This window comes from Anthonomus grandis, chromosome 13 (assembly GCF_022605725.1).
Source record: "Anthonomus grandis grandis chromosome 13, icAntGran1.3, whole genome shotgun sequence".
NCBI lineage: Eukaryota > Metazoa > Arthropoda > Insecta > Coleoptera > Curculionidae > Anthonomus > Anthonomus grandis.
Window position 1 is genome coordinate 14,771,680 of NC_065558.1, and position 251,502 is coordinate 15,023,181.

Genomic DNA, 251,502 nt, shown 5'->3' on the forward strand with positions numbered 1-251,502 from the left:
CAAGGCATCCATTTGCATCTGGAGCAAGCTTGCCCTCAGATCCTCAGGCTCTCTTTTAGGAACCAACGGTTTTAACAGCTCAAATTCCACAACAATAAAGCATAGCTTGCCATCCTCATTGTATACTTGAACACTGGGCTCTGGTAAAGGCGGTTCTTCTGGCTTTAATGGTAATTGAGACGCCATATTCTTGTCCTCTTTTGTAGCTTCCTTTTTTGAGACTTTCTCTTTTTTTTCTGCTCCTTTCTTTTTGCCTCTGGCAGTATCCAATTTGCTTTTTGAAGTTCTAGCAGTGTTTAAGTCTACTTTGGGCTTTGGCATAAAATAAGAGTCTTCCAAGCCAGCTGCAGCAGCTTCCTCATACGTAAAAGTCTTTACTGGGGTAGCTACATGGAGCTTAGTAACACCCGGATAGAGTAAAGTAACGATATCAAATACGGCCATCAAATGAAGGTATGGTGGAGTACTCTTGGAGACCTTGGTTTTGGGGTGGGGGTCATCAGCAGTATCATCGGATAAGGCTTCATATGGTCTTTGGCTTTTTTTTGATTTGGGAGTCAGGTATATTTCCAGGACGAGTTTCTTGTAGTACATGATCTTAGCTGAAAAGTCTGGCATAGCTTGTTTAAATAAGATGTTCCTCTTCAAATAATTAAACTCAATTCTAACTGCATCTTCTTTAAAGCCTTCTTCCACATTTAAATTAGCTTTATTGGTTATTTCGCTTAAATTATCATCTATAAGATATTTGGTAGTGTTGGCATTGTAACCAATACTTTGGATACCAGGCCATCGTTTAGGAACCTGCTTTTTTGGAGCTGACAAAGCTATTTTGGGATTGCTGAATATTACTGGATAGCAATGATTTTGTTGATTAGGAAGCATAATGCATATCTTACAGTCGATATCACCTGTCATAAGTTGCGGTACATTACAAATTGATTCCACAGTGAAATTCAAAATATTGTTAAAATCCATAATTTTTATCTTTTCTTTTATATATACTGTTACTGATACTGTAGGAAAATTTTTGAATGTGCTAAGAATTTCACATGATTGCTTAACTGGTTGGATCGATAGAGTTTCGAAGAAGCTTATTTCCCCATAAAATAATGGAATTAAATCGATTACGGACATGCCATAAGTTTCTGTTTTGATAACAGTCTGGTGATCAGATTTACTTTTACTGTCCGCTTTTGACGATTCTTTGGAGCCTTTAGATTTTTTCGATGTTTTTGAGTCTTTGCTCATGGCTGATTTTGAACGAACCTGGGATTTTTCGGATTTTGAAGATCTTTTACCTAAAGAGAAGATATTGAGATGATCAAGGTAAATAAAAAAGTTTTGTTTAAGAGTTATTATGATAGAACAATATTATTTACCTTTTTTCTTTTTACTTCCTATTTCAGGTATCTGCACAGAAGGTCTCTCTCCAGTAAAAGCTTCATAAATACTAAATAAACTCTCAATCTCTTCCTGAGTCTTTGGTTTATCATCTTGCACTTCCTGGTTCTTTTGTAATCGCTCATAGAGTTCAGAATCTAATGAACCTGAAGACTGCATGGTAGTTATAAATACTGGATATGATGCTAACTGATCCAGTTGTTTGTTGTTTTGCACATCTATGGTAAACTCAAAGGATTCGTTTATTAAAAGTTCGTTATCGTCTGTTACTGGAATCAGTTGGGTGTCTCCTAGTTCTCTTTCTAAGTATGTGATACTTGCTTTTACGTCCGATACGGGGTATAGTGGTAAAATATTCTTAAAGCCATTAATTTTTACTACGATAGTTCTTAAATCGTCAGGTTTTTCTAAAACTACTTCCGGTGTTGATTCCTGATGGTGCTCTTCTTCCTCTGGCACTGCTTGACCTTTATCTTTAGCGGACTTTTTAGTTTTTTCACTCTTTTTTGTTGACATTGTTTTTATTTCGTTTTGACACGCTGACGAATGTCAAGTACTAATTTGAATTACAAATTATCTCAAAGCATGTTCTGCTACTAAAAAAGTTTTACGGATGAACCTTTTTTATCTATGTCGCGAATATATGGATACGAGAGATTATCAAATTAGCTTGTAAATTGATCCTGATGACTGTTCTAATATTTGGACAAGGCAAAACGGTCCTTTAGTTTCTGCAAAGATAATTATACTAACGAATAGTTTACTATTATTTTCTTTGGTTTCTGTTATCGAATTCTACAGTACAAAAGTCCAGTTCAGTACACAGAATACTAAAATGGAGGTGGCTGAATAAATTTTGGTAAGTCACAAGACAATATACATATATTGTATAAATATATTGTATAAATATATTGTCTTATCCTTAAAGATAACTGAATAGAACAGGTTTCGTTTAATGGTATTTCTGTCAACTAAGGAGGATTAGTTTCAACACACTCAATACGAGATGGTTCAGTAAAACAGAAAGTTAAAGTCACATCCAATATATTTTAATTTTTGAATTTTATATGCGAAATTCGGTTAAATACCAATCTTTCTTTTGGAAAAAGATCTTTTTTTATTATCAAAAGTCACCCTCCTGACATTTTTGATGAGGTCTGCTTTTACCAAAATAAATCAGATATATTTTATGAAAATAGAAATATGTACCATAGTAACTATAAAACAGTAGAGATGATACATTCAAGTATGTGGATAACATACATATATGTATGTATGTCCCAAATACTTCACCCCTCATTGTGCTTACGCGCAGAAGAATTTCATTACCATCTACCCTGATGACAATCAGCTTATCCTTGGGGAAAAGAGAGTAGCAACGAGAACGACCCGAGGCTATCCCCAAGGTGGTGTTTGATCGCTTTTAGGCTGATTAGTTCTCGTAGACGATCTCCTACTAAGAATAAGAAATTGAAGAACATATTTCTGGTCTTCGCGGATGACTTGATCATAATAGTCAGCAGAAAATGCATGCACTATGTTTCAGAAAGACCACAGAATGCACTGAATATATTATATGTTAAGTGGCCCAAGTATACTTGTCGGTAAACTCTTTTAAAACCAAATTAAATCTTGCCACATCGAAAAGAGCTCTGGAAGAATTATACTAATCAAAACACAAATGCCGTTCTTAAATGAAGTTAAACCTAGGAGTCATTTGTGACAAAGGCAAAAACTGCAAAAGCAGATGCAAAAGACTCTGTGGCAGAAATTGGGACCTCAGCATAAAAATGAACTTATAGCTGTACAAAATGTTGAAAATTGTTTTATTCGCCTGAGGAGTGTTATATCAACCACAGCAATGAGGCAACTGAGAAATAAGAATAATCCCTACATCGACGATGAAGGTGCTGCTGGATCTATTAACACACATCTTAATAGAAATAAATAAAGGTTCCAATACAAGTTCAAACAAGGCCAAAGCCCTATCGAAAAGCTGTGAGCTAAAAAATAGAGGAAGATCATGGTTAAGTATGACATAGCATACTGAAAAAAAATATCTAGTATAAGATTATAGTTATATATTCAGAGAGTCAAGCAACACTTCAGACAATCAGCTCCTATAAAGTTAAATCCCGACTAGTAAATAGTTAGCAAAAATTTTATAAACTGTGTACCATTAAGAACAGCTTCCTGGTTGATCCTGCCAGTAGTCATATGTTTCTCTCAAAGATTACGCCATGCATATCTCAGTACAAGCCAAAATAAGGTAAAACCACGTAAAGGTCATTAAAATAGCTATTGTTTCTTAGATACATGCAAAAAAGGATTTGACTGGAGACCAAAGGAGTGCATTTATTAATTCAAAGCATTTTCATTTAATAAAAGTTGAGTTTTGAGTGCCCTGGTCTAAAAGCTATTTCAGTGCTATGTCTAATAAACTATCTCTAGCATAGGTACCAAACCACCATGAAAATAAAGAAACCGACAAACTATGAAAGGCTCAAGCCTTTATGACTAAGGTCAAGAACCAGGTCCTCAGTTAATTTCGCAGCCAGTGGTATCAAACACCAAAAAAGATCTCAAAATTCCTGCTTTTTACCTCTCACAACTATGTTGCCACCAGCTTTTTACATTTTTTGTCAGGTTCAAGCAGATTGCTTGACAGATGATTAAAATAAATAATGTGTAGCGGCGACTATAAAAATCTTCACGCCCAGATTTACCACAGATCTTTTAAACCATAACCGGAAGGTAGTAAGAATAATGGTTAGTCTGGTTACAGGCTAAACAGACATCTGACTTAAAAATTAGAGACTTGGAGTATTTTGTAAAAAGGAAATTTCTGAGAAAACACATGGATGACTACTTTCAATTTCAGCATTAAATTATGTCAAAGGTAAATACAGTTTTCTAAATAATTGTAAAAGAAATGACGGTATCGTTCTGAAGAATGATGAATTAGCTTAAAATCTTAAAAGCCAGCAAAACGTTCCTAGTGTCCAAACATGTTTTATGGTGAGGATTCTGTTGAGCCAGTATTAATTAATATCACCGAAATATTAATTTTTTTCAGGGAAATTCAAATATTCGAATTTAATAGAGATGCTGGACGAGCTGGCTCTATCGTATCTTTGATTTAACTACTTAATATCTCATGTTTCCTACCAATTCATTGTAAAAGATTATTCGATTTCTTGTTGAGATATTTTTAAATGAACTACTTGCTACAAGTCCGTCCAAGACTAAAAAAGTCGACTTAAAAAAGTAAGGCACTAATTCTGTAGCATGCATTTATTTTATCATAGACCGACACTAAGTAATAACATAATAATTTGTCATGCGCACGGGCCTGTACGGAACAGAACTACATAATGACAAAGAATACATGCATCTAAATTCTTCCAGATTTTCCAGAAAAATAGAAATTATCTTCAATTAAAATGCACAATTATTATTACTTGGTTTTTAGCAAAGATCCAAAGTTTTATTGTATTGTGTGTACCTCTTCATATTGATTAATCTATAATTTTTCTGATTTTATATTTAACTATTGTATTACTGTCTCTAACTTTAACATTAAAACTACGTATATAATTATTTCTTCATCTATATTAATTGTGAATCATCGAATCATTTTAGGATGCCTTAAAATATTATTTTTCTTTACGTAATAATTTTGTTCAATACAGTATAATTTAATGATGTTTTTTTCCAATTCTTTTTACGTCTAAGACCAACATAATTAACATAACTGTGTAAATTTAGAATTTTTTGCTATTTTTTGAGTGTTTACTGCATTGCGTTTTCCAATTAGTGTCTATTAGTGTATATACTTTAAAATGTTATTTTTCTTACGTAATTATGCTCCTGCAACTAAGGAACATCAATTTATTATTTCTTGATCTGACATTAATGATTATTAAGAATGCATTAATTTTTTGAACTATCATTGCAACTATCTTTTTTCTACGTATGCTATATATAGTATATAAATGAGAAGTATCATTTTATTGCAAATCCCTATGTTTATGGATAATTATAAAAATATTGGTTTTAAGGAAGATTTTTTTAATAAGTCAGGAAAGTTTCTTAGGGTCTTAAATAAGGCCTACTTACTTTTGCTAAGAAATTACTCTATTATTTGACTAGAATCAATAACATTTTGGGAAAAATACAGGGTGCTACCTAATGGTATATCATAGTTTGAAGGGGGCCAATTCCTGAAAAGTTCATATAAGCGTGGGTCCTAAAATGCTTAGTTTTTAGGATGTGTGTTAGTTTTATTTTATATTCAGTTCTTATTAAGTTTTTCAAAGACGGTTGGAGATATTGAACTGAATTTTGCTACAGGATATTATGGTATAAAAGCACGCATATACTTATCTTTCACTTTTTTTAAGCAACCAGTAGCATAGCTATAAGCAATTTTAATGCAATTTTACAAAACAAAAAATACTACGCCATTCACAAACAAAGTGAACAAAAAGCAATAATAATTAAATACTATTACATAATTTACTAAAAATGTGGGAACTGACCACCTCCCACCTCTATGCATGTTTCTGCTCTTTTTCTTATCGAATAACGGTCGATAAAATTACGGTCGAGTCAATCTGCTTTTTGCTCTTTGCAATCTATTCCAGTTTAATCATAATTTTACTTAATTTAACCATTTAATAATAAGAATTTTAAGGGTTTAACTGGCAATGATATTGTCAATCTTTTTGCAAATTATTTTTCGCAGAGATTATACATCAACAACATTACGCCATGATTCTATGGCTCTAGTTAATATAAATAACTCTACCATTTCAATATCTGAAATATATTTTAGGCTGAGTACATTGCATACTCACAAGTTACAAATTAGAGGCGTGTAAGTGTTCTCAGCTAAACTACCAAACTTTTTAAAAAATTGCTACATCATTATCTGGTGTCTAAGTTTATCTATAAGTCTATTTTATCTGAACTTGGTGATTTTGCGTTCTTCAATTTGTTGGTCGTTGTTTTGATTTCTGTTTTATTTATAATGTAGTTGTCGATGTTATTAGGCATGGTCCATAGATCCGCTTGTTCTTCGGTATTGTACAGACTCTTGAGGTGGCTTGTCTATTCCTCAGCGGTAATATTGGCTGCTGAATTAAATCGTTAACTGATTTCTTCTGCGATCTAATGAGGTTCCATATTCTTCGGTTTCCTCCGTATAAGTCATGTTAGTAAGAAACTGTTTGGATTTATCTCAGGCAGGTCCACACTGAGTTCTCACTTTTTTCACTATTTACTTTTGTTGATTTTGTCATTCAGTCAGGTGCATGATGTATACGCTGAATTTTCAAAAGCGTTCGACCGTGTAAATCATGAAACTTTAAAAAAACATAAATCGTTACAGCGTCTGTCATTCATTGTATAATTAATTGGCTGAGAAGCTACTTACCAGTTCTTTTAAAAATTCCATGCATGTTTCGAATAGTTTAATATCCATCGATAACTCTACTTCTTAGTTCTTCTAATGCCACAATTGGTAAATGATAAACCAATGTTTTTAACACAAATAAAAATCTAGGCTGTTTAGGTCAGGTGATTTAGGTGGCCAAAATCGTGGTCTTCCAGGGCCTATCTAATGATTTTGGTAAGCTCTATTTAAATATACTCACGGACTAATATGCTGAAGTGAAAAGAGCATTATACCGTCCTAGTAAAAAGTATTAAATGATCAGATACGATACCGATCTAAACGTTGAGTAAAAATTGTTCTTGAAAATGTATCTCCGTAATCGCATGAAGGTTTTCTTGGATCCAGTAATGATTTTTACTAAAATTGGTTATTGTATTTTTGAAAAAAAATTGCTTTGATCTTCTGTTACTTTTTGAAGATACCATTTATAAAATTGCGTACGCGCTTCATAATCTCTAGGAAGCAATGCCTGAATGTTCTGTTTGTGGAAAAGATATCACTAAGAGTCTCTTAAAATTGCCCATACCATCTTTTGTAGCAAATGTTTAATAACATACAAATTTTTTCGCATACTTATAGTGCAATCTTCTTTCTGGATCCCTGGAAGTATTTGCTTTAAAACTGCCAGATTCAGCTAGACGACGATGAATGTTTAGAAATATTCTTCTATCTAGAAGAGAGTGATTAGAATACCATAAAGCAAGACCTAATTAGAATATAATATATTATATTTTATTGAATTTTGTGACTCTCATAATTTCATTCCAAGCTGTCAGTCCGGTTTTCGTAAACAGTTCAGTACAACTACTTGTCTTGTAAAGCTTATTAATTATATAAGACATAATAAAGATAAGAAACTAACAACTTGCCTGTGTCTTCTAGACTTTAGTAAAGCATTTGATACACTTAAGTATAAGATGTTACAAGCAAAATTGCACTATTTTGGTTTTTCAGATAATTCACTAAATTTATTAAAGTCTTATGTTTCTGATAGATTCCATTGTGTTGTAATTAAAAATCAAGACTCAATTTCAAAATCGAACTATGTACTGGTTTAAAAACTGGAGTACCACAAGGCTCTATTCTAGGGCCTTTATTATTTTCCTTGTGTATAGCTGATATGGAAACAAACTTGACTTATACGAAACTTCAGCAGTCAGCTGATGATGTATACGCCTTTTTGTCCCAATTCGTTACCTCTTTCTCGAACACAATTTAATAATGATCTGGATAACATTTTTGAATATGCTAAAAATCACAATTTAAAACTGAATTCTAATAAATCATGTGCTCTTTTTATAGGATCCAATAAAATTCAACTTGAAGTAGCAAGGAATAACTATAATCTAAAAATCCAAAATACAAATATACCAGTAGTGGATGAAGCCGAAAATTTATGATTAATTCTTGATACCAGCTTAAGCTTCTTAGCCCATATTATTTAATAGCATTACTTATATGCGTCTAAGGGGTCTGCAAAATCTAAAACGTCACATTCCAGACAAAAAAACGAAATACTTCTTATGTAATACATTAATATTATGTTTGTTTAACTATTGCGATGTAGTTTATAATAATTGCATTACTCCCACAATACTAATTTTTTTCTTAGATCAATGGTGTAGTATTTTTTTGTAAAATTGTATTGAAGATTTGTTATAGCTACACCACTAGTGGCTCTAAAAAAATGAATAACCATCTAATAAATGTGTTCTTAAAACATAATATCATCCTGTGTCGAAATTCTTATACTTATTAAAAACTGAAAATAAAATACAACTGCACGCTAAAATAACACGCTGTATCTTAAAAACTAAACATTTTAAGGCCCATGTTTATATGAACTTTTTGACTTAAAATCAGTCCAAAATGCTCCATCAAATTATGACATACCACTAAGTAACGATTTGTATGTAGGAAGGTTTGATAGTTCGGTTTTATATTATAAAGTTATTTTAAGTTGGGCACCAAAAAGTGTTCTCCCAAATATAGATGATCTGATCTAGACGAAATCATAATTAAATATCTCGTTTCTCAGTAAAGACCTGGACCTGAAAGGCAAGCATCTACAGAAATATTACATTAAATGCATAAAAACCTTTTTTTAAATGCCCACATTTCCATTCTGAATTTTTACTACTAAAACAAAGTATACCAATACAAAATATCTTTATTGTGATGCTCCCTGTATATGTTAAAATCTTTTCTTTAAATATGTTTTTAAGTTATTAATTTTTGTTCTACCTTATTAACAAGTTGAAAATTGGTTGATTTTTCTTTTCTTTCATTCACTCGAATTGCATTGCTTTAATGCACATCCACATTTTAATGGTTTCTTCATTACATCTTTATAATAACGTAAAAGTTTTTTTTTTCAGTTCCACCTCTAGCTTCAACTATAAAGCTCATAGAGAAATTAACTACCATAAACAGGATGCTGATTAAAATCCTTTTAGCACCATCGCCACCTCATCATCTATAAGACCAAATTAAGATAAAAATCTTATTAATCTATAAAGCATGAGAAAGCACCTCATCTTTAACAACTCCTGTTTAATAGCCCTTATAGTAAAAAAAAAATTCATTAGCCGATGCAAATATATTTTTTAAACAACGAAGCCCATAAATACGTAACTTCCTCTACAGGGGGGTAGAAGAGGGGCGCAAGATAATAGAAAATTAGCACCTCGAAGTAACAATTCATAAGCGATCTCTAGACCATCATTGGTTGCCTCGGTGTACTAACCACGCCCTAGTTGTCTTTGAATACAACTGGAGCTACGCCCCATCATCAAATAGCCCCGCATTAAAACTGGTTTGAAACGGCAGTTGTACGAGCGGTTTCGACGCGGAAACAGCGTCTCTATCCTTTTGGGTTTTAGTCAACTATCGGTTCAAAAAAGATCATAGTACATTTTTTCTCACGAGTGCTGTAAGCAACAACAACAGTTACGCAACTATCTAGTTTAAAAATAGCTCCCCGTGTTTCCGTACCTTAGCCTTGGCGAAGTTGTTTTATTTTTTTTTTTGTTTAGTGTCGAGAGTGATGCTGGATTTTATTGGGGTTTTGTGATAGTGTTGACGCTGTTTTTTAAGTAAGTAGGACATATATACACACATAACTGAATGATTTGCGGTTTTTATTTGAAGACAAGATGTGGGAAGTACCAAGAAGAATCAAACATTCCCTGACGGTTTTCAATTTATCTTCTTCTTAGATCATGATCTTACTTTTTACTCTTTTCTTGCTGAATTTGAATTTCTGTCATGGAATATTTTTTTTGCTATTGGTTGCTATTATGTTTCTTAACCAACATGATTATATTAAATCAAAATCCCTAAATCCCTAAGAATATATATCTATAAGGATCTGAAAGGTCCAAATTCACTGAATTAGGTATATCTTAATGAAATACTGAAAAGTACATTAACCATCTAAAGAATCAAAAAAATCAGCGAATGTCTCTTTTCGCATTAATGTTTTCTTTTTTCAATTTCTTCATCATTTTATCCAATTAATTTCTTCTTATCAATAGTTAAATCTATCAAAGCAGCTGTAGATAGGAGTTGGAAAAGAAATAAATGTATATTGAGAGAATTATTTGTTTTGTCGCATGTGCTACTCTTGAGCATCATAGGTATATGTTTTTAAACTAATTTTCTCCTACTAAAAGTCACATTTCCTAGCCCCTGCAGCTGTAGTTTAATAAACTAGTGCATAATTTATCGATTGATTTCTCTATTAAAATTTTTGCGCATTTTTCATTTGGACAACCTATTATGTATCAAATTCATTACTGCTGCAACTATAGTTTGATAAACGAATAAAAAAATATTTAACAATGTTTTGAAGAGTACAAAATTAACTCCTGGAATCATAATTTGTTTTTGCCTACTGTTGGACCTAGGACAGGTATCATGTAATAATTTTCTGCAGTTGCTTATGATATTTGCTGATTATGACTGTTGCTACTGTTTATTATTTAGCTCAATGAGATAATGTAAATTATATTGAATATCTAAAAAAGATGTAAAGAGAGTCTAAAATTTCTTGAAAAAAAAAACAGTTTTGTAATTTATGCTTTTTATCTTTTGATAATTGTAAGTTGAACTGAATTGCTTGAAACTCAATTATATTGTGTAAATTATAGTTTTTTAATACCCCAGTTAAGATTATTAATTTATCTAATATAATTTGCCCCAAATCAAGTAGGTATATTAAAAGTAGATTCCTTGTGGGAAAAAAAATGCAAAAGTCGCAAAAAGGCATAATTCTGCGTGTAACTACGCGACAAAACCGTGAGATTTTTCAACATTTTACTTCTTTTTGCGAAAATTTTGAAGACAATAAGTTGTCCATAAAAAAAGCATTCTTATGTTTTTGAAGCATTTTTCAAAAAACATTTTTCCAGAGATTACCTACTTATTTATTATTAGTATTTTAGCTTTGAACTGAAAAATGCTTCAAAAAACATTTTTTTCAGAGATTTCACTAATTTGTTATTAGTAATAAACTTTAATAGTTTTAGTCATTATTTAAGTAAAATGTCATCTACATTACATATTCCGGCAAAAAATCATTAAAACCAGCAACAAATGTACCTAACTGTTCTTCTCATTTTAGCAAATGTAAAACGCCTTGTAAATTCTAAGCCGCATAAATCCAAAAGTTTCAGAAGCACTTTTTCGAAATGTCCTATTTAAGTTCTAACAAATTTGGAATGAGATATTGGAGTAAAGGAATATTGCCAGAGTTTTTACATCAGTTAGGTATACGAAAAAAATGCAAAGGTCTCAATAAGGCATAGATTTGCTACGCGACAAACCTTGAGATTTTCTTACATTTTACTTTTTTTTACGAAAATTTCGAAGACTTTCGAAGACAAAACAGTCAAATTCAAAAATTGATCATTTTGTATTATTAGGCACTTTAGCTTATGTAGTTTTAGTCGTTTAAGCAAAATGTCGTCTTTATTACATATTCCAGCAAGAAATCATCAAAACCAGCAACATATGTAGGTACTTTACTGTTCTCTCATCTTACCATCTTACCAAAACTTCTGCATTTATGCAGTAGTACATTTTTCGAAATATTCTAAGTTTTAACAAATTTGGAATAGGATCTATATTGGATCAACGGAATATTGCTAGAATCTTAATAAGACCCTTGCCTAGAATCACTTATTTATTACGCTCTCCAATCAATTTCTTATTAAAAAATTCAGATATCGGCCAATTAAATCGAGTTAAATTGGATCTAATTAAAAAATATAAAAAAAATCCTGATAGAGGAAATCCTGGCAATGTGTACAAGAGTGCTATATTGTCGCAAAACAATAAGCAACTCCTTCCTTGTCAAGCTGACTATAAAACTTCGGGACCTGATAAAGTCTAACTAATATTCACATCACCATTAGAATAAACATGCGAAATAACAGTAGTGTTTATTGAGTAAGAGTTTATTGAGCTTTAGTAATTTATTTATTTATTTATTTATTTATTTATTTATTACACTCTCACAAACACATTGGAAATGTAATTACATGTTAAGAGTGCTTACTAAGCTAGTAAAGGCGAGAAAAAGAAAGACTACAAATAAAATATACTAACTAAACAAATTAACAATATAAAAAAAATATAAAAAACATACAAATACATATAGCAGGTTCTAAAACAAATATGTGTACTACTTATACTTTGAACTACCTAAAATCACAGATCTAATTTGTCCTACAGAACTATTAAAGAAATCTATATCACATTTTTGTAAATATTCATTACTTTGGTACATTATTCGATTTATAGGTAAACTACTTGGAGATAAACATTGGAACAGCTTTTTATTTCTTATTCTTAAGTTTACTTTAGGAACCACAAAAGTTATGTTGTTAATTAAGGAACATTTCTTATACTTTAAATTGTTGACAATATTATATATAAATAGTACATCATTTAAACTTCGTCCAATACTTAATCTAACCATACTAAAATCAGTCAGCATACTTTCATAAGAAATCATATAGAGACAGGTATATTATGAGTTTTTAAGTATAGATACCTTAAAAACCTCTTTTGCACTTTTTCAATCATATCAATATGCATCAATGACTGTGGTGACCAAATAACAGAGGCATATTCTAAATGGGGTCTAACCAATGTATTGTATAACATTATGATTGATTTTATTTGTTTAAAGTTTTTAGTGTTTCTTATTACAAATCCAAGAACTTTATATGCTTTATTGACAATAGCTTCATAGTGCTGGTTAAATTTAAAGTTTGACTGCATGTACACACCAAGGTCCCTACATTCCACTTTTCGTGTAAAAGTTAGGACATGACATTTACCAACATTTAATGACATTCTATTGACCTTAAACCACTCAGACACTGAGTCTAAATCACTCTGCAACTCATCACAATCTTTAATAGATGATATATATTTAAATAGCATAAAGTCATCTGCAAACATGACACACTCAGAACATTCTACAGAATCTGGCAAGTCATGAATAAAAGTCACAAACAGTAATGGACCAAGGTTACTGCCCTGTGGCACTCCAGACACTGCTATGTACTGCACAGATAATTCTCTACCCATCTTAACCCGTTGAATTCTTTTCTTTAGATAGGAAGCTATAAATTTACATGCGGACAGAGAAAAACCGAATTTACCCAGTTTAGTAATCAGCAGACCGTGATCAACCTTATCAAAAGCTTTTTCACAGCCCGTCATGATCACATCTAACTGCTCCTTATTGTCAATAGCCTTAGCTGTTGCCTCTGTCAGAAGGTCAAGATTGGTGACAGTCGAGACTCCCGGCAAGAAACCGTGCTGCTGTAGAGCAAATTTATTTATAAAGCTGTTCAAGATATCTTGGTATAGAATGTTTTCAAAAATTTTTGCAAGAGAATTGAGAACACTAATTGGTCGATAATTGTTAACCAAACATGCATCTCCCGATTTAAATATTGGAGTTACTGTTGCATACTTTAGCATTTCAGGAAATGTATTCGTCATTAGACTCAGAAATTAAATAAAAAATTAAAAATTGTTTTTAGTGGAGCACACAAAATATCAGAACATCCCTTATAAATATAGGAAGGTACGTGATCGTTACCAGTGGCCTGGTGTTAGTGTTAAAGCGAAATAAAAATTATAATAGACCACTATTTTGGCAGAAGCTAGTTTACTTTTTGTTTTACATTCATTTAGTCATTTCATAATTTACCCCATAGCCATGAAGGACTCTTTTTTTAAAGCTTAGACAACAGATATAATTTAGTGCTTAAATCTGATATGAATTTGCCATAAAAATTCACCAACCCAAGAATGATTTTAGAGTGATAATGTCGCTTGGAGCAGGTGCATTTACATTTGCCTTTCTTTTATCTGAAAAGTCCTCACCCTTTTTTTATTTATAGTGTAACCTAGAAAATTTATTTATTTTTGAAATAATTAACATTTTAACAATTTAGTGAACAAACCACTTTGCTGAAATTTATCGAACACCAAAAACATATTTTTTAAGTGAGCTTCATTATTCACTGCAGTGATTAAAATATCATTATCAAAGATGGCTACACTCTCCAAATTTGCTAAAATATTTTGAATAATTCACTGAAAAATTCCAGGACTATAGATGCAATTCCACATGGCAATTTGTTCATTCTAAATTGACCTTTGTGGATTATTTAAAACTGTTAGGGCCTTAAATTCATCTGATAATTTAATTTGTGCATAAGCTTGTGATAAGTTCATTTTGCTAAAATGAACCTCCAAACTTAGCACAAAGATGATCTATTGGAACTGGGGATATTTATCAATCCGCAAATGCTGTTTTAAGGAAACTTTAAAATTCCTGTTCAACTTTCTTCCTTAATGCTAAATTTCAAGATTTTCAGAAAACAGGGAAAGTATTATCCTTTAAGTGTAAGGTAGCATTGCCTCTGGTATATTTATCTAATTCTTTTTTTGAAAACATCAACTAAATATTTATTTAATAAAATTTAGGGAAGACTTAAAATGTGTAATTTGATTTAAATTTAATATTTTATCTAGTGAAATTTGCAGACTTGGTATCCATCCAATCACGACCCATGATTGATGTTTCCTTATTTTTAATCACAAATAAAGTTAACCCTGCACCTTTTTCAAAGTGAGTGACAGTTTTGCGACTATAACTTAAGCTATTTAATAAGTATCCTAAATATGATTTTAATTTAAGTTTAGAGGGATTTATGGGTTAATATTCAAAAGATTCTTTATAAAATATTTCAGGAATGGCAGAAATTGGAGACCCAGTGTCAACTTCCATAGAGACTGTCTTGACCATGCGCGATGTTAAAAAATTTGTTATCTGCTTCAGAAATGTGTTCCTTAAATGCTCGATCTTTCTTAGTGTTTACCTCTATCCTTTTTCTGACTACTGCAAAGTGGAGATATGTGCTCTCTTTTCTTGCAGACATTGCAGTTGGTGTCCTTAAAATAGCAGTCGATGTTGTGGTTGGATTTACCCCAATGGCGGCATCTGTTCCCTCCTGCTGAGACTTGGGGTGACATGGCGTGTGCTCCCTTATATCTAACAATGTTTGTGGCTTTTTGTAAGCTTTGACAACAAGTTGAACTGAAGAGAAGACTGCAATGAGACCTGCGTTGGTTTCCGCAATTTCCAAATTGAATTTCTCAAGCTGTTGGTTGAAGGTGTTCTTTGACCAGCTTGATTAGATCCTCAAAATTATTATCCTTCGGTGCCTCTGGTTTCTAGCGCAAAGGCACCAAAGAATAATAATATACCATGAGTTTAAATGCTTCGTCTCCAACTGCCTTATTAAGATGGCAGTCTTTAACTCCCTTTTACTTTGGTTTACTTTGAAGTACTGATTCATTCTGGTGATGTACGAACTCCAATCTCCTTTACCAATTTTAAAAGTTTTTTTTTCCCAGGTAATGTAATTTAGTTCAGCTAATTACTTTACGGATTGCGCCAACACAAAATACCTGGTGAACGAATGGAGTATACCCAGCACGTTCTGAATGTTTTACACGTGCTTGCATAGTAGCCTTGGACTTAATATCCAAATAACCTGTTAAAAATTATACAAAATTTCAATATATGGACATTAAGGGTTCAAGGGTCTTTAAATAACAGTGTTTGTATTTTTTTGTTTTGGGTGTATTACCTACTTATGCTTAGATATTCATGTAACTCTTACATCCTAGCAAACTTCTTCAATTTAAAATTCAAAACAATGAACGTTCTACCATGAAATGTATTTTCAGCAAAAAGCATGAATTTATCTGTTAGTTTTATAAATGATACCTAATTAATAAATGACAAAACATAAATTGGTGAATCTCTATGGTAATATTATTTTGTGCTGGGAGCATTTCATCAGCACTTACAACCAGTTTAGTGATGACCTTACAGAAGATATTTTTACAAAATATTCATTATAAAATATTCTAGTAGACACAATCGAACGCCTTGATGAAGTTCAAAATACTAAAATACAATATGATTAATTGAGTCAAGTAAAACTCGTTCAAGTAAAAAAGTTGTCGTAATATTACTATAGATTTCAAGAAATACTTTTTCTAAAATCTATTTTCCTAATTATAATTATTGAATTACCAATTATTGACCTACCATAATTAGATGGTGCTCAACTGATCATCCAATTAAATAAAATTATAAAACTGAACTTTCATTCTTAATAGGTTGATGTGCAAGATTGCAAAAACATCACAGGGTGGATTCTATACATCCTATCATAAAAAATCTGATGAAAATTGAGGTTCAGATTGCTGTATTGCTAAGACGATACAGTTCACTTGACAAATAGTTGTTGATGGTAATACCTCAATCTTAACTTCTCATCAAATAGTTACATCTTAGAGGTCTCAACATACATAATTTCCGATTCAATAACTCCTTTCCGTATTTGTATAGATCTAAAAGTCTGAATATAATAATGTCAAAAGTATAAAACAAAAATAAAAAAAACATGAACCTTAAGAACATACAGTATTACAATTTAAAGCATAGGACGAGGTCAAAGAGTCTCATTAGAATATGCCTTGAGTAATAGGCGTTTTTTTAACTTTCTTTTAAATTGCTTCACATTGGCAATATTTCTAATGCATACAGGATCATGGTTGTAGATTTTCCTATCAAAGTATATCAGAGAGTTTTTGGTGAGCGAGAAATTAGGCATAGTTAGACAAAAATTTTTCATTTGACGAGTAGCATGTGCAAGGTTAAGGGAGAGGTTTATACTACCATTAAGTCAGTACAAAGGTTTCCAATACAAAAAGGGAAAAGTATTTTTAAAGAACCTATAGCTCTTCTGATCTTCTTCTCTGTTCATCACATATTAAAACTTTTATATCACACCTAAAGGAAATGCCTTCCCAGAATTAAAAACAAGACCGTTAGATGCACGTCACTCTCTATACATATCTTCGACAATTTGAGCCCATACATAGGAACTAGATCACGCCAATATATGTGGTATCGTCCGCAAACAGGACCACCTTTACCTCCAGTTTTAAGGCGCTCAGGTCTTGTTTTCAAGGATGATATGGAAATCGCAACTGTCTGAGTACGTATTGATAAATAAAAGTTGAGCCACTGCCAGATAACAAGTAAAACTTAGGCAGCAGCATCCCGTATTTTAATGTCAAAGTCAAAAATAGCTTTATTGTTACGTAACATAATCTGTTGTTAACAAAGCATTATATAAAACCTTAAAAATAGTTGACAACATAATCTTTTACAAAAATATAAAAATTTTAACAATTCTTACATACATAGAATATAGAACAAACCCAAAGAAAAGGTAGTAAGAAGTCACATACGCTACGCAAAACTCCTCACTGTCAAAAAGTTGTATTAAAAACTCGTTTAGAGAATAAAATGCTTTAGCAAGTAAAAGTTTCTTTATATTTTTCCTAAAACGTTTTTCACAATTTATTAGCCTTATATAAAGAGGTAGGTGATAAAAAGCCTTCTGCTCCTGTACACAATAGAGGACTTAATCTGCTCACTTTTTGAGATAGGCAGAGGTAAAGAAAAGGTTGTTCGGAGATTGTAACCCGAGGATGATGGCGATATTTTTTGTAGATAAGACAAAGTCTCTAAAATAAAAAGGCATGGCAATGTCAGGACAGAGTGTTTTAAAAATAATGGCCTACAGGGGCTACGAAAGGGAGCTACACACATATAGCGTATGGCTCTTTTTTGCAAAATAAATAGAGAGCTGAACAAATACTGAGAACACACACCCCAAAACACAATACCATATCTCAGATGAGACTCAATAAGAGTATGGTAGGCAATTTTAGCCACATCAAGTCCCAGAGAATGTGTTATTACTCTAATAGCATAACAGTTGGATGATAACTTCCCTATTAAAGAGGAGATATGATTTTCAAATTTTAAATGCTTATCAATAGTCAGACAGTCAAATTTTCATATTTCAGAAGGACTTATTGTTTCATTTTGCAAAGTGACAGTTCCAAAGTTACATTTAAAAGTTAAAATATTAGCTTTAGAAATATTAAAAGTTAATCTACTAAATTCACACCATGACTTTACAAGAATTAAATCTTCATAAACAATATTCTTTAACCTCTTGATGTCAGTGTCATGCCAAAGTAATGTTGTATCATCCGCAAAGATATTAAATTTGCCCCTAATTGGAATTTGAGAGATATCATTGACATATAGCAGGAACAATATTGGTCCAAGAACAGAACCCTGGGATACACCCGCATCCATATGTAGACGGGATGACATATTATTGTCAAAGAATACCCTTTGTGTTCTTCCAGATAGGTGAGAACGAAACCAGTCGAGAGCAACTTGCCTTAGATAAGTCACAGAACACCGCCGCCGCACTCTCCTCAGCGTTCATCCCCATGTACAGACTCTCCAAAAAATTGAAAATAGCATCAGATGTACCCAGTTTCGTTCGGAATCCAAATTGCTGATGGTTAAGAACATTATGCCGTTTCAGAAATGCCATCATCCTAGTTTTTACCAATCTCTCTACAAGCTTGCCAAGCGTGGGAAGCATGGCTATGGGTCTGAAATTTGATGGGTCATCATAGTTTCCACCCTTAAATAATGGTATAATCAAGGCATCTTTAAGTAAATGTGGAAAGGACCCACTTGAAGGTGAAACATTTATCACCTCAGCCAAAGAATCAAGTAATAAATCGGTAGCGCTATTAGGACCTTTAGTGACAGCCCATCCCATCCAGAAGAGTTCTTATTTTTCATTGGGGATAGAGCTTCTATTATTTCACTAGAATCTGTTGGTCTAAAGAAAAATGTTTCAGGCACCTTAATTTTGTGTAAGTATGAGCGCGGATCTCTAACAGACTGAGGCAATAATATTGATAGACCCAAAGCAACACTCTGGAAAAAATGATTAAGTGTTTCGGCCGACACCGTGCTATTAGAAACAGGAGGGTTCCCACGTTCACCTCGTAAGTCATTGACAATTTTCCAAGACTCTCTAGACTTATTTCTTGATTGGTTTATTTTACTTGAGTAGTATAAGTTTTTTACCAGTTTCACTGTATCGCGGTAAATTTTGCGATATTTATTAAAGTAGGATATGAATCTGGAGTTGTCTAGGGCAAAAAATGCTTTATCACATGTAAACCGAATACTTTAAATATATAATAGAAGACCACTGCCACAGCCTCACCAGCATGTCAACAAATATACACCATCTCTAAAATACCCTTCTGCTCGTTGACATTTTTTAGAAATATTTGTTATGGTAGATAAAATAGAAATCGAGCGAAAGTTGCAAGGGACCAATTTTATGTTGAGGAAACACCATTTCCTCATTTAAACTGGCTACTGGCAGCAAGGCTAGAAAACTACTATTAAGCCAAGAGTGGTGTTCAGAAGATTTAAGGCCCTTTAAACCCTTAAGTGTCTCATTAACCTGAGTTACATGCACAGAGCGAAAAAAAGAAAGATTGCTGAACCGAGATAAACCCTCCAATGAACTATCGGCTGTCTCACGCAAATACCCGTTCAATACAATAACTTTCAAGTCAGGTTCGATAGACCTTTTACGAAAAGCATGTCGAAATCATTCAAAATCGAGCAACTTTACCTTTGCCTATTAGCAGATGAGACCAAACGATCTGTATAATAGCTTTCTTTGGAATTATTCATTACGACCATACGATATGAATTAAATTTTGGCTCTTAAATGATAATCTTTGCATATAAACGTAAACATATTAAATCAAACGATATTTTTTGTAGCCTTCATTTGATCTGGTTCAAGGGGTAAAGCAGCTGACCTATTTGTGATTTCATTCACTTTTTGATCCCTTTTTAATTGAAACCACACAGTTTAACCATATGATTAAAATATAAAGATTGTTGTTTTAGTAAGATAATCTGACCAAAATCGTGAAATTAGGAAATTCCCTGATAATTTTTTATCCCAGATTATCGAGAAATCTATGTAGTATTGAAGTGGTTTAATATCAATTAAGGTTAAAGAGTAATTCTATATCTTACAGTGACAGATTGTTTAAAAAGAGATTAATTACCGATCATGTTGGTGTTTTTGTCGGTCCGGATTAGTTGATGAATGTTATTTTGGATACTTTAATCGGCATATAATCGAACATTATTGACATCTTTTAAAAAACCGTTTAGTTAGTTGATATATTGCAATAGAAATACATCTATTTTTTTAAGTGGCTTTATACATTATGGTAAGTGACCTAACTTCACAAGAATGATCAATAAACATTCACATCGCTGGCCAGGCATACTATTTATCCTATTTTTATTCTTTTTTTTTGCTTACCAAGCAATTATTAGAGGCCTTGTTTTGTAAATGCGGATAAGGATCTAATTTCCATTAGCATAAATGTTTATTCATATACAAACGTGAGATTTTTGACTGCATATTTATGGTGCTCGTGGACGTTGACTTTCTGCTTGAAAAATCACCGAAATCGTCACTGTAGAAAACTAGTTTATACTTTAGGTTCTTTTGGTCCGTTTAACACAATGAAAGAGAAATAATCTTGTATAGTTTATATATGTTTTGCACTTTTTCTCATGCACATTTCTCATCACCATATTTAAAATATGTAGCAAGTAAAAATAATAAAAGGAAACAAAACGGTCATTGTGACAAGCAAGAATGAAACTTGGAAGATTGTGGCAGTATAAAATGGATAAATAGAATGTGAAAAAACTCCAGGAAATTCTTCTATAAATATGTATTTTGATGAAGAACATATATTCAAGAAACAAAAAAGAACTCAAAAACAGCAAGAAGTACCTAGATGTTTGGCAAGAAATACAAAAAGACGCAAGTGAGTAGATATGAAACTGGAAGGGCTACAAAAAAAGAATATCTATACTAATCCTTATGTTTTCGTATGATGTTTAAAGATTTGAAGCACTTTGACGAGCAAGTGGTGAGAGTATTGAACAAAAAGCAACAATATTAGCTGCATGTCGGAATATACTGGCTTTAGGATTACCATTAGCTACAAATAATGCTACTTGTTCAGCAGATAAAAGTATATCATTAGATTTGTTGATAAATAACGAAAATAGTTTTAATATCGTAGAGAAGTTCAAAGCAGTTCTTAGACATCTTATTCATTAAATTTATTAAAAAAAGGGAGTGTCAGTGTTTAGAATAACGGTTAGTTGATAAACAATGAAGACACCTTAGAAGAACTTATAGCAAATCTCAGACTTTTTACTGACTTTCCAGAGGGTCAGAATTCAAGCTTGTTATTTGGTAAACTATGTTAGATTCTATTCATCCAATGCTGCAAATTACGAAATTCGAAAAATACTTAAGATCTGGATAGTTTTTATCGAAAAAAAAACAGGAAGAGAAGTTTAAAAAATGGAATAACGAAACTAAAAAAGAAAATAGAAGTTTAACAAGAAGTAAGTAAATAGGTACGAAACTGGAAAACCTAAAAAAAATTAAATCTATAGAAGCTTTTTTCTGATATATACTAGCTTTAGAATTAACATTAATAGTGCCACTTGTCAAACATAAAAAAATATATCACTAAACTCTACTCATTGCATTATATTGACGATTTGCTAATGAATAACGAAGATAATATTATCAGTCTATAGGAGTGAATTCCAAGCAAACACAAGAGCTATTAATCCTTTCATTCATAGTTCATACCCGATCTCACTTCTTACCGAAAGAGCTGACTTTTTTTAAAGGCAGTAATTACAAGCTTGCGGCTCATTTCTTTGTAAATTATAATAGATTCCATTTATCGAATGCTACAAATTATGAAATTCGAGAAATACTAGTATAGTCTCTATCGATAAAACAAAGAGCCGTTAAGAGAAAGAGGTGGTCTGCAACTGTTAAAGATGTAGACATAGTGGCCATATTCGTTCAATATCCAGAAACCAACACTAAGAATATGTGATAACACAAAAAAGGTAACTTTTGGCAGACTAAGATGAGTCAAAACTAAAAGAAGGGAAGCAATTATGCTTAAAATAAATAAATACTGACAATGATGGCTACTAATTGGTCCGCTCGCTGGAAGCCTGCCTGCACCAAGATTTTCAATACTTAAAGAAAACCCTTAGAAATGTAATATTTAAGGATCATTTTAGGGCTATATTACATAGCTTTGGATTATAAACTAAAAAAACTAATATTGACAAGTTTGTATGCAGGAAAATCATAATGAGTTTACATTCGCTTGATTTAAAGTTTGGATTCTGCAATGCTTCTAACTAATTTGAGCAGTTAATCAAAGGAAAGTGTTTTAAGGGGGCTTAGATTAAAAACAGCCATGTATACTTTGATAATGTCTTGGTAATGGGCTTTTAACGATTATTTGGCAAATAGAACCAAATTTTATTAAATCCAAGAATATCATATATCTTCGACTAAAAATGTCATGTCTAATATAAAAACAAAAATCTAAACCTAATAATTTTTCCTATCAAAGGATCACCTGATTTAAATTAACTAATCAACATCTACATTGGCTACTAGAAGATCGATTTCAGTAGTTATCGTGTGATCCCACTTAAAACCATATAGAGATGCCCATACTTATTAGGTAACAGAGTATTGATAGCTCTTGACTCGCTAATGAGTTAAAATTACCTGGAAGTCCTAATTATTTAGCCAAAGTATTACTTGACACGCCACGCTAATTTCGCGCCTATGAACGTATGTTTCCACACGAAATTTCTACAATAATTGTGCTAATCGAACGTCAATGACGCGTTAATCTGTCTGGTTTTGTTTCAATTTCAATTGTGCTCGTATGTTAATTTAGTCGTCTAATTTGAAGAATAATGTTTCATTATGACAGATATTTTAAATATATTTGTTTCTGTCTCATGCTACTTATGGATATCCCAATATTATATACACTTAATGTAATTGGATACTCAGGTGTACGCATGTTTTGGTTTGGCAAATCCAGCGTTGTTAGAAACTCCGAAACTTTTTGTGCTACACAATTACGTTTGTTTGTATAATTTATTTCTGTAGAGTTTTATTTTTCTATTAGGTTTATTTCTATAAAGTAAATATATATGTTAGATTTTAAGTATAATATATATCATATGTCCTTGGAATGATGTCTGTTCCCGGACCAATGACCAAAAGCTCTTCAGACAGCAAACCGTGGTTCGATAAAACTTGTACGATCGATACATGCAGAGAAACAAATATTGTGAATAGATGGTGAAGAACAACCTACATTGCCCAAATGGATTAAGTTCATTGTAGTCTGTAATAAAAGCAGTTGGTCGAGGTTTCTGTAGATCAAAAATTCTACCATAGACTAGGGAAGATGGTTCTATTGCAATGACCACAATGGAAAAGGCAGACTTGCTGGATCAGATGTTCGCATCAAACTCTAGACTAAACACCACCGAATTTGCTAAGAAGACTTCTTTGATGCCATTGTCTTCTTAAAAAATTCTTAAAAAAGTTTTAAAAACTTGAACACTAACAAGGCCACCATACACTGTTGGAATACCGCCAATAATATTAAAAAAGTGTGCGGTCAGGCTGACACCACCGTTGTGCGGTTTTCTCTTTCATACAGAAGAGGTCGCTTCCCTGGAGACTGGAAACTTGCGCGGATTTAACCGATACCCAAAAAGGAAAAAAGACGGTGCCCATCAATTACCATCCAATTGCTTTATTTCCTGCAATGACCAAGCTAATGAAGAAACTGCATGTCAACCGGCAAATTTTTAAATGCCCGGAGTCCACCAATATCATTAGTGACCGTCAGTATGGTTTTCGAAAACACAGGTCAAGGACACATTTGTACCTAGGCTATCGAGATATATGGTTCCGTGCAATAGCTCTAGAGACATTGAAACCTCTTAAACAAACTATATTATGATGGTTTGACACCAACTCTCGTTGCTTGGCTTTGAGGCTTCCTCGAAAATCGATCCATGTCATTGATGGATACACCTCTTCTTGTTAAGCAGTGTGTATCAGCCAAATGAAAAAAACTCGATAATAAATAAATAGAGATATTTTCGAAAAAAAAGCTCAACAAACGTCGATTGGTATTTTTACTTGCCCATTTTTTTTCAAGAAAAAAAAATTATATAGGGTGTGTCATGTAGCAGTGGTCAATATCAACTTTTTTATTTTAAATGCGACTCCCTGTATATTACTCAGTTTTTGGATTCTTTAGAGTATTCTAGACATATTTTATGTACAATGTTCTATACCGATGTTCAACTGTTTCGGAGATATTTAATGTGTTATTTCTTATTGAAACAACAACAAAAATATGAATGTCAATGTAGATGCTCAATTTCGCTTTCGCCACGAACGTTTTAGCAATATCCTAATCTTAAATAGAAATGTCTTCTAACGTTACTCAACATCTCAGACGTGACCAAATAAATCGCAACCGTTCCTCGCCTTTTCAAGTCAACTAAGTCGAGGGGTTTAGTTTTGTAAATAATATTTTTGACGTATCCCGATGAAAAAAGGCCAGATGATGTCAGATTAGGGGATCGTGCTGGCCATTCCATCGGTCCTCGTCTCCCTATCCACCGACTTGGAAATATTTGGTTGAGGTACTGCCTGGACATTGATTTGGTAAAAAACCATATGATATTAGCTGAAACTTGTGGGTTCGCTGCATCAGGACATAAGTTTGTCAAAGTTGGCACGACATTATTTTGGAGCAGTGTCATTATTCTGGATGCAGAATAAATATGACCATCAGAAAACAAAACATGACCTGATTGGATCTCATTCTATCTAGCTTTGCCATCATTTGTTCACAAAAATCCGTTCTCTTATCAAAATCGTTGTCCATGAGTTCCTCGAGTTGGTATTAATTTATAGGGACATTTTTTTCATGTTCGAATAGTCGATGAATAGCTAACATCAAACATTGGCGCTACTTGTGAAGAAGTATGTGGATTTTCCTCAAACTCAAGCATAATACCACTTATAGGTACTATCACACTATCACACACACGTATACAGGTATTGTGTGTGATATATAACTTGCCTTTGTATCTGTGTGTTCCGCCAGAAGCAATCATCTATAGAATTATTATTTTGTGCGTTTCTCTTAAATGAACCATTCTTCTGATAAGCAGTTAACGAAATTCAAACCACTATGACACTGATAACTATTGCTGACAGACAATAATTTCTAAGGTCAAGCATCTTAAACCAAAGTGAAAAACACAATTTTTATTATTTTTTTTTAAAGCTTATATCAGTAAAAAGGTATGTTGAAATGGTTTATATTTACTTTCCCATTATCAAAACTAAAATGGAAAATGAGTATTGAGTGCGTTATAACGAATTTTTGCAATAAATCGGAAAACACTTAATATCTCCAAAACAGTTGAATATTAACATAGGACATTGTACATGAAATATGTTGAGAATACTCTTACGATTTTTTTAAGAATAACCCCATTTATTTATTATGAAATTTATTCCATTTGACTGATACACACTGTATATCAGCGACCTTCTCGACAAGACTTCTAATTTAAAGCTGTCATCAGCAAAATGACAGTACATTGGTGTATTGCTTCAAATCACCCAACCAGATGATTTCAGCCGACACCCAGTGTCAGGCGTCGGTAGGTAACAACTATTAATGCCGACTTTAACATCATTTTGGAGTGGGGCGAGTAAACTCAATCAATCTGATTGAGTTTAACGCAGCTCAGCAAGACTCAGGCTGCTGTATTTACATTCATCGATTTCTTGAATATTGCTCTCACATACACAGCTCTGCACCCAAACAACGCTGAAGCTGCTTTATTCCATCCAGAAGAGTCTCATACGTCTTATAGGAGATCCAGGAATAACTAAGAGAAGTCAGTTTGGCGCATAGAAGGAAGCTGGTGGACCTGACTGTTTGATCGATACCATCACGTCTCTTCCGAAATGGTTCATATTATTCCTCCTTAGCTATACACACAAGATCTACTTGACAGGCAGATGAGACTCATGAATCGAGTGCATCTGCAGACGCCTAGAACGTCAATATATCACGACTCCTTTTACGGAGAACTGCAAGTCTGTCGAACTAACTCCCAAAGCATGTCTAGCCCGAACATTAGAACTTTAAGAAAAATATCTGCAGGTACCCTCGTAACACTGGCGCAACTTGTGATATCCAACTACCATAGAGTTTGCCTTTTTATGCCAGTGCATTTCGTACAAAAAATTGAATGAATATCTCCTTTGTTGAAGTAAAATTCTTAAAATTAAAACAAATTACCCAAAAAAAAACAAAGCAAATATTATTTGTAAATTGGATATTTACTTATATTGAAAATGAAAAAAAAACCAAACAATTATTCACCTTCTATCTCTTTTTTTGCAGACGAAAATGACCCGGGAACAGAATTAAAGTAGCGCGCGATCCCGTCGCTCCCCCAACCGCCAGAACATGTTGTCGGCCGGCATGGGATACGGGGCGGCTCCAGGGGCGGTTTCTGGGGCGACGCCCCCCTATTCGCCACCCCCCACTGCTCGTCACAGTCCCCTGCCTAGTTTCGGGTTCACGCAGGAGCAAGTGGCTTGCGTGTGCGAGGTAAGTTTCTCCATGTGGAATTTTTTATGGATAATAATGTGTGTCTCGTGCGTGGCATGCATGCCGATGTGTTTTTGATAATGGAATTCGTGATTATATCGTATTTGTCATTTGATATTATGGATTTGAGGATGAGTGTACATCAGTATCCGATATAAGGAAATTGTGGCGAGTTTTTTATACGATACTGAAGAGCTTCATTTCAAGGATAAATAATTCATTAGGACAATGTTGAAAAAACTGATATTTTAACTAGTTTTTTTTTAACTTAAAGTCTTATTGGCAATTGCTACTACCTGAACGAAAGTCGATGACATACATGTTTCTGCTTTTTAAGCTTTTTTCTGTTATCTGAATCTTCCATTATTCATTATTCACTTATTTTCCATTATCCCTTGATAAAATTGCTCAATTCAATGGATTTATCAGACGAATTCCTTCAATCCATCAAACGATGTTTTTATGGAATACAGCACTTTGACCACCTGAATATTTAATGTGCATATTTATCCCGAAACCTCGTAACTTTCTGATGCCCTCTATAGAAGATTTCCATTATCCATATCCCGCGCTAAGTGATGGTGTTGAGTACTCTTGCAAGTTACTTCTTAAAAAGGGTATCTTAGTCAAACTTAAAAGAGGTGGTATAATGGGTACTATAATGTCTCTGTAGGAAATCCTGATTAAGTATCTAAAAATAACAATAAGCACTTCGGTCACAAGTGCGAACTTGTGAACATACGAGTCTTATCAATGAATATATATGAATATCATTTGTTAAAGAAAATTCTTAATTCAAATTGACGTAGCAGTATCAATACATGCAACTAATAAATATTTTCCAAAACTAATAACAAATGTCTTTGTTTACGATACAAGTTACCTTTTACAAGAACTTTTACTATACGGAAACATTGATCTGTTTAAGGCAGATGACATAAATTTCATACTGCATTTTGCAAATAACGATTATAATTGTCCTATTCATCTGCAAATGCTAAGAGCTATCATACATATGACCAACAAATTATTATTCAGAAGGATGTAAATTGTGTTTCAATAAGAACGCAAGATTTGAATTGTACGCCATGTTTATCAGTCATAATTTCACATGATTATCACGTGACAGATTGATGAAGCTGATAGATGGGAGTTAGTGAAGATGGAGCTATATCACATATGATGGAGCTGGATCACGATAGAACAACACGTTCTGATTGTCAAAATTATTATCAAAATAATGAAAGTTTATTTGCCACTATTCGTCAAGTGCGTCCAATGTTCGATCATCAAAATGATGTTCCTAATTCATCTACCATGAAAATAATAATCAAAAAATTCGAGAGTACTGGTTCGGTTAGTGATGTGAAACACGCGATACGAGCTTGTAGAGGTCGTTCAGAAGGCACTGTTAAAGGAATTTTCACTAAAGATTTACACCTGCATGCCTTCAAAATCCAACTGACTCAACAACTTCTGCCAGCAGACCACGAACAGCTAAGAGAATTCACCAATTAGATCCTTGAACAACCTGCTGATTTTGCAAACAAAATAATTTTCAGTGATGAGGCCCATTTTCACCTCGATGGCTTCGTTAATAGGTAAAACTGTCTCATTTGGGGCTTAGAAAATTCACGAATGCTTCATCAGAAAGTAATGCATCCACAACGTGTTACTGGATGGTGTGCATATGATCTGGAGGAATAATTGGACCGTTTTTTCTTCGAAAACGAAGAAGGTGAATGGCGAACGTTATCGTGCCATGATGACACAGTTTCTTGTGCCTCATTGAGAAGCTATTGATATTGACGATATGTGGTTTTAGCAGGACAGTAGCACACGTCACATCGTCTCTGAAACATTGACGATCTTGCACGAGTTTGCTCCTGGTTATGTCATTTCTCGATTTGGTGATCAGAATTGGCTCCACGCTCTTTCGATTTAATGCCTTTAGACTTCTGGCCGTGGGGTTATCTAAAGTCACAGGTTTATGCCAATAAGCCTGAAACCATTGAAGCATTGAAAGCCGAAAGTAGACGCTGATTGTATATACCACAACGTTATTGAAAATTTCGTCAAAAGAGTAACGCATATACCAGCAACGCCGCGCCTGGTGGCCATTTACAAGATATTTTGTTTCATACATAATTCCCAAATGTATATTTTCTAAATCAATAAATATTTCAATACTTTAGTACAGAAAACCATGTTTTATTAAACACTGAAATCTTGCGCTCTTATTTAAACACCTTTTATAATGCAGAATAACGCAGGGTTATCTTAGTTCTATTAATCATTTATATTAATGACCTGTAATGTGAGATAGACGATCAACATTTTAACATAACCCAAATTACATTACGACTTAAGGTAGCATATTAGAACCAATTTAATTTATTATTTATTTCAATGATATAGATATATTTTGAGCGAGAAAAAATATTTTACAAAGAAGAATAGTATATGTTTCAGAATATTGACATTGATTATGTAAATTTCACACTGCATTTTACAGATGCTACAGTCACAAATTTTTGTGTTTAACATTACTTTAAGAGTTGCCTAGAACGATCGATAATAATCAGAACATCAATGTGTGTTGCAGATGACACTGGGTGAAGTGATTTATGCTGATAATATCATTAAATTACTAACTGTTTGGTTTGATAATTGTACGTATAAGGCGAACATTTATTTTTCAAGGCGAAATTAAATGGATTAAAAAAACTGTATATTCTGTAATCAATTTCAGTTAAAAAGATATCCTTCTTTATTTCTGTAGGAGGTCACAGTTTTTGACTGATGTTAAAAACTGTCTTTGACTGATGTTAAAAATTATATCTAGTTGTTAGGGTAACAATAATGTGTTATGTATTTGTGTTCATTTGTTAATGTTTTATTAATCATACGAATGATATCTAGAATTAATGACGATTTCGTGTATACATTTCTTTTTAACTACTCTTTTAGTATGACGGATTAGCTTGGCAATGTTGTCCAACTATTACTGGTGTAACATAAAAGGAGCATATAGAGGATATTTTAATAATTTTATATGGAAGGTGTTTAATGTGCTATTAGAAGTTTTGTGAACTTTTAAGTAATTATTTATTCGTGAAATTGGTGATAACGTGAATCATAGGTGATTCTTTTTTAGTATTTGCTGATAATGTCAGATATTTTTAAGATCCTACAGATTATCAGAAGAATTTAAGTCAATTCTTGGCGAGGCGTTGATTAATGTTGAATTATGTTAAATCTAAAAATACTGAAGTGCTTTAAAATGACTGAAAATTGATTTGACCGAGGAAAGAAATATAAAAAAATCCTTATACTTTTATTTTAGTGGACATAGTTTCATGTCCATTCTTATCCACCAACAATTTAGATTTGCGTCAGAGAAGATTAACTAGATTAAATTTCCAAGCATTTAAGTTTTATAGCACTCTACCATAAAATATGAACCTAATAGTTAAAAAACTATTTACTAAAAAGTGCCAAGATGAGATGCCTTTTCTTATAGTTAAGCAAATGGATTATATTAATGAGACGTGAATGTTTTAAAGTATATTTCTTGATGGGAAAAAATTGAATCTTAAACTACACACATTTACCGGGATGTTATCAAATATGATTGGAATATTGAAGTTGAAGAGTTGCTGATTTTGAAATAAATTAATAAAAACCGCATTTTAGCTCTAATGCTTATAATAAACTCCTGTATAATTTACAAAAAGATCCTAAAGAAAAAAATAATAATATAATTATTTTAAAAAAAGTTGTAGCTTGTCCATAATCGAAATCATCCAACGAATCGTTATTAATGGGTATATAATGGAATGTTATCATGTTCATACGTGAGTCTGAATATAGCATCGTTAACAAATCAGTATTTCAGTAATAAAATTGGAAAATATCAAATGAAATTCCTCTCGTATCGCGGAATCCTGTTATTGTTACATTAAAAATGAGTAACGCGATATATTCCATTGGCAAAATTAATTTTATTATCGGAGTTTTCGAAAAATATGCCTTTGTCTCCCCCATAACTGATTCATGCGGAAACCATTAGCCTCATAAATTTATCATTTTTATTATATTTTCTTTAATGGGCTTTGCATACTGATAACGAGGATTTTTGATTAAAGATATTTTATTTTTTACCATACAAAGGATTGCAGTCAATCTATAACGGTAATAATAACAGAGATGACGTAATAATGTCTATATAGGTAAAACGTGCCCCGACTCGAAAAAAAAATTGCCATCGAAGCCGAATCAGCAAAATTGTCACCCACGCCAGGTTGGGGTTCAGGTCCATTTGTCACAGTTTTTGCTGCGCCGAGTAAAATTCTCGTGTTACCAGCCGACCCTGGAAAGAAGCATATAATATACACACAACTTCTTCGTGGGTGTTTCTATGACCATTAAGCATTTCTGCAGTACTCGCTTTTCTTTTTGTAATGTTTTTTTAACGAGTGGTTTAACTGCCACTCGCAATTCTTGTATATGTGTGGGGTGTAGGTAATTTTTCAGGCAGTCGGAAATATGTGTGTTTTTTTATGTTGAGAAACTAACAAGCCGTTCTTGTATTTTTAGTCTTACACAGTTTTTAGTACGTATGTAGAATAGATATATTTTTTATTTGCATACATATGATAATAATAATAATAATAACAATAATAATAGTCAGTTAAAAAAATTGATAATTGCTATTTCCATAATGTAGAGAGGGGGGTATAAGTTCTAAGCTTTCTGATATTGGTTCGGCAATCATTCTTTGTCCATATGAAGCCTTCCTTTTAGTTGAGACTTGGTTAAATTGTGATATTAAAGACTGTTGGCACAGAGGATTTCAGTATTTATAGGCAGGATAGATGCGCCCAAACTAGTCAAAAACTGAGAGGTGGCGGTGTCATGATGGGGATTAAAAAGGGGTTTAAGTTCCATTTGGTGATGGTTGATTGTGAAATTATTGAACAATTATTTGTTAGTGCTGAGATAAACGATATAATTTTTTTTTTGGCATCTGTTATATTCCTCCTAAATCTGAGTGCTATTTACAATATTTATTGTAAAGTTGTGGAACAATTAATTGAAAGTTTTCCCAGTCACAGATTTATTTTGGCCGATGATTTTAATATGTCAAAAGCAGTTTGGTTACATTAAGGATTGATTGTCCTTCAGCACACTTGATTTATGGTAATTTATTTTATTTAAATTTTGGGCAAATGAATAGAATTCCTAATAGACAAAATTGATTTTTAGACTTAGTGTTCTCCAATGTACCTGAACTTAGTGTAAGTGAAGCTATTGATAGCCTTATTGAAAATAGTCATGATCATATTTCGTATAACATTAATGTAAAAGTTAATGTAGATTGTCCTTTAAAATGTGATATTCAGTATTATGACTTTAGAAATACTATTCTTGACGTAGATAACGTAAACATCGGTTGTGAACGGTTTTATAATTTAGTAATTTAGTGGGCTTGATACTTGTTCCAATTAAGTCATATAAACAATTTTTCTACCTGGTATAATCATGAACTTAGAAAACTTGTGGTTCACAAAAAAAGGTACATATAAGGGACAGAAGGTTATTTGAACTATGTTACTTTTTTGGATCTCCGAGCTAGGTGTAAGGAACTCCATAAAGTTTGCTAACAAAACTGTGTTGCAAGAATAGTTTGCAAGCAACATAATATATAGTTGCAGGAGATCGATCTTCAAGCTCAGCTTCGAGTTTTCTAGAAGCACTTGAAAAATAATAAAAGAAAAAAATTACTTACCCATGGTAATGAACTAGTGGAAACATGAGCTCCAATGACCAAGCAAAGGCTAATCTATTTGCTTCTTTGTTTAAAATGGTTTACACTGATAATGATTTACCAATACCAGCCTATTATGTGCCAAAAATTTTGGATATGAACGCTACCTCGCTAACCCTAGGCGATATATTTACAGAGTTGACTCACACAGAGTTGTCCTCTGGCTTAAATGGTATTCCAGCCTTCATGCTCAACTTCTTGCACTCCCTCCTGTCCTTCATTTAAACTTTTCAAAATGTCTCTTCTTAAAGGACATTTTCCAACTTTTTGGAAAAAACCTATATTCAGCTAATTCATAAGTCTGGAGCAAACGATAATATCGAGCATTATAGGAGCGTAAGTATTCAATCAACTAAGGCTAAGGTTTTTGATAAGCTTGTCACTGCACAGTTAGCTAGGACCTGTCTTAAATCCCTTAGTGACAATCAACGTGGTTTTTGTGTAGGGAAATCAACTGTCACCAATCTCACAGAATACATACAGTTTTTAATCACTTCAATGGAGAAAGGTTGGCAGATACAGTATATATAGCGATTATAGTAAGGCCTTTAACCAGGTCAACCACAATTTTTTAGTTGGTAAATTGGAGTTAATGGTTAATTATTAGAGGGTCTCTCCTTGCATGGATTTACCCATTTTTGTCTGGGAGGTTGTAATGTGTGAGAGTCGGTGAATCTTTATCGTCTGAGATTGTGGTCACTTCTGGCGTATCGCAAGGCTCCCGGTGGTCCCTTGTTATTTTTACTCTTTATTCATGACATCAGCAATATAATTCTAATCATATAATCATTCTAATCATGTACCTATATGCAGATGATATTAAACCTTTTTAAACCAATTTTTTTTAAGACTCTATGTATATATGTAACAAGTATGTAAAATGTGTAAAATACCAAATGAATTTAATTTAAAAACAATTTAAAAAAAAAAAATTTTCCAGTACTGGACTTGACAAAGAACTCATAAATTGTACGGTCGTGCCGAAACAAACTGGGACAGCAAAATCTCCTAAATCTCTTGGTCTATTAGAATAATATATTTTCATGTTATCAAAGTTAATTTAAATTTGTGATAGCGGCGTCAACAAAATCGTTCTTTCAAAATGCCCGCATTATCTCCTCAACAAACAACGATAATATACACTCGTCTGATGGATGGAGTTCCTATAAGAAGAATCGCAGAAGAATTGGGCATTAGTAAAAATACCGTTTCCTTAGCTAAAAATTGCAGAATATGAAGCTCTTCTAGGTTCCGGTCGACCAAAAATTTCAAACAACATTTAATATAGAGAGTTAGTTGCTAGAGAGTTAGACGCTTGGTTCTGCTAATAAAGCAAGTAGTAGGATAATAAATTCGGAAATTAAAAGTTGGTGTGCAACAAATAAAATATTTTTGACTGAAGCAAATAAACAAAACACAAACTGAAACAAATAGAGAAGATTAGAATTTGCCCATCAATATGCACACCAAAACAATATATGGGAAACGGTAATATTTTCGGATAAAAAAAAATCTTTCAATCGTGCAATAATGGCAAAATCCGCATTTACAGGCCTTCTATCTGATATTAGGATGATGAAAAATATACACATCAAAGAGACTAATCAAAGTAGACGTTTTAGTATAAATGTTTTGAGCCTGGATTGGTTTTAGAGGACCAGGTGTTTGTCAAATAGTGCAGGGAAAGCAATATGCTAAACAATGTTATGATGCCATCGGTTGGTGTAGTCGATAAGCAAGATTTTATCTTCCAACATGATAATGATCCTATACATACAGCCGGTATAGTTCAAAACTATCTAGACGAAACACGAATTCAAGTTTTACCGTGGTCCTCGAAAAGCCCTGATCTCCCCCCAATTGAAAACGTTTGGGGTAAAATGGCAAAATATATGTATAAAGATAACTTTAGGCCTAGAAATCAGAATGAATTACGCCTAAAGATAGATGACGCATGGGACCAAATAACGGAAGAATATAGAAATTCTATTCTATTTCTACCGGAAATTCTATTCCCACCAATTATTCTATTCCTTATAATATTATATTCTATTTCCATTATTCTATTTCTACCAGAAACTTAATTTTAAGTATGCCACGATGTTTGCAAGCTGTAATTGATAACGACGGTGCGCTTATTAAGTATTAATAATTTTTATTCCATATTATCAAAAAAGATATTAGTTTTGGTTTATTTACAAAATGTGTTCCAAATAAAAATAAATATCGAAAAATAAAAATGTTTTGTATCAATATTATTATTTAAATATATAATTATTAAGACGCCAAAAATTTATAATTGGTAAATATGCATACCATACCCAAGAAATGCGATTTACTATAATAGACCAGGAGACATTTCCCTACCTAAATATTAATGTCCCAGTTTTTTTTCGGCCCGATGGTACATTATCGATATTGTGTATCTTAATCATCTTTAAAAAAAACAGTTTTTTTAAGTAAAAGAGTTGCAAATGAATTTAAGTCCTATATTTACATACATAAATATCCCTAGAATCGTGTGACACTGCTCAACATAGTTTAAGGTAAGAAAAAAATACGTATCAAAAAAGTTTTAAGTATCCCTAGTTTTTGCAGATCCCTTAAGAAAAGCAATCAATGCATTTTTGGTGTATATTTGAAAATTAAAATAAATTTAATAAAGAACATAAACGTAAAATATACAGCAATCGCATTCAGCAGTTATTTCTGAATGAGTTGGAATTTCATGGATTATGTGTGATTATTTCTGTAGCTCAAATACTCCTGCATTTGTCTATCAACTCTTAACTATTTTTGGCGTAATTTATCTTCTTTTTATTCGTTCTTTTTTTTTCACTGATTTTAATTTTTTTCGACTAACATCTCAATTTTGTGTCACTATTGGATTCAATATGCCAATACGATTTTTACGCCATAAGGTGGTAAAAAGTTACTTAGCTTATGATGCATGCTGTAAAATCCATATTATAAACGAACGCGTATATGAAAAGCTCATACAGAGGTATCGGGTTACTCCAAAAACATTAGACAGGAAACGCAATACGTATAAACAAAAATAAAATATCCGAAAGAGAGCGATAAACGCTCCCCGTTTGTTTAATGTTTTCTTTTTCGATGCTTGTAAATTTTCGGTTAATGGGTTCCAAGTTTTCTGGATTTTTGGTGAATCATCTTAAAAATAAATTAGGTATTTTGTCTAATTTAGATGCAGGAGGAATAAATAAAAAAATAATTGATCTACTTCTGCTTATATAAGAAATCTTAGATAAAATTAATATGAATGTTCCACTTTCATACACGTTTATATCTGTAATAATTTACATCTGGTTATTATGCATTTTAGTGAAATATGGAACTCATATAAGATCTGTCTTAATTTATTACCTCATAAAATTTATGTAAGAAATATAAAGGAGAGTTAGCATTATGCAAAATAAGTAAAAGGGAACCTATTAATATAACATGAAAAAAGTGATGAGTGATGAAGATACTGACAAAGAAATGGAGTAATTGCTTTTATTAATCATTCGGCAAAAAGGAAAATGGTCAGAGCATAAATGTAATAAAATGTTATGATTCTCAAAGTTCTTTAAGGAACGCCATATGACACAATTTCTGGTCTAACGCTTTTTCTACTTTATTTCGTTTCGATTTCCAAAATTCTTCCTGTTGGTGATTTTTAATATTATTTTTTGATCATAATACTGTATTTTACGATAGGTTTGCCGACCCTGTCTTGATTAAATTAAACAGTTCCGCTAAGGTTTTTATTATACAGGGTGGGGCAAAAGTCGCGAGGGAATTAAAAAAATTAATAATAAATTTTGAAAAAATATATAATTTTTTTTCTTTACACAGTAGTTAAATATAATGTTTGAAAATTTTATTAACACTAAACATGAAAGATTACATCCCGCAGGTGACCGCCATTTTCCATCTTGCAAAGTTGAGCTCTTACCAGAGCATTTTCCATAACGCGAGTCAGAATATTTGGTTCCAACCCCCGTATTTTTGCTCGAATATTTTCCTTTAGTTGCTGCAGGGTTCTGGGTTTATTGTTTATACGCTCTCTTTGACATATCCTCAAATAAAATAATCAGGGGCCGATAAATCCGGCGAACGTGCAATTAAATTCTGAATTTCTGGAAATTATTCGTTCGTCAAAAATCTCTCTTAGAATTTGCATAGTGTCCCGTGCAGTATGCGCAGTGGTCCCATCTTGTTGGAACCACATTTCTGGTCGTAGAAAATTTTGAAGCATATTCCGATATCGCTCGCCATTTACGTATAATGCATTGTCATCGCCGTCTTCAAAAAAAAAAAATGGTCCAATTATTCTTTGAGACGTGACTACGCACCATCCTGTGCACTTAAGTGGATGCAGTTGTCGCTGATGAACCACACTTGGATTTTCGATGCCCCATATTCTGCAGTTTTGCTTGTTTACAAAACCATTCAGGTAAAAATGGGCTTCGTCGCTTATTACCATTGAACGAATAAATCCGTTATGCTCTCTAGCCAGTTCTTGTAAGCCTTAACTCTTGCACTAACTTTATCTTATATGGGAACAGATGTAAATGACTTGTTAAGATTCTTCGTAAAGTCCTCCGCGATAACTGCAGCTCAGCAGACCGCCTTCGAGTTGATGTTTCTGGATTCTTATCAACACTGTCCTGAACGCGTGTATTCTCTGCAGACCGAGATCTCTCGCTTCGTGGAAGATCCCTAACTGAACCTTGTGCCTGGAAATGACCCACTAACCGTCGCTTTTGAAAAAACCCATGGCTTTGGAGGGTGGATTTCGTATACATTGAAATAACGACGATACGCTCATTGAACTTGAATTATGGATCGATGATTTTCAAAATAAAATTCTACGATTTTGGTCCGTTGATTAACACAATACTTTTTCATGATTAATCTTCCAGGTTTACTTTATGAAGTTCTGAAAAAGAAATTAATGGTAAAAAAATATTAATTTTCAAATCCCTTCGTGACTTTTGCCCCACCCTGTATTTGCTCTATAGTTTCCAGTTTGTCGAGTTGATGATTACTCTAAGTCGAAATCTCTCGGTGGTACCACAAGCTGTTTTTTTTATTTTGCTTATAAATGACTCTCGATTTGAGGAGCAAACATTTTTAAGTCGAGAATTTAAAAAGTCTATTAAATCTCGACCTAAGAATAAAAATCTTTTTGAACTGATATGAAATGTTATGGAATTTTATTCAATTTAAAATATATTAAACAAAATCTTGTCTTAAAATATTAAAGTTATATAACTACTCATCATCACACATCTAGACATCATCATCTTCGTTACAGTCACACTCCTTAAGATTATCATCGGCTATCGCTCAATTGCTTTTAATTTTCCAAAAATTCTTAAAGACAAAAAAAAATATTTTATTCCTTAATTTTGTTCAGTTAATATAAAATGATTTTAGCTTTTTCTTTTTTTTTTTCAATTGATTCATCTATAATTGAGTTCGATTTTTCACTTTTCAATAATAAAGTTATACGTTTCAAAACCTTGAATAAAGCAATTCTAGTAAAGGATCTTAGATGTCCCTAATTCATTAAAAATTTGCAATTAAGTACTTTTGGTCATCTCTAAGAGTCCTCTTTTTCTAGTCTTCCAAACACTCTATCTGCTGGCAGAAATGAGTGGCCTCTAACTGGAAATGTTTCATTTCAGATAATAAACCTAATTTATTGCAATAAAGCAGCGTCTATATTTAAAAACCAAACCGCCAATGCATACATTATATAAGAGTTTCCATGCTACCCAGCGCAACCATATGGCAAAATCCAGAAAAGTTAGTCAAAGCAGAAGCGACTTCATTGGCCAATCTTCCAGTCTGAGTTTAATTTAACGTTTAAATAATGAATTTTGGGTATCAAAACCAGAAATATAAATATAAAATAACAGCAATCTTATAATAGAAATCTATTGGCTACTTGGGAAGATTCGAACCATGTCAAAGCAAAAAACCTGAAAGTTCGGCTCCTCCTATTTTATTAAGAGATTAAGGGCCAGTATTATAAAACTATTTTGACAGATAACTTAAAGTCACATGTTCAAAATCTAGAAGTTAACTTTATCGGGTGGATTGGGGATCAGTTAAAGTTAACTTTATAAAAAAATTTGATTTTTGACATATATTCTGTCAATAATTTTGAATATAACACTGAAAAAGCTTCTATTCCTCGACATATAGATAGCGGTAAAAAAACGAAATTATCTCCTCGAGACTACCGGACTGTCAAGCATCTGATATGTCATATAAATTGCCGCCATTTTTCATAATTTTTTAGCTGGTAGAGGCTTTCTTTCTAGACGTAGATCATATACTTATAAATCTCTAAAGAGTTTATAACCCCTAAAGAGTAAGTATATGAACAATATCTACGGCCAAGCCAAGCCAAAATAAAAACACGAAAAATTCATCTTTTGACAGTAGCACATGAGCCTAATTACGCCTCAAAGATGAAGAAGAAGAAATGGGACGTTTATAAAACTTACATTTTATTGCTACGGGTAACTTAATGGTTAAAGTTAAAGTTAACCTTTGGAAAACATGCATAATACCGGCCCTAAACTGTTTGGCGTTCATTTATGAATCCGCAGTTTTGTCATAATCTTTATTTTGTCAGCACCCTGATTCTAAGGGTGCAAGCTCTTTTTTCCGAAAACAAAAACTGCAAACATCGCAGGCAGGGCTTGATAGATTCCACAAGCAATATTGAATTTATTAAAAAATATTGTAAATTTTTTTTTTTAAATTTCCAATGGCTTTATTTTGCCTTTCCAATTAAATTAACTACTTTTTTTTTTTGGACAAGTTTTTTGAGAACGGTGATTTTCCCCTTTATTATATTGAATATCTGTTAAAGATATAAGGTACCTCTGGTACCGAACGATTTTCTATAGAAAATTTTAAAACTTAAAAAATGTGGGTGATTCATATTTTATACTAAAAAATAAAATAAAGACATATGGAAAAACTACAATATGTCAATTTTTAAAAGGATTATTGGCAGTGTTGCCATATTTAATTTCCAAAATTCCATAAGATTTAGGTAAAAATTGGTTTAATTTGGTAAAAGCTCTAGTTGGAATGAAATTTCTTAATGTTCTTATTACTAATATAATATTGAATTAATTACTCTATTTTAACACGCATTCTATAGATATTCATTACAATTATATGAAAATGACAATTTTTGGATAATATTCCATTTGAATGTTTGATCCTCATTTTCTAGTGAATTTGGCCGAAATCTATGTACTATAAAATAAATAGCATTAAGAATTGTTTATTCCTTCAGAATCTGATTAAGCTCCAAACACCCAAGTACTTGATGGTGTGCTGGAAACACATTGTACTGTAACCTACTAATATTTCATTAACGCTACTACTATTGTGCAGACTTGATCATGACAAATTTGTGATCTTGATATACCACGTATTAGCAATCAGCTATTAGGGTCTAATCACTAATTAGGGTCAGCTTGATAGCTGTAAAGTTTTGGTTTATAATTAAGATATTATTAGGTTTATAATAAGAGGTTTATTTATACATGGTGTTTCAGAACTATATGGGATCAAACTTCTGGGGGTTGTTCAGTGCAACAGAAGAATCCATTTGACTATAGGAGCCCATGTCCGGAAATGCGTCACTACGCCACTATGGCCCTAAGACGCGTTAAAATTTATAAAAAACATTAATTACCTAAATAGGATCTGCTGCATTTATTTTTACCTTTTGTACATGATACCATAACATCAATTGTTTAAAATTAACGCTTATCAATGTGAATTCTCAATGTCATGTTTAAAAATTTTATAGCTTACAATGGGGAGCAAAATGTGCTTAGGATAAGATCTTTGATCTTTTCTTGTACCTATCGTATTAAACTTTAAAACTAAAAACAATTATAGGAGCACAATTTGAGCCCCAAATGTACTGGTGGCATTCATAGGTTGCATCTGAACCTTATCAAAGTTCCTAAATTATTTTTAAGTCTCTATTATTAAAAATAAAAAATAACCATTTTACCTAAAATAATTTTCAATAATTAAACATATAATTCACCAAAAAAAATATATTTTTAATTTTCGTTACTGCCTTAGCGCATTTCAATAAATAAACATTTCTAACTATACCATTACACCCAACATTTATAATTTACGATTAATTTTATTTATTCACTGCATTATGTGTTTGTTATAAAGTAGATAATTTTATTTGACGGGTCTGGTTACTGCCAGATGCTTGAAAGCTGAGAGGTTTGACTAATATATAGTTTTTTTATGTGTAATTAATACCCCTATTATCTTTTTATATATTCTAACTTAGTATTTTTATGTTATACTCTAATATCATTTTTAAATAGCAGCCTAGTAGTAAATATTAGTTTTAAATATTTGCTATCAAAGTAGGTGCAATTCAGGGTTCCATTTTGGCGCCTCGTCTGTTTATTCTCTTAATTAAATAATTTGTTACTGCTAGAACTTAAAAATTAATTTAATTCTGTGAAGTTATGGCTAGATAATGCATATCTATAAATTGATTTTATAAAATTTCTGTTGTTAATCATTGACGAAAGAGTTGGGTGTGAGACTCAATTTGAAGGCATCTGCTTAGCAAAGCCTACTTTATACTGCTGACAATGAGCTATATGATTCCATTAGGTTTTGCGTTGTTTTAGAGTGAATGGAGATCTGTCAAAGAGCTCAGATACTTATGATGTAGTTTCCATCATTGGTATTTGTTAAATTGATCCTCGTATCTAACTATAAAGATCGTTGATTTGAGAAATCGTTGTGAAATTTTATATCGAACAAAAAATTAACTTAAGATGTATTAAAACACAAATACGTAGTTAATTATATTTTCTTTAGTTCCAATCTCTTCAATCCACTATTTTGTCTTTCGGTTATTATCATCAGTTTGAATATTTTATCTATGTGATTACTTAGTCCTATCAAGTACCTTTTTAAAAATGTATCAAAATCTCACTTGCATCTCTCTATTAAGTATTTTGGGTACTTCCCATAAGAACGCCATAAAGGAAATACGAAAATATTATCAATAGCACATTATTGTTATGCGGAGTACTTAAAATGCATGTGTGATACATGAATAAAAATATCTAGATAATGTGCATTAAATACAAATGCTTATAACTAAATAGCCATTTAAACCATATGAAGATAAATTAATCATAGAAGGTCCAAGACATGCAATGATAATAGCCGTATTAATTACACGTAAAAAATTATATATTAGTCAAACGTTTCAGCTTTCAAGTATCTGGCAGTAACTAAACGCGTCAAATAAAATTATCTAATTTATAACAAACGCATAACGCAGTGAATAAACAAAATTAATCGTAAATTTTAACAGAAGATAAAAAGGCGTTTGTTGGGTGTAATGGTACAGTTATGAATGTTTATTTATTCATACGCTCTTAGGCAATAATAACGAACGTTCGAAATTTAAAAAAAAATCATTTTGGTGCACCAGTTAATAACTAAGGAATAATTTTAGAACATAAAAATAAAATACAAAAAAAAATAAAATCCACCTGAATCTATGGTTGAAATGCATTTGGGGCTAAAATTGTGCACCTCTAATCTTGCTGCTTTTTATTAACAATATGCTAAATTTTTTGACATTATATGAATCTCTTATATTTGCTGACCATCATAAAGTTTAGTGACTGCAATTTTAAATCAACAAGCTATTTCAATGTTATTACCGAGACTATTAATTGCAAGAAATTCTTGCTTAGTAGAGCTTAGTAAAGGATTTGAATTACAAGCAACTCTTATTGAAAACGTATGATTTTCGTGAAAAGTGACAAAATCAGTCGATTGATCAAATTTAAATCTAATTGAAAAAAAATCCGGACTTTCTTTAGAGTACATGAAAGTAGATATCTACAAGGTAGGTAGATATCTTCAATCAGTGTGCTGTCTCACATGTACAAGTTATTCACTCGAATCACCGCAAATAAATTAAAAGCGAAGTTGGCTTTTATCAGCCCAGGGAATAGGTTGGGTTTCACCCAGGTTATGGCACGAACGATCATCTCCAAGTCCAAAAGAATCTTATAGAAAAGTCCATTGAATAGACCAATAAACCACTTTTCCTGATATTCGTGGACTACGAAAAACCTTTGAGACTATAAACTAGTATCAGATATTGAAGTTTCTCTCCAACTGTAGATAGACGACTGAAATACTTTAGTAAAAGAATATTTATACAAATGCTTCAGCTAATATAAAACTGCAGCCAATGCAGGAGACAATGAATGAATTCAAAATAAGTAGAGGAGTTTGGCAGAGGGACACTATTTTGTCGAAACTGATTACGAACCTGACATGAGAAGAAACTATCTCGTACAAATATCTTCGCTATGAGATCCATATAAACAGAGATAATCAAACTTGCGAAGTGCTTAAAGGAATGGGATAACTTGGGTTGCATTTGGGAACTTAAGGTACATAATTAAGTCAGATTTACCAGTTTTTTTAAATAGAAAGGTGTTCGACCAATGTGTTCTGCCTATCCTAACTTATGCTGCTGAGATTTTGACATTAACAAAAAAGGCTGTACAGGGTGTCCCAAATTCAAGGGTGACCATTGGGATCTCGGAAACCGTAAGAGTTACGGGGTCGATTAAATGGAGGCAAAGTTGCGCAATTTGGAGCTTAAAAAAAATTACGTTTAAAAAATTTTAAAACTTCGGATACTTACCGGAGATATCCAAAAAAAACGAAATTTGTTAAAATCGTTTTTATCTTCTACCGACTTTATTTAAAGAGATATCGGAAAACTAAAAACAGTTTTTCATTGCCCCTTTTTTTGCTCTACAACATGTCGCAAAAAAAATCCGACATTTCGTTTTTTTTTGATCATCAACTTTATTTTTTCTTATGGGCGCCATATTGGATTTTCTCATTTTTAAAAAGTATTTTTAATTGCCTTTAAAATGAAATATCGCACTCGCAAGTCCAATTACTCCTTATGGTACTTCCCATAAGAACTCAATGGGATTATATCAATGGGATTTGTTAACAAGTTTATCTGGGAAGTTATCATCAACTCTGTTTTTTATGAACCAAAATTATGAAATACCCTGTATTCAATTGATACATTTTCATTGAATTGGTTTAAAAAAAAACTATATCACATACAGAGTATTTTGTAGCTTCAGTTGATATAAAATCAATTTATTTGGAAATCCCATTTATATATCTTTCTCTCTTGCACTCATGGAGTTCTTCTAGGGAGTACTAGAAGGAGTAATTGGACATGCAAGTGCGATACCTCAAGAAAAGGCAATTAAAATTACTTTTTAAAAATGAGATAATCCAATATGGCGTCTATAAGAAAAAATAAAGTTGATGATGATCGAAAAAAAAAACGAAACGTTGGATTAATTTTTTTTGCATCATGTTGTAGGACATAAAAAGTGGTAATGAAAAACTGTTTTTAGTTTTCCGATGTCTCTTTAAATAAAGTCGGTAGAAGGTAAACATGATTTTGGCAATTTTCGATTTTTTTCGGATAACTCCGGAAGTATCCGGAATTTTAAAATTTTTTAAACGTCATTTTCTTAGGCTCCAAATTGCGCAACTTTGCCTCCATTTAACCGACCCCTCTTACGGTTTCCGAGATTTCAATGGCCACCCTCGAATTTGGGACACCCTGTACAGAAAATCAAAGAGGATCATAGAAGGAAGGCCTAGACAGGATGCATACAGAAGCAGGGGACGACTACCAACTAGATGGTCCCATGATATCAAAAGGATTGGATACAGGAGCACAAAATAGGAGAATGTGGAAGCAATCAAGGAAGGCTTATGTCCAGCAGTAGATGAATGTGGCTAATTGATGATGTCTCTAGCACCTAACCATTACTACTATAAGGAAATGTGCCACCTGGAACCATAATTTTATGAAAACAAGTCAACTTAATAAATTTAAATAACTTTTATAAATAAATAAAGATTTTATTTTATAAGACCAATACAAAAATGGCATGTAAAACGTCAGTGGCTCATAAACCTGGCTTTTCAATTTAAGATTTTTAGAGTAGATAGTACAATGTGAGTATAAAAAAACTAAATTTTTTAAAATAAAAAAACAACAAATAAGGCCAGATCCATTATTAAGAATTCCTCTAAGTTATATGATGCCGAAACTACCAGAAACTCTAAAATATTATTTTTAAACATTTATTTTTTTTATTTGAGAAGAGAATTTATGGAACAGCCTTATATAACAGGAACCGCATATAGCAGGAACAGAAGCCGCATATAACAGGAACTCTTTTCAAACAAGACTATATTGTGTTCAGGTAGTTGCAAATTAGTATTAAATCTTGTGTTATATATGTGAATGTCTACCAAAACTGTTGAAATATTTTTTAATGGAAAATAATATTTCCAGTATGTAGAGAGCGAGAAGAGTGAGAATATCAGCAAAAGTTTTTGCAAGAACCTACACTAGCAATATTTCTTGAAGTCTTTTTTATGCATTCAAGGCTCTGGTGATATTAGAATTAGATGCTCTTTAAAAAATAGACCCGACAGAAGTCAGCAAAATAAGCAGTATTTTGGTTAGAAAGGTCTTTAAAACAAAATAGCAAGACAATCTAATATAGTAAGTTTAGTAGAAGTTATCTTTGTTACAGCTTCAGTTTAAAGCAGAGTCAATGTGAAATCCCAATAGTTTGATTTTTGTTATTTAAACAATAGGGCTTCTTATGGATTCTGCCTAAGAAACTTTCATTTATTTGTGATGTTCTTCAACCTCCAAATGCACAAAGAATAAAATTTAATGTATAACATCACTGACAGTCATTTACAAAAATTAAGTATAGTAAAAAGCTTTTCATGGAGCTCTGAAGTACATCAATTTCTAAAGAAAGGATAGTTGGTCTTTAACCCAGTCTCAACGATCTGCGATTTATTACTAAAGTAAGCCTTTAACCAAACACCAACCATGCCTCTAAGACTATAATTATTGCATTTCCAAAGTAGAAGTTAATGATTAATTGAATCAACAGCCTTAATCAAGTCCATAAAAATGCCAATGCACTTTCTGTTAGAATGTAGGTGTTTCAAAAATGATTCACTACAGGGATAGTACCTTTACGTTTAGTAAAACCGTGCTGTAAAATCTGTAAGTAATATGCACCTTCAAGTGCACCGAGCATAGTACTCAATTTTAATATTACCTCACTGACAGAATATAACTATTATAATCGGCAAACATAACCAAATCAATTGGATTATCCACAATTGTAGATAAGTAATTTATAAAAATTAGGTATTGTAAAGGGCCCACCGCAGAGCCCTGCTTCACACCAATATCTACGCAGAAAGGCGAGTTAATATCTGGCCCTCAATCCCAACGATCTGAGATCTATCCCTAAGGTAAAATTCGAACCAAACACCAACCAATCCTCTAAAACTCAAATGATTGCATTTTAAAAGTAAGAGTAAATTCATAAAGGTCAAGTTCATAAAAATACCAATGCAATTTTTATTAGAATCTACGTATTTATAAAGTTGGTCGAAAAATTCCATTACCACAGAGCCACTGCCCTTTATCCTTAGTAAAAATGTGCCTTCACAGAGCCGTATGGTCATATTTCCTTAGATTAAATATGACAAACATTTTGGATATATTGAAAACGATTTATTGGCAACAAATCAAGATGGGGATAGTATACAATACTACAATAAATAAAAAACAGATAAAATCAATAACACTTTCTTTTCATTTTAAAATTAAGAATATTATAGTTTTTTTGCAATATGCTTTTAACATGCTCTAAACCTAAGATGAACATCCAAATATAAGCAGTTCTTGCATATTTTGTTAAAGTTAATTACTTGTCGGCTAATTTTAAATTTAAACTTTCCTCAAATTGTACTTTCCTTTTTTTCTGGACAAAATAGCAAAACTTCGGTCTTTTCAACGTTTAATTTCAAACTATGATATGATCATTTATTGCAAAATTTAATTTATCTAATTATTTAGCTCAGCAGTAGCAAACTGCTTACTATAGTACCTAATTACCATAAGAACTCTTAGGATAAACGTAATGGAGAAGCTGAGTTGGCTGTATTAATAACTAAATTTTTTTGACATCTTCTTTTGTTCAATCGTTACTAATTACTTTTCAACGTTCTCGGCTAATTCAAAAATGTGATATATATTAAATGAGTTTTAAATTTATAACTCACATTGTAATTTAGAGTTCTTTTTCAATTTCAGATTTTCATTATACGATATTGCCAGATTCTTAATAAATCAATACTAATCATAGTTTTCAATTTTTAGCCTCAATATATATTTTTGCATTGACAATATTTAGAGATTATGAATAAAATTGCCTTTAAATTTTTCATTCAACCATTTTTCTCTATCTTATTAAATTTGTCAGTCTAACACTCATTTTGTTTCAGGTTCTTCAACAAGCAGGAAACGTAGAAAGACTCGGTAGGTTCCTCTGGTCCCTACCAGCATGTGATAAACTCCACAACAACGAATCAGTACTTAAAGCAAAAGCCATCGTGGCATTCCATAGGGGCAATTTTAAAGATTTATATAAAATATTAGAAGGGCACCAGTTTAGCCCTCATAACCACACTAAGCTGCAAGCATTATGGCTAAAGGCGCATTATATTGAGGCTGAAAGGCTTAGAGGTAAACATTTTGGCGAAATTTATAAAAAAAGATATTATAAGGATGTTTTCTTGCATCTAGGTCGGCCCTTAGGGGCGGTAGGGAAATACCGTGTCAGGAGAAAATTTCCTTTGCCAAGAACAATATGGGACGGCGAAGAAACTAGTTATTGTTTTAAAGAAAAGTCCAGAAGTGTCCTAAGGGATTGGTACTCACACAATCCTTATCCTAGTCCTAGAGAGAAGAGGGAATTGGCTGAAGCAACAGGCCTAACCACCACCCAAGTTTCAAATTGGTTTAAGAATAGGAGGCAAAGAGACAGGGCGGCCGAACATAAAGATAGGTACGAATAAAAAATAAGAAATATTTTATAAAAGCCTCCTAACGCGGGTAAAATACACCCTTTTCTGGTAATCGAATATGTTAAGAAAGGCCCGTGGTGGGCCCACACGTCACAAAATATTATCGGTAGTACCCAATAACACACAACCTTTGGGACCACCATCATCGCTCCGATGATGGGTTTCTTTCGGCCCGCTCGATTTCATTATTATTAAACAAAAAAGACGGGCTTATGGGCCGGTTCAATGCTGTCAAGCGAGAGGGAACTAGTTTGTGTATAGAAGAAGCAAAATTTAATGTAAATGCTGCAGGAGAAAGAGGGAACGAAATGTCGGGGTGTCGGGTTTCAGGTGCGGGCCGCAGGAAATTTGATATCCGTAAAGCGGTTGCTAGAAACCGTAACGGCAGGAACGGGAATTAAAAGCGTTGTTGAGTTTTTTTTTCGGGGATATACAATGGATATTTTTGATATTTTTTTGAAATATTATTAGAAGTTATTAGTTTTTTATAGAAAGTACACAATAAGCAGTACAGATTACCTGTTTCTGATAATTTATTAAAGAACTTGGGTAATCAATATAAGTGGCAATAGTTGATGGAAATATTAACTGACACCGTAATTTTATTAGGAAGTGTATCAATCCAATAAAACCAATGTAAAATGAACCATTACCAAACATTCATAACTATATTCTAAAAATAGCCCTAATGTACAGTGCATCCGTAAAGTAGCTGATAAATTCAATAAAAATAAATTGGACCGTTTCTGAAAAAAATGCCCGAACCCGTCGATTTTAATATTGGGTTAAAGGTTGTTCTACGTAGAAATCAAATATACAGGGTGACTCAAAAAAAGATATGACGTCATCAATATGGTTTTTAAATGGGAACCTACATTTTTTAATAAAGCATCAAAAATAAGGCATTTTTTTACAAAGGTTATGGTACAAATTAATAGTGGCTACATAAGCAATTTTGAACGAAAAATTATGATAAAATGTAAAATTAAAGAAATACCTATCTAAATTAAACGTTAGTATTATGGTTTTTTAGTTGTATTTGTATATGGACTTTCTTCAAAATGATCTTATCCCGCTCTAATAACTTTGTATCCAGATTTTGAAGAACCCAACATGCACCAACGTGATATTTTTTTCAGCAAAATGAAGCCCCGCCACATTATGCTTTACCCGTTCGCAATTATCTAGATGAAGTTTTTCCAAATCGTTGGGTAGGTAGACGAGGGTTCATTGAATGGCCACCCAGATCGCCAGATTTAACTTCCCTTGATTACTTTTGATTACTTTTTATGGGGATACTTAAAAAGTAGAGTGCATGTTACTAAACTAGCGAGTTTAGAAGATTTAAAAGAACAAATACGCCAGGAAAGTAGAAATATTACTCCAGATAGTCATTGACAACGTTCATAAAGAATTTTTAAATCGCCTTGGTTATTGTCAGGTTGTCGGTTGAACGGTGTTCAATTGGAACATTTAATTTAGATAGGTATTTCTTTAATTTTACATTTTATCATAATTTTTCCTTCAAATTGCTTATCTAACCACTATTCATTTGTACCATATCCTTTGTAAAAAAAATGCGTCTTTTCTGATTCTGCATTAAAAAATGGTGGGTTCTATTTAAAAAACATATTGATGACGTCATATCGTTTTTTTGAGTTACCCTGTATATTTAATTTATACGTCGAAAAACCCTAAACCAAATATTAAAATCGACGGGTTCAAACATTTTTTTCAGAAACGGTCCATTTCATTTTTATTGAATTTATCCGCTACTTTACGGATGCACTGTATTTTAATGACTATTTTTCACATATTTGTTTGGACCTTACAAAAGACATATCATTACTAAATAGCAATCGGTTAAAGATAAGCTCTTTATTCTATACACGTAATAAATGACTTGTCATTTTCTAAAGTCAAATTTAACAGAGCTCATAAAATTATTGACGACTCCAGAAATAACCATAGCCATGCTAAATGAATAAATTATTTCATCAAAGAAAACTCTTTTGCAAGAACTATTTTATATCTAATATATCTTTATATCTATAATATTTAAAAAAAGGTAAAAAAATACTTACCTGAAAATTACCCCATTTCTTCATTACCAATAACCTCACAAATTGTTGAAACACGCACATCAAAATGATCTAGGGAACAAGGAAAAACAACCGTGTTTATTAGATGACAAAATTTTATTATTTGTTGGACATTTCTTTGAACATACCTTATCATATTAAGTTATTCTTGTTGAGTTTTAAGGCGTGTTTGGTAAACTAAAAAAAATTATTCAGTATAATTTTTGCTGCCAATGTAATGAGAATTACATAAACATATAGTCAGTATGCAAAGGCAAAATCTTTATTGAGAAACACAGTTACAAGCTGTTGCATATCAACAGCTCAGGATGGTATGAACATCCGCCACAACGCAGAAGATGTAGATTCTACCAAGAGAGCAGTATAGGAAGCTTATGGCAAAGATTTGGGGGTTAGGATGGGCCGAAGAACATAAAAATTGACTATGTGTGAAAGAGTATGAATGGGCATGCATTCTTTTTACCGAGGTATCAAAGTTTGATTTATGTCCTGATTTAAGAAAGCTGATGATGTGGCGAACACCTAGCAACGCGTCTCGCTTGCAAACTATTTAGGAAGTTAACAGTGCGAAACTGATGGTTTGAAGGGTCTTTAAGGGCCTATTGAAGGGTTTTTAACAACAAACGATTATCGGGATCAAACAAAAGGACGCACTATAGAATTTGGTGAAAATGTTGGAACAAACTTATGGACGATAATGCACACTCGCATTTTGCAAGAGCTTCTAAAAATGTTTTGGAGCAGCACAATATTCTAGTATTGCCATGGTCTGTGCAATCCCCTGACTTAAAGCCTATCAAATACGTTTGGGATATGTTGAGGAGACGTTATTGAAATGAAGAAATAGTGTTCCAGACAAGGAAAGAGTCGCTGAACTATAAGAGAGAGAGCAATGGCTACACGTTGAGCAAAACGACATTGTTAATTTAATTTGGAGCATGTCAAGCAGATTGCGAGTTTGTATTAATGGTGATTATACACTACATTAACAAGGACTTTTTATTTTATTAAAATATTGTTATTTTCAATTTTCAATATTTTACTTCTTTAAATTATCATCCATTATTAATCCCCCTGATACTACGATGATATTCTGTGTTTTTAATTAAATTAATGTTCAGCAGTGTTCCCAAAATGAATTCTGATGTATTTAATTGCAATATTTTTCATATTTTCATTTAATTATATTTTAATACCTTTGTTCCCTAGACCATTTTGATGAGTATATATAACTATATATCTGTTAACAAATAAAAGCTTTGTTATTCTATTTAATAGAGCTTTTATTCAGATAAAAGATTATATCGTAAAATAAAAATAAGCAAGAACTATAAAACACGATAATTTGTTTGAAAAATCATTCTGCCCCAAGCCGCGACTAAATAAAAATAAACTTTTTTGCTAAGATATTTCCAAAATAAATAAGTATAAGAATAACCTATATACAAATCTGGCGACAAAACTAAAGTTGTGAACTATCAACCTATAAATTTAACTACTACTATGATTTTAAACTCGAAATGATAAACCCTTTAAAAATGCTATAAAATATATTTTCTTGATTCGTATCTTATTGGACGAAATCAAATTGTTTAAATTGTAAATTCTGTCACTAAAAAAATGACGGTTATTTTCGAAATATCTCAGGGGTTACATGTCAGTGTTATAATTTCTTACTGCGATTACATGATTATTTTTATTAAGACATGGGAAGAAGTTGAAAATATGGCGATCATGAACTTTCCAAAAATTATTTCCTGGATAGATCAGAAATTACGGACAAAAAATCTAGAGGAAACGGTTTATCTTCCTTTTGCAGTTGCATAAAAAAAGGTTACAAAGTATGAATTTAATTTTTAAAAAGGATCATCCCTATTTCGGCAAATTCAAATATCTTGGGATTAAAAATTGACTCTCTTCTAAAATGGTCTGTACTGTACAGACAGCCTCACCAAAAACATGAGATCCTTAATGTATGATTTTAAAAAAGCTCAGACCTTCTTTTAACCTAACTTTTAAAAAATGTGTATTGTCCTTTGACAAAGTCTGCATCAATATTGCATAGTAGGTTAGAAGGTGTGCTTATAATAGCGAACAAATTATTTCTCATTAATAAATAAATATTTTATAAATTGGCGATATGTCAGACAAGCAAATTATCACTGTTGGTCACTAGACAGCAAGATAGGTAATTTTTAATAAATTATCCACTGATCTCCAGAAACTTATTAAACAAGAATTTTAAGATAGAAAAAAGCTAGGAGACGGTTTACTAACAAATAATAAGTATAATAAGTAATAATAATCTACTAATGAAAATCCTTACCGGATTAAGACGAAATTTATTTGCAAGTGTTCAGCTCTACACTGTTTTCCAAAAAAAAAACCATAACTCTTAAACAATTTAAACGCAAAGAAAAAAGAGATTTAATGTTCTTTTTTTCGTTTCTTTAGGCATAAATTATTATATATTCTATATTCATTTGTAACAAAATCCCAAATACAAATCTTAATATGGAAATAAAGAAATACATTAAAAAATCGACGTCAAAGATTTTCAATCTGAAGCTGTATAGCTAAACACCGGCAAATAAGCCTCAGAAGTATCAATACTACGGAAAGAATTTTTACAAGTGGATTATTGAATTATTATCAGTTTAATCGGATTTTTTTAAAGAAATGGTTATGTTTGTTCTTCAAGTTTGATTTTATAGATACGTTGGTGTAAAATACGCTTTAAAATGTGGTTTATTACCTGTCAGAGTTGTTCTTAGCCAATGGATCTCTACAATGCAAATTCACTCAACAGTCATCCTTCTTATATTGTTGGACATAAACTCGAACATCACATAAAAATAATAAAAAAAACAATATTTATATACTGTTCTGTCAACTTTTGGCAATAATAAAATATACTCACCAGGGAACTTCCGTTCCCTTGCATCATCTCAGTCAACATCAATTTACACAATGTCACATTTCAATATATACATATGTCAAACATGTTATCTTCCTTTATTTGACTACTAGCTAGTGTCACCTAGAATAGTAACGGCTTCCCCAGACGCTCCACTGCCGTTAAACAGTAAGCATCTCAACGAATTAGACAAAGGATATATTTCTACTATAACCTTCTGATTATTCGTGTCAATCGAACCCCAGGTAAGGCCCCCAGTCTTACCAGACAGCACTCGAGGAATTGCGCATTCGTTCCTAATTGAACAGAGGCTTTCACACCTACTTGTGCGGGCATCTTCAAGATGCGCAAACTTTACGATTTAACCAGTAAACACAACTCTTTTTCCACACCAACTTACACACATTTCTCTCAAACGTTGCTTTCTGACTGCCTGGCCAATTAATATTTTTGGGTGTCCTCTTGACTCAATGAATATTAGAGATCTTTAGCCATATACATTATTTTAAATATATCAAATTATTAATTGATTATGGAATTAATTAAATTGAGATAGAATTATTATAGATAATTAAAAGAGTTTTGTTTTAAATGAGAATACATATATTGAAATATAAAATAAAAAAAATATAATATAATAAAATGATAAAAATAAAATATGTTTTACATTGGGTAGCTTTCCATAAAGAATTATTAATTTTTCTAAATATTGGTGCATGTTAAATAAACGAAAGATAAAAATTCTGAAACTCTCGGACTATCAAAGAAAATAGCTTGTCGTTGACGGCAACTATACCATACTTACTGTCTCAGTAAACATAAATTTCAAAGTTATTTTTCATCAGTCTATTGTTATAAAGAATGTAATAAGTAATGTAAAGTTGGTTAATAAGCGAGGTATCATATGTCACAAATGAATAATCCAGGCATTTTAGGAAAAATCAATTAATAAAAGTCACAAAAAAAATCCTGGAAATAATCTTCAAAAGTCTAAGTGGGCCACTAAAGAGGCTAATCACTTCTACAGCTTTTTTGTTTTCTTAATAATAAATAAAACTATATAAAACTTGTTAAACATACAACAAACAGAAACTATATCAATAAATACCTGTAATTGATTTTTATGACACAATTTGTTGTCTAAAGGATCAGTTATCTGCTCACCCTGATGGTATAAGAGTATACACCTATATGCCTTAAAGAATAATGAACCAGCTGAATCTTACTTCATATCATACTTACTCTTTTGTCAATTAACTGCATGAAATATTCCAAGTGTATTTTATATGCTAAATTGGGAAGAACTTCGAAGATTGAATTGTTGCAGGTTGATGAGTATGAAATTGAATCTGCACAAATAGTTACAAATTAAATTTTAAAAAAATATTAAATGGAAAAATGGATTTTTTATTTTTTTTCTATAGAACTAAATGTTCCACAAAGAGCTGGAAGAGTTTAATTTATTTCAGTATTTAAAATATGACTGGCGGCCACCATTGACTTAGTTGTCATTTTCTCTTCCATTTTTTCTTAATAAATCCTGAATTGTTTTCAAGCAGAATTTTTACAAATTCATCTGAAGCTATGGAAAAAACTATCTTTTTTTACCAGTAAATAATATGGAGAACAGATATATTCTATCACAGTTATAATTTGGTTAGGATTATTTCGAAAGCCTCATTGTTTCATACTATATATTGTTCTAGTATATTCAACCCAATAAGTTTTTTTCTTATATGAACCTATTCCGCAGCCACAAAGTAGCCCTTTGTCCTTTATTTACTCTGCTAGAATAGGAGGGAAAGAGATGGCAATATTATATTGGTTTAGTCGGTGGCCAAAGAGAGGAGGATGTTTGAACAGACTTCGTTGTTTTGCCGAAATCCGACACCGCACACCCCCTCGTTCCTCGTTTGCTGCCGATGCAAACAATATTGGGTTTCACTCCTATACTATAGACCTCGGGTGCCGTTTTCTCTTTATAGCATCTATTCGGTTAAAAAACTATCTATTAAATGTAAAAAAAATTACTGAAAATCTGTCATGCTTTTATGTCAACATTTCTACTGTTTTAGGACACTATAGATATTTTTTTATTAAGGCATAGTGGTATTTTATAAAATAAGTAAAAAGTAAAACGAATAAAATTGAAGAAAGGCATAAATTAAAAAAAGGTTTTATATTAATAAGCAAATGTTAATAATGATAATCACAACAAGTGACTTTTTTAGCGAAGAATATTTAAATTCAGGGAAATACCAAAAATGTTATTTCTTTTTTTTTTTTTAATTTTTTTTAAACTGTAACCTGCAAAAAATCTTAAAATATTATTTAATTTAATATTGAACCTACATAAAAAATACACTTTTTATTATTTCCAGGTAATACATTATTTTTTTGTAAAAATACTTTTTACCATATTGCCACAATACCAAATTTTACAATTTTCAAAGAATCAGTATTATTCTATCATTAATATATAACAAAAACAGTAATGAGCCTAATTTCTTATGATACACTATATCTAAGACTTACATAATTGAACACACTACACTCTATTACACAAATATAATCTGAACCAGGTCAAAGCCGTATGTCTAATCCCCAACCGTTCTAATTTTTTAATAACTATATCTATATTTATGGTTTCAAAGACAATTTTAAATTCTAGGGTGATTTTCACGAAACCCTAGTAACTGTTCCTTGACTTCTGACCTCAACAATCTTTTTAAATTGGGACAACATTAATTGGTCTAAACTTATTGTGACACGTGTTTTGTATGCCACCGTAAAAACGAGAATTAATCCTGTTGGTAGATCCAATAATATTATAAGTACGGTTGGCTCTATGAGGTATCTTTTTAATTATATTGTTAAACCTCTGCACAGTATATACATTGAAATTAGGTACTATATCTGGCCCCTAGCATTTTTGACAAGGATTTCGTGAATCTTATTCAAAAATATAATATTTGGCATTAATTGTCATAGTGGTCGCCAGTCATAATTTATTTTGGACACTATGTCAGGTGACCATAATAAATTATGTCCTTATTAACCTTAGAACATTGAAAGACTAGAATCAGCAAACAACAACACAAACATATTTACCGATATTGTGTTATCAAGCTTTGACATATTTTCAAAAGAGAGAATTTTCAGCTATATATTAACACATAATATAAATTATTTGTATTGGATTTTAGATTAAAAATAAAACGTAGAAATAAATAAAAATTCATGGCAAAAACCGATCTTTTCATAAGTAAATAGCAATATTTTCATACCATCACATCATGGAAGAACCATTTTTTATAAACGTAGAATAGAGAATCTTATATTATAGTACGAGTATAAGTGAAATAAGGATATATTTTAAAATCTAAATATTTTTTTGAAAATACTTAACTATTAATAGGCTATAAAAAAAGAAAACTGGAGTTTTATCGATGGTTTTACTAATAGGATTTGTATCAAGTTTTGTTATTTTCTCGAGAGAAAAATGGCATAATCCTATGTACACCTACCAATAGTTATTATGTATTTTCAATAAAGACATTAGGTAGATTATTTGCCGATATAGCAATGCTGTCCCTTTAAAAAAGTCAGTCCCTTTGTATATATACAAGTATATAATATACAAATATATAATATACAAGTATATAACAAGTGATATGTGTTTAATATAATAAAATTATGCAACATTAATTATTAAGAAATCGTTAGATATTTAATTTACATGCCTTTACTCTAATGAAGTGCGTTAAACAAACATACACTGTGTGTCAGCCAAATGGAATAAATTAGCTAATAAATAGACGAGAGTGTGTTGGAAAAAACGCTCGAACACGTCGATTGGTTTTTATAGTTGCGCATTTTTTTTTCATAAAAACTTTTTATACAGGGAGTATCAGATAACAGTGGCCAATACCAACTTGCTTAGTTTAAACATAACACCCTGTATGTTAATTAATTTTTAGATTCCTCAGATAATTTTAGCCATATTTTGTATACAATGTCCTTTGTATCCAATCTTTGACTGTTTCGGAAATATTAAGTAAAATTCAAAAAATAACATTTAGAAAAGAAAATTATTTATTTGCCGAAAATTGTTACAACATATTCAAAAACTTATACATAATACAAATCTGAACAATAATATCAATGTAGGAGATGTTCAAAATGCTCGCCACGAACGTCTTGGCAACACCCTACCCGTAAATAGAAATGTCTTCTAACGTTACTCAACATCTCAGGTGTGATCGATCTAATTGCCAGGTTATTCATTTTCGTAAGTCAGCGGGTTTAGTTTTATATACAATAGTTTTCACATATCCCCATAAGAAAAAGTCTAATGGCGTCAGATCGGGAGACCGTGCTGGCCATTCCATCGATCCTCGCCTCCCTATCCACCGATCTGGATATATTTGGTTGAGGTACTGCTGGACATTTATTTGGTAGTGGGTTGGTGGTCCATCTTGTTGAACTTATATCATATTCGCTGGAACTTGTGGGTTTTCTGGATCAGGATACAAGTTGGCCAACGTTGGCACTACATCATTTTGAAGCAATTCTAAATAATTATCGCCATTCAAATTGCCCTCAATAAGAAAGGGACCTATGATCTGATCTTCAATAATTTTTGCCCACACGTTAACCTTTTCAGGGTATTGAGTATTGTCTTCTCTCGTCCAGCGAGGATCTTCCCTGGACCAATAGCGGCAATTTTAACGATTGGCATGACCGTGAAGAGTAAAGGTGCACTCATCAGAAAACATAACATGTTCTAATTGGATCACATTGCTGTCTAACATTGCCATCATTTGTTCACAAAAATACATTCTCCTGTCAAAATCGTCTTCCGTGAGCTCCTGTGTGGGTATAATTTTATAGGGATGCATTTTGTTTTCTTTTAATATTCTAATAACTGATGAATAGCTAATATCGAGTACTGGGGCTGCTTTCCGAGTAGATGTATGTAGGTGTTCCTCAAATTCAAGCATAACAGCCAATTTGGTATCCTCACTTATTGCATTAGCAGCTGCTTTTTTTACCTGCCTAACATGGCCCAGCTCGCGGAATTGCTTTTCTATTTTACTAATTGTCCTTTGGGTTAAAGGTGACAAATTTGGAAATTTTTCGTGAAATAAGCGATTTTCTGGCTTGTAGTTAATGAAATTCAAACGACTATAGCACTGACGACTACTTCTGTCATGCAACATGAGTCAACATTAAGTCTGGCATTTTAAACCAAAGTAAACAATAATTTTTAGTTGTTTTTTATTTCATATCAATAAAAAGGAATGCTGAAATAGTTTTTGCTTGCTTTATCATTACCAAGACCTAAATGGGCAAGAAGTAGTAAGTGAGTTGTAGAGAATCTTGAAAAATAAATAATTTTCTTTTCTAAATGTTATTTTTTGAATTTTACTTAATATTTCCGAAACAGTCATTGTATACAAAATATGTCTAAAATGATCTGAGGAATCTAAAAATTAATTAACATACAGGATGTTATGTTTAAACTAAGCAAGTTGGTATTGACCACCGTTATCTGATACACCCTGTATAAAAAGTTTTTATGAAAAAAATGCGCAACTATAAAAACCAATCGACGTGTTCGAGCATTTTTTCCAACACGCTCCCATCTATTTATTAGCTAATTTATTCCATTTGGCTGACACACACTGTATAAACAATTCATAAACGGTAATCTTACTTATATTTAAAAAATATTTAATAGAGTATGCTATTCAATATTTTTTGACGACGCCACTGGTAGTGATTTCTTATGTCGGTGGAATCAACACTGGGATTGAGCGGCGTTGCCAATCATTACCTTTTTCTTTAAAATATAATAATTTTAATTTCATTTAACATTAAATATCAACTTGATTAAAGAGTATCTTAAGAAAATTTTTGATATTTTATTCAGGAGCAACAGTAGTATTCTTTTGTGTCTGTTTTGACTGAGTGACAGAGTTTTTAGTGATAAACTTTTATGATAATATAAAGTTTTTTCTTGCAATTTATACACAAGCACTTGGCATTATTGCATCAGAGATATTGCAAGCAAACAAACTGCCCATAGTTCCACGGCATGCTACTTCTAGCCAAATATTTTAATGTTCTAAGGCTATAACGTTGACCATTAAAATACATAATAAGGACAATATTCTAACTAGATTCCAATTGGTATTTGATGTACTTACTCACTCTCAGTACCTTAATTCTTTAACAAGATTCTCAATTGTATGTATCACATGATATATTGATACTTTTGACTCGAAATCCCACAATTTGCACACTTAACACTCTAACATTTTTATTCTTATTACACTTCGCGCGTTGTTCTGCTTACAATCTTTGACAATATGTCAATAACAGCAACCCATATAGCATCTTCTCGTGTAATTTTCCAAGAACATGCATAAAGTACCTGATTGAATTTTACCTGAAAGGTTTTAAACAGTAAAAGGAAAAAAAATATATAATAATAATAATAGCTAGCACACCAGCAGTAGTTTTGGAAGTTACGCCTTGTGACACATACAGTGTGATGACTTTAACTGGAATAAATTCAGTTAAAACTAATCAAATTTTATCTCGCAAAATTCCTGAGACCCGTCGAATTTTGTGGCGCTTTTTTCAATGAAAGTTTAAAAAAAGTGGCTTTCCATTTGAAAAAAAAAAGTTTGGGTTAATTTGGACCCTCCCTGTAGGTGAAAAAATACAAAAACTATCTTGAAATGTGAAAAAAAATAAACAAAAATCGACGGGTCTCAAGAATTTTGCGAGATAAATTTTGATTAGTTTTAACTGAATTTATTCCAGTTAAAGTCATCACACTGTATATCAAGGACGTCGTTCTACTCACAATGATCGTGAGCGTGCCCGCTTTACTGAATTAAGTATTGGGATAGGCCTGAAGAGAGCTTGCCTTCGTCAAGAAGCAACACGTACGCTTTCTCTACTGGAGGCTCGAGTTGACCGTTCCTCGCCAATATTTTTATTCAATAATTTTATTCAGATTGTCTAGGTAACAATTTACCCTAGACAATCAACATCAAGAGCAATGTTACCAATCGGATAGGCGCTATTACTAATATCGATTCGGATGATTCCAAAACTAAAAGAGGTTCAGTCTGCGGCATATAATCCAAAGACCTCCAATTAAAACACCATGCTAGCTAGCATTAGGTACTATGCCGAGTGTCATTCGATACGAAATATATGGCATAACCCTGGCGGTAAAACAACTAATCAGTAGCAACGTAACTGATAAAATGGTGATTATCAACACAGACAGACAGTTCTTGTGCTGTTAAGACTATGCCTTACGTCAAAACTAGTGCAACAATGCCACCGCACCCTCGTGGAAGCTTCTTCCAATAAGGGACGCAACCACAGCAAGGTGACTTCCTTGTCAAGAGGGCCGCCGTCCTTTAACCAGCAGAACCGGAGCTTCTCGTGGGTCTAACGATGTCGAATATCAAAGAACTAATAAAATCATATCTCACACGCTTTTCAAAAAGTGGTGGAATGATCTCAATGCTGCAATTTGTCTAATGAGCTTCTCAGCTACTCGGCCAAGTGGAAGCAATCCGCAAATCAAACTAAAGGGAAACTGCGCCTTATAAAAGGCATCCTTACTGGTCACTGTGAATTAAATGGGCACCTTTTCAAACAAAACGAAAACAAAGCAGAAGGCCTTTATGTAGGGCATACAACCATAAAGACGACGCAATGGACCACATACTTCGCGATTGCCCCGCTTTATCGATAATACGCAGCAGAATTCTAGGCGTATCCCACCCATCCCTTGCAATTATATCAAGGGGTGAATTCTGAGGCTAGTGGCAGATTAATAGGATCTAATTAGAGCACGGTTATTTAAAGGTTCTAGATGGGAAAAAATTTTTAGTGTTCGGAAAAATAATTTTTTATATGAATTTTAAACTAACTCAACCCAAAACTTATTTAACCGGAGGTTCGGGGGTTTTTTGAAAGTACTGCATCCCTGAAACGATGTAAATAAAAAAAAATAATTTATTGGTAGCAATTAATAACTGTTGATAAATGAAATTCAACGATATATGACTACTTACGTTAAACAGTTATTACACTTTGATTTATTCAATTAACATGCAGTATGCTCAATGCAATATTTATATATTGTTGTTATACTTCATATATCAAATGAATTTTTTTTTAAATAAGAAGTGATAGGGTTTAGTTATCTTTTACGAAACCATGTGTGGAAAAAATTAAACATTTTTAAAAGTTCAAAAGTAACTCGGTATATTTCCTTTTTTTCTGTCATTTCAATGTACATTATACATGTATAGCTAGAACTCAACGGAGATATAGCTTTCACCTTTAATCATCAAATAGCTTCCACTTGTTACTATGTCTATAACCTTATGATACTAAATGATCATTATATTAAATGAATTTTGTATACAATTGATATATTTCGAACTTGCATCCAAAGCAATTTCAAAATGGAGACTGAAATTTTCTATATCAATAGGCTCAACTAACATGAAGGTTTAAATTTATTTACTCTTCTTAAAAAATTACTGTACTGTAAATATTTATCTCCTTTGCCCTGTAATAGTATTGGATATTTTATCATTTAATTCGGAAATATGTCTTAATTCTAAGGAAATGTAATGAATATGTTAAAATCTCTTTAAAAGATTGTCTTTTGTTATGCCGAATTTTTTTGGAAGGCCGATTTTTAACACCCTCTATTTCATAAACACATAAATAAAACTATGGCATATAAAAAAAGTAAAATAGCTATTTGTACGTAAAAAAAAAAATTATTGTTGCCAGACTTCGTGAATCGACTTTCACTGTCAAAGAATCAAAAATGTCAAAAAAGTGATTTTAACTGTCTGAACAGGCTTAAATTAAAATACAAAAATTGAATTTTGATTTGCTAAAGAAAATGTTCTATATTATCTCTTCCAGCCAGTGAAATTTAATTTTAAAACTAAAACAACTAAATTGCATCAAATATGTGATTTTAATTGCTAGGTTGGGCTATTTTCTGCTAAAAATCGATGTTTTGGCTTTGATTGGCCATTTTCTATCTATTTTTTCAAATATGGTTCTGTGCTTTTTATTTTATCTTGCTTTCACGGTCCTATTAAAAAATTAAATAACAAGCACAGTCAAATTTGAAAAATAAAGTTGCTGGTAGCATAACATTGAATAGTAAATAAGTGTCATTTTAAGATTTTTTTTTTACAAATGAAATACGAAATGCTCTTTTCTCACAATCCTTTCTTTATTGGCTACTAGTTTCGGGGTCTACCAGTTACACCCCATTATAAGGCCGCCTAAGGCTACAATAAGACGTGTACTTCATAATAACATCTGATAATGATTTTAATAAAATATTGGTTACTTAAAATTCTAAAAACTCTGCTAATAGAATGTAACAATTCAAAAAATAGATGTGCTTGTAATTAAAACGATTCACTTATAGATACGAAAAAATTAAAATACAAGCACAATAACCTAGACTATATTACATGTTTTTTGATGTAGCATACATTTTTGATTTTTTTTTCATTTGGTGATAATCGTTATTAATTTTATAACAAAAATTAAAGATAAAAGCGTGAGAAGCAATCAAGAATAACCAGACAACGCAGAATTCTATTTGTTTATTAGGTATATTGTGTTGTAAATATTTATATGGCGTATTAAAAAAAATGTGTTTTGATTTTTTATTTATTTATATATATAAGAGCTGTAAAAATAGGCGAATAATCTAAATTTACCTCTGAATTTAAGGTATGCATATTATTTTCTTTAAACGATATATGAATTTCCATAAGTAAGTTATTTAGGTAGTGTCCTTTTTTGGCAAAATATAAAATTTTAAAGTAACTGTTAGGGTCGTAATTATGAGTGCAATATAACAAATCTTAAGTAAATTGTGATGAATAACTGTTAGGTAAGTTAGGTTTATTAAGATCTCTTAAAAGTTCTTTTATTCTAATTTTAAAATTCCTATTATAAGTTCTACCAATATGTAGCAGTTAATTGATACACCCTACTTCTTTCCATTTTATCTATGGGATCTTTATTATTGGCAATTAGGTTATTTAAGGAATTTGAATTTTTAAATGAAACATTTATGAAGGGTTTTAAAATAATTTGTTTGACATGCATAAGTTAAAGATCTGTAAGGCTTAGTGTCGCAAATGTTATTTAAAAACAAATAACATTAAGTTCTTTTTGAAAATGCTGTTGGAAAAAGGGTAGTGAAACTAGTTTATTGATGTAACTATGAAAGGCAGCCAGCCAATGTTGAATTGGATGTAGTGATATCCCAGGAATGACAGTTCCAGTATCGGTAGACCTATAAATTTGAAAATCCAAGTCTAAAATTATATTTTTGTTGTACATTTTGTGATGCTAAAGTAAATTCTGTTGAGCTGTACAGACTATTGACATGATTTAAAAGGTGAGATAATAAATTATACCCTCCTTTACAAATAATAAAAATAGCATCCACGTATCTTACATAGAATTAATGATAGCCATTCAGAGTTGCAACTAAAATAAAATTATATTATTTTAAAAAAATATGATTGAGTGATTTTTCGATTATTTAGACGACAGTGCACCTCGTAAACATTACGGTCAAAGAGATACTTATACTTGAATAAATGATTATACTACACCATGAATTTGCAATAATATGAAACAAAAGTGATATTTTCTAATTTCTTCACCAATTTTCATTAATTAAAGGTGTTACTTTGTACTTTTTTTTAGAAACCTAACAATATTCTACAAATCTTATAAAAATTACGCTTTTCATCTGTACGAAATTTGCTTTTATTTCAACAATCCAAAATGCTTTTTATATGTCGTCCCTGTATAATGTCCACACCAAACCACCACCCAAAAAGACATTATACCTTAAAGAGGCATTTTTGGGCAAATTAATGGTAAAACAAACACTCTCACGAGGACCTTTTCTTTGCCTCTTCGAGACTCCGTGGGACATTCCGACACCCCGGGGAGTCACTCGGGTGACAAGTGGCGCGCACATGTGTTTACCGAATTCCGCTAAATACATTTCGGCCTTTTTTTTTGTGTTTCTTTGGTCTCTTTTTGGGTGTGTGACAGGTTCCTTGAACCTTTGTTTTCAATGGGAAACGAGAATATTATTTAGAACAAATGTGCTTATTATAAGAACCACGTGCAGCGAGATGAGAAATATGGGAGTACGTCTTAACTTATTGAACTAATGCATATTTTTAGTATGCATATGGTTGTAAAATCGCCATATATAATTATTTATTTATCAAGATGACAAGCAATATATAAGTTATAAGCAATTAAAACCATTAAGTTCATTTTAGACAAAAGAAGTAGAGACTAAGGAAGGTATCACAGAAGACTTTTCCATCTCACTCAAGGTCTCACTCAACGGTGAATAAAACTCAAATTTTGAATTGGTGATTTTTTTTTATATAGGGATGGTTGTTGCTCTGAATTTCTAAGATAGAGGGTCAGAGTGCCTTTCATAAATTACAATTTTAAGAATTTTCGCAGAGTCAGTCATTTGAGCTATCCAGAGGCTTTTTTTTCATTTGTAATATTTCTCTGATTAGGATGCTATTTTTTTTTCCAATTATGGTGCTAAAACTTAAAAATATGAGGAAGCCTCTGTTTAAAAGCGATTTTGAAATTGTGCATCATCTAGAGACTGGATTAACACATTAATATTTAAGATCTACTGATATAATGTGCATGATGACGCCCTCACAACCAAAACTTTCCGGAGGTAAACTCGCCTCCCATTCGGATCTCCGGGCGGAGGCATCAGATGGATCTAAAAGCCTAAAAATCAATTTCTGCAACATCAGAGGCCTAAACACCAATATTAATGCAGTACACCAACACCTGCAATCAAGTAAGCCTTACATTCTGGCATTGGCAGAAACAAAGGTGAAACCTTCAACAACAAATGTTCACCTCATTTATCCTGGATACGATCTACACACCCGATTTCGACTAAACTTTGGATTGGCAGTATTTGTCAAGAACGATTTGAGTTGCCAGCGGGAGGAAATGCTTGAACCTGCGGACTTCGACGTCATGTGGTTCAAAATAATAGCCAGTGGTGCCACGAAATTTATCTGCTGTATCTACAGACCACCAAGCAACACCCAATATAGACGGCTCTTTTTGAACCTGGTTAATTGCATTAACCATCTGCAAATTGACTACCCAAGCGCAGTTATCATCGCCATGGGTGATTTTAACGTTCACAATATCAACTGGCTGCGCTTCTGCAACAAGAACGACGATGAAGGACGAGAAGTTGAGCTATTTGCCACCATATGCGGGCTTACGCAGCTTGTGGAGGAACCTACCAGAATCCCCGATCGAGACGGCGAGTTCGCCAGTCTCCTAGATCTGGTCTTGGCTTCAGACTCTGACTCGTACACTATATCAGTGCATGCCCCCCTAGGAACATCGGACCACAAATTGATAACAGTCTCTTGCCAGTTGAAGGTTAAAACGCAGGATCCTCCGATGCCGCGGAAGGTATGGCACTATAAATCAGCAGAGTGGAACCATCTTCGGGAATTTTATCGTTCATTCCCTTGGAAAGAGGTCTGCTTTAGAACCAATAACATCTCAGAATGTGCAAACCAAATTACAGAGACGATCTTCGCAGGAACGAAAGCTTATATCCCTTTTTCTACTAAATGCGGATCACATCAGTAGGATTTTGTGTGTTGATTAAAATGGTGAAAACAGAAAAAAAATTGAACATCGCGTTTTCGAGAAAATGTGAAAAATGTACTTTTGTAACGGAATCCCCTGTATATGTTTACATAAATCAAAAGATAATAATTTTCTTAATAAAAAAGTTTATTTACACTAATAGCCTAAACCTAAAAATAACAAAGTTATAGCGATATTAATAATTTTGTCAAATTTAGGCAAGTTGGCTTTGAAATAAATAACATCAAGTAAAACTACTAATTTACAATAAATGAGCAAAAACATCGCCATCTTGTTCAATACATTTCTGAGCACACTTAAGCACACGTCTTGTAGCTTTTAAGATTGATCTTCTATCTATTGATCCAAATATTTGCCTAATATGTGTTTGAAGTTCATCAACGGTTCTGGTTTTTTTTATACACTTCATTTTATATTATGTAACCCCAAAAATAAAAATCTAGAGGGGTTAGGTCTGGTGACCTAGGTGGCCAACGAATCGGGCCACGTGTCGCAATCCATTTATCGTCAAACAGTCTATTAAGTAATATTCTTACATCATTTAGTTGATGAGGAGGTGCTCCATCCTGTTGAAAATAGATTTGTTGCCGTCTCTCCAAGTTAACATTATCCAAATAATCTTCCAGCGCTCCAGATAATATGAGATCAACATATCTCCTTCCAGTCAAAGTGCCATCATAAAACACAGGTCCTATTACTTGGCTTCCTATTAAGCCGCACCAAACGTTTATACTAAATTGATTTTGAGGATTTCTGGGATCAGTAAGGAAAAGATTTTCTTGGGACCAATAGTGTACATTTTTACAGTTAAACATACCTTTGTTTGAAAAATTAGCTTCGTCGCTCCAAATTATACGGTTTAAAATATTATCATTAGCTTCATATGCGTTACGTAACCAGTTGCAAAAAGCAAGTCTGGACTATTATCTTTTGATTTATGTAAAAATATACAGGGGATTCCATTTAACAAAAGTACATTTTTCACATTTTCTCGAAAACGCGATGTTCAATTTTTTTTTCTGTTTTCACCATTTTAATCAACAGAAAAAATCCTACTAGTTTGCTAATTTAACCGACCCTGTATTTAAATATTAACAAAGATACCAATAGTGCCGACTTAATCGGAGGCATCCTGTATATTACCACATAATATAAATCATTTGTATTGGGTTTTGGCTTAAAAATAAAATGTAGGTATAGATATAACTTGCTCTAAAAGTACATATAAAAAACTAAAAATAAATATTATCTTTCATAAGTAAATATCCATATACTTTCATAAAAACACATCATGAGGAACCGTCTTCATAAACGTAGAATAGGGGATCTTAGAAATCATTCTAAGTAAAAACTTGAATGTGAATATATGTGTGAAATACCAATATAAGTGAAATAATACTATTAATAGACTATTAAAAAAAAAGAAAACTGGAGGTTTGTCCATTATTGTCCTAACAGGACTTATTTTATGTTTTGTTGGCAGGAAAATTATTAATGTCTTTATTGAAAATTAATTAATTATTAATTATTAGCTAGATTAGTTTCCGATATAGCAATACTGTCGCGTTGAAGAAGGCAGCACCCATTATATATTATCTCATGTGATATAAAATAAGTGATGTAAAAATGGTATTTGCTTAATACAATAAAATTATGCAAAATGTTCAAAATTAGTATCAAGAAATCTATTAAATATTTAATTTACCTAAAAATGCTTCTTATTAGGTCGGTACCTTTACTCTAATGAAGTGCGTTGATAAAAGTACAGTTCATAAACGGTAATATTACTTATATTCAACGCATACTCTATTATTAATAAATATTTATAATGTAAATATTTCTTGACGACGTCACTGGTAGTGATTCCTTGTGTCGGTGGCATCAACAATGGGATCGAGTGGCGTTGCCATGTCATTACCTTTTTCTTCAAAATACATTTGCTACATTTATTTAACGTTAAATATCGACGTCATTAAAGTTTTTTTATCAAATTTTATTTAAAAAAATGTTTGATATTTTATTCAGGACGAACAGTAGTATTATTTTGTGTTTGTCAAATTAAGTGACAAATCTTTATCAGATTTTGAAGTGTTTTCTTGCGATTTTGACATAAGCATTTGGCGTCATTATATCAGAGATGTTGCAAGCAAAGAAACTGCCCACGGTATGCTACTTCTAGCCTTTCAGTATTCTAAACTAAGAACCTTCAGCTGGAATTACTTTTTTAGCCATTTTAAAGCATACTCACATTTATCTTTTGTAACTCAGTAAGTCTACCGAGTAAAAGCCTTGGTCATGATTTTGCAGATCATTTATGTATGATAGAAAAAATACAGTTGCCAACACTGTCTCTTGAGGAAATTAGAAAATATGATACGCTTATTATGTTTCAAGTATATTCAGTTTTGTATATTTTTTCCTTGAATATTTTTAAAACATATGTTCTATTTCGTCATAAGAATGTGATATAGGTATACATTTTTGATAGTAAAATAGATAATATGAAATTGAGTAATGTCGCATTACCTCAATTCAATTCAACTAGGACTGGCTATGGACGGGCATTTTTTATTTCTGAATATTATATACATATTCCTGAGCTCGTTTCTGGAAAAAACTAATTAGGGAAATACTAAGGTGTTAATGCTGAATGTACAAAAGTGGTCGATTCTTTCAGTCATACACAATAATAATGAAAAACCCTGTATATAATCTGTAATATTACGCACTTTTATTCAAGATTAAGTACCAACGATCAGCCTTAACGAGTACGTCCGACTTAATTAAAAACCGCAAACAGCACTAGTAGAAATCAACACTGGCAGAATAGTATCGATTACGCATTACAAGAAGTGACATTGAATGGAAGTAACTCGATATTGACCTGGGGTAACTTTCTGGTTTCGCTTAGTGGCTAAAAGGCTTTTTTCTGACAGAAAGTCATAAAAGAATTAGAGTCTATAGGTACCACAACGCCTATAGGACTAAAGTAAATATTTTTAAAATAAATAATGTTTTAATGGAGTTTTCCATTGAACACATCATATAAAATGGATCTTAGACGGGGATCCTATACATGTGTATTCAAGAAAAGTTGTTAATTTATCAAAAAAATATAAGTTTTTCATTACCACTTTTAAATCTCTACATTCTCTTACTACCCTGTTATTACATATTTAAGTATAATATGATCTTTTATTCTCATTTTAACCTTGTCTACCTTTATAACTATTTTAACGAATTCACTTGGAATTTTTCTACAATATTAAAAAATCGTTCTGGATATGATTATTTCACATACAATTAAAATAATAATAATAGAAATGCCACACAATGAAAAATCTAAAAATACAGACACAGACACCTGCAGAAAATGTCAACAATACAGGCAATAAGAGAGACAATAGACTACTATAAGCGGATGTAAATTATTTGCAGGAATATACAGTGTGACATAATACGCAGCTAAAATCGTCCACCAACAGCTCGATGATTAATCACTGAAATACCCACAAACAAAAACAATCCTATCCAGAGACAATACTAGAGGATAACATTTACTAAAGAAGAACGGAGCTTCTTATCTGATCGACTTTACAGTACCTACTAATGCAAACATACGACGGAACGAAGAAGAAGAAATTTAGACACCATGGAAATAAAACAATGTATAAAGTAATACCTAGTTATGGCACCCACTGGAGTCACCCCTAAGTCCGTCACAGAAAACATAAATAAAATGAATCTTGACCCAGCTATCCTTACACAGTTCCAAAAAGCAACAACACTGTAGAACTGTAACCTGGTCAGAAAATTTCTTAACCACTCCATATAACCACAATAGACCTTGAGGCTCCGTGGTAATACTCGTAGCATAGAGATGAAAACCAGGCAACATCAACAACCAGCCTGAGATTAAAACAGTTAAGAATAATAGTAATCCATATCGTACAGAATATGGATTTAACATTAAAGCTAATAGAAATTTCAGTTATCTAAGTCTTCCATTTATATGCAGGAAGCAAGAAACAGATTAATGAGCTTCTTAAAATTAGAGGCACTTTTTCTACCGATATAAATATGGACTTTTGTTTTGAGAATTGTAAAATTCTAAACATCGAAGGAGGAAAAATAATTAATGGTGATACAGAGCTTCCCAATGGAGACATGATTCGAGCAATAGAGATAGGTGAAACTTACAAGTTTTTGGGCTTCTAATAGGCTAGACTTGACGCCCAGAAACAGGGGAAGTCAAGAGATACTGAACAATATAAACGAGTTAAGTTGCTCATGCAATCTGAACTGCCATCAACACATATGCTTTCCCTGCTCCGACATATTCCTGCGGCATTTTCAAATGAAGCAATATATAACTAGAGGAAATACAAAGGACAATACGCATCAAGCTTACATAGTCGGAAAATTATTATCTAAGGTCTTTAACTCTTAGAAAGACATTGCCAAGGAGAAAAGGTGGATGCGGATTGATTACCTGGAGCGGGATGCAAACCAGGTGAATAAACTGAGAGAATTATTTGTCAGAAAGGCAAAATCGTCTGAACTCCGTTATCCTAATGTCACCTGGTAAGTAATGCCTTGGATTTATCAATTCTGTCCGATGCGTAGAATCAAGAACAATAGTGCCAAAGAGAACTTCATGGAATATAATATAACGAACTCAATCAACTATAACCAGATAAAGAGGCATCTCATAGATGGTTGATAAACGGATAACCTATTCTTGAAACTAAGGGTTTTATGACAACTTCTCAGGACCAAGTCATTAGTGCAAATAATTACAAAAAAAATATAATGGAAGATACCAATGCCAAAAACTAATAAATGTAGGAAATGCCATTAGAAAACCGAGACTATTAAGCATATAACATCAGATAAATTGTATATATTGTACATTAGGAACTTGCAAGCAAATACGGTCTGCTCAATGCGTAAGAACAGCCAGTTTTAGAAATTTATTGTTTTATGATGTTGTAGGATCGGCCTATTCTCACTGCTTGAGTGGTACTAAATAAAATGGATAATCAAGTATTTCTGTTTGGCGTTGCTTGTCCAAATAATAACAACATAATGGATAAACACTAACAGGCTTATTATGCAAATCTTGCCATAGAAATCAAATAAATGTGACATGTAAATAGCATAATCAATTTGAGCGAGGTTCAATTAAAATAAAATACTTGTAGGAGAGTAGCTAAGATGGAAAAAATACAACATTTTATTTAGGGTCTGTAATCATGGCCATAATTACATACTTAAGTACCTTTAGAAATATTTAAAAATTTAATTAAATTTCGGATTTAAGGTATCTTAAGGTGAACTCTAATATATCACTTTGGTGAAGGTACCTTGCCCTTTAGAATGGTGAAAATTGATACAGCAAACTACATTTTGTTACTCGAATAAGAAAAAAATATGTACTAAAAGAATACAAAACACGATCTGTTAACACCTAAATCTAATGATATCATTAAATAAAAAAGGCCCAAGAGAATATTTCAACAAATAATAAAGTGACTATAAAGGCAGCTAACATCCATCCACCCCCTGTCGTTGCCTCCCTCGGGTGTCTCAAACTTGTGGGGCTTCGCTCGGCAGGTAATTTGATCCCCCCTTATATTCGTATCGCCTATACAATACTCCTGTTTACCTTTCACTACTGATTAGTTCAATTAAGGTGGATCAACTTCATGGGAAACAGTTTTTGAAATTTCATTTCTAAAAGCCGGTTTGTTTAACTTTTCACCGGGGTCCCGATAGATTTCTATTTCTAGTCTGGATATTCGGGTCGGAGCGGTATCGGATGACGGTATTAGCTGGACCTGGAATCTGAGAATAGATCGGCCAGCTGAAGTTTCTATTTTAAAACCGATACGCACTTAATATGATACCGTGTGCCAGATATGTAAACCACTGCTACGTTGTTTTAAACGTTATTTTTAACAAGTATTTGTTTTTTGCAGTAATCAGTCAATCACGGATGGAAAACCCCATCACATGGACACCAGCGGGTCTGAGAGCGAGTCCGAGAGTCACAAAATGGCTAGTTACAGCCACTCAGGGGGGATGATTGCTCCTCAACTTAATCCTTACCCCAGCCTGACGACAGGAATGGCGCAGCCCTTATATCAAACCCCTACTGGTATCCTGCATGACTACCAGACATTGTGACAGTGGCTTACTGTACCGCCTGAGCCTACCTCCGTTATTCCAAATAACGGTACTAATAGTAACATGTAAAAAAAAGTTAGTTTAATTGAAGCTCTTGGTCTAATGCACACCACGCAAAGCATAAAATACAAGTGCGGCTGTAAAATAGTTATTTCGGCGTAAAACGTCAGCAAATTTTGTATTTTTGTGTATATTTTTTTAAATACGAAATTCACACAATCACCGAGCTTATGTTATTATACTTATCATTACCAGCACTCTCCCGAATTATAATTTTTATTATAATAAAGGAACAAACGGTTTAAAAGACACTCATGGCTTATGCCAGGCAATAGTTTATTCCATATCCAATATCCAAACACATGTGTATAAATAGATTATAAGATTGAATATTTTAGCTCAACAATGACTTTCCAATTCGAATTTGGTTCAATATTGTAGAAAATTGTTTTTAAGGTTAACGGTTATTTTCTTCGATATAAATAGATTTACCTAATTTTATTTTTATCTGTTTATTGTTTTTTGTTATTGAATAAAATTGTTTTATAAAAAAAATGCTGTAAATAAATAAAATGTGATTTTTAACCTAAGCCAGGAAAATTGTTCTTTTTTAACACCCTTAGAAAACCCTTTACATACAAATTATCATTTTTTTCTTTTTTTTTAGTATTTCAAATGCGTTTCACTGCATGCAGTCAAAAAATTCAAAAAATAATTGATTTAAAGCAACCCCAGCCTGTTATAGTCTCTTCAATTTAACCAAGCTGCACGAAATCCGAACCCATACTATACCATTCTTAAAGGAAAACTACCAAGTTTAGTCAAAAGTCTAGAATATTTATTTAAATTGAAAATAGGTTTCACGAGTTTCGCCCTTAAACGCATCATCAGACCCGACTAACAGCTTCTGAAAATCACATCTTTTAAAACAGCAACCTTATAACGTACACACATTACATACACGATGCAAATTTCCATGGTGAATCAATAGTTAAACCTAAACTTTTATGTTTTTAACAACATTGAGGATTTTTAAGGATATTTATAGGAAATATTGTTTATTCTTTAAAAAAATAACTACACGTTTAAGGGTAAAGGATCACAGGATGATCTAACAAATCATCGCCCGATTTCTCTCCTTCCCATACTTTCTAAAATTTTTGAGTCAATTTTAAAAGATCTAACTTTTAAAAGATCTAACTATCTATTTTGAAAAAAAAAAACTATTTATTTAGAAACACCTAATTTGATTTTAGAAGCAAGACATCTACAATATTGGCAATAGAAAGACAAAATATGACGGAAGGATAGGAATTGGGTATGAATTCATATACTTCTTTTTATATCCTCACTAAAGCATTCGATTGTGTCTCTGATGGGATCCTTATCCAGAAATTAAAATTATACCATCTGAATGTTAATAATGTAGAACTAATCGAGTCAGACTTTCAGGATCGCTGCTAGGCTGAAAACGTCCATACAAATAAAAAAAATTGCGGGTGGCTTCCTTTATAAGTATATTTTATTTTATTTATAATAATCTATTTGACTCAGCTCGTATCTCAAAAATTATGACATGAAGAAGTGGGGAAAGCAGTTTAAAAAAATGTTTTTTTGATTTATCATTCATTAAGGATCGATGAAGAATAAAGAATTTAATAGTGAAGAAATAGTCCGTACTTGCAGTGGAGTTGTAGGTTAAGGTAAAATGAAAATCCGCAATCTCTCTCCACTTATTAATTAAACAATTAGTAATTAAAAATTCCCTACATGTTTCGGACACAGTGGTGTCCATCATCAAGGGATAAAAGGTTTAAAATTGGTATTGGATATACGCCCCAGGGTTAGATTCCATGTCAAAAAACCCTCTATTTATTCCACGGATCAACCAGTATGATCCGTGGGTCGGACTTCCTTTACCGTCCTTTTCGGACTCGGAACTTTTAAGTTGGACGTGTACCCACCTTAAGCACACAGCTTAAAAATGTTTATGCCATACTTATGGCTTTTTCCAGGTATATATTGCAAAAAGGATAGTCTTCCTCGAAAAGGAACCATGGATTCATCTATACAAACGGAGTTTCCTGGCACCAAAGCTCCCTGGAAATTTTTGATGGATATTCCTAAAGAGTTTCCAGTTTGAATAATCTGTTTCCCTCTGGACATAACTCATTATCTGAAAAATGTAAACAAGACAGCAAAGCTTCAAATCGACATCGTGATATCTGTATAACTTTATATATATATCAGGTTTATAAATAGAACTAGTGCTCCAAAAATCTTTTAGACGAGGTTTTGGGCTAAGTCCCATCCATATAAGGATTCCAATAAATTTTAACATTTCTTTGTGATTTGTGTCACTCCAGTTGGCGAGAATTGAGTCTTTTGAGATAGACTCATTGACAATACCAGCAATAATCTATGTAGCAATAAGATTTGTTTCGGTTACGAGGTTCAAGGTCAAGCAATTCATCAGAAACTAATAGCCTATAAAAAGAAAGCGGGCTGTCGTCATGACGCGTTTCGACAATCGGACCTAATGTACTATCCTCTTGTGGATTTCGAAATTTATTTAGATTCTCTTCATCAACATCATTCCAAATTACGTTTGGTTCTACTCTTGCCGCTTGAACTTGTGGACCAACTAAATTTATATCTTGATCTTCGTCATCACTACTGGTACCCTAAAAATACACATAATTTTTATTATTGAGGGTATAATATAAAAATACAAATATAACCTGTTGTGGCTGGTCTTGGTTTGTCGGTACTTGAGGTTGCTGTTGATATTTAAATTTTTTATATTTTTGATTATTCTTTTCGGCAGATTCCTCGCTATCATATTCCGAACTCTCAGCGTACCATGGATCTGCATCTGAATCATCAAATGGCTCGTCAATATCGCTAACATCACTTAAAATTTCAGCTAAATTGGCTGAAAGTTCTAACTCCGAAAGAGCACGTTTTTTTCTACCCGGCATATTTGCGCGCGAAAATCGTCACTAGCAAGACGTACAAACACTCGATCACCGAACTGTAAACAAACACTGATCCTAAAAATAATATTTGCCGGTATTTAGGTTAAACGAGATTTTTGCCATATTGCCGGACTTACATAACAATTTTTAACAACCTAGGAAAAAAACTAGTTACCAGAACCTAAAGGTATTAAAAAGCCCATACAAATACGTGTTAACTGTGTTCGGATGAAATACACAGCACGTTGAATACGCCAAATATCCATGTATCAAAAAATATACACACAGGCTAATTTACAAATCTTTTTGCGTATTACTTTTGATACACATAGGGGTTAACGTGTTAAATGTCAGATCAGTATTTTTGCCGATACTCTGTCAACAATACGAACAAATTTTTCCAAGCAATCTTGATAGATTTTTTTTTAAATACATACTTTTTTTTTTTTTTATGGTAAACATGATAATATAATGATACTTATGCGCTTTTATTGGCATCGTTTTTTAAAAGATGTAAAATATCTCAAAAAAAGCGAGTTAGGTTTCTTACTTTGTAAGAAATGTAGACAATAAATAGGAAAACTTCATGAAAGAGAAAAATACAGGGTGTTCCATTTAAAAAAATCGAGTTATTGCATATTTTATTTGAGTAAATTGGTAAATTTATATTAGACACTCTGTATAAAAAAGACTTTAGACTTTTACTGACAGAAAAAGCTGATACCGTAAACTAACTACATTAAAAATTTCGTGTATCTAGATTGAACAGAGCGGTTGTTATAAGAAATTTACTAAACCCCTTAAAACACTAAAAATATCCTAAAAATACGAATTACATGACAACGCCGTAATGAAATTTAAAAAAATTAGGTATCAGTGTAAAGCTCTTGTCCTCAAAAGCACAACGCCATTAAATACAGGGTGTTCAATTTGAAAAAACGACATATTTTTTCGTAACTTATTTTTGACGAACCTTGTATATGTAAAATTATTTTTATTTTGTAGATTTTTGTCAACCTTTTAACCATGTCATATAAGTTTTTTCTACTCTGCATAGTTTAGGCGTTATTTTATTTTAGCCGTACGCCTTGCTGGCGCATCCTGTATATATTTCTAGCCTTCAGACTTACATTTTTACTTGTGTAAACGTTAAACGTGTAATGCAATAATAATAATTTGATATTTTTGTAGTAGTAATAATGTTCTCGCGCTTGTATATCCAAAACTTGTTCTAGAACTTTGGACATTGGTAGCACACTAATTGATCAAAAATGATTATAGTAAATAGGGTTTTCTTTTTTTAAGAACAGGTAATAAAATAACTTCCTTCCAACATTTAGGAAAATAATTGTTTTTAGTCATTCATTACTACTGTGGGTAATATATTCACAAATACGAAAACAACAAAGAAATGTAATGTTGAGACTATCAGATTCAAAATCTTTTATTTTTTTATCATATTATACACCTCATTGTTCTTGTCGGGGGCTCTAAGTCCTTTCCCAACATAATAGATAGAGAATTTAAAAATTTATATGTTATAAATATAAATATATATTATATTATTAATTTATTATTATTATATTATATAAATTTATATTTTATTTCCAAAGGGACTGATTCTGTTTTTATTTTAATTTATCCGGTGATTTAAAGGATGGGGAAGAAATCACAACACACAATTTGTTCTGATAAATTCGACCCGTTTAATGAAATAATAATATCCGAAAAAAAACACAGCTCTTACTTCGGCGGACACTCGGGCAAATACTTCTTAAACTAAAATAAATTCTTAAAGTTTACATCCATAAACCTTTTAGGTCACTATTTATTTAATTTAGTGAAATAGGGCTTTAGAGATCGATAGGGAGTTATTTTACTTAAAAAGAGATTCTTTCACAAAAAGTGGAGATTTAGAGGCATATTTGTGCCAATTTAGCGGGTGAACGATGAGAGCGCGCGTGACTTGCCCTATTAAAATCTTGACGGCCACTCCCTGCCCGAATTGACCAGACATACCCAATCTTATTTTCGGTGTTTTTTTCCAAGATTTGTTAAAAATTAAATTCTAAGTATTATAATTTAGAGGAAACGAGTAGTAATTTGTACAGGGTGAGAGAATTTGAACACTTCTTTACTAGCCTAAAATTGAAAGAACAATTAATATTATTTTCTTTATTGTTGCAATAATAATCTATATTGTCATGCAATTTTGTTTGCAATAGAAAAAAAAACAAGAAACATCTGTCTTACACGTTCATTTATTGACATATTATCTGTAATATACAGACCCTACACTGATCATTTACTTTACAGTAAAAATTAACTATCAGTAAAATGGATTTGACGAATTACAGCATGTAACCCAACCTACTGAAAATAATTTAAAAAGAATGTCTTTAAATAAAATTAGATAAACAATTGTATTTCTTTATTTTACAAAACCTGCGCGCAAAATCACATTCAACATTTAAATTCACACCTAATAATCAAATAATTTATACTTAATATTATATTAAATTGGGTACCTAAGAAGTGGGGGTCAGGACTTTTAAAAAAATTATGTTTACAATACTAGTCGAATGAGATAAAATGAAATTTAACTTTTTAAAAATCCGTCCTATCGAACATGATACATGCGATAATTAAATAAAATAATACACTGGAATTTATTTAGGCTTCCACTAAAATATTATCACTTTGATGAATCTGAAATCTAAGTGACATTGCACCGGACATACAAAAAAAAAACAGTGATGATCGATGGTCCGAAGTTTTCATAAAACTTCTTCAAACAAACAACATTAAAAGTCTTATTTGATTTTATCGAATCGATAGTCGGGCCCGGCCATATCGATTGCCCAACGGAATTTGTCCCTTTGTGTTTTGTTGTAGATTTTCTCGATGGGCACGTCGTATTTTTTACACCACGCCACCGATATCCTCGGATCTAAATAGTTTAGTTTTGATGTGCCTAAAGCTATCGTCTTGTTTTCGTCTCGATCCGTTTCCTACGGATAAAATTGTAGAATTAAATAAAGGGTAAATTTACATATGTCATAAAAAGAATACATATTTATATTGCTACGGCATCTGCAAGACGTAAAATTTTGAGAATATTAAAAAATATAAAATACGTAAGACGTTTAGGGGAGAGTTTAACGAATCTTACAAAATCTTCCGCAGGGGTAGGGAGGAAGTTATCAAGTGTTACCTAAGAAAAAAATCACAATGTTTTAACATAAAAAAAAATTAGTTTAATTACGTACACAAATTTTTTTAGCGAAAATTACCTCAAAAAAATCTTAAATAAATCTCCAAAGGACGCATAATGTAATACTAAAATTTTTTAGGATGATTTTTTCAGTAGACAATATTTAGAAACTGTATGTGTATCCATATCATTCGCCTCTTATTCCAATACAATTTAGTCATTAAAAATATTTTTAAAGAGAAACAATTCACTTTATTTTCAAATCCAATGGATACAAATACCTTACAATGCGTGGGTAGAATGCAATACTCAAAATTATCGCCAAATTTGTAACACTGAAATAAATAAGTTTAAAAAAAGGAATAGTTAATATAAAAGTAATTCAAAAGATTCGATTTATTGAATGTGTTATTACCAAAACTAAAAAATTAAAACAGGGAGCTATGACGAAAAAAACTGAAAGAATCAATTTTAAAATCTATATAGAAGTCAGAAGTATATAGTTATGGGTACATTATAATTAATGTAATGTTTTTCTTCAAAAACACTCAATTTTCAGGAATTTGGTACTATTCACACCAACCCAACTTGGAAATTGAAAAATCACGTGAGCAAAATTTTGACTAAAATATCGCCTACTTGGGCAAAAACCATCGATGTCCAAGAAAGTTTTATCAAAATAGGCAATGTCTCTCAAAATACCTGCCTAAAAATTTAGCGCTTAAGGATACGGTAATACACTTTTCTGTGAACAATATATAAATATGTAATTATATTACTGAGAAAGATAATTCATCTATAATCTTATATACAGTATATTTTAAAAAAAGTTCAACATTATTAGCTTTCTTCTGAACCATTTCCCAGAATTCCATTCTTCGCTATTAACAATCGAGATATACAGGGTGTTGCGGGAGGAAAGGGAAATATTTTGGGAGCATATTCAGAAGGTCAAAATAAGATAAATTAACCCATATGATAATTATACTACTTAATACGATTCTTAATCGTTTCTGAATTACGTAATGCCTCACACATTTACCCATAGGGAGTATGCTGACATGATATTCGTGTATGGTTTCTGTAATGGTAGCGCATTAGGTTGATGAATACCGACGTCATTTTCCAAATCGAAGAATTCCTAATCAAAAAGTTTTTCAGACAGTTTTTGCAAATGCTCAGGAAACAGGAAGGTTTCCAAGCGAAGAATTAATTTTGAACAAGAGGCGGGACTAAATGTGGAAAATGAAGAAAATGTTCTGGATATGGCTGAAGAGAACCCGGGTATTAGTACGAGGTGGATTACAAAAGAACTTCGATTAGCATCACATGTGGACGTTTTAAAGACACTTACGAAGAACGGTTTTAAGCCTCTCCGGTTCAACATCTTCAAGAGGGTGATTATGGCTTAAGGGTTCAATTTTGCGAATGGATCCAACAAAATTGAGGCCTACATAAATACATTTTATTTAGCGATGAAGCTCATTTTACCCGCAATGGAATTATTAACCGACACAATGAACATCGGTAGTCAGATGAAAATCCTCATGCCACGTTTAAACGAAACTTTCAACATCGAATCAGTGTTAACGTGTGGTGTGGAATGCTGAACGACCAGTTGTTTGGTCCTTTTGTATTAGATAAACGTCTTACTGGAGAAGGATATTTATGCTTTTTGGAAGACCATTTAATACACATGTTGGATGATGTTCCGCTAATAGTTCGACACTGAATGTATTTTCAACACGATGGAGCCCCGCCTCATTTTAGTCGCCGAGTGCGTAATTTCTTAGACAATGGTTTTTCTGATCGTTGGATTGGCAGAGGAGGACCTCAAGTTTAGCCTTTGAGGTCACCAGACTTAAATCCACTGGATTATTGTCTCTGAGGGTGGATGAAAGCTCTAGTGTACGAAACACCAGTAGAAACCGTAGAAGGACTCCACAATCAAATTTTGAATGCTTTAAATATTATTAAAAACAATCCCCAAGCAATTAAACCTGCTGCAGCTTGCCTTGAAGTTGATGGGGGTATTTTCGAAAACATTTTAAATTAGAGTGGAATTTTGTTTTTTCACTAGTATTTGTTTGTGTTGCTTTTAAAATAAAATATATTACAAAAAAAAACGATTATTTTAGAAACTGTTGAGAATCGGATTAAAACATATGGGTTAATTTATCTTATTTTGACCTTCTGAACATGTTCACAAAATATTTCCCTTTCCTCCCGAAACACCCTGTATATCCTGAGTTTAGAAGTTTTTGTTTAAAAAATTTGTAAGTGTTTTTTCTTACAAACAATCTTATAATTAACCCATAAGTTTTGGTCACAGTTGAATTTTAAATACCCAATTCCTCTACAACACGTCTTGTACTGGATCGTGTCGAATTCCACGGCACTCAAACAAGCCGTTCGTTCGTCTTTCTGATATCTTTCGACAAGCCATTCTTGTTTAATGTTTCATTTAGTGTAACAAAAACATTTTTCAAGATAGACAACAACATTTAAAATGGTTTTTTGTACAAGGAATGGGTCTTATAAGTCCACTGAAAATAAATTCCTACATTCTCTACACTCTGTAGCCGTTTAATTATTTGTACTCATTTATTTATTTCAACTCTTTCAGGAGGAGTATAAACAGCCATGGTGAAATAAAATAATAACAGTCACACAGCAAATAATAACTTTTTCGGGAGATAGGGAGGTTTTGGCATGCGTTTATAAGCAATCCGAAGCCGAGCAATCTGATGATACAGATACCATATTTTTTTGGAAAATTGTGCATTTTTAATTTGTAAGTGTACTATCTAATGTTATAAAATTACCCAATATTTTCCCTTAGCCACTTATAAATACATACAAAAACTAGAATATCTCACAATCACAATACAGAAGGTTTAATCTGGTTACGCCAGACTGGAAAGGTGCCAATATGGTGTTAAAGTTCTATGAAAAAAAATTTTTTTTAATCATGAATTGTATAAAATTTGGTACACGACTTTGGAGTAACAAAAAAGAAATGGGTACTGTAATTTGCTTCAACAGAAAAGCCAAACCTCCTGTTATAGTTCGCTCAATGATTTCTACCGTTTTCGCACCAAAAGTCGCTTCTGTCTTGTCTATTCTTAATGCAAAATTTAATTACAAAATCATGGATCTTATAGTTCTTTTTTTGAAAAGTTGAGTTTTTCTCGAATTCATTTTTGAAAATAACACAGTGAAACTTTACTACTGGCTGATATTGTGTAAACGATCCAATTCCAGTCCATTGCCAGTCAAAAATTAGCATACCAATTACTGGCATCGCGTAAATAGGCCTATAACTACAGAAAGCAACATTTTATATACTTTTTTACAGAAAATCACATAAAATTATCCTAAAAATAACAATTTCATAAAAATAGTACTCACCTGAATTTCTAGTTTAGCCAACTGATCTCTCATCCTCTCCAACTGTTTCTTCTTCTTATCATAAGCGACCTTCTCCTTCACGCTGCCGTGTTTCGCTTCCCTCTGCGCGTCCTTCACCTGCCGCTCGGCATCTTTGATCTGTTCCCGTTTCTGCTCTATTTTCTCCTTCAGTTTTTCCATCGATTTCTGATGGCCCTTCGGCACCGCCCTTTGATGGTTACATAAAATAGCTACGGCTCTGTTCGCCCTATTATAAGAGAGAATTTTCTCGGCGACCGTGTCGTCCTCGTTGGTCAGTTGGTCCAATTGTTGTTGTAGGGTCCACGAGGCGTTGTACGTACGGAATACTTTGGCAGTTAAACCGTCCATAAGGTCGTTCAGATGCTTGTTCATTATTGCAGTGTTCAGTCTGGGGAAAGAGAAATTCTATTAGCATTAACACGTAGATGCGGTATACACAGACTTTTCCAAAGCGTTTAATAAGGTTGATCACCAGTTCCTTCTGGACAAACTGATTGTTGTATGTTTTAATGCCAAATTTGTTGAATGCCTCATCTAGACCTAGTCAAAAGGTCAAAAATAGGTTGTCATTTAGACAGTATCACCTGAAGGCCCTCAGGGCGGCTCCACTTTTTTTTCCGGCATTTTCGTGATATGATATCACGAAAATATATCACCCGCTTCTTAAATACCAAATGTTTAATGTTAGCAGACGCCTTAAAATTTTGAAGACCTTTAGATGCATTATTGCAGGATGATCTAGTTAGATTAGAAAAATGGTGTGTACAAAATTAACTTTACTTAAAAGCACGTAAATTTTGTTTTTGAAGTTTTTGTCGCAAAGCCAGCAGAGTTGAAACAGGCTATACTTTTGGTTACCAACTTTTGAAGTTGGCAATAGTTGGAAAGGCTTTATATTTTATTGGAATTGCTTAACCTTGGATTCATGATTGTATTGGCAGGTGACCTAAACATTAATTTTGCAAACAAAGACCATAGTTACGCCACTGAATTAATTAATTTATTAAGTTCCTTTAATCTAAAAATGCATGTGAAGGACTCAACAAGAATCTCACAAACCTCATCAACCATTATTGATTATGGTAAAATGAAAATCCTTCAGCCTCCCTCGACTTATTTATTAAACATTTAGTTAGCTTAAAATTCCCTATATGTTTCGGACACAGTGGTGTCCGTTATCAGGGGGTAAAAGGTTTAAAATTCGTAACGGGCACACGCCTCAGGGTTTGATTACATATCAAAAACCCTCTATTTATTACTATTGTTTTCAATTTTATTGTATTTTTTTTTTTCAAAAAAAAAAAAAAAAACAAAAACAAAAAAAGACAAAAAAATTAAAATTGAAAACAATAGTAATAAATAGAGGGTTTTTGATATGTAATCAAACCCTGAGGAGTGTGCCTGTTACCATTTTAAACCTTTTACCCCCTGATGATGGACACCAGTGTCCGAAACATGTAGGGAATTTTCAGCTAACTAAATATTTAATAAATAAGTGGAGAGAGACTGAAGGGTTTTCATTTTACCTTAACCTACGACTCCACTGCAAGTATGGACTATTTCTTCACTATTAATTATTGATTATGTTTGTACTCAAGATGAGGACAATAGCTCTGAGTGTGCGTTAATGAATCCAGGTCTCTCCGATCATGAGCCTGAATTTTTGGGTATTGCTTCGGATAGGTAAAGAGGGCGAACTGCGCGTGCTAGGAAGCAGGGAAGAATCTTTTTAAAACATAACTTTACACGCTTTATGCAGAAATGTCAAGGCACCGATTGGATGGGTCCATCTAACAACTACACTTTGTCTCACTTAGCTCCCTAACAACAATCTTTAAAAAAAGTTTTCTTTTAAGGAATTTAAAGTCTGAAAATAGAAAGCCTTGGGTTACCAAAGGTATATTCGTAAATTTTTCAGTAATGCCTTCTTTATCTCTTATTTTAACAACTACAGGAAAATTTACAGAAAAGTAATAGAATATTCAAAAAAGAAATATTTTCAAGCCCAATGAACAGTTTCTTCTAATAGACAAAGGGAGTGCTGGAACATAGTCAACCAACTGCGCGGCAAAGCCAAGAAAGAGAATTCTAAGCAATCAGTTGAGCCTGAAGTTCTTAATAAATATTTTTGCAATGTATCACACAGACTCTCGAGTAATGTTAAAAAACTAAACCCTTGGATTTCTTAAAGGACAAATGTCTTGACTCATTCTTTCTCACACCAACGTAGAAGTATGAAATAAAGCAGGTACTGAGGGAACTAAAAAACGAGACTAGTAGTAGTTGGGATGGAATCTCACTAAAAATATTTTGACATCTGCCCGATTGTGCCCGGGTTGCACTTTCTTAGGCAATCAACCACTCCTTTCTGTGTTCTGACTGGAACCTTTCCAGAGTGTCTGAAGATTTCCATGGTGGTCCCACTTCCAAAATGTACACGAAAAATACGAATAGCCCTGAACACTTTTGGCGCATTGCACTCTGTCCAACACTCTCAAAGATAGTGAAAAAGTTAGTGAAGAATAGAGTAACATCATTTTTGGAAAGCAAGGAGGTTCTTAGCTTCAATCAGTTAGGCTGCCAATCGAAAAAAAATACATCTGATGTTATTTTATATACTTCTTTACTGAACTTTATGTACATCTTAATGAGGGAGAGTTTGCTGCAGCAGTATTCTGTAATCTCTTGAAAAGCTTTTGACTGTAAATCACAGAGTTTTGCTGCTAAAGCTAGAATTCTATGGCTTTAGAGGAAATTCTTTTCTCTGGTTTGAATAATATTTATCATATAGCAAACTATAAGTGTTGGAAATTTTGATTCAATATTGGAACACAATTTATCTGGTGTTCCGCAAGGATCAATTTTTAGGACCCATCCTCGTTTTATTATAATTAATGACATCGTAAATACCAAAATCAAAGGACTTGTAACTTTATTTGCAGATGGCACAACCGTTTTATGGACACATCCTAACAGATATATGTTAATGCGTACCATAAACTGTGATATTCAATATATTAAATACTGGTGTGATTGTAGCCTATTATCCTTTAATGTTTCTAAAACAAACATTATGCATTTTAGTCCTATGGTTGGAACCTTTGATGTGATGCTCAAATTACGAGACAGTTTTACCACTAACCAAAACTCTTTATTTTTAATCTCGACACGTGTTTCGCTAACGATGGCCAAACAAAATCAAACAAATTTTGTTTGGCCATACTTCATTGCCTTTTCTACTCTATTAGTTACATCATTAGTATATAAGGAGATCTGTAAGTAATTTTTTGTTTAGTTTCATCTTCTGTTAGCATCTTGTACCGAAGATGCTAACATCGTTAGCGAAACACGTGTCAAGATTAAAAATAAAGAGTTTTGGATAGTGGTAAAACTGTCTCGTAATTTGATTATGCATTTTAATTGCGTTTCTGAACCAGTTATTTTACATGATTATGAAACCACTTGTAGTGAAGTTTCTAAATTTCTTGATATCCTAATAGATAAAAACTTAACTTTCAAAAGCCACATAACAAATTATCATCAGGCTGTTCGGCATTCCAAAGGAAGGGAATCCTGCAAACCCCTATTTCTAAAACACAAGTTGCTGACTTAACCTTCTCTTTTTATTCCCGAAACATCCTGTTTATTATACAAAAAGTCCAGACATCTAGCACCCACTGTAAACAATACAAAGCAGAGAGGATGTTTACTAACACCCATTCCTCACTCAGTGCTTATCAAAAGTTCCATTTTATACAATGCCAGGAAGATCTATAATTATCTACCAAAAACGTTGAAGGAATCCAACTGTTTTACAATTTTTAAGAGTAAACTTAAAAATATTCTCTTAAGAAAATCCTACTATAGCGTGAGCGAATTTTTGCAAGACAGAATTTGACCCCTCGGCACCTTGGTTTTTCTTCCCTGCTTCCCTAAATATATTAACTAGTAGATTGAAGAGATTATTTTTTTTTTAACTTTTGTACCTTCAATTTATAAGTTGTCCCTTTAATGTCCGATTATTTATTTTTTGTTTGGTAACCTCTTTTTTTAAATTTTTTGTTAGTGTTTCATCTGGATTTTAGCTTATATTTCAATACATTGTTACTTTAAATATTTTTTATTTATTTATTTTACCTTGTATTTAGTATAGCTTTGTCAACAGAATTGTAACGTTCTATGACAATAAAGCATTTTTTGAACTTGAACTTGCTTCTTCTATTTAAGATTTGGGTGTCATTTTAGATGAGAAGCTCACTTTTGTTGACCATATAAACACCGTTTCAATTAAGGTAGCTAATCCTCTTGGTTTTATTTCTAAGATTTGTAAATATTTGTCAATAGATTCCACAAGATTGGTTTATTGTTGGTTGGTTAGAACTGTTTTGGAATACTGTCCAATTGTATGGTCGCCTTATTTCCAGAATCAATTTGATACTTTGGAGAGAATCAGGATTGTGCATACTATACTCGCACTACCATTGAAAATCATGATTACTGAACAACAGTTATTCTTACCGACATTTAAGTCCCGTCGTGATGTGTCACGAGCTGCCTTTATTTACCGAGTCATAAATGGATTCATTGTTTTCGGTATTCACAACCTATTATAAACATCTATAGATTAATAATATCTATTTTACCTTAGTTTTCCTCGTACCTCGTTTTACAATATCTGTTGCTTTGTTATTAATTTTATTACTATTTAATTTAACCTTGTCACTTTGAAAGCCTTTGAAAGCCCCTTAGCCTTGTCTCTTTGAAAAAAATATGAAGGTCTTCAAGGTTGTTATATATTTTGTTAAATTTGATTGTTAATTTTATCTTGGTTAAATGTTTTGCTAACTCGTTTTAGTTATATTTTTCATGTTTTGTGTAGTTTAAGTAATCTTGATAATTTTAAAGTTCTGAAGCCTAGCTTTTTGTAATGAATGTAAATCAAATTGTTAATGGAGGGCTGATCAACTGTTTCTATCAAATAAATAAATGAACTTTACAGTTTCCCAAAATGCTGGAAGAATTTTAGCACTCCTGACATGACTAGGCAAATGATTAAAGGGAGTATACAATTTAATTGCATTCCTGGTACTATAATAATTTACGTCTCCGGATTTCATAAGGTTAGTAGAACCTTTTAAGAGTTCACAGGCACATTGCAAAATATATTGATGATTGTTAGAATGTTTTCCTTTTTAAAAGCTTTACGGCATGAAGCACTAAATGGAAGCCTAAACGTGGATCGACAGCATAAAACGCAATTGAAAAAAAATGCAATAAAAGGTTTTTTCGGATAAAAAAAATTTACAGAATCTCTCAAGACAACCCTCTTGCTTATCGATTGCGTGATTATCCTATGACAAATAGGATTTAGAATTAATAACAGTAGTTTCAAACAAGTTCAAAGACCTCACACTAAAATATACACTGGTGGCCAAAAGTAGATTGACAACTACTTATTTTTCAAATTTGTTTATATCACGGTTTAGAAAATGATAAATTAGGTGGGACAGTACCTGATTAAAAAACAACGGAGCCTATTTGTAATGCTTAATTATATTTAAACTATTTATTCGTAATACCCAATTTTATTAAAAAAATATTAAAAAACTAAATAATTTTCAAGAGGCCAAAATTAAATTGACAAATTCAAAGCTTACTAAAATAAAAATAAGTATATAAAATTTAAAGGGTTTTATTTAATAATGAGTTGCATAGCCTCTATTTCTTCTCACTTTCACCAATCTTTTGGGCATGGACCTAATTAAATTGTCAATATAGGATGTGTCAATGGATATCCAGCATGTCTTCAAAGCTTCAAAAAGTTCTTGTTTATTTTTGAAATTTTTACATGGGATGTGACGATCAATGTAATCCCAAATGTTCTCGATCGGATTTAGGTGACTGTGACGGCCATTTGATAACATTAATTTTTTCTTGGGTCAACCATTGCTTAACGACCTTGGATGCGTGTTTCGGATCGTTATCATGTTGAAAGTAGTGGTTGAGTGGCATAACTTCATCATCGTAAGGTACCATAACATCCTGCAGTATGTCTTTATACATGAAAAGATCCATCGTGCCTTCTATCAAGTGTAGTGGACCCATCCCATACCCCGAAAAACACCCCCACACCATCACGGAACCACCTCCATGCTCGACTATGGACACCGTATATTTGGGATCAAACCAAAGTATATAGATTTCAACAAGTAGAATCACTTCTTTGATCGCCTCAAAATGCCGCCTTTTTTTATAAGCGGTCGTAAATCACTTGTAAACTACTGTATGACAGGATACAAGTCGGTCCACAAAGTTCACATTAGAAATGCGTTTACGGGGGCAATAAGGAAAGTATTAAGTTTAATAATATTATTGGGTAAAATCAAGGTTTTTTTTATTTTAAAATATTTTGATGAGTTTTGACGCTTATTCATTGTGACACATTAAATAAACAACAACTAGGTAATAGGTAATATATTTATGTCGCCATTTTTTCTTTGTTTTTATTTCTTTTTATAATCCTAATAAAACCCTTAAATTTGAGTCAAAACCTTAGGAATGTTGTTAAGAAAACTAGAATCCCCTAAAAACCATTTAATCTTAATAAAGGTGTACCTAATATAAAGGGTGTAAACCTAAATATATACCTTAATTGCCGACTAGTTAAGCTGAATTTAAACAGACAAATAGAATAAAATAAGGCCTTATTTGACATTTATGCATTTAAACAGCAAAATAAAATAAAATAAGAAATAAGGAATTACCAATCACATGCCAGGTATATTTCAAGAAATTGACCAATTATATACCAGGTAAATTTTATCTCTTTGTCTTTCAATGGGTTTTCTGACCAAAACGCCGTGCGTACTTTCGTTTTCAAATAAAAATAAAATATTAGTTGCATTTTGGTCAACTTCTTATTTTATTTTGCTGTATAAATGCCTTATGGGGGTTTGTGTAAATTGAACTCTTATTTTAGTTATACTCTTATATTATGTTTTTCGTTATTTTTGACTATTACTAATATTTTAATTACCTACTGTTCCATATCATTTTAAAGAGAAAAAATAAAAATATTTAATGAGATAAAAAAATACAGGGTGTTCCATTTAAAAAACACCAAAGTTTGGGTCATATCTACGAGAAAAAAACTGAAATATTTTTTTTCACTACGCCACTGAACTCTACGTGAAAATATCTAATAATAGCAGTTTTTACTTTTTTTCTAACTTATACAGGGCCTGAGATATAATAAGGCCCCTAAAAGTGAAATATTTCAAGTTCAGTCTGTATCTCCAAAAAGAAGATAGGTCATTTTTGTTTTCGGAATTATAAGTTTGACAAAAAAGTGACAGAGATTCGTGAAAACCGGAAGGTTCTATCTTTAATATTAATCGAGGTACCATGCAATTACAACCAATTTGGGACACAGTGTACAATTAAAATTATTATTATGATAAAATGTATTTCTAATATTATTGCTTACCTTATGTCATCATTGGGAATACAAAAAAAAGAAACACTTGGGTCGTTTGAATGTTTTTTGCAAGATTCAACACAGCAGTCCGTGAGAAGCCATTACCAAACAACTACTATTAATATAAATTATATTAAAGTAAAAGTCCGTAAAACTAGCACTAAATAACAGAATATTAAATTCACAAAAACAAAAAATATTGGCACACTCGGTAAACGTCGAAAATAAACTGAACCGAGTCAACCCTATAACCACATTTCGTCAACGATATGTCGAAAAGGGTCGAGTGACTTGACTGTGTTAGACTGTGATCAAACCTTTGGTTCAAAGGATGCCTAATTATATCTTTTGCCATCCGAATTAATCAAATTGAACTTTGATTCATCACTAAAAATAACCTTTTTCATTCGGAGACTGTCCAGTGACTATGTTCTCGAGCAAAGCTCAATCGCGCCCGTACGTTTTTTAAACTTAGCAGTGGTTTCTTTGCAAGGGCGTCTTGTTTTTAAATCACTATATTGAAGATATTATTAATTAAATCACTATATCTCCTTCTAATGGTACGACAACTAACTCAACCCACACCTTCTTCTTCCAAATGCAGTTTTGCCTTTTTCAAAATTAATTTGTCAACACGACTAGTAGTCTTCTTTAGTCGGCCAGTTTTTTTTAGAGGAACAACACTTCCACGGAGATTAATTTTTTTTATTATTTGACTTACTGTTGCCCTCAAAATAGAAAATTTTCGAGCAATATCCGCCTGTTTAACCCCTTTCTGGTAAACGTCGATTATTCGCATCTTAATATCGATCGATAAAGTTCTACCACATGGCATTGTGAATATTTTTCAAAACTAATAGTAAGGAAAGTCAAATCAACAGAAACCAACGCATAAAACTCAGAGACTGAAAAAATACGTTGTTTGTCAATCCAATTTTGGCCACCTAGCAGTCAAACAAAATTATTGGAATTTGATAAAAAAAATATTGAGAAAAAGTGCAAGCAATAAAAATCTATGGAATTTGTTTCTTCAAACTATATTGTTTACATTCCTGAACACTAATAAGCTCAACCGGTTTTTCCTTTGCATCAGATAAAATATATCCATAAAAATGGAATTTGTCAAACTACTTTTGGCCACCAGTGTATGTATTACACAAGGAAATTTTACATACCTATCAAAGAGATCATCTCCTTTCCTCTTATTCTCCATAAACAATTGTAAGTTTTTAAAGACTCGCTTCTCCACAGGGACTTCATTGTAATACCTAATTGAATCTTTACCGAGGAAATCGAACACTACTACATAATCTTTTCCGTCTTTTTCTTCGTGCAGTTCGATGTGTTCCACTCTAAGTGAACAGCAACCTTAAACATAATAATTTGTTATATTTTCAAAGGGCAATTATTGTATTAAATAATTTATTATGTAATTGCATGCCTATTAAACCTCAATCATAAACTCAAGATAAATGATATTTAAGGAATATGTAAAATTAGGCATAGATAATTTGTCTAACAACTTAAAAGTACTTAAAGTGTATCCAATACAGGCAAAGCCATATTATGTCAAAAAAAAGAAGATTAAAATAAGATTACAAGAAAAAAAGATATATTACAAAAGGATTTTGCTGGATTTATTTATTCTGAACTATTTTAGCGATAAATGATTTCCCATGGCCTCTTTCTTTTTCTCTTCCACAGGGCAGTTTTGCGTTATCAGGTTATAAATATAATTTTTTTATATGTTGTTTTATATGAGGTCACAAACATTAAGCATTTTATAAAGAGAACATGAGAGCTCACTTTAAATTATCCTTGATATTTGAGAGCCAAATTATACATATCTGGTTAAAAACAATGCATTTATATCAGGAGATTTAAATCCAATTATGACATCAAAAAAGGCCTATACGATCAGTGTGGACCAAAAAATTGAACTTATATAGAGAATAGTGATTTCTTGCAATAAATACGTTAAATTACTGTTTTGTTTTGGCCAGCATACCAAAAACCTGCGTGCCAGACTTGCTTCTCCAGGTATGACATAATTTTGATTATTCGCAAGGCTCAAAATAGAAATCAGTAATGTAAAGTTATATTCTTTATGAACGAGTAATTTTAACACCATTACAAAAACTATACTGCTGTGTAGAAAATTGTCACTTATAGTGCTTTCTATGTGCAAAATAACCTAATTTTCAGGAATCCTTTTTAGTAGGAGAGCCAGCGACACTCGACCCTACGTCATCGGGAATTGTGGTATGAATAATAACAATGCATAGCTTGGACACGGTCGACCGGGCAAATCCTGTGCCAATTAGTGTAATTAATTAATGAAAAATACGAAAATCTTGATTCGTAACGTATTTAGGAATGAAATAAATAAGTACATGACATTGAAGGAGACAGGTGGCACTTTAAGGAAATATATGTGTGCCGAACCCCTATTGACCGAGCGCAAAGGGCTTGTAACTATTGTGCTTACATCATCAAGAATTTTGACAATTTTTTTTTAATTGAAGCTTAGAATGTGCACATCAAGAATAATTATGTGTGCCATGGAAATTCGTGTGCCAAATGCGATGCTGACCGGTTTTTATCGGTCGACTTCAGCCCTATACCAAGATCATTGTAATTCAATCAACTCATTGAATTCACACTTTCGCAATTAATTACAAAGTATTTCTGCCATTTAAATTGTATTTACGTGGAAGCATGGAATGTTTCCACTTTTAAATGATTGATTTTTGACAATTTGTTATATATTTATCTTTTTTGAAATCTCCGTTACGATCGCTTCTCATCTTCGCATTAAAAAACAATTATCCTCGATCCCCCATTATTATAAACTTTTCGGAAATATAAACTTGTACTTAAAAATGAAATTTGCATAATTTGCAATAGAAATTCCGAAAATTGATAATTTTTAGCTAATTTCTATATACAGCAATATTTTAGAAATGCAAGTAACTGGCGTATTATTTGAATATGTTGCAGAGGGAGTGTTTTCAATTGAAACTTAGGATTTGTCAAAAAGTTATTTTATCAACACACATACAAATAAGGACAAATTGACGAAAAAAAAACTTACTCTACGAGTACAAGCGTGACACATTTATTACTGAAAAAATTTATAGAATATAAAGATGTAGCGTTTTGTAATTAATACAATTTGCGAATTACAAAACAAACAAGCTAATGGCTACCGGGACATGTACTTATGAATACTCATCATCGGAATCGTCACTTTCTTCACAATTCCACGAATGAAATCAATTTATTTATTTAAAAGTACTTTCATTCATTAAAAACACTTTTTCAATAAAGTAGATTTATTGAAGAACACTGTAATTGAATAAATAAGATGTACTGAATTTACTTAACTTTTTGGTAAGATAATGTTCAGGAATTACATTTTTCAATTTTCTCAATAAATTTTATCAAATAATAATTTTCTTTGCTGAAACTCATAAAATTTTGCGAATGAAATTGTAATTTATTGACAAGTACTTTCACTCATTACAATAAATTTTCCCATTAACTTGATGTCTTGTAGAAAGTTTATTAAACTTCATTCAATTCACCGTCCTTTAAAAATCCTACGAAGATTTTTCAGGATTTCACGCTTCGATATGCATCGCGAGTGACATTTGATTAATGCACATGCGCAATTGAATCCGTTCGCGATTTACAACTCTAACTTCAGTGAATGATAAGAATATGCGACTTCAATAATTTTCGATAAATTGATCACTCACGTCATTAGAAAAAATACTACAAAATTTCAGAAAAGAATTCAAGATTCACTTTTTACTTCCAATGAAATTTCGAATTCTTCTTTCCATCTACTTTTGATGACACAAGCCTTTTGGTAGCACTCTCTGTGATATCCATAATTTTCCCTTGATTTCTCGGAAAATTGTAGACCTCCGTATTTAATTTTTTTTTCTCACGAAATGCTATTGCGTTACGACACCTTTCAAATGAAATATCCGTGAACGGTATGACATTCGTGGATTTTCCGCCAATAAAACACTTTATGGCTCGAAGGAAATGTTTTATTTCCGACTGCCAACGATAAACAATTTCTTCTCCTGTACCTTGCGCCTGCTTGAGCCAAACTGCGTCTCCGCTCTAACAGCTGCTGGCTTAGGCACCCAATTCGACACGCTCATTATACACGGATAGGGTGGACACAAATTCTATAGAATCCTGTTCTGGGAATGTACAGTGTCCTGAAGAAAAACCGGACAAAGTTTCCGTTTTCTGCTATGTACAGTACCCAAAATAAGTCGTAAAGATCTTGGTATTGGGCTGAAGTCGACCGATAAAAACCGGTCAACATCGCATTTGGCATACGAATTTCCACGGCACACAATTATTCTTGATGTGCACATTCTAAGCTTCAATTAAAAAAAAACATGTCAAAATTCTTGATGATGTAAGCACAATAGTTACAAGCAACCCCTTTGCGCTCGGTCAACAGGGGTTCGACACAAGGGAGGGGGCGGCACACATATATTTCCTTAAAGTGCCACCTGTCCCCTTCAATGTCATGTACTTATTTATTTCATTCCTAAATACGTTACGAATCAAGATTTTCGTATTTTTCATTAATTAATTACACTAATTGGCACAGGATTTGCCCGGTCGACAAGGGTGTTCCATACTCCCCCGTGTCCAAGCTATGCACTGTTATTATTCATAACACAATTCCCGATGACGTAGGGTCGAGTATCGCTGGCTCTTAGACTATTTATGTAGTTTAATTAAAGAAATTAACTTCTTGTAGTATGCATATAATATATGCAAGAAAATTATTAATTACAAAGAAAATACAAAGATTAACAGAAAAATACTATAACTATGAATAAAGAAAAAAACATACTAGGATGTATCAACAACATATTATGTCTAAATTGAGACCAATAAGCAAGATCAATATGAAATAGTTTTTTCAATTACATGTGCCAATTTATCTTTTGAAAGTAACAATGGAAAGTTTTTTATTAACAATATAACAATAAAATGCATAAAAAACACACTTTAAAATGATCTTTTTTTTTTGTGAGACAAATGTATGTTTAGTTCTATCGAGTCCACACAACAGCGGGATGTTTTCTTTATTTAACTGAATTAAGGTTTAATGTTTTTTACTTAAATAAATAACATTAGAAGTTCTAATTCATTAACCTTTTATGAGGGTAGATATGATTCAAAGTGAACAGTAAATTTTTATCTATAAATTTCAAAAGATTTTAAAAAAAAGTCTTTAAGGGTATGGATTTATTCAATTTATTTAGCTTTTAAAATAGTCAACGTTGAGAAATGTGCCCAAAAACTGATGCAAGGATAAAATGCATCCAGGCCTGAAAACCTCTATGGTATGGGATGATAATGCAAAATCATAAAATTTCATGTGATGGACTTTAAATTAAATGATTGCTTAGTCAATTCTATTAAAAAAATATACTAATGTTATATTAAATATGGTATTCATGAATTCACCTATTAGTTATTAGCAAAAAGAGTTGTGTCAATGCAAAATTTGAATGTAGAGGAACATTCCTTTAGCATAATGTTTACAATGAATACAATTAAAAACATTGAAGGGTTAAAAAAGCAATCATTATGTAATAATTTGTTTTTTAATTGCACAATTGGTACTGAGAGGGTTGAAAGCGCTTTACCTGTTTAATAGAATTACTTAAAACACTAAGGCTGCCTAATAGCGATTTTTAATTAAATAGGCATGGGAAAATAAAATTAGTCGCCCTACGTATTTTATGTTTTCTCCAGACAGGTGAACCATTTAAATTGAACAGAAAATCATAGGCAAAGACTTGCTTTATGCATTTTTAGTAAAAATTAGTTGTTTTATTATAGCCATAGACTACTAAATATAAAACATTCAGAGTGGGAAAATTACTTTAAAAAATAGCCGGGTACACTCAATTAATAATCTTGCATTTAAATATATCTTAACATTTGACTGGCAAAGATTGATTTGACTACCAAATAACTTACCGACAGTATCCGCCTGATCTTCATCTTTCTCGTTACCGGCCCTAAGCGCTAACTTATCAATAAAATATAATGCCACAGCCCGCTGTCTAATTTTCATTTCTTTCGACTTCCAATCGGCCTGATAGTTCTCCCTAATTTTATCAACTTTCTGATGAAGTTTCCGCGCCGTCTCGTACTTTTGCCAATCTTTCTCCCCTTTCAATTTTGAACTAGGATTCAACATGATGTATTTAACTTGATTTTGTACGTTTTCGGTCCAGGAGGCCAACCAAGTTACTTTGTTATCGTGCCTAACCTCTTTCCAACGGTGGCCCGGCGGCGCTTTCGGTATTTCCGAGTCTTTACTGCAATTTATGATAATGTCTTCCGCCTCCACCCGTCGTTTTAATTTGCCCATTTTCGGATGTTCACCTCGACCCCTAAATAGACCTGGAGGTTCAATTCTGAAATTGCCTATTTTCTCTTTATGCCCGTCAATGGTACAAAAACCGTATTCTTTTAATAGCGCCTCGTTTTCCTCCTTTTTAGCTAGTTTTTCTTCTTTGGTCTTATTACGGTTCTTTTCCGCCTGGTCCATAAAGAACGCATGCATCTGTTTAAAATTGCACTTTTTCAGATCAGTTATGATGCTTTTTTCCTCTTTGGTCATAACAGACCTCCAATCGGTAAAGAAATTCGTGTTGAAGGCCTCTTTAGTGGTGTAATCGTGGTCCAACATTTTTGCATAAAACCCGGCAATTTCTTCGGCATCTTCACTTAATTTCATCTCTTTTCCGTCGTAATAGAATTTTACGTTTTTAGGCAGAGGCTCGTAGGGTGGAGCGAATACTGGGCCTTTGTGCTCTAAGAAGTTCCATTTTACACCATCTTCTTTTTTTTCTTCTTCCCACCTAAAAACAAAGCATTGGGTCAAATTCTACTGTCAAGAGAATCTCATAAAGTCGGATGCAAGGTTAGTAAATTAGTCAGAAATCTTTCTTTTAAATGAACAATTTTACCACATATATCACAAGTATTTAAAGTACCTAGACCCTAGAAACATATACTAGAAATAATTTTTTATTTATATCCTGCTTGTTTATCTTTATTTTTTATTGCCAATATTGCTAATAATCTAAATACCCAAACACAAACATCAAAAACATGATATGTCTGTATATACTGAATGACCTGCATAGCAAGAATGAAAAATACAGTTCAAGAATTATTAAGTGAGTACTGAAAAAAAGTATTTTCTACATCTTTTACTAAATATTTTTAAGCTACTTGGTGTTCTTATAGTATTTGGCAACAAGTTGAAGATTTTCGGGGATAGATAGTTTGTAGTAGATAAATCTGTAGTGTGTAGTGTTGTTAATTAACACAGATATTAATTTTAAAAAGTTTTGAAAATTAATATATCCTACTAGTTTCTGTAGAAATAAGTCCATTTATTCTTATTATACGAGTATATGGTGAACTTTTGAACATTGATTTTCTTGAAATTATTAGCAGAATAAAATATTTTATTCACCTACTAGAAAGTTTAAGAGGTTTGCCTCTTAAACACTTGTTTAAGAGGTTAAAATTGAATGTTGAATGTGGTTTTAAGCAAATATGTGCCAACCAAGCGCAAGATTTAAAAACCTGTAATTAATAATTGAAAATTTCTTGAGAGATACGACTGATAGCATTACGTCTTTTTTTGCCTGTGGAGGCTGGAATCTAAATAAACCTTACCATAAATAAACTATAAATATATGGTTAATCTCTAAATATCTCTCTTTATCTCTAAATCCCTATTAACTATATGATCTATGGGTATATAAAAATTAAACAAAAAAACACATGTATGGCCTCTAAATGTGTTGCAAAATCATACAGTATTGGCAAAATGTAAAGCAACTTTAAAAGAAACTCAATTTTGGCTTTAAAAAAAAAAGTTTTTTAGCTTTTGCAAAAATAAATTAATTAATTTATATTGTGTAATTTTTAAACTTAAGAACAGCTTTTTATTAATATAAATATTGCTTTTTAAATATAATAATAATCTCCTTATTTCAAATCACATAACACTTACACTGTACATGAAATGAAATAATGTCAACAAAAACATGTATTAGGATTAGGTCCAATAGTCTTTTAAAGAGTAAGGTTCCAGCTTTACTAACAAATTCTTAATTGCAGCCTTAAACCTTCCAACTGATACAATTCTTCTTATGTGTTCTGGTAGGGCGTTAAATAGTTCTATACATGCATAATGTGGAGATTTTTCTGTTAGTGAAAGTTTATGGATTGGATACTTAACGTTTAATGTCCTTATGTTATAATTATGCTCCGTTTTTGATTGGAAAAGATGTTTGTTTTTAAAGAAAAACATTAAACATATTAAAAAGTTAAGGCATATCCGGTCATAATACCCAAATCTCTAGACTGACCCACAACTTTGAAGAAAACCAATTTTTTTTATAAATCTTATCAGCCTTTTTTGAACAATAAAAATATTTTGTAACATGCTATCTTTTCTCCAAAAGATAAATTCAAAGTTAGCAAAGTACAGAATTCTTAAGGATTTTTCATTCATGTATTTTTCAATTACTCTAATACTATAATTGTATTATGGCCTATTAAGGTGTTCGTTGATGTATAAACCTAACATATTGGCATTTTCGCTTACATTTAAATCATTATTGTTGGATTGGATATTATTTTTAAAAACGTAAGTGTTGGAAAAAAGTAAAGCAATTTTTTATTCAATACATGTTCTTGAAATAACTTTAATATGAAAGAACTAATATTTAGTAAAGCTTCCATTATTTTTAATTACTTCCAGACAATGGTTCCACATTGAAGATACCAGCCTGTGAATACTTTGAGGATTCAAATTTTTCCATACTAACCCTAAAATTTCATGAAGTTTTAGCACATTTAAATAGGCTTTTAGTCATTTTCTTATCCGATATTTCCCATAAATTTTCTACTGGATTTAAATCCGAGTATGGCAATGGCCACTTCAAAACCTCTATTTTTTTCTTGCCTAAACCAAGCCTTCAAGTATGGAGGAATGTTTGGGTTTATTATCTTGTTGGAAATAATGCTTTTAGGCATTATTTCTTCAGAATATGGTAACATGTGTTCCTCTAAAATGTCTGTAAACAAAGCAATCCAGGGTAATGTCAACTATCCAATGTAATAAACCTATACCAAATCTTGAAAAACAACCCCACCAAACCATAACAGGGCCATCCACGTGCTTTACAGTGTACTTAGCATTAAGCCTTTGATTCTTCTAACAAACAAAATTTCATTGCTATTAAATAAATTAAATTTTGATTCATCACTCCAAATGACTCTTTTCCAATCATAGTCTGTCTATTCAATTAGCATGAAGTCTTGCGAATTCAAGAAGGACACATCTGTTTTTTGCTGAGAGCACTTTTCGACAGCCCTTGATGATACATTAACCTTTCACGCAGTCGCGCGCGGACTCTCGTTCCATTTTAAAATGTTTTTGGCTATTGACTAAAAGTTACTGCGCAACTCGGGTTGCGGTTCTCAGTACCTTAATGAAATAGCATTATTAGTGTACCGCTAAACTCGGGAGCGTTCAGTTGTTGATGAAGAAGAACTCGTCGTCAAAACAGAGGTTTATGATCCTGATAGTGAACAGGATATTTCGGATACTGAAATTGAAGTAAATGAATACAATGAAGGTCCCTTTTTTATAAGCAAAGACAAGACCACAAAGTGGCGAAAGCATTGTCCTTCAAAAGCTGTCCGAACACGGGCCGAAAATTTGGTTACGCATTTGCCTGGTCCCAAAGGAGATTTAAAAAATCAAAAATCTCCAATAAAAATATGGCAGCACTTTTTTTCTGAAGAGATAGTAAATACCATTGTCCAGTATACAAACCAGCATATTGAATCCGTCCGTGGCAATTATTCACGCGAAAGAGATGCTAAACCCACAGATTCTGTTGAATTGCTTGCTTTGATAGGTCTCCTTTATTTAGGTGGATTGTTAAAAAGCAGTCATTTAAATGCTGAAGATTTGTGGAAAACCGATGGCACTGCTGTTGAAATTTTTAGGCTTACAATGTCCTTACAAAGATTTCGCTTTTTATTAAGACATTTACGTTTTGACGATATGGAGACACGTGAAACTCGTAGAGCCATAGACAAGTTGGCGCCAATAAGGGCTGTTTTTGATAACTTCGTGCAAAAATATAAATCTGGATTTACTCCATTTCACTGTTACTGTGGATGAAAAACTAGAAGCCTTTCGCGGTCGGTGCAGTTTTCTCCAATACATACCAAGCAAACCGAATAAATATGGACTAAAAGTGTTCGCTATGTGTGACTCAAAGGTGTTTTATACATGTAGTATGGAAGTTTATGTGGGTAAACAACCTGAAGGCCCTTTTCAAGCTAGCAACTCTCCAGATGCTGTTGTACAAAGATTGTGTGAAACAATTAGAGGCACTGGTAGGAATGTAACAACTGATAACTAGATTACCAGTTACACCCTTATAGAGAATTTAAAGCAAAATTTTAGACTAGCTTTAATAGGAACAGTAAGAAAAAATAAAAGAGAACTTCCGATCGAATTTAAAAACCCATAAATCGTCGAGAAAAATCATCATTGTTTGGATTTAATGAAACCTGTACACTTGTATCCTATATACCCAAGAGGAGTAAAAATGTTTTGCTAATGTCCAGTTTACACAAGGATGATGCTTTGGATTCTGAAAATGGAAAACCGAAGATCATTATCAAACTAAAGGAGGGGTCGATACGGTGGATAAGTTATGTTCAGTGTATAATTGTGCCCGCGCTACTCGAAGATGGCCAATGGTCATATTTTATAGTATGTTAAATGTTGCCGGAATAAATTCATTAGTTGTGTACAAAGCTCAAAAATTATCCAGATGCAAAAATAAAGCGTAAAGAATTTTTACGTCAACTTTCATTCAAGCTTATTGAAGCTCAACTTAAAGCTCGTGTAGAAATTCCAAATATATCAAAAGTTACCAAACTTAGAATCCATGAGATCCTTGGAATAGAGACTTCAGAAAATCCAGTTGAAAATATACCAAATCGACGCGGACGTTCTATTTTATGCGACAGAAAAAAAAAATCGTCCTACCCGATATTTTTGCAAAAAATGCAATGCAGCTGTATGCTTAGAGCATGCAATCACCACATGTCCAGATTGCTTTGAAACAGCTGAGTGGGAAAATTGACCTTTTAGTTTTAGGTGTTTTTAATCTCGTTTATTTTTTTTTCTTGTATGATTATTACTCGCCAATTATGTTAAAATAAAAAACAAACAGTTAAAATAAATGTTACTAATGTTAAAATGTATTTTTTATTCAAACCAAAAATATTTTTAGTTTTTATTTTAAAAGAAATGATCTTTTTAGCTACAAGTGGTTGCTGCAGACTCTCTATTTTTTTGAAAATGGGCGCGACCGCTGAAAGGTTATTGTGCAGATCTTCAGCAATTTTGGTCTTAATTTTAGAAGATAAAAAATTAGGTTCTTTCTGAATAGTTTTAAATTTGCTTGTGTTCGCACCAGACAGTTTTTTTATGGTCTGTCTGTTTTTATTCTTCTGAGATTTCTATTCGTCTAAGACACATGGCCTTCCTTGTGAAATTGCTGTACAATTCGAGGTACAATTGATTTATGAATCTAAACATTCTCTTGCTAGTTCCACTTTAACAAAACACATTCTGGAAAAAGACAGCTACACAGCTTTTGATTTCTTTTAATAGGTACTGCTTTTCCTGTGGGAGTTGTGAAGTAGTTATGCGTTTTATTAGTATATGCATTTCTTATGTTAAAGTTTAATATAAAATAGAAATAAAATAAGAGAGCAAATGTTTTTTTTTTGAAAATTGCTTTTTGACTTTTTGCCAATACTGTATATTTCATTGAAAAATAGACATAATCTATGTCTATTTCTTATAAAAATCTATAAACTAGAGAAATATCCAACTGGAATGTGATTGTTTCTTTTTATAAAAGGAATGGTAATCAAAGATTTTTTCACAGGGGTGACTCCAAAATTTTCAAAACATCACCCCATTACTATAAATTATAAAACATTTGCCAAAGGGTGTATACCAATTGAATTTTTTACTTTACTGTAATTTTATATAATAAGTTCTGTTTGTCTGGATTCCAGTGGTATATTTAGCTTCTTCTAAATTAATTTAAAATTGTTCTGTTTAAGAGGGTCCTAAATCATTTGTTACTGTATTCAATGCTGGCACTAGAGTAGGATTTTTTAATTAAATTTGCTTATTGTATTTAGTATTTTAATTAAGAGTTTTAAATTTATTTTCATGAGATACAAATTCTTTTTTTGTTGCCTCAATGATTTTTTTTTATTTATTATTCTTGTGGATATACTTGAAACTTGTGTGAACTTGAAATGTATATTTAATGGAGAAAATCAAAGGACTTCCCCGGTATAGCCTGGACTAAATTTTTATTTAATTTCCTTAAGAAATTATTAAGATTCCAGCAATAAGTTACCATGTTTGCACATTTTTTCTCCGCTTTCTCCTACGTTTTGGGGTTATGTCACCTGGATCCAAATCAACACTTTTTCTTAATTCCTTCAAATTATAAATCACATTTTGCACATTTTCAGTTAAATTATTGACATTTAACCGCCGAAACTCATCGACTTCCCTCACAGTATTTTCATAATTCAGTTTCGTTCTCTTGTACGCGATTTTGAAGTAAATGCTCCGTTTCACCGCACATATATCACACAAAGCGCAAGTACGCGCACTAATTTTTGCTAATTTACGAAAATTGTTTAATAAGGGAAACATTTCTTCGAAAAAATATGTTAGCCAGTGGTTATTTTACATAAAAAAAGTGAAAAATAAATATAAATAAACCGAAACGTGTAAGGAGGTCATTCGCCATGAAGAACGTCAAAGTCAAACAAACAGCTGATAGATAAGGCGTGAAATTCGCTGATGTAGCAAAGGCCAGAAAGTGAATCGACGGGAGATTCAAAATTAAAGCTTTACTGATTAAGTGTCATAGATAGTTTTTTTAAGTGTTATTGTTATAAGTAAAATTAATATATTTATTACAATTACTTGTAATCAAACCTGACCAAATATATATTTTGAAAAACTTTGAAAATAACACTTCAGAAATTCAGAAACTAAGCAAAGCTTGAAATGCAAAATGAAGCATTTTATAATTAAGCAAAATTGTTAAAAATAATGAAAGAAAAATTAAGAAATGAAAATATTGAATAGTGACGAAAAAATTTAAAAATTAAAAAAAAGTCAAGATCAAAAAATATTAATTTGAAAGATTGAAACAACAAAAGATATCACTCACCATTTCCAAACTTCCGGCTCTTCCTCCTCCTTCTTCTTCCTTCCTCCCTTTTTAGGACTGACTTCCTCCTTTACCTCCTGCTTAACCTTGATCTTCTTTTCTTTTTCTTTTTTCACCTAAACCAAAAATAGGCATGCAGAATATTCATAGCAATTATACCCTTTTTACTAACCTTTTTCTTTTTCTTTGGTACAAAATCTTCCTCTTCATCATCCTCATAGTCTGATTCCAGTTTCTTTTTCTTTTTTTTCTTTTCCTCCTTTTTGACCTTCTTACGGGCCATTAACGGGACGTCATCATCGTCATCCTCCTCTTCATCTTCATCGATTTTTCGTTTGTTTTGTGCTCTTGCAGCCTAAACAATTATTTATTTATTAACGGGCAACGCCCAATTTATACAAAACATCCAATTTATAATAATAAAGGAAGACAGTATTGAGGCTTATAGACTAGACAATATTAATCTTACAATCTTAATAACAAATTTAATAAAAATATGTATGCAGAACACTGTCAAATATCAATGGCCTAAAGCAGCGTTACCCAAAGTGTGCTCCGCGGAGCCTAGCAGATAATTGCAGGAACCAGAACAAGATTTTTTAATTTTGCCAATCCTTGACTAGATCTGGAAATCTGCTTGCCATATTTATGTTCTTATGTTCTACAGGGTGTTCGGAAAAATGGCCTCCTTTTTCCGCCGCCTACATATAGGTCGGACCAAAATAATGCGACTTTTAATTGGGCGCTCGGTATTCAATATACAGGGCGTCAAAATGAGAAATATAAAATCGTTTTTTTTTTTAATAAGTCGAGTGTTTCATAAGATATTAAATTAAAATTTGGTGTGAGGGTTTTTTTTGAAACGAGAAATTGAAATTGGTTCACGGATTTGCTATACCTCGCAGAGGGCGCCACCTGCGGTATATTGCATGTGTTAAAAATGCCAAAACTTTTTTGTACCCCTGTATAATAAAGTTCTAGTAAAAAATTCTAACTATACAATCTTTTATAAAAAAAAGTATTCTTTGTAAATGTCGGCCTGAGAATCCGTTTATTAGATATCTTAATTTTAAAGTCTAGATACATATTAACAAGTTAACAAAATAAACGTAAATTATTTCTTCTAAATTAATACTAAATTACTTATTATAATAAAAATCATAGAATAAATACCCTAAATTATTTGTCTACGTGACCTCCATTTGTTTGTGTACACATACGAGCCCTCTTTATTAATGAAAATCTAAGGCTTTGAAAAATATTTGGTTTTAACCTGAAATACTCTCCAGCTGCAATGATTCTTTCCCTTAAATTATCATGAAGTCTTTCATACATCCCCAGACTGAAAAATCCAAAGATATAAGGTCGGGCGAACGGGGTGGCCACGGAACAGGAGCATCTCGACCCCTACTAATCCAGCGATTAGAAAATACTTGATGTAAATAGTTCCTAACGTTTATAGCAAAATGAGCCGGAGCACCATCAAATTGAAACCAAAGATTTTGTCTTAAATTTAGAGGCAAATCATCAAGCAAATCGAGCAGTATTTCTTGTAGAAACAACAGAAACCAGTCAAATAACCTGGTAAAATGACAGGTCCTTAAAGAAAGTTATCCAGAACACCTGCCCACTTGATGATGTGTCTCAACTATGGTCCTAGGATTCTCTTCAGCCAATATGTGTGCGTTATAGATATTTGTCATGCCGTTTCTCGTGAACGTGGCCTAGTCAGCAAATAGAATCGCCCTTATAAAATCCACATTTCTATTATTCATTTCACATAACCATGTACAAAAAGCAAGTCTTGCCTCGGGATCGTCGGGTATTAGGGTGAAGATGAAATGGGTAAAGTTGCTGAATTCCGAAAAATATTATGTGTCTTGGTTTTCTCAATTCTCACCCGTTCAGCCAAAACCCTAGTACTATTGTTTGGTGATTCTTCGACAATTCTTAAAATTTCCTCCTCTTGCCCTAATTGCACCGCACGAGGTCCGCCGCAATTACCCTTCTGTCTTTCGATGAAACTTCCAGTCTCCCTTAGGCATTTAATCAAATTTAAAAAATATTTTCTTTTGGGATGAAATCGATTTGGGAATGTCTGGGTATAGCGTCTAGCGGCTAAACTAGCATTGGAGTCACATTTTCCTAGTTAAGAATTGACAGGTATTTACCGTTTACAATAATATTTAAAACTTGCCAAACATCAAAAACATATCCGCCATTTCGGAAAAGGGTACATTTCTTGGTCTATGAGTCATTATGGTTTTATAAGTTGTAAGAAACCACACCAAATACAAATATGTAATTAAAAAACGTAGACTTATTTTAGGAGTAATTGAGAAGCTTGTAAAGAGCGTCAAAGGCGTTTAAATTTGTTACTTTGACAGTACGTAAAAAGTTACTGGATCCCGAGGTCAGCCAATTTGTTTAGAAATAAGTATCTAGATTTTAAAATGATATCTAATTAACGGATTCTCAGGCCGACATTTACTAAGAATACTTTTTTTACAAGAAAAGATTGAATAATTAGAATTTTTTACTAGAACTTTATTATACAGGGAAACAAAAAAGTTTTGGTATTTTTAACACATGCAATATACCGCAGGTGGCGCCCTCTGCAAGGTATAGCAAATCCGTGAACGGATTTCAATTTCTCGTTCCAAAAAACCCCCTCATACCAAATTTTAATTTAATATCTTATGAAACACTCGACTTATTAAAAAAAAAAAAAGATTCGATATTTCTTATTTTGACGCCCTGTATATTGAATACCGAGCGCCCAATTAAAAAATTGCATAACGAAAGTCGCATTATTTTGGTCCACCCCATATTATGTGGCCGGCGGATTGGCCTCTTTCCGGACACCCTGTATATCAATATATGTTCTTTAAGTGATTGGTGGATTCCGTCTCTTTCTGTGGATAAGTAAATATACAGTGCATCCCAAAAGTTATGTCTAAGTTCATTTAAAATTCAGGGGTGTGTTAAAAAAAAATTTTTGATTTTTGAAGAAGTGTGAAGTGTACGAGCAAAGTTGCGGTTTTCACAATGGTAAAGTTAACGGAACGAGAAAAAATTGAAATTCTGTGCATGGTTGGGTTTGGTGATAAAAAACGTACTCAAAGAGAAGCTGTTCAATTATTCAATGAAATCCATCCTGATCGTCCTCCGATATGTCAAAAGGTGGTGAGTAGGATAGAGGCTAAATTTAGAGAATTCGGTCATGTTAGAGATCTGCCGAAATCTGGTCGTCCTGCTCGAGATGAAAATGAACAACTTGACGTTTTGTTTTCTTTGGAAGAAAATCTATGCACTCCTCTGTTGCAGATTGGGGCAAATTTACACGCGAAATCTGGCGAAATCTATAGTTCACCGAATAGTTAAAAAGTATACATAACACCCCTACAAAGTTATTCCTGTGAGAGAAGTGTTAAGAGTTATTTAATGACGATTTCGATAGGCGAAATCGTCAAGTTCAGTTAGTTTAGAGTTTAGTGTTCCGTTAAAAATTAAGGGTTCCGTCACGAAAAAAGTTTGAGTAACACTGCACAGTGTTGCGTGGTATAGGGGTAATTGGACAAAATTAAAATAAGCTGTTAAAATAAAAAAGTAAACTTTGTATTTTATTTTTTTTTAACTCTTTTGAAGTTTTTTACTAAAATAATGTTAAAAATATAACAAGAAGAGTTTGCTCACAACTTTCCTCGCCCAAATTAGAAAAGCAATTAATAATAAAATAACTGAATTAATTTATATTTGTCTCATAACAAACAATAAAATAAAAGTATTTGCTCAAAAAACAAGCTTTCAATAATTATATGCTAAATATTACACACTACAAATTAAACAAAAGTATTTGCTTAAAAATATTGAAAAAAAAAACAAGTCTTCAGTGTACTAAATATTACATTACCTCTATTTTTCATAAATGACAAAAAGTTCAGAAAAATAAGTCAAAAATCTAGTCAGACTGATCATCATCACTACTTGAGGAACTAGATAGCTCTAAGCCAAAAACAGATTCTACCAGTGTGTTCTGAGAATTCTCAATAATTATATACTCTTTTATTTTATTATCATACAAAATATTTTTATTTTTTTTAGTAGATTGTCTATAAGAAGATAATTCTGGGTCAGAGGTCAGTAAAAGAGTTGAAATTATATCGGTGTTGGCATTTACCCGTGAAGTTTTTCGGCTGTTACATAATCTGATTTTTCTGAATTCTTTGTGCCTTGCTTCTAAAGCATCTTCCGCAAGTTGCCCAATAGGCAATTCAAAAAAATCAATTATGTCACAGCCATGCACAAGAACTTTGTGCACCGAACTTGGCATATAGTACCAGCTATATAAATGTAAGTATAACCTACGAGTGTCATTTAGCAAAATGCGAAAATTGGTTATATCGATGTTACAACCAGACGCCAAAATTCTTAAAATTAAATGAAATTTTTCAATTAGTTCTTTATCGATTCCGGTTATTTGAGAGCTTAAAACAGGATTTTGAAAAAAACGCCTGGCAGTATTGCCATCATTTGTGGAGCCATATCCTGGCTTTGGCTTATCAACTATAAGACCCATTTTGCTCTTAAAATTCTCCTGGATGGTCCTTTTTGTGTTTTCTGTAATTGCTTTATTTTCTGCGCCTTTCACTTGCCAAGTTTTAATTGGCAACCGGTATGCAATATGCAACAAACACTCAAAGAACCTGATCCAGCAATGGAGAGTTGATATGCCAAAACGATAGTTTTGGGTTACTGGAGATTTATCTAAAACCGTATCAGAGTTCATTTCTTTGGGAGTGGCTCCACAAATGATGCATTTTGAACATGAGTTTGTTTCGGACAAAATATTTGCTATACTTCCATCAAACAAAGTCAAAATCATCTTGTAGGAAATACTTAAATCTTTATTTTCAATTGAAGTAGTATAAACTTTCAACTCGTTTACAGACATAACCATGGCATTTTCTTCTTGACGAACAACTTCAGGATTTTCTTTTATAAAAGCGAACTTGATGGGTCTGCAGTAAAACGTAGAATTTGTTTTTGGGTTAGACCAGATTACATTATTGCAGCTATCAACTAATTTTATTGGAACCAATGCTGTTAAAAACATATATTCATCTGTATTAGATGCGGATTCAAATTTTTGCTTATATAGACTGTGTCCCGAGCTGCCATCGAAACCCCACTTACAAATAAGTTTTAGATTGAACACTTGACAAATATTTAAATTTGAAATATTAAGGATACTGTCTGTTGTTTTTTGTAACAATTCTTGAAGACCAACTTCTGCAGATATTTCTGTTACGGTAATATTATTAGGTAAATATTTTTTTTTTGTTTGCAGTAAGGCACGGTAACTCGGGAAGCAATCAGGATGTAGCGCATTTACAACAGAACGTAAAGTGTTGTATTTCCTAACTGACAGATCAATATCATAAAAAAGAGCCAGTGCTTCCTTAGTACTCAAACATTTTTTTTCAGAAGAAAATTTTTCATTAGAAGAATCCATACAGTGTTCTGTAGCGAAACGCAATTCTTCAACGGTATAGTTTTTTAGCAAAGGCTCTACTCTCCGTTTCTTTGTTTTGAAAGAAGAGTCTTCGAATGATTTTCGAGGCCTTCCGACTAAGTTTCTTTCTTCTACATGACTAAGTGAAGGCCCTTGGTTAACTTCAGTTATATCAACAGTGATAGATCCACTTAGCCATTGGCTGTGATTTTTTTCTAACTGGCTGCGGGTTCGATGACTTTTCTGCCATAAATCCTTCATTTTTATACAAAACAAATGACTTTGGTCAATTAAATGGCTTTCTGTTTCACTGCAGATATCTTCATCAAGATTTAATATTGATTTGATTTTCAAAAAAATATTTTTTTCCTTATCATTTTGATTGCTTACCAACCATTCTTCAAATAAAACTCTTTTTGGTATAGTGTAAGCCATATCTAAAAAAATTAAGAACTAAAAAAGGGGCAGTTTGGGGCAGGAAAACAACATAGTGTAATAAAGTACACTAGTTGAGGTACTAATATACAAAAAATTGTCGAGGACATATGCGGACATTTTTTTAAAAGTTTTCTCAAAGATAGCTTAATATTAAAATATTGCTATTTTTTCATTTATTTAGTATTTAATATATTAAATAAGTGAGTATAAATCAGTACATACCTATATGTAACTAAGCACCTTTGGTCACTATAACACAATATAATATTTTCTACTTATACGCACAGAACCGGAGAAATACTTATTTTAAAGTGTGGGTATTTTATATGGCGACAAAATAAACAAATTAAATGATAAAGTTTCGGAGCTCCGTTGCGTTGTTTACACGCATTTTATAAAAAAAAAAATATTTGTGATAAGTGTCTGCAGCTATTTTGTAAATAGTACGGTACTTAATTTTATTATCGACCGACTTTTATTTTTGGACTTTTGTCCATTAGGCGCAACACTGTGCACTGGCCTAAAGCATATGGGTATTAGGTTGTGAAACCCAATGCTCTCAAGAAGAACAGGACAATCTCATATTATTTAATAAATTGAAAAGAAACTTATAATATGTCTTTTATCATCCTTTTCTCTTTCTTTGCACATTTCAACGTACATGCGCTACAATTTTCTCTTAGGATCCAATGGAAAAAACTAAATTAATCAATGCTCTTATAACTGATAGGTGAATAACTGAAACTGATAACTAAAAACGAAATAGCCAATTTATTTGAATAACATTATTGTTAATAATTAACATTAGGATAATAAATTAAAAATTATTAAATTAAGGCTATTGAAGAGTCTAGCTGTTCAAAAGCATAGAGCTACAATTCTCAAAAATGTATTCTCCAGAAGATTACATCCATGTTTTGAAAGCTTGCAGAAAAAGCATCCCAATGATGGAGAATCCATGAAAAATGGTAACTTTTTTAGTTTCCATTTTTAACTTGAAAAAGAAATAAGTGATAAAGTGTTTTGATAAAAAGAAGATTAACTGGTTAAAAATTAATAAAATAAATGTTTTTCTTTAAAAACCCTCGGTAGTTTCATTAGAAGCAACTAAGACTACAATATCTATAAAAAAAATTAAAGTATTAAAAAGGAAAATGACATTAAACTTCATTTTCTGGAAAGTAAGAAGCTCTTTGGACCTGATGGATAGCCTGTAATGGAAGCAACTTCAGGTTAACATAAAAACTTAAGACAGAAAATCTAAAATGAAATGAGATAAAAAATTAGATGAAATTAATTAATATGTTTTTCTTGGAACCCAACAGAAAGAGACTGAATCCACCAACCACTTAAAGAACATACATTGATATAGAACATAAGAACATAAATATGGCAAGCAAATTTCCAGACCTAGTCAAGGATTGACAATATTCAAAAAAAAAACATAATTGTTCTGGTCCCGCAATTATCAATTAAGTGTAAAATTTAAATAAAAAAAATTAAAAACATATTTTGATCTATACATGTTTGGCGGGGTTGCCTTGGATCTTGTATTTAGTAGCTCAGATTTAATTAGTGTCGAACGTGCAATAGACAAGATTTTTGAGAATAGCTTGCACCATACAGCAATTAGTTTTGACCTTTGTTGTGCAGAAAATTCTGATGATATAATATGATTTTGGTAAAGGAGATTACAGAGCAATTAATGATTGTCTTGCTGGGATAGACTGGAATCAATTGATTTTGGGAGAGACATCCACTGATGTCATAGTTTCAATTTTCTATAATGTGATCTACTCCTCAATGAAAAGGTTTATTCCTCTAAAGAGGTACAAAATTTCTTCTTTTCCATGTTGATTTTCTTCAGAGCTTCGCAGTTTGATCATAAGAAAGAAACAAATTCACAAAAAGTTTAAAATTAGTGGTCAACAGCAGGAATATGATGAATTTGTATTTTTGAGACATCAATGTGAGTACTTAACGAGAGTTGTGCTATCAACAATATATTAATAAGGTGGAAATGAATTTCGCTAGCAATCCGAGGTACTTCTGGTCATATATTCGAAATAAAAGAACTGGTTTTAGCCTTCCCTCCAGAATGACATACAATAACAGGATTAGTATAAATATCTCGGATACTGCAGATATGTTTGCAGAATACTTTTCATCCGTCTATTTGGATGAGCAAGTCAATGACATACCATCTTTTGATTTTGATAAATCAATTTGTCTGAGCAATTTAACTCTGTCAACGCAGGATGTTTATGAGGTTAATACTTCCTCCAAGAATAAGCTCTGCGCTGGACCAGATGGGATTCCGGCATTCTTCCTAAAGAAATGTGTTTGTGTTCTTACGAAACCAATACTGTTCATTTTTAACAAATCTCTAGGTACTGGTTCTTATCCTACTCTCTGGAAGAGAAGTTTTCTAAAACCCATTTTTAAATCTGGTAGTAGAAATGAAATTTCCAATTATCGGGCTGTGTGTAATGTGTAACCAATCTGAGGTGCCAAAGCTGCTTGACTGCCTGGTCAGTCATAGGATTGCCTGGAGTTTTAAATCTTTATTTAATCCTGAGCAATTTGGATTCATAAAAGGCAGATCTACTGATGCTAATTTGGTGCTGTATGTCAACTACCTCTACCGCTGCTTGGAGAAGGGACTTTAGGTTGACTCAATATATACAGATTTTTCCAAGGCTTTTGATAGGGTTAACCATGGCGCACTCTTGCAGAAGCTTAGGGCTTAAGGAATTGGGGGGCCTCTTCTTCAGTGGATCTCGGGATTAATCAGAGGTAGAACCCAGATTGTTAATCTTGGAGGTACATGTTCCTCTGAAATTTTGGTGCCATCTGGGGTGCCACAGGGCTCTCACTCAGGCCCTGTTTTGTTTTGCCTCTTTTTGATTGATTTAGTTTGGAAACTGGAAAATTGTAGTGTGCTAATGTTTGCTAATGATGTGAAGCTATTTAGGCCTATCACATCCCTCTCCGATGCTGTGCTCCTGCAAAAAGACCTTAATTTGTTCTTTGATTGGTGCCACTTGAATAGAATATCCCTTAATATCAATAAGTGCCATAAGATTACTTTTTCTAAGCAAAGAAACCCTATTGCTTTTCTTCATAAAATAAATAATGTAGCAATTGGTGTCAAAACAGAGGTTTCTGACTTAGGAATATTTGTTGACTCCAGGTTGTTTTTTAAAAGTCACATCAATCAGGTGACTGGTAGGGCAATGAAAATGCTGGGTTTTATCCAACAGTCTACAACTGATTTGTCTTTGTTTACTTTTAGATTACTTTATTGCTCTCTTGTTAGGCCCATCTTGGAGTATGGCTCAATTGTGTGGTCCCCGTCATATAACTGCTACATTGAGCAGATTGAGAAAACTCAAAATAAATTTTTAAGGGTGGCTGCTTTTAGATGTGGTTACAGGAGACAGGAGTATTACTATCAGTGGGTCAGGGATAACCTGAACTTACCCACATTAGAGTCATGAAGAACATTACTCGACTTATGTTTTATGCATAAGGTTTTAAATGCTACTATAGATTGTCCCGAGTTATTGTCTCTTTTTAAACTTAGGATGCCTTCCAGATTGAATACACAATCAGAAATATTGTCAGTCCCATTCCACCATACCAATTATGGTATTAATGAGCCAATTACACGAATGGCTCGAAGTGCTAATGGTCTGTCAGGAGAGATAAACTTTTTTGACTCTAGGATTACATCTTTTAAGGGGCAGTTAAAGAATATTATTTCATAGGGGCTTTAATTAATTAACTCATCTACACCTCTCATTGATTTATAGATAGTTTTGTATCTTTGAATATATATGTTTGTATGGGTATGCTATGTAACACTTTGTAAATAAATAAATAAATAAAATGTTCGAAGTTAGGTCAGCTATCATCCCAACCGGATTTCACCAACCTTTCAGACATTCCATATAGCAAGGGTTCACCAAATACAATTTTGATTGAATCAGACAGAAAATTATTCTAGAATACAATCTGGAACCAGCTACTTTAACCAATTCCTTATCAAGGTGATCCACTCAACCCAACCCTTTAGAGTTATAATAAGAATATCTCGATTAACCTTGTCAAAGTCTGTGTAAATAGAGCAAACTTGACACGAAAATTACCATTAAAACTATGAAAAGCATATTATCTAGTTTTGTAACAGAAAAAAAGAGTATTTTTAAGTTTGTTGAGCTACAATCACTGATAAGTAAAAATACCTTGAAAATGCTTCAATATATTCTTTCTTATGGAGTAACTGGAGCTTTGCAACAAAAATAGCTTTAAGGTTAGTGGAAATGCTTCAAAAATAGTACTCATTGGTTTAAATATGGTCCCAAAAAACAAATAATATTCTATTTAAAAGTTAGTTAAAAAACACTATTTTACAAAATCTTTTCGTTTATCAGAGATAGGAGCTTTCATTTAGTTTTACTTTTCCAGGTTTTTAAGATTAAGAAAGCGTTATTACTCTATTTATTTTTTCATGTGTTCATTTCATAAACCAAAAAGTTGTAAGGTAGTCCAGGTATACATACACAAACCACAAGAGACTTATATATTATACTAAATACATTATTTACAGAAAAAAATTTAGATTTTTGTGCATTAAATAAATATTAAAACACATTACAAAGCTAGTTAAATCTTACCCTATCCCTTCCTTGCTGCATGATAATTTTACGGTTTTATTAAAAATTCCACCTATATTAATTTTGACTTACCAAAGGCATATCCTCCTCATCGTCACTCTCCTCAGGTTCCTCTTTCACAGGCTTATATTCTTCTTCCTCTGCTTGAGAATGAGCATTGGTTTGGGGCTGATCCTCCTCACCTTCAGACATTTCAAATTGTGATTCATTTTTGTCAAATTGAGACATGTTATAGTCACAACTTGAAGCCTGTTTCCAAAACAATTAATTAGACAATAGAGAAGTAGTTTATTCTTTCAGTTGTAAATTTATGTACTGAAATGTTATAAGTCTCACTCTGTATAATCAAAATTATCTGGTTTTAACCCAATATGTCTTGAACATAGATGATTATCATCATCTTATAATTTTGATTATAATTGGAAGGAGACTTACTACTTTATGTATCTCAATAAATTATAACTTTATGATGATTTAAAATAAATATATAACACCATACCTGTGATACATTATTACACAAATTATCACTTTCATCTTGGCTGTTCTCTTCATCTTTGATAACCAACTTGTCATCGTCATCATCTGTACTCATAGATAATTCCTCTTTAACTTGAGGTTCGTCCTCTTCTTCTTTCACCTCTTCTTTTATTTTTAGTTTCGCTTCATCTGGTAGATAAAAAGTGAGGTGCAATCAATAATAAATTAGAAACTTACCAATCCAGTTTAAAAACCAACAATGCACTCCACAATGGGGGCAATACCCAAAATATCTACATTCTGGAGAATCTTTATCAAATTTTCTTGAATATCTAAAAGCCATTTTCAGGCTGTATGATTTTACAAATGATTTGGAATTGAATTGTGGAGAGACAACAAATTTTGAAATGTAATGATTGAAAACAATGAAGAGACATGTGACAATATGACAATGACATATGAATGGGTAAATTCCTAATTTAATTCTAAAAACTTACCCTTTTTCTTCTCCTTTTCCTTCTCCTTATCCCTGTTCTTTCTGTCTTTTTCCTTTGAACTGCTTGAATGCCTGTCCTTATCCCTATGCCTATCTTTATCCTTTGAGCTACTACTTGAACTGTGCTTCCTATCTTTATCCTTATCTTTATCTCTTGATTTCTCCTTGTCTTTATCCCTATCCTTTCTGTCCTTGTCCCTATCTTTATCTTTTGAAGAAGAACTAGACTTATAATCCTTATCTCGGCTGGAACTTTTGTGCGATGATGAAGATGATTTTCTGTCCTTGTCCTTATCTTTATCCCTGTGCTTATCCTTGTCTCTATCTTTATCCCTCTCTCTTTCCTTGTCCTTGTCCCTGCTAGAAGATTTGTGTGAGCTACTACTGTGCCTATCCTTATCCTTCCTGTCTCTATCTTTATCTCTACTTGAAGATTTGTGATCTTTACTACTCTTATGTCTATCTTTGTCCTTATCGCGATGCTTATCTCTATCCTTGTCGCGGTGCTTGTCTTTAGACTCAGATTTATGTTTGTCAGATGAGTAACCGTTTAGGCCATTTACGGCCGACTCTTCTGTAGTGCCATTGGTCTGAAGAGGAAAAAAAAGATTTTTTTTTAATTTGTTTTACTAAAAACAAATTTTTAGCAATTTAGCAAACAAATCACAGTAAAGGACCTTTGTCCATCTGAGAAAATAATACTAAGAGATTATTTCCTAAAGTGGGTCAAAGGCCTGTATTACCCTAGAAATGAATGGCACACCTGAGTTGAGATATAAGTTTTAAATTTGAACCAAGAGCATTCCATTAATTGTTGTAGAATGAGAATGATTCAAAACTGATTTCTTTTTATAACTATATATAATTAGAATGGCAGGAGATTAGTATGTTTGTTAAATTAATAAAATTATTTATTTGTATAATACCAGTCCCTAGAAAGGCATTTTTAAATAATAGTGATTTGTTCAAATTAAACACATAATATTTGTGGTTTATTTGAAATATATTGTAATTTACCAAAGAAATTGTTTAATATGTTTCTGTGTAAATTTAAATATTCCACTTTGTGTATGGGGTTTTAAAATCGTTAAAACATTTAAAAAATAGTAAATTATTAAGTAAAAATATTCCAATCAAGGTTCCAAAATTTATGACCAATATGTTACTTTTTTTTAAATATTATTTATTTATTAAATCCATGGCAATAGTGAGGTATTATGAAGTACAGATCAGATAAAAATGCCAAAAAAATCATACATAGTGCTTAGCATTTGTTTTCTGGTAACTATAGAACTTGGCTTTTGCAAGTTTTATGTGGTTTGGTTTTTTCATTATTTTAATAGGAGTAAAATATGTTCCCAAAAAGTTCGCATTCGACCCTCCTCAAGTTTTGGGACACAATTGGAATGTCCCTCAGATATTAGTCTTAGGTTCACTTTTATTTCAATTAAGCAATTTTTTTCAATTATGTTACTTGAATATTACAGGAAAATTACTTTTTTTTTCTTAAATTATCTAACTAATTATCTAACTAACCCATATAATGTCCATTAAGTTTAGAGACAAAATTTTTGAGAATTATTATCAATAGATTAAAGCCTTACTACATTTGAATTCAAATAATTAAAATGTAAACTATGTCTAAACTAAGTCACACACGTATAGTCAAAACATAAGACAAAGTGTGCAAAGCCAGGACTTTCAGCCTTAAAATGATGAACATCTAAATTAAAACAATGCAATGAAAGATTCAAATATGACCTGAACTACAACATAAAAAGTTGATATCTACATTGCAATATATACTATAATAAGTCTTAATTTCACACAGAAGATATATGAGTGAAAGGCTCCAAACTATACCACATACAAAAAAGTAGCAGTTCTCACATCATTTATCCTAGTACACATATGACGCATCATCTTCATTAAATAGACATACTTAGAATATGGCTTAAATATTAAAATAAGATAATACTACTTTAGGCTTTATTATATTAAACCTTTTATAGAAAAGGTGGAAAATTAAATGGTGTTAATAAAAAGGTGAATATTACTGTGACAGTTTTTACTTTTGATCTTGCGTCAATCATTGCAACATATTTTGATAAAGTGTTATACTGGGTAACAGAAAAAAGGGAACACTTAATAACTTTTTTACTTTTCAAGATAAATGAAATTTGGTATATTGATAGAATAGTCATAAGAGCATCTTTTGACATTCTGTTTTTTTTTGTTACCAGTTTAACAGGAAGTGACACAATTTTTTTTATTTTAAATGGGACAATTGGTATATTATTAGGTATTTTGATAGAATATAATATTCTGAGAATACCACATTTGCTACTTTTTGTTTTATATTCATAGATTTTTTTTTTAATTTTAAAATAAGGTGGCATAAATGCATGTTTGTTCTATTAATGTTTCATTTAATTTTTAATCAAGTAATCACAGAAAAATAATGTTCATTGTGTTTTATTACTTAAATCAGGTTTACAGAAATACAGTCAGTAAACACAAGAATTCTTTCAAAAACCTGGGGCAACTTTATTTGAATGACAAATAATAATTGCACTTGACAAGTATTATGTTGATTGAAAAATAATTCAAGAAAGCATCATAACACAACCTCCTAGTCCAGAAAAGCCTTCTATGCTATTTCTATTAATTAAATGCATTTATTTATATGAGTTAATTTTTTTTTCTTATGTAGTAGTTAGTAGTAGTAGTAGTAGTAGTTTATTGATGCTAGTAACCTTGGTCTTACACAAGTCACAAAATTAAAACCAAGAAAAACAGTGTATGTAGAAGTTAAAAATACAGTTCAATGACAAAGGAGAGGTTACAAAAATTACATACCTACAAGTCATTACATAAATTTAAAATCAAATAGAAACAAAAACATCTAGGCATAGGCATCAAGTTATGACATCTTAACAAGAACATAAATACTGTTGCTGAACAAAGTTATAATAGTAATAAAATTTAACAGAAAATCTGTCAAAATCTGAGAACATTTGTCATTCATTCAGAGGTGTGTTTATAAACTCATCAACGGAATAAAAGTAGTGTTCTAGAAGAGTATCTCTGATGGTACTTTGAATTTTTTAGGAGATAGCTGGTAAGTAGAATGTTGTAATTTGTTGTGAAGACTAAGGGGCAGTGTATTATTCTTTGATTTTTGTAGTTTTAAATAAGGGGGATGTATTTGTTGTGCACCAACTTGTTGTCCAAAGAACATTATTGGCTGTCAGTTATTGAGACTCTGGATTTTGAAAGTAAATTTTATTACTTCTTTGACACGTTTTCCAGTTTATTTTATATGAGCTTTCCTTATGTAAACAAATCGAATATCACAGAAAGTCTCATCAGTGGATAACGCCATTGATAATTAATGAAGACAAGCAATTGAGGCAACTTCATACTCAACTAAAGACCGTTCATGACCATGAGTTACTGACATCTTATAGAAGGAGATTGAAGGTACATAGAGAAAATATTGTAAATGCTAAAAAAGCCTATAATTCAACAAAGTTGCTTCCTTCTAACAATATAACTCGAGCCTCATGGGAAATTATTAACTCAATCACGAACTTGTCAAATCGCGGAACAAAGTGTGTTCCTAATTTGGTTACTGATAATGGAAAGAAAGTTACTGGCAACCTCAATATTGCTAATACATTTAATAATTTTTTTGTAGAGTCAGTACGAAAGATCACAGTTAATTTTCAGGCTCCCATGGGAATGAATGTGCCTTTCAACAGTTTATCCCAATCTCTTTTTCTATTCCCTCTCACTGAAGGAGAAACACTTGAGATTATAAAATCTTCCTCCAGGAAAAAGTCATCCGGTGTAGACAAGGTACCTTGATACTTATTGCTAGCATATGCTGAGCATATTATCTCTCCACTTACCTATCTTCTAAATTTATCATTTCAGTTTGTCTATTTTCCTAAAGAGCTAAAATCAGCTGTTGTCATACCTCTTCATAAAAAGGGGGAGACAGCAGAAGTGAGTAACTATAGGCCAATTGCTCTCCTCTCTGTATTCTCAAAGATCTTTGAAAAATCTTTTAAAAGAAGACTTATTGCATTTTTAGATTCTTTTGCTATACTGTCATGTCATCAGTTTGGATTCAGGTCTGGACTCTACATCAGATGCTATAATATCTCTTTATATAAATATATTAAATAATTTTGAATTGAAATTAAAATTTGTTGGTATCTTTTTTGATCTTACTAAAGCATTTGATACAATTAATCATGCTTTGCTATTAAATAAGATCTTTCATTATGGTATAAGAGGTCCAACTTATAAATGGCTTGAATCATATTTGACAGGTAGAACCCATGCTGTTAGATTGAGAGTTAGTGGTCAGGTGACCATATCTGATTGGGCAACTGTCGTCACTGGGTTTCCACAGGGTAGTGTTCTTGGGCCCAATGTATTTTTACTTTTTATTAATGACTTGCCTCTCCTGGTTAATGACAGCTACATAACACTTTTTGCCGATGATACATCAGCAGTTGTCTCGGGTACTGACTATCAGTCTATCCACTCAAAAGCCACCAAGTGTATAGCTGATATTGCGGGGTGGTGCCAGAACAATGGTCTTTGTTTGAATAGTTTGAAGACCAATTTCATTGTTTTCACTCCGATTCAAGCTATTCAGAACAGGAGCTTACTCCTTAGAGAGCAGTCATCAAGTAGCCTCATCCAACAACACTCCACCAAGTTCTTGGGAATTGTAATTGATAGACATCTATTGTGGGATCCTCAGGTGGAATCTGTGTGCAATAGATTATCCCGCAGCAATTATGCCATCTTGCAACTTCAAGACTATGTGGATGCATATACACTTAAAAGCTTTTATTATGCCTCAGTGCATTCCACTCTATCCTATGCCTTATTAGCTTGGGGTAATTCCTCCAGTATTGGGAGAGTGCTAATAAATCAAAAGCGCATTGTACGTAGATGTTTAGACTTTCCTTCAGAGAAACTTGCCGTGGTACTTTTAAAAAAGAAAAAATCCTAACTATAATTAACATCTATATCTTGGAGTGCGCATGTCAAGTACATAAAAATCTTTCAAACAAAGCAGATAAATTATATATCCCTTTTACCCGGTTGTCGCAGGTGCAGGAAGGTCCGGAAATTACAGCTCTCAAAATTTTTAATCATCTCCCATGTAGAATAAAAAGAGCTAAGACTTTTTCAACTAAGAGGGCTCTCAGGACCATGTTAGCTGACTGTCCTTTTTGTTTGTTGACAGAGTTCTTTAACTGTAGATTTATTGACTAAATTAAGTTAAATTTGTTTCCTTTCATATCTTTGTTATTTTATACTATTTTTATTAGCATTGTAGTTTTTTATTGACAATTCCTATACATTGTTATGATGTCGATGGAAATAAATGAAGAGTGAAAATCTAAATTTTTTTTACAACTATCTTTGTTTTTATAAATTTCAACAAGACAGTTAAGAATGTATATACAAGGAAGGGTTAAAATGTTTAATTCTATGAAAAATGGTCTACAGTGCTCCCTACAGTGAAGATTTAAAATCATCCTCAAAGCTCTCTTCTGGAGTTGAAACACTCTTATTGAGTGAGAGGAGTTACCCCCTAAAATTACACCATATGAAATGTGTGAATAAAAAAATGCATAGTATGCACAGGCTGTATGTATGGGCTTATTTATCCACCGATTTAAAAAATAATCATGCCAAATTATTAGAAAAAAAAATCTTATTTCAAAAGTGGTTGTTGCCAATAATGTGCTATTTAAAAAAATAATGTAAATGCCAAAATGACTGGTTTGGATATTTTAAATAGGTGTGTAAAAGCTATGAGTCAAAAATGCAATCAAAAATATTTTTCCTAGATTACTTCATTAAAAATTAAAACATTTAACACATTCATTACACCCTATTTTAAAATTTAAAAAATTGATTTTTTCTATAAGTATAAAAGTAAAATGTAGCAAATGCAGTATCATCGTTTTCAGAATAAAATTTTCTATCAAAATAAATAATAATATACCAAGTGTCTCATTTAAAATAAGTTAGTGTCACTTCTGGTTAAACAGGAAATGACAGAAAAAAACTGAATATGTCAAAAGATGCTCTTATAGCAATTCCATCAATCTACCAAATTTTATTTGTTTATCTTGAAGAGTAAAAAAGTTATTAAGTGTTCCCTTTTTCCTGTATCACCTGGTATATTTATTTAATCCATTATTAATTTGAAATTGTTTTGAACAATGATTCCATGCTTATATCCGATATCATTTCTAGAAATGATTCATAGATCTGATTTGATATATTTTCAGGCTTCTGCAATTTAGATGAAAAAGGGTTTTGAATCCATGAGTTTATTTTCATTTGTTTTGTATTCTGTTCTTCAGGAAAGTAAGATTCAAAAGTCCTTTGCAGATCATTGAGATATTGCACCAGTTCAACAAATATTTCATTTTGAAATATTGAAATATAAGGCAGATATAATTTATGTAAGTTTCAACCAGTAGGTACATATTGTAGTGACTTTCAGTAAGTATTTTTGTCATCATGGCATTATGTGAAGAGAAGAGAAATTACAGAGGATCTTTTTCCACATTGATTATGCATATTTTCTCATATCATAAAGATATCAGTCCCATGACCTTGATATTTGCGACTTCTTGATGAATAGTTTTAGTTGTTTTAGTTTTACCGTCTTGGCATTTCAAGATATTGGTAGGACTGCGAATACATTTATTCATATCAATTCTGCTTACCTACAAAATTGCCCTATATTTTAGCGCTTACATTTTCAGTTACCATGAACCAGTAATTTAAAATGTTTGTTGAAACAAAATCAACATGTGCTTTTCAGCCAAGTCTTTTGTACACAATTATTTTAAAAAAGAGAAGTGTAGAATCAAATAGAAGTAGAAATGTAAAAAGGTTGTGTTGTATTATTCTTTCTATCTGCATCATATGTTTCTTTTTAATGCTTTGTGGAGGACACATGTCTTTTGATAATAAGACTTATTTTGAACTCAAAAAGTGAACCCTCTAAAGATAGCACTGAATATCAAAAGAATCAAGTATAGCACACCTCATGGATTTTTACACAATTTTCATAGAGCTATCCTGGATTGAATATTTGACAAATAATACATTTAAAAAATATGTCTTGATCATGGCTAGATGAATTTTACACTATGAATGTGAGTACTCTACTATTTAACGTTATGATTCATTGTATAGTATATGCAATATCTAATATGAATCAGGCCTTAATAAATAAAAAAAGAATACTGATTTAGTGAAAGGAGCTGTACACGTTTAAATGGGCTTATTCAAAGGGAAAGCATTTAGTATGAACCCACATAAAATTGTTCATAAAAAAGTTATAAAAATTATATTTTATTTTTATGTGACCTTATTGCGAATGCACTATATAAAATACTGAGAAATTCACGTAACAACCTAATACAAAGGAAATTAATCGGGACACAATTCGTTAATTTTCAGGCTTAAAAAAAGATGGTAAAATCAGCAAAAAATACAGAAATTTCTGTTTCTAATCAAAGAAACAACCTTTATTTAACTATAAAAATAGTTTTAAACAGAAATTTTAAAGAATAATCGAGAAAATCGTAAAAAACTAACGGCGTGTTCGCTGGCGTTACGAGACGTATGCCTGTTGTGTGGACTTAGCCGCTGAGTCGCCATTTTGGGACTTAGAAAATTTTTCGGAACCACGATCGCTACGAGTAAAGCGGCCTTATTACGGCTTTTTAAGAAAAACTAACAAGGCAGAAATTTAAGGAATAAAATTAGAAATAAACGGGGTCACTTACCAGAACCGGATTTGCTTCGGAGGCCGAATTATCGCCGTCCATATTCGACAAAATCCACCTGAAACCCAACACAACACTGAAGGAAATGAGACTTTGTCGTTTTTACGAGAGGACTCTTCAGTTCTCTCGCCGATTTCAAAGTATCGAAACTAACCTTATTCGCATGCGTCAAGAGTGCGTCATCCCGTTGATGGTCGTTTGACATAAAGGCTAGGTCGGCTCTTGTCTAACGTTAGGATTATATGTGGTTGTCCTTGTTTAAAGATTGTGGCATTAACCTCGTTCCCGCGAAAATTCAAACTCACTATTGTCTTGACTAATATTTTATTCAAGGTTTTCACTGATGATGGTGACTGGTTTTCTTACACATGATGATGGTAAGTGGTAAGGTGCAATGAACCGTTACTACTATTTAGTATTTACTCTAGTGTCGATTTGCCACTAAGAGAATATTTAGGTGTGGGAGTATAAAATGGTTCGATTTTTTATACCTTATAATAACCAATTTTTTTGAGTCTATCATTACGAGCTGGTGGATAATTTATTTTGTATTTTTATTAAATAATATATTGTACCTATGTTTATAATTATTTTAGAATTGCTGTATTTCTTTCGAGCATAGAAAAGTAGGGTATGTATGTACGTAATATGGGGCCATTCAGAATTTGGCATTATTTTTACAAAAAAAAAGAACTCGGTTATAACCATAAATTGCACATGACCCAGTAATATATGGAAATAATATACAGTGAGGACGCGCAAGTTCAAACAAATTCTTTTAAAATTCAGGGGTGTGTTCGAAAAAAAAACGCTCGAACACGTTAATTTTTATTTTTTGTCGGGATTTTTTTATGATGAATTCATGTATACAGGGTGAACCAAAAATGAGCTGCGACTATCAACTTAATTTTTTTAAATAGAAACACGCATTTTTTAATTCTGTACTTATAAAATTTAAGTATATTTTGTATACCATGTCAATACTTATTAAGATTTTTTGCGATTAAATTTTTTTATAAATAACCATCAATTTTTGGAACATTTTAACACAACAAAAAAATTAAAATAAATCTTTAAATTGTTAACTATTAACTTCCTGTCAGTAACCAACTCGATATTAAAATTCTTGTAATATTTTACTTAATGTTTGAGGCCGGATTTGTTATATTTGGGCTCTAATTATATTTTTTAATTCTTCTAAACTTTCAGGTGTATCAAAATAAACTTTAGATAACCCCATAGATAAAATGTATAAAATCTAATGGGATTAAATCTGGCGACCTTGCTGGCCATTCAATAAAGAGGTAAGGTAATCTCGTACTGTTCGCGAATAGTGTGGAGAGGCGCCATCTTGTTGGAATCATATCGAATCTGCCGGTATACATGGTATTTCACCATTTGGATAACGTGCAATTAAACTAGGTACTATCTGATTTTGAGAAGAAGAGGGAAGTGGCTGTGTTGCTCGAAGGACAATACAAATCAATCACATTCGATCCCACTATGGTAAACTTCTGGGCTTAACCGACAATTAGCACTGATGATGGCTCATACGCCGAAAGCGCTCTGCTAAGCTTTTAAAATAAAAATTGCTCTGAATACATTTGGTTTGATTGATTTGTATCTGATTTTGAAGCAACTCTAAATATTTTTCAGAGGTAAGTGTGCCCTTAATAAAATTAGTGACCCACTATTGACGTGCCCACAATTCCTGCCCATACGTTTAACTTCTTGGGAAATTATGTGTGACTTTCCATACTCCAGTACGGATTTTCTAATGTTAGTATTAGGTATAAGACATGGTATACGAAATATACTTAAACTTCTATGCAGAATTAAAAAATGGAATAAAAAAATAGGTGTTTGTATTTAAAAAATTGAAGTTGATGGTCCTTGCTTATTTTTGGTTCACCCTGTATACATGAATTCATCATCAAAAAAAGGCACCTTCCTGCGCGTCCTCACTGTATACACTTACAGACTTTATACTGGGTATCCAGAAACTCTACCGAAAAACTTCACGGGGTGATTAGTTCTACAACAAGAAATAAGGAAAAAAAATTATATGAATGTGCGTCCTAAACGTCTTCATCATCGATCAAACATCTACAGGGTGTTAAAAATTAAAAAAAGGGTTTTTTTTATAATAATTTACTACCTTAGAACATTGAAAGACAAGAAATAGTAAATCAACACTTTGTTTGATAGTGAAGATAAATAGCCTTTAAAAAAAAATTAAAAAAAAATTGAAAAATAAAAAAAATAAAAAAAAAATAAAATATAAAATCTTGCAGTGGAATCGTAGATTAATAGGTAAACTGAAAATCCTGCGCGGTCTCCCTTCACTTATTTATTAAACATGATTCAGTTTTTTTTAATGTCCGACATGTTTCGGACTCCATCATCAGGGGATAAAAAGTTTAAAATTGGTATCAGCTATACGCCTCAAAGTTTAATTCTATGTGAAAAAAACCCTCTATTTATTTATTTATTTTTTTTATTTTATTTTATTATTTTTAATTTTATTTGTTTACATTCTGTTATTGATCAATACTATATTACCGAATATTACTATTAATACAGGGTTTTTTTGACATGGAGTCAAACCCTGGGGCGTATAACTGATACAAATTTTAAACTTTTTATCCCCTGATGATGGACACTGCTTTGTCCGAAACATATCGGGAATTTTAAAAAACTGAATCATGTTTAATAAATAAGTGGAGGCAGGATCTTTGTTTTACCTTAACTTTATTTGAGTTCAACATGTGTTCAGGGTCAAGAGGGGTGTTTTGTTTACAAACATATTCACTGATTCTCTGTTGTCAATTTACACACATTTTCAAAATAGGAAATTTTCACATATAATCCCAGTAAACACTTATTGTCCTGGGGACGTACTATAATGGCCGCTTGTGTCCTGCACGAGATGATCCAAATAAAAATACTGTGGGACGTTTCTTGAAAGTTCTGGGTGGAATTGTCAGGTTTAGGATATTTATGGGATGTCTGTGGGATATGTATATCCCCATATAGGGTGTCCCGGGAAATATGGGGAGTCTCTCGGTTTCAGGTAGAAAATAAAAAAATAATATGGAACTTTCTTGTAAAAAAAAAGAAAATACGGCCCCTTAAAGACACCGTTGCAAATCGGTTTTCTTAAATAACTTTAGAAGTGCTTGGTATAATTTATTAAAAATTTTACGTGATCAACACTGCTTGCAACAGAGTCCTAAAACACATTTACCCTGTTTATTTTATCAATATTTTTAGCGGACTAGGTTGTATGTATATTAAAATGCCTAAATTTTTAACACCCTGTATGATAAAGACTCGATTGAGTTTTAAACTAAAGAAAAGGCACTCTTGTTCATTATCGATAAAATAAACCGTTTTGGAGAAAAAAAAATTATTAAGGAATCAGTGTTTTATTTTAATTTAAAAAAAGTAAATTTTTTTAAAAATGCAGTGTGGTTCTTAGAAAGGCACCTTAACGAAATTGTCTAGAAAAATGTAAACCTATGTTTTTCTTGAAACGAAAAAACAACCTGAAAAAAGAATTTAATAAATAAAGAAGCTAATAATTTAAATAAAATAATTGATATCCTCTGTCTGATGATACACTCGCGGAATCGACGGACTGCTGTACTCGCCACAACAACCCTGGATTGTTCTTTACCGCATCAGAATCAATCCTGATTCTCTGTGAAAATTTCTCCCGTATCGACAGAATTTGAATACACCAAGGTTTTGAGATCACCCCATAGGTAAAAATCCAATAGAGTTAGATCGGGAGATCGAGGAGGCTAGGCAATGTATCCTCCTCTACGATTTGTATTTCTATCCAACGGTTTGGAAAAACGTTATTCAGGTGGCTCCTTACAGCAACGCTGAAATGAGGTGGGGCTCCATCATGCCTAAATACATGTTTCGGCGGATCGTAAGTGGTAAATGGTTCTGAAGGAACTCCAAATAAAGTTCTCCATTCAATGGTAGCGGAAATTATCTTCTATCAGCAATAGTTATTAGTGTCATATAGTCGTTTGAATTTCGTTAACTGCTTATCAGAAGAATGGTTCATTTAATAGAAACTTAACGTAAAATATTAACGCGGTAATATAATTGCTACCTGTGTTTTATTGGAATACTATATAAACTATTGGAAATTATATTTGTCTAAATATTCCCTTACGTCTCTACTAAAACGTGCATAAAGTGTAAAAAACATAAAGATAAAATAAAAATAAACATCTACATAAATGTGCACCACCATAAAGCTGGCAATACATTCCTCGTCAATTTACATCTATCGTGCCCTATGGCAGAAAACCCAGCAAAAGATTTCATAAAAAGTCGAAATAAACAGCACTATATATAAGTGTTGATTAAATTATTAAGCCCACACTAAACATTGAGTGTTAATTTTTGTTGGAAATGGCCTGGCCTAGCCTAATGGAATGTGGATTTTCGACATGGGAACTTCGTGTCACACCTCGCATAAATTTAGCCTCATCAATGAACGAAGTTCGAGAAAACCCTTTCATTTTCCTTTTGTACACTTGTATACATTGCGAATCAAATCTAGATACCTGGTCTCCCTTTTGTATAATCTTTGTACCTGTGGGTTATTCTACGGGTATAAATTTTCTTTGTGAAGCACACGCCATACACGTGTTGGTGGTAAGGTTAATTGAGCACCTATTCTTCTAACACTTGTCTTAGGATGGGAAGAAATCCAAAGGTTCTTCGTTTGGAGTTCTCTCAACGTGAGTATCAGTAGAGAACCGATCGTTTTTTCTTGAATAATTAAAAACTTTTGCAAAATTTTGGTGACTTGGTATTATTCGGCCTGGAAAACTCTTCCATTTACCGTCACAATCTCAGTAAACCGAAATAATATTTAGTGCATATTCATCAGTTCAAAATAGAGGCATTTTTTTATTGACAATAAGACACAACACGCGTCTTATTTTTGAAAAGTTGCCAAAAATATTTTGTTATAAGGCAATAACAATGAATATGACTTAAAACACAATTCAATAAAATAATTTAAACGTAATGAAATAGTTAAAATAAGAGCACAGGATGATGAAACCAATTTAAATCCTTTTAATTTAATTTTTTTACCAACTTCTTCGGGCGTGCCAATTTTTTTTTTTTGTGTATAATTTAATATAGTTTTATACACAGTTTAAACAAATACCAAAATCAAATCTACAGGATGGTTTTTTTACAAGGGCAATGTATGTAGATACACTTTAAGTTTTAGTTGTCTTTTTTGTATGATGACAGCACAATTGAAAATAACTACTGACGAAGCTACAGAGGATTTTATTTTTACAAATATAACAAAACCATCTTGTATATCCGCAATATAGTTCCTATCACCACCTTAAGTATGTACAGTGGGTCCTGGAACACCGTGTAGGTATATCTGGCTTATTTCGTACCTATTAATGATTAAGAATTTAATTATTTCGGTATTTTATTCGAAATAAATTCTATGAATATTCACGTACCGATGTTCTAAAATAAGAATCCAATCTTGCAAGAATCTCTACCGAACATTCTAATTATTTTGTGAAAATATTCTCAAAAATTAAAGTTTGGTAAGAAAACTTGAAATACTATAATATATACAGTGTGTCCCAGGATCAGCGAATTTATACGTAAAAATAACAAAAAAATTTTGTAAAATTTGACATCCAGCCCTGCATGGTTAAAAAATAAAATTTAGCATATTTTAATTTTTTTAAATCAAGCATGTCTTGATACGAGAATACGTAGAGCCTAATTTGATTTTTACGTTTTGTGTAGCTATTAATTTTTTTATTCATATTTAATTATTAGAGAAAAACTAACTAATTTATTTATCTAATAGTTAAATCACTGATCTAAGAGTAACAAACCATCCTCAAAAATATGTTTGTAATAAAATGTACATAGTACGTCTAATTTAACAGAAAATTTATTTTATTTAAATTTATTCAATGTAGCTACCTTCATTATCGAAACATTTTTTAATATCTTTTCCAAACATTTTAAAAGAATTTCTAATTTCGGTAATAAAAATTGCATATTTTGAATTAGAAGCATCTCTAATTCTTTCTTTTGGTAATTCCCTGACATTTGGTAATGCCTCGGAATAAACAATTTGCTTGAGCCGGCCCCATAAATAGGAATCAAAAGTGGTTAAATCAGGTGACCTTGGCGGCCATTCAATTGGACCGCGTCTTCCAATCCATTGATTCGGAAAGGTTCTATTCGAATTGAATTGTTTCTTGATTAAAAAATCCCTCAATAAAGTATGGTCCAATAATACCTAAATGGTAAGATATGGTGCACCATAGTCTCTCAGAAGATATTGTTACTTCGACTTGCGGATGTTTTTCACGAAAAAAATTCAAAAGGTACAAACGACATACTATTTCCACTATCATACGATTACACAAATTTTCTGCTCCAAATTTAAAATTTTTCTGTAAATTCTGATAATATTATTAATAACTTTACAATGATAATGACATAAGTACGTTTTTTGTGTACCTTTGACAGTGACAATGTTTTATAGTAGCTGCCACATTTAATTGAGACTGTTTATATTTAAAAATACATACATTTAAAAAGAATAAAAATATGCAATTTTTTTTTTAATTATCCAACTATAATATAAACATAAGTTAAAGGGTTGATTTGGATCCTAGATCAAATTTTGTTTATTTATAATTTGTTTCTTCTTAAACGTCCTCAAGAAATTATGCTAGCAATGATTCTGAAATAGCTGACATGTGCCATTCAACTGTAAAAGATTATATAATTACATATTTCATGTTTTATTTAATCTGAAAAAAATGAAATACATAAAATATATTGGAAATTAATAAATCCGTCAAATACCTGATTTCTGTCTAACCCACAGAAAACAGACCAAGGATTTTCCTCTTTGTGTTCTGTGGTCTAACCATACCTACCTAGATTTAGAAGTATCTATTAAAATAGAGCATTTTCGAGTTTTGCAAAAATACTCAATATAAGAAAGCATAACAAGATTTCGCAAAATAATTTTGCAATAAAAATGTAAGAATATTTAGTTTTGTTTGTTTAATTCGGCTTAATAACATTTATTGAACTTAAATGGGAACAATTCAGGATAAAAGAAAAATTGAAATAGCAGTCATTTTTTATAAAATATTTCATACATTTCTGCATAAAAAAAAACAATTACTCTTAGTCCATACAATCATAAACTTCTCTTTACAAAATATCTAATATGATTATATTGCCATTATATGTCATAGTTTGGAGTTCCATCGGCGTTCCACGACGTATTTTTTACTTTCACAAAGGCAAAAGTCAAATATAAAGCTAAAAAAAGAAAATAATTTTATTGGATCCGAGCCTTTACTTATTAGCAGAATAAACTTACATGCAGCTTCCCATTCACTCTTAGACAAAGTGCCTATTTTAACATTCCCTTGTTTCTTAATAAACTCTTCTGCATGGCGATAGTCGTCTAAATCACCCGCCAAAGTGGCCGTTTCGTGTGGAGGGTAACTCTCCATGGCCCTCATGGTGTTTAGTAGTTGTTTACCCTCCTCTTTCATCTTTTCAAAGAATTCATAAAATTTTTCTTTCATTACCAGCTTTAAGCCAAACTTTTTGGCTAGTTTTACAAAAGTGGGAAAATGTACAAGAAATTCGGGACAATTGACAACTCCATCCAGATGGAAATCATACTTCGCCCCAAACAAAGGAGGATCGTTAATGTTAAAATCCAGAGTTACTTGTAGGATGTCATTGCTGAAGCCACTGGATCCAGACTTTCTAGCTCTTGCTATTATTTCATTGGAATCTGGGATGGTACCTGACAAGAAAGTGGGTTGGTTTTAACAAAACACATGTTAAATTCAAAGTATTTTGATAATCTGTTTCCCTGTTAGCTGCTAAGTGTGGCTGTGAGACATACTTTTTTTTTAATTATTAAGTTTCACCCTAAAAGCCTGTGTCAATCTTTATTATTCACCTTAAGATATAAGATTTTTCAGAAAAATAATCATCTTAAAAATAGCTAATTTATATTTTTTTTAAATCTATCATCAAATTCATAAATTCATTCTTTTTTTGTGTTTAGGAGTGTTAAAATTCTTATTTTCGTGAAACTAGCAGTAATATAACTTTTTTTTGAATAGTTAGTATCAATATAGTCCTATAATTTTGCAAGATGTTCTGTTGATCAGCCTGTTCATTAACATTTTTGTACTTGTTTATATAACACGATTTTAGAATTAATTTTTTATAAAGGGTACTCTCTCCATGAGGGATCATAACAATGTTAAAGTTGAAGGCCAGAATGCTTATTGTTTAGATTTTTTAAATGATATTTGTGCTGGTTGAGCCTTTTGTGAAGTAACTGAGCTGTTTGACCAATATAAGAGGTAAGTATCTGACAAGAAAGATAATCAAGCCACATTATTCATAAGAGAAATGGGATCTTTGATTTTAGAAAAAATTACCTTAGTTTGGTTAGAAGACCAAGCTGCTGTAATATTACAGAGGTTTAAGTGGTTTGAAAATTTTACTCATTTCATTTCCTAAGAATGAAGAAAAAGGAAATTTTAAGCAGATCACTTCTCCATTTCTATTTTTTATTTTTTTATATTTATTTTTATTTTTTTTTAATTCCTAAATCTCTTTTTGATTGTAAAATCCAAGTTTTTCAGGAAAGCTGTTTTTTACAGCTTTAATTAATTCAAGATTATCTCTAATAAATCATCAGAAAGTAGACTGTTCTATCCACAAGATTACCCAACCAGTAAGAGAGAAGAAAACCAATTAGTTTGTATTTTTCCTCAAGTAGAATAAATGGTGGTGTCTAAGAAATTAATACAATCTGCTTGTGGTAATTCTAACATAAATTTTATTCTAGTCAAAAAATTATTGAATTTATCACAGATATCCCGAATCTTATTTTTAGGGACAAAAAGTATAGTATTATCCACATATTATTAGTAATAAATAGGTATTGGGAAATCAATGGTTGATAAAATCTTTTGTTCCACATGGAGCAATGCAATGTCAGCAATTATAGGGCTTAAGGGAGAACCCATAAGGCAACCATAAATTTGTTTAAAAATCTTGCTGTCAAAAGTGAACACAGAAAATTGAAAAATAAATTGACTTATAGAAACAAAATCGTCCAGAGGAATCATGAATTCAACCCTATGAAAATTTTCTTTAATGTAATTTAAGAGAGTAAAGAGAAAACACATCTAGAGAAATTAACTGAAAGTCTGAATAGCTTTGAAAGTTGATTTCTTTAAGTTACAATTTCAAAGGTATTTCTTACTGTAAATGGTGAGTTAAGAGTAAGGGGTTTAAGTAACTTGCTGCTAAATATGCTGCTAATTATTCGATTTTTTTTAGTAAACCTGTATTTTCGAAACAAGTAAACTTAAAGAGAGATCTACTTAAAAAGTTGTAGTAGATTCAGTCATATTTAAGCAAGCAAAAGCAAACTAAAACTGTCATAAAAGCAGGTTATATAGCAGATCAGACATCCTAGAAATGCAATGTATAGCAAAGGAAAGCATTTTGATTCCAATTCTCTTCATAATATTTATAAAGGAAATATTATCATTTGAAAACCCCAAATACAAGAATTTTTAATTATACAGACAGTGCAGAATTATTAATGAGTGGTAAAAAAATGTATGAGGTTTTTATTGAAGCAGAAGAAACTTTTGCATATGAAATATAGTAAATTATTAGAAATAAATATAACCTAAATCACGAAAATACAGGAAATTGGAAACAGGATTGTTGTATCAGAAAATACAATTTTCTGATACAACAAACTAAATTTTTCAATTCACAAAATTGTACATTTTACAAATTTTGAAGCAGTTTCTAAGTACAGCATTTAAGATATATTTGTAATTCAAAAAAGTGCAGTTAGGGTTATTAGGAGGATGTAATATGTACAGGAATGTATGAACATGACACCTAACTCTAAGGTGTCATGACTGTAATGTATTTTTGAAAACCTATTTAATCTTTTATTTAAAAGATAAGGACTTGTTTTGTGATAATTTAGCTCATAAATGAAATACTTTAATGTTAGACATCCAATACATAGACTAATTTTAACAGAAAAATGTCCACACTAATGTTTCAGGTAATTCTTCAAATCTCATAATGTAATAAAATGTTATCTTAAAAAATGCCTAATAGTGGTTTTTTAATATCATGCTTATAAAGGTGTTTGTTCTTGGCCACAATTAGATTTCAAAATTTTTTATTCAACTACCTACTAATAAAAAAGATAAAATCAAAAGTTTTTACAGGGATTGTTACAAGGGTACAAGGGTGTTGTTTTAATATGAACACACTGTATACAAATGGGTTCATTTATGATACATTAAAGTTTAGTAGGAATAATATTATAGTTTCAGTGCAAATAAAGTTACTGTGCCTTATAGACAAGTTAGGTAATTACAATTGGAGTTAAAAACCTAGATGAATTAATATGCTGTATGCATGTAATAACCATGTATGCATAAAGATTTCACTTTAAGAAAAACATATTAAATAATCAATAAACATAAATTCTTATTACCAATAAAATACCCCCCAGGTTGTAAGCATTCTGAGGCATTTTTCAGCATACACTCAGCCTGAGATAAGCTTTCAAAACTGTAATGGTAAGCAAACTGGCAACTGACCAAATCTAATTTAATTGAAGGATCATTGTACTTTTCCCGTATCCTCACTTTGCCACAATCTCCAGGGATAATTTCCATTGTAAAAATATTACCAGCATTCCACCCTAAAACAGTTTAGTCAATCATGATGGCTAATCGCCTCAGACTTAATTAAAAACTACCTCTTTCATTTTGAGCTCTTTGTTTCATATCGGCATACCTCTGCTTACAATGTTCTAAAGACACTTCAGCAATGTCAGTGCATATCAAATGACTTATATTTCCTTTCTTCCATTTGAGCAGATCTCCACCTTTACCACAGCACATATCCAGAACTCTTATTGGAGCATTATGTTGCTTTTTACCCTCCTTTATTTTTGTTAGGTACTCATTTATCAACATACTTTTTATCCAGTTATTAAAGCTGCGCATGTAAACTATTCTACTTTTGGATCTTTCATCTAGCCCCTTGTCTTCTATTAAGTTATAATGAGTTGCTACTACTTGGGCATGACTGCCACTCTCTTGAGTATCAGATACTTTAACAAATTTTTGGGGTTGAATGTCTTCCTCTAATTTTCTCTTTAAACTTTTTTTAGGTGGAGGAGAGGCATTTGGCTTCTGCGGCTCAGGCACCTCCGGTTCAGTATAATAATGGATTTTTTCAGTTCTTGGAGGAGATTTTTGAACATTTTCTGGAAGGGGTTCCTCCTCACATTCCTCTGAGCTCTCCTCGTATTGCCTGGAATCTGCCGCTGCTGCCGCTAGCATCAGAGTTTCCAATTCATCCCCACTTTCACTCATTTTACTATCAAATATCTTTGAAAACTTCAAGTTCTCATTTCAATTTCACAAATTATCGAACACCACAAACAAAAATTATAAAAAATTGTCAACATTAAACTGACGTCTGACAGAATGTCGGCAGTGCTGCCAACATCAGGTACAATCTCTATGTAATAGTTCTTCTTCTTAGGCCCGGTTGTACAATGGGCGTTCAACAACAGTTCATAAAGATCTCCGGTTCAGCGGAATTAATCCGTTGTACAATGTTGGTTCAAACGATAACCTGCGGTTCATCTTGAACGTCCAATTTGGAGCGTTCAAAGGGAGTTCAAGTAAATTTTTGAGATGAAATTAATATTTAGTATATCATTTTGATATTTTTTATTTAGGGCCAAGTTATGGACCGGCTGGTAGAGTGTCTGGAAAAGTTATCCTGCTAGTAACATTAAAAATTGAATTATGAACTTCTTGTTTGTCTTACCAGCGGGATAATTCTTGCTTACCAGTAAAATAAGTTAACAACTTGCACTACCGCCACCAGTTTTAAATATTTCCTGTTTGTTCTTGGCTACTTTTTTTCTTGGATCTTTTTTCTACCCTCATACTTTGTTCGTTCGTATTAAGGGTTCGAACCCCCCCTGACATAGGGTTTTTTACATTTAACTCTGCTGTCAATTTTTCCCAGGCCTGATCTTTTTCTTTCCAAGATATTGCATCAGTTTTTTTTTATTCAATTGTACCCGCATATTGACTTACTAAATTACAGAGCAAAATAACTTCTGTTTCAGAAAAGTTTACCGACCTCTTTTTTTCATAAGGTTATTGAGACATCCTCTAAAAAATAATGTAAAAAATTTAATAAAATTCTACCAAATTCACTGTGGCAAATGTCTGGTGGGATACTTACAAACAATTAGCAAAAATGCAAATACGTATTAATACTAGTACTAACAGAGAGAATATCGGATTTGGCACAAAACAAGTATACAAGTACCTATAACTATTATCACAAATTAAAAAAAAAGCCAAACACTTGCATTATTTTTGTTTATTTTATTTATTTTCTCAGGACTGGATATTCATAACCCTAATCTTTCATTTTTTCTTAAGATACAATTATGTTGTTGCCAAACTGTAAACCTTCTGCTAGTTAACAACAGGTTAAAATTTGGTTCATAATTCCTCCTACAGCTATTTACCGAGAGGATAGAATTTATCTGCCTGATAACACACAGGAACTTTACCAGCTGGTCCGTAATTTGGCCCTTATGTAAATACAGCCGCCTTTCAATAATGATTGTGTTTGGTAAGGTGCTAATTTATTAGTTACTAGGTACCCTAGATTTAGTTTACAAACCATAAATATAAAAATGGATCTTATTTAGGAAGATATTACGGATGACGAAAATTTTCTGGAATTAGTAAATAAAATTGTACACCCTAGATCATTACAGGTGTACAGGGATAGACTGGATCATTTGGGATGATAAAGAATTTAAGTCAAATTACAGTAATTACCCTATTTATAGACTTTAAAAATACTTTTAGATCTTAGATACAATATCATCAGCATTTTTGCTTTCAATCTGAATAACAATTGATTCTAAAAATTTTACAATATTTAAGAATTAAAATTATTTAAAACAAGTTAAAAAAACCTGTCATAGTATCAGTGTCATATTTTGATGTTAGACCTGTAAGTTGGCTCCCTAATATTTCATAGATATCACTCTGGCTTGCAGTTATTGTTATACATTTTTGCTTGGCTCTTTTTTTATATTCTCATACTTATTTTTTAGAAATGTAACAGTTCGAAGCGGCTCTCCGAGAACACTGTTAAATTTCTGACAAATTTTCTCCAAGGCCTCTGCTTTAATTTCATGATTGTTGTGATCCGTTTTCTTACATTCTATGCTTTCCTTGTATGTCTTTACTAAATTAATAAGAACATTTTCTTCTCTCACAGAGAAATTGCTTGCCCCAATTTTTTTCTCCATATCAGATAAGCAGACCCAAACGGTTTGGCAACCAGCACAAAAAGGCAGCACAAAACACTTTTAAACAAACAACACTTCGGAATTTACGGTATTGTTTGTGTTCAAAAAATACTTATAATCGGCAACAGACAAAAAACAAAGTAAATAAATTAATTAATTTTAATGAATAGGTTAGATTCTTCTTTTCTTTTTCTTCTTTTTTATGTGGCCATTGCATACTTTAAATAGAACCTAGTTTAACTAAACTTATACTGGAACAACACACGAACCTCTGAACTACGTTCTACGAAGAACTGCGCAGTTTAATAGAACTTAAGTTGAATCACTGCTTGTACAACCGAGCCTTATTGTCTTCGGCTTCAGGATGCAATTAGCCCAAGATCAGGACACCAGCTCATTGGCTACGGTAATCGGCCTTACTATGCAGTACGTCTTTATTAGCTGTCTTTGTCACCCTTATTACTTTTCTTATATCGAGACATCGAAAGCTTCTCATTATGCAAGCAATGGCTGTACATTTTGTCTTATACACTTGTGGATAAAGAACAACTAATTGAAATCATAATTTTTTGTTTTGAGTCCAGCTATTTCAGTTATAATAATGTAGTTTATAATCACGCAGATCGTAGTGCGATGGGAAATCCAGGTAGTCCTATCCTAACGAATCTTTTAATGATGAATTATCTTGTTTCAAGCATATTAGTAAAGTTCACAGCTAAATACCTCTTATTAAATATTATGTTGACGATACTTTTCTTATAATTCGTAAGGATATTGACTTCATCCCTTTTCTGGACACTAGGGTGACTATAATTACGAATGGTACTTTAAGCACTAACTGGTACGTTAAACCAACAAGTAGTGGAAGAATTATAAATTTTTACTCTTGTCATCCTATGGGTAATAAGGTAAGAACTGTGAAGGGGCTACTCCATAGGTTAATTAATTTAAGTCATGAATCATTTTATAATGAAAATATTAACGAGATCAAATTAATACTTAGAAAAAACAATTATCCCACTAGTTTCATAAACTTTATAACGTAAAATCCACCTGCTCATTATTTACTAGGCTTAAAGATAAAGTTTTATTAGATAAGCAATCGAATGTTAACTATGGTGTTTCATATTCTTGGGAAAAATAGTATGTCGGACAAACTAAACAGTATCTGGGTTTAAGAGTTAAACAAAACACCAACGATTGACGTGTTCAACGAGTTTAGCCTTTATGTTAAAATTATGTTTGCCAGCCATTATAAATCATTTCACTAATATATTTATTAGTTGTTTAGAAACAGGCTACTTTCCATAACACTAGAAAAATTCACTTTTAAGTCGAATTTCTAAAATTAAAAATCTTGTTAATAATAGTGATTTGTGCCCAGTCAGTTTGCTATCTCTGTCCAAATTTCTAGAAAGGGTAGTTCATACCCAAATACCTGAAAATCTTAACCTAAATAACATAATTCCTAATCATCAATCAAGGTTTGTAAAGGCAAACAGTACAACTTCCTCATTGGCCATTGCTTATAATTACCGGTAATATTGCCGGATGTGTTGATGAAAAGCTAGCAGCAATATTAGTCTTACTCGACTATTCTAAGGCCTTCAATGTGATTGATCACGATCTTCTTTTCTCTAAACTGTTCTACTATGGATCTCAACATATTTTTTTAGATCTGTCTAACAGGTCACAAGTTGTTAAAGTAAAGAACAAACATCTCTCGAGGACAGTTGTGTCAGGTATACCAAAAGATTCAATTCTTGTCCCTTTGCTTTTTGTTGTGTATACTTCATATATCTATTCAATAGTTCAAAATTCTTTTACAGGCATATGCTGACCACACAGGTTTTGTTTAAATTTGATCCCTGTAATCCCTTTTTTGCAATATTCTAAGCAACATAATTTAAAAATCGAGTCGAAATAAAACAGAGGTGCTTCTTTTTTGTTCTGAAAGTCAACGAAATATGCTTACAAATAGACTTCAACTGGTAGATAATTACATTTTCTGAATATGCAAAAAATGTTGGGTTATATTTGGATGTAAATTTTAATACACGTTTAAAGCTTGCTAGAAAAAATAATATAAAACTAAAGACTTTGTATGCCAAGAGGTACATTTAAAATTTTAAGACGACGAAAGAGTTGTGCAATAGTTTTTTTATATTTTTATATAATTACTGTTTTATTATGTAATTCTACAACTTGTTACCAAAAAATTATGTTCAAAATATATGTTGTAGATTTATATTTAATTTCACAAAATATGATCAGGTATCTAACAGCGAAGAATGGTTAAAGTGCAATAATATATGCAAATTGTATTCTATGATAAAAAGAAAGAAAGAAAATGTGCTATATTACGTAAGACAACAAAATCTTGTGTACAACATCCTAAAAACTAAAAAATTCCAAATTCACTTTAAATTTCAAATTTCAAACAAACATAACATCTAAAACACTTTACCATAAAATTTACACACATTACCAAAATTAATCATAACAAAACAGATTGAGAAAAAAAAAGCATCTTTTTGATAAATTTCATTAAAAAATAAGTAAAGCTGTCAATAAAACAGAATTTAGAGGAAGTAAATTAAATTATTTAACAGGAAACAAAACTAAAACACTAATATGATGTCAAAGCACAGGTTAAAAGGTATCATTAAAAAAATCGTCAAGGCTATAGAAGTGATTTTAGTTCCTTTTTGAATCTCTTACTTCTAAAATTTGTCTGATACATAGAGGAACATGGTTGTAAATTTTTTTGCTAAGGTATATAAGTGAGTTCTTGGTGAGGGAGGATGTAGGGATTGGTAAGGGAAAATCGTTAACCTGGCGAGTCATATGACTAGTGTTAGAGGGAGGTTTAGGACATTTATGAATAAGAATAGCTGTTTCTAAGATAAAAAGAGAAAAAAGAGTTAGGATTTTTTGAGATATAAAGAGAGGTTTACAAGAATCTCTTAACCCAGCGGAACATAGGTATCTAACTGCCTTTTTTTGAATCACAAAAATTATGTTTAATAATCCCTTGTTGCTTAAACCCCAAAAAGGCAAGCCATAACGAAGATGGGACTCAATAAGAGAAAAGTACACTGAACGTGCAACTACCCCTCCCAGCTCATGCCCCGCCATTCTTACTGCAAAGCATCCAGAGGATAATTTTGATGCAAGATTTAGGATATGATCTTCGAAGCGAAGGCGACCATCAATGGTAATACCAAGGAACTTACAGCTTTCTTTGTTTTGCAAGGGGGAGTTTTCACTAAACATAAGGCCCTGAACGTCACACTTAAATACCATATTAAAGGTTTTGCCCACATTAAATACAAGCCTGTTTGCAGCACACCACTCCGATAAAATCTTAAGATCCTTAAAAACCTGGGCTCTAACATTATCAGAATCTCTATGATTCCATAAAATGGTGGTATCATCAGCAAACTGAACCACTTTGCCCTGCAGTTTTAATGAACCCAAATCATTTACATAGAGCAAAAATAATAGTGGTTCTGACACTGAACCCTGAGGTAATCCAGATTTAAGGGATCTGGAATCGGATAAACATCCAGATACTATAACTCTTTGGGTACGATTAGACAGATAGGATTCCAGCCATTTTAATGCCACACCTCTAAAGCCATAATTATTGAGCTTAGACCTTAGACAGCAGTATTCCATGATCTACACAATCAAATGCCTTGGATAAATCGCAAAACACTGCCGCCGCGGACTATCCAGAATTTAAGGACACATATACACTCTCCAAAAAGCCGAAAACAGCGTCATGAGTCCCTTTTCCCGTTTGAAATCCAAACTGATTTGCAGATAAAATGCAATTATGTTGCAAAAAAGATAAAATTCTGATTTTTGCAAGTTTTTCAACTATCTTGGAGAGGGTATATAATATAGAAATTGGACGGAAATTACAAGGCTCACTCAAATCTCCACCCTTATAAAGAGGGATAACCACTGCCTCCTTCAAACATGCTGGAAAGATGCCATTATGAAAGGAATTGTTTATGGCAGAAGCTAAGGCATTCAATGCTGAGTCAGGCAAAAGGAGTAGTAATTTTGATGATATTCCATCAGCTCCAGCTGATTTATGGTTTTTTAAGCTTTTAATTGCATCTCTAACGTCAGTAAGGCTAACAGGATAAAAGAAAAAAGAATTTTGAACTGACACTTGTTGAATATAATGCAAAGGATCAATATTAGTATTCACATCATTGAGCAATAAATGAGGAATATTACAGTAATAATCATTTTAACTATTTGGTCTTACTTCTGGTTCTGAAACTTTCTTGTGAGAATGCCTGAAGTCATTTATAATTGACCAACATTCTCTCTGCCTATTTCAGGACATATTCAAGCGGTCACTATAATATTTAACCTTTGCTGCTTTTATCGCCTTTCTGTATAGACTACGATATTTCTGATGATAAAGAATAATGTTTGCATTAGTTGTAAACTTGCACAACTTAGCCAAAAAACGGAGGTTTTTAGCTGAAGTTCTGAGGCCTACTGTGACCCATGGTTTTCTATTTTTCATTTTAAGCCTCTTTTTAGGAAAACACTGATTGATCTTGTCACATAGCACATGAAATAACAAAGTAAACGGGTCAGGAGCCATTTCAACTGCATTCCAATTAACCAAAGCTGTAGTAGAAGAAAAAGCATTAAAATTTGCTCTGCTGAAAATTCTTCCTATATAATGAGATGAAGGAAATACAGTGTTGCATGAAATCCTAGTGAGAATGGCTTCATGGTCAGAAATACCAGATGAGAGTACTCTACATGACACATCATTTAAGTTTGTACACAAATAATCAATAGTAGTTGCAGATGAGGATGTTATACGTCTGGGTGAAAGAACATGCATCTTCAAGTCATAAGATTCCATAATACTTAAAAGGGATGTATGATATGATGGCAAGCTTACATCAGTGAAGTTAATATTAAAGTCACCAGCCAATATAACTATGGAGTGTAGAGACAATTGGGATAATAGAGAATCAAGTTTGTCCAGGAACATAACAATATCTCCTGTGGGTGGTCTATAAACACAAAGAACATATAAATTAAATCGCTTACAAAAACAAAGGGAGAATTCAAAAACCTTCTCCAACAGAAAGCTATCATACTTTTTTACAGAAAAAAGCTTCAATTGTTTCAAAATAATCATCCATTATTCTCAAAAAGACTTAAGTATATGAACAAATGGGGGGAGAAAGTAAACTCAAAGTCCAAGTCTCATAAATCACGCGTCTATTTAAAGGTTACGCGTTTCGCCGCATTAGGGCATCATCAGACCTATCTAAATACAAAAAACTGCACACTGACTCACACTAACATAAATAAAAATAAAATAAAATAAGTTTACACCATCGCGTGTATCGTTATTGACATATCAATAACACAGTCAATATTAATTATAAATAATTAATATTATCATAATTAATATTATAAATTACATTATGGTTTGGATACATGTAAGGGCTTGTCATCACTAAACTATTGCTGTGTAAATGTATAATTTTTTTTAAAATATGGAATGATGAGCAAATACCATTTAACATTAAAATCAACATATCATTTTCTGTAAATTCCTTAACCATAGATGATGCAGTATAAATCAGTTCATTGTTTGTAGTTCCTGGCTTCAGGAAACACTGGACTTTGTAGTTAGCTTCAAACTTACAAACTATATTCAACAAAACTATATTCTTTACACTATTTTTAAATACCATATTACTATATAAATTATAGTTAATAGCCGTATCAATATAACACTTTTATTGATTTATTTTTGAATTTTTGTTTTTAAAAAAGTTTCTATTAGAAAACCGTTTATTATTTTTACTTTATGACCATATAGGGATTGCAGTTGGAGGAATGCTCTATAGCTATCGCCAACGGTTATCCTGAGTGCGTGCATTAAAATATATTTGTAGGATGTAGTAGTACATTTTATGGCAATAAAGAAGTGTATGATTAATATTATAGTGGAACTTGCTTATAATTTAATGGAACATCCTCACCTTGTTTCAAAATGGCAATCACGATTGCCCGATTTAAATGAATTGATTGCAGGTCTGGAAAGTTACACTGTAAAAGTGAATCATTTATACTACTGCTGATTAAAGATGTCTTAATAAAGTTGTAGAGAAGATTTGTTAATTTTAGGCTTACATATTATACGTGACCATGCCAATAGTTGATTATTAACAAATTTCGGATCTCTTTTTTTACGCAAAACGTAGCGGAATAATTGCGTCCGCTTTTAATTCTACTATTTATTACACCGGCGACAAACAGAAACTACTTGTCAGCTGTCAATGTGAATTTCCGAATTTCTATTTGGTTTTGTTGGCTGTTTTTATTTACTTAAAATTTTTCAGGAAAAAATAAATAAAAGAACAATGGGATCAGCTACAGAAAAACACGATATTTCAACAAAGGAGGATTGGCTAAAATTGCTTGAAGATAATGACGTAGGACGTAGTAACATGAATAAGTTGATAATGAACTACTTGGTCACAGGCAAGCTTATTTATTTTATGCTATTCAGCACTTAAATTATTCCAATTATTCCTTATAAACCATTGTAGAGGGTTTCAAAGAGGCTGCAGAGAAATTTCAACAAGAATCTGGCGTTGCTCCCTCGGTAAACCTCCACTCACTTGACGACAGGATGAAGATCCGAGATGCTATAATGAATGGCAGGATTGAAGAGGCAACTACCCTTATTAATCAACTACACGCCGAATTACTGGATAACGATCGATATCTGTACTTTCACTTACAGCAATTGCACTTAATAGAATTAATAAGGCTTAATAGGGTGGAGGAGGCTTTGTCTTTTGCCCAGAGCCATTTGAGTGAAGCTGCTGAAGGAGATTATGCTGTGTTGGCTGAATTAGAACGGACTATTGCATTGCTTGCCTTTGAAGATCCTTCCAGTTCTCCTTTTGGAGACTTATTATCCCCATCGCATAGACAGAAGGTGGCAAGTGAGGTGAATGCAGCGATATTAAAAATGGAACATCAGGAAACAACTGGACCAAAAATTTCAACTTTATTGAAGCTGATTTTGTGGGCCCAAGAGAAGCTAAATAAGAAAAACGTAAAATACCCAAAAATGACTGATTTGGCCAATGCAACAATTTCTGACCCCAAATGATCTTCAGCATTGTCTGTTTACAGACGGGCAATTTACTATGGGAATGATGAGTTTATTATGAATGGTCATGATCATAACTAGTACTATAGGTATAATAATACTTACATCAATGTAGTGTACATATTTTTATAGGCCTTGTAATTATTTATTTTTGTTTTGTACTGTAGACATTGTTTCTATATAGTAAATAAGTCACTTTATAATTCTAATAAAATAAAGTTTTCTGTCTAATTCTATATTTATTAAAGGGCTTTATTAACTCCTCCTTTAAAAACTTGTGAGAAATTGACTAAATCTTCCCATATGCAATTTAAAACTTACTTTTATAATTATTCGTGTAGGTACATAATTTTGCAAGAAAAATATTTCACGTTATAAGTTTTTCACAAAACAATTTTTCATTTTAGTTAGTTATTGCTTTCTAAAAATTGTCTTTCAATAACTTGTTCCAAAAAAAAAACGTACCTATTGTTTGAATTGCTGAAAATACATCCTTTCAAGTGGGTTGTTAAAAAAGTGAGACACTCGTTGATTTCATCTTCATTATCTTTGTAAAAATTTTATACTCGGGTATTACTCTATTTCCAGGATTTTAAGTTCTTAACAAACATTTGAAAAGTTTTCCCAACTTCTTGTGTTTCCAAGTCAGCTAGAAGCAAAGTGCAAACCCATTCAGCTAAAGGTGAGTTGTCTTCATCCTTATTATTCTGTTTTAAGAGTAGTAAATAATTTTTTTGCGCAAAACAATACGTAATTGTGTATAATAAGTAACAATAAGTATCTTCCAGGATTTTAAGTTCTTAACAAACATTTGAAAAGTTTTCCCAACTTTCTTGTGTTGCCAAGTCAGCTAGAAGCAAAGTGCAAACCCATTCAGCTAAAGGTGGGTTGTCTTCATCCTTATTATTTTGTTTTAAGAGTAGTAAATAATTTTTTTGCGCAAAACAATAAGTAATTGTGGGTTAAGAAACTTTGGGTCAAGCTTTTAAAATTTAAAAAATGCTACAAGGATATCTAGTTTGTGAGGCACACCTTTTTCAACAATATCTTTTAATTTTCTATTTGTTTTAAGTGACTAAATTGTAATTATTATTTTATTTTGCAGTCAGGGTTGCCAGGCATGAGTTGGGGGGGTTGTTTGCTCGTTTATTTCGCCTTAATAGACTCTCATATCCGTTATGGGTTGCCATTTTGGGGTTTGTGCTCCAAGGGACTCCTTAACATAATTTTTACTATTCAGAAAAAAGCATTAAGGTATCTGTGTGGTGTTGGTCTGAGAGTCTCTTGTAAACCTCTTTTTGTAACTGAAAGAATTTTAACCGTTGTCTCACTCTTTATATTGGAAACTGCAACACTCATACTAAGTCCGTAAGTCCACCATCCTGCACCAGTCATAATACTCGTCAGGTGGGCAACTTATCTCTTCCAATCCTCACTTACGAGAAACTCTGTTATATTTATTAGTCGTAAAATATTTAATCATGTTCTTTTTTTCGATTAGGACTGTTACAGACCTTAAAAAGTTTAGGAGAGAACTAAAGAAATTAATCTTACCAAAAGCTTACTACAGCATTGAAGAGTATTTTAACGACTCATTTTAATATTTATTTATTTATACACGGGATCAACCCCATTACAAAAAATATATATATTTCTGAGAAAGAAATAAAAGCTATACTACCTGACCACTAATTATTAATTAACAATAATTATCAGACTTAATCTTAATACCAAGGATAATTAAACCGTTTTACAAGTAGTAACAATATTCTCTCAAAATCAGAACAATTAACAATGCAAAATTAGCTAAGAAAAAACAAAATATATTATTATCAATGACAATGATCAAATGTATTTCAAATCATTATAATCATGGAGCAAAATTAATTAAAAAACAAAATCCTACAAACTCTTAATAAGACTCCTAAAATGCAATAAGGAAATTCCCAAAACTTCAATTCCAGTAGAGTTTACCAGCCTCAAGGTCCTTTCGACAGGCGAGTGCATAGCATAGTTGGTACGATGATAAGGCAAAGAAAACAATCGATTTGCCCTCAGATTACGGTATGAAATATTAAATGAAATCCTATTAAGTAGTTCGGGACAAATCACAAGGCCATTCAAAAGTTTATAAATAAACACCAAATCATTCTCAGTGCGTCTCTTAAGTAAACTCCGCATGTTCAGCAAGTTCATTGCTTCATCATAACAATGGTCATTAGGAACTGGAATGCGAAGTTTATAAAGGCAGAATCGTAGAAATTTATTTTGAACCCTCTCCAGTGCCATACAATTATTCATGTACAGAGGAGACCAAATTATTGATCCATACTCCAACAAAGAGACAACAAGTGATATGTACAACCTTTTGCAAGTTTCAACCGACAGATCCTTACAATTGCGCAGGACAAAACCAAGGACCTTAGATGCCTTAGTTATAATAGTATTTACATGGGTATTAAAATTCAATTGTTCATCAAAAAAGACACCAAGGTCCTTTACTACTTCAGTGTACCTAAGATTAACATTATCAATAGTATAGGAGGAAGTTACCCGTTTGTTTCTTTTGTAGAAATTAATGTAACTGCCTTTACCCACATTCAGAGCCAAACTATTACCAACACACCATTCACACAATCTATTCAGATCATCTTGCAAGAGAACCATGTCTTGTTCTGAACTGATCACCCTATAAAACTTATAAATCATCGGCAAATAACAAAAAATTACTATTTTTAAAGCAAACCAAAATATTATTAATGAAAATATTGAACAACAGGGGAGAACAATGACCACCCTGTGGAACCCCAGAGGTCACACTGATAAGATGCGACCTAGCATTCCCAATTTGTACCTGCTGGAATCTGTCAGAAGGAAAACTTGCAAACCAGGCCACCAAACAATCTGAAAAACCAAAAAGTCACAAATTTTCTAGTAATAAGCTATGGTTGACACTGTCAAATGCCTTGGAAAAGTCTGTATATATTACATCCACTTGTTCACCCCTCTCCAAAGCACTTAACAGAGCACCCTGATACAGCAACAAGTTTGTAATAGCAGACTTGCCACGACTGAAGCCATGCTGTTCACTTAACAGAAGTTCTTTGCAATAAAAATTAATTTGGTCATAAATAAGACTGTCTAGAAGTTTTGGGATGGCAGACTGTACACACACAAACTCCTGTAATTGATCATTTCATTAGCAGCACCACATTTAAATATAGGCGTAATAAAACTGAGTTTCCACTCGGATGGAAAAACTGTCAAGTCTAAAGACCTACTGAATAAAACAAAGAGGGGATAAGAGAGGGCACATACACATTTTCTCAAAAAATAATTGGGTATACGATCAGGGCCAGCACTAAGTTTAGGGGGTAATCGAAAGATCTTATCAAAAATTAATCCAATAGATAATTTAGGATTTGGAATAGTCATGTTTACACCAGCCTGCCGAGAAGGTAAGACATTATTATCTCTATTATAGACAGTAGAAAAAAACCTGGCAAACCCCTCTGCAATTTGTTCACAACCTGCAAACTCCCCATCATTATAGGTCATCAAATCAGGAAGCCTATTCGTTGCTCTCCTGTTATTAAACTTATACCAAAAACTTTTGGGGTTTGTATAAAGTAACTGGTCCAAATTTGAAATAAAGTTCTGGTAACAAGTCTCCGTTAGAGTTTTGCACCTAGCTCTAAGATCTGAAAAGACTTCGTAGTCTGCAACAGTATGACTAGACTGATATTTTGTGTGAAATTTTCTTTTGCTGGATCAAGTACTTTAACTCCCCTGAAAACCAACTGGGAAAAGACGAGGTTTTGAATCTCTTAAGAGGCACAAACAAAGCTATAGCCATATTCAATTTATGATAGAACTCTGAAACCGCATCATCAATATTAATTACATTCAAAACATGGTCCCAATCAACTCCACACAAAGAACTATTAACACCCAAATAATTTGCATTTCTAAAGTCATAGAAGAACTGTACAAAATTTAAAGTTTTTTCTTTACCATTGCTAATAAATTTAAAATTAATTATATATCTATTGATCAGATTTATTTTATTTATTTTTTATTATTCTTGTTTTATGTTGGTTCTCGCCTTTTCTTTTCTTCATTTTTGGTTTTTTCTTTGATTATATAAAATATGCTTCTATGTACAATCAAAATCGATTCTGTATTCTGTTTTTGTCCTATATCCTGTATAACCAAATAAATACTAGTATTATAAATTCTAGGATTAGGAAGCTTTTAGCGCATGTTTGTAAACTTTATATGTACCTGATATGAATGAACCATTATTAGATTTATTAATACCAAATTATTTAAATATTAAACAAGTATACTGCAGTGTATTTTGTTTCCTAATTTATGAATATATATTTCAAGAACCGTCTATATTTTACATCTTCAAGATATTTTTAAATTATTTTGTACAGTGCTACAATAAATATTTTTTTATATGATTACATATTTTTGTTTAAAGAAAAACTATAAGAACATCATTAGAATTAAAACTACTATTGAAATATCTAAAAATTCATATTTTTTTAAATGCTTTAGTTCTTTTTTCAAACTCAATTGAAATGGAAAAAAAATAGTTAAGTCTGAAAAGGAGTTTTCTATTAAATCATTGACAGGATTTCTGATAACTCTTAAGTTTAACAAAAAATCTAAAGACTACTCTCTCTTCTATTCAAAAATCACCTATCAAATCTTTTAACACAGCATAATTTACATAGTCAATAGTTTTATTAATGTTAATACACAATTGTGCTTACGCAGTTCAAGTTTAAAATAAGAATACAAAAAAAAACTTCAATGACAATACAATTATTTACGAAAAAAACTTCCAAATTTAAGAGTAAAAAATCTAAAAATTTATTATAACGGATCACAGATATAGGAAGGGCATTAAAAAAATTTGGCCCATAAAAACTTTGACCATCCTGTGACCTTTTGGGATGACAGTAGTTTGGTAACAGGTTTTTTATTTGTCTGGCATCATACTCGGATGAAGATCGTCATAAGGACTTTTTCACATGCATCTCTAAAACAAACACACTTGGCAAAATTAATATCCCCAAGTTCACAAATGCATTCACCCAGTCTTCCCTGTGGCCCAGTCCAGAGACCACTCTGAAGCCTGGAAATTCTTTCTGATTGTACAGAATGCCTCCATGCAAGAATAGCATATTATGAAAGTCTACAGTGAAACAGGCCGAAATATGCTCAAACACACAATTTTTCAAGTTCTGCAACAGATATAAACCGCTCTTCAGTCCACTGAGACAATGTGCACATTCCAAACCAGCCTAGAATCAAGATGAACTCCCAGAAACTTGATCTTGTCATTATCCCTTATAGAAAACACAACCTCTTTACTTTCTGAACATTCAAATGCGATCCATTGACTAAAAACCAACTCACCCTCTCCTGTACATTAGATAAAATCTCCAGAGCACCCTATGCAGTTTTAGACAAGATGGTTGTGTCATCGGCAAAAAGTGTGAACTTTGCTGTAAGTTTTAAACTTGATAAATCATTAATTTAGATTAAAGAAATTATAGGACTCAACACTGAACCTTGTGGCACCTCTATGGTAATGACACTTTCTTCCTATGTCACTCCATCAACCCTAACTGCCTATTTGACAGGTATGATGTCACCAATGACTTCCATCACTGAAAAAGTGTTTTTTGAGTTTGCATAGGAGGATATCATGCAAGACACAGTCAAAGGTCTTGCTAAGGTCCCAGGACAATGAAGACATACATTTTGGGCTGTTCAAAGAATCAAGAATAATTGACACCAGATCCATAATAGCTTGAGTAGTGTTTCCAACTTCATAATTTTTCAAAACACAGGCAATAATAAGACTGACTACATCATGTGCAATGTTTGATTTTTTTAAAATAAATCTGCCATGACAGTACCGGATTTGCTCTCTCTTCTGAATGTCTCCCTGTTAGCATTTAGGTATGATGCCCCACTTATATGAATTATCAGAGCACTCCTATTACATATAATGAAATATATTTTATGTGTAAAACCTGCTCATTTAGCATTAATTATTAAACTAATTTTTTAACAATCTCAACATATCAGCAACAGTATATATTAAACCTGACATGAATGGAATTAGGAAAAGTAATACACTAAAAAACATAATACATAAGATATCTGACAAATAAAAATAATCAGATTTTTTAACTAAATACCATAGATTTGCAATATTTTATTAGTTTTTTATAATACATAGACAGATAATAAAATCTGTTGTTTTATTTAAAGATACACAATTGTTTTCATCAAACAGTTCTAAGTTATTAGAAATTATTATTGCCATCAACAATAATCTATTTCTCCATTTATTTTATCATCAAAGTTAAAGTGGCACCTTTGAGAAATAAACCTCAAGAATATTGATAGAGGCAAATATACTTTTGATTAAAGCATACAATGGAATTCTTTTATAGACAGCACATTCATAGTTGTGTAAAGATTATTTTTTACTGTTTAAGAGTCAGTAATAAATCAAAAATTAATAACACATAAACTTTGATGTGAGATGTTTTATTATAAATAATAATAATAATAATAATAATAATAAGTTATTTATAGTTCTATTTTTCTATTCCCTTTGTCACTATGTACAAGCACTTTTCCCAACGTTTGGAAAGAAGCAAACATTTGGCCTGTCTTTAAGTCAGAAATATGGTAGAGAGCTATCACCCATTCTCTATTTTGGCTAACCAAGTCTTTGAGACCTGCATTTATAGCAACCTGTTTCATCAAATTAAACATCTTATTTCACCTAATCAGCATAGTTTTTTTCAGTGTAGATCAACAGTCACTAATCTAACATCTTTTCTGCGGAATGCATATGAGGCTATAAACTGCAAATACTAACTTGATGTCATCTACACAGATTTGGCTAAGGCCTTTGATAGATGGACCATGGATTTATTTCAAAAAACCTTTATAAAATGGGTTTTCATGAATATCTAATAAAATTTTTCATTTCCTACCTAGTAGATGGACCTCAAGTGATGTCCCCCAGGGGAGCAATCTTGCTCCATTTTTATTTTTGATCAACACAGACCTGGGCGCCTGTGTTGATAAAAAAACTTACCTTCCATACTCATATAGATACCATCATAAGATATTCTTTAAAGACCCTAAGCTTCATTATAAGATCAACAGAACTATTTTCTAATACTTCAAGCAGGACAATTTTCTTAACTCCCTAGTAAAATCGCTCCTGCTGTATGCCTGTCTAGTATGGTTTCCTAATTATGCAGTGCATATTCACAAGCTGGAATCAGTTCAGTGAATCTTTTACAAATATATTAGTTTTAAGTTGGATGGTGTATACCCTGAGAGGGGTTTTAGTCAGCAGTTATTGCTTTCAAGGTTTGTTGTTTGCTGTCTCTTCAGCAATCTGTTGTTTGTGGGAGTTTAGTGTTTTTATTTTTCAGCTTTGAATTTTGCTATGAATTTGAATTATCCTACATCCATACAAGACACAGTGTATTTTATCTGGACACTTATGGCACCAATTTGGATAAGAAAGAGCCCATATATAGAGAATACAATTGGTTCAATGATGTTCTGCTAAGGATCTGTTTGGCATGACTTTGAATCATTTCGAATTTGTTCTGGCAGAATTTAATTATTAGTTGTTTAAGTATTTAATGTAACACCTACTATTAGTTTTATATTGTACCAGTTAATGAGTTTGACATTGTTATTTGTTGCATTACTGAATTTATTTAATATTATCTGTTGATATTTTAATAATTGTCTTATTATTAGGATTTGTTTCCTGTTGGACAATAAAACTTTGAATTTTAGTTTTAATCTTGATATCTATACAACAATGTATTGTGTACTGATCCGTAAATATTTACGAAACAGTACAATACAGATAAATTTACATTAAACAATCTGACCTTCACTGATTCTTCTAACAAAATGTTTGTCACTTAACTTATTGCTCATCACCAACCTGCTTTATTCTAATAGTAAATATTTTCAAAGAAAAGTGAAGTTGACTGGTTTTTGCACTGACCCCTTCAATTATTCTGGTTTCACAATAAAAATACTGTTTAAGTAAAAAAGAAATGTATTTATACAAAAAAATATATAGCACAGAATGATAAGTCTCATTTGTCTCAAACATAGGGGGTAATAATAGGTAAATAATTACAATTAGACACAACATCTCAATATTTACCTTTTAACACACCTTATTTAGTATTAAAACTACCATCCAAAAACATACTCCATTGCTTTACTAACAATCCCAGTACTCTTTTGTGGCATACTCTGGGCAGGAATCACAGTGTTAGATGCATGTGGGGACACAAATGACTGTCGCAAAGACCTTGCCCTTATTGGTGAAGTCATCATAGTTGCTCCACTGTTGTTCTCCTTATTTTCTTTATTGTAGTGTAACTGTACTCCAATCATTATATTATTAGCAATACATTTGCCATTTAAAGCTAAGGCCCTGGCCACTTCGCCAAGATTGTTAAATTTTATATGCATCCAGTTGCCTTGTGAAGGAATTTTTTTCTCTAGTATCACCCCACAGTTTGATAACTGTGATAGAACCAAATTTAATGTGCTAGGAGGAAACCCAAATACAGTGACCCATTGAGAATCGATTTTTGAACCTCTATTATTGCTTATATTTATTGAATTTTCTTCCACAGAGTGGATCCTAGACAGGCTCTCATTAATAAACATGGAAGGTTCATTATAAGGTGCCACAGTGCTGCTCAAAACGGGAGAAGTTACCTTTTTAGCTGAATCCAATGTGTCAAACAGGCCAGTCTTAGGGGGTCCAGTCTTCTCAGGGGCACTAGTAAATGGTGATGGGGGTGGCTGTATGGGACTCTCCGCCATACTTTGACTGAACAGTTTCTGACGTAGGGTTTTCGCTTCACTCATGGTGGAGTTTCCTCTGAAGCTACCGGGGGTTTTATTACGTCCGGGAGATACATGGGGATGATATGGTGTGCTGGGGGTGATGTCTCCTATTAAGAAATTCGGGAGGAATCCGGAGGAGTTTACGCCGGGCGAAGCGGGACTAGAGGAAGCGCTGCCTAAAGTCATCGGCTCCATTGGGAATTCGTTTATTTATATAAAGTATGTCTTTAGGGAAGTCTTGTGACTACTTAGGATTACCGTAATACCGTTGGCTTTTTTGATTTTTAAACTTCAAAGGAATTTTTACCCATATCAATCAGAAATGGATAAGAGGAATGTCAATGTCAGTTTTGAATATTAACATTGACGTAAATGATACTCAAGATTTAGAAACTCTTAAGGTTGTTTGATACTAGGGCTTTAGGGCGAGGAAAATGCAGTATGTGGTGCGGAATTTGCGGAAATGATCATCAGCTAAATTCATATTGTTGCTAAAATATAAACAATAAGCGTCATTTTAATTTTTTTGTTGTTGAAATTAGCATTTCTCTATTTATTTATTTATCAACAAATACCTCCATTGAAAATTTTACATAAACAATTTAAACACTTGTAGAAAATGGAAATTACAATTGAATATAAAATAGACTTAATGATCAACCCAATGGACTGTGCATTCCCTAATTTGTTCCATGGTACTTAACTTCAAACGATTCATTTCTACTCAATAAAGAGCCACCTACTCCAACAAAGATGGGCACTCAATTAAACCATTATTAATCCTACAGAAAAAAGAGACATCATTAACTTCTCTTCTCTGAAATAAAGACTGTAACATATTTATTTATTTAAGTACGGGAAAACCCCATTAGCTGTTGTTTGATTTACATTTAAATAACAATTTAAAAAAGCAAATAACAAAAAATAAATTGATATACTTATGAGAAAACAAAAATTATAAATCCTACTAGAGGTAACCTGGTACATAAGCCCTACTAATACTATCTAATTAAATAATTAACAATAAAACATATTTTTCTATCGAGCATGGAGAATTATCTTCATAGCCATAGACAAATATGTGCAATAGAAATTTTCTGTGGTGATTAATTTGAATCTCTTAAATAAAAGGTGTTAATAATTATTTAAAGTTAATGTTATCAAAAGGGTTTTTGAGTAAAATTAATGTTGGTACTAGGGAGCAGGGTGATTGTCTAACTTGTCTTGATCACATTTTTGTCAGGTCAAAATTCATCTCCGAAGCTGTTGTTTTAAGAGGAGGGTACTCAGACAATTTCACTACTTTGTTAAATATTCCTCTGTTAAGTAGTAATAATATTGGTTCTAGACTATTTAAACATTTGGATAAGTCTCAACTTAGTCTAAGACTTAATTCAGAAGACTGACAGGATGTTGTGAGTGAAAGAATCCCAAATGTTTGTGCTTCAAATTTTATTAATAAAATAAGTTAAAAAAATAAGTTTTGACATAGTTCTGAGAACTATGTCTAATGCAAGCACAGAATTTTAAAACCTTGGTTAACAAGGGGCAATTCAATAAGAAGACGGGATTATTTAAAGAAATATTTATCATTAAATCCTCTAAATATTGATTATAAAACCCAATTTATAGAATATCGAAAAATGCTTACTAAAGTGTTAAATGTTGCTAGAGCTTCTTATTTTAAAGGCATCTTTTCCTCTCACTCAGGGGATCCTAGGTTGACCTGGCAAAATATCAAAAAATGTACAAATGAAGATTTTTCTGGTGGCAACAATGACATTAAACATATTAAAAGTAAAGCTGACCATTCTCTTACTACTGATCCATTAATTGCTGAGGAGTTTAACAAATTCTTTAGTTCTGTGGAGTCTAACTTGGCTAGCAAAATAAATAATTCTAATGACTACAACTTTCCTAGTATAAAGGCCAACAATAACTTCTTTTTAAATCCTATTCTGCCTAGTGATCTTATAAAAATTATTAATTCATTACAAGTACAAAACCTCTAGCACTGTTGATAATATTTCTAATGAAATAATTAAACTAAATTATAAACCTCTCTTAAAACCTTTGACTTATTTAATAAACCAAATTTTTTCATCTGGCATTTATCCTGATATTCTTAAAAAAACAATTATTATCCCCCTTTTCAAGGCTAGTAGGGAAGAACCGTCTAATTATAGACCAATTGCTCTTACTAGTTCAGTTAGTAAATTAATTGAAAAATGCCTAAAATTACGACTCACCCAATTTATAAATAAGTAGGTATCATTTGTTATCTAATGAGCAGTATGGCTTTAGGGAAAATTTCAGTACAGAGGTGCACTTATAAAGGTAACCAACCACATTGTCTCTGGTTTAAACTCGGGTATGTAATGCATTTCCATTTTTATTGACTTAGCCAAAGCCTTTGACACTGTGTCCCACCATATTTTGCTGAAACGTCTAGGTGATCTGGGTATAATTGTATTACCATATCAATTATTAAAATCGTTTTTAGAAAATAGGCAACAGCAGGTAAAAATTAATGAAACAGTAAGTTCTGGACGTGCGGTGGAGCGTGTTGTATCACAGGGTACTGTGCTTGGGCCTCTTTTATTTACACTGTACATCAATGGTCTTTCTTCAGTTATACCAAAAGATAGTGTGGTATGTTTTGCTGATTACACCTGCTTAATAATTGAAGATAGCAGTTGGGAGGGAGTCAAAAACAAAGCTGAGTCATTAATATCAAGGGTAAAAAATTGGTTTCATTTCAGTCTGCTAACTTTAAATACCGACAAAACTAAGTTTATGTGTTATGCCAAAAATAATTCTAGTCTACTAGGTTATACTACATTAAGAATTCATAACTTTGATTGCCAAAATTACAACTTTTGCCAGTGTAACACTAAATTTGATTGTGACAATAGTGTAAAATATTTGGGAGTATTTTTTGACAACTTACTAAAATGAAATGTACATATTTATTATATGATTGGTAAAATACGTAAGTTGTTGTATAGGTTTTACATATTAAGGCATTCTTTGTTAAAAAAGACAACCTTGTCATTGTATAAAACTCTAGCGGAGTCTGTACTTGGTTATGGTATAAGTGTATGGGGTGCTCTTATAGTTCTATTCTTGATCCTCTTGTTATTGCTCAAAAAGCATTGCTGAAAGTTTGTTTATTTAAAAATAATTTGTACCCATCAACTGATTTTCAGCTGCATCACATTTATGTAAATTTAGTTACAAGACTTCTTTGTAATAATAAAATAGCTGAAAGTAGACCAGTATTGCCTTTGGCAACCAGGTTTCAAAGTAACAATCCTCTATCCTTTCCTAAAATAACTTTTACTTTTACTAAAAGATCGTTAATTTATACAGCTCCAAAAGTTTACAATCTGATGCCTCTTGATTTGAGAAATAAACCTTACGCCAGGATCAAGTATAGAATAAAAACTTGGACCATTCATATTAATATTGAGCAATTGTTTGGTTAATGTTAATTGTTGCTAGCTTATAATCACTATACTGTTCACATAATATTAGATTTTATTTTGTCTGAACTTGATATATATCTATATATTTTGAATGGGAACACGCACAAACTTAGTAGTTAATTGTGTTTCCAACTGTATTCTTAGTTACTTTGTATTATTGTTTTTTCGAAACAAACATTATTATTATTACCCCTAGAATATGTTTTATAATGCTGAAATAAAGTTAAAGAGGAACATATATAACATTAATTATTATGAACAAGCTAAGGAGTTACTAGCTGATTTAAAGATAAATTTAATACGCCGATATCAAGATTATTTATCAGGGTCAAATTTCTATCAACAGGATTAGGAGCATTAAGTGAAGGCAAGCTTATCCGTTGTTTCATGACACTGTAATCATGGCTACTACTACTACTAGCATATACTCTAATAAATTTATGTTGAACACATTCCAAGAAAACTGCGTGATTTTAAAAATATGGTGACCACTCAACTGAGCAGTACCTATTCTAAGACAGGACTTACTAACGCACAGTAGACCAATCTGGAAGCCCTCACTGAAAAATACTGGCAATTTCTTAGAACAAAACCAAGCAACTTTGAGCCTCTTATATAATCAGCAATAATTAATATCATGTATAAATAAAATAAATAATAATATTAAATGTGTACAGCATAGAATAGAGACCAAAGCACAGATTCGTACTCTAATTAAGATCTTACTAAAGAGCAGTATAAAATTATCAAAAATTAGTGAAAGTGAGAAATCACGCGGTAACCTTAGAATAAAACCCAGAGTTTTCATTGCATTATAATGATTCCAAAAAGTGATATTGGTGTCAAACAAGATTCCCAAATCCTTTCCCAGAGTTACAGTTTTCACATTCTTACCATTTATAGAATAGACTGTGTTAATCCTGCATTCATTTCTAAAAAAAATTACTGATGTAAAAACATTTACTGACATTAAGAAAGAGGAGACTTATACTAAACCAATGAAAGAAATTATTCAAGTTTTGCTGCAAAACGGCTGCATCAGATTCAGAAGTAATAACCTTTGTATATTACTTGCAAGATGTAATCTACTGCTCTATGTCATTAACAACCAAACTGAAAAAGAGAGATGCACAGTGTCCACCTTGAGATACATCAGATAATACATTGATCATGGTCGATACAAACTCCCCGACTTCAACCCTTTAATATTAAAAAATCGCTTATACGGGGTTAGTTTTCGAATACCTGGAAAAAGAGGTATATTGCTTCAAATTTTTAAGGCGGTAAATAAAGAAGACATTGGCAATATACAGATAGGTTGGAAAACAGTCATTTCAGTCAAAACAGCATTTCTTTGTGATCAACTTATGTTAGTTATGCAAGAGAATTATTGTTAATGACCAACATGGCTCTGAATAAGAGATCTACGTCTACGAATCTGATGGTTTATAAGACTGCCCTGTTGAGCGCCTTGGAGAGTGGATATACAGATTGGCGAATGGATCACTACATATAAAGTTCCTAACAGGCGAGATGTTGCAACGCCGCCGCGGCGACAGTACGCTGGTGTTCGAGCTCGATTATTTTAAATTTTCAATGGGTATTCAATTCAAATTTAAATGGGAAAGTATTCCGGCCATCCTCCACTAAATTTATTTATCATCAATCCAACATGTTTTGGACATAGAACATGTCCATCATCAGGGATACTAGAAAAGAACCAGGGGAACATAAATTAAAACTAATTTTTAAATTACGAGAGGTATTAAAATTACCTACACTATTAAGAGGTTCTGTCAAACTTATACGTCTAGTGCCTCAGATAATGTTAAATGGTTAAAACGCTGATGGTGCTGTCAGTACTTGTAGGTTTGCGATATATCGAAAATTTAATTTTATTGTTGAAGAGTTTTAAATTGAGATCAAGAAAAGGTAATGATTTATTTTTCTCTATTTCAAAAGTGAACGTTATTAAAGAGTGTAAGGGATTTAGAAAGGTTATAAAAGTGATTAACTCATCTTTATCCCCTTGAAAAAAGATAAAATATCATCCACATATCTTTTGATAAAGAAGATGTGGTGAAAAAGAGAGCTGTTCTTAATTTTATGTTCCAAATTAGAGATAAAAACCTCTGCCAGCAGAGGAAATAAGCTTGAACCCATTGCGACGCCCTTGTTTTGATTTTGAAACATAAATAAAATAAATCTATTTTAAAAATATTACGCGGCATTGGTAATATATCTTTCGAATGCAGGAATTCTATTTCAAAAAAAGGTTAAAAAAATTACATAAAACATTGGTTTTTGAAAGGCGTGTGTTGCTAAATTTTATAAAAATATCCAGGAAGTTATAATTAAAAAAAAAATTCTGCACCATGTAGCTCAACTGTTGGACAGGTTTATTTGAACTTTACTTTGAAGAAAGAAGAAGAAATTGCAAAATCTTTAGGCAAAAGGATTTGCAAAATATCAGGAGGGTTCACCAAAAGATGCTTTCAATGCAGAGGACATAGGTCTTTTTTTTTAGAGCATTGACTAATAACTCTCAATCTAAAAAAAGAAAAGTGCAAATGTGAAAAACTCTTGATAGAGCGCATAACGATATCGTATTGCGTTAATATAACGGATCATTTTTGTTAATGGCGAGTGTAATGATGGTGTCTGCAAACTTATAAGTGATAAGGCCCATGGAAGCATTGAAACAATTGAGTCACCAATAAGCATACCAAATGACACATCAACTGCCCCTAAGGAAACCAAAGAAATTGGTGAAACTAATTTAAATGGCATACATTTAAACAAAGTGAAATGACAAAAAATTCCCTCTGCAAGAGAAAACCCTTGACAATGGTTGTTATATTCTACCGTCTAAAAATGGTTACATGGTTTCGATCGAGGAATAGGCTTTAAAAAAAGAAATATTTTATTATTCCTCGACAACGCCGGCTCTCATCCTAAAAATTTGCTTCTTAGAAATATCAAATTATGTGTTCTCTCCCCTAACTGCAGATCTGTATGTCAACCGTTAGACCAGGGCATTATTAAGAATTTCAAGACAAATTACAGAACTTTAAGATTAAAACATTTGGTTGTTAACATGGAAACTGCGGATTCTATCAGTGAGTTGGTTAAAAAAATTAATTTGCTAGATAAACTGTACTTTACTAAAACAGCATGGGATTAAGTTACTAACACCACTAGAAAGAACTGTTTTTAAAAAGCATTTAAATAGTGTTTAGAGGATGAAGATGATTAAATTGATCCAAATGTTCCTCTTTACTGGCAGAAATTTGCAAGAAAAAAAGGACAACTCGGAATAGGTCAATAAGATATTCAATAATTCTTTAATAATATAGACCAAAGTGTATGTGTAGAACAGTGTTACACAAACTTTTTTCGTGACGGAACCCTTTTAAAAAACTAAATTTTTAACGGAACCCTAAACTCTAAACTAAAAGCAAAAGCAGTTGTGAATAATTGTTTATTAATAATCACACAAAAAAAGATAGATACAGAAGTAGTGAGTTAGTAAGCAAATGATAACATTAAGTTCATTTAATGCGAGGCATGTAATTGTTTTTTATTCCTCATCAACTGGATAATGTCAGGCTTGATAGAAGAAAGTTGAATTCTCATGTCTGGTTCGGCATCCAGTCTATTGCGGTATTTTGTTTTTGTAGCTGTATATGCTAAAAATCCCGTTTCACACAAATACGTTGTTGGGAACGGCAGAAGAACATTCAAAGCTTCTGTGGCAAGTTGTGGATATTCATCACGACGCACCAAAAATGATTAAGTGAAATTGTTTTGAACAATGATTCCATGCTTGTATCCGATGTCTTTTCTAGAAATGATTCATAGATCTGATTTGACATATTTTCAGGCTTCTGCAATTTAGATTAAAAAGGGTTTTGAAACCATGAGTTTATTTTCAGTTTTGTATTCTTCAGGAAAGTAAGATTTACAAGTCCCTTGCAGATTATTGAGATATTGCACCAATTCAGGAAATATTTCATTTTGAAATATTTCTGTATCACTAAGGCTATGGTGACTAAGAATCTCACTTAGCAATGAAATGCTTTCGATTTCTCTCTTACCAAAACAAGTAATCCAAAAATCTAATTTTCTTTTAAAGGCAGTTATTTTGAAAACTGTTGTCTGTTTTCCTTGTAGTGACAGGTTTAATGTTAAGTTTTATCATATCTCCATCTAAATAACCAGCTTTTATCAGACAAACGGTCTTTTAAATTAAAAGGAACATCTGTAAGAAAAGCTTCTAATTCTGTTCTTAGTTCAAAAAGCCTTGTCAAAGTTTTGCCCCGAGACAACCATCTCACTTCAGTATGGAGCAATAGTGTTTTAAGATCGCGACCATAATCTTCACATAATATTGAGAAAAATCGGGATTGTAATGGACGTAACTTGACAAAACTAGTACTGACTCATCAAGAACCAAATTTAGATTTGGTGGCATTTTCCTAACCGCGAGTGATTGTCTATGCAGGATGCAGTGGCTGGAACTACAATTTGGCGCTTTCATTTTTATTCGTGATATTGCTCCTGCTGTTCTATTTGTCATTGCCTTGGCTCCATCGGTACAAATATCAATGCAATCATTCCAATCGAGTTGGTTTCCTTCAAAAAATATGTTAATCATGTTAAAAATTTCTATTTTCGTTTTGTTTATATGGATATCGCACAATTACTAGCAAGATGGCCAGTCCAGCAACATCAGTCGACTCATCCATTTGCAAGACGAATTTGTTATTTTGAAGCCGTGAAACCAGTTCTTGTTTTATGTTTGCTGCGATATCCACAATTCGGCGCGTAACTGTATCGTTCGAAAGCGGCACTGTAGAAAGATGTTTTACAGATTTTCCGTCGACCATTTATTTTGTTATGTCAACCACACATGGTTTTATTAACTTTTCAGCGATAGTGTGCGCTTCTCCTGCTTGGGCAATGCGGTAACTAACACCGAATTCAAATACGATGCCTCCGTGGCCTTTTCATTCACAGTCTGAGTCGCATACGTCATAGTTTTTTGGCTTTTTAATAATTGTTGTTTTTTACGTAGAAAAAATTCTTTACTTTGTTTTTAAAGTCGGGATGTATAGTTTCTAAATGTCGGCGCATCTTAGCAGGTACCACCGAACTATTAGCAAGGAGTTTGCTGCACAACATACAAAGAGGTGAGCCGTTGGAATCAACAAATCCGAGGTTAATGTATGATTCGTCATACTTTCGTTTTTTCACCTTTAGTGTGTAATTAGATGTTTTACTACTTGAACTTGAAACCATAAAACTAGAACTTGACGCCGTCATATCACCTTGATTTGAATTTGACGCATCATCCAAGCGAACCACATTTTTTGCAACACACCTTTAAGCCAGCGCTCCATTCTTCTTTAACACTAATTTGATTTGGTCAATTTTATGACAAATAGTATTTCTTGACGCACGAAAATCGAAATACAAGATTTTACAACCACTACGAACAACAAGACAAGCGAACATAAAATACTGAGCGCGGTGTGCGTAAATTTTGCGGTACGTTGCTTGATTAATAAATTCTCCGCGCCAAACAATCCTCCTTTATATTATACCAGCAAACATCGAATCATCTCGAATTCCTCAGAAACTTCGGAGAGCCAGACGATTTTCTCCGAAGTACGCGTCGACACACGAGCACGAGAAACAGCGCGACGAACCGAGTAACGCTGTAACATTTCGATGTAATAGGTCGAGCATTTACTTAATAGTACATATATGAAATTTTCGTATATGTACCAGTAACGCCTATAAGTAGGCGTTTTGGTTGTTTATTTTTATCTTAGGTAACTTTATTCTTATAGGGTCCAGTTTAATACATACATTCATTTATTATGACTGCTGGCGGAGCCCTACCGGAGGTTTCGCGGAGCACACTTTCAGTAACGCTGGTGTAGAAGAACCTGCTTCAGATGAAATTTGTTCAAGCCCCGAAGATATTCAAGCTCAAAGTATATCAGATGTGGTATATGGGCGATGAGATTCCATGTAAGGAAAATTGTATTAAAACCTATATCGTGGCTATGTCTGCAGTAAAGTCCATTAAATTTTTTTCCAGAAAACGCAGAGGGATCATAAAGCGCCTTCTGAATATTATCGAAGCTCGAACTGTATTTTCAGGAAGCCATATTAAAAAAGAAAACCAGGCAGACAACCCTAGATGAATTTCTTACCAAAGAACTGTAGTGTTTGAACTTAATTTTTTTAAGCTAGAAAGTTTTTTCTAATTTCTGTATAAAAATAATGAAAATGCATTGTCTTTTTGCAATTTTGTGTTCTTTTTTCTGAAACAACATTTATTACATAATTATGTATACATACATACTTTATAGGTTTTTCCACTAAGCGAACACCTCTCTTGACCGAACATTTTTTTCCAGTCCCCTGACTGTCCGTTTATGAGAGGTTTTACTATAATACGTAGTTACATATTTATGAATATGCAAAAAAAAATTTTTTAGCCCTTAATCGCAACAATAAAGAATACACTAACTTTTTAAGAAGTCTTAAAAACTGCGTACACATTACGTACATTTCTGCGAATAGACTGCTCTTGCGGTATATTCATTGTACATAATTAATAGCGTTTAGGGGGCATACATTTCCATGAATAAGTTTTATAATGGTAATATATACTACATCTTTATTTAATTCTTTTTAAACTCATAGATAATATGAAAATATGTATATTGTAAATTGTTTTGATACACAATTTCTGAACTCGATAGCTATATGAATATAGTTAATATTAACCTACATATATAGGACACTTCTGTTTGTATTTTGTAACTTTAAAACATATATTAGTTAAACTTTTTTTATGCATAATTTTGTTAATTTCCTAAATGTAAATTTTGACAAATTTATCTTGTTTTATCATTCCAGTCTAGTAAATAAAATTTGAGAAATTTCGTGAATTCTACTAGTGTTAACCCTAAAAAAGTAATAAATGATACACTTTTTAAGTAGTAATAGCTTATTATATCTTACAAGTGATCATAAGGTAGTTCTAGTTTTAAAAATTACATATGGAAAAGTTGTAAAAAATACCTAAATTGAAAAAAAATACCGAATACATTTCACAAAAAATTACAGTTTGAATGTAAAAGACAAGTCAGAGTCAAACTTACTGACTAAATATGTACATAAAAGAAATGAACTGAATCAGTCATCGAATTTAATGGAATTAACAGAAAAATCAATCGGCCCGCCTCGGTAAGCGCCCCTCTTTTTCTTGGTCTTCTCGTGTCTGAACGATTTTCCTCTGGTGTGCTTCAGATCTTGATTCGCTTTTTCTCCCCAGGAACCCCGAGAATTTCTCTATAAAAAGAATACAAATAATTTAATAAACAATAAGGTAATAAACAACTTTAATATAATATTATTATATCGATGGTGTACTTCAGATAAAAATTCAGCAGCGGAACTCTGTAACTCGATAGAAATAGAAATAGACAAGAAAAAAGATAGAAAAAAAAATATTTCTATGAGCGTTTACCATTCGCTAACCTTTTCTCTATCGTTCTCTTATACTGCCCAATCTACAAACATATTATAGGATAATGGGATGTCATTTACGGAAACGTCATTCGACATTATCGACCTTAAAAAGTTAAGTATGCTTTGTTATTATTTCTATTTTCACCCGATGTCCACGTTTTACGAAGGCAAAAGATTTTTTATGGTTTTATTCTTGGTTTTTGAAGTAGGTTTTCTTACAAAGGGTATCAATAAGACGGCGAATTTTATGATGAACCCTACCCCTTTCCCAGTGGGTACTTATTATAGCTTAATATCTTTTCTTTTTTTAAATTTAAATATATTTACTATTATATTTATATTTTAATATTAGTATTAAAATATAAATTTAATATATTATTATTAATTTCTTAGATTTTGACTTAGAAATGGAAGAACAAACGATTGAATTAAGAATAGGAAGAAGACGATTATACAGGGCGCGGCAGAGAAATAGGATGATTTTGAAATAAAAAAATCATGAAATCATTAGTTTTTGCTTTAGGGAAAATTTATTGATAGACTAACAAACACAAAGATATAGCATTGAAAGACTTGGATGGATTTTCAGTTGTAGAAGACAATATTTTGTACAACTGAATATTGTTTTCCACAACTTAGGGACTGAGGTACCCACATAAAAAGAAATCACACATGGACATCTCTGGGGGCCGAGGAGGCCATACAACTTCACCAAACCTTGAAATTAAATGGTTGGCAAACAAAGGACGAAGAACAGCCATGGATGCACTGGCGGCGTGTGCCGTGGCTCCATCTTGCTGAAACCGCAAACGGACGGTCACGGTCAATACGTCTTCTTTCTAAGTCGGGGATAAAGAAGGTGTTTATCGTAAGAATGTGCGCCTTATAGCCTTACAGCCTCCTACCAAAAATAAAAAAGAACACTCATCAAACAACCAATATACTGGCTTGTATCCTTCTTAAGTGGGACGCCTGTATGTAAACATTTTCCAATCTATTTTTTTCATTGAGGTGCTATTAAAAATAGCCGGGATACGTCTCAATACTTTATATTAAAAACCTATCAGCTTTCATATGAAAATTAAATCATTAGGAGCAACAAAGTTTTCAAAATATTTAGGTTTTTGTAAAATTTTTGATAGTATGAAGACTTTTCCAATACATATTAGGATTTTTAAAAATTACATTTTGGTAATTAATTTGGACCTATAATTTGGGACACCCACTGAGAAAAGTTGATTACCATTTGTAACAAGTGGATTCTGTTATAATGTATTTGTTTGTATGTTAAACTTAGTAAATGAAAAATAACTCACCCACCAATCAGACACGACCTACAGTCAGGTCTCTAGTCGTCGAACGTAATTTTCTTGTTCTCTCCGCCACTCTGGCTCCCAAAACTGTCTCTACTATTGTTAAATTTGTTAAAACCGCCTCCTCTACCGCCCCTAGGCCCCCCTCGGTTGTTACCCCGAAATCCGCCACCTCTATTACCCCCCCTAAAGCTTCTGTCGCCGCCCCCAAACGAATTTCTGTCGTTGCCAAACGAATTTCTTTCCCCACCTCTACCTCCTCTAAATCCACCGCCTCTATTACCTCTAAAACCACCCTCACCACCACGGCCCCTGCCGCCACCCCGATTACCGCCCCTGAACGAATTATTATTATCCCTGTTGCCAAACGAATTGTTTCTGTTGAATGAGTCGCCCTGCAGAAGAAAAAAAAATTAGTACAATAGGCAGGCCGGAATCACGAAGGCAACGTGCAACCAGTTTGAATATTACATGAATACTTGAAGATAAATGGCGTACCTATTGTACTTATTTTTTTTTTGTAAGTTTTAGAGATTGCACGTTACCTTGGCGTCAAATGAGTTGTCTTTAAGGCGAGGATCAACCTCGATCTCATCATCTTTCACCCTCCTAAATGGTGTGTTTCTTTGCTGAAACAGTTTCACATGTATTTTTTGCTAGTGACTCACAAAAAAAATTGAATTACCTTATTATTGTGCCCCTTAAATGGAGTTGAGGCTGGTGTTGACTCGGCCGCTGGTCCAGATTCTTCTTCATCTTCCTCTACTTCTTTCTGTGGTTTAGGTGCAGATTTTTTCGGGGGTTCCTCTTCTTCACTAGATTCTTCTGAACTAGAACTCGCCTTCTTTGCTTTTTTATTAACTGCTACTGGAGCTACTGGTTTTTTTATAGGAGTAGCTTTTGGTGCCTCCTCTTCTGAGCTACTATCTGAGTCACTCTCAACCTTTTTCTTAATGCCATTAGCAGCTTTAGGTATTGGTGTGGAAGCTACTTTAGGTTTCGGTTTTTCCTCCTCCTCACTACTGCTATCATCTGAGTCACTCTCCTGTTTCTTAACAAAATTTATTGGATTCTTGGGAGTTGGTTTTTTTGCAGGGGTTGCAACAGGTTTTTTAACTTCTTCCTCACTGCTGCTATCGGAACTACTACTTTCTTTTTTCTTTTGAGCCACCGCAGGTTTTTTCTGAGCTGCTACTACAGCAGGTTTTTTAACAGGAGATGCCTCCTCAGAACTGTCACTGTCTGAGTCTTCTGAGCTTTCTTTTTTCACTGGTTTTGCTGGTTGCTTCACTGCTGGTTTCGCTGGTTGTTTTACTGGAGTTTGTTTAGGTTTTTCATCATCTGAGCTCTCCTCTGAGCTGCTACTTTCTGCCGGTTTTTTAACTGGAGCCACTGGTTTGGTTGGGGCAGCCTTTAGAAAATAAAGCATTATTTCTAAATGGAGAATATAGTTGCAGAAATTTATAAAGTTATTTATGTCATAATTGTGTAAGTAAAATTATCCTTTTTTTATGTATGGCAATTTTGTTGAATGACCCATAGGTGAAATGGAAATTTTATATTTCCTATCAATAAAAAAAAGGAGATTTTTCATATCAATACCATAGTATTTCTCTACCAGGAAAGAAACATTTATTGTTAAGTACATAAGAAAAATGAAAGTCAAACAGAAAAAAATCAAGAATATGTATGTAATGCTAGTTAAGGAATAAACCCTTAACTAGCATCAGCAAAAAATATTACTTCCTTATGCATTCATACAGGTTGTCCCATTTCAAATAGTGAAAAATGCTACAGTTTATACAAGAACCATAAAAAAATAGTTTGAGATAGGACATCGATGGTCGGAACTGCCTCGTTTCCAAAATACGGAGTGTTGAATATTTTCAAAAAAAAATATTTTTTTCCCACTGTATTAAATACGCTTTAAGCGATTTAAATGAATTTTTTAGGTTTTAAATGATAGGTGGTGAGGCAACTTTTTGAGGAATTGCAAGTAATTTGATTTGTCCAGGGTCGGACTTGCAGCACATGCACGTTGAATGTTTTATAAAAAAAAAACGGTCCATCAGCCACTGTTTTTTTTAACAAAAATTTTTTCGGAATATTTTGTTTATTCCTAACAAAATACCTTGCCTTTGCATTTTTGCGATCCGACACACCTTTTTGGTGCAAAAAAATAAAATCCATACCAGTTCGAAATTCTGAGTTTTTTCGTATTTTATTATATATTTTTTTTTCCCGAAAATCTTAGGCAGTTTTTGATGGTAATCTCCATAACATAAATAATAATAATAACAAAGTGGGTTTTTATGTTTAGTGTCGGTGCATACCTACTATCGTATTTTTACGGAATGGGAGTAACTTTTTTTAAGAGATCGGATCGGAACTCAATTTTTGCGAAAGATCAAGATACCATGCCCAATTGCAAATGATGTTGTCAGACAAAATATTAGAGATCAGAGAGAACTCTGGATTCCAGCACGATGGCTGTCCAGCATTTCGCTCGTACTGTAAGGGCTTTCTTAGATCAGAACTACAAGAGATGAACTGGTAGAGGTCCAGTCCCTTGCCCAGCAAGATTTATTTATTTATTTATTGTTTATTGTTCAACAGTACAAAACCATTTACAGAACAAAGCTAGCACACCAAGTAACAGATATAAAATATGAAAAAAAAAAAATGAAAAATACAATATGTGCTTAAGCCATAAGACCTACACATCTAACTTAAATAAGAGGGGAGAAAATTTCCCTAGTGAAAATACCTACTTGTCTAAGAAAACAGTTATGTATATCGCACAAAGCAGAGATGCTGTTAAAATTTGTGGTCATAACAAAAATTGGTGACTTCTTACCAATGTTAGTTCTCGAATGAGGACAATAAAATGTTTCGGTACGCCGTGAGTTACATCTTGGTACTCGAAAGTTTAACATTGATAAAAGTTATTAGAAACAAGCATCCTTCTAAAATTAAGAGAATCGATATTAAACTGAGACAGTAAAAGAGCATTATCAAATCCTCTTTGAGGATAGACACCAGTTTCCTTCAAATACAAAAATTTGAGGAATTTTCTTTGAATATTCTCTAGAGCCATAACATGAATCTGATATATTGGATACCACACTAAGCTGCAATATTCAAGTCTTGATCGAACTAGTGAGTAAAACAGTGTTTTAAGAGATGTAATATTAGTGAATTGTTTACAGTTTCTCATTATGAAACCTAAAACTCTATTTGCGGATGAAAGGACTGACTGAGTGTGGGGAATAAATGTCAGTTGGGTATCAAATGTAACCCCCAAGTTATGTATATTTTCACAATGCTCTAATTCTTCAGAACTGAATACGTAATTTAATGGTTTACGTTTCCGAGTGAATGTCACTACTTTACATTTAGATATATTTACTTTAAGTTTATTCTTTATACACCAGGTGTGTAAAATATTAAGTTGATGTTGGAGAAATACACAGCCGTCAATACTATTGATTCTGCTATATATTTTCAAATCGTCGGCAAACAGTAAGTTTTCACAAGTTAAGGCGCGGGAAAGGTCATTGATGAAAAGTAAGAACAGTAAAGGCCCCAAATTCGATCCTTGAGGCACCCCAGATGAAGCCAAATACAACTCAGACTTGAAGCCGTTATAAGAAACAAATTGTTGCCTTGAAGTAAGATATGATCTAAAAAAGAGACAAGTGATGGACTAAATCCAAAAGAGCATAGTTTTTTAAGTACAGTAAAATGATCAATGCAGTCAAAGGCCTTTGAGAAGTCTGTGTAAACTACATCAGTCTGGCCGACGTCATCAATAGCATCACTTAAAAATTGAGTAAATTGAAGCAGATTAGACATTGTAGAACGTTGGGGCATAAATCCATGTTATTGCTGAGTGGCGATGAGTCTATGAACTGCTGGAAACATACGGTTGTATATGATTTTCTCAAAGACCTTTCCAAAACTACTGAGAATCGCAATTGGTCTGTAATTGGCAATATCAGAAGCATCCCCCTTTTTCAATATCGGACATACCCTAGCCAGTTTCCAGAATGACGGAAATGTGCACGTCTTTAAGGGCAAATTAAAAAGATATTCAAGAGGCTCAGCGAAAACAGCACTACAATCTTTTAAGTAGAAAACAGGGAATAAGATCATGGCCCGAACTAGACTTAGAGATTTGAAACTACATGGTTATCATTTGGATTGAATAACAGATGGTCAGTTTCATCATTGTTTGTAGAGGTATAAACACTTTGGAAATAGGACGCAAATGCATTTACTATGTGATTCGGATCCTCATACACTCCGTTATGGTCATGCATTCTACCTGGTATTCTTGAACAACCCTTCTTTGTCTGTATATATGACCAGAATAAAGCAGGATTAGTAGATATACTATTTTGAATTTCATTTATATAAGATGCATAACAAGTATTTATCTGTGATTTAACAACAGTTCTAAATCTTTTAAATTCAGTAAAGTGGCAGTTACTACCTGAATTTTTAAATACCTTGTGATATTTTGCTTTATGTTTTATATTGCGTTTAAGTTCAGTAGAATACCAGGATGGAAACCACCTCTTCTTTTTATTAATTTTAAATAAAGGAACATGCAAATCAAGCAGTTGGTAAAGCCTATCATAAAATAGTTGACAGGCCAAATTAATGTTATTTAAATTATTTAGAAATGACCAGTCTACATTATACAAAGATGTATAAAGACCTGGAAAATCAGCTCTCTTAAAGTTATATGACTTACATAAATTATTTGTTGTAAAATTGGATAGTTTAGCTACTTGCCAATCAAAAGATATTTAAAGTGCGGGATGATAATTATCCTCAACCAACACCTAACACCAAGATCACCTAATCTGACACCTCTAGACTTTTTTGCCTAGGGCGCTATGGAACAGCTTATCTATGCAACACCTGTAACCAATAATATCATCAAAATTACTACTCCTTTTGCCTGACTCAGCATTGAGTGCCTTAGCTTCTGCCATAAACAATTCCTTTCATAATGGCATCTTCCCAGCATGTTTGAAAGAGGCAGTGGTTATCCCTCTTTATAAGGGTGGAAATTTGAGTGAGCCTTGTAATTTCCGTCCAATTTCTATATTATCTACTCTCTCCAAGATAGTTGCAATTGCAAAAATCAGAATTTTGTCTTTTTTGCAACATAATTGCATTTTATCTGCAAATCAGTTTGGATTTCAAACGGGAAAAGGGACTCATGACGCTGTTTTCGGCTTTTTGAAGAGTGTCTATGTGTCCTTAAATTCTGGAGAGTCCGCGGCGGCAATGTTTTGCGATTTATCCAAGGCATGGAATACTGCTGTCTAAGCTCAATAATTATGGCTTTAGAGGTGTGGCATTGCAATGGCTGGAATCCCATCTGTCTAATCGTACCCAAAGAGTTACAGTATCTGGATGTTTATCCGATTCCAGATCCCTTAAAACTGGAGTACCTCAGGGTTTAGTGTTAGGACCACTATTATTTTTGCTCTATGTAAATGATTTGAGTTCATTAAAACTGCAGGGCAAAGTGGTTCAGTTTGCTGATGATACCACCATTTTATGGAATCATAGAGATTCTGATAATGTTAGAGCTCAGGTTTTTAAGGATCTTAAGATTTTATCGGAGTGGTGTGCTGCAAACAGGCTTGTATTTAATGTGGGCAAAACCTTTATTATGAGATTTAAGTGTGACGTTCAGGGCCTTATGTTTAGTGAAAACTCCCCCTTGCAATACAAAGAAAGCTGTTCCTTGGTATAACCATTGATGGTCGCCTTCGCTTCGAAGATCATATCCTAAATTTTGCATCAAAATTATCCCCTATGGGAGGGGTAGTTGCACGTTCAGTGTACTTTTCTCTTATCGAGTCCCATCTTCGTTATGGCTTGCCTTTTTGGGGTAGCAACAAGGGATTATTAAACATAATTTTTGTGATTCAAAAAAAGGCAGTTAGATACCTATGTTCCGCTGGGTTAAGAGATTCTTGTTAACCTCTCTTTACATCTCAAAAAATCCTAACTCTTTTTTCTTTTTTTACTCTCATTCATAAATGTCCTAAACCTCCCTCTAACATTGGTCATATGACTCGCCAGGTTAACGATTTTCCCTTACCAATCCCTACATCCTCCGTCACCAAGAACTCACTCATATACCTTAGCAAAAAAATTTACCACCATGTTCCTCTATGTATCAGACAAATTTTAGAAGTTAAGAAATTTAAAAAGAAATTAAAATCACCTTTATTATCCAGGGCATATTATAGCCTTGACGATTTTTTTAATTTTGTTTTGTATTAAATATTTTAATTTACTTCCTCTAAATTCTGTTTTATTGACAGCTTTACTTATTTTTTAATCAAATTTATCTAAAAGATGCTTTTTTTTATTTTTTCAATCTGTTTTGTTATAACTAATTTTGGTGTGTGTACATTTTATAGTAAAATGTTTTAGATGTTATGTTTGTTTGAAATTTAAAGTGAATTTGGAATTTTTTACTTTTTAGGATGCTTGTACACAAGATTTTGTTTTGTCTTACGTCTTAATCTCTTTATCTTAAAATATAGCACATTTTCTTTCTTTTTTTCTTTCCAACAGAGAAGACCTAGTTGCTAGAGTTGTGGTGACTGAGGACTTTCTGAGAAACGATCTACGGGTCTTTGCTCGCGTACATCTTGGGTCAACAGGTGCAGAAAATGTGTGGAAATGCATGGAGAGCACTTTAAGCATTTGGTTTGCATTGTTTCAATTATTTTTTATTGTTTAAATTGTTTAGTTAAATTATTTATTTTTTATTGTAATGATATTCAAATTTTCGTTTAAAAGTTAAAATATTAAAAGTTTTGAAGGATCCTTGTATGGATTTTATTTTTTTGCACGAGAACAGTGCGTCGGAGAGCAAAAAGGGAATTTTTTTACTAGAAATGAACAAAATATTTTGAAATTTTTTTTTTCAAGAAAACATATTGTATTATTATTATATTGTAGGATTTTTTTATAAAAAAAATTACATACATGTGCTGCAACTCCGTCCCTGGACAGGTCAAATCCCCTGCAATTCCGCAAAAAAAGTTTCCATACTATCATTGAAAACCTAAAAGTTTTATTCAAATTGCTGTAAGCATTTTTAATACACAGGAAAAAAGTCGATTTTTTTGAAAATTTTCAATATCTTGTATTGACAACCATTGGTGTCCTATCTCAAACTACTTCTTTATAGCTCCTGTATATACTCTAGCATTTTTGACCATATGAAAGGGGGGCACCCTGTATTTACCTCAAATTTGATTTCCATTAAACAGATTAATAATATGGTTACATTAATACTATTAAAAAAGATTATATTAATGTTTCATATTAAAGTAATAAAAACTCGCCTAGAACCTTTTGCATGCAAACTGGATAACAATCTCATCAAGGATGCTGGCAAGAAAATATTAAAGAGTTGTATCATATTGTTATCAAATTTTTCCATTGTATTGTTTTTTAAACATCACCCAACCAAAATATAAAAGTGCGATTTAATAAAGTTTGGTATGATTGCTACTGTGCCTAATCTTTTTTGCACAATAAAGTGAATTTTGTCTAGGGGTAGTTATTTTGTCTCCAATAATTTTGGCAAATTAAATGTCAACTATGTAAGATTTATTGCATAAAAAGATAAACCCTCAAGAATGCATAAACTGAGTACTTTATGCCTGGTACTAAAAAAAAAAATGTTAAAGAACATTCTTTCTTGGATTTAAAGAAAACTTCAGTTCTTTGTAAATCATATTAAAGATTTCAACCTTTAAATGTTGTAAATGTAATATATAAAAAATTAAAGGTATTTTTTGTATGTATTATAAGTGAAAATTTCAATTTTTGTAGTAGCTTAATCCATATTTTTTTCTCATATGTTTCTACATGTTAAATTTTCTAATGACTTTGCCTCATTTTAAATTAACCAATTAAATTTGTAGTGCCCATAAAATATTAAGAATTAATGTTAGCAACATTAATTGAAATACAAAAATTATTTGTTATTATAAAACCCATTATGATTTTTTAGACACAACAACAAAAATGTTCATTAACCTCTATTCCAACCCAACCACAACAACTAAAATAAGTATTCTTTTACAGTGATTAAGTGTAATAGAAGCCAGTGCCTTACAAAGATGGTTAAAAATATTTTACTAAGTCATCATTCAAGTTCCCACAAAAACAATTGTTCTACTTACTTTCAATTGTCTCTGCACCTTCCATAAAGTATGCTAAACAAATTATTAACCAACTTAATCATTGTAAAAAATATACCAGTTCTTACCTTTGAAACTGCTACAGGTTTACTTGCAACTTCCTCCTCACTACTACTGTCCTCTGAACTGCTTTCTTTCTTTTTCTGTGCAACTGGTTTTACTGGAGGTTTTTTGACTGCAGTTGCTTCATCTTCTGAGCTACTTTCATCCGAGCTCTCTTTCTTGGTTACTACTGGAGCCTTTTTTGGTGGTGCCACCACAGGAGCTTTCTTCACTGGAGCCTCCTCTTCTGAGCTACTATCTTCTGAGCTGCTCTCCTTCTTCTTTTGGACAGGCTTTGCTTTGGCTGGCACAGGGGTAGGTGCAGGTTTTTTGGCAGGTGCTTCATCTTCTGAACTATCCGAGTCTGAACTTTCTTTTTTTGTTATAGGTTTTGTAGGTAAAACTTTTTTAACTTGAGTGGCTTTATTTTCCTCCTCACTGCTGCTGTCTGAGCTGCTTTCTTGCTTTTTGGGAGCGACAACTGCTTTTTTTGCTGCAGGTTTTTCATCTTCAGAAGAGCTGTCTGAGCTGCTTGCCTTCCTTTTAGCTGCAATTGTTGTGGCTGGCTCTTTCTTTATCACTTTAGCTGGTACAGGAGTAGAGCTAGCTGCTACAGGCCTTTTCACTCCCTTTGATGGTTTTTCATCCTCAGAACTGTCTTCTGAGCTACTTGACTCAGCCTTTTTGGGAGTTACAGCTGGTTTTTTTACAGGAGCAGCTGGTTTTTTTACTGGAACAGCTGGTTTTTTTACTGGAACAGCTGGTTTTTCATCTTCTGAAGAGCTGTCTTCAGAACTGCTTTCTGGCTTTCCATTTGCTAGTTTAGGCTTAGCGGGGGCTTCATTTTCTGATGAAGAATCATCACTATCTTCTTCCTGAAGAAGCTTTAGTTGTTGTTTCGAGGTTTTTTGGTAAATGGCTAATATGTCTTTTAGGGAAGGTGGGTTGCCTGCCAGCTTTTTCTGAAAAGGTATGATGTATAAATATTTTATAACATGTTTCCATTTCATGTGAGTCCAAACACATATAAGGACACAAATTTATAATGGAATTATGATAGTGTGGCACTCATTGTTTAAGAATAAAATATTAAAGTTACATTATTAATTTATAAAGGGCAGATTAAAAATTTATTTCGATCTAAAGTTTAATAGAGAAAAAAGATCTGAGCAATAAATTTTATTAAACTACCTTAAAGGAAAAATGCTGGATATGTAGGTATGTATTAACTCTAATTAAATTATTATTAATTGAAAAAAACATTTTTGGTCAAAAAGTACTCTTAGATTCTTAATTAGGTATGTTCTTTAAATTTGAGTTTTACCATTTATATTACACCATGTTATTCATTATTACATTAAAAAAAATTTATATAAACTATTGAAATTTTCTTCAATCTAAAGTAACATTCTTAGATCTGAAGATTTTTGAATTTTAAGATTCTCAATATAAAGTTTTCAAACAGGCACAGATATCATTAATAATATAATGGTTCAGGCCATCTTGAAAATTGATCTGTTACTATATTTTATTGATTTTATTGTTTATTCAAATTTGTGGATACAAAAAAAAGTGACAATAGTAATAAATCTCCAAAGAGGTTTTAACATTTTTTTTTTTAAATAAATTAAATGTGTAAAGGATGATAAAGAAAAATTGAAATGAATAGGAAATAAATGTGGTGAGGTTACTATAATTTCAGACAGATGGTTTTCAAAATACTGACTCCTTTAATACATTATAAAACATAATAAGATAAAACAAATACTTAGATTTCAATTAAACAAAATGACTTTTTAACACATGTTAATATTGCATATGCATATTAAGAAATGTGTAACTATGACATTTGCATGTAAATTTAATTATCACATTTTTCATTATTCAATTGATAACCATGTCCTGAAACAAAAAGCGATTGCAAGGATCTTCGAATACAATAATAAACAAATTTAAAGTTAAGCCAACAGTATGAGAATATTGTTAACAAAAACTAATCTTTTTGATTACAACTACTAAAAATTTTAAAAATTATATTATTTATCTATTTTATGGTTTAGGTAAAACACATCTTGAATAAGAAAATTGCTCTTTGAGATCATTTATTTATTATGTGGTTAATAATGATAAAAGCTGTTTCTTCATTAAGAATATTACATTTTTAGTGCCTAGCTTTGTGGCTCTACTAACTTAAAAAAATCCAAACCCTACAAAACAAATGTTTAAAAATCCTGTATAACAAAAAACTGGCAAAACCTATAAAATATCTCTTACACCTTAATCAATGCACACAGATATAAAAAATCTTAAATAAAAGATTAAAATGTAATGTAGAATGAATACCAAACTATCTTATATATGAGCATGACACAAGAACTAAAAATTAAATTCATCTAGAAATAATAAGAACCAACAAAATATTAAATAACACTTAAACACAAGCCATAGAATCATATAACTCAATTCCAGTAAAAAATTTAACACACCAACAATTTTAATAAATTTGTCAAGAGAATTAAAATTTGTTTTAATAGTAAGATCATAAGAAAAATAAGCTTCTCTCTATGTGTTTATTTTAATTCTCACAGTAAGCACCCCAGTATGTAACATTAATAACCATAGTGTCCGAGTATTAATAAATATGTATGTATTTTCAGAAATCAAAATTAAATCTGCAGAAACTGAGTGTATGGTTTCTGCAGCTAATGATTCAATTACATTCATACCCTCCTGGTCATGCCTATGGAAGCTCAACATTAGGGCAAAATTATTTTTAAAATGGATAGTGTGGTGCAGGTGGAATCATATACAGAAATTTTGCCATTGAACTTAATAAGGCAAAACAAGAAGTCAAGTGGTTATGGGTACTTACCACGCCGTACTTTTTCCTATATGTCTCGGCCAAATTCTTGTCTTCCGTGGTTAAAAAGTTACATACGACTGCACGTATCACGTCCATTTTCCCTAATTATAGTACACTTACAAGATGTACAATAAAATACTACAGGAACTCTTTTCACGCTGAAAATCTAACGAACAACGTTCAGGGGTATTACAACGACAATAAAGAAGAGTTTATGCCTTTTGAGATGTCGATTAACATAATTATTTATTTTAAATAATGTAGGGCCGAGCAGAGCACGTTGTTAAGGAGCGAAACAACACGCCGAAAAGACAACAAAAAAATTAAGGTTAACTGAACTGTCATTTATGTCAAATGTCATTTTGAATTAAAGGTGGATCTACGGTGTTTAAATGTTTTCCGTTACGTTCGCTCTACTACGAGGCGAATTTGTCATGTCCCAGATCAATGAGTATAGTAATAGCAATTGGAGAAGTAACAAGTTCAGGTATGTGTAAGTTAAGATCTATTATCAAAATCGGGTAGCACAAAGGGGTTGTACCGAATCTGATTGGAGTCATTAGATTCAATCGGGACTTGAACTTGATTAGGAGAAACTAACTGGGAACTACGTGAGATTTTTCCGAATTCTAGCAGGGGAGGAATTAACCTTTCTTTGCGAGATAATTAGGCTGGACCAGCTTTCTTTTATCAGAAGAACTAGCTGAGGGATTACCGGTGTTTGTGGAAGAAAGTGGCTTTCGTATATATCTTCCTATATAGAGCCATATAAAAATAAAAAATTAGTATTGATGTTGTTGGAAGATACCTTCATCGAACCCTTAAAATTTTGAAGGTTTTTAGAGGTCATTAAATGGTAACTATTAAACACTAATGCCATAAGTATTTTTTGTAGTAGTTTCTTCTTGCCGAAGGATTTAGCCTATTGAATTTTATTATCCTCATTTCTTTATCGTTCTGTGTGAAAATAAAGATAGTAGGCCTATTTTTTTGTCAACATAATTTTATTAATATTCGTTAGAAAATTAGATATAGATATGCTACAATTATCTTATGCTAGATTGATGACAAATAGAATTATTTAACATTTAACGGACAGGTGATAGGTTATAATTAGATTGAAAATAAGCTTGTGGCTAAGGTCTTAGCATGAAATATAGGTTTTCGTACTATGTTCTTACTTGGAAATAATGCCTTATGGATTTTTTTGCAAAATTGTTACATACCTAACAATATTTTTGATATACTAAATGGTTTGCCACTGGCAATAAATCATAATATTGCAGTTTCATTGTAGGTACTCCATTCGTTACTGTCTGTTTAGCAATACTATCAACTAGTTCATTGCCTTGCTACTCGCTGCATCTTAATTTCGATTAGGTCAAATATTTCTAATTGATTACTTTTTTTTATTAAAAGTTTAACAGTTTTACTTACCTTAAGTATAAACCATAAATTCCCTTGAAACTATCAGGCACGTGGATCTTTCTACATCCCTTTAAAAGGCTTTTGATGAAACATGCATTTAATGCAGCCAATATTTAAAAAAAACTGAAATAAGTTTCAAAACACAAGACCACCAGGATTTCTCTCTTCACACCTATACTAAACAAATTTAGGTCCATAATCCTTATTAACTCAAAATCGGGTTTCTATCTTTACACTCTTAATTATCTAGTGAACATCCGAAAATGTCCTTACACTCTGGACCCAGTTAAAGCCTACCTTTATGAGTATAAATGTCTCTAGAGTTGTTAATACAATGGGTTAGAGTACCATTATACCCAACCCATTGTGAATAGAGTGTGATGATTACCTGCTGAGTAAGATTAAATTAATTATACATAAAGAGAGCAAGGACATCTCATAGTTTACACCTGCCAAACAGAACAACACAACTATTCCATTTTCCTATCTATACAGGGTGTTTCAGAACTATGGGATCAAACTTCTGGAGGTTGTTCAGTGCAACAGAAGAATCCATTTGAGTTTAGGAACCCATGTCCGGAAATGCGTCACTAAGCCACTACGGCCCTAAGACGCGTTAAAATTTATAAAAAATATTAATTAACTAAATAGGATCTGCTGCATTTATTTTTACCATTTGTACATAATACTATAACAACAATTGTTTAAAATCAACGCTTATCAATGTCATGTTTAAAAATGTTATAGCTTACAATTTTTAAACATTTATTGCTGATGGAAAACTTTACCAATCAAGAATTGGCGAATATGGCATTTGGCATACGGAGCAACAAACTGCAATGCACAAGTAGAATCGCGGTTGTATCATAAACGTTATCCCGAACGACAGCATCCTGGATACAAAAAGTTTATTGCGGTTCATCACGGCTCGCTGAGACAGGCATGTTTAAGACCAAGATGGTGTGATGATACTGGTGTTGCTCGAACCGTAAGAACGATCGAATTTGAAGAAGAGGTGCTTCAGCGAGTTGCCGATGAACCATCAAATAGCACACGTGACGTCGCTAAGAATATGAATACGAGTAACGCTTCTGTCTGGCGGGTACTACACGAGCAACAACTATCCATCCTTACTACTTCCAGAAAGTTCAAGGTATGACTGCAGCCGATTATCATCCTAGAGTTCAATTTTGTCGATGGCTTCTGGATCACATCATTGCACAACCAAATTTTTTACCATATGTTTTGTGGACCGATGAAGCCTCTTTCACAAAAGACGGTATTTTTAATAGTAGGAATAGCCATGTTTGGGACGAAGAAAATCCTTATGCCTATATCAGAATCGTTGGTCTGTCAACATATGAGCAGGCATTATTGATGATTATTTAATTGGACCATACCTTCTACCGGAACGGTTAACAGGACCTATTTATCTGCGTTTCTTGGAGGAAGTTCTCCCAGAAATCCTTAAAAATGTTCCACTAAACGTTAGACAGCAAATGTGGCTTCAGCATGATGGAACCTCGGCTCACTTTGCTGTACAAGTACGCGAGTATTTGGCTCAGCGGTTTGGGTACCGTTGGATTGCCAGAGTTGGAGCAGTTTCTTGGCCTCGTAGGTCACCCGATTTAACGTCGCTCGATTTTTTCTTGTAGGGACATGTAAAGTCTTTAGTCTACGAAACTCCAGTAGAATCAGAGCTAGACTTAATTGGACGAATAACAGCAGCATTTGAAATCATTCAAAACGAGGATCAAATTTTTAGTATAGTCCACCGAAATCATGTGCGGCGTTCAAATCGGTGTATTGAGGTTAGAGGAAGACATTTTAAACAATTGTTGAGATGGTATCATATACAAAAGGTAAAAATAAATGCATCAGATCCTATTTAGGTAATTAATATTTTTTCTAAATTTAAACGCGTCTTAGGGCCGCAGTGGCATAGTGACACATTTCCGGACATGGGTTCCTATACTCAAATGGATTCTACTGTTGCACTGAACAACCACTAGAAGTGTGATCCCATAGTTCTGAAACACCCTGTAGAGCTAATACATGGGCACATTTTGTAATGTACAAGTTTGTTTCATTTATTACGTTAATTGGTCTAACACCATATAAGCTGCGGTCTTTCGATGAAGATATAAGCTAAACAAATACAGTCCACCAGTACTTTCCAGTGGCACAATTAAAAAATTGTGGCCTCCTCTATTGGAAAGAAGCTAGGCAGGATTTCTCTCCTGAATAAGTGTTAAAGGAGGAATCAAATCAAACTAAAAATGCTTTTTTATTAAAGATAACAAACCTTGTTAATGAAGCAAGTAAACATAAAACAAAAATCAAACAATAACTAAAATAAATACTAAAAAAAAGATCATTGATTGATTTCATAACAAGAATTTTGTTTTAATTCTTCAGTAGTAGTGTGTGTTTACCTACTGTTTTTGGAAATTTTAATATTGTACACTTTCGTAGTGAAATAAGAGCTTACTGAAAAAGGAAGTCATGATGCTTCCTATTAACTAAGCGTAATAATTTCTTAGGTATGTTTTACCCATATTACACAAACCGTAAATATAATAGTCGTAGTTTTGGCTTAACGTTATTCCGTTACGGTCGGTCCCTTCAACGCGTAATTAAAGATTCAATGTTGCCACCTGCAGCAAAAATTAACTGCATAAATCTGGCGGGTTACTCAAACGTTAACAAGCACACTTGAAAAATGAAGCTTTTACCCGAAGCAACCGTGTTTTTTACCCTCTAAGGGTTGAAAAATCAGATTTAACTTCTTTTATTTTAATTTCCCGGTTGCTCAAGTACTACAGTAGATAGCATGCAAGGATGGATGTTGTTTAATCACCCCAAGAAAAATTGTAGTTTATGCTAAGTTACTCACATGACAAATCATTGTAGGCAACAGTACACACTAATAAACTTTTTTTTTAAATCCCTCCCTCAATGTTTTTTTTATGCTTTTATGTGTGTTGGAGAAATCAGATTTAATTTTATTCTTTTGCTGAATAATTGCCAACTCCACCGTAAGAGTTGTAGGATGAGGAAAATAAACTAGAGAGATTGCGACAATTCTAATTTCCTCTTCATCAACGTTTTTTTTAACTAAGTGTTGAAAAAATTACATTAATTTATTTTGTTACAAGAAATTAATTTTAGTTGCTTTAAATCTGCAGAGTTGTTGAAGCACCTACCACAGTAGGGAAAGAGTAGATATGGTTTGATTGCCTATGGATCTTCTTAAAAAACTTACCTACAGCAGTTGTTTTTTATTTAACTGTTGGAATTCAAATCAGATTAAAAACAAAGTTTAGTTTTTTATAAATTTATTTTTTAAATAACATACATTGGTCATGTCACCACTTATATCCTAGAGGGGTACAACATCTGAAACAATAAATAAATAAATTAGTTATCAGTTGTATATATATAAGATTTTATGTACATTAAAATGAATGAAAAGTAAAACACATTAGAGAGCATGGATAAATATATAAAAGGTAAATTAGTTTAGGTAATAGTTTAAATAGATTTTAACCTCACATCACGATTTTGTTTATATGTTATGCAGTTTTAATAGGCATTTAAACCAAATAAATAATTTTATTTCATCTGAATCTATGCAACTTCAGAGATATCCAGAGAAGATAACCATATTTTTTAATATGATGATGGAACTATCTAACCCTAAATGTGTCAAACAAATTTTTGGTATGAATAAGAAAAAACATTTGGCATGTAAAAGATAAAAGCAGGATTTAGGTAAATCAATCACAGTTCTCTAAAATTGGTTTATTCTTATTTTTGAGGATCCTACTTATCAATTCAACATTTATTATGAGTGATAAATGTTGAATTCATAAATAAATTGTAAATTTGATGGCATTCAATTTATGTTTTTAACCATTTAAATAGTTTTATGTCCTTATTTTAACATTTTAATTATGATTTCTCATAGATACTTTTATTTAATAACCTAAATGAATTACTGACTTCCAACATTCTTTATAGATTGAGGAAAAATCCAAAAAAATATTAATTATTGAAAAAGTATTCACACATTACTAGGGAATGGAAATAATATCCAAGATTTGAGTAAGGAAGTCAATATCTTGTCTTATTGACACCATTACTTAATAACTGTTACAGCTTTTGGATATGCTTATTATTTATATCTTACACCAAAAGAATTTGTTTTTTTTAATTCCTGCTCTACCAAATTATTGAATTTCTGTTATGAAAAATATGGGCACTCTAAGTCCTTCCATGGGAATTAAAATCCCACCCTTAAAAGGCAAATCTTACTACACAACTGTTGTAAGTGGTTTACTACTAAGAGATAAATGGAGATCAGATAGTTTCTATGGAAGCCAGCAGAGAAGCGTTCGTAGAAAATCATTAGGATTTCTAAATTTAATTTAACCTCAAATAAGAAGAAAAACCTAAAATATAGCACAAGAATGAAGATACAAAAGCACAAAATTTCATAACCTGAAAAAAATGCCTAGATTCCTTGGGCCATATTAACAATGTACATTACAGCCATACATACATAAAATACATACATACATACATACATACATACATACATACATAAAAGCCATATTAAATTAAAATTGCATTCAGTACATCACAAACTAAATTGCATTACCTATTCTAGGCTGCATGTTGTTTTGCACAAAATAAGTTGGTACTTACAATACGAATTCTGTGTCCCATAGCTTTGGCCGGAAGGTTTCTGTTGAATTTGGCTCTGACAGATCCACTTGTACCATGGGGCCTGGTTACTTTGCCCCAAATAGCCCTGACCTTTGATTTCTGGGATTTGGGCCTTCCGGGAATGCAGGTCTTGTTTTTCGCCTTATATACAAACACGCACTTTTTACCAACATAAAACCAACTGTCGGCCTTGTCTTTGGTGCCTTCCACCTTCAACAGGGCAGTGTTTTCGTGTTGGTTACGAAGTCCCCTTTTGTAGCCTGTGAAAATGGCTTTGGCATATAAACGGCCGTGTCTCTTGATTGACCTTCTGGAGCCCGATTTGGCGGTTCCGGGTGCCTTTGCTTCTTTGGCGGGGGCAGGGGCTGCCTTCGGTTTTGCTTCCGACATATCTAAAACATAATAACAATGATTAAATCGGCAATCATCTCGCTGGTAAAAGCGTAATTTCGCTTGGTAATAGTTACGACAGATGCAAGAGGGTTTGATGAAGTTGATTTGAAAGATATTTTAGAGCTTTTCGGTGATTTTGATAGAAAATTTACGTTTTTTTCTAGTACCTTTTATTTATTATAACCTCCTAAAAAGATGAAAGAGGAAAAAAGAAGGAATGTTTTGACGTTGACGAAAATGACAAGTGACACTGTTGAAAATGAGGACAAGTGACTTTTCCGATAATGCCAACGTTGCCGAGTCATACAACATCAACCAGCTGATTGAGTTGCTGATGAGCTGATGATGCGCGATTTGATGAACATTTTATACAAGGAGGCAAAAAATTTTCTTAAAATAATTTAATATTCTACAAAACCTGTATTATAAGGAATAAATCTCCTAAGACATTTCGTTATGAATTATGTTCTGCTCAGCAGATTATCCTCTGCGAATTAACTCAACTCATTATCATTATTTGAAATATATAGTCTTAGATGAGAGTGTTGAGACTTACAAATGTAGTTTAATATTTAATTTAATTTTATATTAAGAGCCCTTATTATTTGAAATATTATTATAAGCTTAATTTTAAATATAGGGTAGGGTAACGCCTAACTTTCTTTGATTTTAAGTTTTTGATTTTTTGTAATTGCAGCAATCTTTACACATACGGATGTTTAGTCATCTAGGTGCTGTGTTGGAATATCTTATTTTTTAATTTTTATTATCTGACATACATAATGGTAATAATGGGAATAGAAAAGTGTACAGCGCAAATACTATAGATAATATTAAATGGAGAAGGATGCAGGGCTACAGCATTCTTCAAAACTATAACTATAATTGTGTTTTATCAATTGTTTTTTATCTTGGCCCCGTAAAAAGACTCGTTAACCGCGTAGAAATGGGTAGACTTGTTGAATTATAGGGTGGCCATATTTCTTTCAGACAAAAGTCATTACAGTTTCGATGGAAGCCAGCAGAGAAGAAGCGTTGGTAGAAAATCATTAGGATTTTTAAATTTAATTTAACCTCAAATGAGAAGAAAAATCTAAAATATAGCATAAGAACCTTTATATCACAGAGACATTCCAGGAATGTTACATACTGGGTGGCCCACCGAAAAGGTCGAACCTCTATTTAAGATTCTCCTGGTTTTTGTATAATAATGTTTTTACCTATCTTCAGTTATTGTGGGGCTATTTGATTATAAATTAAAATTCTAGAAATGTGATAATTATGAATTATATTGTAAAAATATTATTCAATGTAGTTCCCCTAGTAACAAGACTACTCACTACTTTAAAATTAAATAACTATAATTATATTAAAGTCTTTAATATTAGGAAAACGAAAAACAGTTGAGAGTTTACACGTACATTTAAGTTAAAATAAAAATTAATTTGCTATAAATAGATAGCTCAATGTGGAAATAACTGCTGAAAGTATTGTCCATTTACCTCCATGCAATAATAAATATTTTGTTGGAATCTATTCCTCACATTTTCAAGCATATCTTGAGTTATTTCTCTTCATTCAACTGCAATCTGGCTGAAAAAAATCAATCTGGCTTCGTACTGAAAACTTCATTTCTCAAACCCCAAATGCCCCCAAGAACAGTAATCTAAGGGATTTAAGTTCGGAGATATTGGCAACCACTCAATGGGCGTCGTTTGTCAATCCACTGATTCGGGAAATATGTGTCCAAAAACTGCCGTACTGGAGCCACATACCGCAGTGGTGCACCATCTTGTTAAAAATCAATATCATGTTCATTATAATTTTCGTGATTTTCTATTATATTGGTAATTCGTGGTGCTATTGCATTTTCTAACATGTCCAAGTACATCTCGCTCGACAAGTTTTCAGGAATGAAGAAAGGTCCAACATAATATTTCGAACAACAGCTTTCAGACAATGTTGGCCGACACATTTATTTTTTTAGGATATTGGGAGTGTACCTCTCGAAACAAATGTGGATTCGAGGAACTCCAATATCCAGCATCATGTAAATAGAACATGCACTCATCAAAATCGTCTTTATGAAAGCTCATAGTTTTATCTTGTACAGGTGTAATTTATTGCCTTTCAAAAGTCTTTGTACTGTTGCGCGTGTATATCCTAAAGAAATAGCCAGTTCACGAATGCTTTGGGTGTTGTCTGATGCTAGGTACACTATGCTAAAAATGCTTTTGCACAAACTGGTCTTCATTTCTAACTGGTCGATTGATAGAAAATGTTAGACACATATCCAATTTCTTTAAATTTACTTTCATATACCTATCATCAATATTTTTGTCTAGATGTGACGCATTATATTAAACAACCGAGCAGTAGCCTTTGCAATGCTCCCATTTTGGTAGTCGAGCACCAGTACTTGCCTTACAGTTTTGTTAAATATATTTCTACCTTTTCTTGAATTGAATAGATCAAATCTTAAATAAATCTTAACAACGATTGAATGTATACATTTTATAGGTATATACTTTATTAACCAAAAGTTAGTAAAAACTTCATGGAAAATCGAAAAGTGACAAGGAAATAGGGGATTTCCATTTAAAAAACAAAAAAGTGTGATGTAATATCTTATTTTTGGATCAGCCTGAATTATACGGCAATAGATGAAAGGACGCTATAAATCAAAAGTGATGTGTCCGAGCGTTTTTTTGAAAATATACCACAGTGAGAGTCACAAAGGGGTGCGACCTTTTCGTTGGGCTACCGTGTGTATACAAGAATGTTTTGAACATTCAGCTGCTTGAGAGCATTTTATTGAGATCACGTTCTGGGTGGAACCGCTTTCCAGCACCGATGAGTCATCAGCGAACTGACTAACTAGATCAGCTAATATATTTGCATTTAAGTTATTAACATACAAAAAGAATAACACAGGGCCCAAAATAGAACCCTGAGGTACTCCCTGTGTTAGCTTTGCTGGAAGAGAGTATGTCGTTTTCCCCCCATCTGTGACACCAACAATTTGCTCTCTGTTATTTAAATAATATTTTAAAAGTTGTAAACCCTGACCTCTAATGTCATATTTTTCTAATGTAAGGAAAAGAATTTCATGATCAATAGTGTCAAAGGCCCTTGAAAGATCGAAGTACAGGTCAGCTACCTGTTCGTTTTTATCACTTTGATTTGCAATAAATTCTATTGTTTTAAAGATTGCTAATTCTGTAGATTTTGATTTCCTAAAACCATGCTGACTCGCAGAAAAAACTCTTTTTTGTTCTAAGAACTCAACAAGCCTACCGTAGATCGATCGATGAATATTAAATAAATCAGTAGCATTTTCGTGAAAAAAACTTTACCATTTCATTAACATAGACGTAAGACAAGTTTTAAGTTTTCATTTTCTGATAATAGAGTAAAAAGGCTATATCAACTTTTCGTCTTAAAATCGGTTAATAAATGCCCCTTTCAGATTATATAACATACCTGTTTATATTTATTTGATTTCAAATTTTCTATGATATTCTGAAATTCATTTATTGTTTCAGATTTCTACAGGATGTTCTTCAGACGTTCCAAATATTCGTATACATATTCCTGTAATGTTCTTTTGTGTTTGCTATAACTATAAGGTTTTTACTTTTTCAGTACATTTGGGTAAAAAATTAGATTCTGAGATTTTTTTGTTTGTCAATGAAGTATTGTATTATTGAAATTTTATGTCGATTAATTCAGAATTGATACAGTTTTTGTCTGTAATTTATAATTTATTGCAAACATTATAATGGAGCTTTCCGTTTTTGTTACCAACGAAACATATACTGAAATGCAGTTTTCAGAGACTGGGATTAAAATCTGCATTAAACAGTCAAAAAAAAAAAGTAAAATAAATATCCCAACTATATCAGTATACATCTATCTAATGATCATCCGTTTCTATTTATTGATTTTCATATTTAATATCTATAGAATTTTGTACATAATTTTATGACTCGAAACATTTTTTCGTGGATACCCAGCGTTTTAATATAGCTTGTAATAAGCAGAAAGGGTTTTTATGCATTGTCGAAAACCCAATCTTAAAAACCAAATAAGCAAAATAAAAATAAAAACCCACAATAAGTAACAGTAAAATATCAAAAAACCATGTACTTAATCAGCTGGAGCGACAGACATAGCGCTTGCGCCCCACGTGATCTGTATCGAAGTTTTACCGTGTTGCCAAGCATTCGAATATTTCAGTTATCTTAATTCTATATATATTTTTTTAACCTTTTGCTTAGTTTCAGTTTATAATTTTTGCGATTTCTAGCCATAGTTTAATTAACTGTGTATATCTAAAAGAAACGATAGTAATATGTATATGTAATAATAATAATACTAATATCTAATATGCAAAAGGGGTAAGCTTCGGCCGATCCATATGACTTTTTACCCTTATCTACCATAGGTAGGGATGTAAAATGCTGGAGTAGTTCTTCTAAATTAAGAAATAAAAGTCAAATGGATGCTATTTATGCCGATATGGAAAAAGCTTTCGATTCGATGTGTTATAATGTGTACTTTCGAAAGCCCTTTCAGATACGGACTTTTCGTTCTATATATACCTTAACATTATTTGTTCCTCTAACAGAGAATAGTTTATTGAAATTAGAAGATATCTCTGTTTATTAATTCCATTACTTTAATTTTTGATTATTTATTGACCTCTGGCAAGTGATTAAAAATCCTTCATAGCTGGTGCAACAGCTTTAGTTCTTGAAAGATTGTATAGGTGATATCGCAGGAATATTTCTTATAATTCTCTTCTGCAATACCAAAAATGTCTGATACAGTTTTCTCAACAATAATAGCCTAATTTAAGAGAGAATATGCAGAACATGCCTAATATTACGTTACGAAAGCTGTATATGTCTCTCAACACAGCCTTTGAGTGTGTGCACTGTGTAGATGGCACACACACACCCGGATAATACTCATCCATATGAGCTCAGTAAGAATTAATAATAAGATTATTGATGTATTAAAAATCTAAAGCGTAAATGCAGGTGATTTAAAGATTGAGCAGTCGAGTAATCATAATAAAAGACCCCAGGATTTGTGTTGTCTTGTTAATTGGTTGTAATGTAAATTTGCATGTATTAAATAAAAATCCTATACTTCATACTACTTTATTCATATTTTTAATATGAAGTAAAGAATGAGCATCCGACAAGAACTAGTATGAGCAGCATATTCTTGTAATTTTTAATCTACAGGAAGTACAAGGAGAATTCGTCATTTGAATGATATTAGCCCACGGACGGTTTTTGTATTAATTGTATTGAGTGTATGCAAAAGCAGTTTGTGAAATATTTTTAACATGACTTTTATCCACTTTCTTTCTTATCTAGACAATTACTATATCTCTTAACTATATTCAATTGGATAATCCTTAAAAAGCGTAGCTTAAGAATATATCTTTGGGCAATAATACGGTTAAGGAATTCCATTGATGCAACTGAGGTTTTGGGTCTTCTATTTACAATTTAAAGTGTGAAAGGTAAATCTGAGAAACAAAAGGGTGTTTTATTGAATTTTTGGAAGAACACATTTTACATACGTTTACGCTTTAAGAACCTTTTAAATTTTTATTCTGGTGATACTGATGTTGACGTCACATTGTCTTAAACAGGTCTAAAGGACATTCAATTATGAAGACATGGGTATTTTAGTTATTTTTAACTTAAATGTAAATAAATTTAGTTGGTAATAACTATAATCTTTTAAAATTAGCATTAATTAGTAATGTAATACTAGTATATTTTAAATTAACATTAAACGTTTTTAATTAATATGAATTAATTTTTCAACTAGTTTAGTATTCCCTAGCCTATTTTGGTTTTAATTAAGTTGTTGTTTTAAATTTATTTTCTAGTTTAAGGTTTTGCAAAATAGATGCGCCATTAAATAATTGCAATATAACATTGAATAAATTGCAATAAAGCGTTATTAGATTTTCATTTATTTCATTTTTTAAATATTTTTCAAGAATAAAAAAAAAGTAGTTTCGTCACAGTTACATATTATACTCATTACATATATATTCTTGAAGAAATTATAAATTTTTAACATGTGGCTTAATTCATTTGTGTTTAAGTTTAAAATAAAAAAACGAAATTTAAATTTCGAATAGATTTCGAACTCAATAACGATCTTTTAGATGTCCTTGTCATCTTGCTACCTGGGGAATAATATTGCGTGTTTACTGAGAGTGAGAATAATTATTGCTTCTCGGTACATCTGAAAAATACCAAAGGTCAACGTACAAAACATTGAAAAAACTGAATATAATAACATATCAATAATGAGCTGCTCTACCTTCTCGACATATTATAAATATATGTTTTATAAAAATATTCAATTGATAGACGATAATATTTTATCCAGTATTAGAAGTTTAAACTTAAAGGCTAAGAAAGCTGCAGGCTCTGATAATACACGTACTACGTAGAATATCATATATCTATAAGGCTTGTGTCAATTTTCTGATTGTTCCTCAGTTTCAGAAGTTTCTCTTCAATCTCTCTTTCATGCTGGGATGTTTTCCAGATAGGCTAAAAGAATCCATTATTACACCTATTTTTATAGAAGGTAGGAGAAATAATATATAATTCATTATCGACTTATTAGTATATTAAATGAGCAAGATTTTTGCAAGAATTCTGTCTGAGATCTCAGAATTTTAGCATGGTTTCCTTCCTGGCAGATCCTCTGTTACAAACCTTTGAATTTTTTCTAAACACGTGTCACATGCTGTTTTGAATAAGCAACAGCTTGATGTAATCTGTACTGATTGTGCATGGAAAGGCATTCAACAAGGTCGACCATGGCATTTTGGTGCAAAAGGTGGAGAATCAAACTTCTCTGGTAGATCATTGATGCTAATGGATTTATACTTATCAAATCAAAGCCAAAGAGTAAAAGTTGGCAATACCTTGGCTGACATGTATATTGCTACATGGGTTATTCAAGTTCAGCTACCACCAACACCAATTTTACTCTTGCGGAAATACTCACAATTATTTTCCAATAAATCTCCCTGTACGCCCATGTTATGAAGAAAGACTAATAATTTAACCTAGTTATTTTGATTTTTAGTGAATTTAATATTTTTAATTTTATTTTATTAAAAAATAATGGGGTTCGTGCCTCTGTGCCCCCTGGCAATAGCCACACACATGTGATATTTGTTATAAGTCCCTTGTTTGTTTTTTTTAATGCTAATTTTAAGTAAGCCTGTCAAAGACTGTCTGGCTTTTTGTCTTTTTTTTTAGTTTATGGACCGGGCATTTCTTTTACTGAGGTGAGCCAAGATCAAGTTCGTCAGGTGATTGATGGTCTGAAAAATAATAAAAATACGGATCCTTATGATTTAAACACTAGACTTTTAAAAACCATAAAAAACTTGATAATAGTACCACTAACCAAGTTAATCAATTTGGCAATTTCATCAAGAGTTTGAATTGCCTTAAAACTGCCAATTCCGTTCATAAAAAGGAGCCTAAGTTTATTCTTGAAAATTATCGCCCTCTTTCGCTAATTACTATATTTGGAAAGATCTTTGAATCTCCACCTAAGAGACAGATTGTAAGATTAAGATTGTAAGAGACAGCATGATATTCTTCTACAAAAATTGATTTACTACAAATTTAACGCCAGTAATCTTCATTTACTTCATCTGTATGATAGAAGTCAGTATGTTTTGTTTCGCAGTGTGTGTGAATCGCAGAGTTTACGACTGAAACATGGAGTTCCACAAGTTTCCATTCTGGGGCCTATATTATTATTGGTTTACATCATCGATATTCCTATTTACGATACTGGTTCTGTATTTTATCTCTACGCGGATGACACAACTTCTTTAATTGCTGAGGCTGGTGAAGCGAATATTTCTTGAATATCTCAAGAGTCATGTGCAAACTTGAAAGACTGGGCTGTCTCATACAGATTATGTTTGAACTCAACCAAAACCCAGCAGATTATTTTTTCTCTTTGAGATCTTGGTTCTTTCCCGCATCTCTCGAATATAACAGGAAAATTCATTTTTAGTCATTTGAGGAATTTCTTCACTACACTGAGGCTTTTTAGGAGTATTGTGTTTTTTCATGTTTATATTGTATTTCTGTTAAAGCTGCACTCAAAAAAAATCCTTATTTTGTTTGTTTACTTCCCTTTAAAGTAATCCTGACTTTGATATATTTCTATGAAATATCTCTTTACTTCAAAGTTTGTATTTCTTTAACTTTATAGACATGGATCAAGTATTCCTTTTTTTATAGAAAGATAAGTAAACTATTATTTGAAAGTCTCTAGATAATCGTCTTGAGAGATACTTTTAGTTTATCAAGTATACAAAGTTATTATTGTACTAAGTTTATTCGATTAAGGTAAATATATTCTTTCTTTAAGATACGGATACCATATTATTATTACAAAATACGGAATTATTAAAGTGATTTAAAACTGATCTTGAATTACGGATTTAGTATTTAACGTTATTACTCAAGAGACTCAATATAAAGAACTTAAGTTCTTGGATTAATTATTATTTAGTAAGAATGTTATTATTATGTAAGTTATTATTATTATTTAAGTAAGAATGTATTTAATTGCCCTAAGAGTATGTTGTGCTTGATTTAAAACTATAAATCTTTTATGTAAGTGTGCAGTTTCTTAATTTGTGGTCCAAAAAGTTCTTGATTTAAGAAATTCTAGAATTAGTATCGAATATCGGAGTTGTTAACAATAATTGAGACGATTCATCTTAGAAATGAGGTACTCCGCAATGCATTTGGTGCAGGTGTCTATTAACTTCATTCTTAAGCAGGTCTTTTGCAATGTGATTCGTCTTAATTATTTTTAATGACTTAGTTGTATAATAAATTATCTATCTGATTCAAATTCTAAATTTCTGTAAAATATTGTAGATATCGTACTATTCATGAGAATAAATCAATCATAAATACATACATATTATGAAAAATTCAACTTTATTTGAGAAAATAAATATAAATTTTGCTTATTTATGACAACGTAACGTCTTAACAACTGATTAATAATAATTCCCAATATCTTAAGATAATTAAATTTAGAATACAAGAATAATAATTATAATAGATACATATCTGTAAATTAAAAAAAAGTTGTCTTCTGTTTTTTATTTAAGAGCATAGAAATTATTTTCCGAATGTTTGAAAATTTATTTTTAATAATTTTATTTTGAAAAATTATCCCATTGTGATGCCCTAAAATTATATTTTTCTACAAATTATAGTGTTATATCAATTCTCGTTTTATTTAAAAGATTTTTGCAGTTTTTTAAAGCCTTTTGGAAACCTTTTGTTTAAGAAGTTTTATAAAAGGGAACCCTCTTTTTCTTAAGTTATTCAATTAACTGCGTACTAGGAAGATTTTAATATTAAATAAAATTACTTACTTTTTAACAACAAAGTTGTATATATGCTGAACAATAATTTTGACTAGTCGATTTCTCTAACATTTTGTTGGTTTCATAGTATTTAAAATACTTTTTCCAAATAGGGATTTGGCTAAAAGGGTTTTTAGGTCAAAATCAGGTAAAGGTTCTTTGAAGAATGACAAATCAAGATTAATTATGTCTATAGGCGTATTTTCATTTACCAGCAAAGGTGTGAAAATGGTATTTTCCACATTGGATTCATTATTTGATTCCTCAGTTTCAGGTTGTTTCCCTTGTGTGTCCTCTTCAAATGCAAAATCACTCAGGCTTTGGGATGTTATAGTAATTGTTGTTGCATACTGTATCTCCTAATAATATATTATTTATTATTTCCAAATGGAATATGCCTAAATTTAACGTACATACACCTATTTTATTTGGGATCTAGTTTTTTAAGTGCATTTCAAATTGTAAACGTTTGCCATTTTGTGGAATTAATTCTTTCAACAAGTCTGCTCTTCCACGCAAACTTGATAACGTTTCTATTTCTATTTCATTTTCTAAAATGTTAAATAATAAATCTCCAAGTAAATTTTTTCACATATTGAGTATTAATTTAACGAAAAAATAATATGTGACCTATAGTATATAGGTAGTACTCAAATTGTACAATAAAAATGATTTGGGTCATAAAAACGGAAAAATTAGGCTGACTACGCGTACGCGATCCCGCAATAAAATCAAAGCCCGCAGGATGCCTTAGTGCCGTCATTATTATCAAACAGTAATATGATTTAACAGGATTGTTTAACTTACCTCTGAATATTTTAGTATTATTTTCATCCATGCCCAAAGTTTTCAACAGATCATCCATTGCTAAATTATTAAAAAAAAACCCTTCCAACAGGTTTGGCACAATTAAAATTAGGAAACACACTTTACACAAGAACAACGCAAAAGTGTATCGGACTTCGGAGTGATCAACGGCATCAGACGCGTTATGCCAGTTTTTTAGACCAAGTACATGGTCTCTCGTTTTAAAAATTCTGTGTCTTGGGGTTATACACTCGCGTTCATAATTTAATATCTTCATATATTCATAATTTGAAGACTTTATATTATTGAATTGAAAACATGCATTTTTGAAGTAATGCCATTTCTTTATTTCGATAAAATATTTTAAAGCAATTAATCTATTTAAATAATGAAATGTAAGAAATTGTTTTGAGGAAAATGACTTAAGTATGCCAATTACCCACTTAATTAAATTAAAAAGAACAAAGAACCTTCTTCCTTGTTTTAAGGAATTATTTTTATGATGTGCTTTGTATTTGTTAGTTTTACCTAATGCTTAATCCTTGATGCATTTTTACTTTAATTGTGGATTATCTTTTCGTATTAAGTATATAGTTAGTGCATGGCAGTTTTATTCTTATTGTAATGTCAATTGTAATGCTTTTTTTCTGTATTTTTGACTTGTGTAAGAGTTTGTACTTTTTGGCATAAATAAATAAATTAGTTATCATTGTTGCTTTCAATAAAAGACTTCAGGATTGCACAGCTATTATATTAAAATTGTAGTGCCATTTATAGTTATAGGAATGTCAAATGATACTAAATTAGAAAATTCGATTGTGCGTTATCTTTCAAAATATTGTCTGAAAATCATGGGCGAAGTTAGAGCCTCAAAAATGGGGGGGGCTAAAGCCCCCATCCAGGGGCAGAGTTACACGAAGAGGTGAGGGGGTGGCCATCAAAGAAAAGTCAGCGGCAGGTGCCGCCGGAGGTAACAAATTTTTTGGTGGGCACCTTCATTTTCACTTATAAGCCGTTAAAATTATTAAAAAAAAAGAATAGTCTTTAACAGCTTCTATTCTAATTTGCTATACTATATACATAATATCATGAATTTGTTTTATTTTTATTTTCATATTAGGTTTCATCCAAGGAACACGTTTCTGAATTTTATTGCCATATACATAATGTATGAACCATTCTGTATATATATTGGAGTAAAAGTCAAAAGTCGCTAGTTTAAAAAAAAAATTAAACTTTCAAGAAAAATTTCAAAGTTCAAAATAATATCATTTTAATATCTAATTGTCGGACTTAATTAATTTAGACAAAGTTAAACACGACGTTTCGGTTGGTAAGTATCTCCAACCATTATTATATTAAAATGTTATATTAAGTGTAAACTAGCAGTTTACACTTGGTAACGGTTGGAGATACTTACCAACCAAAACGTCGTGTTTAACTTTGTTTAAATTCATTAAGACAATGCAAATCCGACAATTAGATATTACTTCTCCATTGTCTGCCACCTTCAAAACCAATATCATTTTAATAAAACGCAATAATTCTTCAAAAATAGGAAAAGCAAAATTTATTTAAAATGATATTAAATAAAATGAAATCCAATAAAATTATCTTATAACTGGGCATTATGGACATCAATAACTGTGAATAAAGAAGTCGCTGTTGTGGGAAGTATTTATAGATCTCCGAATTCGGATTGTAAGCTTTTCTTGGAGTATTTGGGCAATACCTTGAATGAGGACTCATGTCAACAGAAAAAAGTTGTGTTGTTAGGTGATTTAAATATTGACCTACAAAAAAATGACAATAGAGCAAAAAACTTAAAAACAGTTATAGATGCAGCAGGTTTTCGTCAGATTGTGAAGAAGGAAACAAGAATCACCAATACTTCTGCGACATTAATCGACCACATTATTACAAACGACTATAATATCTCCGAATTACCTAGGAATTTTCCCGCCATAAGCGACCATGAGATTATAGGGGTAAATATGCCATTTGAAGAAGTTAGTAACAATCCTAGAGATATATGTTATAGAAATCTTAATGATGAAATAATGTCGAAAATTAGGACGGAACTAGTGGGTGCTGACTGGAACTACTCCTCCACTGATGTAAATATGATATATTCTGATTTAATAGAGATCGTAAGAGCTGCAGTGGATAGAGTAAGTCCCAAACAAAAACGGACATTAAAAAAATACCCATGGGTGAATGATACTGTAAAACGAGCACAAACAGAACGAAACAACGCATACAAACGATTTTGTCTTACCAAAAATGAAATTGATTGGTACACTTACCAAAGGTTACGCAATAATGTGACTTCACTGATACGACAGGAGAAGAAAACATTTTATGAACAAAACATAGATATGTGTAGGGGTGATAGTAAAAAAATGTGGCGTACTCTAAAAAGTTTGATAGGAAGCAAAAATCAGCCGACAGATTTTGGAGATATTGATTTTGGTCCATATAATACCAGCGTAGAAGAAAATTTTAACCGATATTATGCAGATAGTGTCGAGGAAATTTTAGAAAATATAGAGAAACGGCAATGGCAAAGTTAGTGAACAGAAGGACTCAGAAATAGCAAACTTTAAAAACCTCACTCTCCAGAAACTAAGATCTATTGTATTTAAACTTAAGAACAAAAGTACCAGTGATGAGTTTTTCAGTGTTAAGTTGATTAAAGACTTGTTTTGTGTGTTGGGATATCCTTTACTCTATCTAATAAATACCTCTTTAGAAACTGGTAGAGTCCCAGATGATCTGAAGACAAGTGTTATGATTCCCATCCCTAAAGTGTCAAAACCAACCATCCCAGAAGAATTTCGACCCATTAATTTACTCCCTGTTGTAGATAAGATCATCGAAACAATTGTGTGTCAGCAACTTAGGTACTACTTTGAGGAAAACAACTTACTCTATGTTGGACAATCCGGATTTAGAAATAACCATTCATGCGAGTCGGCCCTACAGTATATTTGTGCGAAGTGGAGAAAAGAAATAAACGATGAAAATGTTGTGCTTAGTGTTTTTATTGACTTAAAACGGGCATTTGAGACTATAGATCGGGATATCCTCTTTAAGAAATTAAAGTTATATGGAGTTAAGAGTATTGTTTTAAAATGGATTAAGGATTTTCTAAGTAACAGGTGTATGAGAACTAAAGTAGGTGATAGATTTTCAAATAAGGTTCCAAGTAAACTGGGTGTGCCACAGGGCAGTGTTCTTGGGCCCTTATTATTTATAATTTACGTAAATGATATAAACACAGTTCTGCGAAATTCATTTATTAACTTGTTTGCGGATGATACTGTAGTATGCGTGGTAGGTAGGAACTTCAAAAATATTACCAGAATAATGAACTCTGAGATGCATATTTTGTATGATTGGTTGTGCAAAAATAAATTAAAATTAAATATAAGGAAAACAAAGTGTATTGTGTTGGGGTCAAAGACAAATTGTAACAAATTTTATGAATCAGGCTGTACAGTAAATATAAACGGAGATCAAGTAGATTTTGTTTCGGAAATTAAATACTTAGGAATAATTATTGATCCACAGTTGAATTTTTCATTGCACATAGATTATGTTTGTAGAAAATTAGGTAAAAAAATTTCATTCTTATCTCGTATTTCAAGTTCTCTGTCATTATGGTCTAAAAAGTTAATATTTAACACTATTATATTGCCTCATTTTAATTATTGTTCTGCTTTACTCATATCCTGTACACAAGAAAACATAAATAGGCTTCAATTACAACTAAATAAAGCTATGAGGGTTATTTTGAACTGTAGTAAATATACACCAATTGAATATATGCTTTCTACATTAAATTGGTTATCGGTAGAAAAAAATATTAAAGAGGCAAATTTAACATTAATTTTTAAAATCGAACATGGTCTTTTACCAAACTATTTATCAACGTTTTTGGAAAAAAGAGAAAATTTCCATCAATACAACATTCGGTCAAAGCAGAACTATAATATTCAACATGTTAAAACCACTGCTTTACAAAAATCACTGTTTTTTGAGGGAATTCGAATGTTTAATAACCTACCAGTAGTGATTAAAGAAGCAACATCACTGAAAATGTTTAATAGAAAGGTGTTTAATTTCTTAAAGAATCAATTATAATTTAATTTTAAGGAATTTATTATATTACACACATGTATATTAAATGTTTGTTATAGTATTATGTACTAGCCAGGTGCTAAATAAAGGATTATTATTATTATTATAACTACTCTAATAAAAGTTTTCGATTTCCTTTTTTTAAAAACTCTTTTAAAATTTCATCTGGCGACAATGACTTTGTTAGACCACTTTCAATACTAAGAGTGGTTAGTGCTAAAGAACTAAATCGATCCTGACCCATCGTTGACCTAAACCAATTTTTAATTCTTCTCATTGTTGAAAAAGAGCCTTCGCAGGACGCTGAAGAAATTGGCAAAACTAATGCTATTTCCATAAGGGTATATGCATTTGGAAAAGTCTCTTTTCTTAATACATCTTTAATATCAGAAATGGTAATGTTGTGGCTCTGGCTTTTATTTATGCAATTCCCAATAACGGTCATTCAACTACCATCAAAATCCATCTGCAAAAAATTGAAGACAGATTTAGCTAATTTCTGACTTTCGGCAGAAAATCTTATTTTTAGATAGACCTTTAAGATAGACCAAGAACAAAACTTTTGTGCCTCATTTTTTATCAAAGGTGAATTTAAGAACGTTTCTTCGTGTACTGCGGAAGTGGAAGCTTCAACCACATATTCTTTAGGTCTTATACTTTCTGTTTTTTTACGTTTTGAACAATTTTTTTGGGGGGGCTAATTTCATTTTAAAGGGGGCTAATTTCATTTTAAAGGAGGGCTAAGCTCCCCCAAGCCCCCCCCTAACTCCGCCCATGCTGAAAATATACATATTTTAAATACTTGCTAAGAAATTTTTTGCTTACGTTTCTGTTCGTGTAATATACCAAATAAATATTCATTTTCACAAAATTCACATAATAAATTATCGTCTAAAATGGCACTAAAACCAGAAATGCATCGAGAAATCATACAAGAAGCACGTGGCAACATGGCAGGGAAATCATATTATTCGAGTAGTGCAGTGCGCGTACGTGAAGAGCACCAGCTTCGCCCTATCCTGAATTAATCGTGGGAAAAAGTTGTTTTTGTTTATCAAAAATCGAGGAGAATTAAGTGAAAGTGACCGAAATGTGCGTGAGGGAGGGCCGCGGAGCCCCGGGGCGTCCCATACCGTTCGGCCCCATCTCCGTTTCCTGCAACCAAACTGGATATTAACCTCATTTTGGTGAGTCGTCTGGCTGTCACAGTTTTGTTACGTGTGTCCTTGCATGAAAGGGTGTACAAAAACCAAAAATACCTAAGGCAAATTGCCCTTAAAAACATTCAATTTTATATGTTAACACCATCCCAAATAAGTTATTGCGATTTGTGAGGGATGAAGCATTGTTTTCTGCATAACTCTAGACAAGTGTTATTTTTATTTTGGCTTCGATCAACGGCCCGCGGGCGCCTGCTAAATAAAAGTGTTTTATGTTATTTGATCATCATTACAAAAATGCCTATTTTGGACTGGTTTTGAATTTAAAAGTTGTTCTGTTATTAAATCCTGTTTGGAATCCATTACTTCTTGTTATTTTAGTAAAAATAGACTAACTAGTGAGATGTAGGTAAATATATCAGAAATTTCCTGCTTTCAACAATTTTTGCAGATAGGCATCTTTCCATGATATTGATAACAAAAAAGGATATATGATATCTTTATAGTTTGTGTAAGTATCTAAATTTTGGATCCCCAATAGCTACATATTTGGTTAACAAGATTTTTTAATTTTTTTTTATCATATATTCCCAAATATCTGGCAGGAAAGAGCAAAGAAATGTCAACACCTTAGTTCAACACTATTCAAATCATAACAAAGTCAATAATTAAAAACAATGTACTCCTATTTCCAGGAGTTATGGCTCTTCATGGAATTTTTAACTTACCTTATATACCTACTTCAAAAATTAAATTAATTTAATTATAAACTCATGTCCAAATTTATCTCTATAATAGGTATATAAAAAGACTTGTCCTGACTGATAATTAATGTACAGCCCAAATGGTAAAACCTAGAAATATGAAATTTGAGGACAACATTCCAATGGTTATGTATGCATTCCCCTAAGAAGGGATTTTTTGAAATTCCATTGGGAAAGGAAAATGAAACACATCATTTTAATTTTTTTACTCAATTTCCATTTTTTTTAAAGGGTAAAACCACCCTTTAAGATTTTAACATCTTTTTTTATCCTTAAATTCATTGTTTTTCAGAAAAAAACTGCAAAACACTTCAATATAATTTCATTTTAATGAAGGGGTGAAATGGGGTGAAAACTTCTTCTACGAAAATTCTTACAAGAAGGCAAGTCCTTCAGTAGAACTTTTCTTTTATTTTCAAATTACACGCGAGCAACGCCGCAGGCATTTAGCTAGTTTAATATAAAGTTGTTGAAGCCTAAATAAACTGAAATTTCATTTAGTCAATAACCAATAGTTTTATTAAAGTTAATACACCATTGTATTTATACAGGTCAAGTATAAAATATGAATACAAAGAAAATATTAACTTAGACAATAAAATTATTTACAATAAAACTTACTCCAAATTCAAGTACAAACAATCTAACTACTTATATAACATTTTTTAAAATGAGTGGTAGGTTCCTAACAGTCATTTTAAAAGATAACATTAAAAAAACTTTGGCCCATAAAAACTTTGACCATCCTGTGACCTTTTGAGATAACAGTAGTTTGGTAACAGGTTTTTTCTTTGCCTGCTATCATACTGATGAATATCCTCATGAAACATAACTATCCATGCTCTTTTTCATATGCATCAGGTTCTCTAAAACATACATACTTGACCTAGTTAATATCCAAGTTTATGAATGCATTCACAGTCTTCCCTCTAGCCCAGTCAAGAGACCACCCTGACTGCCCTCCTTATCTGAAACCTGAAAATTTTGATTGATCTTTTTGATTGTGTAGAATGCTTCAATGCAAGGATCATATATGAAAGTTTACAGTGAAATTCTTAGGCAAAATTATGCTGCTCTTAATATGCTTAGACACAAAATGTCCCAATTTCACAACAGATATAAACTACTCTTTAGTCCACACACCATTGAGTCAATGTGCACATCAAGAAGCAGGCTAGAATCAAGATGAACTGCCAGAAACTTAACACATGATGAAAAACTTTGACTGAACATGTTATTATCCCTTACAAAAAACTCCACCTTCTTTGTTTTCTCAACATTCAAATCCAATCCATTGACTGCAAACTAGTACTCACCCCTCTCCTGTCATCTCAATAAAACCTCCATAGCATCCACTTTGGTTTCCACAGTAGAGGAGATGGTTGTGTTATTAGCAAAAGTGTGAACTTTGTTGTTGGTTCTAAAGTTGGTAAATCATTATTGTACCTTAGAAAAAGTATGAACCCCAATACTGAACCTTGTGGCACCCCTATGGTGATCACACTTTCTGTTGATTTTCCTACCCTAACTACACTACTGGAAAAGTATTTCTTGAGTTTGCATCATGCGAGAAACAGTTAAAGGCCTTGCTAAGGTCACGAAACATTTTATAATATTCACACAGCTTCAGCAAAAGTGACCTCCCTAAATAAAACAAATGTATAGGCTTTTTTATGTCATTTATAAAATCTGTAATTTTACTTATAACAACAATATTGTGCAATGTCTGAAAAAAAATTGTTAAATAAATCTGCTGTGACAGCATTGGATTTGCTCCTTTGTTTATTGATTTTCTGTTGTTTAACAATATTTACATTAAGGTTACTACTTTGCATGTAATTAAGGTTATTATTTAGATGTAGGTACTGATGGTTAGATGTAAGGCTGATATGAGAGAAAAATTTTTAGACTAATTTTAGAAAACCTTAAATGAACACATCACATAAATAATCTAAAACCTACAATAACAAGTAGTGTGTGTAAGAGTCCTATATTTTCAAAGAGATAACAATAACAATCTAATGATTTTCATTTATAAATCTTTGGGGCAATATATATTATGATTTGTAGGAACCTATAGAAGTATTTTAAGAGATTTCCAACTTATTGAAATTATATTTTAAAATACACAAAAAAACTATTCATGCTTCTTAAACTTTCAGTCTTTTATGCATTTAGTCTTTTTATTTAGAAAAAAAACAGGATTAGGATATATTTATGAAACTACACGTAATGTAAATAAACACTAGTATTTTAAAAACTTTAAATTCAGAATCATTTCATTATCATTAATTTTCATTAGACCCCATATCTATAAAGCATATTATGATAAGATCCAAAATAAGAAGATAAGACTTGTAGAGCACTTCTGTAAGTGCGGTCTTACCAATGATACAAATAGTGCTTTATTGGCTGAAATAATAGTAAAATCACTTATAATAAAGTAAAAGTACAGGTTATATCTCAGTTATATTATGCCATGTGTAGTATACCTGAGGTATAATCTAACACCATGCTTAGGTAATATTTTTAATTTTTCCACCTTAATTAAACATTAGCTGGTTATTCTCATTTCATGTATGATTAAGTTACAAAAAATGTTTATTAATAATAAAAATTTAATGCTTCAGAATATGTTTATTATTAAAGTATGCAATATTGTGTTGGTCTGTAGGCTTTAATTTAAATAAAACACCTCCTTTTAAATTAATAAAATAAATTGTTTTTTAACTATATCAAAGTATCCTTTTTGAAGACAAAGAAATATTTCAAACTCTGCTTTTAGGAGCTTTTTACCCCAGCTCCTAATTAATTTTAAACTATTTTCTTAGAATTATGCACCAAAATTTCTTAGTGAAATGCCATTTATTCATTAACCAAAGAGAATGAACAATGCCTATAATAACTATAAAGCAGGACTATATAGAGTTATAGACCATTAGTTGAAAATAGTTACAGTTAGTTGAAAAGTATTCACATTATCATATCAATTCAGGTTCAGAAAGATTTTTTTAAATTATTTCACCTATATCAGATATATATTTAATTGTTGTTTATTTTTATAAAATTGCATTAACATTATCTTAATGTTAAACTATTGATAAATATTTTCTTGATTAATTTATACACATTTTTATTATACTATTTATAGAGCCTTTTTTGTCATTATGGCCCCCTTTAAAAGTCTTTAAACCATATGCATGTAATAATTCCTTGGAAAATTAAAGAAAAAAACATTCTTAATTTAATCACTAATAAGAAGGTTAAACAAAAGAAGTGCAAGTCTTGAGGCACTCCCTGATGACTTTATTTTGAATAGATAACTAGTAATTTTTCCAAAAATCTTTTTAGTGAATCTAATCCATTTATTCCTAATCCTTGTGGTTTATGTGGTCAAAGGCCTTGGCAAAAAAACACTCTCATAAGTTTGTCATTACATTATAATGCAAATGTTTTAGAAGTGAGTGTGTCCCCATATAATTCTACTGAGAAAATATCCAAAATAAACATCTTTGATTGAACAGGGCTGTTACAGAGCCAGGCAAAGTACAACTAAGGAATAGATATCTTTATAAGTTATTTTTTTAAATCAGCATAGGCAGCAGCTAATGATTGTTCTGTGAAAGAAATGAGAAAAATAGTAAATACTAAGCAATTGTTCTCAGTTTTTGTAGAATGCTTTTAACCTATAAATGCCTCATAATTTTTCACTATTGATGTTTAGGTAATAAAAACCAAAATTGTATGCATGTATGTATAGCTAATATCTTTGCCAAATCTTTAGATCTTGAAAAAAGTTTCTAATTCTAAGTACTGACCAATAGTTTTAGTTGAATTGTTGAAAAGTAATTCAGGAGCTTGTGGAGGATTGTTTTGTTAGAGAGCATTCAGTCAATACTGAAACTTTATTATTTTTAAATAATACTTTGGAAGGCATTTTACGATGTTTAAGAGATCTTTTTTTTTAGTTTAAGAATTAAATTAAAGATTGGATCCTTTATCTTTCATTAACATATTTTTACATGTTTCATTTAACTAATCATGAAATATACATTGGAAATTGGGGATATGAGAGGAATTAAAAAATATATATATTTGAGTATGTTCTTGACTAAAGGGTATTTTAATATAAAAATTTTAGGCAATAAGTTAAACACAGAGAATACAACCCCAGGGATATTCTATTATACAACCTGGGTATTTTAGGATTTTTTTTTTCATTAAGGTAGCTTGTTTTGTGTGAAAAAAAAACATTTTTTTTTTTAAATATTATGTATTTTTTGTTCAGATCCTTAGACATATTATACAACTCCTAAGCAAACATTTTCCCTTAAAAACCTTAGATCTCTTGACTCCTTCGGGATATCTGAGCTACTTTACTAAAACTCTAGATATCCTCTCCTAACAGTATATTCTTTCTGAAAAATTTCTTACATTCCAAGAATATAGATGTGGCATTTTCACTTTACAGCAATAAGTGTAATTTAGCAGGTAAAATTGGTGAAGCATTTGGTAGATTGGATTGGACAGTTAGCGGAGTGCTAAACAGACTAGATCATGTTTACCTCTTAATGCTCTATAAGTTATACAATGTCTCTTTTAGGTTACAGATACAGAGTTTGGTATCCATTATCAACAACTTTATCTCATCCAACAACAAAATCATCATTATATTTTGTCAAAAAGGTCTTTATATTTCTTCTTTCTTATGAAAAACTTTATTATTACCTAATCTAATCCATAGAATCTTGGGAATGTGTGCAGAGGGTATTTATTTCATAATTAACTGGTAAACTACTAATGGGATTCCATTAAAGTGCTTAGCAGACCATAATATACCCAAACCTAATTAGGTATATGTCCAATCCCAAAAAAAGGTTTCTGCGATTTCTTTTTAGTGATAATAATACTCAAAAGCTAATAAATAATATGGAGGCATTTCATGTCAAAATAGCTGAATAATGGCAGAAAAATACTAGAAATTTAATAAAATGTTGAGATTTAAAAAAGAAATTATGGTTTAGGAAAAAGATTGAAGAGGTAAAATAAATACTATAAAAATATGCTAATCTCTATATATTTTTTCATTTAGACTCTTGTAAATGAGTGACATCTTGTTTTAGTTATATAATACTAAAACACACACTAATAAAACAATTATGATTTTCATAATGTAATGAATTCATTAAAATAACTTGATGGCTTTAACTCTTTTTTTAATTTCTAAAGTTCCAAGATACAACAAGGCAATACAAATATACTTCTTTTTACTAAAAGCTATTTGAGTATCTTTGATATTATTTTAATATTTCATAATTCTCATTTCCAAATAATAAACATCTTATATGATTTTTAGACATTGGATATAGAATACTAGCACATTTGTTAAAATGTGACTTCAATAAATTATGAAAGTATTGTCAAATAGAAAACATGGATATTTTAGATTTATTATTGGCACCTAACCTGTTTTTAATGTTTTCAATACTTAATTAAAGTTTTTAGTCTCACTAAATTCATCAATTTATTTAATAGTGTTTGTACCTTCTCATTTTGTAACCTAATACTGCTTATTGAAAATATATCATTAGCAAACAGATTCAGAATCTCTAATCCATTATGCAATTAAATAAATTATGCTACAAAGGCGCCAAAATGAAGAACTTGAATTTAAAGTTATTTTATTTTTTATTTAATGAAAAAGTAAATATATATCAGTTTCCTTTATACATAAGTAATTCCAAGAAGCAGTGGGGATCAAATCAAACTTATCAAAATTTTTAAGTTTTTATTTTTATTGATTATATTGATTATATATATATATATATATATATATTATTTTTATTTATGTTGCCGTTCAAAATGCATACTTGAAGTATTTTAATTAATTGGCTCTTTAAGCCAGTAAGAGTTTCTCATAGACATTAAGACAAATATTGAAGGGTTTTGACATATTAGATTAGATTAGATAGTTTATTAGTAATAATATTCAAACAAGTACTTTTACAAGTCAAATAAAATATGTAATGAAACTTGTAAATTAGGGATTAAATATTAAAAAAAAAAAAAAAAGTTGCTACATAGTTTGTACATATACATATAAAATAGAAATAACAAAAGTTTAAAATTCAAATTATTAGAGATAAAATTCAATTTAACTACACTTTCTAAACACATTAAAAGTACTAAGACAAATTAAAATTTGATCCAAAGTACTCCCCAAATGAAAAAAAGCTTTTTCTAAAAGAAAACATTTAATTTCCTTCTTATATTGGTTCAAATTTAAAACCTTTATGCTGGCTGGTACACAGTTATAGAACTTTACAGATAGGTATCTGGAGCCGCTTCTGGATCTCTCAAATTGGCAGAAATCAGGTACAAGATTGGTGTTGTTCCTGTAGGATAATTATGGATGTATTCATGAGAATTATATAGGTTTAAATTTTACTTGATGTGCAACAGACACTGCATAATGTACACACAGGGTAGAATCATTATTTTTAAAGATTTAAAAGAATTTCAACATTCATCCCTATAGCCAAGACCAGACATGATGCGTATGCATTTTCTTTGTTGTCCAAAAGCTTTTTCCATATGGCAGGAATGACCCCACGATAGAATGGCTTAAGTTAAATGGGAATGGAAATTGCTGTGGTAAGCTGTTAAAAGGGTTTCTCTAGAAGTTACCTGAAAAAGGTTTCTAAAAAGAAAAAGTTGCTGTGATAATTTTTTTGACAGATTAATCAGATGTTCTTCCCAGGTTAAGCGCTCATCCAAGATTGTACCTACAAACTTGGCATGCTGTTCACATTGAGGCAACAAAGGCTGGGGAACATTAATATGGTTACGAAGAGAAAAACTTACACTTTGTTATTTTGAATTATTTAAAGACAGATGGTTTGCCAGAAGCCATTCAGAGAGATTTTGTTCTGATGCAAGGTAGTTAATATTATGAATTTCTGAAGGATGATAACTTACATAAAAGGTAGTATCATCAGCAAATAGTACAATGTTGAATTCCTGATTTAGACAGAAAGAAAGATCATTTATATAAATGAGAAATACTATGGGACCCAACACTGGCCCTTGTGGTACACCAAACTCTAAATGTTTTTTATGTTTATCACACTTACTGAAATGGACATACTGTTCCCTGTCTGAAAGATATGACTTAAGTAGCTGAATTGCACTGTCCTGGAAATTATATTATTGTATTTAAGATACCTTTGTCAAAGGAGCTATTTATAATTTCACAGAGCTCTGCAAGTACTGAGTCAAGAAGGGTACAAAATAGTCTCACAGAAATACACCATCAATACCTGCAGAATTCTTGTTTTTAATTTTTCCTAAAATACTCTTAAAGTCTTGAACATCTGTATGATATAGGCAAAAGGATTCCCGTACAGATATGTTTTTTTAATTAAGACACTGGATCAATATTTGTTTATTCCAATTTCAAGTTTAATATCATTTCATGTACATTATACAAAAGGCTCTTAAATCTTTGGGTTTTATAATTAGAAATAGCAAGAATTTTGAAATACCAACTATAATAAGATTATATAATGCCTTGGTGAGACCGCACCTGGAATATGTAATACATATCTGGATGCCTATCACAATAACACATATTGATCAAATTGAAAAAGTTTAAAAAAGATTTGCCAGGTATCTCTATGTTAGAAAGCACAATGAATATCCTTATATGATCTCATATACGAGTATGCTTAAGACTTTTATGATGGAATCTCTTTTGGATAGGAAAAAACAACTAGCGGTGATATATTTGTTCTTTATTATAAATAACATTAAATATTGTAACTGTGATCTTATAAACTTCATCAAAATAAGTGTACGAAAATTCAATTTAAGGATTTGGAATCCACACAATTTATTTTGTGTTATTTCTGATAGTGTGTCTCCAATGAATAATGTGATGGCAATTACGAACCAGTTCCTTAATCAATTCATTCATGTGGATTTATTTAATATGTCTTCTGCAGATCTAAGGCTGACCCTTAAAAATAGATATAGGTATAATATAGATTTATAGATACAGTGGTATCCTATATATTTTTTTTTATTACAAACCATGTTATATTTTTATTTATTTTAATTTTGTTTTTCTTTGTATTTTGTAGTATTTTAAGGTTTTAATTTAATTTTTGTTGCTGCCTTTACATGTAATTAGTGTCTGCTTAGTGTTTGTAAAGAGAATCATAAATAAATATTAGAACTTATATTATGTCCCAATTTTTCCACAATTGTCCAATAATAATCCTTAAGAGTATCTGGATCCATGTCAGTTTGATAAAAAAAAAAATTATTACAGCTTCCCCTTAAATCGTTAACAGTTTAGAGAGTTTGATGTTAAATTCATTTAGGGGGTCAGAGAAGTTCGTCATTATCTCCCAATTAATTTTATTGCAATCCCGTTTAAACTTAATAAAATTTGCTTTACTATATATCCTTCCCCTTTGCATGATTTTAGTATTGATAAAATAGCTTCATGATCTGATAAGGCAGACGGTACTACAGTCGTAATGCAAGAATTACTCTCATTAAAATTTACACAAAAATAATCAATTAAAGTACTTGATAAATTGGTTATATGGGTTGGATCCTATACCAACATTTTTAAGTTAAAAGAATAAAATATTTCAAATAGGCATTGAGTATGTAAAGAATCCTTATCTAAATAATTAATATTAAAATCTCCTGCAACTAATACCCTTGATTTCACTGGCAAAAGGGAAAGCAAAATCTCTAATCTGGGTGTATCAATACTGTACAATTTAAAATAATATATTTGAATTTAACTTTACAATATTCGATTTTATGTATGACATATGTCTAAGCTTAATTGATGATTTCAGGTTATAAACCGGAGGACAATTCCATCACCCTCATCATCATCTTGATCAACAATGGTAAACAATGACTGCGATACGCCATCATCAGATGGTGATCGTGGAGATGACAAAACGCAGGATGGCGAAGGCGGCGGAGTCCAAACGGATGACGCGGCCGCCCTCGGATCCCGATCCTCTTCGGATCATGAAGAACCACTTAATCAGCAGGATTCGATCACCGCCGAGGGTGTCGTCACGATGGAGGCCACCAAAACCGAAATCAAAAGCGACATGCCCCGAAAATTGGAACATCGCACGGTCAAACGGAAATTGCTCTGTTTATACTGCGAGCGATCGTTCGGAAGTGCCAACTTAAGGCAAAAGCATGTCGAGAGGGTGCACTCGTTAAAACCCTCACGTAGGGTGAGTGCGAGGAGGTTGAATCAGCTGAGCGCCACCCCGTGCGGTTATTGTGATAAGTTTAATGATACGGAACATACATTAAACGATCTGTTTCAACACTTGGCTCAGGAGCATTCTGGAAAGTATTTTGGATGCTTGCAGTGTGAGGAACGATTTCTTAACTCTACTCAGTTTGTTGAACATAATTCCATTAAGCATTTCACTGAGAAGCCTACTTTGATGGTCCTTTTACCAAATGCTTCCAGTCAGATTGAGCAACTTGGGGCTGGCGGGACAGAGGAAGAAGAGGTATGTCATTTCTAAAACTTATTGCTATTTTATTTCTGTTTATTATTAAATGTACAAAAATAAAAGGTTGTGAGCTTATAATATTAGATACTAAAACTTTTAATTTTAAGAAGTTATTGATAGGTTGAGGCCTGTTCTGTTTTCAAATGTATAGAGAAAATTAAATGACTCAGTTTTACATTTGGAGCAATGAGTGCAAAAAATATATTTCATAATATACTAAAATAAAGAAAGAATATGTTAAGTCAAAATTGACTTTATGGCGCATTTCAATTTAGGAAGTTTTTCTAATAATTATATGAAAAAGTTAAATTTTATATTTTTTATTGAAACTTGCAAAAGAAGTTCTGTGCAATTTAAATAAACGATCTTCAAAAGTTTTAACACTTTAGTTTACTCACATATTTATTTTCATAAAATTTAAAGTGACATATTCAATTAGCTAAAAAATTTTCTTTGTTCAATTAATGGATAAGATAACATTTATTTATTTGAGGCAAGTGGCAACTTATTTAAAGAATAAAAATGCATTTATCTTGATGTCCCTGATGCAATTGTAATTAGATATAAGGTATATTTTTGAAAAAATTTCATATGCAGTTAGGTTCTGGAATAATTAGCTGCCAAATGGCTCAGAACTGGTCTATACACGGGATAATCCACGGCCTATAAGTAGTTTTAGGACATCGGTGTGGTGTGTTTGCTTACAAAGCAAAACATACATTTTCCGTCGTGTGTGTTAATTTCTGGTTCCCTTTTCCCCACACAACGAACACATCAATTGTATCAAGGTGTCTTTTATTGTTCCTGTTTAACTGTCGCATTTCTGTCCAGGGAATTTGATATTGTCTCTTAACCCAAGTTCTTATTTCTCTGCTTGTAATACTTTTTAGCACCCCCCAATGCAGGCTTTGTTCCAATAACGGAACTAGCAGATCCTCTTCTAGCAAGCCCATCCGCTTTTTCATTTCCTAGTACCCCGCTGTTATCACTCAACCACACAACTTTCAGGTTATTACAATTCCCAGCTTTTTTAGTTCTAGTAGGCACATCCATACTAGCTTTCATGTAACCCTGGCGTTCGCAAGTGCCTTACGGACTCTGCCTGGCTGTTAGATATTATTAGGATCTGCTTGTTGTTGTAGACCAGACATCTTACTTTATTTTTTTAATGCTTATGGCCGATTTTTTGCTCTCTAAGAACCAATGTTGAGGCAATATCATACTACCTTGATGTCTGATGTCTTTCCAGATGTTTATTGTTTTTTGAGACATTGTTATCGTATAAATATCATTGCTTTGGTCAGCTGCTTTGAATTTTTAATGGAGTTCTTTGAGTTTCTTTTAGTTGTTTTTTTTGGATGTGTAACCTAAGACCTAAGTAGTAGGTTGTTCCAGATTTTGAGTTCCAAAATAATTAGTTTTTCCACATCCGGTGGACAGAAAGGTTTGGGAACAGAAAAAAAATTAAAGCTGTTCTTAAATAAAGTAAAGTCTTTTCCTTACTTTCTCGCATACCAACTTATTTTCTGTTGATAAAATTTATTCACACTTTGGAAACATATTAAAATTTGATGCATTATTATGCTCCTGTAAAAATGATAGGTTTGGCGGTATTCAGCTCAATAATGATTCAGGAATGTTCGGGGACTTTACCCAAAAATGTCAGGGCATCCATTTTCTTTAATACTTTACCAGACATTACACAATGCTGTTTTTCCTGGGATATTGTCGAATTTAGATAAATGCATGTGGCCTGGCCTCACAAGGCTCTTGTGACCTGCAAAAAATAGGAAATAGGACTTTTGTCGAATTCTGCAGGCACCAATCAGTGTTCATTCCCACTGTTGACCTCTCATTGAGGAGTACTCTAAAACCTAAAAACTTATTCACCAGTTTATTACCATGTATTATACACCTTAATGTATTATCATTGAAATGTCTTAAGTGTGTCGTCTCCTTTTCAGTTACCTCTGGTAGGCATCTTCTGGAATTGGTTTTTTTTTTTAATTTTTATTATTGTGTTATCATTTACTAGATATATTATCCTCTATAATATTAGCTTTTCTGTCAAACTGCTGCAGGAACATTTTACAATGTAATTTGTCCATTACCATATTTTGCTTCAGCCCTAAGTGCTTTTGCTTCTGGACATTAGAATCAGATACTATTTTTTACATTTTACTTCTTTTTACTTGTTGGTTGGAAGCAACATCACTTTGCTACAGGTCTACATTAAAATTTCTTTTCAGCTGCCTGAATAAATGTTGTCTTATGCCTTTAAGACATATGTATATACAGGGTGTCCATTTAATATTGCGGTGCTCAATTGCGGCTAAATCTTGAAACGGAAAAAATCTTTAATACGGGGAATGTTAATTGAGTTAGAGGGGCTACTGTTTAAAATTAGTTTGGTTGATGATGGTGTCCCAAAAAAGCGTGGTACATAATTTGATTTTTTTAAAAATGGAACCACCTATATTTTTTTTTTAGAAATGGGAGTCCATCATTTGACTTTCTCTTTAGCCCTAAAATTGTTTTGCCCTAAAATGTGACGTTGCCTAGTTATTAACAATTTAAAGACATTTTCACGAAAATCAATGCTCACTTAAATTTTAATATTTACCGCCGACGTTTTTGATCTTTAAATATATGTAGAGTCCTTGACTAAGTTCATTTTATCTTTCAAAATTCCAAAATTTTTTTTATATGGGCTGATCAAAATGGTTACTCAAATAGAAGATATTTTCAATTCAATTTTGCGTTATTTTTTTTTTTAATGGAACACCCTGTATCTAGTAACTCGTTTTAATCGTAAATCTTTTTATCTTCAATTTGATGCCAATAATTTTGAAACCGTTTTCTCAAAATTTGTTCTTAAAGGAAAAATTACATATTTTTTTCGTAGGCATTACACCGTTTATTTTTACTTGAGAATTATTAGAGCATACTGGAGTACAAAACAAACTAGAACAGAAGCAGTTTTAAATGAAGAAATTAACTTGGCAGTTACCAAATCAGTTGTAGAAAGCCGAAAATTAGAGCGAGACAAACGTACGGGCTTACAAATACACAAATCGTCTGTAGTAAAATGCCACAAGAAAAATAAATATCACTCCCATCAAGTTCAGTTAAATCAAGCATTCACGGAAAACATTAACAACATTAACTAAACATTATAAATACGTTCTATCACAAAAATTGCTCGAAATGCCTATCGTTTTGCTCCATACACAAATCAACCCTACGTGCAACAAATCTTCTAACTGCACGAAGCGTAGAAGGCGTAATACGTCTAAAAGACTCTTGTATCCGCTCCACCATATCTTCCCTAGTAGATTTCTACGATTCCTCACAAGAAGAAATTCAGAAGGGTTAATAATTCCGGTGACCTAGGAGGCCATCCAAAGGGACCTATCCTTCTACCTAAGTTCTTGATGTAGCAAGCTCTTGATAAGGATCATATTTGTTTTTCTTGGGACATTTTCCCATGGACGATTTCGATATTTCAGAGTTCTTACTTATTTGTCTTACACTAACTTCCAGTGTTGCAACAACCAACATGGTAATTATCAATTGGTTTTCTTTATTTAAAACTGTTTTCCTTCTATTTTTTTTTTGTATTTTACGCTTCCAGTACGCTCGAATCGTTCTTTTATTTTGGCAACACTAGCATCAGGATGTCGGTTATTAGGAACTTTTTCCTAATAAACCCTTGAAGCCAAAAAATAGTTCCCAAGGCATTCACATATGACATAAATCATATTAACTTATTTTGACACAAATTTACTTAACATGTATGATAAGTAAACATTATAATTTGCATACGTCACACAACAAAGAATAAATGAATTATGACCAACTTTTTACTTGTAAGAAAAATTTCTCATTTTTAAATGAGACAAGCATCAGGGATTAATAGTAGGGGAGGATGGGGCAAGTGAGACACCTTAAGGCTCTGCGGCGTATAACTTACTAAGTTTTAGAAATAAAAAAACTTTCATCGTTTGTAACACGAGTTTAATTGGTTTCAAACTAACATAACCTTAAAAATAAACTAAACATTAACTCTTTGGAAAAATATCAAACTTAAAACAAAAAAAGAAAAATGACTCTTTTGCCCCAAGTTATAGGGGTAAGTGAGTCACCCACATGGGGCAAGTAAGTCCGAATGCTAATTAATCAACGACAATTGTCACAAACATAATTATTAGTACCTGGCTCATTATCGCAACAATCCTCATGTAACTAGGCACCACATTGCATGCACATTATCCATTCTTCATAACAAGTGTCTTTGTAGGTCTCATGACAGTAAATGCATAATGTGTTTCTCTCTTCGTCCGGCGTTGTTTTTATGTTGTGTTGTTTCTCTTCTGCTCTTGACGTGGCACTTTGCTTCTTTTGCTTAGAAATTCCTTCTTTTAATTTTTTTCCATTACTAGTACTTGTCCCTGCTTTGTTGTCTAGTTTCTTTTTTACTTGGTTAACTTTCACTGGTTTTAATTTTTCTTCCAATTGATCTTTGTAAGGAGAACTGGTTATTATTTTAGATCCTTCTATGCGCCTAGATTTGGATTTGGTATTTTCTTTCTTTTGAGAGGGTTTTGGAACTGGGCTTAAAGTTGAAACTGAAACATAACTACATGAATGGTTGCTTTTGTTCAGAATTATTTACTAATTCTTTAGAAGTCCTCTAGATATCATCTTTTCTCAACAAGACTTCATCACTTATTACGGGACCCTCGATGGGATTAATGTTTTCTGTCCTACATTCCTTTTGAAGAATGTTCTCGGCTGGCGCAAAGTCACTGTCTTGAAACACATCTGGATTATATGGGTAGATTCCTGTTTTTTCAAAACTCTTAATAATATTTGTTGGTGTAAAAGCCTTAATAAGCGCATTTTTAATAATAGGAGCCATATCATATTCTGTGATCCTAGAGCCTGGATGATTTGTAAGCCAGTGATCCATTTCTCCTGCCAGATAGGTTTTAAATGGTCCAAAGACACTTACGTCCAGCGGTTGCAACTTATTTGATGTGTGAGGAGGTAAGGTTATAATAGAAACTCCTGATTTTCTAGCCAGGTTTACTAAATTAATGGACTTATTACGTGAATGTCCATCTAGTATCAGTAGACTTGGACAATCTGTTGTTGTTTTGTGCAGCCTATAAAATAATTTAAAAATTTGATAAATAGGTCAGCATCCATCCAGCCTGATGGAGCAGGAAATCCTACTGCTCCAGGAAATGAACCGCTCAAAAAACCAGGATTCATTCGAACACGAGGGAAGACCATAAATGGTGGAATAAACGTACCTGTAGCGCTGACACAAGCTAATAAAGTTGTGTTTTTTCCTCTCTCTAAAGAAGTTAATCTTCCCACTTGCTTTCTTCCCTTTTCAGCTAAAATTTTTCCCGGTTTTTGAACGCAGGTAATCCCCGTCTCATCACAGTTAAAAATCCGATGCGGCAAAAAATTAAACTTGTCCAAGGTCTTTTTTAAGTTTTGAAAAAAATCATTAACCCTAGATTTGAAAAATCCTGTTACTCTTGCAATGCTGGTTGCTTCAGGTCTTCGAATGGAGAGGATTTTCTGCCGATTTAAAAAGAGCTCACCCAGTCTTTTCCAGCAAGTTTTCGATCTTTATTAAAAGGATGACTTATTTGATTGGCTTCAGCAAATTCAAATGCAATTCTTCGAAGATCTGTGGTCGAAAGTCCATAAAACAGTTTTTCCAACAAAATTATGTGTTCACATTATTCCTTTTCCATTTTTTCAGTGAATACGGGTTTGAACCTGCCGTGGCTTACTAGTGGAGTGAGCTGTCGACGCTTTAATCGTGATTGTAAGGTGGTTCTCGGAATACTAAAAACCACACTAGCTTTTTTAATTGACATCTCTTTATTTTGAATCGCTTCTAAGGCACCACGAATGGCATCTTCTGAGGATGATCCTTTTTGGGTTTTGCGCACGTAGTTACGCACCATTTTTCCTCTGCAATATATAAAATATATTTAAAAGAACTTTTTATACTACAGTGGCGTAAGCAAGTCATGCCTGACTCACTTACCCCAATCGTTCTTAAAATATAAAAATTTAAATCTTGAAAAGACAGATAAATGTGGCAACATTCTAAGAATAACGCGGTATTAAGCAAATATAAGGTTATGGTACCTATGCACTACATACAATATTAAGAAAATGCCTTTAAATTGGGGAAAATCCTTATTGATTTCGCTTAAAATATTATAAAACAACATGCAAAATTTAAAAAATGTTAATATTTAGCTTAATTTTAGTAATTTTCAGCTAAATGCTTAAGGACACAATACGCGCTAATAGACATGTACACTACACTGATCATTGTCGTGCTTCGTGCTATGATGCCGGTTGCTCGACATATTTCTAGAAATGCACTTGCCCCACTCTCCCCTACTTGTCTCTACTACTATTATGTTATTATGGTTATTAAAATTATTGACTTTTTTCTTACTTAAAAGTGCTCGAAATAGAATTGAACAGAGTGACAAAGTGCTTGTCACTCTGATTCCATCTATTAATTGTTTCCGTCATAGGTGTCGTAATGAAAAATATGTGTCACTTTTCCTTTAAGAACAAATTTAATTTTGAGAAAATGGTTAGAGATAAAGGCAAACTTGTTGATAACAAATTGAAGATCAAAGAAAAATCTATCAAAACATGGTGTTCCATTTAAAAAAACAGTGTAAAATTGAATTGAAAATATCATTATTTGAGTAACAATTTTCATCACCCTGTATAAAAAAAAATAAATTTTGGAACTTCGAAAGGTAAATTGAACTTAGCCAAGGACTCAAATATATTTTTCAAAAAGATAAAAAACTTCGGTGGTAAATATTAATATTTAAGTAAAACATTGATTTTCGTGAAAATTTCTTTAAATTGTTAATAATTGGACAATGTCACATTTTAGGGAAAAACTGTTTTAGAGTTAAAGAGGGAGTCAAATGGGAATCTCATTTTGGTGGTTCCATTAAAAAAAAATCAAATTATGTGCCACCCTTTTTTGGGGACACCCTATCAGCAAACTAATTTTAACAAGTAGCCTCTCTAACTCAATTAACATTTCCCCTATTAAAAGTTTTTTCCGTTTCAAGGTTTAGCCGCAATCGAGCACCGCGATATTAAATGGACACTCTGTACATCTATTAACAATTCAAAAAAATGTCCTTTGTTTAAATAATGGGTATGATATTAACTCATTTAAGGTAAGTAGTAAATGTCTGAAGAAAAACACTGACTATTGACTTATACTGGCTAAGCTTTGAGTAAAGACCTCTATAAAATAATCTCATGCAATTTTATATTTGAATTCCTTTATAAAATAAATACAATAAATCTAATTTCAGGTGACCCATAAGCTGACTCGAAGTAAATTAAAAAGCAAGCTAAGTGAAGAGTCATCTGTGAAATCTGAAGAACGTGTGTTACCCAAACAAAAGAAAAAATCGAAGCTGAAAGAGCTTCGAGAGAAAAAAATCACAGTAAAAAGTAGTAAAATCGCGTTGAAACGTAGTTCGAGGTTAAAACAGCAAGCGAAAGATCCACAAGAAACGCAAAAGAAGCGACGAGACAAGACTGGCAAACAACAATTAAATTCCGCCGCTAAACAACTAGATAAATCTAAAACTGCCTGCATCAATCCTTATCCGGAATTCGATCATTTTTATCGTGTGAAGAAAATCTCCGATCATTCCATTGACAATTTAAAAATTAGTTCCTTAACGTTCGACGATGTGTTCGACAAAGCTTTCTTCAACCGAATCAAGTGCAATATCGAAGAAAACTTGCTGCACCACATCGACGGAAAACTTTTCAAAAACGAAGAGTCGGAAAACCGGATATCCAACTTTGAAAAGGTTCAATTGGTGCAGGAACCCCAAAATTCGAATAGCGAGAATTTCGGTTGTGAGTTGTCGCTGAACGCCGCCACACCCACCACCTCTCTGGCAATTAACTCGCAGGTTTGCGAAGATCTAGAGTCTCAAATCGAATACGGTTCTAAACCGTCCAAGAAAAAACCACCTGTAAAAAGTGACGAGGTGCATTATAAATATTTCACCAGGAGAAAATACCAGGCGAGCATTTTGCAGCAAAAAGAGAACAGGGACTTGAGCAAGCTGGACATGTGGACGCAAATGGTGGTCAAAGACCGACAAGAGAGACTGCTTAATAAAAGGAAAAATGCCAAGGAGATGCAAGAGTATACCTGCAGCGAGGAGTATAAAAATAAAGTGAGGAGACAGGAACTGAATCGAATACTGGACCGACGGGGCCCGTTCGAAGATCTCAAAGAGGAGGCGAGCAAAAAGGCCGCTTTTGACAAGTTGAACTCTGTTAGCGCGATCAGTCCTGAGGTGTTCAGTGAGGTGCGCGAAGTGCTCAACGACCTACTGAATCGCGTTTTTGAAGCGATCGAAGAGGATGAAAAGGTTCTGGATAAAGATAAGTCTATGGTGATGGACCAGAGGGATTATAGAGAAATTCCTGCGTTTTTAGAGCTGCGCCGTAAAACGTCTGCGACTAATGACGAAATCGACAGGTCCGACAAAATCGCCTTGATCTGCTCGTCGCAAGAGACTGAAAATTTTGAATTACCCTCGAACTCTATTCGAGGCAAGAACGAACAAGTGGAGCTTACAGGTAAGCGATATATAAAATCTATTAAATCTTTTAAAATACTTTAAAAAAATATAATTCACTATGAATTTATGCCCACAATCTATAAGTGAGATGGAGTGCATATTTAAATTTAACATTTTATCTAAAAGTTTTTTATTCAGGTTTCTGCAGATTTTTGGAGAACTTTCACTCATTTCTAGTTCTTCAAATAATCTATTTAATTCACTGTGCAATAGGGTGAAGCGAATTTTCGATTTCTGGAATTTTAATTACCCTGTATGCTTAATAGGTGCCTATTGTAGTCGTTAGTAAGCCAAAAAAAACTTAACGTCAGAAAACAACTTCTTCGGGTGCCGAAAGTGCCTTAAAATTTCGGAAATTATTATGTTTTTTATTAATTTAGCGAATTTTTTATTTCTTAAAATTTAACCACCCTGTATGTTTAAAAGGTGCCTATGGTACTCTCAAGTGAGCCAAAAAAAAACTAAACGTCCAAAAACAATATCTTCGGCTGCCGAAACCTCCTTAAAATTTCGATAATTAAAGATAGAATCCCATCTATCTTTAATTATCAGAGGGAGCCATTGGTAAGACCCTTGAATCGTGTGAATATTTACCAGTCGTACAGTTTGAGAAAATTGAAACAATTTTAGCATTAGTTGATCTAGAAACCGTAAGTACCGATGCAAAGTATTTATATGAGATGTGTCAAGGAATCTCTATTGGAGTTTTAAAAGACGATTGGGCTCTAAAAGCGCCAGGGAAAATCTCACACTCTAGATGGCTTACCACAGCCAATTGAGTCCTGAGGTTATACGTTGCTACCAATGGGCCCTCTCAAAACCTTAAAATGTTAACAGAGTTTATAGTAAAAGTGTATGCCGTATGCTGGTTTCAAATTAAATGCCATTGGTCTTGTAAGGATGGTGCTAGGCACTTGTTTAGCATTATAAATAAATCTCGTTACCTCCCTGAAGAAATAAAAAAAGGTATTGATCCCGTAATTGAGAGAAATGGATTTTTTGCGCACCCAGAAAATATTTTATTAGCCATGTTAGGACATGATAGAAAACATATTCGAGAGTTAGCTTTAAGAAGGATTTTAAAATGCAGATCAACCGCAAAAACCGAGGATGTTATGATGAATATTTCGCGTGATTAAATTGAATTTTGATTGTCAAGATTATGTCGACCTAATTGACTGGCAAAATGTTGTTATAAGCGAGCCCCCATTAACAATGGAAATTTCGAACGAAGAACTAACTAACATGATTTCTTTGGTTCCTGATGAAATAGGGTTATTAAAATTCCCTTGTCATTCACAGGCAGTTGAACGAGCAGTTAAGTTAGTTACTGAAGCCTCTATGGCGGTTTATGGCCCTGAAGCACGAGACGGATTTATTAGAGCTCGTATTGAATTGAGACAAATATTGCCGCAATTTGATACTAAAAAACAATTATTAGCAGTTCTAGAACAGAAAAAATAAAAAAAATTATTCTAAGGGTGGGAGGGTAGGGTGGAACTCGAGATGCAGCCACCTCCACGTTGCACCATTCATCCACGTGGTGAGTTCTGGGTAGTTTTTCATGAAAAACTAGCTGAGAGCTGCATGTTTGGTTTTTTTTGCAGTTTTACAGATTTTTTTAATTTTAAAATTTTCAAGGTCATTTCGGCAGCCGATGGAATTGTCATAAGTCATTCGGATTTTTTTGGGTAGTAACTCCGAAAGGCATCTTTTGCACACCCAGGCATATTCGTTTTCGAAAATTAGTTATTTTGGTCCAGTTTTCGCTCCACCCTACTGTGCAACCAAAAATCTTAAAATGGGCTCATTTGTATATCCCAAATATTTGTAGATACAGTACTTTAATTTCAAAACGAACCACCCTTAATAACTTAAAAAAACACGTCAATTTATATATACAGGGGCACGTTTAATTTTATATTTGACAAAGTTCTGTCAATCACCTCCTCACCTCCAGCTAACCTCACTTTGAAATACTATGACTTTGACACAAAGCGATCGAACTTGTCGAATCTTTTCTCAGAGATAGATCTCAGAAGGTCAGCCTGCACGACTCCGTATCCAGCAGCATATGAATTAAGTCCGGAGTTCCCCAAGGAGCCATTCTGTCTCCTCTTTTATTTATTATTTACGCCATCGACGTAATAGCAGCTCCGTCTTTTTGTAGTACGCAGGCATATGCTGATGATATGCAGATCTACTTTTCTTTTAATCAGGAATATATACAGGAGGCGGTGCAAAAGATAAATGCAGATCTTAACAAAATCAATTTACTCTCTTTTCAGCATAATCTTAAATTAAATAGTGAAAAAACAAAAATATTATGTTTTGGAAATAAGGCTGACAAAGAGTTTGTCAAAAACACTTTAAATTTAAATAATGTTGTCAAGTTTGTCTTTTGTGCCTATTGCAAAAAATCTGTGCGTAACAATTGACGGGGATCTTAGGTTTCATGTACACGTACAAAATATAGTAGTGTTGTTCTATCTCACTTTAACTATTGCGATTTTCTTTATGGCCCCTGCTTAACTGCTATTGACAAATATAAAATACAAAAGGTACAAAATGCATGCTGAAGAGTTATTTATGAAATTCGCAAATATGACCATGTTTCACACTTAATATCTGAAAGTAACTGGTTAAATATGGAAAATCGTCGAAGGCATCATCTATCAAATTTTGTTCATAAGTTGCTTTATGCCTCTGAATCCTCAAAAACTTTAAAAGCTAAATCTTTACCTAGGACAGCAATACATAATAGAAATGTAAGATACCGGCATCGCTATACTATACCACAACATAAAACTGCTATGTTTCAAAGATAATTTATATACCGGGTGGTGCGTCACCGAGCGAAACATAGGAAATCCCATCTAAATTTTAAGGGGGTCAATTATTGGCTTCCCTGTACATTTTACAGAAAAAATGTAAGATGACTTTTTGAAGAGACTAATCTGGCAAACCCTCGTGCAAAGTTTTAAAAAATTTTAATAAGCAAATCTTGAATTATTCAATTAAATGTAATTGCAAAATTACCAAATTTTTGGTTCAGGTAAAACCAAACGGGCACCAGTAAAATGAATATTGTCACTAATACATTAAGTTTTTTATGGACATACAAACAAATGGACAATGAACTATGAACTTGCTGTATTTGTGGTGGAGGAGGGCTGGCTGCCTGTTGGAGATTTCGACCTGTTAATTTAATTTATTTAATATTGTTGGTCATTTTAATCTTTCTTTTCTTTATTACCTTAGAACAGTTATCTTATTAAATATTTTTTTTTATGCAGATAGCTTTTACAGAAATGCGTTAATAGTCATGATTTATAAAATTTGATGTGGTTAAGTGAGAATAGCAAAATTTTCTAGACTTCGCCTATCAAAGGCACACAAATATTCTTTTATGTTAATTAAGTTATCAATATTTTGTTTTTTTGTAATTTTTTAAATAATTAATAAAAGTTGTTTATTATTATTATTATATGTCAAATGGGAATCCTCATCGTGTACACATCATTGTAAGCAGTCTATTCAACAGTGGCAAAAAAATTGGTTAATGTTCCAGCGAATAGTAATCAAAAATGTCTGGAATAATGGATATTTTATCGACCTCAAAATTTTGTATTTCAAATGGCTACAAAGTGTGATACATCATTTTAAAGGGCATGCAACTATAAGATGGATTCATAGATTGGAAGTCTCTCATATAAGGCCATTATGTGCGAGTTTGTGATAATATTTTTTATTAAGGCTTACATGTTTATTTATTGTTAAGATATTCAAAGAATGACCAAATCCTGTCTGCCAAGAATTTAATGTTCTTAGCTGAGAACTCTTTGAACCTTAAGCCCATTTTATAAAACACCTATAATTTTTAAAAGATTTGTAGATCATGCTTCTATTTAACAATAAATTCTTAAAACAATTAAAATATATGGAAAAAAAGAGTTTTTATATATTATCTAAGCTGTATTAGAATTCATAATACTGTAGCGTTTTTACCCGTTCGTTATAGGTGTGAATTAAAGCAATCAAAAATAGTCAACTAATTTATTTTCCCACTTCACAAAACACATTATTGAAACACGTTATAAATAAATCTATTTATGACGTGATGAACTGAAACTATTATGATTTAAATCTCGCGCCAATATCCGAACTTTACTTCTATAAACTGATAACTGACAACTATCAGCGATGCAGCTCTTTATATACTTAGCAGAACGCTGTTCCGGAAGATTTCCGCTAACCTTCGAGACGTCGTGCGGTGTACCACTTGTGTCATTCCGGGATGACGGAGAATAAGCTTGTTTCTCGGTGTTTACAATATGGTTATAATACATATCTAATGTCGCATCAGTTCCATCAAAACAGATATTTAATATTTCATGACTTGTGATTTACTTTTAGAAATTAACGATTTTTTCTGTTTTTTGGATGGGGTTATGTCAAGCACCTAAGGATCTACCAATAAAGTTAATAAGTGGCTAATAAAATATTTACTTGGTAATTGGGGCTATAAGTTTGTTTGAAGATAATTTGCAATTATGGACTTTGTCCTGTATATTCTTTAAATTTTTTTCAAATATCAACTTACATATATTTCTTTTATAAAATACGGCAAAACTTATATTAATTATAGTGGTTATTAGTTTTAGGCAGGTATTAATTTTCAATTTCATTAAACTGTTAAAATTGTATAAAACCATTTTTAACATCTTTACACTATTCAAACATAAATTGCTAAACTAGGGCGAAAAGAAAATAATACTAACCAAGTCAAAAATGGGTGACAACGACATGCAATCTATGTATATGAAAAAAATACTTTCATCACCAAGTCTACAATTCAGTTTTAAAAATTTACTGATTTATGTGTCTAATAATCTTTATAAATTGTTCTTCTTATAATTACCACGTCTAAAATAAAATATTTCTCTGCATTAGGTGAATGGGCGAGGAGCCGCATGTACATATGTGCGGCCTGCGGAGGGAAATTTTCCAACATGAAATACTTATTGGAGCACAAGAGCGCCTACCACCAGAACGTATGGGTGCAACATTACGAGTTTGTCGGGAACCAGAGCGAACTCTATCGGCACCTGAGTATTCCGGGTTTGGGAAAAGTGGGAGTCGTCGAAGAGACGATTCCGTGTAAACAGTGGCGCAGGTCGGAGTCGCGCATGTGCTCCAAGTGCGCAAAACAGTGCAATTCTTTAGGGGAGCTCCACAGGCATATGCTAGAATGTGGCGGTGATTGGACGTGGATGCTGGCAAGGCGGAAGGTGAAATATCGACCGTTCCGGTCTAAATATCGACGGAGACGTACCGGTAAATAGTTTCTGTATTTATTTATATTTAAACTGCTTTTATTTTTTAATACGGGAAACTTTTTGATTTTTTTTTACAAGAAAACCTTAAACCTTTAAATCACATTTCAAACAATTGTAACGTTTTTGTAAATATTAATGTTAGATCCGAGTGGCATAACACATATTCAGATTTCTTTACTGGTTTTCCTTCTTTCTTGAGGATTTTAAAACTTTGAAAACAATTTATCTTGGTATATTGGATGGGATTTAAATTTCGACTCTTGTGATTTGGTTAGCAATAAGAGATAAGATGAGTAAATTAAGCAAAGTTGCCCATAAACTAATAGAAATAGCATCAACAATATGTTGCTTAAAAAATGTTGGTTGTTCAATATCATTCAAATATATTTAAAAAAATGTATTTCTATCCGTTTTTTTATTTAATAGGTCTTCTAGCGACCATCATCAATTTTTTTTATAAGCAAGTAGGGAAAATACAGAAGGCTCCTCAAGATTTACAGAATAAGCTTGATGATCTAGATGAGAATTGTGTCAACATGAAAGAGGATATTAAATGGCTTAAGTTTAAAATTGAATCTTACACTAAATCATATGATTAAGCCTTATTAAATGCAACCAATTCAATAAAGAGAATTGGTTGCATTTAATAAGGCTTTTTTTTATAAGCTAAAGAGATTAGTGACTTTAAGGATTCAGCACAGTTTATCTCAAATGCCTTTGAATAAGAAAAGAATGACTTGATGACTTGACAAGACCACAGAAACACTAAAGAGAATTGAAAAGGAAAATAATACTCTCACTCAAATTCAAAAATACTTTATTAATCCAAAAAGTTTACAAATTGTTATTGACCTAGCATGGAGTAAAGCAACTTACACAATATAAAATACAATAAGTACCTGGCTAAAATGTTTAAAAACATTAGAGCAATGAAATCCATTTATTGTACATTTTACGACCCTGATATTTAAGAGATTTCTTAACCAAGGTAGTCTTTGGGATAGGTAGCGGTAAATTGAGGTTTTGACGGGTATTATAAGGAGTAGGTGCCTGCCGCGATTTTTTAAAAGAAGAGTAGATGACTCTGAGTTGCAAAATGTGGCCGGCAAGAATCTCTCTGATTATGTTCACAATAAATCGCAGTGCTTTGTTCTGGAGAACAAAAAGCATATTTAAATTCTCCTGATTGGAAATACCCCAAAATAGGATACCATATTTAAGGTGCGACTCCAATAGCACAAAGTAAACATTTCGCTCTAGTTTATAGTTCTAGTAGTCCTAATTCATCCCTAACAAGTCTAATAGCAAAACAGCCAGGATGTGAGCTTCTTACTTAAGGTTAAAATTATAGTCTTTAAAGTTCAGCTCAACATTAATTATTGAGAGTAAACTGATGTTAACGGAACAGAAGGAAAGGGAAAATAATGTAATTATTTCCGGGTTAAAATGGTGGAAGCCTTTGGATCTCTCTGAGACTATTAAGACTGTTTTTAGAGGTTTGAATCTCGAATCCCTAATAAATTAATATTGCAAAACATTAAAAAATAAAGAAAATTCCTCTGAGAAAAAAAATCATGGTTTAACTGGGTAATAAGATTTCCTTATTAAAAAAAAAGAAAAGAATTGGGTGGGATAGCTGCAAAGTCCTGTGGGCTTCAGAATGGAAATATTTATTTTAGTGAGGATCTTACAACAGAAAATCGACGACTTTTAATTATTAATAACTAATAATATCTAAAGAGTTCTACTTTTAAAAATACTTTTTTCATTGGCCCTTCATGTCCAAAATATTCAAGGTTGTAGAACAAAATTAAAGGAGTTGAAACTCTCTTGATAACTGTTCCTTTGGTATTTTTTTTATAATATAATCCTGGCTAAATGACATCACATTAGACCAGGAATTCATAGATATACAAACGCACTCAACTTTTCGAAGAGATTGATCTCTTTTTGTTGAAAAAGGATGATGGTGGTGGCGTCTTTATAGCAATCAAAAATAAATTTAATCCACTCTTAGCAGTTTTGAGAATGATGCAGAAAATGTGTGGGCTCTCTTAACTATCGATAAATTTAAACTTTATCGATATCGATACTTCCTTGACTCTTCGACAAGTATATTAACTATACTTGTTTCTTAACGAAACTAAGCTCAAGCCTAGAAAAAGTGCAGGGATGGTATGTGGAGATACTCATCATTCAATTGCCTTGACAGTAACAGCTGTTTTGAACTATTTAATGTACTTCCTGAATACTGAGTTAGGTGGAATTTTTTTCAAATGTGGTCCTTATGCAACTTAATAACGTAATTAATGCAAGTTACAGGTTGTTGGATTTGGTGTTTTTTTAATTGTTTCTTTTATTATGATTGCCATTTGTTACCTGAAAACATTAACCAACCACCTTTCCTTTGAGTTTCTTTTTGAATGTCTTTCCTCTCACTTAAAACAATTTGTCATCATCTAGATGGCTATGGACATCGCTTTGACTATTATTAATTGGTTTATTTAGAAAAAGTACTGTCAAATAAGATAAAATCAGCCAATAGAAGCATTATCCGCAATTCGCGCTTCTAAATTCGCAACCTTTTAAATGAGGCTTTAAAAATAAAATAAGAATTATTGCCCTTTTTTTAGACGATAATTTTATATTTTTAAAATGTTTTATCACAGAGTACAACTAAATGCATTTTATGTATATGAAATATAATGTTTCAGTTTCTATCCTTGTTTTCAAAATATCCAGAAAAATAAAAAACGTTTTTTCAAAAAAAATCACATTTAAGTAAAAACACTTGGTTAATGGTTAATGACAACCAAAAATGATAATTAAACACACATGTCCACAATTTCTAATTTCCAGCACACTTTTAGCTAAAACAACTGCTAATGCTATGTCCGTAGCTATCTAGATGATTTACATTAAAATCACTTTTAACTGCGAAAATTTATCACATTTTGTTCAATCAATTGTACCGTGTGTTAAAATTATTATTATTTTTTTAATGTATTGTCATTGTTGATTCTGTTTATTATCAACAGTATTAATTAGTCAAGAAATTATCACGACTTCAGAACTGTACTTAACTAGAAATTCCGAAAAAAAAAAACAAAATACAAATTTCTTTAACTTATTGGACCAAACTGTCGCAAATAAATTATTTCTATACATTTATGTATACATCTATAATTCTGATACAATTTAATTGAATTTCTCAATATAGAGCTGAAACCATTAACATAATTCTGGTATAATTGGCGAGTGGTATATTGTGTAAAATATGAAACTAATATTAAACACAAACTTATTACCATAACTTTCCAAAAGAAAATAGTGGTTAGTCAAGATCACCTAGATACAGCTTTTGGGATACACGGATTTTTAGTTTCTTAGTTTATTTCATCCTATATTGGTCTTTTGAGTTTGTTATTAAACCAAACAGAGTATGTAAAAACCACTTTGACTGAATAAGGTGAATGTCACAATATTCTCTATGGTAAAAAACTTTTTGTTGTATTTCTCGGTTTTTTAAGAAATAACATAGTATTTCTAAAAATTAGTATACATTGAAAAATGAATATAAGATTTATTTAAGGTTTTGATAAAATAATATGGCGAGTTAAGTGGAAATTGAAAAAGAATTAGACGTGATCGCCAGGGTGAAGGCGAAACGTCGCCATAATCACTATTATGTAGCCGGAAAAAAGTAACTACTACTGCGAGTTTGTTAGTTGGACATAGTTGTCTAATACAAAAACTAGGGTAAGAAAAAATAAAATAACTTTTTTTAAATGGCTGGTTAATGGGATCCCTATGGCAGAATTCGAAATTGAAACATTCTGTAAGTAAACGGATAATTTGTTGGTTATTCCATGAAGCCCTTGAGAATTCTTTTATTGAGGTTTTATTGCATTTTTTAGGCTTACGGCACATTTATAATTATAATAGTTATCTTATACGATAAGAGGTCGCTTAAAAGGCGGTAAAGAGAAGTAAAGTAATGTTAGTGCTTAATAAAATGCCATTTTTAAATGAAGAAAAAAAAATTAAACTTTTTTTTCTGCGTTTTTTGTAAAATAATTTTTATTAACTCTTTTATCTATAAATAATTTAGGTTTATTAATTTTTAAATACGATCCTCTACTTTTTATTGTTGATATAGGTAAAATGCTTCGTTAGCTTCATTCTTATAGAGAATCATGTTGATAAAAAATCTGATGACTTGAAAATAATATAATATGTTAAAGGTATAATAATATTGTAATTATTTTTTCGTTTTTATATTTTAATGATTATTTTTATATAATCGGGCCGATAATTAATCATAAATTAAATACATTATAATTTCGAAATTGTAAACAGTGTAAACCATTATGCAAATCGAATCTTCTTGATCCCTTTCATAACAAAATTATAAATTAATGATTTTTTTAAATTTACTTAAGTTTAAAAATGATATATATAAGTTGGTCGAGAGATTTTTGTGTAAATAAGTTACAGTTAGAAAAATTGAACAATTTTAGATACTTTTTCTCGTTTTCTACCTATCACGTTTAAATAAAATTAAAAAAGTTAAAAATTTAAAACACTATTGTCGACTGTCCCATTAAAAAATAGAACAATTAAAGAGTCAATAAATTAAGTCTAAATATATTTCATTTATTTCTTGGACGAATGTTGTTCCTGCTATATGTCAATGAAATCTCTCAAATTCCAATTAGGGGCAATTTTACTATCTTTGCGGATGATACAACAATACTTTGGCATGACACTGACCCCAAGAGGTTAAAGAATATTATTGATGAAGATTTAATTCTTGTAAAGTCATGGTGTGAATCTAATAGATTAACTTTTAATATTTCTAAAACTAATATTTTAACTTTTAAATATAACTTTGGAACTGTCACTTTGCAAAATGAAACATTGGGTTCTTCTGAAACATGCAAATTTTTGGGTCTGACGATTGATAAGCAATTAAAATTTGAAAATCATATCTCCCCTTTAATAGGGAAGCTATCATCCAACTGTTATGCTATTAGGGTAATAACACATTCTCTGGGACTTGATGTGGCTAAAATTGCCTACCATGCTCTTATTGAGTCTCATCTGAGATATGGTATTGTGTTTTGGGGTGTGTGCTCTCAGTATTTGCTCAGCTCTATATTTATTTTGAAAAAGAGCCATACGCACATGTGTAGCTCCCTTTCGTAGCCCCTGTAGGCCATTATTTTTAAAACACTGTCTGTCCTGGCATTGCCATGCCTTTTTATTTTAGACACAGTCTTATCCACAAAAAATATCGCCATCAGGAGTTACAATCGCCGAACAACCTTCTCTTTACCTCTGCCTATCCCAAAAAGTGATCAGATTGATTAAGTTCCTATTGTGTACGGGGGCAGAAGGTGAAAAACGTGTTAATAAAAATATAAAGAAACTTTTACTTGATAAAGCATTTTATTCTCTAGACGAGTTTTTAAATACAACTTTTTGACAGTAAAGAGTTTTGCATAGCGTGATGTGACTTCTTACTGCTTTTTCTTTTTTTTCTTCTTTTACTTTTTTAATTGTGTTGCGTATGTTCTATATTCTATATATGTAAGAATTGTTAAAATTTTTATATTTTTGTAAAAGATTATGTTGTCAACTATCTTTAAGGTTTTATATAATGCTTTGTTAACAACATATTATGTTATGTAGCAATAAAGCTATTTTTGACTATATCTATTTAAATTAATCAACTATTTTTCTTGCTTTGTATAAATCTAATCCTATGTTGTAGGATTCGAGCCAAAAACTCAACCCAAACGTAAGACTGAACCAACCGAAAAGAAAATTTATAAAAAACCTGTTTACACTCCACGACAAAAACCAAGCGATGGTAAGTCCGACTATTTAATATTTTTTTAATTTTTGTTTTTAAAATTTTCTTTACAGCGGAAACGATTCAACGGATGTTGGCAAATTTGCCTGCCAAGCGTTGCCGGCGCAACGTCATGTCCCTCGATGCCGCCTTTAAATCGAAAAAGACGAAAAACACAAAACAAAACGCTCAATCGCCGAGTACAAATTCGAAATTAAAATGCGGCAAAGCGATCATGGTCAAACACGCCTCGGATAATCCTAATCACAATCAAAAACGAAGAAATTTACGGAGCCTTAACAGGGTTTTATCCAGTCGTATTTTAGATGTGAACTCTACCTTGATGGTCAAACGGAAGATAAAAAGATTAAGAAGTCAGCGGTTGACCAGAAGCACTGCCGCTGTTGATATTGAGGAGAATGAGCGGGATGTTAGCGAAGAGGCGGCACAAAAGAAACGAAAAGGGCCTAAAATAGAGATTGAAACTAGCGAGAGTAAAATGCGACCTAAACGAGCTGTAGGTAACAGATTGAATCTGAAAAGCTTTTTCCCTGTAAAGAAGAAGAACTCTAACATCCAAAATAAATCAGTGGATGATTACAATGACGATAGTACGCCCGCTTTTTCACAACACAAGAACAAAAAGGGAGGCCTCAAAGGGTTCGTCAGGGCCTTAAGTTTGAGAAAAAGAACTTCTCGCGAGGAGGAGAATTTGAGGCGTGACATAAAACCAACTGCAACACCAGAGACGAGCAAACGGAAATTAAGCCGCTGTTTCCGCAACGTGATCAATAAAGTGAAAAAATTAAAAATAGAGAAGATCGAGAAAAAACCTGATTTTATAGTACCGGAGCCTTTTTTAGAGAAACCACAAGACCACAACGTCACTCCTTCAGAATCAGAAGAAAACCAGCCAGATACAGAGAAACCTCCCCCTATACCGGCAGACTCAAAAGAAAATCCTCCGATACCGGAAACGATTTTTGATTTGGCCGATAAGGAGGGAGATAAAAGTCTGCAAGCCAAAGGCGAACTAAATTTCGACACTAAAATACCGGACATTCTGACGCCAGTGGCCATAGATACCACTTTAAAGCCCAAAAGTATTCCTATGGTATCCCCAAACGTGAAAGGGAAAATCCGTAAGCCAAATCGCGGCTTAAACGACTGTATCGCTATGTTAACTAGCAAACTGCAAAATAAGGATGATAAAGTTTCTTCCTCACTGGAAAGCCTGTTTAGCACCAGTTCGACTACTAGCGTAGAACCCCGTGCGATTCCCAAACCGCCTATCGTAACTTTCACACCTGCCGTAGAAGAAACTGCATTGGATCTCAGTAAGAAGTGTATCAGCACCCCTAATTTGACTGATATAGCGGTGAAAAATCATAAACCTTCGACAGTGACATGGAATTCCGTCGATGATATTATCCAGCAAGTGGTTGCGAGTAGCATGTCCTACACCATGGAAAAGGAACAAGAGCTGATTGGCAAAAGAACAAATTTGGACGATACAATTGATTTTGTGGTCAACAGTTGGTTTGATAAGCCTAAGAAACCCAAAAAGAGGCGTCATTCTGACAATAATTTAATTACCAACATCCTGTTTGGCAAGGACAAACTTATTATTGCGCCATCTAGTAATCCTCAAAATGACGACCCATTGATTGCCAGGATTAAAGAGTGTGTCCTAAAAACTACTGCAGAAGTGCAGGACTCTTGCAAAACAAGCAAAGAGAAGCACGAACCGGAAATAGTATTAGATAAAACAGTTCCTTTATCAACTATTCCGGTTTCACTGGCAGAGGAAACGTTAAACTTAAAAGTTGAAAATAGCAAAGATATAACGGAAACTTCGACCACAGACAGCCTTAAAGAAAACTTACAAGAAACTCCTAATACGGACCAAGTAATTGTAAAAAAACCGCGCAAAAAAAGAAAATTAAAATTCTGCCAAAGGAAACGTACATCTGCCGTCAAACCTACAATTGTCACAGAAGAAGAAATTTCCACAATATCGGAACCTGTTGAAAGTGGCGCGTCAGCAACTGAATTTTCCTCGCAATCACGCTCCTCAAGTGAACCAAATTTAAGCGAAATGCCTTCAAAGGTCGATAAGCCTTTGGCGACATTAAACTCGCAACGGACCAGGAGAAAATCGAAAAGTTCTAAAAGGCTGGATAAGCTTGACATTGACATGTTCAAAGAGTTTGCTTTGGTTATCAATAAAAAGACTAAACGGATTCCTCCGACCAACATCGTGGATGATAAACTAGATGAAGCCAATACGGAAATGGACCTGAACGATTCAGTTGAAGAAATGGACATGGAAATCGAAGATATTCCCATTAATACCAATATTATTGAAAGAAATGACCTTAGTTTCGTTCAAGTGATAAGTCCAAGGCCGGAGGAACTGGCAGCTGTGTCTAACGACTTGGATCCACTAGGCCAGGAAACTGAATTAAATCTGGCTGCACAATCAAAGGAACCTACTGAAAAAAGCCCTTTAAGGAACAAAACTGATGGTTTTGAACAGGCTGACGTTAATGATTCAAAGGACGAAATAGACGGAAAGATTTTTATCAGTACACCCGTAAGTCAGAAACTGGAAGATTCTGACCATGCAGATAATAATATATTAGAATTAGATAACATACCCGCAGAAGATCATGGTTTAACGTTACAACAGTCAGATCGATCTCCACGCGATGCCAGTAATGTATTGGACAACGGTTCAAATCCAAAACAATCAAGTAGTATTGAGAAGGAGGCCGATCAGCCTGTAAATAACGTAATTTTATCAGATCAAAAAGAGTCGGAAGTTGCAGATCAGTTGTTTACTGAAAATGACAATACTTCACAAGTAACTGAAAATACTAATGATCCTGTAGAAGCTATAACAAATACAGTTAATTCAGCTGAAGTCATAGAAAATGAGGAAATAACGGAAAGTAAAAAAGTGCCAAAAAGGCCTCAGAAAAAGGTTAAAAGAAAATATGTGCGAAAAAAACCACGAGGCCAAAATGCTTGTTTAAAAAAGGATGAGAACTTGGAAACAGTGGACTCTGAGAATAAAGCCATGCCCACAATTGATTTTGTACCAATCAAAGATGACCAACAAAATCCAGAAACTACTGAATTAACCAGAATTTCCCTGGACGATGAAAAAATAGACAATCAAACCAATTCAGAGGAAATAACTACTTTAAATATCTACTCTAAATCTTTTGAAATTGTAAAAAACTTACCAGAAGAGGATCCTATTGCGGAAAATGCAACCGAAACCACTCCAAAATTGCCTAAAAAACGTGGACGAAAAAAATCAAAGACAACTCCTCCAGTGAAAACTTCTCCAGTTCAGCAAGATGCAACTCGTCTAACTCCTGTGCTAAACAAAATCGATTTATCTCCAGAAATATTGATAGAAAATTGTGCAGAGGCAACAGTGAAACCGGTTAAACCGAAACCACGAGGAAGACCTCCAAAGAAAGGGCGAGTTTCAGATGCGAAATTGAGCGACTCAGAGTCACCTTTGGTTGAAACCTGTAAACAGACAAGTACAGGCATAGTGGGCGTAGAAAAGAGTGAAGATCCTCCAAAGGATTCGGTCGAAAAAGAACTAGACGTTGAAAATCATAAGAGCGGTTTTATTGCAACATCCGATGAAGAGACGATAGAAGAAAAATTGGAATCTAGGAAAAGCGAGGAAAGGTTCAGAAAAAGTGAATCCCCTAAACTTATTATTGCCGAACAACTTGCTGAGGTGAACAATATTGGAGAAGTTGCAACAAAAACAAAACGAAATCGTAAAGTTATCAGTTACAACGAGGACGAGTTGGAGAAAAAGGCGCTTGAACATGCGGCAAAGCTCAAAAAAATTGCCAAGATGAAAAACAAGGAGAAGAAACTGAAAAAAGGCACTGAAGAAGTCCAACCGGTACAACAAATTCTTGAAAAAATTGAATTAGTTGACACATCAAAACCAAAAGTCCTGCAGCTTGAACCGATTGGGTTCAATAAGGGGTATTATCCAGTAATAGCCGAGGCAGTAGTAGATATACTCCACATAGATCAAATAGAAGCTTTAAAGGAGGTCAATAATGTTACGAAATATGGTGATTTGTTGAGGCCACTTGTGAATTTAGACTTGCTCACATTAACTGATGAAACAGAAAGAAAAGCAATTGACTCAGTTTTCAAACCACAATCTTTAGATGGCGCAATTAATAATATTAATTCAACGATTAGTTTAGAAAAAAAGGACGTTGAACCAACTTCACCAAATGCATTTTCTGATCTAGTTAGACCAAAAAAGCTAGAACCTTCGGAAGACTTAACTAAAAAACTCGATGAAAAGTTCTTGAATCATCTAATTCCTTTAGCACCATTGGAATCAGGTTCTTTTCTGAAAGACTCAGAGTTTCTAGGTGATATATCAGCAAGCCCCAATAACATAAAAGATTCAGCGTTACCAAATAAATTCCCTGATATTAGTGATGAGAAAAAGCTTCAGTCTGGAGGTAAAAGTCCGATTGAGAAGTCCAATAGACATTCTAAGAAGGCCAATCAAAATGTCAATCTGCTGAAAGAGGAAGTTAAGATAGGTTTTGAAACAATTGGACAATATGAACCAGAAACCTCAGTTGATTTACCTGAAAGAACCAATAATATTATTCTTGAAAAAGCAGGCGTTAATTTAGAATATCCTATTGCAGCTATCCCAGAAGAGTTGCCTTCTCGAAATAGTAAGGGAAGATTCAATAGAAAGTCTAAAAAAACTAGGACTTCTATTAATCCTATTAAATCAGCTGAACCGGAGTATGTGGACCCAGTTTCTGTTGAAGAAACACCAAATTCTATAAATGAAACTGCCAATACCGCGATAAGTTCTGTTAATGCTGTAACTCCAGATAAGAAAGATAATTCTATAGATTTCCCCTACAAAACTGATTCAGAATATTTATGTTCTTCAAATAATTTCACAGAAAGGCTCAATAAAAAACTTAGGAAAACTACAAAAGAACCTTTTGGGGATAACATAGTTGAGGCAGCAAATTATAAAAATGACATAAATTCGATTGAAAATGAACTTCAATATTATCCAACTGACGCAGCAAATAAAAGATTCAGTACGACGTTTAATAACATATCAGAGAAAAAAGAAGTTATGGATGAGCTTAAAACCCTTCAATCTTTAGTTGATTTGAATTTAACTTGCCCCAAAAAACTCACAAAGAGCAGCAATAATACAGTTCCCTTTAAAGAAAGTGTTCAAACATTATCGAGTAAAACCGAAGAAATTGCATCTGCAGATATTAATGTTGTAAGATCAGATAACTGCGAAATTGTTAATGTTGAAGAAGAGTCGTCTAAAAGTATTAATAAACTTGAAAAGGCAGAAGCACAGTCTGTTACTAATTTAACCAAAAAGTTAAGCAAAAAAACGAGGAAAAATAAGAATAATATGATTTCTGCTAAAGAAGAAACTGAAGCAACATTAATGGGCAACTTAGTATTACAACCTCCAAATGAAATAGATATGGTATCCAATAAAAGAGAAAGTAGTGATAATAGTACTATAGAAGAAACTGATGATTTAGGTTCACTCTATAAAAATCCTGTTACATCTGAAACAGAAGAATTACAGTCTATTGATATTTCAATAAAAAGGGACCACAAACATTCCAAGGATATTAAAAATGATTTAATTCCGGCTACTGAGGACATGGAATTATCCTTAGACAAAAATAAAACAGAGGTACCTCTAGAAGATATAGGAAAAACTGCTAATGAAAATATTACCGAAAAAGACGCAGTTGTGCCAGATCTGCATTATGAAAATCCTAATGCAACAGAACATCTAAAATCTTCAGATGAGCCAATTAAACAATTTAGTGAAATGTCTAAGGAAACCGATAGTTATACATTTCAAGGCGAAGAAGAAACTGGATCATCTTTATCAGGTCAAACCAATACAAACGATATACACGCTCAACCTGATAAAGCTTTAGAATCAAACAAAAATGATATTTTTAATGAAAATATTATTGAAAAAGAAGCTGTTGAGACTTCTGTGACAAATCCAGAGGAATTGCAGGCTTCACTTGATGATTTAAATAAAAAATGCAGCAGAAAGAGTAGGAAGACCAAAAATAATGTAATTTCGGCAGACGAAACTAAATCATCACTATTAACGAAAACTGAAACGGAAATATTTCAATATTTAGGCGAAACCTCTATGGAGCCCAAAAAAGAAATTGTTACTGGCAATTTTCTGGAAAAAGAACTTACTTCAGATCTTACAACTGCAACAGAAGAGATACAGTCCCCAGATAATTTAGCAAAAAAGAACACTAAAAAATCGAAGAAAACCATTAATAGCTCATTCCCTGAACAAGAAGAAGTTGAATCAACACCGTTGATCAAAACAAGACCAGAGGAACCAGAATTTACAGACGAGCAAGTTTTAAGATCCAATAGAAGATCCAGAAAGTGTATCAATTATAATGAAGATATGTTTTTTGGGAAACCTGCCATAGAGAAGAATGTAGATGTGATTACCGCTAAAGACATTTTTGATTTTGAAGAGAGTAACTCAGATGAAGACAAGGGTTATAAAAGCATGTTAAATGACACTGATATTCCTGCAGAACAATCATATGAAAATTTAAAGAGCAAAGTGAAAAAGAGAGGGAGAAAGAAAGCTGGGGTAAAGGAGGCATTTGAGTTTCAGCACAATAAACAACAGATAGAAAATATATTCGATTTTGAGGAGAAACTTGATACGAGTAATAAGGAATCAGCTATTGAGACTGATGTTGTTAATGATATACCATCAGTAACCAGTGAAGATAACATTTTAAATAATGAAAAAATTAAGCAAAAAAAGCAACGATCAATTAAACAAAATAATTTCCTCGAAAATACAATAAATGCACCGTTAAAATCGGGCAACAAAACCAAAAACAAAAAGAAAGGGAAATCAACAGACACCCAAGAGCAAGAAGATATATTTGATTTCAAGGATGAAGAGGCTGATGTAAATGTAAAAGACGATATGGAATACCAATTAGATATGACTGACGGCTCCAAAATCAAAATTAAAAAGTGTTTTATAAACGCCAAACCTAAGAACGTTGAAGATAAACTTGACCATCGTGATATTATGGAACCTAAAAGTTTACAAGTTGAAGAAACTCCTCCGGAAGCCATTAAAGACGTCTTTGAGTTTGAAGACAGTTATTCTGATAAGGATAATGATAATAAGACTGAGAATATGCAGCTTCAAAAAGGCAAATCAAAAAAACGTAGGAAGGGCGGTAAACGTAAACAGGCGTTAGCTGCCAAAGAAGTTATTACTGAACAACTATTGGATGAACCTGAAAAAGACGATCACAAACGAATAAAAAAAAACTATACAGACTTAGACGTGTCAAACATATTAGAATCTGATTCGTCGAGCAGAAGATCATCGAAGAAGGTGGAACTAGTGACCAGTGAGGCTTCCATAAATGATATTACTTATAAAGAACCGAACAGTCATTCATTTATTGAGAAAGATATAAATATGGATGACCCAGAAAGTTCTTTATCTATAAAGAAGGATATGAATGTAGATGAACCGAATATACCGAAACTTCATGAAGAAATCATATACCAGAACATAGATGAAATTAGTTCTAAGGCATCAGACAGCTTTAGCAATGTTGCCTCTCCCTTATGCTCTCCTTCATATAATAGTGAAGATTCCTTGCCTCTGTTAGATCGGGTGCAAACTGATAACATCAAACCAAAGGACAATGACATTCTATTCGATCAGCTCTTACAACTCGGTCCGACATCAGAAAATAAGAATTCAGACTTGATTGAGGAGCGTCCACTAGAAAAATCCACTTTTGAAGGCCGTTTGACTAATATTAACATCAAGGAGTTGTTGTTGAGTAGCGTTGCGCCGCCTGATTCGTCTTATACAGACACTGAAGTTGATGAAAAGAAAATAGCAAACACCATTTTGCCGGAAGCCGTGACAATTTCTGCTCTCAAAGAGATGTTTTCGGAAATTAAACCTTTAAGTGAAATAATTAACAGTTCCGAAATGGATATCGCCCCGGTACTAGATGAAATCGATAAGTCGCTTGAAAGCGAGGATATTTATGATTTCAATGAGGATGTCCGTACTCCACCGATTTCTAAGCGTCGCAGTAAAAACATTAAAACTTCTGTAAAATCTAAAAAGCGACTTGATAAATCAATTGATAAAGAGGCCGAAGAAGAAGCACCTCTGAATGGTAAAATTAACTCAGAGACAGTTAAAGAATCGGATCTGGATGCTAATTTAAGACGCAGTCGACGTGGTAACCGTAAAGTGGCGTCTTACAACGAAAATGATCTGATTGATCCTCTAATTGATGCTTTGGAAAAGCGGCGCAGTAAAGGCAAAAAGGTTGAAGAAAAACTGATCCCAAACAATAATAAGCCAAACTTAAACAGCGAAGAGCTATTTGAGTTGTTGAAAAAAACTAATGACGTTCAAACTGCCAAGCCCCTTGAGCCGGTTTATAATGATGTTCAAGATGACGATGAATGCAGCTCAAACGGAGCTTTTGATAACGTTCCGGACGATGATTTTGACGAGGTACCTGATAAAGTGTATGACTTTACAGAAGAGTCCCCCAAGAATACTGATCTATTTGTCAAGAAAAGTAAATCACTAGACGCTGACTCAAATTACTGTGATATTTGTAAAAAATCGTTTATTAGACTGGAAAACTTAGTAAAGCACCGAACTACTCTTACTCACATTTCGAAACTATCCGAACTAGAGGCCAAAGAAGCTGAAGAACGCTCTAAAGCGGAAAAACTAAACAAACCCAAGGAAGATTTTGAGAACAATCCGCAGCCTAACCATTCATTGAAGTTAGTGGACATAATCAGTGACGTTCTCAATAAGCCTGTTCTACCAAACTTCGAAAATCAACCGCAAGAGTTTTTGCCCCCAATCGAAACTAACAATATCAGATATAAAAGTTTGGGCGAGCGTAAAAGTTTCGAATCGGAGCATTTTCAGCAAGCACCTGTTCCCTATCAAAACAGCATTTTAGAAAACCAAATCAACCTGCTCGAGAATATTATCGAAAACAATTTAGAAAATATCGCCAGCAATAACAGGCACAAACAAGAGAGCGACGAAATTTCCTATTGTTCTTCAGCTTCAAACAAATCGGCGTTGCAAATTAATACGGACGCAGATTTTATTAAGCCCAGCCAGTACGAGGAAATTTCCGAGGATTCGACGAGCGCCCGCATCTACGACGAATCGAAGCAACGCAAAACATTAAATAGAGACGAAGAATTATTTCTGGAGTGCTGCAGCCTGTTAAAAAGTGGCTCAGAGGTCTCTAACTCGGTTAAAACAGCGGCGGAATCGAATTTACTGAAAAGCAGAACTGTGATACCGGCGCCGGAGGAGGCGCAAGAGTATACTGACCATTCGAGAACCCCGACTCCCCTGGGTGATACTTATGACGATGATGCCTCGAATTCCAATACGATCTCTTCCAACTGGCACTTGAGCTCCGAGAGGTCTCTGGACAAGAATCGCAGTTTTTCGTTCAGGGAATTGAAGGAGAAGGAGGCGCCTGGCATTTCATTTGGTGAGGTGTTAACTCAGGGATTGAAGAACCAGTTTGAGAGCTGTGCTAAATCAGTTGAAAGGTAATACTTTATTACAGTAGAGTAGATTAGTTAGTCATAAAATATAAAGAACATAAAAAATACAGCACTGAATTATTAAGTTTGTCAAAATATTGCTTAAAATCACTAATTATACCAACCAAATAATAATATAACCAAATTTTACCAATTAAAAATATACTAAATTTGGCTTTCTTTCTTAAGGTTTCTAATGATGTTTCTTTGAAAAATATCACAAATCATTTTACAGTACGAGTCTCTAACTTGGGATAAATTCACAAAAATCACAGGTGTTCTTTTTTCGGAAATATGCTCGAACACATCGATTAGTATTTTAAATTGCCTTTATTTTAATGTAAAAAATTATACAGACTGACCCAAATGTGATATATGACGGCAATCCTATTTTTTTAACGATAAAGGGTTTTTATTAAAGGGTTTAACAAGTTACACATGCGTGCCATATTTCAATTTTTTTTTTGCTTCTTGTCTTTTTAAAAGATATCTTTCAAACATTATCTAATTTGAAAAATTAATTCAATTTAATAGTCGTTCTTTAATAACTGCTTAGAATACTCGACATATACATTGTGATAACAAATAAACACAAGTAAGGAAAGTACGATCGCATTCGATTCATATTTGTGCGAGAAAACTGTTTTTGAATTACGCCGTTTATAAAATGCCGTACTTAACTGATCTACAATTGAGTACACACTATTCAGATAGCTAGGGAACTTGAAATTGGTCAGTCTTCGGTGGCAAGGGTTTTTAAAGCTCAAAAATTATATCCCTATTAAAGAATAGACGTGGTAGGGGTGGGGGCGTGGCTGTCTATGTACGACAGATTTTTGAAAGCTCTTTAGTTTTTGCTGACATTGACTTTTCTGATAATTTAGAGTGTTTGGTTATTAAAGTAAATATAGGCAAAACAATTTTTTTTGTTGGAACAGTCTATAGACCACCAAGGTCAGATTTATTATCACATGCATGTCTACAGTATGAGAATATTATCATTCTGGGTGATGTTAATGTTAATCATTTTACAAATAATATTCTACTTGATTGTCTTACAGCTTATGATTTTACTCAGTTAATAAATGAGCCTACTCGTATTGCTGCTATGGCACAAACACTCATTGATGTTATCTATTTTAATAAACCCTCAAATGTTACAAGTACAGCAGTACTTAACGCTGATCTAATTAGTGACCATCAAGCTATATTCTGCTGTATCGAGATTGCGGCACGGAGTAGGGAGATAAAAACGAAACTCTATCGTAATTTTAAACATTTTAATAAAAATGATTTTTATAAGGACCTGAATAAAATTGTGTGGGATAATGTGTACTATATCAATAATCTAGACGAAAAAATTCAGTATCTTACTGGTAATATTTGCTAATTATTTGAGAGACATGCACCCTTTACGACGTCAAAAATTTCTAAGCCTTATACCCCGTGGATAACTGCAAATGTGCAGCTTTTTATAAAAGAAAAAAATAAGGCATTGTCAAGTTTTAAAAAATCTAAAAATTTGACTGATTGGGCATATTATAGACAGATGCGTAATCTTGTGGTGGGAATGATTAGGCGAGAAAAAAGAAATTATCTGCTCATCATTTCATCAGAACATCAGAGATAGTAAACAGTTATGGGGAGCTATTAATATTCTAAGTCTAAAAAATATCTCTAATCATTCTATTCCTTTAAATCTCCGAGATCCAAACAAAATTAATGACTATTTTGCTTCAATTTATAGCCCGTTAGGTAGTTGCCCCGAAGAAGTTGCAAATTTTCAGAACAAACAGTTTAAGCATGATCTAAATTTTTCATTTCGATTAGCCAAAGTTGAGGAAATGTCTAAAATAGTCTTAAGCCTAAAATCAAATGCATACGGTTGTGATTCAATATCAGCAATGTTTCAACACTGTATTCCAAAGCTATCTCCACATATTACGCATATTATAAACTGTTGCCTAGAAGCTGGTTATTTCCCGGGTATGTGGAAAATTTCTCTCTTAACACCTTTGGCTAAAATTAATAATCCAACTAATTTCAGCGACCTTAGACCAATTTCAATTATCCCGGTCATCGCTAAAGTTTTGGAAAAGTTTATACAGCCGCAAATTTATGACTTTCTCACCTCCAATAATATTATTCCGCATAAGCAATCTGGGTTTAGAAAACAACATAGCACGACATCTGTCTTACTAAACGTTACCCAAGAGATAATTTCTGCAATAGATAAAGGTGACTCCACAGCACTTATAATGCTTGATTTTTCCAAAGCATTTGACACCTTGGATCATCATTTGCTTTTGGCAAAATTGGCTTATTATGGCTTTGATAATGTTTCCCAAATGTTTTTTAAATCCTACTTATCCAACAGAAGGCAAATGGTGGTCTTGGAAGATCAGACTTTTTCAAATATCAAATATATAATATCTGAAGTACCTCAGGGATCTGTTTTGGGACCTCTCTTATTTCTGATGTATATTTCTGTTTTGTTTAAAGTTGTAAAATACTGCCAGATCCAGGGCTTCGCGGATGATATGCAAATTTATCATTCTTTTAAAGCTGAATCTGTATTGGAGGCATCAAATAAAATAAACGACGATCTTTCTAGAATTTCCTTCTTTTCTTCTCACAATAATTTAAAACTCAATCCTTCAAAGTGTTGTGTTATAACACATTGTGTTATGCTTCTAAGAACAAAAAAAGAATAGCATTGGACGGTTTAAAGCTTTTTGTGGGAGGTAATCAGCTAAGTATGGTTAAATGTGCAAAAAATCTTGGATTGCTTTTGGATGATGAATTGCGCTTTAAGTTACACGTTTCTAATGTTATTAAAAAGTCATACTATTCTTTAAAGCCATTGTATGCAAACAGAAATATAATTCATTTTAAGGTAGGGAAAAAACTGTGTGAGTCTTTAGTATTACCTATTATGAATTACTGCAATATTGTTTATTTTCCATGTTTAGACAAAATCACTGCGTACCGTTTGCAAAAGCTGCGAAATCAATGCTGCAGATTTATTTATGGACTGAGAAAGTATGATAGAGTCTCTGCATGGCTATGTGAACTTAGTTGGCTGCGCGTGGAAAATCTATTCTCTTTGCAATTGGCGGTTTTTGTGCATAGAGTGCTAGCGTCGTCTACTCCTCCCTACCTCCGCAAAAAACTTACTTTTCGGAAAAATTTACATGAAGCAAATCTGAGATTCATATATAAGTTGTCAATTCCTAGATATCGAACAGCCTTCTTTCGTCGTAGTTTTCTGTATAATGCTGTGGCAATTTACAATGACCTTGTTCCGAATCCTATAAAAGAAATGTCAGTAGCGGGTTTCAAGAAAAAAAAACTAAAGCTGCATTTTTTAACAAAACAGAATAGCTAAATTGTCAGTAGGTATTTCTTATTTTATAATTTTTTGATTTTTATGGACCAATGGGTGTATATCTGTTTATTTTTATATTAATATTAGTGTTACCATTACAAATGTAAATTTTTTTCTTTCTGTTGTGCTATCTAAAATAATTTTGCTTACTTTTTTTTAAATAGGTTAAGTAGATGCCTTTGGCTAGACTTCGCCTATGTACACTATTGAAAAGTACAAATAAAGCCATTATTTATTTAAAAGACGAGGAGTAAAAAATTAAAATTTGGCACGCAAGTGTAACTTGTTAAACCCTTAAGTTCGTTAAAAAAAAAACAGGGTTGCCATTTAAGAAAATAATGCATGACTTCGTATCTCACATTTTAGACATCCTGTATACATTTTTTTACATTAAAATAAAAACAATTTAAAATACTAATCCACGTGTCCAAGCAGATTTCCGAAAAAAAGGACATCTTTGATTTAGTGAATTTATTCCATTAAAGATAAAGTATTTACCTGAAAATTGCTAGAAATGTCCAACGAACTTAAACAATGATTAGTTTAATTAACTTGCAAGATCGTCGGCATCGAAATGAAAATTAAAAAATAAACATATGCTCTAAAAAAGTGCCCCTTAACGATAAACGTTCACCTCTTAAGGGTGACTTGTTTTTACATGAACCCGTGTAATTAATGTTGTTTTTTACTAATTAATAATTTTCTAATAGAGCCGAGGAATTTTCATTGGAGGATCCACCGTTAACTGAAGAACCGTTATCACCCATCTCGGACAAAAGAGATGACAGCGACTGCGAAACTGCTAGTAAAAAAATTGTGACAAAGGGTGCTAGAAAAGTCTACGAAGGCCTAAAAGTCTCAATTCCAACTGAAGACTTGAATTTAGAAGTTTTAAATACGAGTCCTCAGAATCGCAAACCAGATCCGATCAGAACGAGTCCGGATAGTCCCAGGGTGAAACCGAGAAAATCCAAACCGGTGAAAAAGTCTCAAGTGGGAAGCAACTTACTATTTAAAGTCACTAAGAAGAAAAGCCCGGTAGTATCTGCGGTGGCTGATGACGTGTTTATTAAACCCGATCCGATTTTGATCGAAAAGCCGAAACCGGAGAGCGATAATGATAGTTATTCGGACTCAATTGGGGCAGATGCCAAGTCTGTATCGAGTTTTTCATCAATCTCAACTGTGCCAATCAAAAAACCTGATAATACCCCAGAAAATATCACCAAAAAAAAGTACAAAATTATGGGGAAGATTTTCAAGCACGCCGCCAGGTCCAAACAAGATGAAATAGAAGAAGAGCTCCGAAATATCCCAGAGATTCCTGAAATAGACAACTTGGAAATGGTAGAGAATTACGTGCGAAGCTGTCAGGAGGTTAATAAGAGTCTATTATTACCTTCAGCAGGTGTACCAGAAGAAGCTTCGAAAAAACCCAAAATGTCTGAAGAAGAAATGAATCTCCTCTTTGACCAGCTACTCGGCAAAGAAATCCAGGAGACCCAAGCGATTATCGAAACAAAAACTAAACAAGCCGAACCCAAAAGAAAATACATCAAAACGAAAGGTCGTAAGAGGGCTCGCACCACCTCCGATGCCTCAGATGACGACTTTAACATAACGAAAACAACAAAAAAACGCACCAGCAAAAAGAACAACCAAGAAGACTCTGGAATTAATTTGGAATTGGAACTGAAAGAGTGCATCGGCGTGGCGAGCAGAAAAAGCCAACGGTCGTGCACCAGCGGAAAACAAAACGTCCTGGTGGAGTATTGGAGCTCCGACGAGGAGGCATTTGAGGCGATGCTGGAGAGCCAGATAACGGCGAAAAAGGAGAAAAAGAAACTGCTGACCGCGGAAGAGACGATGAAACCGCCTGCGGCACCACGACCACCCAGCAAACCGAGAAAGAAACCATCGCAATCCAAAAAACCGCCGATCTCCGCGGAACAAGCCGCGACGAACAGACGTAAGAGGGCGGCAGCCAATCCGCTCTACCATTGGTCCAGTTCGAGCGAGGACGAATCGCAATCGTTGATCGAGGTGAAGCCCATTAGGGAGGAAGACGATGACGACGATCGGCCTATTCAGCACGGCTGGATCGTCGGCGATTCACCGAAGAAATTGGTCACCATGTTGGCCTTGACTAAAGGTAAGAAAACGGACTTTGACGGGGTGAAGGAGCAGGGAAAACGGCGTACCTCTAATACGACCAGCTGACGATAAATGAACTTTTGTAGTTAAGTGATTGAGTGAGTGAGGTTAGGGTTGCTTTCCAAGAATGTTCGGGCTGAGAGAGAGAGATAAATTCATATATTATTTATGTCGATGACAAAAGGTTTATTTGTCGCTTATCATTGCCATCTTAGATGTATGGATTGCACAAAATGTCTCATGAGCATTTCAGAAACCGTAAAAATATACGCAATTTCGTGAAATCGTGGGTAAAAGAATTGCATAATTAATGCCTAAATGAGGGTTTAAATCTTAAAATATTCTATAAATTCATTTTTTATATGGTAATTTTTAACAACGAGTACTTTTTTTAATTCTGCATTTCGGTTTTACTGAGCCATCTTCAACCTGTTTTTTCTAATGTATTTTCTTTAGAAAAATTGTTTGGATTTGATATTGTTAGTATGCTACCGGTTTCATTTTCAGGCAGTTTTACATCCAGATAAAATCATTATTTTAAGCACATTAAATCCTCGGTTATCCGCCAGACGGGACCGAGTTTCGCCGGATAATCGACAACACAGATAATCCACAGACCATTTTTTTTTTAAATATTTATTTAGACAAACAAAAAGAAGAAACGTAATACAACATACATGTAACAAAAAGTAAAAGTTTCATGTACAAACGTATACATTAAAAAATATTATGTATTCAACTATTTATGTAAAAAAATCACTAATTATTGTTTGTTTGTTTTTAGGCTTTGTAACTTCTACACTTTATAATTTTCTTCATATTTCAAAAGTCAAAATCAAGTTTATTGTGCATTAATACAGCATATATACATAAAAGGTGTTATTCGCGTAAAACGATCTTCCATAACACCATACATTATACATACAATTACGGTACTGTTAAAAAACAATAATAAGAAGCAAACAGTTAAATAAAAATAAATATACAGACATACAGACATATTTCTCTGCTTAATATATGAAGACCACAGGGGAAAAAGAGGGAATGTCACGAAATAAAAATACTGAGATATATCCATTTTAAAGTTTGGAACTTCTAAGATTCTTAAAACTGAAATGGTTGAGATATGTCAAATATTATTTATTTAACTGTCTGCTACACGTATTCGAAAGCATTGCATTTCAAAACACATTTCTATACAAAAAATATACAAAAAACTAAAAAACTTCAATTCTCCATAGCAAAAATGAGGAATGTCCAAAAAAAAATCAATTTCCAAAGTAAAAAGGGGTAATGTCCAATATTTCGAGGTTTCATCTATCATAGTTATAGTATTTGTTCCATATTGATTTAAGACCTAAAAGTAGATAATATTCTATGAGTAATAGCAATAAACTAATCAAAGGAAATATCTTACCTCCGTAGTTTTATTGCTGCTTTTTCTTTTTGTTTTTAGCGGCATGAGGTAACTTATCATAATAGTTTTGAGCTTCTTGAGAACAGAACATTTTCAGAGCTTGCAAATCTTTAAATTTTTCCTCGCTTATTGGGATTAGACCTGAAAATCGTATTCTATGATTAAAAGTTTTATATTTAAAAAAAAAACTTACCTTCATACTTTCGGTCAGGATATAAAAATTCATCATTTCGCAATACAGGATAAATTCTCGTCTGTATAGGTGGTAGTCCTGAGCTTGGTTCCCAACACCCATTATAGGAACATCTATGTGAAACAAGTCGGGGGTGCCTAATTGTGACTTCCATTTCCCTCACGGGCGTATTGCGAATGGACAATTTTTCTTATAATTCAGCTTCACAAAAAAAATCTCAGTTTCTTATTATATCGTGGCCCTCTTCCAGGTTTTCGACATGAAATGGTGCTGGCTTAACTCTGGACCTTTCTATTTCTTCGACTCCTAAGTGCCCCCTAATTGGAAAAGTTATTTTGAAAGACTTCAGTCTTTTTTTGATATGAACAATATAATGCATGTATTTGATCATGTTATAACTTATAGTTTTTATTTTGACCCCCACACGAGTCGCAAAATACTTTAAGGTGTTTTATCTGGGGGTCACAGGTGTCTTTACGAGGGTACCCGAACGATATGTTGAATTTTGTATTAAAAACATTTCTATAGAACTCGTATGAAACAGGATGATTAGGAAATTTGTTTTGATATAGTTTATACATTTTTGCAATATTAAGATCTTTACTTAAATAAAGACGATCTGATTTTTTGAGGCCATAATGGCTTTTGTTTCCCTGAAATGATTTACCACTTTAACTGCCATGTGTACCATATATGGACACAAGGAATTTTATTTCTCGGCCATGTGTACACATATGAGACACATGCATTAGAAGGATTTTCGGCCATGTGTTCGTGGCTGGTACACATCTATTGTATATTTAAATGGGAACATCGATGGGTCTGGCATAGCATTATACTATCATAAAATGGCCTTGACTTTTTTAGTTTTTAGAGGTATAGCAAATAATACAATAAACTTGAGATAAGCATTTATTTTTTCAATTTTTTAAATGAAAATTCATAGTACATAGGCAAAAATAACATATTTTTTTTATTAAAAAAGTAACTAATAACGTCTGTTAAGAATTTTTTTTTTTAGTTTTTTTTTTGTGCAAACATGATTGGCAAAGAAACAGTCCAAACACACAAATGGGCTTCCTTTACATCCATTACATACATAAATAATTCTTTTGGTGTTCTTAACAGCATAATTTCTACCGTGTAGTTCGGAGTTTCTTTTGTAACAAGTCGTGCATCTACCTCGTTTGTTAAGAGCATTTTGAGTAAGCTCATGTTTTTGTTGAACTTGTACGGGAAAGGGTGGTTTATTCGTCTGTAAAAGTTGCAGGCACAGATTCTCTTTGAATTTTGGAACCGAAATTTTATTTTGGTTGATTGAATTAAAAATAATCAAAGAGTTCACCACTGAAGTGCCAGTTATCAACTCAAATGCCACCTTCCTGTACCATTTGACGGACTTTCGTAATGAGTTTGAGTAAGCTGTCATCTGATCTGACGTGTCCACAAATGATTTAGCATTATTATACTCGATAATCGCGGCTGGTTTTCTTTTGGGGCCTTGGGACCATAACTATCTTTTCCGCAATCGGTTGTCCATTAATTTTTTCTTTGCCGCAATATATTTTTACCTTATTTGTATAACCCCCCGGCAAACAAATTTTAAAAAGTTTTATTCCAAACTTGTGACGCTTTCCTTTTATGTATTGTCTAAAGGACAGCTTTCCTCTAAACGGAATCATCGTCTCATCAATGCAGACACACGACTCCCGAACCATACAACGATAAAAATTAGCGTTCATTTTTATCAACAAGACTTTGAACCTTGTGAAGTCTGTTATTTTCAGGACGCTCGTCATTGTTTGCTAAGTGAAACATTCGTAAAAATAATTCAAATCGATTTCGGGGCATATAATTGGAAATTTCACTTTTATATAATGGACTTCTGCGCCAGTAATCAGGTAATGATGGCTTTGAGTCGAGTCCCATCCAAATAAGAAACGCTATGAATGTACGAATTTCATTGTAATTAGTGTCTTTTCATGAATTTAGACGTGAATCTTTCGTAATCGCTTCGTTTATTATTGCGCTAAGAATTTACGCAAGTGACTAGACATTAGTAGAAATATCGTAATGCTAGGCCTTGTGTACCATAGGTGGGCACGGCATTTTTTATACAAAAAATAAAAAAAACACATTTTGTTTCATGATTTTTACTTAAAACAAATAGAAATAAAGTGTTTGAGACAAAAAAAATATTTTGGCCAACGAGACCCGTACAATTTTTTTCTCAAAATCAGCATGGCAGTTAAAGTGTTAATATGGGTAACCACATTTTCATTCGTCTGGTCAGAAATTTTTCTAGGTCGATTTAAATGCTTACCTCTCAAATCAACAGCGGCCTTACTCGATGTTTTTAGGAATTTTTGCAAATATTCTAATTTGGTTTTTGTAATCCCATGTATTGCCAAAAATGCCTTGTAGCATACATCGACTTCTAAAATTGCATTTTCTCTTACCACTTTGACACTATATGTATATGAATTAGCATGTAATAGAGCTACATTTTCATCTTTTCGAGGACGTCTTCTTTTAATAGATTTATATCTTATCAAACCACATAAATGTAAATTTTGTTCATTGTTTGATGCTAATAGATTAAAGTTCTTCAAAAGTGTCTGCCTTTTTTCACTACTGGTTTTCTTGAAACATCTCAGTCTTTTACACTTACAGTCATTTCCTACTTCATGACTGCTTACCTTTATTTTCTTGTTTACATCTGTAATCCGTCCATGTATCTTTCTTTTCTTAAACTTTTCACTGTGTTGCTGCTGCTCACTATTTTCATTTTCTTTCATGATGCACTTTTTACTTTTATATTTTGTACATTAAAACATAACCTTAACGCTGTAAACCGCAAAAATATGCACGAAAAATATTCACTTGTTTACCCTTAGAAAGCAAAACATAACTAAAATTAGAACCGGTAATCTGCATCGTAGCGATCTGTGGACATTCCATGTTGTTATCATTTTGCTAGTGGACAGTTCTTGTTTTTCCCCTGTATCCGGTATTTTAGACGCGGCTACTAACGGACTATGCCGTGATCTCCTACAGGATATGTCCTTATAATAAAATATAGACGTTTCTCTAGTAGATGGCGACGCTAACTCAATTTTTGATATATTGTGACATTCCTTTTTTTTCCCCTGTGGTCTTCATATATAATTGAGACTTATTAGTATTATGACTTCTATTAACAAAATAAAAAGAGAACTGGACTATTTTAACATTCTTTTTGATCACGTAAAACGTGTTTCAAAATAGAAAAAAATTATAAATACATTATACATTAACTAATATATGGTTTCCATTAAAAGCAAACATAACTTTGTTATTTGTAAAAATGACAACTGTCATGCAAAAACTTTAATCTACCCAAAACTTAAATTACCTTCGAACAGAATGACCACTTAAACTGTTTTGTGACTGCGATCCCTCTACTAAACATAAGAAAATCTCTATTTTAAGACCACTGCTCAGAAATTGAGGCTTATGACATCTAAAATGACTTGGTCAACGTCAATGGTATGTGATAGATAAATTTTTGTCATGACACCTTCTTTATACATAATTATATAGTTACATTTTCTTTCTTGTACATACCATATTGTTTATAAAAACCAATATACAACATTGTAGTTTAAATGTCACATATGTAGTTCTAAGTGAATAGATTTTTTATGGGTTTCATGTAGATTAATAATGAAGCATGGCTGAAGGCAGCTATTAGCGGAAATATGTAAAATAAAACGCCCCATGTTTATGTATGTTTATTATGAATTGTATCAATTCATTAGCGACTAATATTTTTAATATTTAAATTGCGTTGCTTTGATATAACGAGAAGAAACTGTTTTTAGTTTTTATGTGGTGGACTCTGATACTAATAGCAATTTGGTTTTCTTTAAAAAAAATGTTAACTTAATTCAGAGTTAAAGTAAATGCTGATCATAGTTTTAAAGAGCCTTTAGAATAATTTTGTAATTTGGAAATCTCGTAGGAAATAAGAGAGTATTTTTATTTTCCACCGGAGCCTCTGCAACGGAAATTTGCCATTTAATAGTGTTCAAAAGAGAATATATTATTTTCTCGCTCTGATCCTGACTATTTGCCTAGAACGTAACTTGTCAGGGCTGGAGCGAGCCCAAATTTACTTTTCATATCTATATATCTTGTACATAATAAAATATTATATTATAACTATATTATACGAATATGTTGTGTTCTCTAGATATTTTCGTGATTATCGTATAAAAAAAAATCTTAAGTTAAGATTAAATTGTTTTTATTTGAAACTGTGGTTAAAGAGAATTATTTGGTGCTTTAAAAAAAAATCTTTAAAAATTTTGTTTTTTCGACTGAATATTTATAGCTTTTTTGTCGTTTTACTTTCACAAATCCTTTGTATTAAAAGTACACGTTTTCGCGTTCACATTTATTCACCCGGTAATATATTTATCTAAGCAGCATTATGAATGTAAAACGTCATTTTTTATAATTTTGGTATAGTTAAATTGTAAAAATAAACCATCATTAGTTACACTTTGTCTTTTTTTTTTAATCCTTTTATTGTTGTCAACGTCCACTTCATTGTAATAAGATGCGTCCACAGTAGGACAATCCACATCTCTTACTACCAGACACCATAAGACGTCCCATCAATGGTATGGTATGTAGGGGGGCCAGTCAGCACTCGTTGCCCTTCTACAAGTAAATCAGTCCTGGTCTGTTCTGTATATCCTTCTTGACATTCTATGTTACTCGAAAAGTCCTATCCCCCTTACGAATATTCCGGAGATTGAAAATTTCAAGTTTTTTGAGTCAATAAACATATTTTCAAGGTGGCATTATCTTAAGTAAGTGATTGACACTCGCGGTGTAGCTTCTATGATATTTCTGCTTTATTGTAACAGAATCTGCATTATTGGTCATTGGGCTCAATTTTCTTGATATGATAGCGTCCAAGGTCCACGTCCCATGGGGAACTCAATCATTCCCGGCAAGCTAGTCTGCAATTTTGTTGCCTTTATATTTTCTCGAACCCACAGTAGTAGGATCAATTTGTTAGTGATTTTTCAACTGTTTTCTGTAGTATCCGGAATCTGTCAGGATACGACTTCATCTTTGATCCACACAAGTTCTTTCTTTTACAAGTTCTACTAAGTTCTGAAACGGATTTATTACGAGAGATGAATTTCGTGATATTGCGAGCGAAAAGCATAGAAAAGAAACGTTTCAGTTGTAACGTTTCTTATCATAAAACGTGAAACTCATTTAGAAAAATTGCCGATTATAGTTCTAAATATTATATAAGATTATTTTTAATTCATCTCTTAATTCAGGTGATCTTCCTGCCCCCTGGAAGAAAAGCTTTCTTAAGTCTGGGAATAGAAGTGATAATATGGTTATACAGAACTATCATATTTTTAGGATATAGTTTTTAAGGGAGAGTCGCCCCCCAAAATTTCAAATCACACTATCCACATTGTCACATCTTCAGTTAAAGGTCTTATTGAGTGGTAATAGTGGGAAAACATTTTTTGTGTAAATGAACATTACTACTCAAACGGGGTGGTGCCATTTGAATGTTGGTCTGGTTTTCCAACTCTTACATTTTGCAAGATATTCACATCACAAAAAATTTTTCAAGTTGACACCCTGTATAAATATTAGATATGCCAAGGATATTTGAAAAAATATTCCAGGCATATGTTTTATGGTGGCCTTGGATATCCCTTGAATCTGTCAACTGACCCAGACAGCAAGGAGTAGTTTAATCGACGTTAAATATCCAAAACTTTTAAACGTAAGAACCGTTGACGAAACGGCATAATTGAGACAACGTTGTTTCTGTTTGTTGAATCAACGTCGTATTTTGTTATGTTTCTTTTTTGACCCATCACCATTCGGTTCTGGGCAAATATGGAATTTAGTGAGATTGTCAACTTGAAGCACAGTGACGCCTGCCCTACTGCCTCAGTTTGAATATAGAAAATTGTGCAAGTAATTAATAGAAGTCACTCCACTTCATTCATATTTATAAGGTGACTATATAAATTATGTTTTTGAAATATCATTTGCTATTTGAAAATAGTTTTTTTTTAATCAAGTCTACATGCAACTTTAGTAAATGTAAAAAATAATTTATTTAATGTTATTTAAGCTTTCGAGAAATTACGTTGATTATCATGTTGCTTTTATAATGTCTATTTAACGTTGATTTTTAGTACGGCAACGCCTACGTTGTCATTCGACCTTCCTTCAACGTTTTTCCAACTATCTTTTGCTGCTTGGATGAAATATCCTTGGCATATATTAATATGCCAATTAGATATTCCTGGTATATGCATGTAATTTGTTTGTGCCTAGTACATCAAGAAAATGTACTGAACACATGCTTTGGAACCATTTAAATGTCTATTACAATATTGTATCTATTTATCACTTGACTGATTGTTACGATAGTTACAGTTGTGTGTTTCGCAATAATTATGAAATATATTTAATAAAACACTAATAAACCTCGTCTGTTGTAATTCTCACTCAATTTCTTATTCTTAATGCTTCTATAAAATTTTTTCCAAAAAGTATCTAATAAAATATTTTTATTTATGAGTGATTTCTTCATAGCATTTACAACTGAATTTTCTATTTCCGTGTTTTCAGCTAGTTGCTTAGCCTATAGAGAAACATAAAAAAATTGCGATTTAAATTAATGTTTTATCAATTAGCTTCTTAAAGTCCATTGCAAGTAAATCAGCTGGATGTTTCCAAATTCGCTAATGTAATTTGCCATACAACTTTGATGCCAAGAATAATTTTGTTCAGTAGAGTAAGTATTGTATAATAATCTTATTTTCTCATCAATGTTATGACATTGATGAGAAAGAAAATATGTCTTCTCCTATCTGCTGCTCTTTGAATCTATAAATGAATGTGGTTTTCGTTTCTTGACCAAATCATCCGTTATACCACCAAACAAACGCATTATCCATTTAGTCATTTCTGTTTAAATAAAATACTTAATACAAGCAAACAAATACTATTACGTGAACACAAAACAATAACCTGACTTGAAGAAACTCAATTTGTAGAGGACTTAGAATATAGTTTGAATTAAGAAAAGAAATCACTCTAATTTCAATTTTTTCGCTTTTCCACAATTTTGGATAAATTGGAAAGTAAAAAGATGGGCTTATAGTTGGAAGGATGCTCCGCAAGTCTCCACCTTTGAAAAAGGGAATAATCTTAGCCAATTTTAAACATAAGTAAAAAATACCAAACTCCCAAGAAATATTAGTCGCTTGGGCTAAGATATTCAAAATCTGGTCAGACAAACCTGTAAACATTTTTATGGAGAGGCCATCAT

General features: G+C 32.4%; 10 protein-coding genes and 1 long non-coding RNA gene across 18 annotated transcripts in view; 4 read left to right on the forward strand and 7 right to left on the reverse strand.

The window, feature by feature from the left end:
• LOC126743776 (cilia- and flagella-associated protein 70) overlaps nucleotides 1–1,946 on the reverse strand; it is a 3,653-nt gene extending 1,707 nt beyond the window's left edge. Inside the window, exons 1-2 of the mRNA XM_050450997.1 lie at nucleotides 1,383–1,946; nucleotides 1–1,301 (exon numbers count right to left, since the gene is read on the reverse strand). The exon at nucleotides 1–1,301 is cut by the window's left edge and continues 1,036 nt beyond it. Coding sequence (XP_050306954.1) covers nucleotides 1–1,301; nucleotides 1,383–1,920 — 1,839 coding nt within the window. The 5' untranslated portion in view covers nucleotides 1,921–1,946. The remainder of the gene's footprint in view (nucleotides 1,302–1,382) is intronic.
• Nucleotides 1,947–4,119: 2,173 nt separating this feature from the next.
• On the forward strand, nucleotides 4,120–72,469 carry LOC126743777 (homeobox protein six1). Of its 3 annotated transcripts, none has more exons than XM_050451000.1 (5): nucleotides 4,120–4,303; nucleotides 26,765–26,974; nucleotides 47,301–47,541; nucleotides 47,602–47,863; nucleotides 71,672–72,469. In XM_050451000.1, the coding sequence occupies exons 2-5, from the start codon at nucleotides 26,831–26,833 to the stop codon at nucleotides 71,877–71,879; spliced, it is 855 nt and encodes a 284-aa protein (XP_050306957.1). In that variant the 5' UTR covers nucleotides 4,120–4,303; nucleotides 26,765–26,830; the 3' UTR covers nucleotides 71,880–72,469. The 3 variants fall into 3 exon arrangements, with proteins under 3 accessions (XP_050306957.1, XP_050306955.1, XP_050306956.1); XM_050450998.1 differs by lacking the exon at nucleotides 4,120–4,303 and adding an exon at nucleotides 9,686–9,957; XM_050450999.1 differs by lacking the exon at nucleotides 4,120–4,303 and adding an exon at nucleotides 20,488–20,617.
• Nucleotides 72,470–73,339: 870 nt separating this feature from the next.
• On the reverse strand, nucleotides 73,340–74,934 carry LOC126743778 (uncharacterized). The gene is made up of 2 exons (XM_050451001.1): nucleotides 74,621–74,934; nucleotides 73,340–74,563 (listed from the first exon to the last, which is right to left on the reverse strand). The coding sequence occupies exons 1-2, from the start codon at nucleotides 74,858–74,860 to the stop codon at nucleotides 74,276–74,278; spliced, it is 528 nt and encodes a 175-aa protein (XP_050306958.1). The 5' UTR covers nucleotides 74,861–74,934; the 3' UTR covers nucleotides 73,340–74,275.
• A 2,166-nt stretch (nucleotides 74,935–77,100) lies between these two features.
• Nucleotides 77,101–121,978, reverse strand: LOC126743541 (DNA topoisomerase I, mitochondrial). Of its 3 annotated transcripts, XM_050450675.1 has the most exons (10): nucleotides 121,812–121,978; nucleotides 113,969–114,557; nucleotides 113,494–113,660; nucleotides 113,067–113,243; nucleotides 102,535–102,717; nucleotides 102,363–102,478; nucleotides 95,011–95,900; nucleotides 90,156–90,348; nucleotides 81,483–81,891; nucleotides 77,101–77,868 (listed from the first exon to the last, which is right to left on the reverse strand). In XM_050450675.1, exons 1-10 carry the CDS (start codon nucleotides 121,851–121,853, stop codon nucleotides 77,671–77,673), a joined length of 2,964 nt encoding a protein of 987 aa, XP_050306632.1. In that variant the 5' UTR covers nucleotides 121,854–121,978; the 3' UTR covers nucleotides 77,101–77,670. The 3 variants fall into 3 exon arrangements, with proteins under 3 accessions (XP_050306632.1, XP_050306633.1, XP_050306634.1); XM_050450676.1 differs by lacking the exons at nucleotides 113,969–114,557; nucleotides 121,812–121,978 and adding an exon at nucleotides 113,709–113,899; XM_050450677.1 differs by lacking the exons at nucleotides 102,363–102,478; nucleotides 102,535–102,717; nucleotides 113,067–113,243; ... (1 more) ...; nucleotides 113,969–114,557; nucleotides 121,812–121,978 and adding an exon at nucleotides 101,532–101,921.
• Nucleotides 121,979–128,979: 7,001 nt separating this feature from the next.
• Nucleotides 128,980–133,427, reverse strand: LOC126743548 (mRNA cap guanine-N7 methyltransferase). Its single transcript, XM_050450690.1, has 4 exons — nucleotides 132,694–133,427; nucleotides 132,427–132,636; nucleotides 129,238–129,675; nucleotides 128,980–129,176 (listed from the first exon to the last, which is right to left on the reverse strand). Exons 1-4 carry the CDS (start codon nucleotides 133,313–133,315, stop codon nucleotides 129,097–129,099), a joined length of 1,350 nt encoding a protein of 449 aa, XP_050306647.1. The 5' UTR covers nucleotides 133,316–133,427; the 3' UTR covers nucleotides 128,980–129,096.
• An 8,201-nt stretch (nucleotides 133,428–141,628) lies between these two features.
• Nucleotides 141,629–142,713, forward strand: LOC126743553 (glucose-induced degradation protein 8-B homolog). Its single transcript, XM_050450697.1, has 2 exons — nucleotides 141,629–141,837; nucleotides 141,906–142,713. The coding sequence occupies exons 1-2, from the start codon at nucleotides 141,717–141,719 to the stop codon at nucleotides 142,475–142,477; spliced, it is 693 nt and encodes a 230-aa protein (XP_050306654.1). The 5' UTR covers nucleotides 141,629–141,716; the 3' UTR covers nucleotides 142,478–142,713.
• Nucleotides 142,714–150,590: 7,877 nt separating this feature from the next.
• Nucleotides 150,591–151,775, reverse strand: LOC126743551 (nucleoporin Nup35). Its single transcript, XM_050450694.1, has one exon. The coding sequence runs from the start codon at nucleotides 151,610–151,612 to the stop codon at nucleotides 150,749–150,751; it is 864 nt and encodes a 287-aa protein (XP_050306651.1). The 5' UTR covers nucleotides 151,613–151,775; the 3' UTR covers nucleotides 150,591–150,748.
• Nucleotides 151,776–160,004: 8,229 nt separating this feature from the next.
• LOC126743556 (uncharacterized) lies at nucleotides 160,005–161,426 on the forward strand. The gene is made up of 3 exons (XR_007662921.1): nucleotides 160,005–160,097; nucleotides 160,761–160,944; nucleotides 161,015–161,426. It is a non-coding gene; the product is annotated as an uncharacterized LOC126743556 (long non-coding RNA).
• Nucleotides 161,427–161,914: 488 nt separating this feature from the next.
• On the reverse strand, nucleotides 161,915–175,235 carry LOC126743542 (nucleolar protein dao-5-like). 4 transcript variants are annotated; one of them, XM_050450678.1, is made up of 7 exons: nucleotides 174,936–175,235; nucleotides 172,090–173,025; nucleotides 172,004–172,036; nucleotides 164,455–165,180; nucleotides 164,315–164,398; nucleotides 163,773–164,164; nucleotides 162,117–162,276 (listed from the first exon to the last, which is right to left on the reverse strand). In XM_050450678.1, the coding sequence occupies exons 1-6, from the start codon at nucleotides 175,020–175,022 to the stop codon at nucleotides 163,805–163,807; spliced, it is 2,226 nt and encodes a 741-aa protein (XP_050306635.1). In that variant the 5' UTR covers nucleotides 175,023–175,235; the 3' UTR covers nucleotides 162,117–162,276; nucleotides 163,773–163,804. The 4 variants fall into 4 exon arrangements, with proteins under 4 accessions (XP_050306638.1, XP_050306635.1, XP_050306636.1 ...); XM_050450681.1 differs by lacking the exon at nucleotides 163,773–164,164 and having other exon boundaries at nucleotides 161,915–162,276; XM_050450679.1 differs by lacking the exon at nucleotides 172,004–172,036.
• Nucleotides 175,236–179,675: 4,440 nt separating this feature from the next.
• Nucleotides 179,676–181,777, reverse strand: LOC126743554 (60S ribosomal protein L35a). The gene is made up of 3 exons (XM_050450698.1): nucleotides 181,646–181,777; nucleotides 181,065–181,477; nucleotides 179,676–179,753 (listed from the first exon to the last, which is right to left on the reverse strand). The coding sequence occupies exons 2-3, from the start codon at nucleotides 181,473–181,475 to the stop codon at nucleotides 179,730–179,732; spliced, it is 435 nt and encodes a 144-aa protein (XP_050306655.1). The 5' UTR covers nucleotides 181,476–181,477; nucleotides 181,646–181,777; the 3' UTR covers nucleotides 179,676–179,729.
• Nucleotides 181,778–196,768: 14,991 nt separating this feature from the next.
• Nucleotides 196,769–248,675, forward strand: LOC126743536 (uncharacterized). Its single transcript, XM_050450670.1, has 7 exons — nucleotides 196,769–197,081; nucleotides 206,695–207,381; nucleotides 214,776–216,069; nucleotides 221,025–221,408; nucleotides 227,187–227,285; nucleotides 227,342–236,984; nucleotides 241,077–248,675. The coding sequence occupies exons 2-7, from the start codon at nucleotides 206,746–206,748 to the stop codon at nucleotides 242,584–242,586; spliced, it is 13,566 nt and encodes a 4,521-aa protein (XP_050306627.1). The 5' UTR covers nucleotides 196,769–197,081; nucleotides 206,695–206,745; the 3' UTR covers nucleotides 242,587–248,675.
• The last annotated feature ends 2,827 nt before the right edge of the window (nucleotides 248,676–251,502 follow it).

Bases quoted from the DNA above. Each gene is read 5' to 3' on its own strand.
- LOC126743541 (XM_050450675.1), bottom strand. From the start codon at position 121,853: ATGGACGGCGATAATTCGGCCTCCGAAGCAAATCCGGTTCTG. The intron at 114,558-121,811 runs GTAAGTGACCCC...TTTCCTCTTCAG, and splicing joins CCGAAGCAAATCCGGTTCTG to ACCAATGGCACTACAGAAGA. The intron at 113,244-113,493 runs GTATGGTGTTAT...TTTTGGAAACAG, and splicing joins TGTGTAATAATGTATCACAG to GCTTCAAGTTGTGACTATAA.
- LOC126743553 (XM_050450697.1), top strand. From the start codon at position 141,717: ATGGGATCAGCTACAGAAAAACACGATATTTCAACAAAGGAGGATTGG. The intron at 141,838-141,905 runs GCAAGCTTATTT...AAACCATTGTAG, and splicing joins AATGAACTACTTGGTCACAG to AGGGTTTCAAAGAGGCTGCA.
- LOC126743778 (XM_050451001.1), bottom strand. From the start codon at position 74,860: ATGCCGGGTAGAAAAAAACGTGCTCTTTCGGAGTTAGAACTTTCAGCC. The intron at 74,564-74,620 runs GTTATATTTGTA...GTGTATTTTTAG, and splicing joins ACCAAGACCAGCCACAACAG to GGTACCAGTAGTGATGACGA.
- LOC126743548 (XM_050450690.1), bottom strand. From the start codon at position 133,315: ATGAGTGAAAGTGGGGATGAATTGGAAACTCTGATGCTAGCGGCAGCA. The intron at 132,637-132,693 runs GTAGTTTTTAAT...AAACTGTTTTAG, and splicing joins AAGAGCTCAAAATGAAAGAG to GGTGGAATGCTGGTAATATT. The intron at 129,177-129,237 runs GTAAGTTTATTC...TTCTTTTTTTAG, and splicing joins GAGTGAATGGGAAGCTGCAT to CTTTATATTTGACTTTTGCC.
- LOC126743777 (XM_050451000.1), top strand. From the start codon at position 26,831: ATGTTGTCGGCCGGCATGGGATACGGGGCGGCTCCAGGGGCGGTTTCT. The intron at 47,542-47,601 runs GTAAACATTTTG...TCTTGCATCTAG, and splicing joins TGAGGCTGAAAGGCTTAGAG to GTCGGCCCTTAGGGGCGGTA. The intron at 47,864-71,671 runs GTACGAATAAAA...TGTTTTTTGCAG, and splicing joins GCGGCCGAACATAAAGATAG to TAATCAGTCAATCACGGATG.
- LOC126743551 (XM_050450694.1), bottom strand. From the start codon at position 151,612: ATGGAGCCGATGACTTTAGGCAGCGCTTCCTCTAGTCCCGCTTCGCCC.
- LOC126743554 (XM_050450698.1), bottom strand. From the start codon at position 181,475: ATGTCGGAAGCAAAACCGAAGGCAGCCCCTGCCCCCGCCAAAGAAGCA. The intron at 179,754-181,064 runs GTAAGTACCAAC...TTATTGTTTCAG, and splicing joins TGGGACACAGAATTCGTATT to ATGTTGTACCCCTCTAGGAT.
- LOC126743536 (XM_050450670.1), top strand. From the start codon at position 206,746: ATGGTAAACAATGACTGCGATACGCCATCATCAGATGGTGATCGTGGA. The intron at 216,070-221,024 runs GTAAGCGATATA...TCTCTGCATTAG, and splicing joins CGAACAAGTGGAGCTTACAG to GTGAATGGGCGAGGAGCCGC. The intron at 227,286-227,341 runs GTAAGTCCGACT...TTTTCTTTACAG, and splicing joins ACGACAAAAACCAAGCGATG to CGGAAACGATTCAACGGATG.
- LOC126743542 (XM_050450678.1), bottom strand. From the start codon at position 175,022: ATGGACGTGATACGTGCAGTCGTATGTAACTTTTTAACCACGGAAGAC. The intron at 173,026-174,935 runs GTAAGTACCCAT...ATACCTTTTCAG, and splicing joins ATAGGAAAAAGTACGGCGTG to AAAAAGCTGGCAGGCAACCC. The intron at 164,399-164,454 runs GTAATTCAATTT...AAACTGTTTCAG, and splicing joins TTAAGGGGCACAATAATAAG to CAAAGAAACACACCATTTAG.